This window comes from Chlamydotis macqueenii, chromosome Z (assembly GCF_036417535.1).
Source record: "Chlamydotis macqueenii isolate bChlMac1 chromosome Z, bChlMac1.mat, whole genome shotgun sequence".
NCBI classification, from domain to species: domain Eukaryota; kingdom Metazoa; phylum Chordata; class Aves; order Otidiformes; family Otididae; genus Chlamydotis; species Chlamydotis macqueenii.
This window is the reverse complement of record NC_141593.1, coordinates 26,753,724-27,042,081: the sequence shown is the minus strand read 5'-3', so window position 1 is coordinate 27,042,081 and position 288,358 is coordinate 26,753,724. Positions and strand designations below refer to the sequence as shown.

Genomic DNA, 288,358 nt, shown 5'->3' with positions numbered 1-288,358 from the left:
GAGTGAAGCAAGGCAGATTTTGGAAAACCACAAATGGTATGACAGTTTAAAAAAAGACACATCCGTTCTCCTAGTGAACCACAGTGTGTGTATTTGCACTGTTATCCTGGGAGCTGTAGGTACTCATATGATCAATAGCTGGGTGCTACAACTACTGTGTAGATCACATGTGTTCATTCTGTATCGCCATATGAGACGTAGAGTGACAGGCCTTTGGCACTGGCATATGACCTGCCGCCTTGACAGCTGCTGAGTCTGACAGTCCTGAGTCATGTCTGGTTGTGCCCAGCCAGTGATCCTGTGGTGTGTACAGCAGAGCTGCTACTTCTTCAGAGGAGGCCAATGGTGTGTCATTGCCATGTCACAGCACTGCATTTTTTTTGCCCCAGGCTGTGTACATATATGTAAACACCTTGAGAACACCATTTTGAACATTACTGCTTGTAGCAGCTCTTGGTCTGTCTGTTCAGGCACAGAGATAGAGAACTTGTCTGTTAGAGAAAACGTGCTGTGACATAGCATCTCAAGTTGGTGGGGATTCCCTCTAGCACAGCATGTTGTGGCTGCTGATATGCATGATGGATGGGCCTGTATGTCAGAGCACATGGCTTTCAGTGCATGTAATACAATCGTGTGGTGTTGGTGCTTGTAACATATACCGCATTGTTCCTCATGCACTTGCACCCTGTGCTAGGGACTGATGTATCTACCCGCATCCGACCTAGCCAGGGAATTGCCTTCTAGTTTTAATGGCCTGAAAAATTAGGCACTTAAATTAAGGTACAGAAGCTTAATTCTAAGTGAGACCGCAAAGAGGATGCATGTCCTCGAGTGAGAGACTCACTCTCCTTTACTTCAATGCTGTATTTGCAAAGTGATGCTTATATGTTTCTGTCCCCCAAGATGATTATGAGGATGCATGTGAGGCACTCAGAAACTATTGCCTTGGTAACCAGGTAAAGAAATATTCCAGCAGCCCATCTGAGACACAGATGTGATTAATCTTGTTGCACAGACACACGGGGGTGCATTAAGGGTGCAAGGAGTCCTTGGAGGGATCAGGTGGGCAGACCCCTGACCTGAAGTCTGTCTCCTGCCACAGCAGTGGGAGAGGTTTTGGGGTGCCAATGTAAGCCCCAGCGCTCCCTTCTCCTCCTGTGACTCCACAGCCATAGCTCTTGCATTAGATATGTTGGTGAATACATCTCTGAGAGTCCTGTCCAGACACATTTGTAAAACTGTGATCTATGCATTAATCTAAACCATTTCTGACCAAGCTGATGCCATCTGCCCCAGACCCCTGTGGTAGCAAATTACAGAGGTTACTACTTGATGGGTACAGAAGGACTGTATTTTATATGGTTGAGGCTTACCTCCTGGTGATTTAATTGCATGCTCCTTAATTCTCTGACTGCAGGATTTAGTGAACAGCATTTCTCCATTCAGCTTACCCTTGCACTGTTTAAAAAACATAGATCATATTCCACTCAGCCTTCTCCCTGAAGGGTTGCAGCCTTCCTGGACTCCCCTCAAAGACAGCTGCACCATCCCCTTACTTGCTGTGTTCATTCGTCTCTGTACTTCCCTCATCCCCTGAATCTCCTTTTCGAGACGCTGAAAACAGAGCTGTGCAGAGCTGTCAAGAAGTGGATGCACATGGATTACATATAGCAGCAAAACTGCACCTTCATTCTTGGTCTCAGCACACTTCCCTGCAATGCCCTGTGTTTTTGTAGCCTATTTAACTTCTCCAGAACACTAAGCCAAAGATTTCAGATGGCTGGCCATGGTGACTCCAAGACTTGTTGCCTAAATAGTGACTGCCAGTCCCAGGTTCAGTATCACGTAGATGTGGTTCGGATCTAGCACCTTATGTTCATCCACCTGGATGCCCATCTGCCCACATATTAATTTGCCTAGAGTAATTCTGGAGCATCTCTCCACTGGCACAGCTGGCGACTGACTGAAGGAGCTCAGCTGCCATCTGCAAACCTAAGTTTCAGGTTGCAACTTCACTGTTCAACTCATTCTGCAGGTCATCGATGAAAGTGTTGTATACAAATGATTCCAAAGCCTTCCTCCATGGGTTACCCCCACTGACTCTTCTCCATCTTGAGGTGTGATATTTGACCCTCTTTTTTGCTTCTTATCCTTTAACCGACTTTTAATCCTTAGAAGGGTATTTCCTCCCATGCCTGGCAACACAGCTTCTTTAACATCCTTTGCTGTGACATCCTGTCAAAGGTTTTATGAAACTTCAAATATAAGGCATCTGATGGGTTCCCTTTATCCACAAGCTTACTAGCACCCTTGAGAAGCCAGCTGAGCATGGCAGGGCTGCTTGAGCCTCCCCTGTGGCGTGAGGCTGTGCAGGCAGCTGGCCTGGCACACCAGCTGCTCCCAGGGAAAGGTCATGTCGTGGTGGGACTTGTGCATCGCAAAACCAGGGACCAGAGTGCAACCACTTCCCAACCAAACCAGCCTCTGGCAACCCAAGTGAGGCTAAGGTCATGCTGCCGATAAATCCTCCCTGATGCTTCTGTGGGTGGCCTCAGACGGCTTCTAGGAGGCACAGCATCTATCTGGTCTTCTTGGTGCTGCTCAGAAGGTGTTTCTGCAAAGGAACACGGGCCTCTCCTGAAGATGCCTGGGCAAATGGAAAACTCAGGGTAGGGTTTCCTATGGGCATGCCAGTTGGGTTGTCTCACGTGGAGGAACTGAGATGGTTGGGAGCGCTCCATGATCATGACCCAGCTAGGAAATCCTAGTCAAATCTTTCGTTTTTAGGCTTTCATTTTGTCTTTCTACTTCACCCAGTACTGTGGGCACTCCAGTTTAATTTTTCTCTTTTTTTTTTCAGCAGCTTATGCTAACTGAAGCATATAATGGAAGGGCTTTGCAAGACTTTCTAACCTGCTCATTAGCATTTTAACCAGCACAAAAAACACTATTTCCTTAAAGCTCCAGAACATCCCTTGGGCATAGGTCAAAGATGTCTAAGGTGTCTGGGATGCTTTTCCTAGAATTTTGCCTGATGACATCTTGTTCATTCCTAAAAGTACATCTTCTCTCCTAATCAAACCATTTTTCTGACAGTCACTGGTCTCCTCAGTCAGGAAATTCTGTTTGTCAGGTGATATCGTCCTTCCTTCCCGCCTGTACGGATTCGGAGTGGGGAAATGGCTTTGCACATGACTACAACAACAACTTGGACATCCACCAAACTCAGCATGCTGTAGGTGGAGCAGGTCTGAGCTTTGAAAAGGACAGCATCTGTGCTCCCAGTGCTTGGCTAGGAGGCAGGCCAAGAATCACCAGGTCACCTCTCTTCTTCCCTCCTTTAGTCTGAGCAAATGAAAAGAAACATGAAAGCAAATTTGTCAAGCAATGGTGTATGAATTCTGCAAGCTTTGCACATGCTTTTTCTTCTCACCTTGGTTAATTCAGCTGAGGAAAAACACCTGAACTCGAAAGTGAGGCTTCCCCAATGTGCTGGCATTAATTCAACCGCCGTAGAGTTTTGCTGACTCCACAGTCCTGGTGACACCAGGGATTTATCACTGCAGTCCAAGAGGGATTTCCTTGTGTTACTGCATTGTTTTATGTTTGGCACAGTTTAAAAGTACTAATTCTTATGTGAAACAGCTGCTTTTGTTCTGCTTTGCCATGGCTTTCCGACTCGTCTTTGCTGCTATAGAGGTTTCTGTTGCTTATGGTGACATCACCAAATGAGATCAGCACATCCTTAATGTGGAACCTGTAGCTATAGTGTTGCTTCAGATTATCCACAGAGCAGTACTGCCCTTGCCATGCTTACTTACAATAAACTTGTTATTGGCAACGTAAAGCTGCATGCAAAGTACGAAAATGAGTGTGCATTTCTGCAGTATCAAACTCATTAGAAGTCTGGAGGGAAAGCCTTGCTACCCTTGTTTCAAAATCAAGGATACTCATTTGCAAATGTGCTATTTTCTGTTACGGCCAGAGATTAAATCTACTGATTCATAGAAAAGGTATTACAGCAATGTCTAAAGATTTCCAAGAGGTTTAGGCTTTTACTAGTGGGTTGATGACTTGGAGTCACCATAGAGCCAATCCCAGCTGGACCCACACTTGAGCAAAAGGTTCTTCTGGAGAAGGAGGGTACGAGTGTGCTTCTGGGAGCTGCTTTCCCCATGGACATTGATTCTGTGATGTGCCCCGTTTTGTATTAAGAGCGGCGCCATGTTGGGCACAAGCAGCTGTAGCTGCAGCAAGAGGGGATGCCTATAAGCTGCAGGAGTGGTGGTGACAGACTCTGAAACACACCGCCACAATGAGCTCTGCTGTGTCCAAAGAGAGGGGAGCAGGGAAGCAGAAAAGACCGGGGAGTTTGCTGTGCATCTCCAAAGTGTACCTGAAACCTTTTACTTTCCCAGTTTTCAGGTCTGACTCGATCTTGATTTATTTTTTTTTTCTGTTTGGTCTATCTAGGAACATTTTATAAGCATTTCACAGGTAGATTCGTTGACAACCCTGAAGGTTACTGGGTGCCCCAGAGGAGATGCCCCTTCACCCCTGTGTCTCACTGGCAAGCAAATGGTAAAGGCCAGGGAAGAGTGTCAGCTGCCGCAGTTGCTCCTGGGGGCTGCCAGTATCTGACGCCACTTGGATAAAGCATATGGGATCTCTTGGTTGTGGCTGCATCTGCACTGACACATGGTGGTGCCAGGGCTGGGCAGCACATGGAGAGGACAGATGTGCTTTTGTCTCTGTCGCTGCTGAACTCCAGCAAGTTTCAACCTTTCCACTCCAGCTCAGAAGCAAGTCCCATATTGTAACATCTCCATCTAGGGTGATGTGGGAAAGAACCAAGTCGGGATGTCTGATTTCTGTCTATGTGTGCCTAGGCTATAGAGGCAGACCTCTCAGCTTTAAATGCTACTGGTTGCCCACTCTTTCTCTTAAGATATTTAAGCAATAAAATATAATTCAAGCTTGGATCCATAGATGACAGGTGAGATAAAGAAAATTAAAGCTGTCCCTCATCAGCCTAAAAAATCAGATCTCAGCCAGGACTGCAAATATTCAAATAATGGAAAAGATATTCCCAAAGTCTTTTGGCAGATAAGGACAACAACTTGGCTTGACTACTTTGTGTATGATTACAATAAGTACAGTACACTGTGGTGCTGTATTTATGAGCACATCTCCAGAACTGAGAAGTTTTACAAGGCCAAGTGCAAGTGACATCTGTTTGAAAATTCATACCCAAATGTTCCTTATTTCCAGTTCCAGACTCATGATTAGTTAGTAACCTGTTCTAAAGTTTGCTGTTCAGGCAGGGGAAGGAAGTCACACTCTGTGAGGATCTGATCAATCACATCCTGGGAAACAAATGGTTTGACATACACTGATCTTGCACCCCTAAAGTGGAGTTGAATTTGCCCAGAGCCCTGATGTCCCAAGTTGGAGACACAGAATATGACAGTCTCCCTCGCTTCATCCCAAATATCGACACCGTGAAGGCTGCAGAGAGTGGAAGTATCTCCTGAAATCAAATGGAAAGGAAGCTAGGGCAACAGATGATGGAGATTTGCTGTTAAACAAGAGATGGGCACCTGCTATGCTCTCTGACTGATGACAGTGCTGAAAGAAAATGTAACCTGAGTTCCTAGAAGCTGAACTTACAACTCCCAAGGAAGGGCTCAAGCACCATTAGTTCTTGTGACAGTGAAGCCAAGTTACAGCCAGACCTTCAGTTCCATGTTTGATCTCAGGCCCCATTCCAGGCTCAACCAAACACCAGGGCAATAGAAATATAGGAAGTGAACCTCTGGCCTTCAGATAAGCAGGATTTGGTGGAAGTCAGGGGCCAGATATTACTGCAGGACTGCAGAGCATTAGGGACCTTCATGGGTGCATTGGGGACCGAGTACGGGAGAGAGACTTTTAGGCTGTTTTCTCTTCCAGTGATAAAGAATGTATGTTCTTTTTTTTGTTGTTTTGAAACACAATCTCATTTGTACAGCATTGTTAATTGCAGTAAAAAAGAGAAACATACAGAATGTCTGAAATACAAATGGAAAAGATGTTCAGTGATGGAAACGGAAAATGTTTCAGTCGACCTAGATCAAAATTGTTTCTGGAGTTTCAGTTTATGGAAACTTGTGAGATTTTAATTTTTGGGTTGGAAAACTCCACAGCTTTGCTAAAGATTTAAGATATTGGAAGAATTACTCCGTGTCCCACTGTCCTAGCATCCCACCTACCTAAGAGCAGAGGTGGCTCTGGAACCGTATGGTGTGGTATGTCCAGAGCCTCCTTCTCCAGGGAAGAGGGCAGAGAAGCAGTGCAGCTTGCTCTGCAAGCATTCCCTCATGTCTGTGGCGATTTGTTCAGTAACAATGCCAGCGTGCAGCCAGGGACAAGAGAGTGTGTTGCCCTTGCCTGTTTCTACAGCACCTCAGAGCAGAGTCTAAGTAATACAAAGCCTCCTTGCATTTTGTTACATATAAAACTGTATGTGATAGGAAGGAAGCTCATAATTACCTTTTACAAGAGAGAAGAGAAACTGATTGAAATTCAGCCTTGTTCTTTCTAGTTTACCACAGGTGGTAAGATTTGCGCTGTGTGGGAACAACGCAAACCAAAGCTGCTCCTTTGTTTGGTAGATCAGCTTCATGTGGGAAGCGGGTTTTGACTACACTCAGTTTGACACTGGCAAAACAACAGGCTGTTTGTCTCACAAGACTAAACTGATGTCTGTTTTCCTGCCCAAAAATATCTCTCACAACTTATCTTGTGACTGAGGTCAGCTTCAGATAACTGAGTCCTTGTCTGTGCCCCGCTACGCTGCGAGCGAGCAGGCAGGGAGGAAGGTTTGTGTTTATTCCCTAGGTTCACACCAGGCTCCCTGCGGCCTGTGAAAAGCAAGCAGTGTGCTACATGTCCCCAGACCCCATGGTGAAATTCTGTACTACTCTTATTTGCCTAAGGCCCCACTTCATTTCAAACATCACTCGCACCAACTTCAACAAAAAACAAACATGGGAATCCTCTAGCTCTCGCTTTTTGACAGCGCGGCAGTACCACAGGGGTATTACAAGCACAGTAACAAATGAGGCACTAGCAGAATCATGGGCTGCTTTAGCGGATAATTTTCAAGAAGTTTTTTACAGTTATACTGAATAGCAAATAACTTCTGAATACATGCTGTAGCGAAGTAGAAATGTGACTTCCCTTTGAAGCACAGACATGTAAGCAGAGTTCATACATAGATAGTGCTCCTTTAATAAGATTCCTCAACTGAGCTAAGGAAGTGATGGTAATTGTACAATTCTGCAGCCATAAGAACCTGAATGGAGATTATCTTTTTTTCATATTGCAATAGCAAGAGCAGTGTAGAGTAAGTCAATGTATGGAACTTGGCTCCTGTTGAAAGAAATTGCATTGTAGGTTGCTGCAGTATACTTTGCCTAACTGCATAACATTTACAAACTTAGAGCAGGATTCTAAGTAGCTTATAGCAGTACTGTAAGTCTTTGGAAGCTTGAAAATAGCTTGAAAGACTACAGAAGCTTTGGATCTCCATGCATTTCTTACCCTTAGCATCACATCCAGTTATCTAGTTTAATGGCAGTATGTGTTGGCTATGCCTGTGAGACAGTCACCAAAGACGTTGTCTGGTATGCTTTAGTTGCCCATACATTTTTACTGGAATCTGGAGGTAACTGTGAAGAAAAGACATCTTGAAGCTGGATCAATAAACAGGAGGAGGGTCTTCCCATAACAGGAACTAAGACTTCTCTTAAGCAAGATGTGTCTTGGCACGCAGCATAAATGGTGGTGGCTGGAGAGGTCTTTGCCTCAATTATTAGCCCTTTTTAGTTGCAGCTGGATATAAAATAATTGCAACAAACATACTCTGACGTACCTTAAACTTCTCTCTTCATTCAGTTCTGCATGTAGCTAAACAGCATCTGCATTTTTGTCACCATGAAGGAAATGTAACTGCAATCCACCACTGGCACAAGTTGGCATGGCTCCCTTGGCTCTCACAGAGGTACTGGCAGGATGCAGTCCTTGGGACCTAGAAAGGCTGATCTTTTCATTTGAAAGTGATTGAACTGCAACTTGAATTGGTGATATCACATTGTGTGAAATACATGTGTAGTGCTGTGCTCTGTTCAGTACTTGATATCAAAAAGCGCATGACAATTCCTATTAATAGTATAAATGCTAATCTTCTGCTAACTAGCACGTGTTCATGCAATATGTTTGCTGCACTGTATGAATTAGCTTAGTCCAGCTTCCGATGTCCTCATTCCTTTTATGATACAATGCTCACTTGGACAAGGCTGGAAAATTTTCTGAGGAGATGGGGTTTATCAAAAAAGGGCAAGGCTATTCCTGGGATTTAAAGGGAGATCTAGAGCTCAGGTCACTCTCTTTCATTTGACAAAAAAGCCAGTGTTGGCTTTTACAAAGCTATTTCTACCTGCTTTCTCAACTAGCATTTCTTTTACACAGCTACTGTTGAATAAGCAACTTTTTAATTCTGCACAAGTTGAAAACTTCTCTGAAATTATTTGAAGATCTCTGCTTCAAAATTTGCTCCAAAACCAGGCTATTGAAAATTATATGAAGGCCTCAGAGTTTAGCCCCTCATTTCTTAGTGCACTGGAAATCATCAAAAGTGAATTTTCCGATGGATGGAAGGGGATGTTTCAAACCCTCCTCGTTACTATTTACAGACAATTTGGAAAGATAAGTACATAGTGGCTTGCTGTCCAGAAAGGCACATGCCCTTATTTCTCTTGTAAATCTGCCCAGGCAGCATTTCACAGGACACCAGCCTGAATTATATCACTCCTGACAGTGACGTCAGAATGAGCAAATGCTGAGGTCATCTACAAAAAATGCTGCCAGCATGGCACTGCAGTCTTTGGCTTGTAGACCGATGCTTTCCCTGTCTTAAGGAAAACTAAAGACAGCAGAATAACTGCCTTTCAGCTGTAGGGTCTGATTTCATGAGCCTCTGTCTCTGGCTGCAAACAGGCAGGGCTTCTTGGACACCTGCCTGGGCCCGGGGCTGCCTTCTCCAAGTGCTGCTGAAGATGCCAGATGCCCATGGGGACAAGTGGCAGGGACAGGGGCAGCCCCTGGCCCCCAGCAAGACTGTCTGCAGCTCTGCTGCCTGCACTGCCTCTCGTGGGCTTTCCTCCTCGTTGCTGTTGATGTCTTGTGTCTGCAAGAACTGGAACCACGGTGACCCACTCCGTTATTTTCTATATTTTCCACATATTCCCATTTCCCTGAATTTCAAAGAAGTACTTGCTTTGGTCCTTCTATGATATGTGGCCATGCTCTGTCCCCTGGTAAATGTGAAGTTTGCCATCCAGGCCAGACCCTGGTGACTTTAAAATCTCCTCTCCACAGCACCACACTCCACAAGGTACAGCTGGTGGCAAATGGCTTATAAACATGGCACATCCACACGCAGCTGGGAAGCCTGGTGTTGCAGTATTCAAAGCTCAGTAAAGGAAAAGCTAGGTGCGGCTGAGTGTCTGAGAGGAGGTGTACGGTCACAGGGACGGAGCTGGCTGCAAGCTGACTGGTTCCCATCAAGCGATGGCTGAGTTAAAGAGCAGGGTGCCATGGCAGAGAGGGGCGTGATTTCTCTGAAGCAAGACAGGAGAAGACCCATGGTGGAGCAGGAGGTCTAGCAATGATCTCCTGTCAGCTTCAGTGACTGCAGAGTGATGGAGGCAAGGCACCGTGTGAGAGGAGGGGAAGGATTTTAATCCTGTCTTCCCCCGCCTCTGCCGGTTTTCATTCACTGCCAGTGTCACTTCTGACTCCAGCACTGCCGTGCTCAGTGCTGGCACGGAGCTCCTGACATGAGGATGAAATGTCGAATCGTTGCCCTGCTGTTGCCTGCCCGCCCGGCTGTATTTCACTGTTTCTTCCCCCATTAGTCAGTGTGAGGGTCGGCGGGGAGCGCAGCCCCCCTCGCTGGGGGGGTCATTGTGAAGCACAGCCATACAGCAAGCCTATCTTCTCTGCACAGCTGGCCTACTTGGGAAGGGTGGGTGTGTCCGCTGAATTTGGGTGGGGTTTTTTCATTATCCCAGAAAGGAGAGGAATTTTCATCGTAACTGCAAAGCTCAACTCTCTGCTGATGAAAGGAGAGAACAGGATCCATTCTCCATCGTCCTTGTGGAAAGAAGATGGTAAACACCCCTGGCAGCTGCTAACTGCAGTGAAAACGCTCAGCATCTCCGGTTGACCTGCTTTGTACGTCTCAGACTGCATGCCCCAAAACCTGCAGCATGAAAATTTCAACTGCCAACTCCAGTGAACCCAGTTATACTGCTTCCAGTATTTTTTTTCAGAGTTATTTTTATACTGGAGAGATTTCGTCCACCTTCTGTAGTTCTTTGCTTTCCAGCCTCCAGCACTTCCTTGCTACTTCCAGGGCTAAAGTAATCCTTATTTCACCTAATGCAAAGCTGGTCGCTGAGCACCCCTGTGTCTCTCCCTGCTTCTGCTGCACACTTCGGAGACACGGCAGGGCACTGCTGTTTTGCTGTAGAGGAAAGTTAAAGGCTTTGCCCTCCTTGGTGAGTCTTGCACTGTGAGTTTGAGATCTACCTACGGAGGCTCTGAAGGCAGAACTCCTCATGTATGGCATTTACAAGTAATAAAAAAAATGCCGTTAGGGAAAGTAATTGCTAAAATTCATAGAGGAATCAAGAGTGGATGCATTTCTAGGTTTGTGTGTAGTGCTATCAGAGGTGTGATAGCAACACAGGTTTAGGGTCCAAAGCCTGCCCTGGTCTGGTGAGATCAGGCATCCATAGCAGCAAAGGAGGAGCAGCACTTAGCTCAGGACACGCTGTCTGCAGGACTCTGCAGCTGAGAAAGGGTTTTTCTGCCTGCTCTAAGGAGCACAGTGCTGAGGCCACTCTGGTGAAAAGACACAAAGTAAGCCATTGGTGTGTGTCTGTAAGGGAGCCCAGCACTATGTAGTGCTGGCTCTTGCTTTTCTGGAGCTGTATACTGCTCTGCCACCGGTTGTCCCATTGGTGCCCCCGGGCCAGAAGCCACTCACTGCTTCCATCCTCATTTGAACTAATAGGCACAGGCGTGGTAACAGTCTGCTTTATACAGGGATTTTTTTTCACTGCCTTTGACCAGGCAATGGCACTACAGTATTAAATAACCTCTCTAAATTTAGTACAAGGACCTGGAGTACTAGTGCATTACAGGTCTTCGAACAGAGACAAGTCAGGTAATAAAGGATTCATGCCAAACTGAAACTACTGTTGAAACCGAAGAATTGAGTGTAATAAATATCCCCACATACTGGAGAAGTCAAAGCCACTGTCTTCTGTTCTCCATGTTAGAGGTAAATGCAGAAATTCGCTGAGAAAAACATGCTGTCCTTGCATATCTAATGTGCTTTTCAACTGGCTTGCATTCTGTTTTGAATTCATGAATGCAGAAGTGTGAGACTGGAGGGAGATAAATGCTGTTTTTGTTTTCTGTTGATAAGAAACACTCCTGCAGGTGGTGGGTCACCTGTGGCCTCCAGCCAAGGTCAGGTTGTTTGCCACCTGCTGTACAAACACGAAGTGAGTAACAGCATCTATTCTGATAAATTTACAGTCTACATAAACAAGGATTAAAGGATTTAGAATGAGGGTGTAATTTTATGGTTGGCTATCTGAGGTGCAGAGGAGTTAAGCTACTTGCCCAAGGTCACATCAGAAGTCAGCTGGAAAGCAAGGACTTGCTGCAGCTTTTGGAGGTATACATCCAGATTCTTGGGGAGCACCCAAAGAGGACAACTGGCCTGTTTTGCCACACCTGCAGTCCCTACTGTATTTTGTGATTATACGTGTGGAAACTGTTTATCAAACACCTCATTTCATAAGTACAGTGAACAGTATAGGGTTGGTTGGTTGTGGGTGGGGAGGTTTTTTTTTGCATTTGCATTCTGAATAGGGTGTGCAAGTAACTTTTAAAGCTCAGAAACCATTAGTAATGTAAAGTCAGATTTTCTTTCCATAAGTATCTGTGATGAGTTTGGAGTTATTGCTGAATCTCAAGATATCCTTACAGTCCTTGTGTTTGCTATTACCAGCAGGTTAGTAGAGGACTGCCCTGTAGAGTTGCTGGGTTTCCTAAACCTGCAAAGTGTGCACAGCACTTCACAAGCCATCCATGCCTTGCTGACACATTTGCCACCTTCAGAGTGTGCAGCAGTTTGTGTTCAGTTTCCTGGGGAAGAATGAAAGAGAGAAAAGACTAAGTATGCTGATTTCTGTCAAAAAGTGTCAATATGCTGGCAATCACAGAAACAGGTATGAAAGTGTTTAGCCATACAGAAATACCTGTGTGTGCTGAATGACATATACCCATTGGCACAGGCACAGTAGCTAACACTACAAAAGAGTGCTTTTTGAAGAGTCCTAAAATTCACAGTCAGGGAGATCTTACTAAAACTAATCCTACGTTTCAATCTGGATTTAGTAAATAAGGCACCAGTCTGATAGAAATTTAATAATGGTGAGTAGACTTCCTGCTCTCCCCACAAAAAATGAGTGTATTTTGGTGAAATATATATTAAACATCCCAGTTTATGGGATAAATACTAAAATATTTATCCTTTTTGCCGTACAAGGATAATGAAAGAAAGATATTGCTGACTGCTCCTGTAGGTTGGCTTGGACAAAAGTGCTAAATCAGAGAAACTACATGTGTCAGAAACACATGTATTACATGTATTCATAAGAATTGATAGAATATTCAGTCTGTGTGATATGTATTTACTTAATAAACAATATATTTCATATCTGATCTGGCATATTTAAGAAATGTGTTTAGACGTGTAGATCTACCTGTGTAAGCTGGATCACACTCACACACATCTTTATAAACACACACAGATCTAGGTAGATAGATATAATATGGCAGAATGACAAAAATGGCAGACTATTACAGAAATATCCAATGCACAATATTAAACAAAGTAAAAATGTAAATGAGACATTTCAGGAAAATCATTAATGCTTTCTATTTCTGCCTTTGGAATCTGAATGTTGCCTTGCTCTGGGTCTGTTTTTCCCAAAGGTTAGCAAAGTGCTAATTACAAAGTGTGAGAAGCAATCAATTTCCTAACATAATTTATTTTGTAACCACTTCTAGTCTGAGCCGCCTATCCACTGTCTCCACAATTTACCCTCCTCACTATTCTTCCTTCCTGGTTTTTGGAAACAGTCTTTTAAGAACTGGAAAAGCTTCAGCAAAAGAAACCCATTCAGAGAAAGGGTATTTCTGAAGTACTAAAACAGTGTTACATTTCTGTTCAAAGAAACACACAACTGAATCAAGCAATTGGGGATGAAAAGCATGGCAAAAGAAGCCTATAAAATAATAAAAAAAATCTTTAAAACAAACTTTCAGGGATTGAACCCATCCTTATTCAGTTAGGCAGCAGATTTTGGTGACTGAAATAGGAGAAGAAACAGGCCCAGTAAATCAAATCACGATGGTGAATGAAAGACATATCTGTCTACAGATCGTAAGTGACACACTTTTAGCCTGAAAAGTAAGTGACACATTTTCTAGCCTGGAAAAGCTCATCCACAAAATCTGTAAGTTTAAAAAGTGATAACATTTTGCAAGCAGATTAATAAACCTTTTGAAAAGGTTTTTTTTAATAAGCTGTAGAATATAAAGTGAGGTTAACGAATCAGGGGCCAGTTTGGTCTCATGAAGGATGTTACCTGTGTCAGATGTCACCTAGGAATCAGGGCTGTGATGCTCTGTGTCACCTGGGGGGGCAGGTTGAATTCTCCAGGGACAGCAAGTGCACACTTGGTAAGAGAAAGGAAGAAACTGCAGGTCTTGAATCCTAATCATAATTGAAATACTGAAGGCTATAATCATGTTACCTATTATTGCTAACAATGGTTACCAGTAGACTGGTGATTCACATGTGATGTGGAAACTGATAAGTACGAGAGAGAAAAACTCGCAGAGCATACGTAAAGTAACAGAACAGGGAAAAGACATGTACAAAGCAGATCATGCTATCCCAAGGTTAATGAGCAAAACTGTGGAAATGACTGAAGATACGGAGCAAGCCATTTTTTTAAGATACAAATGAATTAATTATTGAAGACACGTGCTAAAAGAAGACAGGATAATATACAAAAGCTTTCAATTATTTACACATTATTGCACTGAATCTGTAAGTGATGTGTCATGCTTGTTTCATACTGGGGTTGTGCAGCGAGCAATCACCACAATAATACCACCAGCAATTTGTCTCCCATCAAATTTATGGTCATATAGATCCATGTTCTCATTTACAAGTGAGATTTCACACAGAAACGACTTGCTGAAAAGTCACCTGCTGGGAAAATATCTTCATGATATCGGTCTGAGTGTGCATCGGCATAGCAGGCAGCTAAAAGGGTGTTATTCAGAAATATCCCTTGTTATTAAAATAAAACAAGGTTTATGCAGTCTTTGTCATTGTGAAACATGGTACTATTTATCTGGCTTTTTATTTTTGAGTAGTATTCTGATAGCTTGTTAGGTGTCCTTCATTCTATTGAATTGTCTATGATTTCTTGGACTTTGACAAAATGTTTGGATTTTTTTTCCTCTCTCTCACTCTCCCCTCCCCACAGTTTGAGGTAAACCCTACGTAACCACAGCATGCCAGCAAAGTTTGGCTTTGCACAGAGAAGGGCATACCTCATTTATGTTAAGGAGTTTACACCCACTTTAATAATCTGTATTTTACCAATATACTTATACATGTGTTCAGAGTAGACCAGAGAGAATATTTTATTGATTACAGAGAAATCAGAGCCCAGATGTGACATTTCTGTTTTTGCCTGGACTTATAGTCTGTCTTCTGTTAGCTGTTTGCTTCTAGCAAGGTAGATACTTGCCTGGGGGAAAACCTGCCTGAAAGAAAGCACCTGCAGGTATTCCTGCTCTGATCCTTTGCTCCTTAACAGGTCTCAGGTCCCAGCCCTTCCATCCACTGAAGCAGTATTTTGGGGACCATGTTGCTTCAATGATTCTATGATTCTATGTACTCTAAGTGTGTCCCTTGTATGTTGGTACATCTTTCTCCAGGAACTCCAGATGGGAGTGCTGGTTCTTTCTTTGACAACAACAACAACAACAACAACAACAACAACAAAATTAAAAATTGAAGCTTCTAGGTGAAAGTCTAGCAACAAAAGAGTACTAGTAAAATAAAATTTAAATCACAACTCTAGCTTAAATGTAAAATGTGTTTGACAGTCTATTAATTAATGCTTGGCAATGCATGGGAGTGCTGGACACTATGGCTGTGTGAGATGCTGCACACTGTTGCTCTTTTATGAATCCATCAGCAAGCTGCTCCCTGGCCTGACAACAAGACGCCTGCCATAGGAGCTAAAAGGCTGTGATTATCCATACAGATCTGTAAAGCCATTTCTGAAAGGTAACCAGCATGGTACAGAGTCCACACCTGGTACACAAATGACTCTGAAGACAGACTGAGTAACAACTTACTTTGCACTAGCATGATGCATCTTCTAACTTGAAAATATTGTCAATTCAGGATGAAGGTTTTACAAGAATATTGAGTGCCTATGCGGAATTCTCTTTCAGGGAAAGTGGCAAACATTACAACTTTTTTTTTTTAACCATACCAAAATCACAAAATCTGGAATGCACTTTCCCTTGAGTCATAAAAACCCCAGCCTAAAACTATTTTTAAAAGCCTCAAGGTATTTAATTCTGTACTAAATGTGCACTTCACTCGAGCAAATAATCCCTTTCCGCCATGCAGCAGAGAACAGGGATTCAGCCTGCTCACCTCACCACCTTTTGCCAGCAGGTCCTGGTGAACCTGCAGCGAGGCAAGCCCATACTGCCATTCCATGTTTCCCTGTTTCCAATAACAGGTGACAGTGGAAATCACTGAGCGCTGGCTGTGACTTGTGGGTGTCCTTTCCTCATTTTCTTTTCTTTCATGTTTGTCAGGGTTCTTTCCTTAGGAACAAATGGATTTCTTTAATAAGTGCTGATTTTAGGGAATCTGTTTTAGCCTTCTCAAAGGGCTTGGAGCCCTGACTTATACAAGCATTTATAAGCCCTAATTCATCCTCAGTGACCAATGTGCACTGGTCTTTTAGACAGGAAGTTACAATCTAAATTTAGCTGAAGTCAACAGGAAAAATAATCTGAAGAACCTGCTTAAATGATGCAAACTCATTTTCTGAACTGTGTGAAATCTTATTGACATGCCTGCAGGAAAAAAAACCACAGAGATGAGACTCTGAATGTAAAACATTCATCCTGAATATTACATTTCATTCAGAAAGTTGCAAAGACATGAAACGAGGGTTTCAAGTGAAAACACTTTTCTTTCTGCCCTGAAAACATTTCTGGTGGACTGATAAACAGGACACATGCATTTATCTAGTGAATGTTTGCATATGTGTGCACACACACACAGTCCACCCAGGCACACACACTCGCTCAAAGGTTTACCCGACAGCCTTTCATTTCCAACAGGTAACATCAGACTGGATGCAGAGCAATTGTGACATGCTCACATCTGGCATGTGGATCCAGGCAGCTGACATTGCATCCATGTTCTGCTGGAATGAGGAATGAAGGAAGTGATTTTTCCTGTTGTGATGAATTGCTTTTTGAGGGGAGGCTTTTCTCCAGCAGGGGTGTGTAGACAGTCCGCAACACCTAGCATGAGCAGAAGCCTGAAAAATCAAATGTCTTACATCTTACTGCTGGTGCTCAGGTCTTCTGTAAACACAAATAGTGTGATCACATCTCATTTAAATAGCATCTATACATCAATCAGAGCTGCTATTTCTGCTAGGCAACCACAAAGGTCAGCCAGCAACGCACAGAAATTGCACAATTATCATAGGAATCTTCATGAGTTCTTGCTCAAGATAATGAAATACCATTATGTTTTCCTATCATGTGTACAATATTATTTGGAGAGATGCTGAGCTTTGCCAAGTTGTAAGCATGTCCAATGCCAACGCATGCATGAGATAGCTGAACTTGGCCTTTGAGATCGGCAGCCTCCTGTACCTTCAGCAATCCTATGACTAAACATTTCAAACAGTGCTTTTGAAGCTCCAGTCTCTACGACTGAAGACATTTACCAGTTTGGGATCATTCACTAGTGAAATATGTAAATACCTTTTCTATACCAAATCTTTAAAAACAAGTGCAGGTGGTATTTTTGCTTTAGCTGTGGATTGTAATTCCCATGACCTTGTAGTCTGGACTCCTCTGAGCACTAACTGGCTGAAGGATTTTGGCTTTTAGAAGTCAGATCAACACATTCTCCACGATGATTTAAAAATACAACAGAAAGATGGCTGTGAATGGTTTTATCTGTGATTCTCACAAGCCTTACAGGACTGTGTACATTCCCACACTCCTAATCACTTCTGTAAAGGTAGTTTGTTGTCTTTGTCCCGTGTCTGGTGAACTTTGGGAGGAAAGTAGGGAACAGCAGCAGAAAACATGCTTATCAGCAGATACTGCTTGTTTGAAAATAACTCTTAATCCTGCTAAATATCTTCCTTTCTCTCAGATGTTTCCTACTCTGCCTTCCAGCGGGCACTAAATGATGAAGGCACACCAGGTACTGCATAGCACAGGCAGGCACCAGAGGGAGTTATGGTGTCCCTCTTGACAGCCCTGGGGAAGCCTGCACCTGGGGTGTTGTGCAATGGGTTTAGCCCCCTGTTCAAGAGGGATGTGAGGGTCCAGCAAAGACCCTCTGAGACTTTAGGTCCTAAGGCACATGGAGAGGCTGAGGGAGCTGGGACTGCTTAGTCTGCAAGGAGTCTAGAGTGCAGTCTAAGAGCTGCCTGCAGTTGTGCAAGGGATGACTGCCAAGGCGGAGGGGCTGAGAGTGTCTGGGTCACAGCAGCTGGTGGGATGAGGCCACAGCACTGCAGTTTGAGAGCTCAGACCAAGCACCCTGTTCGCTAGGAGGTAGAGAAACACTGGCATAGGAGGCCCGCAGAGGGGTCTCCATGCTCAGAGGCTTTGAAGGTTTGGCTGGGCAAAGCCCCAGCAACCTGTTAGAGAGCTGGAGAAAGTCCTGCCTCAAGTGGGAGGTGGTGCCATCTCAGCCACACTTCTGTGATTCTCTGATATCTGAACATATGAGCCATGCCACTGCGCTTCAGGCCTTAAATACACAAAATATTTTGCTTCCTTATTTAAAAGTTAGACTCACATAAGTTTCTACTTGTTGCTCTACAGTCCTCAGTGCAGGAGGTGTACAGCAAACCGATCCTTCTGCGGCTCCCCAGGACTGTGTGCGTTCAAATAAATGTCCCTGACAGAGAAGCTTCCTGGCGCTGAGGTTTGGGGCTCGTGCAAGGCTCACCTGCTCTTGCGTCTGCCAGGTCATAGTTGTGGAGCTGAATTTTAACACTTTTAATGCAGCTGAAGACAAATCACGGATAGAGCATAGGTGTAATTTTTGCTTCAGGGCAGTAAAGTATCTGGAGCAACTGGATGTCTCAGCAGCAGATTTCAAGGTTTTACTTTTGCTTTTTCAATTTGAGAGTTCATGTGGCTGTGAGACAAGGGCAATGGGCCTGAGTTTCTCAAGTAGGATTTAATCCTTTGTGTGTACTAGTGAAGAAGATTTCCCCAAGAGAGCAGAGAAAGAGGATATTGTGAAACAGTGAAGAAGCATATAGTAGGCTTTTTGTCTCGCTTTGACTTTACAAAAACATGTTTGCTCAAGTTTTCTGAGATGGAGAAATTAATCTTCAGGGAAAGTGATGAACCAAGATCACATTGTCCCACAGATGGAAATACCTCAAATACGAGCACACAAAGTGTTTCTATATGTCTGCTTATATCTGTCTATTTATCTAGCAATCATCTAACAATGATACCTTCATAGCAACATCAGAATTACATCTGAAATCAGTACACCTAATGCCTGCAGCTTGTCTTCTAAAAATCAGCTCTCACTTCAATCAATCAGCTTTTGCAACGGCCATTGGCATGAACCACTTAATGAAGACAAGCCACAGAGGTTAGCAGCCTGTGAACCTCTCCATCCAGGCGTTCGTTCATTTACTTTCATAATTTTTATGGCTTTTTTTTTGTGACGGGAAAGTCCTCTGTGAAGACATGTTAGCTAAGCTTACAATGAGAGAGGAAAAGGGAAAGTAATCCCCAGTGGGCAATATTTCAGCCCCTGCTGTAAAAAGGGATTAATTAAATTACATTACCTATATGGCATACAAGAATAGGGGTCAGGGTTGGTGACAGAAACACAGTGACGGGAGCTAGTCTCTTATTAGCATAGCAGTGCTGAGAGAGAGAAGAAAACCCCATGATAAATATCGACACAGGAAGTAAAAATGCCCCTTCAAACAAGTACTTGTGACTGACCTACTTTTAAGATTGTCACTATGTAACCTTCTAAAGTCATTTATAATCACTTAAGAATCTCCCATCTTACTTAGCTTCTATTTCTGGTGCTGCTTTTCAGTTTCTTCCTAAACCCATGTGGTTGTTTGCTGCCCTTCTTGTTTGCCAGTGTTTCCAATCTATCTCCTCTTCATTATAATTTTTTCCTTGACAATTGTTAATAAACATAAATGTTTCACATTAGATCCAAGTAACCTATTGACTTCCATCATTTCCAGCAGGAGTAAATTCAAATCCAGTACTTTTTCTCTGGGTCTTTACCTTAAAACCCACAAGTACCTCACAATGGAATGCGACAATAATTCATCATGATTAACATCTATGCATATTTTAATGCATAACATGTGCAGACTTTTGCAACTCCACCTGCATTTAAGCACCTATCACCAGAAATTTTAGCCAATTCTGCAGGCAAGTCCAGAAGAAAGAAAAAAAAAATCCTTTTACCATACTTCATCTCTGCGAATATAATCAGCCTTTTCTCTTGCCTTTTTCATCATTGTTATTAGCTCTGACATGAACTGTTAGAAAATTCTAGGCTGCTGCTTAGAACTCACACCTTTCTCAGAAAAATTGTCCCATCACCTTTCACAGGCTAACACATGTGGATTCACAGCATCAGGTTTTTGCTACAAAATTTACTGCACTATCCCATTGCAAAGTAAGAAGTATCTCAGATGTGACCATACGGACACCTCAGCTGTAACCTTGTTTTTACAATAAGTTATTTCCTTACCCATCAGGCAATTTTCTGTACCGCCTCTGATTACACTCCTTGTCCACAGCTACCTTCAGAGCAGGAGTTGGCACACTTTTCTTGCAGGGATGTGATTGAAATGAGACACCTGCAGTTTCTGCATAGTGCGTGCTCTTAAGATGGAATTTCAATATGTGCAAAAAATACTGTCTCAGTTGAGGGATATGGAAAAAACTCCCCGTCTTTTTAAGTAGATGGCTATTTTAGCTCTGACTGCTGTCACTAAAAGGGTCCAGCAAATGTCTCTCTAAAAATATGGAGATTATTTTTCAACTATAAATAGATGCTTTGAGAAATTAATACAAACCTCAGAGAGATTTTAGCGGCTGCAGATACATGTAATGGCTTGCCCCGCGGTAGATGTAAGCCACCTTGCACTTAGAGCAAGAGGTAAGAATGTGCAGCTGGGTGATGGATAACCACTGATGAGCTGAGTGTTCAACCCTTTCTTTGCTCAGTATCCTTTGTCTGGGTATCTGCCCTGAGCCTTTTGAATAAAGTACAGCTACAAGCTTCCAGTCAAAGATGACATGAAGGTGGGGTCAAACTGAGATCCATCATGCTAGCCCAGCTGGTGAGCTGGCGAGGGTGAACTCTGCCAGGCCAAGAGGACTCAGGCCTGCAGTCCACCCACCCTTGCAAAAACTACAGGGAAGTCTGGGGGATGCAAAAGGGCAGTTCTTGTCCCCTGCCCTGTGACATCTCCTTTACAGCAGAGGTGAAATAAATCAGCGAGTCATGACCTGAACTGTATTTGTCATCTCTGCTGTCGTTTAGAAACAGGCACAAATTTTCATAAGCATGCATTTGGCAAGCTAACAAGCAGTGTTATCTCTTGAGCATGACACAGTCTCCAGATAATGACAGCTTAGTATTTGTTAATTTCCTTTTTATTTCTCTAACAAAAACAACAAAACTGCCAGGAAATTATAATGCTCCTCATTACCAAAAGTGAAATAACCAAAATTCACAAAATGCCCATTGAAGTGGTCTGCTATTTTTACACAAAATAAGGATGGGCCGGAAACTCGTGAAAATGCATAAGGGACTTTGATAAAACTTCTTAATTTATGTGGAAAGCACTGAAATGGCAGAGTCTTATAAATGCCTCAAATCAATACCGAGCTTGGCTTCCCAAAGCCCACAAAGGATGCTGGGGCTGGAAATCAGGAGCCGCTGACTCCCCTGTCTGTTGCTAAACTGCTAGCTCATGTCTTTCTATTAATGTCGGTAGTATTTTTAGAAATGCTCCATGTTACTCTTTTCACTTGCCCATTCAAATGTATGTGTTTTCTCTTGACCTACTGGCGGAACTGTAGTTACTGTTTTCATCTTTTACAGTAAAAGTGACCGACTTGTGGCAATACTGCAGCATTCCTCTTAATATCTCCTGACTGTAATCTAAGGGCAGGCTACTATAAAAAAAAAGTGCATCTGCTGTTCTTGATTCTGTTTATAATTTGTTTTGTGCTTATAAAGATTTTAATTAAAAGTTAACCAAAGTATCAGGGATTAAGAGCCTCAACAACTCAATTTACAATACGCTGATCTGTCTGACCTGGCTAATTATGCTGTGGGCTCATCAGTGCCGTGACTGGCACAGTGCTAGTGGGGGCATGACGGGAGAGACAGGAGCTGCGCCCCTGCATAGGGAACCCATCTTGCTCAGCAATTCTGGGAGGAGAGTAGCTCTTTCACACAGCTTTGCTCTGGGTAGAAACTAGCGTGAAAGATCAGATGACAATGAGCCTCATAGTTTAGCCTAATGCTTGTGGAAGATACAGCTTTCTTCCCTGAACTGACTGGGAGTTTTTTTTTTTCAGGAAAGCCTCCTCTTTTTATGAACTTCTGATGGATTGTCAAAACTGAAACTTTTCATGGGGAAGGGGCAGTTTCCCTTAGTTTCTGGGTTGAAGACACTACTGGTATGTCCCCTTGGAAATGAGATCATGATGTTGTACTGGATCTGTGAAAGTATAAAAAACCAGGAGCAGTTCAGAAAAGAAACTGAATTCCTAGGAAAAAGGACGGGAAGAATATACTTGTGATGCTGTATAAATCCCTGGTGTGCCCACCTGCCAGATGGTTTCTGCAATGCTGTTTCTCCGTCTCAAATGGGATATGTCAGAAATCAGAAAAGCCCAGCCACAAGCAGGGGATGACCAGAGGCAAGGCCCAGCCTTTGCCCAAGGAATGAGAGGGTTTTACGTTGGAGAGGAGCTGACAAGGTGGAGGTGAGAGGGCCCCATAGACACCCAAGAGCTCCTGGCATGTGGGGAGAGGAGAAACAGCTCAATGTCTTTTCCATCACGTGCTGAGCCACAGGGACACGGATTTTCACGAGACTGTGGCTGAGCCAGGGAACTCCTGGGTGCAGGATATGGTAGGTGCTAAAATTCCACAGTGATATAAAAGGTCCTGAGCTTCTCAAAGCAAAAGCCACTGGGAGCTGTGAATGACAAACCTAGCCATGGCTGAGGAAGTCCTGGGCTGCCGGCTGCTGCCAGGGCAGCGTTCAGGGGCAGCTTCACAACACACTTGCTCTGCCCTGAACTGAGCACTGGCTTTTGGCAGCTGCCGGTGATGAGACACAAGGTGAGATGAAGGTGACCTGGTAGTGCACTTCCTATGCAATAACCTTTTGAAATTCCTTATCTGCTTTGTTTTGATGCTTCCTCGGGAGAAAGTATAAGTTTTCCAGAGAGAAAGTTTTTATTTCAAAGAACAATGCAATTTCAAAGGACAAAATTAAATAATAGCTGACAGCTAAATGCAATGTTTGGAAACTATTCTTTGCACATTTTTCCTCAGTAGGAGGGAGATGCTTTGTAATGCAGCTGAGCAGGTCTGTGTGAGATGCTCAATCAGGCATGTTGGAGGTTTCTCAATTCCTAACCACTCATATTTTAAAAGTCTATTAAAAACTGTTTGAACACTTCTTAGAAATAAAGGTTTCTGCACAAAGGACTGTAGTTTGCTACAATGGGAAATGGAAATAAACAATTCTGTCTTTAAAGAGCTCTGCTTTTTCAATGCATGTACCTTTTTCTACATGCACCAGTACCAGGGAACTGCTATTAGCTGAACTGCCCCTCAGACATACAAATATAAAACATACTGTCCTGGTTTTGACTAGGATGGAGTTAATTTTCCTCTCAGTATCCGACGTTTTGGATTTCATATGTGAAGAATGTTGATAAACACCCTGATGATATGGGTTGTTGCTCAAGAGACCAGGGTCACTGTCCATCTTCCCAGGTCTCACCTGCTTCCCAGCAGATGCAGGAAGCTGAGAGAGATATAGCCAGAACAATTGACCCAAACTGCCCAAAGAGAGTATTCCATGCCATAAATCTTACGCTCAGTACTTAAGTGGGGGTGGAATGGAGAGCTGGCTCTATTTCATCTCACTGTTTAGAGTTGTTCCGGGATCATTTACAGTTCTTTTTTTTCCGTTTTGTGATTGCTGCTCAGGACAGGCTGTATCGATCATCCGATTATTGGGTAGTGAGAAATTGTGCATTATTCATTTTGGGTTTTGTTTGTTGGTTTTTAAAAATTATTATTATTACTCCTATTGTTTTTACTATTATTACTATTATAATTATTTTTAATATATATATAATTACTATCTTTCAGTTTGTCATCCTAGTAAACTGTCTTTATTTCAAACCATGACTTTTCTTCCCAATTATCTCCCTTATCCCCTGGGGAGGGGGACAGTGATTGAGCAGTAGTGTAGTATAAAATTGCTGACTGTAGTTAAACCACGACTCATACCAAGCATTAAACCAACAGTTCTGTAAACTGGAGAATACAAGGTTTATATTCTTCTCTGCTGTTGGAAGCAGCTGTGGATACCCATAAGCTGTAATTTGCTAGATTCAGCTAAAGTGTATCTCAAACTGGTAAGAGAGGAGACAAGAGCTAGGTTCACGTGCTCATATCCTCATCAACATGTTGCCTACTGGCCTTGTTCAAGGAGGCTGCTACACAGTTATTTTCTTTTAGGAAAAATGCTGAGGGAGGGTGAGCAGGGTAAACAGAATCTGCCTCACCAAGGGGACAGTCATGGCAATCCCTCTGGACTACAGCTTGCAATTAAAAGCTTCTCTGACTGATGAAGGGGAACAGAAATTGCACTGTAAACTGCCTGCTGTCATCCATCTACAGAGAGCACCCTGCTTTCACAGATTACAAAAAACAGGGCTACCTATCTTTTAATTGCTGAAGGATACTGCATGGCTTTTAACTGCAGGGATGTGAACAGTTGAGGCTGTTGTTTCTCACCGACGCGGGGTAGGGTTTTGTGGGAGTCTGTCCCATGCTGACAGTAGCACAGGTCACTTGAACAGGCACAGAGATGACCTAGGATCCCAACTGACAAACCCTCTAGGATTTACTGCAGTGGGGTTGTCTGTGGAAGAGTCTTCTGCAAATGACATCCAGGTTTGAATGTGCAGATCGATGATGAAAATCTTGGTGGTGGATGGCAAGATTCAGTGCTACTGCAAGGACTGGTGGCCAGCTGTCCAGAGAAGCACAAGGCTATGGTCTTGTCACTGAGATTTATGGTCTTATATGATGCACTTCTAAACCGAAGACAGATAGTTGCCAATTGCAAAAGGAAGTTAAAATCTCCTCCTCCTCATGGAGGTGGAATTTTCTTCTGATAACATTTTGCAAGAAATAATGATGCATGAACAGAGGTTTTCTAGACAACTCTCTGGTGTAGCTACCTCATCTTTTGGGAGCTATGGAGAATATTTTGTTACTCTAGTTAATTACTGAGTCCCAATAGTGTTTCACGTTTACATGCAAGCGGTCTTTGCTCTGAAGAGCTAATGATGGATTTATATATGGACAGTGCAAACATTCAGCTTCCCTAGTGAAGTAGGACACTCAGCTGTAACATTTCCCAGGTATGCTGTGTGACCAGGTCTGTAGTTCTGGAAACCACTGCAGTCTTTTGCTTATCTACAACATCCATTTTTGCTTTATTTTGACTGCCTGTTTCCCCTTTGCTTGTAAAACCTTACCTTTTTTCCTCACATAGCACTTATTTTGAAACTCTTTTTTTTCCCCCCCCTATGCTTCCCTATATATTTTTTTTTTACAGCACTGGATAATTTCTCGTTTCTTATCCCAGGCATTGACTGCACTTTCCCTTTTACGCATCTTCATGGCATTTGCTACATTAGGTTTTTCAGAAGCTCTGTGCTAAGCTTTCACCTTACCACAAGTCCCTGTTGGGAAGACTCCCGTTGGAAACACTCCAGCTCCTTGGAGGAATGTGGCTTTGTCCAACAGACATCCACCTACTCCTGGTGGCCACACAGTAAGGACGAGTTGTGCTTAAGGATTTGCATACTGCAGCCTTCGTCACACTGCATATTGCTAAGAGGTGTGGGGAAAAAGAGGAAAACTGAGAAGATGAAGAAGGACAGTGGCAAGGAGCAGGTATGGCCTGATGAACCAGGGCTGGTAGATGATAATGACTGGTAGCGTTAGAGTATGAATGAGGGAAGAGGTAAGAAATGAAGGAGTATCTTGAGATGGTCTGATATCTTTGCAGCAGGTGAGTGTCCGGAGTGATGCTAGTGCTGCCAGTGGGCAAACGGGACCCAAGGGACCACTGCAGCAGCTGCTGACCATGGTGGGCAGGTGGCCTCAAGGGAGAAGGAAAGCGTCTGAGCTGTGCAATGCCCTTGGTCTGAGATCCCAGCGGGGAGGGTGCTCTTTCCCAGACTTCTCAGTGCCTTTGGATGCCTTTCTTAAGCTTGCTGGTTTGGCCTTTCTCCTGGTGGCATTTCTGTTCTCTGTCTGCGCTGGTTTCTGGCAGGTTGGTCACCATGCCTCTTCTTGCAGAGCAAACAGAGGCTAGCATCTTGCCCCAAGGAGATGCAGCTCTCCAGGCCGGTCCCCAGCACTGACAGCCACGGAGACTGGAGAGCCTGGCCTGCGGAAGCCCTGTGCTGTGCCTGGCCCCTTTCAGAGCCCTCCCTGCACCCCTGCACAGGCCTCTCCTGGAGAGAGATGGGTGACACGGGCCTCTGGGTCAGACCTGCCGCAGGTGCAGTCATGGCTTTGTAACCAGGCCATAGGAGTTAACAGAGTTATTCCTACCTCAAGAGCTTAGCTCCTGACACATCTTTAGAGGAAGACAGGCAGTTTTGATTTAAAACACTGAGGTGAGAGTACTGGCCTAGAAAATTGCTCTGTTGGTTAATTACATTTACTGATTTTTTAAAAGGAGCCTTTGTTTGCTGTGAATTCAGAGGGCTTGTGCTTCTAGTCTTTTGATCTTGTTAAGTCTCTGCCTGCTGAAGAGCGCTCTGCTAGTCGCAATCACCTCCACGCACAGCTGCTCCTGGCTAAATCGACTAGGCTGTCCTCCTTTGGTAAACAGCTTTTCCTGGACCTCCCGTCATTCCCCTTGTTTTCCTCTGAGCTCTTCTCAGTGCTGCAATGCGTCCATCAAGGAGGCTCCTGGCAGAGGTGCGGGATTCCACGGTGGCGGTACAAATGCCACGTGTAGCTACAGGGTAACACCTCCCTGCTTCTTCTGGTCATAGTGCTGTGCTTATTACTTATTTTGTTAGGCACGCTGGCAGGGCAGGGTCAGTCAGTTAACCTGCTTGGCTCTGAACCTTTTTGAATCCTGGCTTTCCAAACTACGACTGTATTTGCGTGTCAGATAGTCTTCACTCCTACATGCATATCTATAGACATAATGCAACATATTCATACCAAGTTGTCTTACCGGTGGGATATAGATCTGACAATTGTCCTGACCTGAATGTTCACCATTCCACCAGTTCTGCCTCATCTTCCAACTTTTCCAGCTGTATGTTTGTCATTGTTGACAGGAAAATACATCCAATAGCACTGGAATGAACAGCCTCCTTTGGCCCACTAGAAATGTTGCCATTGAACATCTGTTTTTGTAACTTTGAGATCTAGCAGCAGGCAGATATCTGTATATGGGTCTGCCAAGCTGATACACAAAGGTGTCTTCTGGCCAAGTTTATACTGGAGAGTAGAGTTTATCCAGTGTCTAACTCAAAACTGGACTGAAAATTCTGCTAAGGTAATGCTTGGTAGAGATCCACGACCTGTGTACTTCATAATCCATCCCAGTCTTCAGACCATGGCCAGTCCCCTGTGGGTGATTAACAGTAATTTTCCAGGAGTTAAACTACGAAGTATGTTATGAAGGCATGCTTCATAACAAAAAAATACAAACCAAATACACACAAAAAATGGAGAAAAAAAAATCCAAATAAAATCCAGAGAAATACAAAGAACTCCAAAAGAGCCCTTCCTGCATTTGATAGCAGCAAAGTGAAAGCTGTGATGGCTCTAAGAAAGAGATGAACACAGAAATGCAAGCTTTCTAGGCTTGCCATCTCTTTGCGGGATAGAGACACAAATCAGGCCCGCTGTTGCCAGTTCTGATGGGAGGGTTGGTTGGTTTCTTTATTTTTACACCTACTGATCTGAGCTCCTTGCCCTGCTCCTGAGACTGCTGCCACCCAGGTAGCTGGGGCCAGGAGGGGAGGTTCGTTTTGTCACCTCTGCCCTCCAGCCACACCATGCAGGCATGAAGCACCCAGGCTAGCCCAATGCCTGCTTCTCTCTCTGCCTACTGCTTTCTGCAGCAGGCACAGAGGGTGCAGAGGGCAGCCTGCAACTTTTGCTGATAGTCAAGGCTTGGTAATTCTGGCAGAGCTAGGCAGGCAAAAGCCTGCTTTGAAGCACCAAGGGCACACTGGAGAGTTTCAAGACAGAGAGGCACTAGGAAAGATAAACAGATGGGGAGACAAGCATGTGAGGATGAGCAAGAGTGCTTGAGCCTGTGTGATGGAGCAGGAGGACCTGGGGCTGAGGGAGCAGGATGGGATTGGTGGAAGAGGTTGTTTTGAGCTGGAGGCTGTGCTGAAAGAGTGGAAAACAATCCAGAGCATCTCATGAAATAATCCCACACCTCTGAATACATAATGCTTTTATTCATGCAAATGTCCCCAGAAACACTTGACAGAAAAAAAGGCATTCAGTGCAGCAAAAGAGGGAGTCCAGGCAGCACATACTTCAGCCAAAAGTCCTCCAGCCTTTCAGTGGGGAGAAATAAAAGAAAAGCTAGACCTGGGTACTGAGAGGTGAGGGTTTGAACAAATGGGAAGTTCAATAGGTTTGTGACATTGAACGATTTATACTTCTCAGCTTTATTGTGGTGAAGATAATAAAGTGGAAATAGGTCACTGTGGTTTAAAGGTGAATGATCATTGGGAGGTTACTTATACTGTGTTTTTCTTAATGTATTTACTGAGAGCTTCACTGACTCTAGGTATTTTGCATGTATCAGTGCTTTTTGTGAGGTCTTATCTTTTATGTGACAGCTCAATTATCTATAAAGTCAGTGCAAACAGCTAGGGCTTTTTTCTCTGTAGGTATTTGGTTTTGAAATACTGGTTACCAAACTGAGACCTGCTGGACTTTTGTGCATGTGTCTCAATGAGCTATGGATTGACTGGTTAAATACAGCTATTTTTGTCTCCTCTATTTTTTATACCTGCAATCTGAGTTCTTCCACAGTGATAGGAACTCATGTTGCTGCTAACATGAAGCTCAAACAGTCTGATATGATTGTTCATTTATCACTTGTCGAAATGAATTTCCAAATAAAGCCTTGCATATTGTCCTCCATTCAATGGTGAAAAAGCAAACCTGAAGAAATAATAATTAAAAAAACCCAGCACACAAACCCATACAACAAAGCCCAGCTATTTACTGTGGAGTTTTTCCTGAAGGCAGCAAAAAAAATACAAACGTCTCATTAAAAAGATATTCCCTATCTCAGAGGCAGCATAAACAACCATATGATGTGGCAGTTTCTATAGTGACTACTTGCTTTCCTTTGAAGGCTTGCAAAGCAGTCAGACAAAACCAGAGCAACTGGCTGAGGTGTTGTGTAATTATTTCCCCTGCTCCCCTCCCCCCAAAAATACTGAATACACAGATTTTCTACCCTTGAATTGGAAATGCCCCTCCCTGTGAAAGAGCTTTTGTTGCTTGATAGAAAAGAGGGGGAGGCTTCAGAATCAGCTCAGCAGTAGTGTGGAGAGCAGAAAATTAATGAACTAACTGAACTGGCTTATGGCGTGTGGTCTGGCATTTGGCTGGCTCCAGCACGACCTTGGGTGGGACGGACCGCTGCCCACCAGGCATGCCATCCTTGCCTTTGAGGCATCGCAGCCATTGCAGCCTCTCTGTCGTTGGAGGCAGATCCCCAAGCAGAATAATGTAAAGAACATTAACGGAAGCACAGTGTTAACACTTGGGCTTCCTGAAAACCTCTGGGCTGTGCTGTAGGGTGGCACAAAGCACAGTTACAGACCTTGGGAGAGACATACATGCTGGTAGTTTCAAGGAAGAGAAAAGTTGCCTTTTTTTTTTTTTTTTTCCTTTAAGCCCTTTGTTCTCTTCCTACATCTTTGCCCTAGTTTTATTTGTTGGGGTTTAACAGCAACACTTTTTTGCTTTGTGATATGAGCACTTCAGAGCACTGAGTGAAGTCACGTGCTTGATTCCTGCCGAAAGTTTTCAGCTGATTTTTATTAATGCCCTGTTGAGCCCTAATTCCTAGAGAATGGAGAATAAGAGGCAGGCTCAACAGAAGTTTAATTTTTTGTTTCTCCTCGTGGCTGCTTCTATGGTATTAGTAGGGCCCCCATTGATGTCACTCGGCGCTTCAAAAGCTGCCAGACCATCCCCCATGACTGACTGACAAGAAGTGGGTATAAGCACTTTAGTAATCAGAAAAAAAAACCCCAGACCACTGGATGTCCAAAGAAATATGACTCACCTGACAGCACAGGCTGCAGTAACATTGAGTTACTCCTCTGAAGCAATACTGCTCCAAATATGTCCTGGCTAGTTCTGAGTAAATAATTCAGCGGTGTATGATTTATTTGATTTGTTTCAGCTCTCCTGCTTACAGAATGGTGGTGAGACAATCCTGATTCCTTATCTTTGAGTTTCTCTGTAAAATTTCCTCCTTCTTCCTGGACTCTGGATTGATGGCAATCATTTTGCTGTGAGAATTCAATGCTTGAGACTGAAGGCACATTGAGTAGAGCATCAATCACATGGCATTGCTCTGTCCTGTTTTGGGTTTCATGACTTTTCTGGAGGGATATAGCTTGTCATCAAAAGCTTGGGAGATACTTCTGTTCAGAGAGGGGTGTTCTGGGTATCAAACTTGTGAATTTAAAATCTGCTTTCTGCCAGTACCATGGGAATAAACTGAGATTGCACCAACAATCATGGGAAATGAACACAAAAGGAAAGATTGTATTTCAAGGAATAGTCAGAGAAAAACATGTGCATACCTTTGCTAGTGGCACTTTAAAAGATAAGTTGGCACACTGACTGTGAACTGTTCTTGTGGTAATTAGTTTTATTGTTACTGAATGATGTTCTGGTGCTAAAACTGAGTACAATTATGCTGTGCTTTTGGAAGGACAGTTCTGGTTTTGATGTACTAATATTCTAATACAGAGTAAGACAAAAGCTTTGAAAAGGAAAAAGTGATGCTGTAAGGTGAGTTTTTGGCAAGAGGAGCATCATCAAAATTGTTGCTGCTCTTAATATACAATGCACTTAGATAATGTTTTAATTTGGAAAAAAAAAGTGTGCTGCCAAAGTAGATCTTAACTGCCTTTAAGTTGAGAAGATTGAGTTGTGGATGAGATTATGGTCTCAGTAACTCATCTTCAGGCTGATGCAGTATTTTGCTTATGCATCTCTGACAAATCCAGCTGTTCTAGGCACACTTCATAAAGAAGGACCGTAAATTAACATGGTGTCCACACATAAATACTGAAGAAAGGGTGGCAAGCTGGTAAAAATAGTGGTTGAAACAGTGCTCCAGAAGTAATAAAATCTGATTTTAATATCTGCCACAGACTTTCTCTGAGACCTTGAACAGATCCTTGAAGCCTGATGAACATGAAGCAGCCTGCGGTGCATGTTCTGAGCTGCAATACTCTCACTGATGTAGCAGTTCATAGGGCAGGGTCCACAGTTAGGCTGGCATAAGGTGCTTTATAGTGGAACGGCTTATTGCCTTCTCAGAGGGGAGTATGCTTGATGGGCAAGAACAATAGTATTCATGGCTGGGATTCTCAGTATTTCTCAGAGTTGACCTCATTTTCTTCTGTGGGAACAGAATCAAGGTAATGCAAGCTGGCTTTAAAAATCTAGCCCTACAATGTAGTTTCAACATGACTGCTAGCATTAACTGGTTTGTTTGCAACAGTAACAGAAAATGCCATCTACATAATTTCTGTTAATTCTATATTGTCATTGTAAAGGTGTTTGAAGGATATAAATTTCGTATCAAAGTGTGTTGGTTTACTGCCTGCCAGGGTTTGTTTACAGATTGTAAATGGACAAGCTAAAGTAGTCAACCGTGTGATTTATTGAAACGTTCATCACCTCAGCTGATTTTACGTGAGCACAGATGTGTTTGTGAGATTTACACACAGGCTGGAGAGGAGCGTGGAGAGACCTTGCATGTCTTTCAAGATGCACAGGCAGGCTTTTGTGTGAAACAGCGTGTTTGTTTCAGAAATCACCTTCCTGATGCAAATCCAGTCTTCTCAGGAGACAAGTGCAGCGACAGACCTTTCTGCTGTGACTCATTTGACTGCTCTGTAACCCCATGCTCTCCACTACATGTGAGAAAGTTGCTGCTTCAGCATTTTCTGTGCCTGTAAGGAGTTGGATTTCCTGGCTTGTTTCCTCCCTGGTCTCAGCCCAAGTCCCTCTCACACAGCATAGTGCTCTGTCACCCACCAGTGCCCAGGCAAGTAGTGGACTGGCCTTGTTTTTCTCTTGCTACTTGAGCCTGGCTGCACTGATGACAAATGCATCTACACATTTTTAACATGTAGGGGAGGAGCCTTGGCAGCTTGAAACCCTTATGTCTCCCTAGGTTTAAGGTCTGCTTCTTTCCACCCCAGATAGTGTCTCACTCATTGTGTTTTCACATCTGTCATGCTTTGTTTTGCAAGTACAAGTGCTTGCTTTCAACGAAAGCTCACTTGTTTCCATGTTGCAGAACCGAGTTTTGAATCGCTAGCAAGGTTTTGTCATCAGCTGGAATAAGAAGAGATAAAAATGATAACAGGCTTTTTTTCAACTTACTAAATGCACCTTTGAGGTTGCCTTGTGCAAATATGTCCCCTCAGAGTGGGTAATAAGGTCAGATGGGATGCAAAACAGGCAGCGCCTGCTTCAGGCAAGGGCAGGAGAAGGTTGTATACATGGTCTTGACTGATGTGTATCTGGCCGGGGGGAGGGGGTTTCATTAAAAGAGCACTTTCCTGAGCCGCAGGTGAGTATTGGGGCCCCTCTAAGGTAATTGCTGTGCCATGCTGTATGTCATGAGGAGGAGCCTGGAGCCTGAGGGTCATCAATTGATAAACTGGTAAGAGACGGGAGGCGCGCTCACTGCTTTGAAAGTTCTCACCTCAGCAAAATCTTACTTGTTGCAGAGAACAGCCTGAACCAAAATCTGAGATGCGAGTGGTTGTGACTGCAGAGAAAACACGGAACAAAAGGTTGTGGCTGGGAATGTAGGAAGTAGCACCCAGGACCATGCTGCAGGTACAGGTACCCAAAGATGTCATGCCCCAAAGCGATCTTTCCTGAAGTATTATAAGAACCTCTGGTATATCTTGTATTAAAAAAAAATGCCCAGTGTTATAAAAAACTCTGCTTGTAATGACATTTGCATCATGCAAGTGATTAAAATGCCCTGTCCACAAAACCAGTTGATTTTTAGCATCAGAAAACTGTTCTGTTGCAAACAAGAAAGCGGAAGTATTTGTCTTGGATTAGATGGAAAGATGCAGAAGCTGGAAATATCCTGGTATTAAAAGAGAGAGTTCCAAAATTGTTAATGAGACATAATTTGTCTCAGCCGATAATACCTCTAAAAATTGTTTACACACTGAATCAGGAAGGAAGTTTTGTAGCTCAGCTCTCTGTAGATGCTTTTACTTTCTTAACAATGAAACAATATTGTTCTGTATTGTTGGAGATATTAAAAACCCAACTGAACATGCTAAAGGGCAACATGCTGCCCCTGACTCTGCTGGATCCAGAGGATCTCCTAATCTAGCTGCTAATGCTAAATTTGTTAATGATCCCCCCTGCCACCCCAGAAATAAATAGATTTGATAGGTGCATCTGTCATCTGGTTTAGTGAGAAATTATCAATTAAATAGAAAATTTAAAGAAGGATAAGTAGGATTTTAAACCAAGGCTTAAAGCAGGAGGTTAATGCAAAAAGACCTGAAATGAGGTTATTAATTCCTTGAAAAACACATCAGAACATTCTAACAGTAAGTCAAGGGAAACTGAGGCAGTTCAGGATGGGGCCAGGTTGGTAAAGCTGAGGCCAGAGCTTGTTTGAAAAAATGACAATGCTGCCATGTAGACAGAAGGCATCCCACAGAGCCCCAGTGGGGTGCTGCAAGCCATCTGCTTTGTTTATCTCCATCCCAAGCTTTGAGATACTCACTCAACTGTCTGGTTCATTCTTTTTCATCAGCTTGTCAGACTGGCCACTTCCCTGTATGGAGGAAAATCCTGGCAGCAGGTCATGTCTGGATCAGAGCAGGTTGACCTACTGGTCTTTGAAGCAGTAAAGCTGTTGTGAGATACAGGGGTCCTTCCTGTAAAGGCATCAGGATGGCTGGGGGAAGGGGGAGCGAGTCCCACCAGGCCATCAGTTAGCAAGAGTTAATTGTGCCGCTGCTCTGCTGCTGCTAATGCTCAATTAGCACTTATTGGCACTGTACTATACCAGACCTTAGCCCAGGTGATAAAGGCAACCAAGAGTAAAATCAGACATTGCTTTTAATTCAGCGTTTTCTGTTGTTGAAAGAAATGTACCATTTTTCACGGGTAGGTGCTGATTATAGGACTTGCAAAGGAATAAATGGAGTGAGATTTCTAAGCAATTATTCTGATTGTTAGAGAGGCGAATGCTCATGGAGCCGCTTCTGAAATCACTGAGACCAAAGGAACAGGAGTTAAATATGTAATTCTTCTTGCTGATGGCACCAGTAGAATGTGAGATCTGTTATTTTTCTTGTGTTAAGAATAAAAGACAAATGGCTTTGACAGTCTTGGTTAAAATCCTACCCTGAAGGAAAAAAGTAGGGTTCAGGCACTTCAACTGGTGATTTCACCCTGACCAATCTCTCTGTAAGGCCAACAATTCTTTTATCATTTCTCAGTTACCAGGGCTGCTTTGGCTGCAGTGGCCACATGAGAAACCTCTTTGCACGAATCCTCTGTAGAGTGAAAAGCTGCAGAATGGTAGTAGCTGTCATAACTGTAGTGAAGCTTCATTTCCATTTTTTTTGAAGTAGATGCATGCCCTGGAATAAATGCTGCACAGGATGAAATTTCTGTGACCAGCTGTCTGTGGCAAAACAAGCAGCAACAAGCTAATGCAGGAACATGTCTTGCAATGAGATTTTGTTGTGTCCACGGTAGTGATTTTGTCATTAAAAATAGGCAGGAAGAGGACAAAAATCTAAATGGCACTCTGTTGTTCTTGATGTCTGGAGGAGGTTTGTAAGAAAAAAAAATCTTTTGTAGGAATTAAATTGGAAAACACTGACATGCATCATTAAATTTTAACACTCAACTCTAATAAAAAGGGGAATGCTAAAGGAAATTGGGCAAGTGATTGATGCAGGCCTAGCACACCTCAATTCTATTAAGGCGGCGAGATGACTGGTAAGCCTGAAATGGTCTGTCAACGCTCCTTGAATTCACTTACCAACTCCAGCAGCTCCTGCAGCTGTGCCGAGTCCAGTAGCCAGAGTGGGGGTGCTGCTGCCCTGGGAAGAAGCAATGCTGGTGGATGCTGTGAGGACTCTGTTTTTGACCATCCTCGTGTATGGCAAGATGTCTTGCTTCCCTCTGAAGAGGGGGGAGGCATTGAAAACCCACTTCTGTTCTGATACAAAGATTTATTGATTCTTGAGAATATTGCATTTTACAGTGATCTGCCTTTCCTAGTTAATGCAACTTGAGTCTGAACCTAGAAAATTTATGATGGCTCTTTAGATCAATACAAGCCTGCCCAGAAGCACATCGTTTATGCAGTGGCCAAAAAAGGGAGAGAAGACAAGGTTAGGCATTTCAGCTGTAGGGCAAGGAACAATAAATATGCTTTGTAGATGAAACCTAATTTTGCTATGAGGTGATCCAGCTGTTTGTGACTCCAAGAAGACATCATAAAACATGGCACAGCCTACAAGTAGTCTTGTTTAGCTGCAAAGATTTTAAGCAAGGACAGCACTTAACTAACACCCTTAAAAAAAAAAAAAAAAAAGGCATCTCATCTCTTTCATGCAGTACCAGAAAGAACCTGCTCAGTTTTCTAAGGGAAGACAAGTATTGTCCCTAATAGCATAGCTGAGTTCTGAGGATGAATTTTCCACATAAACATGAAGTTTACACATTTCAGAAATCCTGTCTGTTACTGAGGTCTCAATCCTTCTTTGCCAATGGGCCAGTCTAGGTGACTTGTCTAGGTCTCTACCAAACTGCCCGTCATCCTTGAGGCTGCATCTCAGGATCTGAGAGGTATGAATACATGTCCCTTTAAGGCAAGTTATATCATAATTGTCTATCATATTCTGGATTGATAGTTTGGGGTTTTTTTTTCATTGGGAGAGTGGTGTTTAGACCAGACCATTGCCTGAGAGAGCCTGCTGAGGCAAGTGAGGACTCATATGAACAGCTAGTAGAGTCCTGAGGGCTCCATACATTTTTTAGTTCAATTATTTTGTTTCAACAGCGTGCCATGTTACAGCCATAAAAATAAATGCACTGCAATGGGAAATACTGCAGCACAGGAATAGTGAGTACATATGGTAACCCTCCCTGGTATTTCCTATCAGATGGAGTTGCCTGAACAATGGTGTGTCATCAACAAATGTTTGAGCAGTGTTCTCTACTCCTTCATAGCCATAATGATGGGCATGAAAATTTAGAATATCTCTTATCAAGGATGTAGAATCAAGTGATACCTCCTCCCTACTCCTCCCTCTCCCCACCTCAGCTTAACCTTGATGAACTGGTGTTGCTCTCAGCCTACAATAAATTCTGGTAAGCATGAATTGCATATTTTACTAGGTTACAAACTTAGCTCTCAGTTTCTGCAGCACGTGCATGGACCATGCATAAATGTCACTGTCAACTTCTTCACTATGGTTCTTGATTTATTTTTTTTTTTCATATACCAAACATGCCTATCACAGAATCTCAAAGCCCTCCCAACTGCAGACCTTCAGGTACAGTAAAGATGCTGTTGTTGTTCTGAGCACTGCCAAGATCATTAGAACTTTAATGACTTGTCAATACTTGGCATATAGCTAGCAGGAGAGCCTAAACACCAGCTCAGTAGCCAGGTAAACAAGAGAAGGCGTGTGCCAGAGACGCCACTGCTAATTTTTTGTGTTTTAGCCCTTTGCCACTCTGAAGGTTGTGGCCATTTAGGGGAAGACATCACAAGGTTTCAGTTCTGCTGCAGCCAGAGGAGCAAAGATACCCATCTGTGGCCCATGATGGGGGCAACAGCACATGGCCTTGCCACTACACACTTCCAAAATATTACCAGTGGGGTGGGAGGCAGCAGGCAGAAGATTTTCTTAACCTGTTGTTGCCCTCCACAAATTACTTAATACAGTGTCAGCTTCAACCTAAAACCCTGGAAAACTATAGAGTCTCCTAAATGGTGCCCTCAGGTAGGACGTCTTTAGCTCCAAGTATGGATGTGAAGAGTCCTTTCTTAGGGAAATATCTGCAGTAACAACATACATATACAAGCAGTCTCATACTCATCCCTTCCTCCTCCTGGTAAGCATGCTAAACCCTTCACCCTCTCAGGGGCACTGGTGCAGAGCTCACTCTGCTCCATTCTGAACACAAGATGCATGCATTTCTGAAACTGAGGGCATCCTTTACATTGCTGGGAAACAATGCAGATGTAAGATCCTAAGTGGTTTGGGTTTAGTGAATTACTGAAATAAAAGCAAAATGGCTTTTTTGCCTCTGTTTCATAACACACAATGTTCCGTCTTGGAACGCTGTGGTTGGATCCCTCCTGCCAAGCACTGCTGAGTTCTGGAACTCACCCAGTCCCCATTTGGCTTCTGAAAGGCTTCACGCAAGCACCTAGGATCCACTGAGGAGGACTGTGAGTCACGTGAGCCATAAAGATATGAAGAAAAGGACAGAAATACTTTTAAAAGACTGAAAAGTCAACAAAGAAATGTATTCGGGAAGCATTAAGATTTCCATTCCCAACAGGCCTTTGTTTTAACTTCTATGGGTGTTTGAAATGTGCTTGGCCTTCCAAAGGAAAGTCAGGGTCCTCCAGAATAAACTTCTAATCTCAGGCAGTTTATGGTTTTCCATCACTGCTTTCCCGATACAGCTGCAGTGGATTGCAAAGCATTTTACAGATGCCAAGCCCCTGTGATTCAACCCTTTCGCCTGACAGTCTGCAGACAAATGCGTTCATTTTCAATAAAGGTCATAAGTTAAAGGGAAGCAGGAGAGCTATAAAATGAAAACGTATGCTATCTAAAACACTGTGACAGAAAAAATATAGAGCAGATATTGGTAAAGCAATGTAAACATTGGATGCAAGCCCAGTAACATAGCTAGAAAAGCAGCATTTCAGCAAGCAAAACCCTGAAAGAAGAACTGGAACTATGGGAAAGAGTTTTAAGCTTGTCAGCCTCAGTTTTGCCCTGATGGTTTGAAATAGCAGCAGGGGTTCTTGTTTAGAAAGGACATATTTCATCTCCATGCTGCCAGGGACAGTGAAAGGCATCACATACTTATTTTTTTTCCATGGCCACTTTGAACAGTCAGGCAAATCGGAAGGGAAGGTGTAGCAAGCACCTTTGTGAAAGTCAGGGTGAAATTATGTGGGATAATAAGTAGTGAGCTGGAAGAGGGCTTGCAGGCCACTCTCTGCAGAGCCAGACCTGCTTTCATTTGTTGGTGCTTTGTGCTGGAGGGGGATTTCCCTGGGGAAATGTCGCTTGTGTGTGTGTGTGTCTATGACTTTGTTTTTCTTATTCAGCTTTCCCAGGAGTAGCCCACAGAGAAGTGAAAGCCCCTGGTGGAGATCCCAGTTAGTGGCCCCAGTTTTGGTTTGAGATGCTCACTTGCCAAGTTTAGAGTTTTTTAATGTTTGATCTAGAGGTTATTTTCTGCTTATTAAAGGTTAGATGCTATGATGTGAGTGTTTGGACTCAGTTGCAAAAATTTAGTGTTCAATTATTAATTGTCCTTGGTTCGTAAAAAAATGTTGGTAAATTTTCAATTTTATTTCTCCAAATGAGTGGCAATTGTGTCTGCTGTGTTTCAGTTGGGATTAGTAACACTTTGTGCTTTCATCCAAAATAAATCTGAAATAGCTTCACTCTCTTGGTGCTTAAATGATTGCCCAATTTCAGTAGCGTCACTTATTGCTCATATTTTGGATGAAAACAGAGCCTCCTTCTCTTCTTATTTTTGCACATTCCTGCCTCTGAATTTGAGCTGGTGAGTGGTAAAGGTAGAAATGTCAGTGAGATTCAACTGATATTTAAGTTCACATGTACATATGCTGAACCTTACTTTATTTCTGCTTTCTAAATTAGCATGTCTATATGTGTGCAAAGGCCAACTAGGAATCATCTAGCAATGAATGTATGAATTTGAATAAATGGATACTGACTTGCATGCCAAAACACATGCATGTGTTTCACATAGAGTTTTAGAGGCAGGAGTTTAAAAACTGGCACTGAAGACAGAACCTTAAGGTAGGTAGAAGTGGCAAGAGGCTGGAGACAACTTGATGCGATGACTATAAAGAACTGCAGAGCTGTCTTGCAATATCACCTATGATACCAAAGTTGACTTGCATAAGTGTGAGTGATAACAAAATTACTATGAGGGGTTCAGTGGGTAATGAATTTCAAGTTTTTAATGCTGTGTCAGTTATGGAATATACTATTACATGGCCAAAGGGGGTTGATACGAACAGTGATTAAATCTTATGACCCTTTAAGCAAATTCAGTATTAGAGAGGCAATGTGCCAAATCTCTCACTGAGTGTTATGCTAATCTCCTATTGACTTTTGTGGCAGTTCCCATTTCATGGTGATGGCAAATAGCCAAGGGCTCTGAGGCAGGTGGCGGTCTCCCAAAAAGTATTAGAAATGCAAAATTAAGAAAATTTTGTATTCAAGCAACTTTACGCATATTGAGATTCAAAATCTGCTGCTATCTTTTAATGGGTCTTTGTGAGGGATATTCTAGGAAGTACTTCATCTTCAGTTTTAAGACTCCCCAGCAATGGAAAGCAAGCAAACCTGAGAGTGTCCAAACGTTCTGGTAGATGACACTGAATACATTGGTGGAAAAAGAGCCCAGGACATTGAAAGTTAATTAAAATGCTTTTGAAATGAAAGGAAGATAGTATCTGAGAAAACTTTAGAGGGCAGGGCAGGCAATAGGACTCATCTTGTTGTCACTGCACCCAGGCAGTGTGCAAGAGCTGCCTATGCAGTGTCTTCTCTGAGGCTCTACAGCACGAATGCCCTTACCTTGGAAAAAGGCTGCAGCAACAGCCTTTTCATTAATTTGCTTTTGCAGCTTGTCCTGGGATCCTATTAATCTGTTGATTTTGTTTCGTCCAAGCAGGGCCTTCAGTGCTCCGATTAGCTGATTTTGTAGAGCTGAGGTGCTCCTCTCATGCGGCACGCTAGGGTGGAGGGTATCGTTTCATTACAGATCCACTGTGACTTGCAGTTTCCTGTTTTCTTGCATTGCTCTTGAGGGCTGTGTTGCTGATTATTTAAATACCCTCTTATTAGCAAACGTCGTCTTCTGTTGAGCAAGCAGACTTTATTAAACAAATTTTGTTTAATTAGAAAGCTCTACAAATTTTGGCAATTAAAAACCATAGATAGCAAAAAGTAAGTTAAAAAGCTCATTTAGCAAAATCAGAATATTAAAATAATCATTAAAAAATGAGAAGAGGTTTGACCATTTGAAAGTCCTTGATTTGTCAGAAATGTTTTTATGCTCACATTCTCCTTATCGTAAGCATGCGAAGTAATAGATAGCGGTTGGAAATGACAGTGTAGACAGTATCTAAGGCTGTTAAAAAAAAAATCTTGAAGTGTCTAGTTAGGAAAGAGAAAAGAGGGAAGAGAGGAAAGCAGCATTGAGAGGATATGAAAGATGCATTGAACAAAGCAAAAATCAAACACAGCAGGATGGAAGAAAGCAGCAGAGATGGGAAAGGTGGCATTTACAAAACCCAAACCTGAGGCCTTTCTGCAGGCAGAGGCCATCATCTCCAGTGGCTACTGGACTAGAGGAGGGCATCCATGCACTCTGTCACAGAGCTCACCTACATATTTATATGCAAGTGATGGACTCTGCTCCTCTCCTGTTGTTAAGCGACAAACAAGGGGATCAGCTCCCAACACTCACCTGATAACCACATAGGCCTGTGCAGGTATTTTCTCCCCTGTAGTCTTTTGGATCTTAGTATTTTTTTCACACCTTGGCTTTTAAAGGAGATTTTTTTGAAGCACGGAGGAATACTTTGGGGAAAGAATAGTGTTGGAGTGAGATATCCTTGGTTGCTTATAGCTGAGAAAAACTGGAAGCAGTATGTTTGTGGCCTTATGTTTTGTGAAGCCAAAAGAGTGTAAATTAGTAGTCAAAAATATAGATGGGGCCATTTCTGAATTGCAATAATAAACATATGGGGCCTGAACTATTCAGCTCTATGTTTTGCCTTCAAAACTCATAGCAAAGTGTCATCTTTGCTTACAAAAATCCTAAAGTTACAAGAATGTGAATGAAGAACTGGGATAGGATGCATTCTTGAAGTCAATTCACTTTCACTACTGATCAGCCCATGCAATTGGAAGCAAATCTGGGCTACTGAGTTTAATATCTGCAGAGCTGGGGGACCCTAATATGCCTATAATTCTTTCTGCTTGTTCATATTTCACAGATTAGAAGATGCTTCTCTGTGCTTGGAAGAGAATAGCCTTTATAAAAGCTTGGTGAGGGTGACTGAAACATGAAGGTGGGAGAGGGGGATCTGTCTGTTCAGGGTGGCAAAAGTCCTTTCCTCTGGAAGTCAGCAGCATGAGGAGCTGTGGGTTCATCTCCTCCAGGGAAAGGGCTTCGAGTCCAGGTTTGCAGGTTGCAAACAAGAGCCTTAGCATAAGAGTGAAAATGACATCATCCGTTATATTTTTAGCCACTGCTTTATTTTAAGAAGTACTTGCAAATGTAATTTTAAGAGGGGTTAGTCAATATGTTTGTTTCCTTCTGATACAACGCTGAATAAGCAACTCATCTATGAAATATATTGACTTGTTAGTTTTCCCTTAATTTCCCTACAAAAAAAAATATTTGTAATAATTAATAACTAATGTACTGAAACCTTGATTTGTATTTCTGTTGCTGCCTTTCTCTCATGAATGTCCAGGTACACACTTTAGATATACCTTTAAAAGACTGTTCATCCTACAGAACTCTAATGTGTAGATGTATGTATACAGAGAAATGTGTTTGTATGTGTGTATATTTGTGCATGTGTGCAGAGATAGTGCATGCATGTAGATATGTTATTCTCTCTACATAGCATACATGTTATATATGTATTTAAAGAACCACAGTGAGAGTGTACAGTGTATATTTTTTGCATGGCTGAAATGCAGCCATCATGATGGGATGAAAGGAGAACCATTAACAAACCCTTGTACAGGAAACAGCTATTTCAGCCAAATGCATCAGGCAAATTCTCACTCCTTTGTGAAACCTAGTGCTATGTTGAACATGTGTAGGTAACGAGGAGCCAGGTGGTGAGTTAAACTGTGTGCACAGCTAACCTACGTGAACACACGCTCAGGTTATCCCTGCTTTATCCTCCTCCTCCTGCATCTATTTGTTTTGGGCAATTGTTTAGTTCTATTACTGGTGGAAAAATGTTGGAAATGTTGGCCTTGAATACTGTGTGGTTATAGGAATAGCCAGGACTGAGCCAGAGAAGGACATTTTAATCTGCCTGAAGTAGTCACTCTTGTTTCCTTTCAGATTTCTGCAGCACTCAGCAGCAAACTGTTCACCCTAAATTTGGGCTAGAGGGTAATGTTGTAATACAAATGAATAATGATAACAATGATAAGTATTCCTGAGTTTAGGTGAAGCAAGACTGAATAATTAAAAAAAAAAAATCCAAGGAAAACATGTACTTCTAGCCAGGTGGAATAAGTAAGGGCTTGTGACCTCTGTGTGAGTGTGTCTTTGCTCTATATAGCACAGTGTGGTTGTTTCTTACATTAGAAAACTGCATCTTCTTTATCCTGGCAGACTTTCTTGAAGACTGGGGAATTAAGAGGTTTATGACTTCAGTGCGGCTATAAAAGCAAAGTAAATTTCACTGGCAATTTTTATACCTAGCTGCTTTGCAGGGTTTTGGTGGATGGATTCTCTGCTGCATCTGAGCTTTCACAGGACATTGGGTGGGCAGCATCCCCACACACATACACACTATACTGGGAGCTGGGCAGGGTCCAGCCTTGTGTCCCAAAATACCCCAGGAAAGCCATGCCTGGAGGTGTTACTCAGACTTTCAAACTCCCACTGGCCCCCTGAGTGCACATCCAGGCAGCCCACAATGGATCAGGCGCCACTTGATACCCATGCCTGATACTCCATTGTTGCCACTGGTGGAGCTTCAGCAAGGATGGTGTGGGGGAAGAAAGGTCCGGCCTGGCTGCAGCTGCGGAATGAATGCAAAGGGATGGGCAGGGGGTTGCACTGCCACTGGGGTCTCCCATGCTCCTGGGCATGTGCAGGGATAGTGTGCACTGGTGTGTGGCAACACAGAGCACGTTTCCATACCTCTCCCTCCTCATCCTGTAGAACAAAGGATGCACCTGACTTCAGGCACATCGCCACTCAGAGGGTGGGGAAAAAGGGATATCCTTGGAAGGCTGTGGAATAAAATGTGTTTAATACAGAAGATCAATGTGCAGTGGGGAAAAAAAAGTGCATATAGGACTGCTATTTTTCTTATCTTTAGAACCACACTGCAACTATTATAAGTTAGTATACTACATACAAGATCCAGGCAAATGAGCTCGCTTCTGATTTTCTTTTCTTTAACAAGATGGTTTCTGTGCTATAGCAGTCGCTTTGAAGTTAATCAAATTGTATATAAAAGGCTGGCACACATTTAATTTTCATATGTTATCCTATTCTATATTTACAGTAGCTTCGCATGCAGCAGGCAGGATGCTGATCTCATTTCCACCAGTGCGAATCCAGAATACCTCCACTGGCTTTGATGTCAACGCATGGCAATGAGAATCTGACAGCTCAGTGTGCTCATTTATTTACCAACTATAGTTGTTCACCTATAGTTGTTGGTTGCATACTACTACAATATTGCTTAACTTTAAGAGGAGCAAGGCCATCCGAGTCAATCTTGTGGCCTCGGGCCCAGCTTTTGGATGTGTGCGATGTTGTATATGTGAAGCAGAACTTCTGACAGGACCTCTGTGGCTACACAGTCCTGTGAGCTTCTCACCAAGGGTAGCATGTTAGTCTGAGTTGCTGTACCCATACCAGGCTCACTGGCCCTGCCTGCGATGGGCGATGCAACTAGCACCTGAGCAAAAGCTAGGCTCTTGCTGTAGGGCAACCTTCAAACTGCTGGTTTGTTTTTTTTTTTTCGGAAGGAGTATGCATGGAGATGAGGTGGCACTGAGTAGAAAAGGCTCCTTACAAAGAAGAAATTTTAACACAGGAGACAGCTAAGTGCATGTTATCTTGCCTGATGGTTCAAAACACCATTCTTGTCTGAAGCCCTTAAATTCTGAAGAGCAGGGATCAGTGAGGTCTTCAGAAATCTCCAAGTCACTTCAGAGCCCTTTTTAAAAAGCCTGGCTGATGGGTTTTCTTTGCCCCATATCCCAAACGTTGCTGAACTACTTCTGGCAGCTCAATGTAGTCTCAGAATAGCATAACAAAGTGGAAACTCTGTACTGTTTCTTATTTAATAAATAAGAATTTGGCAAGCGGTGTAAATATTAGGATGAAACCCAGCCCCATCATGATTCCTCCATGAATTTTCTAACCCAACTGCTAGTAAACTTTGTCTGTGTGTGCAATTAAATAATGCCTGCTCAAGGGATGGGATTAATAAATTAGTGTAGGTCAGTGCAGTGTCTTTTGAAAGTAGTGCCCAGTCTCACACTGATGCCATTAGCTCTACACAATGAGACAGTGGCAAGGCTTTTTCTGACAGAAGAAAGACTGCTCTGTAATTCTGCTCCTGGTGTTTCATTCTGGTGCATCCAAATGCCTGCCAGTCTCCTCCTGCATCTGCTGAAAAGCAAGGGTTTTTTTTTTTACAGAAATGAATAAATAAGATCTGGCCAATATTCTGGAACCCAAACATTTAATTTATTTTCTATTACTTTAATCCAGAAGCATGACACAGAACTGTAGCTGCTGGGAATCAATGTGTCAGTACTGTGATATCAAGCATGTATGTCTGTGCTTTGAAAGAAAGCACAACTCCTTTGTAGTTTTTTTCCTTTTGCAAGTTGTAGCATTAAAATACCACTTTATTTTTTATCATCTATGCATTAAATATGAAAGGTAAACACCATTTATCAGCAAAACACAATATGATTTTCCATTTTGACAGGGAAAGGATATCTCTTATTTACAGGAAGATCTCTGTATGCATCTAACTTTTTTATTATTGCATTCCCAGCATTGCCAGCTGAGGCAGCAATGTGAAACCCACTGAAATTAAGATGTCTGGGCTTCGGCAAATCAAATGAAGGACTTTTTTACATTGAATAAGGAATTGTACCATTAAAGAGTCTGTGTTTATGGGTTATTTTTGAGTGAAGGAAAACAAAGTCTGTGAGGTAATGATTAAAGAAATAAGAAAAAAACAAAAATAATAAAGTTTCATTGTGGTTCAAAGTTATCATTAAAAATGAGCAAATAGTGAGCGCTCATCTCATCTGTGAGCTGTTTGTTGTGTGAATTGACAAGCCCCATATACACCAATTCCAGTAAAAATATGCAAGAAAGTGCTAAATGATATGCAAAAATGCAAGTAAAGTGACAATGCAAAGGCTGTGATTCTATCTTAAAAGGTAAGAAAAAAAAGGGACCTATAAAGGCAGAAGGATGGAATTGTTGCTTTCTAGGACTTTAGATCATAAGCTCATGACTGCAGGGTATAAAAAATCAAAATTGCAAGGAGTGACATGCCACAACCATAAGAAATCCCATCATCATCCTCCTGGGATATCATTAAACTGATTCAGGACAAGATCAAAATGGTCTGGATAGTGATTTTCAGAGTTATACTGATGACATCTATCCAACAGCTCCAGCATCACCCACATTGCAAATTAAAGGGGAGCTGTCAAAAAATGTCTTATGGAATCTTGAGCCATTGTTTTGCGTTAAAAGCCTATACATACACAAAGCAAACTTTATGTCAGTTTATTTTTTTAAAACATTGAATGCTGTTCCATAGACATACCAAGCACACAGACAGCTATCATGCTTTGACTCTAGCTGGCATCTAAGCACGACACAGCTGCTTACGCACTCCCCTGTAGTGGGGTGGGGGAGAGAATCAGAAGAGTAAAAATGAGAAAACTCATGAGTTGAGAGAAAGACAGTTTAATAGGTAAAGAAAAGCCATGCATGGAAGCAAAGAAAAACAAGGAATTCATTCACTGCTTCACATGTTATCAAAATGTCCCCAGGCACAGCAAAGTAAGATGATAAGCAGTATAGCAAGCAGTGAAAGCAAAAAGTATCCACTAACAAGCACTAGACTCTAATATCCAGTAAGACAAGCATGCCCCATGGCAAGCACAGGAGTCTGTGGGTTAATAGCTAAACAGCAATAACAGCTATAAATTTGATTTAGCACATTCCAAACAAACTTGGCATTATCTCAGACCCTTCAAGCTCCATGTTGGGCAGCAAAAAGGACTGTCGTGGTTTAACCCCAGTTGACACCTTAAGCACCATGCAGCTGCTCACTCACTCACCCTCAATGGGATGGAGGAGAGAATTGGAAGAGTGAACGTGAGAAAACTCATGGGTTGAGGTAGAGACAGTTTAATAGGTAAAGCAAAAGCCACACATGCAAGCAAAGTAGAAGAAGGAATTCATTCACTACTTCCCATTGGCAGGCAGGTGTTCAGTCATCTCCAGGAAAGCAGTGCTCCATCAAACATAAAGGTTACTTGGGAAGACAAACACCACAACTCCAAAAGTCCTCCCTTTCCTTCTTTCCCCAGCTTTGTATGCTGAGCATGATGTCACGTGGTATGGAATATCCCTTTGGTCAGTTCAGGTCAGCTGTCCCAGCTGTGTCCCCTCCCAGCTTCTTGTGCACCCCCCTCAGCCTACTCGCTGGTGGGGTGGTGTGAGAAGCAGAAAAGGCCTTGACTCTGTAAGGACTGCTGAGCAATAACTAAAACATCCCTGTATTATCAATACAATTTTCAACACAAATCCAAAACATAGTCCCATACTAGCTACTATGAAGAAAATTAACTCTATCCCAGCCAAAACCAGCACAACAGCCTTAAACGGTATTTTAGCTCAGCCATCACCAGCATATCTCTTTTTATTTGTTTTTGGTATTGTTTTTGTTTCAGTGGAAGAGAGGGAATAACAAATGCGCTGGTTAAAGTGAAGGCAAAATGATACCCATGGCATATGCCTCTTCTTTGGTAAATGCAGTCTTGGCAAAAGCAGGAAAGGAATACTTCTTCTTTATTTACATTGCTATTGTATTTTCCAGTTTCAGGTGACAGCAGTGAGATGTGGGCTACTGAATCACTATTCTGGATATTATGTATCCTGATTACCAAATACTGTGCTTGGGCAAGTGATTATAAAGGTATACATTGGATATCACATTCAAAAATAAAAGTGAACAAAGATGCATTTAAAACAACTAGAAACCATTCTGGTCATTTATCTCATAAAAAAAAAAGACCATTCCAGTTAATGTCCCTTTGCAATGTCGCTGCCAAACCATTTTCATCTGAAGGAAAATAATACCATTGATCAGCATGGCATTGCTCTTATTTTCACTAATGCACCCAGGGATAGCTCTGGTCCTCATCTATAACTGTACTTACCCAAGCCTGAAAGAACTGTTTCAGAAACTGAAAGTTGTTATTTGACTAAAGTTGATTTTTAGCCAAAAGTTGATTCATCAAAGTGGTTGCTGTGCTTTGATTAGAAAAAAATACGACCCAGTAACTGAAACAATGCAGGATGAGAGATCAAAGTTAAAGACATTCTTCATTCTTTTAGGGGGAAGAAAGTGTCAATGACAATACCAAAAAAGAGGCTGTATGGCTCTTTCTTTGTCTGTTCTCGTTCTCCTGTTTATTTTGGTAGAATTTGGCCCTTGGTTATCCGTTAAATTCAAGAAGCTACAAGATAGGATATTCCTAAGTAAGGGGTTTGGGGTTTTATGTACTTATTTATTTAGGAGATGGATAGATTTGAGACTGTTTAGCCTGTAGTGGGGTTGCATAAAATACAGGACTTCGGTTGGAATATTCTGTATTGCTATTTGGTAGCCTACGAACCCATGCAATGTCAAAGCTGCACGATGCCTCCTTGGGTGTAGAGTGAGGTTCATGTCCCATCTTGGGGCTATTCCATGTGGGGTAGTCCAAAAGCAATGATGATGTTGTATGCATTGTACAGGCTGTGTGCTTTGACAAGGAGATGTTATAATGATTCCTTCTGAGCTAGCTGCAATAGTCTAAATAAAGACATTCAGACTAAAAGCATGTGTGAGCTGTAAAGATGCCTAATAGCAGGTTTCATAGAGTAACCTAACAGTGCTGGGCTGGAATTTCTAATGCAACTGTGGACTGTTGAAAATTACAGAGTAAACTGTTTTGAGTGAAGGACTGCAATAAACCCTAAGAATTGTTCTAGCTATAGAGTGAACAAGGAACAAACTTTACTACCAGGCTCTATGAAACTTCTTTGTCAAAACCCACATAGTCTGAGTTACCAGATGAGCCTTTTTTTATGATGACCCTGATGTCAAGATTGCTTCGATTTTTCTCATATGTTGAAATAAACAGAAAATATTCCTGTCCGCGAGTGACTACGAGGGAGCTATAAGCTCCTTGAATAAGCCCACTCAAAAAGCTCTTTCACCAAGTTCTGCTTTAGAAAACTACATTGAATTTAAAAAAATGAAAGGAAAAAAAAAATTAATGTTTATTTTAATTCAGTAATCTTTAGTCTTCCCCCAAAATTTCAGTGAATTTGTTGGCTTTTAAGATTTCTGCATTGCTCTGAATGTGGTATTTCTCTTTTCACACTTACTGGTGACCTTACCCTTTAAGTTGCCTTTACCTCTGTTTTGTCAGCTTGACACTCTGCTATGCTCAGCAGTAACCTGGGGGCTACTTGTCCAGTCTCAGATCCCTTCAACACTCTGGTGGAAGTGATAAAATTTACCACTGTTGTAGCACTTCTCAGAGTTTTTTACCAATGGTGAATTAAACTAACAGCACTGAAAATGGTGACATTTGAAAAATCCAAGAAAAAGGGCTGAAGAAATTGGCTTTTGCAGGAGAAAATCTATAAGTCACAGCAAAGCCTTTTTTTTTTTCATTCAAAATATAGGATACAGGGAGTTTAATAATTATCTAGGATTCACCTAAATTCACCTTAACAGCTCATTTCACAGGAGTAGATATGTGATCTTTGTAAGGAGATGGATTTCAGGCTGGTCCCTGCGTGATAAATATAATGCAGGGAAAGGGGCTGGGAGACAATGGTAGTCTTTAGTTCATCAACTATTTATATTTTTCAAGACTATAATCCCAGTGATTCACTCTATTGTGCCTCAGCAAAAGGCTGAAGCTTGACTTCTTGTTTTACCTTTCAGGCCATAAATGACTGCTGATGGTGATGGATGGCTTCTGAGCATGCCTAGTGGGGAGGCTTGTTTTTTTCCAAAGCACCGTTTCTATCTTGAGGAGAGCAGGAGGGAGCTGAGTTGTGCTGCATCACTCTCCTTGCAATCTGTTCTGGCACAACTCCCTGTGCTGTGCAAGGGAGTTCAGCCATCCTCCAGCACTGCCTTCGGGTGGGTGGGAGTTAGGACTACTGAAGAATGAGGAATGAAAGAGCTGCAGCAGAAAGAGATGGAAATATTAACATGTTTTTAGGAGGTGCAGGATGAAAATATTGTCATATACAGCTTCTTGTTTTGTATGAGACTGATGCTGGAATGCAATACTAACCTATTGTTACAGCAAGGTATGTGTGAGAAGCCTCAAGGTGCCCCATTTCGCCGGTACAGATAAAATGGGAGAAGAGCAAACAATATGAAGGAAATCTTAAATGCTGTTGTTTGAGATAAGCAACCTTCCTTGTCTGCATCAAAAAGACTACTCTTTGTCTAGCTTACCTGATGGTAAGCTTTGCTTTATCATTACTGCTGATCCTCCATTTGGATGGGGTCCTAAGCTAGAAGTCTGAAACTTCCAGAGAAGGAGCACATTTGGCAGCAGTTGCTGATGGTATAGCACCTTTCAGGGCAACTTGCTTCCGAGCAATCAAACTGGAAATTTCTTCAGAGCCTGGTGGTACAGACTGCGCTTGCCTTCTGCAGCCACCTGCAGAGCTCTGATGTTAAACAAGCTTTTCAGCCCATCATGCCACCGAGGAGAACGGGGGTGGGGGGGGAATCTTCACTGCTCTTCTTTTTTCCCACTCGATTTTACATTTATGCTTTATGGAAAATTTCATGGGTGGCACTTCCCTTTGGGCTTACAATAGTGAATTAAAACTTAAAGCAGGGGTTTTGCTGTGTTTGTCTGTGCTGTCTAGTATGACGCACTGTACTGAACGTTTTGGTAACAAGAAAGAGAAGCCACGTCAGGCTGGCAGCAGTATAGTCACAGGCTACACTTCTTCTAAGCTGCCAGGGAAGCAAGAGGCAGCGTAGCTATTCAGGGCAGAGCCAAAGCTGGGAAAAGAGCGCTGTGGTAGCTCCACTTATCTTGTGCAGCTCTGCTCTTGGAAACACTGTTCACAAGCCTCTGATGACAGTGTTACTATAGAGACAATGCCCTGTGCCACTCGCCCTTTCACTGCAGTCAGCAACTTGAATGAATAAAGTCTGTCAGAAGATTTCTGTTAAGTGTTTTCTCTAAGGTGGAGCATTTATATGACACGTAAATGCATATTCAGAGGCTCTCCTTATTAATCATTACACAGAAACTTTGCAGGTTCCTGATTTTCCAAAGCAAAATGTCAGATCTGCTTGAATTTTTTCTTTCACAAGATTGATTTAAATTACAGGTTAATATTGTACTTCCCCCACCTGTGTATGGGCTCACAACTCTGCCTGCAGCACTTACCTATTTTTACTGCAGCCCAATTATTGATCACAGTTACGCAGATTATTTTTTTTCCAGGTAATTATTTTACTAAGTGCTACATCAGGTACAATACAAGCAAACCAACAGACCATATGGTCTTAGGTAAGAAATCAAATGACATCTTCTGTCCTATCCCCAGCCGGTCCGTCTGCTGCCATCCACCTGACCAAGCCATATGCAAGAGCAAGCCATTGTTAGATGGCCACCTAAACTGGTCTACCGCTCACCCAGGCAACTGAAATTACCCTCACAGGTTACGAATTCCCTTCTGTGCTGCAGCAAATTGCAGACTTGCAGATTTTGAGCTGTGTTTCCAGCTGGGTTTCAAAGGGCGTGGGACTGGCGTGATCACACTGCCTGTCTGTCTGTCGGCTTCCCTCCTTCCTTCTCCCTGTGATTTCTGGGCTAACAGACAGATTTCAACCAAGTTTGAGAGAGTGGATGATGAACTTCTTGCCCATATTATGAGCATTACTGGCAGGGTACAGAGAAACAAATTAGCGCCCCTGTTTCAGAGCAAGGCAGTAAAATGTGATTATTGTCCAGTGTCTGGCAGTAATCTGTGGCTAGCCCGTGGCTGCATCCTGCTCAGCTGTATGCGTAACACTTGGCTAGACTCAGTAGGCTGTGTTGGTTTCTAGCTTACAAGTTTTTTGATAAAAGCTTAGAAGGAAGACCTATGAGTTTCAAAAGGCAAATTAAAAACAAACAAACAACCCAATAAACCTTAACGGTTTCTCTTTTGAAATCTCATAATATTTTAAAAAATCTCCTAATCTGGGGTGAGAGGACAGAACACATTCCTAATGCAGTAAATAGGCTTGTTTTCACTTCCTAAGACAAGGTCTTTATCTAATGCTCTGCTAAGTATGGTAACACATCTGCAATGAAACTGTTTGCCCATTTACTTCTTTGAGCTGAAACCTGTTATCTGGTGTGCTGCTCTGTATGAGATGGAAAATTTAAAGCAAGTAGGGAGCTTGTTTTTCAGACAATGTGTTTCTTCTAAAAAAAAACCCCTCAACTCAGTTTAATGAGTTGGTGGGAAAACAAGTCAATAAACCTTATACATAAAATACTAGCATAATGCTTATGGTTACCAAATACTGTATATAGATGTAATAATGAACTAAAAGTTTATCAATTTGGGATCTAAAGAAAGAAACAATATTTTACTATATTTAAGCTTCATTTAATGTCATGTTTGGAAACAATACTTTTCTTGTATGTGGGCTAATTTTAAGTTACAAATTTTAAAAACTTTTCCAGGTTTCAGAGTGAGTTATCTGAAGACTAATGGTGCTGAGATGTCCTCTCCTTTTCTCCAGACTGAACAATCTAGTAGGACTCGTTCCCTTATAGGACTTGTTCTCTAGCCTCTTCACCAGCTCCGTTGCCCTCCTCTGGACGCACTCCAGCACCTCAACATCCTTCTGATACTGAGGGGCCCAAAACTGCACACAGTATTTGAGGTGCAGCCCCACCAGTGCAGAGTACAGGGGCACAATCACTCCCCTAGTCCTGCTGGCCACACTGTTTCTGATACAAACCAGGATGCTGTTGGCCTTCTTGGCCACCTGGGCACACTGCTGGCTCATGTTCAGCCGGCTGTCGACCAACACCCCCAGGTCCTCTTCCACTAGGCAGCTTTCCAGCCACTCTTCCCCAGACTGGCATTGCACGAGATTGTTGTGACCCAAGTGCAGGACCCGGAACTCAGCCTTGTAGCATCTGATTCAATTGGCCTCGATCCATCGATCCACCCTGTCCAGATCTCTCTGTAGGGTGTTTCTACCCTCAAGTAGATCAACATTCCTGCCCAACTTGGTGTCATCTGCAAACCTGCTGAGGGTGCACTCAATCCCCTCATCCAGATCAGTGATAAAGATATTAAAAAGAACTGGTCCCAGTACTGAGCCCTGGGGAACACCACTTGTGGGAAACGCATTCAAGACAAAAATCTTGATATTTTCTTACACTTACAAGAAAGCACAGTAAATCTTCTCAGTGTACACATGTCTATGGGAGTTCACACACATACTTGCGTTTGCAGACGCTCACCCTTTTTCTTGTACTGTGTATGGTGCTCAGAGCACAAGAGCAGGTATCAAGCTGAGGTTGCAGCCAAGTGCCATCTCTTCAAAAAGCTGCTGGCTCCTGCCTCATTGAGGAGCGTGTGCGCAGACCCATGGGACAACAGGCTCATCAACAAGGTTGGCCCCATCTGGCACTGTGGTCCCAGGGCTGGAGAGAGCTGGGGATGCTGTGCTTGGAAAAAAAGCAGGTGAAATCTTCCCATGAAATACAACTGCATTGCTTGGGTGTTTGTGACTGTGCCTGAATTAGCCCTATTGGCCTGAGACTGGGTATGAATTAAACTTTGTATGTATAGTTTGAAATTTATTAATGTATTGTGACCCTGGAATATGTAACTATATTAGGACTAGCCAGCAGGACTCTCGGGACAGAAATAATGAAGGAAAATGATGCAATGAGGATGAAAGACCTTCCCACAAACTCTTGAGAATTTGTTCAAAGATGACTTGGTGAACAGCTGATCCAAAGGGCTTGGCTTGACCTCCCATGAAATTCAGGAAATAGGTGGTGAACTGCAGGGTAAGGAGCAGAAAGCTGCCAAAACAAAACTTTGCTATGTAAAAAGTGACTAATCTGCAGGAGTTGTTTGGAAGCTCTTTCAGGAATTAGACCGCTTGTCTAGAGGCTTTCCTTTTCTTTTATATCTTGCTCTGTTCCTATCATCAGGCTGATCAATAGATTGTTTTAAGGAATCTACCATATTCACCATCAGCCACAGACTCACAAAGGGAATAACGTCAATACTGGACCCAGTCAGGCCTCCTGGGTAAGAATGATCACTGCTCTCATTTAGCACTTAGCATAAAAATGAGAAAAGAGTGTGATGGGTTTTCTGAAGGGATAACATTGCAGAGAGGAGAAGAAGCTGTGTTGCAGCTATTTGCCTAACCACAAACTAATTTTTAATTTATAAAACATCTCTATTCCATTTTTAGTTAGAAATATTTTTAAAGAAAATAAATTTTGTTTGTAACTGGTGGACATTTTGTGTTAATGCTTTTAATGACTTTACATTCTGAAGCATAGAAAAAGTAGTACAAAATCATGCTCCAGAGGCAATACTCAAGCAAAACTGCTTACAGACCCTTGACTTATTAAGAAGACAAAATCAATTTTCCTTCAAATACCTTATTGGACAGTACTTGTAAGCCTCCAAATAATGGCATTATTAATGATTTTGTATTGTGACTCACTGGTTCGTTGTACAGATCTGGAGAGAGCTGAAAGTCTCATAAAGTCTCATCAAGCTTTTTTAATTGAGAAAGTAAAAACATGTGACACAATCTCCTGCTCTTCTGGATCTGGGCTAACTTTGCCTTTCCTATTCCAAGACAAGAATTTTTAAAAATCCAGCATAATTTGCATACTGCTCAGTATATATTCACTGTAGGCATTTATATCAGAGACCATAGTAAGGCAGCTTTTCTTTCTCACCTTCCATTACAGTCAATGCAGTGGAGAGCAGGGAAGCTCTTGCAGAGTTCAGTTCAACTGCAAGTAAGACTTAAGTGATCTTTCTTGCTACTCTGGTTGTCCTCTGCACCGTAATGGTGACAGAGCGGTGGTACAGATCCCACCTTGAAAACAGGAAGAACTAAACTGCAGCGCTGGTATGGCTAAAGGAAAGAATTTTTACTGGAGAGATATGAATGCAGTAATGAATTATTCAGTCACTGTTCGCATGTTTGAGGTACCTTCCATTATTTCATTAAATTTCAGTTTTGATAGCAGTGAAATTTATTTGATAGAAAACAAACCTTTGATAGAATGATCTGAGTTACAAAATGGCTGTGACCTGTGTGTATTGCTGGAGAACCAGGTGATATTCAGTGAGAACAAACCCAAATCAATACTATAGGATGAGGTTATGGGTCAGCATCTACCAATATGACTTGGAGGCAGAGGAAAAAAGGCAAAGTAGATGAGCTTTCTTTCATCTAAAGTATACATCTGTGTTTCTTCCCTCAGGGGATCTTGGGGGTAAATGAATATTTCAAGAAACAAAATCAAGAGCTTCATCTCCAGACATTTCATTTGCTACCTTTTTGTCTGGACAGTTAAGTTTAAATGAAACTCAACAATGAGAGCACAGAACAAGTAACCAAGTGTTCACTCACTTCTGCTGGTCTTGCTGGGTGGATATTCAGTATATTCTAAGAACAAATGATCTATCATCAGCTGAGCACCCAAAACTACTTTAGCCTTCATTCAAAATTAGTAATTCAGTCACTTTCCATATACAACACAAAATTTTTGCACTATAAGCTTAAGTTACCACAGTTAATTTTTTTAATCTAGTGTCCGGAAAAGATTCAGCATCCTCAGCCGCGCTGCAAGGAGTGGAGGAAAAGTGGCCCTCCCGCAGAGTGCTGCCCACAGAATCCCTGTTGGGCTCCTGCTCTGAACACCATCCTCTCCTCTCCTGATGATACAGGGAGCAGACAGAGATTTCCTTCCTAACCTAGAAACCCAAGTTTGGTGTCTTTCTTAGAGAGCATGACTGTTCCAAATATTCACAGTGCATTAACCTGTAATGCCTATTGTTGAGAAATCCTGAACTGATTGTTACCCAAGGCACATGTATGCAGCCTAAGTAGTAATGCACAAGAAGAAACTATTATGTTATTAAGGCTGCAGTGAAGACAAGAGGCACAGTTATTGTGGTCTGGACTACAGAAGTGCTACAAATTTTAACCTGCTAGTATCCTGAAGCTGTAAAATTATGGGGCCTCAAATCTCATCCCACTAAAATCTCATCCCACTGAGATTTCTGCAGTGACTTCATTGTGATCCAGATTAGACCCAGTGTGAGCTAAGGCTTGGAAAGGTACACAAATAAATTTGAAAATCAAGGCAAGAATTGATTAAACTGAACCTCAAAGCATAAAGCGTCCATATTGAGGATATCCCATTTTCTGGAAATGTAACCTTTTAGGACAGGTTAAGTCAACTGAATGCAAAAATCTTTAGTATTTAAAAAAAAAAGACCAGAAGCTATATGGGTCAATTTACACAATGCTACCACCCCTATGAAATGCTGAGCACAGATTTAAATCATGTGGCTCATGCACACCTTATTGCTTAGGCATACCCTATGTTTACCCAAGGATGCTGCCATTTTCTGGCCCTTCCTCCAAACCTGAAACACGTGCAGTCAGTCTCAGCTTATAATAATATCCACAGCTGCATTTCGGGGCTCTGCTTGGAAACCAAGGGCCTATTGTCATGCCTTGGGCCATGTGTTTATCCCCATCAGCCATTAAACCAGCAGCAACGTTCACCCTGGATCATTAATACTTCAGTCAATACCAGTCTAGTTACTAAGCAGATGTGCTCGTACCAGGGTGATTAGAATGTGATAACTGCATATCTGCAAACAAATCAGATCATTCCCTACCACTATCCATGATATGTGTAAAAATAATTCTTCCAGGTGGTTCAAAGCAGTTGGCCGTGCGCCTAACAACTCACCTAGGCATTCTGGGATTGCATAATAAAATACTACTTGTCATGTCTTACTGCTTAATTATTGTTATCAGCTTCCAGAATTTCAGTAAACTGCGTGTACTGCATAATGAAGTTATACTAAGCCAGAGGCATTGTATCACAAGTACAAAGAGAGCTATACTACTATATTGTACTGGACATACTATGACCTCAATGCAGTAAACTTTTCAGTCTCTTATATTTTGCCTAGGGAAAGAAAAAACACCAAAATACCAGTTTACAGTAGACTTTTCTTCAGTGTGCCTGGAACGTAAATTATCTGAGAAAGATAAATTCTCTGATATGATAAATTCCCTTTGTTAATATTATCACAGCATCCTCAGAATGTATCCGGAGAGTAGATGAGGAAACTCTTCAGGCTAGAAGACAGCAAAAGGGAAGCCAAAAGGAGAATGATCATCCTCTCATGTTATGAAATCTCACCTTCGCTCTTTTGCATAGTGACATCTCCCTGCTTTTTGAATCAATGACATCACGAGCATAAATGCTTAAGGTGAAAAAAAAAAAACCCATGACCAAATTGAGTAATAATAGCAGAAAACTCTTTAAAAGCAAGGTATACATGTATGAAATTGAGCAGAAGAAAACAAATGTCAACAAAAATCCAGAAAAATATCTGTGGTTTGCTGTTCTCTAAGGACTTATATCTACCTTTTCTCATATGTATTTCAAGTAGCTTTCCAAAACCAAGCAAATCTACATTTTATAAATGAGAAAACAGGAGAATAATGAAGGTAAAATATATTATTTACTTTTAATAAATCTGTTTGACAAATACATTGTTTCCCTTGGTGTGTGGGGTCCTCTCATTCTGTCAGAATTACCTAAGCTTACTATCCTCACTAAAATAAGATTTTTATTAATTTTTATTGCCATTAGCAGTAGAAAACAAATTCAGCTCTTGGAAGATGAGCTGGATTTTATTCTGGTTTATTTATCATCAAAAGAACTGTTAATTAAATTCTCAGTAGCAAATATCACTGTAGATGCATCAACCCAAAATAACACAGCTTGGCTTTCAGTGTTTATTAGATTCTGGTGTATGTTTTCTTGCTCATGCTCGGGAAAAAAAAAATAGCAAAACAAACCAAAACCCTAAAAAACAAAAGCTTTTAAATAAGAATTTGTCTAGAAGCCACTGGAGAACAATTCTGATGGAACAAAAATTTTAGTGGCTACCCCTGGTCAGACAGCAAGGCAACACCAAGTTGGAGATAGGTTAGATGCCCCTGATTAGTAGTCCTTATGCCCTTGCTGCTGGTACAATAGCAGATGGAGAGGCCAAACCACCAGTTGCACAATGCAGAGATAGAGGGAGACAAGGGTCTGCAAGCAACCTTGAGAAATTTCTCACCAAAGGCAAGGATTACAGAGAGATCATAGTGCACTCAGTCTGGAAAATGCTTACTTATAAGAGCATCCCATTAGCTTTTAGCCTTGGAGCCAGAGTATGCTGGCTCTGCTTGAAAAGAAGTTGAAGAGCAGCAGGCTGTATAGCAATCCCATGGCGTGAAGCTGTAACTCTGCTTTGGACCAAAAGTCCTGTTGATTACAGCAGGAATTTTAGTGAGGTCTGCAGTGCATGGGAATCTTCATATGCCCTCTAAAGAGCTGTAGAAGGCAACTCAGAAGATCTAGTCTGTCGTCAATAGGTTTAAATTCTCACTGTGGTAACAGAATCATAGAATCATAGAATGGTTAGGGTTAGAAGGGACCTTCAAAGGTCATCTAGTCCAACCCCCCTGCAAGGAGCAAGGACATCCCCAACTAGATCAGGTTGCTCAGAGTCTCATCCAGCCTGGCCTTGAATGTTTCCAGGGATGGGGCATCCACCACCTCTCTGGGCAACCTGTTCCAGTGTTCTACAACCTGCATTGTAAAACATTTTTTCCTAATATCCAATCTAAATCTACCTCCCTCTATTTTAAAACCATTACCCCTTGTCCTGTCACAACAGGCCCTACTGAACAGCCTCTCTCCATCTTTCTTGAAGGCCACCTTGAGGTACTGGAAGACCGCTATAAGGTCTCCCTGGAGCCTCCTCTTCTCCAGGCTGAACAGCCCCAACTCTCTCAGCCTGTCTTCACAGAAGAGGTGCTCCAGTCCTCTGATCATCTTTGTGGCCCTCCTCTGGACCTTCTCCAGCTGGTCCATGTCCTTCTTATGTTGGGGGCTCCAGAACTGGACACAGTACTCCAGGTGGGATCTCACCAGGGCAGAGTACAGGGGGAGAATTACCTCCACCTCCACAAGTCATCCCATATGTTTGATAAAGGCTGAAATTGGATTAAAGTCATACGCAGTTGTTTGCTCAGTCTTAAAATTCTGGAGGCAGTTGGTGAGTGCATTCAGTATCTGTCACCTTTCATGAGTGCCTAGAGGGGAAAATGAGAGCTGTTGCAGGGATTCTGAGAGTCAGGAGATGCCAGAGGTGCTGATTGCATGGCCAGTGCTCTGCTCCATGGGGAATGCAGACAACCGTTGCTGCAAGAAATTGTTCTGCTTGACTGGGAGGATGAAGTGACTCTTTTAGCCAGTGCCCACCTTGACTTACCCTTTGTGCAATGCACTGGATGTTGCAGGGTTGAGGCTTAAAGGGAATTATGGCAGAATCAACCCTCTCCCCCTTTTCTCCCCAAATGATGAATTCCCATCCCACGTCTAGGACACTGATTCTCCCGAGGAGAGTGCATGGGAAGTGATCAGGTTTAATGTTTGTTTAGATTCCTACTACATCTGTCCAACTCTCTTTCTACAGTTGCCCATCCTTTATTTATGTAATTACTTTCCAAATTCAACTGGCAGTGCCATGGCCCTCTTGCCAGTCACCTCTTTGCTCTTACTCTACTTTTCCACCAGTGCCTACAGCCTGAAAGCAGGTACTAATAGCTATTATCACAGAAACTTGCACAGTGTCTTATCCAAAATAAACATGGCTCTTTCTTCATTTCATGTTACTTTTAGTCAGAAACTTTTCCTCTTAAAAATATTTCACAGTCCTTGATGTTTACCCCTTTTCTGTGCTGGATGCTGGCAGAACATGGGCTTTGCCAGTTGGCAGCGCCCTTCAGAGCCAGAATGGCATGCTAACTGAAAAGACAATGGCAAAAAAAAAGCTTATCATCAGCCCTGATCAGGCTTGGAGCATAAAACCAAACCCTAGGCTTCAGAGAATATTTCTGAGGGACAAAATAGCTCTTTGTCTATTTTGTTAGAACTTCACCAGTGTCCCCTGTCTCCCAATCTTTCCTCCCTCTATTTATGACTCTTCTCAGTACTTTGCATCATAAGGTGGTTTTTGCAGTTTTCTTCTAGATATAGTTTTACTGGTCCTTCTATCATGATCTTAATTTAGTTTTCTATAAAAGTGGCCATGGACAGCTGCTTTGTACTCCCCACTGAGTTTGTTAATAACTAGTAAATTTGAGGCACTAATTGAACCCAAGGAAAATGTTGCATTCAAGCTGGAAGCCTGAGCCTACATCTTTGGGATGCTGGAAAATGAAAAGGTAATCAGAGACTCCTCTGGAGATAAGCAAAACTTTTCATTGAATGAATAATCTACAATTATTTTAGTGCTGTTAGAAGTAGAACATGTGAATGCAGGAATATAACAACAAACAATTTTATGGCCCTTAGTTCATAAGGAATTGTTTGGATGCTTTTTCTCAGTGATGGCAAAAGCTACTGTGACTGAACTTATCCAGTGAAAATCCCAGAAAGAAAACATGCAGTGCTTGTGGTAAGGACGTCCAGATAAATAACACTGTTCCCTCAATTGAGTAGTAAACTTATTTCCTATTGTGTAATCAGCATGTTACAGTTTGCAGAACCGGGATTTTCTCAGTGAAACATGAAAAACCAGCTCTGATCATGTGTTGCTAGAATCCAGAGCCTTTGTATTACCCAAAAATGGAGATTACATTCTGTCTGTGCAATGTAGTTCCATTACTTTGCTTGGAAAGGATATATTCATTCACGTCTTTTCTCAAAACTGAGTGCAACTGCAGTATGCGGTGTTTTATTCCGGAAACAGCAGCATTTCAGTGCTGGAAAAAGTAATTCCTCTATGTAAAAAGTAGAAGCTGCAGGATCACTTGGAGGAGAAAGAGGCTTTACATATATCATGTACATGATATATACAAATACATATTATTGTGCCACATAATGACAATATAATATCTGCTATCTCAAAAGTGCATATGCAGGGTGACTGCAGTAAAATACATCAGATCTGGCTACTACAAATCTTGCCTTTCTTGAGCTTTGAAGACTAAACCATGACATTTTAAATTTGGAATTCAAAAAGTTGTTGGAACCAGCATAAACAGAAGTTGGGGAAAAAACCCACAACCAAAGAAGTTCAAGCTATCTTGGGTAAAAATGAACAGAATATTTTGAAAAGAACATTAAAAATAATACTCTTTTTCTGCATTTTGAAATTGGCTTGGTCACAGATGTATAGTTTTGCATTGGAAGTCATACTTTTCAGCAACAGCTCTAACGTTGTTGCTCTACTGCCTTTGCAAGTAATGAAGAAGGACAACATTTTTCAGTATTTCAGAACTATGACAAAAGCACTCTAGCATTACCCAAGGAAGTTATCATGCAACATCTGGCAAGCAGGATACCTGACAAAAATCAGGACAATTCTTAGGCAGAATGTGTGGACGTTGGCATGGTCCCAGCTCCACAGGCACCGCTGTGGCAGGATGTGTAGACACTCCCATGGGCGCAAGGCAAGCACTGATGGTGACCCCTTGTGTATCAGAACGCACAGTGGTGGTGTTCTCTGCCCATCCCCAAAACAGAGGCCCTTTGGCAAAATGCTCAGCTTGCTTCCCTCTCTGAGCACTCCTGCTGCACGCCCTCCACTCAGGGCATGCTAAATTCTGACCCTTAGCCAGCACATCCCAACCTACTACAATATACTGATGACTAGGAATGACTTGTTAAACTAAAGAACAGATAAAGCAGAAGGAAATAAAAGATCAGAGGAAAAACATGCTTAAATTATCTTTACTTTGTATTAGCCTATTGGAGTGCATGGTGTAGAGAGATAAATAGTAGACAGAAACCAAAGTGAAGTCAAAAAAAAAAAAAAAGACAAAATGATGCTGCAAAATTGTACAATAGTAATGTTGCTAATAAGCCACGATAGAAAAAGCAAGAAGGTGGAAAGGAAGCAGATGGTCAGTCTTGTAGGTGGTCTGAAAGAACAACTCTGGAATTTGTTTTGAGAGACACGTAAAATGAAGTTAACTGTTCCTACTGTTTATTCTGTAAAAGTATCAAGTTGTATGCAAAAAGTATCAGGTTTTGTTATAGCTGAAATCGTTGAAGAACTGGATTATTGTGGCTGGAGCATATATCAGTAAAATGACTAAAACCTGTTTAGGCACTGTCAGAGTCACAAATTATTTTTATAGGAATAGGCTGTATTTCATTGTACTGCACGTATCTAGTGAAATCCAGAGCTGCTGAAAGAGAACTGGAATGAAAGGCCCCATCAAGACCCTTGCAAGAATGTAGTTTGCATGCACAAACAGTCCTAGGCAAGGGTGTGAAATGATGCACTAGCTTGGTTGCAGCTATGAAATACATGAAATTGCTGTGGCCTTGATGTTCCCAGTGCAAGACCGTGATCTGCTGGACCTCTGCAATAGGCAGATCCAACAGTTCCCAGTTTCCCGTGTTCAGGATCCTGTCAGTGCACTCTATGAAATAATGCTTGCCTGGATTTCTTGCTTCCTAGTCTCCATTCAGTAGCAATATGCTGTTTCTATTGTCGTGTACACATTCACATCGCCTTACCATTGTTTTTGCTGCTGTTTAATTATATATCCAGCTTTGTGGTACAACAGGTATCATTGCTTTCAATGTCTCTATTACCAATTATTGCTGAATTTTAAGTACCATTCTAATTAGTAAACAGCATCTAATTACTTAAAACTGCTCTATTTTCTCTATTTTTTTCATAGCAAATTTCAGGATAAAATTATTCAAAACCATTAATTTCTAATTTGTCTTTTTTTTTAATAGTCAAGAGGAAAACCCTTTTTTTTTTTTCATTTCATTCTCACTGCAGTTAAATGAAGTAATTTTCCTTTTTTTTTTAACTTCTGACTTATTTTTCCACTGAACAAGAAATGGGAAATTACTCTGATAGAAAAAAAAAAAACCAGACTTTTTCCATTGGGAACTAAAGTAAAATGTTACTTGGTGCTATTTTCCTCTCACTTCAAGAGAGAAAGTTGAAAGTGAGAGAAAATGTTATTTTTAAAAGAAACAGTGTTGCTTTCCTCACTTTTTATATTAATATTTAACTCTCCCTTTTCTATGGGGAAAGTGGGAGGAGTGGGAAACAGCTGAAATACCAACTGAAATGGGTATTTTGCCACAAGCAAATAAAAACTTTCTTTCTTTTGATGCTTAAAAAGCAATCATTAAGATTGAAATAATTTAATTTAAATACTTGAAATGAATGTCAGACAAGTAATTTTTATTTTACATGTAGTTAAATATAAAGCTTACCATCTTAAAAAGCAAAGTAAGCATTTCCCCTGTTAAAGAGTCTCTCCCAGAGTCGTGGTCCCTGGCTGCTCACTCAGGGACAGCTCTCTCTGGTGCCCCTGGCCTTTGTGGTATCACTGTGGAGGAGAAGCTCCTCCAGCAGTGCCAGCTTGAGGATGTTAGAGATGAGGATGCCTCCCTGCCTAAAAAAATGGAGGAAGGTAAGAGGAATTGTCTTTATGAACCACACGGCCAGGTTCTTGCAGGGACATGCAGAGTTCCTGACTAATCACACCATGGCCAGTGGCTGCAGGATGACACTTCTGCTCTGCTGGGGTCAGGGAGATGTACTGACTGTCCCTCTATGCCTATGCTGCTGCTGCATGCTCTGCCAGGTTTCCCTAAAGGAGCAATGCACAGAGGAGACTCTGGGAGGTAAAGGCTGGACCACATGGGGATGGTGGAGCTGCTGAATGCAGGAAATGAGGGGCGTGGGGTCACACATAGGGGAGTGAGAGTGTTGAGAGTGACAGTAGGTCACGTTGAGAAGGCATCAGGTAAGGTACAAAATGCTATGGGTATCATTTACTATAATATTTGTGGCATATTCTTGACTTCATCACACATCAGGAAACACTTTTTCACTGTGAGAGTGATGGAGCACTGGCACAGGTTGCCTAGAGAGGTGGTGGTGTCTCCATCTGTGGAGATACTCAAACCCAACTGAACACAGCCCTGAGCAAACCACTATAGCTTGCTCTGCTTGAGCAAGGGGATTGGACAAGATGACCTCCAGAGCTCCCTTCCAACCTCAGCTATTCTGTGATTCTGTCACCTCTGGTGTAGGCTGGCAAAGCTTCATCTCCAAAGTATGTTATGCCTTACTGCCTCACCTTATGAAAACCAACCCGCTTTAGGAACCTGCTTCATGACACATTGTGCAGTCCTCAAACTGACATTTCTCTCAGTGAAGACAGCCTTCTGAACCACTTCACTTTTAGTAAGGTTCTCAAATTGGTCTGAAGCAATGCATGCAGATATGTATTTCTTTTCTGCTAGGGGTGATATTTGGCCTCAAAGGGCCAGTCTAAGGCCTTGTGCATCACTGAAACCTCTTTTAAAACTTAAAGATAGGACTTGAATGAAACCTGAATATTAGTAGGTCACAAATGGCACACACCACCAAGAAGCGTGTTCTAGTTTCACACTTCAAGTGCTTGTTTACTTTAAAAAATACCAGATCTGCAAGAAAAATACAGCTCTGTATGTAATGTTTGACTATATTCAATTAGGGGACACCAATTTGGAATTGAATATACTAAAGGCACAAAACCAAACCAAAGCAAACAAAAGCCAGACAGCTGCAGCTGTCAATCATTGTCCCTTTAAAACAGCAAGACTTTTTTCATAGTCCACATGAGTTTTGCAGTTTCTCCTACTGAGGTGGCATATCTAAGCGATTTAGCTGCAGCTTGGAAGCTGGTATGGCTTTCAGACAGGGAGGGTCACATGACACTGAGTCAGCTTTATACAGCACATCGCCACATTTCACCCGGCAGAGGATCTCTTGATATGCTCCATATTGCAGAATATAAATGGGTTGCCAGCTAGGGAAAGATGATGACAAACAAAACTACCCAAGTGAGATACTGACAGGACAAGTCACAGCGTGAATATGGACCACAGAGCTGGGAACCTGCAGCTTCCTCAGAGACATATCCAGGAGGTCAAAGCACCTTCTCTTGTCTAACTTCCATCTCAGATGAAGCGGCATATGCTTGCGAATAGATGAGGGCAGAGGTCTGCATCCCTTGAAGAGCCTAGTGTAAGATCATTTTCTTACAAAGGCAGCCTCTTGTCCTCAGGGTTTTAATGCGTGACACATCTCCCATCACAAGACAGTCTGACTTTAAGAGTTCATCATTTATCATACCATGTTCTAGCTGCATATTATTTTACAGCACAATATAAAATAAAGGACTACCTCTGACAGGCTGTTTCAAACATATCTGTATTACCTACCTGTACATAAGCCTTTTCTTCTGTGATATAATACATTCTTTTCACCTCTTTCTTTTCAAATTCACACGCATTTTTCCATGTATGCCTGTTTTCATTTTTTCTTAAAATAAGAAAGTGCTAAAAAGCACTTGTAATGCATTTTGTGTATGGGTGTGCATTTCTCAGAGTAATGCACTGAACTTGCTATGCCTGTGAGGCAAGTGACTGTTTTACCTTTATGTTCGGGAACCACTACCACTCTATTCTGCAGCCAGCTAGCAAGTTCCCTTGGCAAACCCCTTCCATGCTCCAGTGACCGGCTGCTCTTGTTGGTTTTCTCCAGTGGGCACCATGTTGCAAGTCTTGAGGGTATCTATAATCACAATAGATTATTAGGTGGGGGTCATAATAGGACATGGACACAGTGGAGTGGACATTATTTCCAGATAGGCATCTATACTACCCCATGGAAATGGCCATAATGAGTAAGGAAACACCAATGTCACAGCTGGGCTAAGAAGAATGAGGGTACCCAAAGAGCAACACTGTACCAATGAATACCTCGCTGACCTCAGAGTAAGTGCTGCTAGTTCTTCAGCATCTACACGATTGCATTTGTCTATTGGCAGTGTCAGCTCTAGTGAAGAATGAGCACCGCTGCTCTTTACCACTGTGTCATCTCAGCCGCCTGACATGGCTATAAAAATGCTTGTTCACACTCTATAACCTTCAGACTAACGGCAGGTCAGAAAAACAGTCTACTTTGGATGCAACATCCAAACGCATCACACCATATTAGCCAAGGCTCTCAATGCTGTATTTATGCAGAAGAACTATTAATATTAAAACCACAAGGTGCTACAGGCAGATATAACATTGTGGACCAGCACCTACAACAACGGTGTTTCAATCTTTGTGGGTGCCTCTAGGCAAGTAAGACAAGTAACTTAGCAGTGACAACCTGAAATGCATGTTAATTAGAATGGGTACAGCGTACCCTGCAACAAAGTACGTTCTAAGAAAACAGGACCAATGCGTCGGTTCATCCAGGCAAGCACTCTGTTTCTGAGCAGCAAGCAGGGAATTTGAGCAGTCAGTACTGGGAGGAGCTGCACACAGAGGAAGTGTATTCTCAGTCAGGGACCAGAGGTTATCTTAAAAACCAGGCTATAAAAGTTTATATCCTTTCCTAGGTCAAGTGAGATTTCTCTCACATCACTTTAGCCACATAAACAAGAGGCTCAGTGTAAACCAGTGCCTTGCTTCTGTCAGTACAGAGAGAGGAACTTCTTGGAGAGGCTGATTTATCTGACTGCTCTATCCCATTTTAGGAGAGGATAAAACACTTTTAGGAGGCGATTTAATTTATCTCTTGAGTGGGTCTTGGAGAGCACAGAGGAGCAGATGTCTAAGTTCTATGTGGAGAGGAGTGAAACCTTTGTTTTTGTAATTGTAGATGTCTTCCGATACCATTGCCCCCTGGAGTTGCTTGAGCCTGGTCTAAATTAGTTACCCAAAGCCCTTTGAACATAAAAGGCCTCAAGAGTACGGGGTTCAGCAGCTTGTCCAAAACCAGATAAGTCATATATCCCTGGGCCTTGAACATGTGCAGAAAGGCTATGTTTGAACTATCTTATTGAGCGAGCTGCTTTCAAATGAAAAAAAAAAAGCAGCAAGAATATTTGAATTGCTGGTTGCAGGCGGGCAGGGAAACGTGACTCAAATTTTGCTGCAGTGCTAGGGTGAGATGCAGGAGATGGGACCCTTGGCCTCGGACAGCGGCACCGCTTTTTCATCCGCCGGCGCCGGGGGTGCAGCTGGGGCCCCGGTGCCGGTTTTCCCAGGCGAGCTCCCCGGGCCTGCCAGGGAATCACCTGCAGCTCCTCACCGCCGCGCTTCGCGCCTGGGACCCCGGCCTTGGGGGACATCGGGGAGCCCTCGGCAACAGAGCCACACCCCGGGGCCGGCCGGCCCGGCCGGGTGACACGCCGGAGGGGCACGGGGAGCACGGGCTGACCGAAGGCCGCGGGCCCGGGCCGGGAGCCGGGCCTGGGGCGCAGCCCTCGGCCTCCCCTCGGGGCGTTGTTCGCCCCCCGCGTCCTTCCTGCTTCCGGGGGCCGCCGCGGGGAGGATTTGCCGCAGATGACATCAGCTGTGGATGCTGGAAACGCGGCGGCGGCGCGGGGATGCGCCGGCTCCCCCCCTTCCCCCTTCCTCCTCCTCCTCCTTCTCGCCAGGTCCCTGCCCTGCTCCGTCTCCGTATAAAAGCGCCGCCGCCTCCCCGCCCGCCCTCACTCCCTCTCTGCCGCCTGCGGAGCCCCTGCCGAAGCGGCCCTTCTCCCCTCAGCGCCCCCGAGCCGCGGGGCGGAGCGGGGCGGCGGCGATGGCCACCGTGGTGGTGGAAGCGGACTCGGAGCCCTCCTGCAGCATCCCCAACCCCATCTCCCCCTCGCCCAGCCTCTCCCACCGCTTCCTGGACAGCAAGTTTTACCTGCTGGTGGTCATCGGCGAGCTGGTGACCGAGGAGCACCTGCGCCGGGCCATCGCCAACATCGAGCGAGGTGAGGCGGCGGGGAACGGGGACGCCGCAGGCAGCGCCGCGGCACCCCCACCCCGCCGGCGCCTTCCTACCCCTGGGGCGCGGCCGGAGCTCACCCCCCCCCCCACCCCCCACGCCCACCCCACGCGGGGCAAACCGCCACGCCGCGGTCTGCGGTTCTTTATTTCACGCGAATCCCGCCGCAGCGCCCCCCTCCCCTCCCCGCCCGCTCCTCGGCCGGTGGGGTGCGGACGCTGCGGAGCAACGGCTGCGGGCTGGGCCCCGCTGCTGGTCGCCTGCCCAGCCAGCCCGGGTCGCCAGCCCCCCTGCCCGCCATTGTCGGGGCGGAGGGGCCGGGGCCAGGTGGGGAGCCCCGCGCCCGCGGGGGCCGCTGCCGCCGCCTGCCCGGAGCGCCTGGCGGGTGGGCGTGGCGCAGTCCGCACTGCGGTCCCGCTGCCAGCCCGGGGCGGACAAAGGGCGGCGGCGGCGGCGGCGGCAAACGCACCGGGGGATGGGGATGAAGACGGGGCTGCGGCTGCGGGGCGGCTGCTCCTCGCAAACCCCCGTCCCCCGCCGCCAGACTAACCCGGCGGGATACGGGGCGTTTTCCTCCTCCGAGCCAGCAAAGGCTTGCCCGAGCCGGGAGCGTAGCCGCGCCTTTGTGTCTAACTTTGGGCGGTGGGACTTTTCTCTTGGCTGGAGGATTTTTCAGGACCCGAGCTTTAAATGCACATATATAGCTCTTCTTTATTGAAATACATGGGTAACAAGGCTTAACACCCGAGTGCCCAGTCTCATTACTGTCCGGCTAGGGGCGGCTTTGACTTTGCTGTTTATTTGTCCTTTTCTTCAGACGGCCGTACGGGAAGGTATTGCGAGTGAAATGTCAGTTTTATAAGTTCTCGATGTTATTTCATACAATAGATTGATACAATGTATGTGCAGAGAGGGGCAAAAAGAAGCCCTGTTGCAGTAATAGTGGTGTGAAGCACAAAGAAAATTACTGCTGGATCCTATAGTTTGTTAAACTCAATTGATACCTCATTTTGTAACATGTATTTTTGTTCTGGGCTGGAGAAAGCAGAGATTTCAGAAACCTGCCATTGTTAGCGGGGAGGAAGAGACCCTGGAACGGAGAACTGGTAGCAGCCTTGTCATGTAGGTGTGGTTCAGCATCCAGCGAGGACTTCATTTGTCTCTATTGTTGCTTTCTCAAGCATTGTTGCTGTAGTTGGCTGTTTATTTTGATCTTTTTTTCGTGACCCTTCTTGGTAAAGGGCTACCTCATCACAGCTAACCAGCTTCACTATGACCTGTTCATCTTTATTGCTACCATTGTCTCCTAGGGAGAACTACTGAGGCAGATGCTTTGTCATGCAGAGCCTCTTCAGCATTGCACTTTCCTGGTTCTATCTAATTTTCAATTTTGTCAGAGGTGAATTGGCTGCATTTTAATTAAATTATTAAAAATTATAGAGCAAATGGAAAAAACTTCTGCCATCAAGACAGCTGATGTCATCCTTCCTCTGAAGAAATGCTCTTCTTGAAGCTTCTATTGTACAGTTGCTGCTGCATAGCTCTGTTGCTGCTACCTCCTGCCACTAAGCGTAACACCCACTTACAGTTTTAGATGTTCAGAGGGAACGCTTCGTCCTTTTTTATTCATCATTTTGGATTAGAAATTGCCTCACTGCTTCTGGTGTCAGATGATTTGATTGAGATTTTGCCTGCTAGGAAAAAACCTCGACCAAATTTTGAGGTGTATTGTTCTGGATGGGTACATTGGCAGTCTGAAGCTTTAACTGCATGAGGCAAATATGGGCTCGACTAATCTCCTTCTCTTTGGAAAGTGTGCGGTAGTCTGGAAAAACTCGCTTCTTTCAACTGTTATTCTCAACAGAGCCTTAAATGCATTTTGGGTTCTTGATAACTCTGCCTCACTGTCTTCTCTGGTACATCTCCTGAGTACCATCACTGAAAAACTGTGGATTCATGCGCCAAACTGCAGAGCAACGTGTCAACGAAAACATCTGCTGATAACACATCAGTGGCGTGATGCTACGCAACCTGGTGGAATGCAGAGTCATCTCTTAATATATCATGAAGAGGGAATGGTGTGGTGAGATGCATTTTCAGTAATTACATTTGGGATGTGACTTTGTTAAGGGGGCAATCTTTCAACCCACCATCCAGAAGAGGGGAGTGAAGAGAAAGCTTCAAGATTTTTCCATTGATTTGGCAGGTGCTATTGGGTGTGCCCTGCCTGCTGTCTGGGTAGTCCTGTATCTGGTGGCATCGCACTCCTAAGACTGCGGAAAGAAATAGCTCCAGCTCAGCCATGCTTCCAGTAGTTATGTCCATGCTGTTAATGATCTACATCATTGGATTGACCTTGGATTTTTAGTTCCAGATTTACCTCTGTTCTACCCAAACCTGATTTGCTTATATACTGTTTATAAGACGTTAGGCTACTTTATAATGTACATGCATAATTTTAGCATCCCGACTGCTGAATCATGCAGCTGCAGATTTGGGATATTCTATCCAGATCCCAGCTTCAGTTTGTAGGAACACTGTGTGCATGGGATGTCTAGGCTTTTTTTTTACTATTTATTTTGTGTTGAGTCCTGTGTTTTGGACATTGCCTGGCTCAACAATCTTGGCTACGCCTAATCGGAATCTTATTCCTACAGCAAATTTGGATTAATGACAAAGCAGCTAGGGATGGTGGACAGGCCCTATCATTAGCAGCATTGCTGAATCATGGTCCATGTTGCTTAACCTGTCTCCAGAAAGCTTTGTAGTCTCCCCACACAAGCTTGCTGTCAGAGGCCAGCAAGCTGTTTATCTTCTAGCTTCTTGAATTTCAGCACTCATTCATTCAACGTCCTTCAGCTTCATGATCATGTCTGTTTACTAATCATAGTTTTCATATGCACTGTGCATGCATAGTATTACATAATCTTTACTTTCTTGCCTTCAAATATTCCAACACCTGGAAAACATTAAAGCCTGCTGAGCTGTATTGGTCTGCCAAAACTACGCCCCAAAAATGCACCATATGGCCTAGAGATTTTTGAGAAATGAAAATAAGGAGACTTACAGAAGAGACTCACTGCTTATGCCTCTGAACAATGATGCATCAGTCAGGAAGTGGAGGTGGCTGGTTATAGCTCCGTTATTTTTCTCTTGAGTGGTTATGAAACACACAGGCAATACTGTATTTCCAAATTTATTTAGAATTTCAAATGACGCTACTTATTAGCTGGTAGCATACGCCGGTAGTAAGCATGCTCCTACCTAGACTGGGATGCTGATGAGGAGAAGCCCTAGGAGAATTCTCACTGAAGAGGCTTCAGGCTCTAGAAATGCAGATATTCCTATTTGCACGGAGAACCTACCCAAGAGCTGCAATGGGAGACCAGCACTGTAGATCTGGTTTCTCTGCTCTTCTCCCTTCTTTCTCCTCCTCATCCTTCAGCCCTACAACATGGCTTCTGCTAACATGAGTCCTGACATTTCTGCTGCCTTGAGAGATAATATAGCATGGGAGGTAGCGTTGACAGTAACGTTCACAGCCTGAAACCCTGACAGAGTTACCAGCAGGAGTGTTAGTGCTAGTCTCGCAGTGAGGGGTTGCTCTTCAGGCATCTCCTTCCCAAACCTCAAAGCAATTTAACTCAACAATTTCATGCAAAGGCCACGTCAGGCATGTGGGGAGGGGCCACCAGACACTTCCTTATCTGCAGTCCCTTCTGCATTTGCCAGTTAATTTGTGTAAGTCTAATGATATTCCTTTCAGGAAAAAAAAAAAAAACAAAAAACCCAAACTGTAATGTTGGTGTTCAAAATTGCAGTGGTGCCTGGACTTACCTGTACTGCAACTGCCTGCTCATTATTTTTCAAAACCAGAAGGTTTTTCAGAACAATTTCAAAAGAACACAATTACAGAAAAAAGTTAAGTGTGTTCTGCTTTTTGTGGTTTGTTGTTTTTTTTTTTTTTTTTGTGTTTAGTCTCAAAATCTTGTGGAAGGAAACTATAAACTTGTCTTTTTGTTGCAATTTTTTTTTCCTGGTCAAATTTCAACCCTTAAAAATACATTACCAAATAATGTATTTTTTTATCATATATGTGTCAAGTATCTCATTATCTAAGTAGCTGAGGGGAAAAACCAGTAGGGAATAAAGATGTGCTGTTTAGTTTTTAAAAGGAAAAAGATCAAGTATAGCATTTTTAAATATCAAAACTAGAATTTTGATACTTCATAAATAAAATATCACTTAAATTTTAATTTAAAATATAGGACGCTTCAAAGCTTTTGAATGAAGAAGTCAGCAATTTAATACTTTGTATTTAAATATTAATTTGCAATATGCTAGGTGATGCTCTTTTTTTTTTTTTTTCTCTCAGAGGGACAAGTACAATGGTCCTGCAATGTAACTAAAGTGTCATCTCAGTGATTCTGTTTCATAAATCAGTGTGTTGCTATTTTAAAGTCAATTCTGGGACAGCAGTAACTTCTTGTAATGTGGCTACTGGCATGTGGGACCAGCAGTCCTGAAGCTGGGACCTTTAAGGATGGTCACCCTTTGAAAAGGCAGATTTTCATAGAATCATAGAATGGTTAGGGTTGGAAGGGACCTTCAAAGGTCATCTAGTCCAACCCCCCTGCAAGGAACAAGGACATCCCCAACTAGATCAGGTTGCTCAGAGCCACGTTCAACCTGGCCTTGAATGTTTCCAGGGATGGGGCATCCACCACCTCTCTGGGCAGCCTGTTCCAGTGTTCTACAACCTGCATTGTAAAACATTTTTTCCTAATATCCAATCTAAATCTACCTCCCTCTATTTTAAAACCATTACCCCTCATCCTATCACAACAGGCCCTACTGAACAGCCTCTCTCCATCTTTCTTGAAGGCCCACTTGAGGTACTGGAAGACCTCTATAAGGTCTTCCCGGAGCCTCCTCTTCTCCAGACTGAACAGCCCCAACTCTCTCAGCCTGTCTTCATAGAAAAGGTGCTCCAGCCCTCTCATCATTGTGGCCCTCCTCTGGACCTTCTCCAGCTGGTCCATGTCCTTCTTATGTTGGGGGCTCCAGAACTGGACACAGTACTCCAGGTGGGATCTCACCAGGGCAGAGTAGAGAGGGAGAATCACCTCCCTTGACCTGCTGGCCACGCTTCTCTTGATGCAGCCCAGGATGTGGTTGGCCTTCTGGGCCGCAAAGGCACATTGCTGGCTCATGTTGAGCTTCTTCATGTTGTCCACCAGCACTCCCAAGTCCTTCTCCTCAGGGCTGCTCTCGATCCATCCTCCGCCCAGCCTGTATTTGTGCCTGGGATTGCCACAACCCAGGTGCAGGACCTTGCACTTGGCCTGGTTGAACTTCATGAGGTTGACATTGGCCCACCTCTCCAGCCTGTCAAGGTCCCTCTGGATGGCATCCCTCCCTTCCAGCGTGTCGACGGCACCACACAGCTTGGTGTCATCAGCGAACTTGCTGAGGGTGTACTCTATCCCACTGTCCATGTCGCCAACAAAGATGTTGAACAGGGCACAAAGATGTTGAACAGGGCTTGTGACTGATTCCTGTGCAGGGTGCTTCTTTTGAGCACAGAGCACTTTCCAAAGAATAGCTGTGTGCCTTGAAAGGAGGAGAGGCTGGGTTTGGAATGTAGAAATATGCAAATAGCATGAATGCAAATGGAGAAGTACTCAGTTAATAACTTCTAGTGCTCATGTATCAAACTGGATGTGTTTTGTATTTTGAATTTCAGGAATCCGATCATGGGACACAAACTTGATTGAATGCAACTTGGATCAAGAACTGAAACTTTTTGTGTCTCGCCATTCAGCTCGATTCTCTCCTGAGGTTCGAGGTGAGTTTTTTGAAGTGTTTGTCCAAGGTTTTTGTTGGGCTAGTTTTTTAAGAGCAGAATTATTAAATACAGTCTGGAATTGTATGGCCCACTTTCATTTGTGATTCTTTACAATGAATATTTTTTCCTTAATTTTAAAATATGACTTGAAATTTATAATTTGTTTTAACTCTCTCACAGCTGTAAAGTAACCAGCTTTTTAGGTTGTCTGCATGTATATCACTATGATTACTTTGATAGTAGATGTTAGTTTCAGGGCCACATTAAAATTAAGTTAAACTCACTTTTTGACTGATCAGTTTGTTTATGTAGTACCGATCTAGTAGTCCCAGAGACTGATGCTTATTGTGGTGGGTAGAGCGTATACAAAAAAAAAACAACCTGAAAGCTTAGCTCTACAGAAATTATGTCACAGCTGTTGTGCAAGCACAGCTCAAGCCATGTGTTTCTTCCCAAAGGGCTTGGACTTTCTCTTGGTAAGAGAAGCTGAGGGGTGGAGGCTCTGCCTTGACTCACAGGAACTTTCTTTAGCTTGTACAAGGATAATCTACAGGGCTCACAAGACTAAATCTCTTTTGCTGCCTTTTCTTCAAGCCTGCCCTTCCTTTATAGGATTCATACAATAAAGCAAAACAAAACAAAACAATCCAATTTTGTGAAGTGTAAAATTTGATTTTGTTCTGGTTGCATGGCAATCAAGTGTTTGGTAAGTTTTCTGATATCTCATTAACACAAATGCTGAGTGAGCATTGGTGAAATGAATCACGGTTTTACTGTAAAAAAAAAATATATAACCTTCTCAAAGAAGTAGAGGTTGCTTTTGTTGGTGAAATTATTGTGGCCATATGCATGTTGACTAGTTCAACCTAGTACTGATGAGTGTTATAAATCCCAGTTCCAGGAACATCTCTTAAGTGTGGTGAGCAAGGGCTATGAAATGTCGAATCGTGCTACTACATCACATTCTGAGGGTCAGTTGCTATGCACTATTGACAAAGAGATCCTGATGTCCTGCTAGCACAATAGCATTGACCTGATGGTTTTAATCAATGTACCAAAATGTCTTGTGTAACTAATTCTTCCTCTTGTAGCATAGGTTATAGCAGATTTTGCTGTATCACCCCATATCTATAGAGTGTAAAACATTGCCAGAATTAAGAAAAAAAAGAAATATCTATGATTTTTCCCCTGGTTTGAAAACCAAGAGAACCAGTACAACTGAGTGTGAAGACTTAGAGTCAAGGCATGTACTTCCTGTTTTATATGGAAGTAAACTCAGGCCTGGAGTACATGTCTTTCATTTCAGTTTAAATGTCATGAAGCCAATTCAACTTCTCAGTGACACTAGTTGCTTTGTTTTACAGAGGGGATGTTCTGATAAATGAAATTAGCAGAATTTATCTTTAAGGAATGCAAGATGCAATGCATCCCATTTTTATCATGTATGTGTTTTACTTTAAAACTTCAGGGAGAAAAAAAGATCCTGCACGTCTCCTTTAGCAAAAATACTCCAGCATATGTAATATTTTTTTTGTCTTGTTTAGGTGATGCATCCTGATACCATTGCATGAATTAAAATAAAGCAAATGCTCTGCTTTCATATGATAAATAAAATAAAATTATGCACCCATTTTTTCAACAGAATATAGAATCCTCTAGGAATTGTATTTTTGATTGATGTTTTTTTTCTTGTTTGTCTAGACTTGCCTGTTTAGTCTGTCATTGTGTTGAATTACAGCTTAATTGCGTGTGACTAAAATTCATCAACATTTCTATGACAAGCAGTAATGAATGTGTTTTTCACCACAGCTCAATCTTTAAACAATAAACTGCCAAAATCTATCTTGAAAGAGTATTAAGGGATCCTGAAACTTGGATAAAGGGGACATCCAGGAATAAAGCTAGCCCTCTTGATGAATTTCTTCTCTAAAATTTTGTGGGGGAGCCCATTGGCACCTCCAGAATCCCACTGCACAAATCAGAAGACCATTTATTTTAGTTTCTCTCTGTGGTTCTCTGATGTTGAATCTGCATGAGGTTCCTTTGTGTCCTCTCCACTGTTTGGTAAGGAGAAGGAGTTTTTCTTGCCATTTGTTAATAAAATTTCAGAATGTTTCATTTCTGTTACAATACCCGAATGTTGAATTTTGAGTGTTTAATCAGTGAAATGGTCAATGTTCACACTAAAGAGATTATTGTAAGTACATATTCCCTTATGGTCCCAGACTCAGAAATTCTGTGGAATTTGTGTAACTAGGTGACCTTTTGTCCAAGGAAAGTATTCCTCCAAGGTGTCGGGGTAGTCTGTGGGATGTAATTGAACAGCCTTTTTTTTTCAGTCCTTTGAGACCAAACTCTTGAGACTCGCACGTAGGGACAGTTTACTCTGGAGGATGTGTAGGGCCGTCTGGTGTGTCTGCACAGCCCCATGTGTAGTCAGGTCTGACTGCTGACTGAAGCCTGTTTGATTATAATGTTTAATTATGGTAATTGCAGTGCTGGCTCAGTACGTGCTTGTGTGCTCCTCAAAGCAGCTCGAGGATACGCACAGCAGCAATGTGAAGGGTAGGACTCTTTCTCCAAAAGGAAGCTTGGAGGAAATGGGGCCAACCCCTTCCCCCCGCCATATGCCTGCGATGTCGAAGGAGAGGCATGTGCAAGAGTATGTCTGTCAAAGCATTCACGTGTTTTCACTTGAGGAATTTGAGGTCTAATCTTCTCCCTGTAGTGAACAGCAATCTACTGTTGGTATTGGTACTGCAGGGAGCATGACCAGATTCCCAACAGTCCTTTCAAGGGAATGGGTTATCACAGTGGTATTTCTACAACCTTCATTCAGCTGCTGGGCAATTTACGGATGATTTATGTTTCCTGAAAAATAGGATCCAGAATGGAAGTCCCAGTAGATCTTTTCTGATACCTGGTAAAGCAGCTGAGTTAGCAGACTCCTTAATAATACCAAATCTTGCAAAGATGTTGTTGTCAGGTGCTGGTGAAAAATGAGTAACAGAGCTTATTCTGTGGTTGCCAAGACAACAGGCAACATGGCTTAAAATGGGTACTCCAGTGCTTGCCTCTGTTTTCTCTGCCATGTACTGATAACTTCCATCTTACGTTAACATCACAAGGACAAAATATTCAAACAATGAATTATAATGTGTACATGCTGGAAAAGCAGCTGTGTATCTGGTAGTGAGGCAGAGCAAGTGAAGTCTTGGAAAGAGCTCTGTTGAAATTGCAGCTGTACCTACCAATCTTTTCTTAATTAAAAAAAAAAGTTTCAGGTGCATAAAGCAGCTTCAGAAAAGACCAAGTCAATGGGTTTTGGGGTGGGGGTGTGAAGCCATTAAGGGCCCTTCTGCAAGGCTTCCACACTTGCCATTTTGTCCCTCAGCTTCCATCTGGGGACACTTGACTGTTGCATTGGTGGGTATTCAAGCCCTTGTCTAGATGAAATTAGTTTTATTTAAATAGCCATTCAGTAGCTAGTGACCCCTAACCTTCTAAGAAATACCACTCAAGCAACGCACTGTGGCTACTTTGTACTGTGTCCTGCTGTCATGCAGAGCATGTGTCTGGGGAAGACGCATTTCCCATCAAAGCAGAACCGGGCAGTCTCCTGTTGTGAATATGTCAGCAGTCGGTGACTGCACTGGCTTACGTGAGTCCTTCCTTACCTGTGCCCAAGGCTTTGTTTTTGCCAGCCTGCCAGGGGAGACCTTGGCAAAGCGGAAGACATGTTCGGTTTCCCCTGGGCAGCCACCTGCATCAGCAGCAGCCGTGGGCTTTCCTCCTTCAGGCTTCCTAAAGAAAGTCATTGTTTTCTAAAACTCTCATTACCTCAGAAAGCCTTAACAGCTTTCATTCTCAAAGCTGCCATTTCAAAAGTTACTGTTTAGGACTGCTTGTATCCTATGGAGAATTTTTGGATCTGGGAATTTTGGTCATCAATGCCCACAGCTCCATACTTTGCCAAAGTGGTATATGGTCCCATTGCCTTTGTAAATGCACTTAATATCACACCTGGCAGCTTGCAGTGTGAGCTCATGGAGTCACTGATAAAATCCTGAAGGGCATGGGTTTAGTGCTATGTTACTGAAAATTGGAGTTCATCAAAATTTGTCAAGTAAGAGGACATCTGAATTTGAGCAAAACCTATCACTTAGAATGAAAAAAAGATAAAAGAGCCAAGAAGTCAAGACCAGATTTCTCAGCTAGTATCAGCAGCATAAGTGCCCAGGAATTAATCAAGTCAATTGTGCTTCAAATCTCAGGTAGGCTGGTGCACACATTCAGGGACATCCTATAAATATGATTCTTCAGCTGTTAGAGACTGTGATAGCTGGAATAGCTATCGAGTGGAGTAATTTTAGCTCATTTTATGTTTGGAGAGATTAATTTTAGTTGGCTACCAGGCTTGTTTTGTGTTTCAAAGTACTTGTGCCTTGGAAGAAAGAAAATGGAGGCAGAACAGGACTTGAGCAGGGAGCTGAGCTGACTCACGCTGCTGCGGCTGTGAGTGGTGTCCCCGCAGGGTGTTGCTGCCTGGGTGGTCCAGGGTTGCAGCGGTGGGGCTGCCTGGTGGTGCGAGGACGGAGACCCCCCCGTGTCCTCTCAGGGTCAATCAGCTTGGGGGCACCCGCAGCGCTCTCATCCACTTGTGGGGTTTTTTTTGTGTGTGGGATGCTGTGATTTTGGTGACTCAGGAGAGGATTACAGTGTAACAGCCTCTATGTTCGGATACATGAATTGTCAAAGCCTTCCTTTCTTAGTACTAATCAAAATTCCAGAGATGGACTAATGAGTGACTTTACCTTTTTTTTCAGTGAATAAATTGTTGCACTTATGTGCCAGTATTCTGGAACTGACTTTCATTTTTGCTTTTTTAGAAATGATCTCAAAGAAAATTAGCATGAATTTACATTGCTACCAAAACACCAGTACCTGCTGATGCTAAGCTGTTAGTGTGAATCAGCAAAATGCTTCAGAGGTTATTTTTAAATTCCTGGTATCACAAGTACATATAATGAATTCAGTGGTCCTATAATAGCCCATATTTTATGGGTACAGGTTTTTGGCCTGTATAAGGCAGCTGCCAGAGGCATGGGATTAAGTTAGTTGTGAATAATGATAGAATTTTACTCCATTATGAAATTTGAATCCCTTTTCCTCTTTACTGGAGCGATAATTCAGCATACCTAATGGAATATTCACAAGAGCTATTTTGTTAAGTGTTATTTAAGTATAATTCTTAATTTGTCCCTTATAAGACTTCTCAATCTCTTTTTCCTAACATTTTGTCTGTGTGAGACATCTGAAACTGAAGAATAAACAATATTTTGTTTTTGACCCTTGACCAGTATCATTTGCAGATGACCTACCTCTCCTCTCTTCCATCATGGATTGATAATAAATGTGTAACCAGAACATCATTGCCACTTCTTTCATCTAGTTTCTTGTTGTCATGGGCAACATTTTTCTCAGATGTCTGTTTTTCTTAATTTTGTTAAGATATATTTTTTAATTGCCTGGATTTTCTGTTACTTTCTGGTACAGTTTGTCAGTCACTTAAGAGAAATATTAAATGTTTGTAATTGGACTTCATAACGAGTAAAGACTTGATCCAAAGGCCACTGAATTAATTGGATTGGACTTTGGATTAGAGGAAATGCTATCTACCAGTTTTAAGGTAGAACAAGGAGCATTTTTTTCACATAATGAGGGAGAAAATGAACATTTTAACCTCTTTATTGCCGGATAAAAATGGTTCTGTTACAGAGGCCCATGCTTTTGCATCAAACCCCTGGATGCTTCCACCAGAAAGACATGATGGTTACTTTCGGCTTGTAGCTGCTGGTGGTGATCTGTTCCTAAAGTTGAGAAGAAAAGCCAGTGCTCCTGATGACCGGGGTTTGCATGATGTCTGTGTGTGCAGCGTAGATTCATAAATATAATGACATGACTGTTCTGGTTCCTGGCTTTCCTACTGGTGGGAATTAGTCTGTTTATGGTTAAAAACTAGTTGCTGATACAAGCTTAAAAATTTGTATTAAAATAATAAGTAATTCAGAAACAAATTCCTATGAATTTCACTATAATTTTGATGTTGCAGCTTGATGTATTTTGGCACTTGAGAGCTTGTGTCTAGTGGTGAGATGAGTCACTGTCCTGTGTCCCTATGTCCCCATCTCCTACATATCTTATGTGGGAGATTCTGCCCGTCAAAACTCTGAGAAGCTTAGGGTTTTCTTTAAAACAAACAAACCACACACTCCCCAAGCCGAAAACAAAAAAAAACCCAACTCTTTCAATGAGATTCTAATGAGTTGTGGAGACTTTAACCTGGAAGTCAACTCCCCCTGCCAAAGATTGTCTAGGTCTTATGGTGGATTGAGTTGCCCCTTCACTCCTGAGAGACTAGAAAGAGCAAAAGCAAGAAAACTCATGGGTCAAGATAAAGATGATTGAATAGGTGAAGGAAAGAGGCAAAAAAAAAAAACCAACAGGGAAAGTGAAGAAAATTGCTAACCACCTCACACAGGCAGACTAATGCCCAGCCAGTCTCCAAACAACAGCCACCTTGGAAACTAAAAACCTCACCTTCTTCTGCTTCTCCAGCTTTTGTTGCTGAGCATGATATTATGTGGTCTGGAACATCTCTTTGGCCAATTTGTGTTAGCTGTCCCAGCTTTGTCTCCTCCCAAATTCCTGTCAACCCCAACCCTACTCACTGGTACATAGAATGGGGCAAAAGAAAGCCTTTATGCTGCGCAAGGACTGCTCAGCAACAGTCAAAACACTGGTGTATTATCAACACCGTTCTAGACACAGATCCAAAACACAGCACCTTACTGGCTGCTGTGAAGAAAGTTAAGTCCATCCCAGTCAGAGCCAGTAAACTCTTCTAGAAGAAGTTGTTTCTTAATATTCATATGTGTATCCATTAGCAAGAGTAGGACTCCAGTGTTGGATGAGTCCTTTCAAAACACCATCAGGAAATGGCTGAAGTTTCCTGGATCACTGTAAGTGTGAGGAAACTGGCATAATGAAAACTGTGCTGGACACGTGGAAATGACAAGATGGACTAGAAAAATAGTAAAACAGGGAAGAGGAAAGCCTTGCTTTCACCTTTTTGTGTTCAAGTCAAGTTTTTTTACTGACACCATTGTTGAACTTCTGGGAAATAAACACGTCTGACAGACCCCTAAGAAGAGAAGGGTTGGGCTCTGGTCTTGAGGCTTTGAAACATCCAGTGCACATCCTGGCATGGTTATTATGGCCATCCAGCGTGCTTTCTTAACCTCAAGCTGTGTCATGAAGTTTTCTTGGTCTTCCAGAACCTGCACGGAGTTTAGACAAATTGAAAAAAAATGAATAAGAAGTTAGTTTCTATATGGCTAGCACTTTAAATAGTTATAGAAGGCAATGCCTTCGAGAGTGTCTCTGGATAGGATTTAATGCTTGTCGCAAGCTAATAATTTAATGGCATTACTCATAATAATTTGTCTAGCACTATTGAATGTTTCAAACTTATCATTACTAGGTGCAAAGCTCAGATTCTAAAAGTTCATTAGACTTGGAAGATTTAAATATTTTTCAATACTAATTAAGCTTTTGTACATTTAACATTTCCTAGCAACTTCATAAATTTTAATACTCCTGTCCACTTTTAAAATAATTGTATTACAGCATGCCATTCTTTTTACATTTCAATCCGTGATGTATAAAAAAGCTTGAAATGGTCTTTTGTTTGTTGTGGCCTAAAATGTGAATTGCTGGGTCAAATGAAAAATATACCACCTTTCAACATAACATCTGGGAGTCATTGAAAAGAAATCCAAATGGAGATAGTGTATTATTTAACTGACTTTTTAAAAGTAAGGATAGGCTCCTTTGATCATAGCACTGTCTCAACTACATAAATAGGTTGGCTGCACCAATTGTATTCCTGAAGAGTTCCTAGTGGGAGTAGTTGCTCTGCACCTAACAACCTTCTATACCTATTAAAGCCTGTAATTAAAACAGGGATTACAACTTGTCTCCATCTTTGGTGAGAATATGTCACTGTTTGTCAAGTAGGGGATTACCATGTGAAAGGAGACCTTGCTGACATTCTTATTTTATGTTGAACAGGAGGATCTGATAGTATTAACCTGTTAGGAGGAATTCTTGCCTTGCTACAGCAGGGGAAACACATTCACTGGGCTATGCTAATGGGTGTGGGTCCTTCACAACCATCAGTGATCACAGGCAAGAGGAGATGCAAAGCATTCAAATTTCCTTGAACAGTATAGACTTATATCCAGTCCATTGAACAATATAATACAGTCATGCGTTAGAGCTGTACTTACCTAAAAAAGTATAGTTTTGACTTCTGATTATTTTGTGACCTCTGTGCTTCCTTTGTAATTAAACTGGTTTAAACTGAAAGCAAATTCTGAGCCAAAGAACCAGGTTTTTTAAGTTAATCTGGAAGAAACTGAAGAGATTTACTTTATTTTACAGGTCTCTATTTTAATTTTTTTTTTTTTTTTTAGTTTCACACAGCATGTTACGTATTTGAACAGTTGATGCTTCTCTAACTTTCAGTCCATTCCTAACTTGAGTCTTTTTCCCTGCTGATGTTTGAGACAGCTGGGCATCTATGAAATTGACTGTGTCTTCCCATGCTTTCCAGGCCTTCCTGGAGTGCTATGCATCAAATGAGTTTTTAACACAGCGCCTGCTGCTTTACAGGGAGGTGGTGTAGTTAGTGTGGTACGTTCAGCCTGGGAGATGTTCTGGTCCTGGCATAGTAACACTTTCTCCCTTCTTGTCTTGACTTGTAGTCACAAAAAAAAGCAGGGATGACTTTAAATGAAAGGCCACTATAAAAGCTTTGTTTTGCTGTTGGAGAAGAAAGAGTGGTGGCTCAAGGCAGTGCTGTGTAGAGCTACTCCTCTACCCAGGACAGTGCAGCCCCATGCAGGTGTAGCCCCAGACTTGCAGCCCTGGGAGCTCAATGATTTGATGACTTTCAGTGATAGGCCTCTCAGAAGACCGTCAGGAGGGCCTCATTGCATCAGTATTTAGCTTTGCCACAGCTCAGAGTTGGCAGGGCTCTACAGCCAAGTTTCAGAGACAGCTTTGGTGTCTCTGTAAAGGCAGGTTTTGCATGGACAAAGCATAGATCAAAGGCTTTATTCTGTGATACTGACGTCTGAAACTATTTTTCACATTTTCACAATGTATTTTTTTTTATTTCTTCATCTTATTTTAAACATTGTATCCTATTCCCTTCTGCTTTCCTAAAATGAGAGAAATGCTGAGTTTTGATGTTAGCACATGTTTTCAAGACTACAGAGAAGCTTGTGTTCATCTCAGATTACGCTTACTTTTCTTCCTATTCCCATGCTGTTCCTCCTGCAGCCTTCCTGTATGTCACAGTAAGTCATAGTAATTTAGTGGTAAAATGTGAATGGCATCTTGTCAGTACTGGCACTTCCAGGCTTGGTGCCTTTCTTGGAGCCACACCACAGCTAACAACAAAGGAATGTTTACTTTTTTAAGGAGATGAGTTTAGAAAAAGCTGTGGTCGGGGATGTCTCTGCTCAGAAACGATGTTTGGTAGTTTTCCCTCTTCTACTTCTGGCTTCCCTCTGCTATAATATGTTGGAGGCTACTTCTGGCACTTCCAACTTTTTTGTTGGTCTTCCTTTTGAGCAGATTGCTGTCTCTTTATCAGTGATGATCAAATTAGATTCAGACCAAAGTCCTTGCTGAACCCCACCAAATATTACTCCCTGTACTATTCCATGTCTATGACTTACTTGCAAAGATGGGACACTTTCAGAGAATATTAGTCAATATTCAACCAACTGTTTTTCATTAGATTAGTCTAGGTAACCTGGTTGGTGGCTAGGTGTGAACTTGACACAATAAAAAAATCTCATCAATAATCATTGGGGAGCAAAAAAAAGAGATGTTTTAAAACCAGCAGACATGGGTCTTACAGCAGAGATGTAGCTTACATGGATCTGCCTTGCCATAGTGCTATGACAACCATTGTTGCTTTGTAAGTGGAGTTAACAGGACAGATATTCTCCACTGAGATGACTATTTGTGATCAAATCACAAATTGGCTATGTAAAGCTTGGAATCACAGTTGCTATAGCTGGTGGCACAATAACAAACAGATGCGCTGCTGACTTTGATGCTTTTTCAGATTCTGGTGTCAAAGGTTTAGACTCTGAATATTCTCACCAACTATTTAAAGAACTCTTTAGAGTAATTTTTGAGATCCTGTGAAATAAGAGTAAGCATAGGGAAGTATAAGCAATCTCAGTCTTGCAGCTCTATTCATATTTTCTCATTATCTCTGATGTCTTTTAAATTGTTACTATTTTCAAACATTATCCTTCTCCAGTACAAAATTAAGTTGTAATAATATACTTCGGGTTCAAAACTCATTCCTACCAAAGTTTCTAAATAAATTCAGCATCATATCATGCAGTTACAACTACTTGATTTTAAAAACTCGAAATGAGCAATTAATAAAAACCCAACGCCCCCAAAAAACTAATGACCCACACATAACATTTTCTTACCCTTTCTGTTTTTTTGGAAATCGCCTGCAATGGAATTACACTCCCTCATGGTTTTTTTTTGCCAGCAGATGGCATTCTCAATGCCCATACTCACTGCTGTGCAATAAAGGAGCACATACTAAAGTCAGTATGAATACTTCTGTACCGTTTTTAGGTCATAGTACTTAATGTGAGACATATGTTTGTATTTTGCTCTCAGATCTTGCTTGGAGTTTAAATTTCAGACAATTCAGCTCTGTTGACTGTGAAGGACGAATCCCTTAATGTGAAACGAGCTCGGCAAACTTCGGATCTCTCATAATCAACGGAGGAAAAGCACAGTCTAGCTCAGGCAGGGCAAGAGCTCTCCCAGTCTGAAGACCACAGATAATGATCATCTATGCAAATGCTTAACGTCACATCAACTCTGCAGAGCCAGTAGTGAGAAAAGCAGGACTGTTATACATACAGATATATTTGTCCATAAATTAACACATGCTGTAGATATAGCTGAGGAAATCAGCCTTACAGATCCTGTGTTCTCTGTATTTTCAGGGTATCTCTAAGAGATCTGAGCTTCCCCTGTTTTGAAGCTCTAATATAACCACACCAAGACGTATAGTAGACTCTGCCTCACTTGTCAAGTTCAGTGTATCTCAGGCTTTTTTCCCTGTCTCAAGTCTGTGCTATGACTGTCTATAAGGAACACAGGAATACAGTAGCATGTAGTGTGACAAAGCATTTTCAGTATTCTCTGACTAAAAATACTTGTTCATATGAGTTAAATCCCAATGTGGCCTTTTCCCTTTCTTAGGGATGGAAAAAAAAAATCATGGCTTTCTAAGTGACTGTAGCACACATGATACATCCTAAATGAAGAGCCCTGAAGTTTAGTCCTTAAGTTTGCCCCTCAACTACATAAAGATTGACTGTGGCTGTCACACTCGGATGCTGTGGACAATCCTTGATCTGGATTATTCAGTTGCAGGGACATAATGACATTTAATTCTTTTTGTCTTGCTTCAACTTCCCATCGAGGACTGCCAAGTGTGCCAGTGGGGAATCTAACGTCAGTGATTTATGCAGCTTGGTCTTCAGTAGAATTCAAAATGAGGCCACCAACGCTCTTCAAATAAGCTACCAGCCAGCTGTTAGAAAGTAATCACTACAGGGATCACTCAACTTGATTTGAAAATAACAGTAGAGATGAAAAGCTGAGATTAGCCATTTCCCAATTAGTGTTACTCCTTCAGGTTTCTGAGTTGTACTGAAAAAAAACCAACACACAATGAGGACCATTTTATGAAACTGAACATCTGCATACATCTGCATGGGCAAAATCTTTTGATATATGCAAATACTGGTAAGTGGACATTCAAATACTTTTCAGTTAATTTGATTGTGGGCAAAGTAGCAGGGCTCTGCATGCTTACTGAGAGCAGCTGTCTGTTACCACTTATTTAAAAAAAAAAACAAACCAAACAACAAACAAAAAATCAAAAGTGCCAAAAAAAAAGCCAGCAGTTTATCTTAAATTGTGATTACTACATCACTTTGACAAATTCAGCTTTTAACAAGTGTAAATTATGAGTAATTTTACTAAAAACAGAAGGGTCTTTCCAGATGTACAACATTATATGTTAGGAGCGTTGGAGTGCTGTTGAAGAACTGCAATTTGTAGATCCCATCTATAGGCAGTTGGAAGGAAATTATTGTGGGGAGCTGGTCTATAGTTTGTATCAGGGTTCCACATAAAATGAAATGCAGCACTGCTGTGTTGCTCTGGCACCGCTTGAAATAAAGCCCAGCAATTTTATTCTGTGGTTTCCTTGCAAGTCTGGGCGGTGCTGGAGCTGGCAATAAATCAGCTGACTCCCATTAGACCTAAACCTCTGTAGGAAGCTGAGTGTCTGTGCAAAGCGTGAGCCAAGCTGGTGAAATATTGTCTGCCATCTCTAACAAAGCTCCATGTCAAGTGGGAGTGAAACGCTTTTAAGCACTGCCGCGTGTCTGTGGAAGTGTGTGCTTTGTAATTGCTAAAACATTCTTGCTAGTCCTAAATCCAGGACTGCTTACAGGATAAAAGTTAAAATGCCATGGGGAGGTGAAGTAAATGACATTTTGATTACCGCTCTGAGTTTGGCTTGGTGACCTTCAAATCCTGGGGGCAGAGAAGTGGCAAGGAGTAGTCTTTTGCCTTTTGTCACCTCTACTGTGCCATCCCTGCTTCTGCAGGGCTGCTTATCTCATGGCTGAGGGTTAATTAGAAGACTTTGACACTGAAGTTGTGGAAGGGAATTTAAATTGCATCTGTATGGATTATGATCTGGTGGAGTTTATTAGTATGCAGGCGGAGTTCAAGTGCTGCTCTGCCTCTCTTCCCAGCGCCTGTGACTTCCAGCCATTTCCACACGCCGGCAGATCTGTTGTGTCTTATGGGCTTGGCCCTCATTTTCATATTAGCAGAGTTTAATTAGGCAAGGAGAGATTGCCGTGTCTCCAGAATGATCTACGGATACGATAGATCAATATTTATTACACGGATTCTTTCAAATAAATGTGCGCTCTGTTAGACAGATTTCCTCATTCAGAGGCCCTAGAGCCTTGTAAGAAACAATTAAATCCTCTCTGGTGTGAAGTGGAATATTAAAAAGGATTAACACTGACAGACCATGTATTTTCTCTGGTTTCAACTGCGTTCCTATGCCTTGCTATTCTCATCTGATACATATGCTTGATAGAGGGAGTTGGGTTCAGGGACGGCTGCCCATGCCTTGTAGCAGTGTAGAGCATAAGGGACAATGTAAAATGGGTGAAGACATTGGCTAAAAATGTTCAAACACCAACAGAAATATGTAGAGAAATACACAACCACTGTGCTGGGAAGAACCTTCGATTGCTTAATTCGATAAAATTTATCCTGGTTATCCAAATTCGATGTGAAAGGTGACTATGAAGTGGTCCAGTCTTCTAAACACTCATGTGAGCAGCCAGATTTACAGTGGCTGTCCAGTAAATGCCACATGAGAAGAACTTACAAAAGCGCCAAAATATCTAAAATATCAATTGTTGATACTTTTTTCCTCATTCTTCTTTTTTCTTTTTTTTTTTTCCAATTTAATTTTAGTGTTCTGTGCAAGGGAAGCAGTTTTCCCTTTAGGGAGCATGTTGGAACAATATGCAAAATCTCCTCATTTGTAAGGATCCACAAAGGACCTGAAACAGAAGCCATAAATCAAAACTTTTAAACAGAAAAAGTCAAGGTGAAAGACTTTGTGATGCCAACTAATAAGAAGAAATTATATAATTTGTACAGAAAACAAACATTTTCCTTTCTAAGTTTTGTGCAATTTGGATTTACATGGCTGAGTTTGCTACTCATGTTATTGTGCATATTCCTTATATATGACTTTATTTAATATATGTTTCTAATAATATATATTATAAATATTCATATTTTAAAATTTGCATTTTTCAGGTTAATGTCTTAGAAACTACACAGTAATGTAGCTTTCTATAAGTGTAGCCGTCTCAAAAGTACGCGGTAAGGATCACAATCACCAAGTTAAAAAGTATACTCAAACTGGCAAATACAGCTGGTTTGACTAGTTCAGTGTAAGTGAACCTCCATTTTCTTTGCTGGAGTCTTCAAATACAAACTGAATTTGTAGCAAGAAAAGTCCTGTATCTGAAATGGCTTCTTTTGGAAATCAGTCAGAATTTTGTTCCCAAGCCCAGCGAAGGCAAGATCAAACCCAACATGTTTTATTATTCCTGTTCTCCATAGGTAAGTACTTTTTTCTTAAGTTAATAAAGAATGCTTGTGCATTTGCATAACTTAGAACTATCTTCGAGCATAGGACCCTTGTTTAACATCCAGTAAGAGTTCTCCTTTTAGTGTAACTCCCTTAAAAAATTACATGTGCCAGACTTAAAATGTGTGACAGTTGGTATGGAAAAAAAGAAAAATAACGGAACTCGGCCAATCATGCAAGATGGTGGAAGCTTCCAATGGAAATCTAATGACAATCTTTATGTTTCTTTGTCAAGAGAAAATATTAAAACTCACAGGATTTCTCTTCCCCAAAAAAAGAGAGAAAATAAATTGAATACTGCCTTATTTTAATCTTTGGGGAAAAAATACAACTATATTGGTATAATGTTCCTTAAGCATCCCCCTGCATTGTTTTTTTGAAATGATGATGATCCTAAAAGTGCACTTGAGTTGTGTTCATTTAATACTGGGTAGGTTAAATGTCTCTCCAATGCTGACACTTTGTCATTCTAATGAAGTACAATTCATGACTGTCTGTAATTACACAGCCTGTGTGCAATCAGCAAGGTTTCTAAAGGGTGTGTATCACATCTGAAATAACATTTTCTTCATTGCATAGTCTTAATTTCATCTGACATTTTGCTAGCCAGAGCACAGACTCTCTGCAGGAAGCAGCAGAGTATCTCTGGTCTCCTTTAGACAAAAGAAAAGTGGAAAATTAAGTTATAAATCTGCTCCTAATTATGTTAATGAAATATTACATCATGTAGATTGACCTGCTGTAGATCTTAGATATTTCTTTTATTATTTTAGTAATTTGCTGTATTTGTTATGCATGAAAAATGCTTTTGATAGCCCTTGTTGATCATACTTGCTAATGAAGCAATGCCTACAATTATTGCACTTAAGGATATATCTTCAGAACATACAGTGTTATAGGGTTGATAATGAGCACAACAGCAGCAGAAGATGCTGATTAATTTAATCAGGGTTATTTTGCCTGCTGCCAAAGTACAGGAGGATGGATGCTGCCACAGGAAAATGCTAAAGCGTTTGACCTGTGGCTATGTACTTAGGGAAAAAATCAGTTCAGCCAACCTGTTTCAGAAACGTTGGTAATGCAAAATGTTTTCTTCATTACAAAGGCAGTAGGTATTTACTAGCTTGTTCAGCTCAATTTATTATGGAGGAGCATGACACTTCATACTGTGAATCTATTTAATAATGCCCAGAGGCATTCACATGAAAATTGCTCATTTAATTTCCACTGGATTACTTTTCTCATTTAAACAACAACAGTAATGTAAAGTTAAGCACAAAGCTCCAGTAGCTTGTAAGGGTCTTTTCCCATTATTCTCAACCTAATTTTGAAAGATTAATCTTTTAAAATACAGCTTCATATTTCAAAGATCCTTTTTTTATTTCTTTCCGTATGTGGAAAACTGAGTATTTGCTACTACTTCTCTTAGTTCAGCCAAAGAATTGTGCTTGTCACTTAAGGACACAGACCATTTTTTAGGGCAAAACTTTTGTCAACCCAGCTGATTGATAGAAAAAGGGTAAAAACGCAACTTGCACTAGGTCAGTGATTTCCGTTGTCAAAAAAAAAGTGGCCTAGCATAACCCTTACATCTGTATGGTTGGAAACTAGACACGAAAAAGACGTACTTTGTCATTGAGATGGATATCGCTAATGGAATTGCCTGTGAGAGCGTTGTCTGCCAGACGATGAATAGATTGGCGCTAGCACAGCCTCTCAGAGGCTGCAGATGCTGTCCTCTAAGGCAGAGGAGGAGTGATGTGTTAGTGACAGCAGCTCTCCAGGGAGGAACAATTGGGGCTGAGGAATATATCAAGGGGAAGATCAGACAGACTGGACGGCTTTTACACACCTTCTATGAAATCTCTGGATGTCCCCCATGGCTATAAAAGAATAAAATGGCAGAAATTTACTGCCATCATATTGTTCACTAATGCATGGGCTGAAAGAAAGTCTTTCAATTCCTTTAGATTTACGTATGTCCAATTTTCCAATATTTTCATGTCAAAACATCATCAATAAATATTTTTTTGGAGGGGAGGCTGCTGCTAGCAGAAGCCCTGAAGAGAGAGAGGGGGATTTTTTTCTTCCTTTTCTCCCCTTTAAAGTGCTCTTTCCAGCAAAACACCCCCAGTCACTTCGCCCTGGGGCAGGGGCTGTGGTCTGCTCAGACCTCTTGTGGTATCTGGTCATGTATCTTCTGACAGGCTAAGGTGTTTAATGAGAACAGCCAACCACCTAAGATGGGGGTGGCCAGAGACCCCTCCATTTTCACAGCTACTAGCAGCTTTCTTCCTCTCTCAGTGATAAGTACAGATCACAGAAGCCAAGACTTTTGCAGGCATTGAAATGAGAGCCAAGACTGCCACTACTTTTCTGCATTTTTCTGATTGAACATCATCCAGGTAGGGCTGCAAGAAAAGAGCTCCAGAACTACTCTGTATGTTATAGAAAAGGCTTGGATTTGTTTCCTGTGCCAGCTTTGTTTTGAGATAGCTTTGGAAACAAGAGCACCCCAAAGTGCTAGCCTTGGTACATCCATCCGCCCTGCAGCCAGTCCTAGAAGAGGATTGGGCTAATGCTGATGGAGAAGAAAAAGAGAAGCAGGTGATGAGGGAAACCAGAGGTATCTTTCTTTTCCTGGGTGTTACTTAGAGACTCACTGAGTGGGCTGTATTCCTTACGAGGGAAAAAGTTTTGTTGTTTTTATCAAACTGCAACATAACTAGTCTTGTCTTTATCTTACTGTTATTTGAAAAAAAAAAAAACAAACTATTTGAAAAAAAAAAAAACTATTTGAAAAAAAAAAACTATTTAAAAAAAAAGTTGAATCTAGACCTTTAAAAAGCCTGCTATTTCCCTTATATCAGCCCAAGGGAAATCTTGCTCTTTCCAAAGTAATATAATTTTTTCCCTGGAGGTAATACTTATTAATAGCCTATACTGAACTTCAGACCTGGAAATTGCTTTTGTGTTCCCAGGAAAAAAAAATCAGTGCAGTACACACTTCATATTACGTGTGCTCTTCAAACATAATTTTCAGTTTAATCAGTACTAAAGGAGAATTATTATAAAGCTTGAACCTTTAAAATTTTACTAAGTGAGTGGCTCTTCACTAGTCAGGCGGTGTGTTCAGACCAGTCATCAGCATAAAAATATTCAAGGGTAGCGATGATTCACTACTGTGTTTCTTTATAGTTGGGGTGTTTTTGTTATCCCATTCCTTTGCTAACAGCTCCTCTCTTCTGTACTAACCTGGTAATTGGGCATAAATTGCAGCAAATCTTGACATAGTCACATACTTCAGAACATTAAATGGTCGGTTTAATTACCAAGAAATCTGCATTTGTTAACAAAGCAATAAAATGCAGAAATAGGGAATAAGTCCCCAAGTGGGAGACCATACATGCTACTACTAATCTTGCATGGGAATGCTTACTCTGCATAAATAGGTAGCAGTTTATATGTGTATGTATATTTTGCATAAACAATATAAAAGACAAAGTTGACACGAGATGCTTTGAAAAATTATTTCAGTATTAATTTTTTTTTCCCTTCCTTTTTAATGAGATATAAGAGATGGGAAGCCAAGCCTTCCCTTCATGCCTCATTTAAACAGATTTCCATTCTGAATTTCTGTAGAAAGAAGACTGAGAAAATTGTCATTAATATCAGAGGAACTCAGTATAGTCCATGTGTTATCAAATATGACTAGTCAGTGCTGCTACAAGCTGTTACACCTACAGGTAACTCTACTGCTGTCACATTGGTTATATGGCCCATATGTTTATGTGGACCACAGCGTAGTGCACGCTAGCAGAAGTGAAGGCATACAGGAAAGCTGATTCCCCCTGTGAAGTGTCCAGATGTGCCCGTGTTCTGGATGCAGGAGTTGAGGACCCCAGCGACCTACAGTGTGTGCTTGTCCTCTTAGAAACCCTTGGTAATCCCAGACCATTGGATCCTTCTCCTGGCAGTTGTCAGCCCAGTTCCTCTTCTGTGGAGAAGGGTCCCCAGTCTGCAGTGCTCTGCTGTCTGTGTTACACTTTCTCAACACTTCCTTGGACTCTCCCTTATGTTCCTTATGTTATTCCACTTCCTTTGCAGGCTTCCCATCTAGTTAGACTCTAAGCCTGTCAGCACAGAAAATATATAATTTTCGTAGAAGAAAAGACCACCAGATTATTATAAAGGCCAGAACTAGATGATTCACAGGAAAATTTTAAGCTGAGTGAGATAATTTAAAATGAGAGTTTGTTTTTCTCTTTATTTGTAGAAGAAACAAAAACAATCTGTGCACTAGAAATGTAACTAAAACCCTATGTTTTTGTGAACTTCCATCACTCATTTAAAAACAGTACAATAGAATTTTATCTTCCCATGCTTTTTTCTAAGGGAAGCAAATTACAATAGTCAAATTATAAACCACTCAAAACCAGTAGCTTATGCAAAAAAACCCCTGAAATTTCCTGTTTGTGTCTATACTCCTGGGCCATTCCTCTAATGAGGTTACAACGTAGCTTCAACAGGTATACTACAAAGGATCTGATACTGTCAGATGAATTCTGAGTAGAAATATATCCAGATCTCAGGAGGAAATGCAAGAAAACAATTACATTACGGTTGTGTTTCATCCTGTCAACTTCCTTTGCTAGAGCACTTCACATATCTGGAGCCCCCAGCACAAGAAGGACATGGACCAGTTGGAGAAGGTCCACAGGAGGGCCACGAAGATGATAAAAGGGCTGGAGCACCTCTCTTATGAGGACAGGCTGAGAGAGTTGGGGCTGTTCAGCCTGGAGAAAAGCAGGCTCCGGGGAGACCTGATAGCGGTCTTCCAGTACCTCAAGGGGGCCTACAAGAAAGATGGGGAGAGGCTGTTTAGTAGGGCCTGTTGCGATAGGACGAGAGGTAATGGTTTTAAAATAGAGGGGGGTAGATTTAGATTAGAAATTAGGAAAAAATTTTTTACGATGCGGGTTATAGAACACTGGAACAGGTTGCCCAGAAAGGTGGTGGAGGCCCCATCTCTGGAAGCGTTCAAGGCCAGGCTGGATGAGGCTCTGAGCAACCTGACCTAGTCAGGGATGTCCCTGCTTCTTGCAGGGGGGTTGGACTAGATGACCTTTGAAGGTCCCTTCCAACCCTAACCATTCTATGATTCTATGATTATATATATTGCCATGGATGCAGACATTGTCTAACACTTGTTCCTACTCCACACAGAAAGTCGAGATGGCAGCTCATGATAGGCCTACGTGCAAGTTGTACTAAAACTATTTGATGTATTATTATAAAAGGTAGCCATGTTTTTTTTTAGAAGAACCATGCAATAATATGATACACAGTGAGCACGAAATAACAGTGCAAGAAACTCAATCCTTGTTTCAAGAAAACACTTAATGAATTCTTAAATCTTCCCTTGACTAGGAGAGTGCTGAAGTGTAAACCTTAGTTTTAAGCCTTAAGCCGTAATATTCAAAACTACAAAGGTATGCAAGAGGATCTGTTTTCCAGACATCAAGTCCATAGGCTTTAAAGACAGAATTTTAATGTTTTCTCCATTTCTGCCAAGTGACCAATCTGAAGTTAATAGCCATATTACTGTCATTGTTAACTTTATTAATTTTCTACTGTATTATCACTGCATTGAACTAGTGAAATTAGACAGACAGTACTTAATTCTATATCTTCAGCTGAAGAGATTAGTGTGGATTTGATGCTCTGCAAGTAGGCAGTGTGAGATGAGAATCCTTAAGAACTAAATGTCAGTGCTAGTTTGAATAGGTGATTAAAAACTGTCTTCTATATTAATGGAAAGAGAAACTTGAACATCAGAATATATTTCAGATCTTTCAATTCAAAGATGTTTGCACAATCCCTAATTTTGGGGAGCTTTGTTTTTACATGTCTTCAAACAGGATGGAAGATCAGATTTATTTTTCTTTCCAAAGTACTTACACTCTGATGTACTAAAATGTTACGCCCATGTAACCTAAAAGTCCTTTCCAGAGGTAGTGGAAGATTCGTGATCAGAAGCTCAAGGCCTTGTAAGCCTTATTGCATCTTATAAGGTCCTTTCCACTGCTCTTCAGACTCCCAAGCAGCAGTGGCATGAGTAGAGTGGTCATCCCTGATCTTGTGCTGACAGCTGCCCATGTGAGGTGTGATGGCATAGAAAATTTACACTCCAGCTGGAAAGCCTATTGGCGTCTTCACAGATTGTCCATGGGGTCTGATTGGGACCAGGCGCAGCATGTCCTCACACATCCCTGAACCCATCCAGACCTACACTAGTCCTCAAACAGTGGCAGGTGGTATCCTGGAGATAGCTGGCCAGTGTTCTCTTCTCTACAAGGAGGTATTTCATGTCATAGAGGGTCTTTTCTTCTGGCCAATGTCATGGGGACAATCAGGCCTGGGGCTTTTTAGAATAAATGTTGCTGATGGTAAATAAAAGTGTGCTTGTATTTCTGAAATCCCTTGCAGTGCTGGTAGCTTGGGCATTGTAGCCCTGCTTTAGTAAATAAGAGAACAGATACTGACCATAAATACCATGAGACTGAATGATATATTTTTATTGTCCAAAACCACATGAAAAGTAAAGAAACAGCAAGAAGTACTTTTAACTATCTCCAGTCTTAAAAGTTGTCCAAGATCTTTTCTTAAGTGCCTTTTTTGGAAGGCTGATCAGCAGTGCAGATAGCTTTCTTACAATAATAGTACTAGCAAAGATATATAATGTAGAAAAATAGCAGAATGAAAACTGAGGTTTTGTTTCCTTTAAAATTACTAACGTTCCCAGTGATTTAATCCTACTTGTTTTGTTTTCCCTCAGAGTAAGACTTAAGGATGTATTCCTAATCCAAGATATGATTTCTATGAGAAAACTAAATCTTCCTGTTTAACTTCAGAAATAATAAGTTTGTGCCAATGTTTGATCTCATAAGCCAAATATATGCTTATTGGTGAAAATATGTTTCCATTTCAATCAATTATTTGGAAAATGCTGCCTTCAGGGTGTTCCCAGTCTAGAAATATTACAGCTATCCCTATCCAAGGACTTGAATCATTGTGTGTTGCATTGCATAAACTGAAAGGAGAGCTTGAACCAGGAGGAAAATATTAGATCTCTTTTTGTTATTTCAACCTTCTGTTGACGTATAACCCTTATGTTAAATGTTCCTGTTTCTCTAAATCAGGTTTCACCTATTAGTAATAGCCAGACAGAGGAGAATGTCTTCCCACTTTTTTAAAGTCAACTAGAAAAAGAAAACAAGAAATGGGAGAACACACAAAAATTTGAAATGGAAAAATGTCTTGAATTCTGTAACTCAGGATTTTTCCTTCTGATGTTTTTCCCCCATACCCTCGGGCAAAGCCAGGTGCCCTTTGCTGGTTGTTCTGGCTTGAAAAAGCCCCTTGAAATTTTCAGTCGGGAGCTCTGGATGCTGCAGTCAGTGTTCATTGGCCCTTTGATAGGACAAATAAGGAAAAAAGACTGTTAATATCCATTTACGGTATTTTTCTTTTTTCACTGAATTGGATGACTTCTCCTTGTCTCCCAGACATCACTCTCTTCATCTGGGCCTCATGTCTCCTACTTGAACTGATACTGCATAAGAGATGCTTGAGGCTTCTGCCAAAAGAACTCTCTTCCATGCCTGGAGCAACTGCTTATCCTTATGTTTCTGGTATGCTGCTGCTACAGCAGCACATTAAAACATTACAAGCAATTTATTAAATATTAGAACTGAAGCAGTTGATTTTAATATAGCTCTGTGTAGGAACTGTTGCCTTTTTTCACTATTGACACTCGAGGCATCTGAGAACCAGACTAATTATTAGTTGCTAGTAGCACTTGAGACGGCACTGCAAGGAGTTGAGAGATGTCAGAAGACAGCAGTATTTACCCTTAGGGAGGAGGGTAGAAGTCTGACCAGGCAGTTTGTTTATATTTAGCAAACTCCTTTCTCTGCTCTTGCAGAATATTTATTACGCATTTATTTTTGTGTCAGTTGATAAGCTGTGTGCTGTACAACAGGAGATCTCAAAAGACAGGCATGCGTAAAATCAGACATGCTAGGAGGTAAGAGAGGGAAGTGAAATAACTTTTCATCTTTCACTTGTCCTTAAGTTGTCACTGGATAAGTGTCTGATATGATAAGACTTGTCTTCAATAGCAAAAGAGAACATAAACTACTGTTTCTTTGTGGAACAAAGAAGGATGGCAGTCTGGGTGGTGATTTGCACATACACTTAGAGAAATAATCACCTATTAGAGTTAAACAGTAATGATTTAAAATAGTTAGCAACTTCCCAAATATGTGTCTTAAAAATACCTTTTAAACATTGCTATAAGACATAACAAAAAGCTAATACATAGGATAGATAGATATGGTTTTCTTCTGAAATTTTTAGAACAACTTCAGTATCACAGTATCTATCCTACTACGTGGCTGGGTCTACTTCTGAACTTCTTACTCAAGTGACTCATTCAGTGGACTTACAGATTTGCCTGGATCCTGTCCTTCAAAGATTTAAGCACTTGCTTATGTTTTAGCATAACCATTTTACAGAGATTTTAAAAATAGCACTTTGAAGTTTTTAAACTTCCCCTTTGTCTTCTAATTTGTCTTCCTAGTCTGGTTGTTGCAAAAAGCTTGAATGAGGTGATAAAAAAGGACACATATCTGCAGATGCTTGGACCTAAATTTGTAAAATTAGACCAATGTCTTTAATTTAAGTTGGTTTTAAGCATTATACTGAAATACTGCTTTTTCTCTGTACTGCTTTCTACAGCTCTTAATCCATCTGGTAGACGAACCAAAGGGTTTGTGTTGGGAGTGCTGCTGCATGTGTATCTTGCAAAACTCAGTCCACAGGAGCTGTTTAATGACTAAAGATGTTCTCGAGTAGAATTTCTTACGCCTATTGCTAAGTGCATGCTGAACACAGGGTAACTGTGAATTCACTGTTGCCATGCCAATTTACATTAGGTGGAATCTGAGCCAGGGGGTAGTTTCCATCTAACTTGCAGATGGGATATAGAACTATATGAGAGAGGATGAATAATTTATGTCTGACTTCACACTATTAGACCAAGAACCAGCTCACAATTAACTTATTCTTGAAGCCATGGGAGAATTCACATTGTGGTGCATGGTGAGTGTATTAATTCATTGAAAATCTGTCAAAGTTAAGTTTCCTTGGGATTGCTAATTAGGAAGTTAAAATATTTTCAGCAGTGTGAAAAACCCTGAATTTTTATCTTATAAAACGTATTTTCTAGACTGTTGTTTTTAATTAGTCTGTCTCTCTAGAGATTTTGTCCAGCTCCCACTGAAGTCAGTCAAAAAAGTTTCGTTGCCTGAAGGCCAGCTGGATCAGCCCTTACTCTCTGTAACTTAGGATGTTCCTTCTGTTTCCAACATCTGTGATAGATGGTGGTTGAGAAATACACACAGTCGAATTATCTCTGTACAGAAGAATGATACCTTATATTCCATAGCAATTCTGTTATTTTTGTTACAAATCATGCACAATAGCCAGAACTGGGACAAAACCCCTTGTTCCCAGCAAGTTATAAAATACAAGTATTTCCAAAATATTCATTAAACAACTTTACAGACAGAAATGCAAACAATAAGCAGACATTGCTTTATTTGAAGTACAGCTGTGGAGCAAAATGTGTGACAACTTTATTAACAGCACAAAAAATGATCACAAAAATTAGCAAATACATTAACCAGGGAGATCCTAAGCAACAAACTACTTCTGGGTGGGAGTTCAGTTGTGACACATGAACTATTCTGCAATATATCAAGAGACACTTTGTGGACAGGACCTTGGTTTTGTGTCTAGCTGAGTCACCGCAACTGCAAACACGTCCTGACGTCTATGAAGAGGTTGAGATGAGTCCCTGCAGGATCTGTCTGTCCTTTGAACATTACCCATCAAGAACTGGAAGGCAGAGTAGTATCCCTGATTCTGCCACAGTTTTGCAAAGATTATTTGTGTTAGGCCTCCCTCAACTCTGAAGAGGGAAAAAAAGGAAAATAGGGCCGAGGTTGAGAATGAATGCCTAACTATTCACACTGAGGGTGTACTGAGGTCTGTTAAGAAGCAAAGTACTCTTGCTATTCATGTCCCAGCCATCAGCTTAAGAGGTCTGATGTCATAGCCAGAGGTTCAGTGTGGCCATTTCAAGTCTCAGTGCTGCCCTGCTACACTGCTCCTTAGGGAATGTTTTTTTTTTTTTGCTGGAAATAATGTTCATTATTTGGAGGCAATGATGTATAGCATTCAGAGGTACAGTGGGATGTGGATGACAGTGCTGTTTTGAAGCAGGGGAGAACAAACAGGATTAAATGACATTCGAGGCTGTTAGGAGGAGCGGGACTGAACACTGCCTTTACAGCAGGAGTGACCGGAGCAGTTAGTTGTGGTAAAGAAGGGAGAGTGCTCTTCATTCTGCTCCTCACAGAAGATCTGCCTGCTTGTAGATGTGGTAGTGCAGTGGGAACACTGTGCAGACGTGCTGCCGTGCCACAGCTAAGCATATAAAATACAGTTGTTTTCAGCCATTGTTATAGACAGCGTCCATGGAGTTTGCATAAGGATGTTGCAGCTTCTCTCTGACTTTGCTGCCTTTTTTATTTCCCTCTAGAATCTCAATTTATAACACTGCCTGCAGTTACTCCACTGACACTGGCCTCCAAAGTAAGGTTTCCAATTCGGGATCAGTGCAAATGAGAAATTATCTAAAGGACATGGAAATAGGGCTGAGATAGGTATCAATCTGAATTGCAAATCAAACTTCCAGAAACACAGACTGCTATAGCACATAAAACGTTTGGTAGAGCAGCATAAGATACTTGGGGGAAGAAGAGAGGTAGAGTTATTAAGCCTCAATTTCTTTTCTAATGCTCTGGGTTTGGGATCCTTTGTAATGTGTTTAAGCTGGGCAGCAGAGGTGATTACCTATTGAAAACTAGGTTACCACCAGCTACAGAAAATTTTCCTTTTTAAATTACAGGTTTTGACATAGAAATACTGTTGATCTTACCTGAAATGGTACTCAGCATTAGGGACTATGCAATCTTACCAATTTTTCCATGTTTCAGTACTTCAGCAGCCGAGCTAGATTAATAAAAGGCATTTGTTTTCTATGCAGAACTTCAATTTATTTTGTAGTTCATTGCTTCCATTGATTCTGTTTGAAATGCAAATAATGGCAGAAGCGGTAGGCCAACAGCTGCAGCTGTGAAACATGGCACTCACTCCAAATGTAAATGCTGACCCCCCCCTCCCCGGGTCCCTGTGGCCTGGAGGGGTTTTGTCAGGAATAAAGCAAGCAAGCGCTTCCAGGAGCTAGGGAAGTGAGCTGGAAGGAGCGCTGAAAGGAAACCAAAAGTAGACTTTTAACCTCTGTCACCTAAAATAAAGATTGCAAAGCTAGTCACAGATTTTAGCTAAGTGTATTTTCATTGGAAATATCCTTTAAATAAAGTCATATTCTGCTAAGATGTCTTTTTTATTTTTTCTTTAGGTGAAAGATTTTTCAGATATAAGCTTTTTTTTTTCCAGATATATCTTCCTTTTGCTGCCCCCAAAACTTCAGGTGTAAAAATTCAGGTCCATTTAAAAAAATATTACCAGAAAGCATTGTTTTCCATACAGTGTAAGGCTGGCATTATCAGGGACACTTGTACAATGGCTTCTTTTCCCCTACTCTATTCAGGGAGCAGGGTGAAGGAGGAGGGAAGGTCTGCACAGCTGAGCTATGGGCACCTACTCAGGTTGTAAGTAGTAGCAACAGCTGTGGCCTGATGTGCTGATACTGCCCATGTCGACTCCCCTGGGCAACCTGCAGCCAGAGGATGTCCTGGAGGTGTACGTGCCTCAACCCACCTAACACATGGTGGGCTCATGGGCAGCATGTGCTGCTCTTATGTCACTCATTTATATTGCATATTTGTGTCAGTTCACATACTTCTCACAAGAGTTTTTGCCCCTGAAGATTACAATTAAGACATATTTTTCTTGGAGATTAAAATGAAATGCGGGCATATTAATGTTGGCATAGATCAACTTTAAGAGAACTCAGAATGAAGCACAGCCTCATAGGAATCTTAATATATAGAAGTCAAGTGGGGTGAAAATAAATTCTGATATAGGATGGACCAAATTGTATCAGTGTAATTAAAACTTCAGATGAGACCTCCCAATTGATTAGTGAACGATATCCTTCCTCCAGACATAGTTTGCATACACAACTCATGTGACTTGAAAACTGACGCATACTCTGAAGATACAAATGAACCCTTAATATTTTTAAGAACTGTCTGGTCTGACTTAGTTAAATGTTTTATAGTGTTTCTGAGAGTTTCATGCATTGAATGAAATATACAATGTCAGCTGAATTCTCAGTATCCCTAGGCAGATCGTGAAAGCAATTTATAGTGTTCAAAGCAGACTGGCATGAGACATTTTATAAATATATTGAAATAACAGCAAACATTATGTGGCTTCATGATAAATCTGTAAAATGTAAGTCCACATGCTTTGACCTGGGGGAACAGCAAAGATGTGTTTACAGTTGCATATCAAGATCTAATATTCATTAACAGCAAATAGATTAAAAGTATGTAAAATGAAAGCTGTGCCAAAGAACTTGTGTTTTTCTTTAATAGCAGCCAAGCCAAGGACAATAAATGTGCCAATTTTCTTGATATTCTTTTATTCTTTGATAATTTTTTTTTACATTCTTTGGCCTATGAAAGAGAAAATATTTCCCTCAATTATAACCACCATTATGAGGGTTTTATTGACAAACATATGAAATATTAGTGTCAAAATCTAATATTCATACCAGATAATATCTGTGCTTAGAATTTGATTGGACTCTAGCCTGTACTTTGTTGCCTTCTAAATTAAAACCAAAAGCATGTGTACTGTCTCATGATATTTGGGGAAAACAGGGCAAGGAAGACCTGTTGGAAATCTGGGAATCTTGCAGGAACCTTCAAGGTGGGAAGTAAGGGATGCTAAGGAGGAGGCCAGAGACATTGTTTTGAAATGTAAATCTGATTTATTCCTACCCTGTTGTAATTACCTAAAGCACTGAGAAGCATGGCTCTGACTCACCGGGTTTTTCCTGGAAGTGATGGGGAAGCAAATTTACCCACCTTGGCAAGTATCTCTTGATCTCAGCCGAGCCCAGTGCCTATCATCATAGAATCATTAGGATTGGAAGGGACCTTCAAAGGTCATCTAGTCCAACCCCTCTGCAAGGAGCAGGGACATCTCCAACTGGATCAGGTTTCTCAGAGCCGCGTCCAGCCTGACCTTGAATGTTTTCAGGGTTGGGGCATCTACCACTTCCCTGGGCAACCTGTGCCAGTGTTCCACCACCCTCAGTGTAAAAAATCTTTTCCTTATATCAAGTCTGAATCTGCCTCCCTCTATTTTAAAATCATTACCCCTTGTCCTTTCACAACAGACCCTGCTAAAGAGTTTCTCCCCATCTTTCTTATGAGCCTCCTTTAGGTCATGGAAGACTGCTGTAAGGTCTCCCCAGAGCCTTCTCTTCTCCAGGCTGAACAGCCCCAACTCTCTCAGCCTGTCCTCATAGGAGAGGTGCTCCAGCCTTCTCATTATCTTTGTGGCCCTCTGGACTCAATTCAACAGGTCCACATCCTTCTTATGTTGGGGATTTCAGAGGATGGGTCCTAAAACTGGGATGCACTCTCCCTGTGGATTCCTGATGTCTACTGTCCTGAGGTAGTGACAAGGCCCTCTCATGTCTGGGTGGTATCTGCTTTTCTCAAGGCTGACCTTGGTTTATTTATAAAACCCTCACACCTTGCAGATCAGTAAATGGGTTGTCTTCTGGTTCTCTCCTATACTAGGTGTATACAAGCAGCTTTAGGATAAGTGCTGAATGTTCCTAGCAGTGCAGTCCCGGTGTAAGGATAAACATGCATATTTTTCTTTTTATCTTTCTTAGATATATGCAAAGAATAAATAACCTCTGTATGTAAAGATACAATTGCTTACCCCATGCCCGCCAGTAGTCATATCCAGTTTTTCTTAAGGATTCATAAAAAATGAATGAAATTTTTCTCAATGACCTATTAAAAATTGAGTAGCTGCATATGGGCTTTAGCCCACACTGCTAGGCTTGTGTGGGGAAAGCCACAGTAAACAACATCTCTTTTTATAATCACTGGGCATTTATTTGTTCCAGGTACTTAAAAATCAGCAGTTTCAGTGTTGCGGGATGCCAGATCTGTTTCAAATGAGGTAGACACATGGTTCTCAGAGCAGGTGAAGTTTCCATCAGTCTAGGTAGGACAGTGTAGTAATGAAAAGTGAGAGATATGGAGCACATCCTGTGGCACTGTGTGGGCTACAGATTGAATAAGAGAGTAATTTTATGTGTTAGCTGAAAATTAAAAAAAAAAAAACAAACATACGCTGTTCTTTGAAGTGCAGGTCTCCAGAAATTACCTAGAAGTTAAGAAATGTAGGCAATATAGAATGTTCTTTTTCTTAGGAGAACACAGAGAAATCTCACCCTTTGTGCAAAGGTGATGTCGCCTTGCTTCCTGCCACCTGTGCAGACCCAGTGCACACTGTTCACCATAAGACAGATGTGGTTAAGGCACATTCAGTCTGAATTTGTACAGCACTTGATGGTCCTAATGCTACTTTTGGACTGGACTTGACTTTTTTCATTTACCCTGTAGACGTCTTTTCTTAGACAACCCGCAATGTTACACCATCCTATCTGAATCGGGAAAATGTTTTCTTCTTGATTTTTCCAGCGGTTATCTTCAAGGTGTCTTAGAATGGACCTCTTCTTGTGTGTGCCTGTCCAAGGGCATGCTATTAAAAGCTTATTAATATCCTCAGGGAGTCTTGCCAAATGCTATAAAATTCCCACTTCTGCTGCTTTATATTCTGCAGAATTTTTGGGGAGAAACCCTTCAGGAATTTTTGAGACTAGCTAGATCAAAATGAAGATGTTGGTTCTTGATAAATTATTTATACTTACAAAATTTCAACAAAATTGTCCTTGCTCTAGCTACTGAATTTCCTACAGTCCTTCATTCTCATCTGTGTGAGAGGTGAGATTTTTTTCCCTGTTATCTGGATTTTCTGCCTGTCACTTTCTTTTAAGAAACTCCCAAGGTCTGGTTTGTTTTTTTTTTTTTTTATGGCTCTCATGTTCTCCAGTTGTTTTATCTGGGAAAGCTCAATGCGAAGATAATTTCAATAGTATGACCCTGGCACTATAGGTAAGAGTCTCCAGACTTCAGGACTCTTGGATGACGTTTCCAGGGACAATCAGTGCACAGAGATAAAGGCAAAGCCTGGAGCCTGCTGGAGAGAGGGGCCAGAGACTTGGAGGAACCATCTTTATAAAAGAAAAAGTGGGCTAGCTCTTTTTAAAAATTGGAACTGATTTAAATAGAACCCTGAATCAGTCCCCTGATTTAAATAGAACCTTTACATCTCTAGGATCCACCTAGTATTGCTCAAGAGCTACCACTTCAGATAAATTATCAGTGTCAATCATTATGAAATCCCCAGGAGGCTACAACACATCTTTTACAACATATGAAATAAAAGTACTCTACATTTCTTTCTTCAGTGTTTCCATTTTAATTTCAGCCCTCATTTCTCTATGTCCGTAGCAACACATCACCTCTATTCATAATGTTCTGCCAACACACCTCTAGATGTCAGTTTTGACACATTTGTAAGCCTATCTTCTCTAGTTATCTTTAAAGTCTCATCTTGGCAATGAGGAGTAGCTGGAGGCTACTTGGTGTCAATTGCCAAAAGTACTTAAAAAGATTAAATTTGTTTAAAAAGTTGGTGATCACCATTCTTCCTGCTTGTACCCTAAAGCATCACAACTGAATGCAAGCCGGATGAATTAATTCTAATACTGAGCCTAGTGTGAATGAGTCTCTTTCTTAAGTTTGATTTTTATCAATTTCTGTATTTCACATACAGAAACAGGAGTTGCCAGTGGTACATTTTTTTTCCCACAGCATGATGACATCTGTAGTATGAAACCAGCTTTAATTATTCAGTTGGTGCCTGCAAACGGTTGCTTAGTGATTGTTGGCCTTTCTGTTCAAATCTGCAGTAGAAATGATTTGTGGGCTAGATCACTAGTTGGTTTAAGTTGGCATGACTCTGCTGATTTAATTGGTACACACTAAGTCAACCTAGTTAAAAATATCTCTAAATATTTGAAAACAGTATGGATAGCTTGTATAGACAAGACAATGCTGACTGATAATAGAGACATCTCATATGGTTTTCAGTATACTAGTTTCTCTTTTACAGATGTCTTTATTTTCTGGTTGCTCTCTTGAAGAGTACTTAAAATCAGCCCTGCAGCTGTTTTACTTTTGGAAAGTGCTAGGTGAAGCTGATCATATGATAACTCAAGAAGATGAGCCCCTGTGAAGTTTGCACTGAAAAGCATCATGACAAATTAATTCCTAACCAAACACCTTTGTATTTGAATCCATGATTGTTCAAAATATTTTTTTAAGGATTTGTGTAGTTAAAAATTAATTTTAAATGTTCTATTGTTTAGTCACAAATATTCAAACTGAAAATAAAAACACATGTTTTTCTCAGTGGGGGAGAAAGTGTCAGGAGAATAGATTCATAGCAGCTTACAGATTAATCTTCTAAGCAGAGACCGCTCTATGCATGTGTTGTGGAAGCAGCTTTCCAGTTACAGGGCACCAGGTGGTCACCTATGGTTGATTTAAGAAGCAAACACTGCCACAAATGCTATTAGTAGGGTGTAATGAGATTAAGTCCCCATAGTACTTGCAATATCCTTGAGGTTTTTTTTCCCTAAAACAGCACAGGGCTCATCACCACCTCTTAGACAATGAAAAGTTTAATCTTTCATTGTTGTGTGCACATAACTCTCGTCGGCATTAATGGGAGTTAAGCATGCACATAAAGGGAAGAATAGACCTTAAAGTTTAAGTAAGAGTGGTATGCTAAAGGTTTCCAACAATTTCATAAAGGACAAGGCCAAAATTGTGTGACTATTCCCACTGGGTAACATTAAGTATTTTCGGATATTTGTATTTTTTGAGGCATAAAGGGTGATTTGAGGTTCCTAATTAGTAATGAAGATTTAAGAAAAGGTAAGAAGACTTCGCTGCAGGAGGCAGAACCTGAGGCAGAGCTCATATTTAATTAAATGTTTTTCGTTTCCATGACAGGAAAAAAAAAAAAAAGAGCTTTTGCTTTCTTTCATTTTAAGGTAACTCGTTTTGACATGTATTGAGCATTGCAGTGGATTTCCTGTGAGTTTGGTGGGTGTTTATCTAGTTAGAGACAATACAGTTCTCCTCTTGCATATGGAGGAGGAAAGTGCTTCACTAGGTGCAAATTCTGTGCGGTCCTGTAAAAGCCTGCTGTGGCTGTGTAAGCAGAAAGCATTCTCCCATTATGCATCAGCAAGAGCAGTCCTCTGCTCCTCAGCTCAGAGGCTGCCTGAACTGTTTCTAGGGGCACCTGCTTCCTTCTAGGAAGAAGACTGGGAGGACAAAAGGGTGTCAGAAGTGGTAACTCAAACACTTGAAGATTAAAATAGATGTTTTCAGAACTAGATCTTTTCCTCACTTATTTTTCCACACAGAAGTTGGTGCAGGGAGATCGTACAGGGCCATGAAAGAAAAAAAAAAATGACCCAAGCCAGACTCTTGACTGGCCTCTGGAGTCTGCCCACTTTGTCATTTACAGGGCCAGCTTTTGCTTTCACATTTGCTGGTTCATTGATTTCTGATTTCCAAGCCCTTTAACTTCTGTTAGTGGGTATTTTTCCTTGTATCATATCAGTGGATAAGAGCTATAACTATTTATTGTTCATACATTGCTTTTTGATACTACGGTTTCCACCACTGATTAGGGTAATTGCTTTGTTAATTATAGAGTTTAGGTTTTAAAATACATTGGCTTTTCGAGATAGTGTTTGGATATGGGTTTGTGTTTCCTGATGATAATTACCATTTTTTCCCTCCCTCCTTGCTTTTGATGTTCTAATTATAGGATAGAATTTACTTTTTCAGTCTTGTAAGGTAGTCCAATTGGTTGTACTTAAGCATATCATCAGAAAATTTAAGGCCAAAGACTGGAGGGACTACTTTATGGCTTTTTTTAATGCCAGAAATGAAAGCCAGAAGAGTGTTCCCTTTGTATTGAACCATCCAGCTGGCATTTTCTTCTTTGTGAAACCTGGAATTAATTAATAGTGCTTGCCTGTGTTACATGCAGAGGCAATTGATTTCATATTACATTTGTATATATGGAGAATTGCACACATCCAGTAAAGAAAAGAGGGATGAAACTGTTTTGAGGCTTTCAAGTGAGTCTTTTGGCAGAGCAAGATCTCTGCTTTTGGGTAGACCACGAAAGCGGTTCCTGCTAGAGTAGGACAGTGAATTTACATCCAGAAATTGATTAGCAACAGTGCTTATCATGGCTTTTTTAACTGACTATAAGTAAAGCAAAATAAAAGCTCTAGGCAAGTCGTCCCATGGAGCTGGGAAGCTGCATGGTTGCCAGGGGAAAAGCTTAAACTCAGTTCTCATTAAAGGCTTACCAACAGAGCATCTTGTTAGGTTTCACACTGGTTGCAGAGACTCAGGGGTATTCCACAGCTGGTAAATAAGCTGGTAGTAATAATACATTTAACAGAATGCCAAGTTTCTAAAGCACACAAAAGTAAACTCAACTATTAAAACCCATAAATTTTCCACTGTAATACAGCTATTCTGTTTGTGTGATTTGTTCAGGAAACAGCAATAAAGCTGTGATGTTACTTGTGAAACAAGAGCTTCACAGTTCTTCAAAGAGCACCACTAGGTAAATTGTGTTTAAGGAGGTATTTTGGCAAACAACCTGTAATTTTTATTCTACATAATAAGCATTACGCTACAAATATCCAGGGTAGGTTATGAACTATGTGTTTTTTCCCAGGAAAACTTACTGGCTGCCAGACTGTAGGAAGATTTAACTGTAAATAATTTTATATACTGCAAAGTTTAAGTGTCTAATCTTAGTACTTACAAACAGATCTGTCATTCATTATTCATGGACAATGAAATCCTGTGATTTGAACTAACAGGAAGGATAGAAGTATGTATAAACTGAGAAACTTTAATAAATATGTGTCAAATAAAGTGTTTGAGAGAAAGAATGGATTCCCCATGTGTGAAACCCCTGTAGATTGTATTGACTTGTCTGACTTTCGACAGAGATAGCAGATGAACTTAAAAGTAAGTTGCGTGTGCAGCAGTGACCCCAGGAGCAGAAATATCCCCCTGAGGATTTTAATTGGAGCTTTGGGTTTGGCTTCAGCTGCCACAGTGATGAAAACTTCTGAAGACCTTCTGAAAAGATCAAAATTCAGAGACTTCTCCCTGAAGGAGAGGAGTAAAAGACTAAAAATATATTCAGGTACAGATGTCTGGGAAGAGGAAAGGCAGACTTCTGAAATTATTTTTGTCTGAAATATTCATTTCAGTATTTATCCCTTTCCTGCACATTTTACATTTACATCAGCTTTTCCCTGATGCTGCTATGCTCCATTTTCCCTGTGAAGGTGGGAGTTGTGGTGAAGCACGAGCAAACATCTGCACAGGGTGCTGCAGAGAGAAGGAAAAAACTCTGAGCAAACTTCCCTTCCCTGGCAGTCGGGATGGTTAAAGCAGAATGGTACAGCCAGGCAGTGCAGCACAGGGAGGTAGAATGGAAGGATGTAAAAAGGCAGTTTTAGCAATGGCAACATGTGAAAGGAAATAAAGTACATTTAACTGAGTATGTTTTGTTTTGTTTTTAATACAGGAAAGATCTTAGCTACTAGCTTGGATTCCATTAAGGAGAAACATAATGCTGATGTTCCCTATCATGTTATCAACAGCAGATATTTATAATCAGATAACCTTTTCCATTCTTCATTGAGCTCAGTAGCAATTTTCCTATGGAGTGCCCTTGGATTTGAATTAGACACTATGTTATTTAATGTAGACAGGCATAATCATGTTTTATTACAAGAAGTCATTAAAATAAATCTGATGCTTGTTTTCCATAAAAAGCAGCCTTTCAAAAAAGTACCAAGCACTTTTCCTTTGATGCATAAATTTGCTGAGCATCTTTAACAGTCTGGTAAATAGTTTTGTTTGTAACTGAATATACTGGGCACTTGGTGTCATGAAAAAACACTTAAGCTTCTAACCAGTCCTGTGAATTATGACATCTGGTGCTGTTCGATAAACAGTGGAGTGTGAGGTAATGAGCCACAGAGATATTGAGAAAGAAGTAGTATTGTTTCCAAATAAGATTTCATTTGGCTATTTGACAGTTAATACAGAGTTAGGACGTGAAAGAGAGATTCCTTTTCTGAATCACTGAGGAAAGTTAAAATATCACTTTGTGAGGACTATTGCAAATAAATTATACTGGGAAATGGTCTGCTATGTTCAGGATTATTTTAGTTTCTGGGTCCAAGATGTTTTCCAGTGTTACAAGAATAAATTTCCTTCTTTCTACAAAGAGAAGGTTGTTTCTGGAAGAGGTCTGATGCTGTGCGGTTGTGTTTCTCTTCCCTGGTTAGTAATACTCCCAAATGCAGGCTCAGAGGAGGACTTCCATCGACCTTCAGGACTGATGAGTCAGCTCTGCATGACTGCAGTCTCCCATCGCGGTGCGTGTTGGCGGCCAGTTTCTATGCAGCACTGGAACAGTGTGCTGCGCAGCTGAAAACTAAAGCTTCAGATCCACGGGTCCATTCTGCAGCGTATCATAGAGCTAGCTGCCCTTGCCATTTTCTATGCATTTAAGATTTAAGAGCAGGAGACCTAACGTGAGACAATGAAACAATTACAGCCTAAAAGTATAGGGCTGAGCATAGTATACATGCCATTAATTTACTAACTCACGGTTCACAGCTTTTTAAGATTATTATTTGTAACGGAGATTTGTGACTCAAGACTCAATTGCTTACAAAGAATCTCACATTTGCCTGCTTAGCTCCCTGCCTCAAGTTTATGAAACACAAAAACTAAGAGAGGAAAAGATTAAATTGCTTTGCTTTTTCCTATGTAGTCCCAGACAAATTTCTCACAAATCTCAATGGGTGTTGGTTTCTGTTTTCTGTTACCATTTGTAGCTTGAGTTTCAAGGTCTGCAGTGGTAACATTATTATGTGTTAAATAATACAGATATCCTACTTACTAGGCAAGCGGTTTATGGAAGAATTTCAGCTCTGGGTGACTTCAGGGATCTGTCTAAAAACGTGATCCATTATGCATAGCTTTTCAAGTATTCAGTATTTTTTTAATGCACAACATAGTGATGTACATTGCAGAATCAAAAGGATTGTGTAACTGCAGCACTCTGGTTGTCTTCTAAAGACTGAGATTTCTGTTTCTGAATGACCTTGGAAATTGTTTCCTTATCTCTATTTTTATGGGGTTAAAAACCTTTCACACCTATCAGATGTGTTACAAAGACAAAATTAATTGTGCAAGCAGTTGTTCAGAGATCTCAGTGTCTCTAGAGCTTTAATATACAAAACCAATATGTGGAAATATTCCTAAACAAGATTAAAATGCAGATTTCAGGAAGCCACTCTGAACTGGGAATATTTTGGAGCAAGATCCTAAGTTTTGTTTATATGGAGCATTAACAAGTGCTGCATATTGCCTTGAAAATAATGGAAAAAACTATACAACTTATATAAAAAAAGCTTTAAGGGCAAAACAATTGAAGAATAAGATGTAAAGGGACATACGAAGATTTCCATGTTGATGAGTGCAGCAGTCTCCTAGCTGTCCCTGAAACCTGCCTTTTCAAGGTTGGAAGGGTGATTCCTGAGGGAGATGGTGACTTCAGGTAAATGAATTGTTGGTGAAAGCCCAACAGACACTTGGGATGGGTTTTTTGCTTCTCAAAGCCACACTGAATACAGCCATGCTATTGAACAAGGTAGTTCTCATGACTAGGGACGTTGCATGGCCCTCTAGTAAAAAGCTATCACTCTTCCCTCTCTTTCTGCCCAGATATTAAACTGCTCTGCTCTCTAAACACTCTTTTTTTTTTCCATCCTATATTACAAGAGATCGTTTCCTGGAGTAGGGTCATAAAGCTGCACTTGCCTGTCTGCAAAGCATAATTCCAGCTGTGCCAGTTCAGATTTATGCCCTTTACTTGCCATCCTCACTCTGAAATTACAGTGCTGCCAAACAGTGGCAGGCAAGGCTTCTGAGATCTGAGCTTTATCCATCATGTGGATTGTAAATTACAGAGGTCAGCAAAAGAACAGAAATAGCAAGGTTTGGAGAGTCTGCCATTGCATTGCCGTTGCAGCCATGCCTGACTACATCAACAGTTAGCATCAAATGAGAAAGCAAAGACTGCTGCTAGGGACCTGCTATCTCTACAGCGACTGGTTAGGACATTGGGTTGTTCCCCCAGAAATATAAAATCTTAGGTACTGGAAATAATTGGTCATTTTAAGTTCAATAAGAAATGTTTGCTTTCCTAATCAAAGAAGTATTCCAGTGATTAAAGACAGTCACTCACTTCAAGAAGAGACTTGTCTTTTTTCCTATCAGTAGTGAATGTTCATGCTCGATAGCAATAACTTGTGACTGAACTCATTGAACAGATTGGTGCTGTTGACTGACTACTGGATATGTTTTTCCTTAAGCAAGGTCAAGGGTGAACCCATTTATTGGGAGCATTGGATTCCACTACTGTTGCAAGTCCAGTATATAAACAGGAGGTGTATTATTGTTCTCTTTGACTTTGATTTTATTGAGGTATTCAGCAATCATGGTTGTAAATTTCACTCCTGTCCAGAGTCTCAGTGAAATCGACAATTAAGTCCCTAGCGAACTTGGTTCAGTTTTTGTGGCATATCCCCTTTTTGGGAGATAAATCTATTTTAGTAGGCATTGAATATATAATAGATAAACTATTATTGTTATTGTGCTTTAGATTGATATGATTCAACTTTTTTTTCAGAGTACTTTTTGTAGTACTGCTTTATTCAGAAGGGATTTTTAATGCTTTAGGAGCCTTTCATAGATCTCTCAAATTGTAAAACATCAAGATTTATGTGAAAAGTACTGTTTCTGAACGTATTGGCAGCTGAGGGTAATAATTTGCCCCTTACAGTAACAGATGGCAGTGAAAGGCCAGCAGTTTGCTTCCAGTGGATAAATGGCTGTGTTTTGACTGCAAATTAGATGTCATACAAAGATGGCAAATAGTGCAGGAAATCAATATTTAGTGTGAAAAGTTGATACAATTAGTCTGTTGATCAACAGAAAGTGTGAAAACATGATTCAGTGCCTAAAATTTAGTTCAGGAGATTTCAGTGGGAATGGGTTGCGGAGCAGTGAAGTCCCCTGTGATCACTTGTAGTTCTTGCAGCAGCTCTCAGCACAGCTCAGTTCATAAGTCTGCGAGCATTAGAGATTAAAATTTGAGGCAGATGATATGAATCCAGCTATGAATATTAGAGCAAACAGGTCAGCTTGCTTTGCCTCGTTGCCGTTCAAGAGACCTGAGCCCCGATTGGTGGACTGGGATCATGTGCGGTAACTGGAGGCTGGATCTTGCAGTTACTGTTCAGGCTGCATCATCATCTTCTGTCTACCCTTTCAGGGCTCTGTTATTACCTGGAAGTACAAACCCAAATGAGATCTGGCTGATAAGGACTTAGCCAAGAAAATTAAATTGTATGCAACTAGCCTTATTTCATTAAAAAAACATGAGCTTAAAAATCCTAAAATACAATACGCTGCAGGACATTGCTTCTCAGGACTTGGAGTTAATAAATTGCTTCAAGTCAAATGTGAGTAGGAAAAATGTTTTGCTATCACCAGATTGCAGCTGAATTGTGTGAAACTTGAAAATTAATTCAATTTATGCAGGGAGAGAGAGAAGATAGAACAGGGATTTATGCTTCCTGCAGAGTCACACAGTTCAGTGTTCCAGCAGTTCAGATGCAAGAAAGATTAACCTAACTTTGCAGAGGCAACACGTAATTCTCTATAAAAAGCACGTAACATTAGATAAGCACATAACATTAGATAAGAATCTGAGTTACCATTGTGTTCAGAGTAAACAGGTTTAAATAATTACAAGGAAAACAGTCGCACTTTACAGTCAGTGTCACTCTTCCAAATCTTCGTCACCATCAGAGGGCTCAGCAATGTTGTTAGAGGTGACTTTTTGTGCACAGCTGTCACGCCAACTCAGCATCCTAGCAGGTATGGATTTTATTTTCACTTAGAAATGTATAAAGTACTCTGATATTCGTATATATAAAAGAGTTCTTGCTGGAAAAAATAACTATACCTTCCTTGCACCCAGCTTGAATTTAAGAAGTCATTGGGCTGGACTGAGCCCTGGAGGCAGTGAATCTATCTTCTCTGATGTAAATGGAGTTATATGCCTGTGTTATGCACTCCTCACCATGTCAGCTATTTACCAGACTAACTGATTAGCCTCTGCACCCCTGGCAAGGCCTGCAGGGCTTTCACAGTGTGCCTGGAAGGGGCTTTATGAGGTTCTGCTCTCATAGTCCAGTGCCTGGACGTTATACAGCTCTTTCTCCATCAAGTTTGCAAATCATTTTCTTCTTACTCGCAGATACAGAACTCCAGATTTTTACAACATCAGAATTGGCTTTGGCAGCTCTGTGAAACCCACTGCCTTGCTTAATGCTGTACACTTAGACCTATTTCTCCAGCTTGCAGTTTAGGTCAGCAGGAAACTTAACATGCATTGGTGGCCCCGTCTCAATGGAAAAGGTGATAAGAATGGAGTGCTCCATATTACACAATTACATATTACACAACATTTCATTAGATAATTGATAATCTGCTGTAAGAAGGGGTCTTGATCCTTTCTCCTTGGTCTGGAATTGTTGTTGCAGTGTAGTGGCTCCAGGTTGACAATGAGGAGGTTTTGGGGCTGATGCAATGCAATTATAGCATTATTTGACAATATATGCCCATTGATCTTTGTGTTGAAAACATGGACAAATATATTTATTCAGTTAGTATAAGAAATAGAAACCATCAGATGACCAGTCATCCAGAACTCTGAATATTCTGTTGATAACATGGAAAAAACCTGCTGAACACAAAGCTAACACATCTTTTTTGGAGGATGAATTTGAAGTTCCCGCTTCAAAGGTGAAACAATGAACAGTTTGAAATTATTTAAAGTGTATGGATATTGCATTACTGTTGGGTGAGCAAAAAGCTCTTTTTTTAAAAAAAAAAAAAAGGAATTTATTTCTTTAAATATATCATGTCCAAGGGATATGATAACCTTCTCATAACCTTCATCAGATATGGTAAATCTCAAAAACATGTAATTGAGACAATTCTTGAATCATAGAATGGTGAGGGTTAGAAGGGCCATCTAGGCCATCTAGTCCAACCCCCCTGCAAGGAGAAGGGACATCCCCGATTAGATCAGGTTGCTCAGAGCCTCATCCAACCTGGCCTTTAACATTTCCAGGGATGGGGCATCCACCACCTCTCTGGGCAACCTGTTCCAGCGTTCTACAACCCTCATGGTAAAAAATTTTCAGGCCCTACTGAACAGCCTCTCTCCATCTTTTTTGTAGGCCTCCTTGAGGTACTGGAAGACCGCTATAAGGTCTCCGCGGAGCCTCCTCTTCTCCAGGCTGAACAGCCCCAACTCTCTCAGCCTGTCTTCACAGAAAAGGTGCTCCAGTCCTCTGATCATCTTTGTGGCCCTCCTCTGGACCTTCTCCAGCTGGTCCATGTCCTTCTTATGTTGGGGGCTCCAGAACTGGACACAGTACTCCAGGTGGGGTCTCACTAGAGCGGAGTAGAGGGGGAGAATCACCTCCCTCGACCTGCTGGCCACGCTTCTCTTGATGCAGCCCAGGATGTGGTTGGCCTTCTGGGCTGCAAGGGCGCATTGCCTGCTCATGTTGAGCTTCTCATCCACTAGCACTCCCAGACATCAGTTACTGCTTTCCTGCTTAGTGTCTGACAAACCTCAGTACTGTCTTAGCAGCTCAAAGACTGTGCTCCATCTGACCAGTGGTGAAGACCTTTGTTGTTTTCCTCAGGCTATCTCTTACTTCTGTTTTTGTTAAAGGCGTATTTTCTTCTGTCAAGTTAATTAAAGGTAAAAGTGTCCAATTTGCCCATGTCTTGACCTTTAGTGCTTAGACGCATACAAATGGAGTGTAAAACCCTCGCTCTCTTCCCCCACCTCACCTCCAAGCCCCCTGTATACTCACATATATGAGATACTTAGCTGGTAATATTTTTCAGTCATCCAGCTCTTGCTTATCATGAATGTAAAGGCATAGAGGACTAAAGTTTTTAAGATATTACTATGTGTGGGTATCAATAAACAGAGTATTGTCCTGAGTAGGGATTAAAATACACCAATCCTTTCCTGCCATCTATACCAAGAAGTGTCAAGGAAAAAGGTTGCGTGTTGCTGCTTCTCAAATGGAGCGTTGCCCTGTTGAGAAAATGTTCTTTCCTCAGTGATTGTATTTGTCTGTTAAAGATGTCTTCGCAGAGTTGAAGAAAGAACACTAGGAAAGGATGTTTTGTAGTTCCTTTTGGAGGATTTTTCTCCCCTCGATGTCCAGAAGTTCCTCCACAAGATAGGGACAGCTGGGGGGACCCTGGGCATTGGAGCTACTTGCCAGTGCAGACCACTGAATGTTTCCAGCTGCAGAGTTCACTGCCTAGTCATGGCTTGTGGGAAGCTTCGTTAGCAAGCCTTGCAAGCTGTGCCATCTGCTAATGCCACCCAGCATAGCGACTGGCATAACATGGCATTCATGTCTTCTGACAGAGAAACTATACTTTAAAGTTCTCTACAATAAAAGAGAAAATGTGTTTCAAGTTACCAAAGGTTTGTGTTTGAATGCCAGTTCAGGTGTCAAACAGTCATCTTCTTCAGGGAGAAGGTATTCTCCCTTCACCCTTTCTGCCAAGGATCATCACAGGAAAGATTTGCCTGCTTCTTCTGTGTTTACTTTATGTGGGGATGGCATTCTTGGGGAGTGAGTGAGTGCTGGTGTCCAGCTGGGATGATGGGAAGGGCTGATGGGAACGCCTCTGTTGAGCAGGTTGTTGCCTACAGCTTGCACCCCCATGGGCTGGTGTTGTGCAGGCATGCCCAGTAAGGAGAAATGTGTCAGTAGTGATCCGTGGTTAAACAAGACCTTCTTTCTTTCTTCTTTCTTTCCCTTGCCATTCATTTACATTTTGTGTTTGCACAAAATTAACATAGTCACTGTTAAAAGTGAGTCCGGTGATCATGCTGCTTGATTGGCCTGAAAAGATCAAGTGTGTAAGTTAGAAACCTGTCCAGTCACTTCTCTAGGAAATGTTATTGACACCATCCCCATCTCAATAATCCTGCAATAAATGTCATTGGTATCTGGCTGAGTAGGGGAACAATAGGATCCTATGGCCATAGGAACTGGAATGATGCATGTGGAAATTGCCCTGTAAGCAATTTTTACATGCAGTTTACTTCTCCTCTCTGTTCCGGTTCTGAATCAAACAGATGCCAAGACTCTTTATTCATGTCTGGTTTTAATTTGAAGCTTTACTTAATAAAATGAAGGATGAGCAGATACTTAGATTTCTTCCAAACATGGTTAATCCTTATTTCTGAAAGGATTTCAGATAGATAGGATTTCGACTTGCTTTCACAAACTATAAGCAGATAAAATCTATCCACCCAACCACTTCTGTGCAACCTGGAAGTTTCTCCCTTTCTTCTTCTGGCATGTCACAGAAATGTCCTGTCAAACTTGTAGAGGTGGGCTGCAAAAATCCAGTAGAGTTAGTTTAAAGCCACCCCAGGTCTTCTACACCCATCTCAGATTCTCCCGCTCCATCTGTAGTTCAGTAAGCCGCAGTCTCTTGCCAGTTTGTGAAATGCCCTTGCTGCTTTCTGCTCCAACACTGTGATAGTTCATTTCTGTTTGATAAAGCTATTCCTGTGGGAGACCTTCCTTCATTCCAACTGAGCATCTCAGGGTATCAACCTGGCCAGTAAGCCTCTGTTGCTGTTACAAAATTGTGAGTAGTTTTTAAAAAGATGTTTGTTTTTTTTTTTTCTTAAATTTCTCAAGCAGTGACATGGGACCATGTTACTAATATCAGCAAGTAGCCACAAACTTCCCAAGTTTTACAGGGGATGGGAGCCCTCGTAGTGACTCACACCCTCCCAGTGCTTGGTCCCCACCCTGTTATGATAAGCAGTAAGACATGTTGACGCTGAGGGATCGAAGAGGGATGCAGTCACGCATGCAGCTCTGAACAGGCACCCTGCACATGGTGCAGACCTCTATGCTTGCCTCTGGAAGTCCGTCTAAAGTTGCATGAGACCATGCAACCACTGGAGCTGGGTGTCTGGCCCACGGGAGCATAGGCTATAAGTAACCACCACCAGTGCTGGTCAGCAGGAGTTGCGACTCCTCAGGTCAAATCCCTGCCAGCTACACAGATGCGGGTCTGGAAGCAGCTCCAGGCAAGTCCAAAGAGGAAGTTACTATGGGAACTAAAGGGTGATGATTTCTTTTGTTTCCTTACCAACTGTAAAGACTAGATTCAATAAACAGTGCTTAATTTCTTAATTTGAGGGAAATCTGCAAAATAACTGAAATACTAGATTGCAGAGCATCTTCTGAAGGAGTCTGTGGTAACAGAGCCATCTGGATGTTTTATTGAATCTAGTCTTATATATGCACTCCTGTTAGGCAAGGAAGCAGAGCTATAACAATAAATTAGAAAGGGTAATGCCAGAACTGGATGTTGCAGGGGGAGACCTGCCCTCCTTCCCTTTCGTAATATACAGTCTGTCTCCTTCTTTCAAGGAAGTACAGCAAAAATAATATCTGCTAAGAAGGTTAGATTTCTTCAAACGAATTAGATTATTATCCACAAGTCTCTAGGCACTGACATGCACAACTACAATCTCACATTTTAGGCACATTCTTTTTATCCCTTCTCCTTGACTTTCTATCATTTGATTGAAAGCTTTTACACTTAAAAATGCAGAACTTCCCCAGAGCAACAGCAAAAGATGCAGCACATTGCGAGCTCAGTGGGGGAGGAGAAGGAAGGCAGGAGGGGTGCGAGCAGGAGGAGGGCATCGCTGGCGCGGGCAGGTGTGGGAAAGGCTGGCTGCCCACCCTCCCAGGCTGTCCCCACACCGCCCTGGTGCTCTCAGGAATGCAGAGCCCCTTTCAGCGTGGCCATTCTCGGCCTCGTTATTCTATGTCTCTTTACCGGGGAGTTTTTCTCAGTTGGCAAATAGGTGGCTTGTTCTGTGTCCCTTGTACTTCCTTTTAAGTGCAATTAATTATTTGAATTGATTAATACTGCACGGAGCAGTTTGCTTGGGAGGGACAGATCTTATGGTTTTTTTGGACTAATTACCAGTCTGGATTTCTGAGTGACAATACGACTGCTAATTAATCTCACTGCAGTTCTCACAGAAAGAGACCCTGATAAGAACTTGCCAATTAACATAAGAAAAAAAAATGTCAAGAGTCCTCTTGTGTTTTTCTGGCATCCAGTCCCAGTCAGATGAGTATCACTATTAAATACAGAGACAGACTAACTACTAAGCATGAAAGCCAGTGGGCTGCTAGGCTGCTCCAAACTTGCCCAGACGTTATTCATTCAGCAGCTAGCTGTTATTTGTACGCCCATTCACTCTTGTTGCCTAACATTTCTTGCTACTGGTTTTGTAAGCAGGAGAAAGATGAAGCAGGGCAGTGCAGGTCAGCAAGTGTCCGACCATCCCCGTAGGGAATTTCTGTGTCCCAATGTTAATTTATGTTAGCCGAAGGCTGAAAGGAGAGTTTTGGCAGGGTGGGTCCCAGCTTTCATCTGGTTCATCTGGTGCAGCCAGGGACCTGGAGTCTGCGTGGGGTGCTGCCTGGCTCAAGAGCACATCCACAGTGCATGGCAGGGAGCATTGTGCTGGGGGTGCGGGCAGCAGGGACACCTCTGAGCTCCTTTGGTTGTCTCACAAATCGTGCTCATTAGCCATGGTGGGCAGTGCCAGCGTACAGCCCAAGTACTCACTTCACTTCTTGCAGGGGAAGCTTGCAGCCCATGCTGACTTTCCTGCTGCCGTGGCTAAGCTGCCACTAGTTCCTGGAAAAGCTTGGGTAAAACCACCTGGGCAGATTACAGGACTGTGTCATCTCAGCTGTATCTGTAGTGTAGATACGTCCATGATAATACAGGGCCACATACTCAGCTGATGATGGTTAGTCCAGTCCCTGATCCACACCAGCTCTGAGAGACCAAGGTGAGTTACAGGGACTCCTCTGGCCAGGGGGAAGGGAAAGGTTCTGCTGCTGTTGCCAGTTCGTTTTCATTACCTTGAATTATCCAGAGCAGTGTTTCTGTCCCACAGGACCACATGCCATGGGTGTTTCTGAAGAGATGAGCAACACAGAAGTTGCTGTGGCCGGTGCGTGCTGGAAAGTGCTGGTTTAAAGCATCCTGGCTGAATTTAATTTCTTTTCTTTTTTTTTTTTTTTTTTCTCTCTGTGCTTGCAGGTCAGAAGATTCTTCACCACAGAAGTGACGTCTTAGAAACTGTAGTCCTGATCAATCCCTCAGACGAAGCAGTTAGTACTGAGGTATGTCAGAAATACGTCATTGGGTGTGTCATAGAAGCTCCATTAAGTGGACAGGATGATAGCAGTGAAGCAGGTGTAGTTGAGATGATTCTTGAATGTCACTAACTGCCTTCCAGCTTAGCAACTTACTGTCTTTCAGAGTCTTAGCAGACTAAGAGCAGGCTGTAACTGTGGATGTAAGGAACAAATAGTATGAAAAACATCAACCATACCTTAATTTTCTCGCTGGTTTCCCAGACTTCTGACAAAACGTTGGAGGCATAGGACAGAAACACACCTCTGATCCTAGCACTTCTTTCTCATAATGTACCAAGTTCCCTTCTTGATGAAGTGGAGGCAGCTGTAGTGAAACTGCATCTGCTTTTCTTCTCCTCCATGTTTTGGTAGCTCTGGATGCCTATTTCAAACATGAAAAAAAAGTTCCTGAAGGTGCCCTGAGAGAAATTTAGTCTATGAGAAGAATTACTAGCTATGTGATGGTAACTCTAGGTTGATCTCTCTGTCCTTCAAAAAGCATGTGTCATGATCAATGGACTCTGGAGAGTGCCCCAGAATAGGACTGACAATTCCTCAGGAACTCACTAGAGTAGAGTCAAAGCACGTAGCTCAGAGAGAGAACTGACAAATTTAGTTAGTGAGACTCAAAGTTGACAATATAGGGATAATTGCATTGCTAGCCTGTGCTGCAAAGTACTGACATAGTACCATTTCTGTTGGGAAATGCAGCAGCTCTGCTTGCACTACATAGTAAAGATCTATTTTGTTACCAATCTTAAGTGATATTAAACACAAACAGGAGGAAGGACTCCTAAGCAAATGAAATTTCTGAAGTTGTAAAAGTTTAAATAAATAAGTCACCTTAGTTAATGGCAGCTCATTCATTAAAAAAACCTATGTGTGAAAATCTCTTACAAGGCATTAGAGGTACTTGGTAAGGAGCAAGATGGTCATGATACAGGGAATTAACGGTCTGCTGCGTCAGTTAGGTGGCTAGCAGCTCTTAATACACTCAGATGTTCACAGTAAACAGCTATGAAATGTGTGTGTGGAGGGGAGAAGAGCTGAAGGAACTGACAAAAGTAGGGAAATGCTGTTTCTGTTGCTCGTCATACTTTTGATGGATGACCACATCGAAGAATATGGTCTGAGGCCCATTAATGACTTCTGAACCCTGGCTTTACTCCTTAGGCACTGGAAGATGTTTGGCTAGGTTACTGTTAATTTCCTCTCACTAGACTGTGGAAGGCAGTCTTTTCCTAACTTTCATCTTGCCAAACTGGTCACAGCCAGAAGCTGCAAGCTGAGATTTACCTTGGCTGGCTAAGCAACACTCTGACTGGACACAAGCCAGAAAAAGACAATAAGAAAGAGGCAAGAGAAGTAAATTGGAGTTTGGAAGAGGTGTGCTCTGCCCATTATGACAAATAGAAAACTTAGTTTCTCATTATCAGTAGATTTCCAGGTTGAATCTGGGGAGACAGTGATATACCATAGAGCTTGGACTTCACCAGAAGAGGAACTTGAATCTATCCATTCAGGAAAAACAAAGGAAAATTATTTTAAAATAAATTCCTTTCAATCTGGCAGGTAATAGCCATACTGGTGGTAGTCTGAGCGTGGTTCTGCCCAAAGCTCCTGTCATGTTCTGTCAAATGCTGAAATACTTCCCAGAGAGAGCCCAAAGAGAGAGAGTCTGTAGTTTCCCAAAGAAAACAAGTTTCTGAAACCCCCATGAACAGTTACTCCGTTCTTAAGAAGATCCCACTCTGTTGCTCTAATGCTCTGTGACTGTACCGAAGGGCTGGGAAACTGCTGATCTGCTGACGCTTCTGTCTCTGTTCACGCTCTATCTTTACCTCCATTTTGACTGAGGCTGCATCTTACTCATCGCTTCATCCAAACAATCTGGGACTTCAGCCGAGGGTAAAGCTGAAGACAGTCACCACCTTGTAGTATTTCTTGTGACATGGAGTGGTCTTGAAATCAGGAGACTGGTAGTCCTTCAGGAAGCCTTGATTATACCCAGACACAGAATTTATGTGTCTCTCGAAGGTCTTTCACATGTATCATACATTGTGCTCTGTCATCTGCAAGCATTTATTTACTTTTTTTCTTACCATAGTTTGCTAGCTCTGCAGAACCTATTTCATCATCAATTAATAAAAAAGGTTGAAGAGGAATTATGTGACAGTCACATATCAGTGATTCACAAGTCAGAAAATAATTTTGCTGTTGGAAAACCTGGTGAGTTTACACATGAGTTGGCAGACTGCCCAGCACTGCTGCCAGCAATGGGAGAAAACATCGAAGAGGAAGCCAGTTCTTTTATGGTTTTAATACAGCTAAAGGCTGCATTTAACTATATTTTTGTCTGAGATAGAAATAGATGCACTCGATCCAGCAAGGATATTGCTGAATTTATAATTATTTAGTGCAGCTAGTGACAGACCGGCATTAGTTCTGCATTTAGTTTAAGGAACTTTCTGCTGCTCAGTCTGCTGCTCAGCATCAGGGTCACTTATTGAATAAAATAACAATGCAAATGTGGTAGAGTTGGGATCTTCTTTCAGGTACATACTCTTCAGTGTCTCTTTTCTACTTGTACAACACAAATTGTTCCGTAGAGATTTAGGTTGAGCCTTCCTGGCTCAGCCTCCCTGGCGTGAGCGGGAGTTATTTAGAACAACTGATTGCCTAACAATCAATATAAAAAACTGAAAGGATAACTTGCTAGGAGAGCTGAGGTGATTATGTCATCTCCATGGAGATGCAGCTTGTATGCAATATCATGTGGAGTTGTTCCAGATGGACTCTGCTCCTTTAGTTTAATACGTGGATAGCCTTGTTCTGGAATCACTATTCTGCTATCACTAGTCTAATTTAACTTAATTCCTCCCTAAATAGAGGGATTAGTGCACTTGAAATTCATACCTTACCTCAGCCTGAATTGGTTTTTTGGTGTTGGACAAGGCTTTTGAAGTATTAGCAAAAAAATTACTCAACAGTATAGAATCTTACCAAGGTTTTGTTTAGTTTTGTTCTTAATTAAATTTAAGAATTTGAGTTGAGTTCAACCAACAGAAGTATACTGAATATATAGATTTTTCTTAACATGCAAGTAAATCTCTCCCTGGCGGGGAACAGGAATTATTAGTAGCTGTAGTGAAGATCAAGTAAAGTAACGAGCTTCTACTTGAAAGTAGTTAAGAGTTATTTCAAAATGCAGAAGGTTATTTCTCAGTAGCAAGCTCCCTTGTGCCATCAGTCATCCATTTAATTTACTGCTGTATATTGAAAAAGGTCTTGGGCTTACACACCTTAAAAACTTGTAGTGTCCATAGTTAGTGACATAATGAGATTTAAATGGTGCATGTGACTGTAACTGAGTGCTTGAAGTTCAAGTTTATGATTATGGTGAAGCAGAATTGTCCCTTAACTTTCTAGATGGTTCAGGTTACAAGAGAATGACAGTCTAAATATGACAGTTTTATGTGTGAGTTGTGACTGTTACTTTTCAGTGAAGTATTCACAACTGAATGGCAAGTAATGCTGTACTTGGGGAAAAGAAGAGCAGCCTTCCAAAAACTGAATCTGACACTTGCAGTTGTCCCGCATTAGCACATGGGACACCGTTTGCCAAGGCTCTCTCAATACAGTGCTATTAAAATTCACTGAGAGTTATACAAGGAATATGTTTGTTCCTTGAAAATAGTATTTTTTCATTCAAATTTTATTCTGCTCTGCTCCTTGCTCTTTTTCCCATGTCATTAGTTTGGTTTATTCATCAGACCTTCTCTCTAATTGCTTCTTGTCCTCTTTTTTTTCCCTTTTGCAGCTTTCTCATTGCCTTTTGTAAACAGCGCTATAACGTGATAATGCTTTGATGGTCCTGGGAGACTCTGGTGCAAAATATGTTTAAATTAGGAGAGAGAAACTGCATATTGTCAGCAGAATATAGAAACACCTGATGACACCCATTATTGATGTATGTCTCTCCTTCACTCTAGGTGCGCTTAATGATCACAGATGCTGCAAGACACAAGCTTCTTGTACTTACTGGACAGTGCTTTGAAAACACAGGAGAACTTATTCTTCAATCAGGGTCCTTCTCCTTCCAGAACTTTATTGAGATCTTCACGGACCAAGAGGTGTGTGCAAAAAAGTGTCTTCCATACATTGTCATGTGATGCAGAGGTTTCCAGAATACTAAAAATGGCTCCGTGTGTTGTTAAGAGTTAGGATCGGCAGCTTGATCGATGCTGATGCTCTTTACTCTTTGTGATAGGCTTTATTTCAAAACATTTATTTATTTTACTTTAGATTTGATGTAAATTGCTTAACAAAAGAATTAAATTTTAATTTGGGGGATTAAATTGTAACTTCCAGAAACAGAAAATCAAGGAACCTTCTGACAATGGAAGGAGATACTGCTGTGTTTCAAATACACAGGTTGTTTGTCTAAGGTGCACATACAAAGCAATCAAATTAATCTTGACATGAGGTTCTTGCCTGATGGCAGCTAAGTAATAGGTGACATTAAATAAGACAGAGGCTTTCTGTTGGAATAGCTGTAGTTTTTTGCACCACCTACTTGCTTGGCTTTTTTATAGGAATGTTTAAAATTTGTTGAGTGAAATCTGTAAATCTTGTGATTCTTACGTACAAAAGGTAAGTATGAAGTATACCAGTATTTAATGCCATTTGTTTCATGACTTGTTATTTTGCTGTCTTGCTTAATGTACTGTGTCTGAAAGCTCCCATAGGGCAGGAACCTGTAGTAAACAAGCTGTCACACTTAATTTGGCTGCTATGTAAAATGTATATTTAAATAAACTATATGGCTGCATCCCTAGGAATTTAGTTTCCAAAATTAATGTCAGTGGAGTGAGATTTGAAAGTTCATCACTGAAAAAGCAATGTTTGCAGTGAGCTCCAGTGTGACCTTGTTGTATCCGTTTGATCCTGTTCTCAAAGCCTCTGTGCTCAGCATATGGTGGTAGGGTCAGGAAAAGAGCTGGATTCCTGCTCTCCAAAACACGTGTGATGCCTAAAACTCACTGGCAGTTCGCAGAGTTACTTTTGTATGAACCTGAGCTCCTTGCACCTCTATCTAATTAGCAACACGTAATTACTTTATGACTACATGCAGAACTAGAGGCAAATCTTGCTGTTCCCATTATGAAGCTGAACTATTGGCTGGAAAGTGGAGGGGTGGTGGTTGGCAGTGAGTTAGAGTTGCCAAGGGACTGCCGCAGTGGTGGGCACGTAGGCCGTACTCCTGTGGGCTGTGAGGCAGGCTCCTTTGACTGGCCCCTGCGGCCAGCTGGCATGGCTCTTTGAAAATATTGTGTAGAGTTGGTGTTTCTGGCCTCTGGATATTTTTACCTCACTGGACCAAGCCTGAACCATGGTCATGGGATGTGCTTACAAATAAGTAAATACCCTTTGGGGGATACTCTTTCGAAGTCTAGTTCAGGAATCCATCTCTAGTCTGCAGAACTTCCTGCAGGCAGTGCCTAAAAGTGGTATTTTCAGCTTCTCCCATGTTGTCAGAGGACTGAGGATGTCCCATTCCACTGCCTCTGCAACAACAACTAGCAGAGGAAAACCTTGCGTTTCACTTTTGTGGTCCAGAGTAGGAAATAATCTTGTGTTTTCTCTGAGCAGCCAACTTGCTGTTTGCCTTCACTAGCTTTGACACCTTTAAAACTTGAAGGTTCCTCAATAGATATCAGTGCTTGAAAAGACTATCAGGTTCACTTGCTCCCTGTGACTGTGAATCCAGAGAAGAGAAGGAGCAGTTACATCTCTGTGTTACCAAATTATGTAAGCAGTGGGACTGTCAATATCCTTGGTGTCACCATTTGAAATGCAAATCCATTGAGGCCTTTTCTGGGGCATTCCTGAGCTTCTATTCTGAACGGATATGATCTATATCTGGAATAATGTTTCTCCAAGTTTTCATTGGCCTGCACTACCAGGGGCATAACACTTTCTGCGCTATGCATTCCAACTTTTAGGAGCAAAGGAAGTCAGAATTTAGGAGTATGAAGCAGAAATCCAAATATGGTATAATATAAACTGGAGAGGACTAACCCCAAAGCTTGACCCAGTATATTCATTAGCCCAGTGTATTACCTTATGTTTTTTTTATCTAGCCAGAAAATTGGCCCTACATGAGAAAGAAGTCTGTACTCAAGTTATCTCCTATGTGTGTGACAGACATGGATTTATTTATTCAGAGGAAGTGATCTTTTACTACTTTTCTTTCCCTAATAATGTGTTTTCAACCCTGACCAGAGACACAGCATAAGTAGTACACTTAAGATCCTAAATCCATTTTGGAGCTGTGGTCTGTGCTGCCCCTCTTTTCTTATTTCTTCAATAAACAACAGGAACGGTTCTCCTGTTTTCATTACCTTTCATCCTTTTCAGCCTTTTCTCCTTTTGTCTTGCTTTGGTTTTTTTTGTTTGCTCCTTTTCAGACAAAGCCATGTCTGACATATGGGTGAGATTTATTTATACTCCTTTCAAATGACTTGGATACTAAGTAAGGCTGACAAAGGAAGATAGAAAATATTTATTTTCTGCTTTATTTAGGTATTGGTTGGATTATTTTTGTTTGGATAACAGCCACTGCATCTTTGTTGAGTTTTATTTTTGGTAAATGCTGAAAATAAATAATGTAACACAAAGAAAGGAAGTGAGACATACACACATGGAGGCCCAAAGAGATCTACTGCAATCAAACATCATTAAATTTGTATATATTAATTTCTTCTGCTGATTCAGCTTGTGATCCAAGACTTTCAAATTATTCAGCTGTAGCATAATCTGTATCATCTTTGTGAAAACTTCTTAGAGCTTGAAATGACAATTGATGTGGTATTTTGCCTGATACTGTGGTGGCATATTTTGCAATTATATTTTATGTCTGAATTACTTCTTTAAAGAAAAAGTTAAAAAAATTTGGTGGTCTCTTTTTTTTAAGAGCAAATAGAACAGAAATGGGCTACATTTATCCTAATTGTCAGTTAAAAAAAAAAAAAGTCAAAGTATCAGTGGAACTGGGAGAAGGTGTAAAATACCCCATACTTTTTCATATTTGTTTGCCTACTAATCTGGGACTATCAAATATTTGGTTTTAGTTCAAACTGGAACAGAACAACAGCTCATCATACTATGACACAGAACTTCTTGTTTTCTGTGCCTTTATTTCAGCAGCTGGCTTTGGTAGTAGTATGTTATCAAATCCTGTCAAAATTAATGGACTTATTCTAGATTTCAATTTTTGTGGTCCATGAGTTTAAAATCAGAATAATAACAAGAGCATTTTTAACCCTAGTACTTTTTTTTTTTGTGGCTCTCTATTTAGCCCTCTACTTCATAGCCTCAGAAATAGAAAACTTGTAGCTATTGGCATTTCTGAAGCAATAACTTATTTCTTAGTGTTCTGGAAAACTCTCCTGTGGTCAGTCATGCTAATCTCAGAGAAATGCTGGTTCTTCAGGAGCCAGCCTGCAGAAGGAACTACAGTAATGATGGTGTGGTGGAATATATCACATGAGAGAAGGGGTGAGGAAGGCGGCTGCCCCTGGGAGGATGTTGGTGTCCTCCAAGTTGCAGTTACTTTCTGCCTGTTAAGAGGATGTGCTTTGTCCCTTAGATACTTCGCTGGCTTTTCTGGGTGGACTGGGGCAGCATGGAGACTCATAAGCCAATGGCAGAGAAAGTGGCAGCTCTGGTAGCATTAGCCTCACAGTCCCTGTACCTTCTCAGCATAAAAGCTTGTAACATCCTTCTATAAAGGGTGGAGGAGGGAAGGGGGAACCTTGAGGCACTGTCATCCTTTGGGCAGTAGGGACTAGGAATAAAGTCCTTCTTTGTGTTTTAAAAAACAGAGTAGTGAGCTGATTGTGGTAACAGGTTCTTTTAGCTTTTAGGATGGATACTCAGCACTGCAGAAGTGAATGAAAAAGATTTTATCTATCTGATCAGGAAATACTATGTTCTGACATTAATTGTCATTAAAAATCAAATTTACCTGCATCTTCTTGTGTTTTTGTTTTACAACCCTAGATTGGTGAATTATTGAGCACCACACACCCTGCCAACAAAGCCAGCCTAACTCTTTTCTGCCCTGAGGAAGGAGACTGGAAAAATTCCAACCTTGACAGGCACAACCTTCAAGATTTTATTAATATTAAACTCAACTCAGCTTCCATATTGCCTGAAATGGAAGGACTCTCTGAATTCACAGAGTATCTGTCAGAATCAGTAGAAGTGCCATCACCCTTTGACATTTTGGAACCTCCAACCTCAGGAGGCTTCTTGAAACTCTCCAAACCCTGCTGTTATATTTTCCCAGGGGGAAGAGGGGACTCTGCATTGTTTGCAGTGAATGGATTCAACATGCTTATCAATGGAGGATCTGAAAGAAAATCTTGCTTCTGGAAACTTATCCGGCACTTGGACAGAGTAGATTCCATTCTGCTCACTCACATTGGAGATGACAACCTGCCAGGAATCAATAGCATGCTTCAGCGAAAGATAGCCGAACTAGAAGAGGAACAGTCTCAAGGGTCTACTACCAACAGTGACTGGATGAAAAATCTGATCTCACCTGATTTAGGAGTTGTATTCCTTAATGTACCTGAGAACCTGAGGAACCTGGATCCTAGCTTTAGAGTAAAAAGGAGTGTAGAAGAAGCTTGTTTTACTCTCCAGTATTTAAATAAACTGTCTATGAAACCAGAACCTCTTTTCAGAAATGCAGGAAATACCATTGACCCCATCATTTTGTTTCAGAAAATGGGAGTTGGCAAGCTTGAGATGTATGTGCTTAATCCTGTCAAAAACAGCAAAGAGATGCAATATTTTATGCAGCAGTGGAGCGGTAGTGACAAAGATAAAGCTGAATTCCTGCTACCAAATGGCCAAGAACTAGACATTCCATTATCCTACTTCACCTCTGTTTCATCTCTGATTGTGTGGCATCCAGCTAATCCTGCAGAAAAAATAATCCGAGTTCTGTTTCCTGGAAACAGCACCCAGTATAATATTCTAGAAGGACTAGAAAAACTCAAACACTTAGACTTCCTTAAACAATCAATGGTTACACAAAAAGACCTGACTGGGAACATTGCTAGTCCGGCTGTGAAACAAGCAAAGCTGAAACAACGAACAGACAGCAAAGAGAGTCTCAAGCCTGCTGCAAAGACACCACCGAGCAAGCCTGTCAGAAAAGAATCTAAAGAAGAAACACCAGAGCCTGTGAAACCTAGTCCAGCACCAGAAAAGCCTCAGAAGTTGGAAAGCAAAGAAAAAGTTCCAGTCAAAAAAGAGAAACCACCAAAAGTGGAGACCAAACCTGTAGTGGCAGAGAAAGACATAACAAGTAAAGAAGAGCAATTAGTCAAATCTGAAACTCCTGAAAAACAAGGTACAGATGTAAAACCAAAATTGTCAAAGGAGAAGCCAGTGAAAAAGGAAGTCAAAGCAAAACCTGAAGAGAAGAAAGAGGAAAAAGAAAAACCAAAGAAGGAAATTTCTAAAAAAGAGGAGAAAACACCCATCAAAAAAGAGGAAAAACCCAAAAAAGAAGAGATCAAGAAAGAAGTTAAAAAAGAAGTGAAAAAGGAAGAGAAGAAGGAAACTAAGAAGGAAGTAAAGAAAGAAGCTCCACCAAAGGAAGCTAAAAAAGAAGCTAAAAAAGAAGAGAAGAAGGAAATTAAGAAGGAAGAAAAAGAAGCAAAAAAGGACATCAAAAAGGTTCCTAAAGAAACAAAGAAAACAGTTACTCCTTTGACTGAAGTCAAAAAGCCAGCAGCAAAGCCTAAACCACAAAAGAAGGAGGAACCTGCCAAAAAAGAAGCAGTACCTGCTGGAAAGCCAAAGGAAAAAGGAAAAGTTAAGACGGTGAAGAAGGAGATCAAAGTCAGTGGAGGGCAAGCTGCTCTTGCAGCAGTTGGAGTTGCTGCCACAACTGTAGCAGCTGTAGCAGCTGCAGAAATTACAGCCAGTGGAAAGGAACTTGAAGCAGAGAGATCCCTTATGTCTTCACCAGAGGATTTAACAAAGGACTTTGAGGAATTAAAAGCTGAAGAAGTAGAAACGATTAAAGAAACAAAGCCTCAAGTTGCACTAATAGAGGATGAACTGAAACTCACTGGCACGGTACAAAAAGAGGCCTTTGAAGTACAAAAAGAAAAATTAGATAACGAAGGACCTGCTGAGTCCTCTGATGAAGGCATAACTACCACAGAGGCTGAGGGTGAGTGTGAACAGACACCCGAAGAACTGGAACCTGCGGAAAAGCACAGAGTTGATGACAATGAAAAGTTTGAAGATGAAGGAACTGGCTTGGAAGAATCATCCGAAGCAGGAGATTATGAGGAAAAGGCAGAGACAGAAGAAGCTGAAGAACGAGCTGAAGATGAAGAAGAAAAGACACCACTGGACACCATGAAACCATATATAGAGGAAACAAGAAAAATTAAAGACACCTCAGAAGAAATAATGGCTGAAGCAGATGCTAACATTAAAGATGAGAAGTATATTGAGAAAGCAGATTATGAAGCATCAGATGAACGGGCTGAGGAAGACAGGGAAGAAGCAATAGAAAAGGCAGAAACTGAAGAGACTGAAGAAGAGGAGGAAGACAAAGCAGAAGACATCAGAGATGAAGAGGAAACTGAAAAAATAGAAGCTGAAGACTATGTGATGGCTGTGGTAGACAAAGCTGCAGGAGCTGGTGAAGTTGAAGATAAATATGGGCTACTCATAATTACACCAACAAAACGCTCAGAGCCTCAGTCTCCAGCAGTTGAACCAGCCTCTTCTATCCATGATGAGACATTACCTGGTGGTTCAGAAAGTGAAGCCACTGTTTCTGATGAAGAAAACAGAGAAGATCAACCTGAGGAATTCACTGCTACTTCAGGTTACACACAGTCTACCATCGAAATATCCAGTGAACCAACACCAATGGATGAAATGTCAACACCCCGGGATGTCATGAGTGATGAAACTAACAATGAGGAAAGCGAGTCACCCTCTCAGGAGTACGTGAACATTACCAAGTATGAGACATCACTGTACTCTCAAGAATTTGGCAGACCTAAGCTTTCTCCGCTTCCAGATGCTTTTAATGGATTATCTGAAGGATCCAAAACAGAGGCCACAGAGGGTAAAGACTATAATGCCTCAGCTTCCACCATCTCACCTCCTTCTTCATTAGAGGAAGACAAATTCTGCAAATCTGCATTCCAAGATGTGTACCGGCAAAAAGAAAGTGAAATCCAAGGCACTGCTAAATTAGAAATCAAAGAACCCTATCAAGAAGATGTTGGTGGAAAACGTAGTCCAGCCAAGAGTCCAGCTGACAGTTTGTCCCCTCCATCACCTGTTGCCAAAACACCACTGAGTGAACGTAGTGTGAACTTTTCACTCACTCCCGATGAGATCAAGGTCTCGTCTGAGCCTGTCCCCATTGCTACATTGCCTGATGTACGTCAAGAAGTTGCTGAAGAGCATTGTGCAAGCCCTGAAGATAAAACATTAGAAGTAGCATCTCCCTCACAGTCTGCTGCTGGTAGTGCTGGCCACACACCTTATTATCAGTCTCCCACTGATGAAAAGTCCAGTCAGCTTCCCTCTGAAACCAGTGAGAAGTCAACAGAAGTTCCTGTTACCTTTGAATTCAGTGAAGTCAAAGATGAGTCTGCAAAAGCCAGAATAAGCCCTATGGATGAGCCTGTGCCAGATTCAGAATCTCCTATTGAAAAGGTTCTCTCACCTGTACGGAGTCCACCACTGTTAGGTTCAGAGACCACTTATGATGCATTTTTGAGTGCTGATTTAAAGTCTCCCACCAGAGATTATGGAAGTCCTTCTGAGGAGAAACCTGAAAAAGAAAAATCACCTGTTCAGATGAGCCCAGCTTCTGAAGCCAGCTCTGTGGGCCTTTTCCAAGGAAAACAAGATGAAAAAAGCATGGAGTTTATGGTAATTAAGGAAGGCTTCAGCCTGGAAAGGAAAATGGAGGATACAGAACCCAGCAGCTCCCAGTCTTCACTGGTCTTGGATGAGCGGAAATTAGCAGGTGATCTCTCACCTACTCAAATAGATAGCAGTCAGTTTGGTTCTTTAAAAGAAGATACAAAAATGTCAATTTCTGAAGGCACTGTTTCTGACAAATCTGCAACTCCTGTTGATGAGGTTGTAGCAGAAGACACCTTTTCTCATATAGAAGGAGTAGCTTCTGTCTCTACAGCATCTGTTGCTACTAGTTCATTTCCAGAACCAACTACTGATGATGTATCTCCTTCTTTGCATGCTGAGGTTGGATCTCCCCACTCTACCGAAGTTGACGATTCCCTTTCAGTGTCAGTTGTACAAACACCAACAACTTTTCAGGAAACGGAAATGTCTCCATCTAAAGAGGAATGCCCAAGGCCCATGTCAATTTCTCCACCAGATTTCTCACCTAAAACCGCAAAATCAAGAACACCAGTGCATGATCACAGATCTCCTGAGCAGTCAACTATGTCAGTAGAATTTGGTCAAGAGTCCCCTGAGCAGTCTTTAGCAATGGACTTCAGTAGGCAATCTCCAGAATATCCTACTGTGGGCACTAGTATACACCATATATCTGAAAATGGACCAACAGAAGTCGATTATAGCCCTTCAGATATACAGGAGCCTACTTTTGCACGGAGGATTTCCCCTGTGGAGCAGTCATCTTACTCTCAGGATAAAGATATTTCAGAAATTATTTCCGTTTCTCAAATTGAAGCTTCATCCTCAACTTCATCAGCTCATACACCTTCCCAGGTAGCTTCACCACTGCCAGAGGAAACTTTTTCAGGTGCTGTTCCACCTAGAGATATGTCACTACATTCTTCTTTTACCTCAGAAAAGGTGCAGAGCCTGGGAGAAAAGCTGTCACCAAAGTCTGACTTATCTCCATTAACTCCAAGGGAGTCTTCTCCTCTGTACTCTCCTAGTTTTCCGGATTCACCTCCTGCAATCACAGAAGCAGTGTCCACTAGTCACACACCTTCCTTGTCACTGCAAATGTCCTCTGTCCAAGCATTTGGTTACCAGGAGCCCTTAACAAAGCACAGTCCAGAACTTAGCCCAGAAAAAGAAGATTCAGAGAAAAGCAGCAGGTCACCGGAAGAACTTAGTTATTCTTATGAGGCCACAGAGAAAAGTACTAGGTCACCAGAGGATATTAGTTTCTCCTATGAGGCAGTTGGAAAATCTACTAGATCACCTGAGGCCACAGATTATTCCTGTGAGACAATCAGGAAAACTACTAGATCACCTGAGGCCACAGATTATTCCTATGAGGTAATTGCTAAAAATATGAGGTCATCTGAACCCACAGATTATTCTTATGAGATGACAGGGAAAACCACCAGCTCACCAGGGGCCACAGATTATTCGTATGAGGCGACTGGGAAAACCACTAGGTCACCTGGGGACACAGATTATTCCTACGAGACAACAGGGAAAACCACTAGGTCACCTGGGGACACAGATTATTCCTATGAGACAACAGGGAGAATCACCAAATCACCTGAGGCCACAGATTATTCCTATGAGACAATTGGGAAGACCACCAAATCACCTGAGACCACAGATTATTCCTATGAGATAATTGGGAAAACTACCAAATCGCCTGATGCCACAGTTTATTCCTATGAGAGAACTGGGAAAGCTACCACATCACCTGATACTGTGGATTACTCCTATGAGACAACTGGGAGAACCACCAGGTCACCAGAGGCCATGGCTTACTCCTATGAGACAACTGGGAAAGCCTCCAGTTCACCTGAAGCCACAGATTACTCATTTGAGACAACTGGAAGAGCCACCAGGTCACCTGATGCTACTAGCTATTCCTATGAAGGAAGTGCACATTTCACTCCAGGAAAATCATTAGCAGAATCCCGTCAAGATGTTGACTTATGCCTTGTGTCCTCTTGTGAATATAAACATCCCAAAACTGAACTTTCACCCTCATTTATCAACCCAAACCCCCTTGAGTGGTTTGCAAGTGAAGAACAGTCTCAAGATCAAGAGAAGACATTAACTCAATCTGGGGGAGCCCAGCCACCTTCTGGGGGAAAGCAGCAAGGGCGGCAGTGTGATGAAACCCCTCCCACGTCCGTGAGTGAGTCTGTCCCATCTCAGACTGATTCAGATGTTCCCCCTGAGACTGAGGAATGTCCTTCCATCACTGCAGATGCTAACATTGACTCGGAAGATGAGTCAGAAACCATTCCGACGGACAAGACAATTACATACAAACACATTGACCCACCGCCTGTCCCGATGCAGGACCGCAGCCCTTCCCCTAGGCACCCTGATGTATCCATGGTTGATCCAGAGGCTCTGCCTGTTGATCAGAATTTGGGTAAACCTTTGAAGAAGGACCTCAAAGAAAAGACAAAGACAAAAAAGCAGGGTACTAAGACCAAGTCATCTTCTCCTGTTAAAAAAAGTGATGGTAAATCAAAACAAGTGGCTTCACCAAAGCCAGCTATAAAAGAATCTTTAGACAAAATTTCCAAAACAGCTTCTCCAAAAAAGAAGGAGTCTGTGGAGAAGGCAACCAAAAATATCTCTAATCCAGAAGTAAAGTCTCGAGTGGAAGAGAAAGATAAGGACACCAAGAATGCAGCAAATACAACATCGAAGTCAGCAAAGACTGCAACCACAGGTAAAAACAGATAGCAGTTTCCTAGTGCTAAGATTGTCTTAGTTGTTGCAGTGAAGTTAGTTTGCCTTTCCATCAGCTGAGAATGTGGTTTGTTGCAAATCCCCAAAGAAAGTCCAGGTTTAAAATATAAATCCAGTATGAAAAGGCCACATGTAAATGCATGAAATTCGCTGAATTAACTTCTGTAATCTGAGAAACTCGATGCGTCGGTTTGCTCAGAGACTATATAAAATATAAAGAATTAATACTAGCTGTCTAAACTCTTAACCAACTAATAGAATTAGAAGTACCACTTTTGTAGGTGGAGTGCAATCAATAGCAAAGTGAAACACTATTCATTGTAAAAAACAAGGAGGCACAATTGTGTTAACATAAGTTAATGCAGTTTAATATTGTGGGAGGCAAAGACACTGTTTGCCTTTGGATGCTCTCACTACTTTGCTGGATTAATTTTGAAAGGAATATTAGTAAAAGCACTTTCAGTGAACTAAGCATATACATCACATAATCCGGTTAAAGTCTTATGCCGTTGGTGAAGACTAAACATAGAGAAAGTTAATGTCATTGTGAATTACTATTGTGTATTCTAAGTAGTAATAAAATATGAGTTAGGTTACTTAAGGAGGCATTGTGCTAATCTGTTGTTTCTGGCAGATCTCGTTAGATCTGGGGGATACTTTGATTTTGCTGTTGTCAAGACTGCTGTTCTGTCGAAAGCTTTTTTACAAGGACCAGGTCTAGGATTCAGTAGAAACAAGCTAGCATTCAACTGTCTTTTGCTTCCCCATTTTAAGTGGTCTACTGTTCCTTTCTTACACCATCATTTCCATGTTAGTAGATGCATTTTGAAGCAGCAGTATAGTTCCTCATGCTGTATGTTTTTCCAGCACTTTAGCTCTATATGAGATTCTTCCTTAAAGCATACCTCTCAGGTATATGCTAGAGCAGAAGACGAGGCTTCAATTGATAATGACATTTAAGTGTAAAATGTCACATCTAATATTTTATCCGGTGTTGGTATCCATAATTCAGAAAGATATATCACAGATTTTTTATGATAAAAGATTTTTGTAACATAACCAATGGTAAAAACTCTCTAATTCAGGAAATCTTATAATACCATGAGGCTTATTTGGCATATTGCCTTGTATTGCTCAGATGATTGTTTACCAAACTTCACCCTCTGTAACAACATGAGAAGGCTCATAGAACATAAATGGTCAACATCTGGATAAAATTACTGGTTGAATCCTGATTTTCAGTTCACATTGTGATCCAGTGCACAGCAAAAGCAGCTTTTTTTTGAGTCATACTTGTAACATGAGTCTTTAAACTTTGAACTACCTTTTGACTTAAGTTCTTATTAGAACAAGTACTATACTATGTACAGCAGCAAAAACATGCTTATCCCTACTTTATGTGATAAGTGGCTAATTTCTGTATGCAAACAAGGATCCAGCAGGCAAACAAACACTTGTTCTCAGTTCCCTGAAGTAATTGTTTTACAAGTTTCTCTGTTGTCCCAAGTTCCTCTTTGCCTCTCTTTCTGTTCACGCGGAATGTCTTCCTGATGCACCTGTAAGACAGTCTGAGCATATCAACAGCTACCATGCCTTGCTATATGCTGATACCCCAATTGTCAGGACTGCTTCAAGTCTGCATGGCTCCCTCTATGACCCCAGGTTTAATAAGCATGCATACCTGAGACTTTCGAAGATCCGTACTCCTTAACCTGGAAAATAATACCACCATTTATTGAATGGTAATTCAGTAATTACAGCTCTGCATAGTAATTGTAGGATAACAGTGGTATATTACTGGGAAAGGTTCAGTCAAATGTTGGTTATGTAGTCGTGAGTTTTTATTGCATTACATAGTTACAGTTATTCAGGTTTTTCCTCCCATTACAATCGTAACTGGCATACAGCAAAGCTGGAACATGTCATAAAATGTAGGAGGGTAATGCCATGATTGGACACATCTCACCTCAGCGGTTATAACCGTAATTAAAATATGCATGTTCTTAACCAGCCTGTGGTATGTTCTTTTGTTGTTTGATTTCTGAAGGACCTGGGAATACTAAGGTGGCAAAATCTACAGCAGTGCCTCCAGGACCTCCAGTGTATTTGGATCTGGTGTACATTCCCAACCACAGCAATAGCAAGAATGTTGACGTTGAGTTTTTCAAGAGGGTACGGTCATCCTACTACGTGGTGAGCGGGAACGATTCTGCAGCCGAGGAGCCAAGCAGGGCTGTTCTGGACTCCCTGCTGGAGGGCAAGGCACAGTGGGAGAGTAACATGCAGGTAGGCTCTTCACTAGTATCTCTGCCTGAAAATATGACCTTCTCTGGGAAGCAACTATGGGAAACTAGAGTGCTTCTAGAATGGACAGCAGCTACCAGGGAATGGGGTTCCCAAGCTGGGCACCTTGTTTCACTGATGATGTGAGAGGACACCAGAGTGAAGCACAGAGTTGCACCGCACTCAGCCGCTCCCCCATTTCTGGCCCTTCTGACCTGTGCCTGGTGAATAAAACAGTTGGGAGCTGGTTTACAGGGTGCTTTGGCTGTTTCGTCTTGTTACTGTACCATATATGATCAAAGTTTGGAAACATTGCAGTTTGTAAGTAGGAAAGAAAAGTGAATGTTTCATGGTTTATATGGTAATCATGTACACTTGGAAACTTCATGTGCCTTTCTGTCATGGTCAATAAGTAAACAAGATATTTGGCCATAATCTAAAGAGCTGACAGTGCAGATTACAGACTGTTACTTCTCTGAAAAACTGCATCTCAACACCTTAGAAAACCAAGGTTTTACTTTGATAAATCGCTAATTTGCAGTAATTTTACCTTACCTATATGTTTATTTATTTCCCTTTCTCCATCAGTTTATTCAAGTATTTATTGTGTAAAGACCCACTTTTTCTGAAAGGCAAACATACTTGTTGGCCGGGGCTTCTTACAAAGATATTTGTCTTATCAGCTGTTTCTGTTGTCCATTCCTTGGGATTTTTCCTGTTTTGTGTTGCAGGTGACCTTAATCCCAACCCATGACTCAGAAGTGATGAGGGAATGGTACCAAGAGACCCATGAGAAACAGCAAGACCTCAACATCATGGTTTTGGCAAGCAGCAGCACTGTTGTTATGCAAGATGAATCTTTTCCCGCATGCAAGATTGAACTGTAAGAACGAGACCATGCATCACAAGATTAAACTTCGTTGCCAGAAATTCTACAGTTTGAAAACACCTTTTCTAAAAATTCAACCCATCTATTTCAAGTGCTGAAGTATATACCTGCCAAATGCTATACTGTGTCACCGTGATGCAAGTCACTAATATTTTTCAATCTTTGCTGATTGCTAAGGGAAATAACCGCATTCCCATAGTAGGGTTCAAATTACTGCGAAAATACAGATCCAGTTTCATCTCCGCTGAACGTTTGGAAACCATGCACTAGCAACCCCAACTGACTTCTGCCAGGTAGAGGCATTTGCCCTCTAAAGAAACACAAAGAGAGAGAAAGAGAGAGAGGGGTAGGAGGAGAAAGTAATAAATAATTAGATCTGCATTAGTCTCATGGCAATAGATGTATCGCTTACTGCAGTCTGCTTATGCTCTTATGTGAAAAGAAACTTTTAAATTTTTATCAATCTGAGCTATTGCAAGGGGATACTTTTTTATAGAATTAAGGTAGCTGAAAAAAATAAAAAGAAACAGAATGTGGCTAGGAAGGGACTTACAACCTAAATGCTCATCAGCAGTTTTCCACTTTAATTTTAACTCTGCATACTGACATACCATAACAATCACAGGCCAAACATGCACATAGTCTGCACCCCATCCAGAAGTCTAAAACCTTTCTTTCAACATGCAGAATTGTTGGTCTAAGGCATGCTCCCAGTGAAAGTCCACTCACTCCAGCCAGAACTGACCAGTCCACATGCTTGAACACCCATGTCCACTGTCGCTTAACTGAAGCAAAATACCAAAGCGGTTGGGAGAACATACGGTAGACAATTTGCCTTAGAAAGTGACTTGAATGTACAAAGAAACTTGATGCACTTATTTTTTAATGTTGAGACAGCAAATTTATAAAACATCTGTGTAGGATCATAGTTACACCAGTAAAAAAGTGTGAGTGTGCAAGTGTGGTACTAGAAGCCTATCTGACTGGTCAAACGGCTTGGTGCTATGAATTATGTATGTTAGTTACGTGAACCCTTCACTATTGCACCTGGACTGCTCAACAAGGCAAGAGGAGCATTTCTTGAAAGCTTCTTTTGTACTGTGGAAGCAAGATTGAAGTGGTGTCCAGTATCAGAGTTACAAAACGTAGTGAAACATTCAGAATGATGAAAAAGGTTACCTGTGAGCCTGTACAGTATTCAGCCTTCCTTTGTCTGACCTTATTTTATTTGTTTAATTTAAGAGTGAATATGGGAACAAATGTACAGAAATCTTTTTTTTTTAGTGCTGTGTGAACTTTTAATAGATGAATTTTTAACAAACATTTTCATTTACAGAAAAATGCAAAGAAAAATTTTTCAGGTGAAGGCAATTTTTTTAGTAGTTTTGTAAGATAAGTGAATGATGTTGTTTAAGGTTCTAGTGAGAATGGATATTGAGTAGAATTTATTGAAAATAGTCAACTGCCAATACCTTTGGGGGGATAGACAAGCACCCTGGTGGTAAAATTAATCTATTGATGATAACCGAAAATGAGATTTGAAATGTTGATTGTCTAATACTTACAAGGGTGTAACCTGTATTCTCAACCCTCATAAGATCTTGAAAAAAGATAGAATAAGCAATAACCTAAAATAAGTCTTTTCCCTTCCCTTCCCTTCCCTTCCCTTCCCTTCCCTTCCCTTCCCTTCCCTTCCCTTCCCTTCCCTTCCCTTCCCTTCCCTTCCCTTCCCTTCCCTTCCCTTCCCTTCCCTTCCCTTCCCGCACCTTCCCGCACCTTCCCGCACCTTCCCTTCCCTTCCCGCACCTTCCCTTCCCGCACCTTCCCGCACCTTCCCTTCCCGCACCTTCCCGCACCTTCCCGCACCTTCCCGCACCTTCCCTCACCTTCCTTCCCGCACCTTCCCGCACCTTCCCTCACCTTCCTTCCCGCACCTTCCCTTCCCGCACCTTCCCTTCCTGCACCTTCCCGCACCTTCCCTTCCCGCACCTTCCCGCACCTTCCCTTCCCACACCTTCCCTTCTCTTCCCGCACCTTCCCACACTTTCCCTTCCCTCATTTCCTTTTCTTTTACTCCTTTTACTCTTCCTTTCCTCTTTCTTTCCTTGCCTCTTCTTTTACTCCTTACCTTTCCTCCTTCCTCTCCCCCTCCCTTTTCCTCTCTAGACTGCTTGCAGAGGAACAGCATCACTGTTCTGTCATTTAAGGTAGTTTGGATTTTTTAGTCTCGGAAGTTTTACCCCAATTTAAAAAATCTTGTTACATTGTAGAGGTTTGCAAATCTGAATTTAATGAAGGTGTGAAGGCCTCCAGAATACAGATGTATGCTGGTCCGTATGATTCACCACTATGGCTGGTATTAAGTTTCACAATGTAGTGAACTGTGACCTCATTTTATTTTATTTACTTATAATTTATTTCAATTTTACATTGTTAGGATATTTTTGTTTAATAGGTACATGTTTGCACACCTAATTTTTATGAGGGTTTTTACTGCTTTAGGGTCCTTTAAATGTGGGCTCCTCAGGCCCATTTAATGCTGTGAATTACTGTTTGTCAGTTTTGGGGAGTTTTGCTTTATTTTTAATGTTGTCTCTTTTTTTTAGGTATCTCTAGCAATGCTATTTTATTTATTGCTATACCTTTTAGGTCGTTAAGAATAACTCAGAATGACTATGGCACAAAAGGGAGATGGAAATGTATTGTGAAAACAAGCAAGTTTGCTGGGCTCATAATCATTCGCTTAAAAGTGCTTTTGTAATACATACTCTACAAAGTTACAGGCAAAATGTTTGGCAGAATAGTTGTACTATTTCTACAATTCTTTCTGCTTTGTCTACTTTCTTATATAGGTCAGATTTCAAACTTTTTGAGTGGGTGGGAACAAGATTTGCTGATTTTCTGACAATACCTGAAATCGTTTGTATCTCTGCTTTGGTAGAAAATCTATTTTAAGTATAGCAGTGGTCCTGAGACTAATCTCACTTACGCCACTTAATTCCTGTGAATCAGGAGCAATTTTACGATAGTCAGGGAAGTTACAGTCATTTGGTCCTACTGTAAATGAAATTTGAATCAAGCCTTAAGTCTCCCCAAGCAAGTTTGTGATGGCTCAAGCATTTGTTTTACTTTTAAAATAATAATAGTAATTAGACAGGTGATCTTAAAATGTACATTTGCTTTTTTTTCTGCTACAAGAATATTAAAACTTCAGTCTGGCTATTCTGAGGTATTGTAATACCTGTTCCATCCACTCCCTTTCAAACGGCAACGGCGCCTGGGTGCAACAGGGATGAACTCCTCCATTAGCTCCTCTTGCCCTTAATGTCTTTCCTGCCTGTGGAACTAATCTAACTGTGCAAGTCCTGCCACTGCACAATTAGTTTAGTGTAACAGTCATCAAAATGTACCGTGTACATTAACGATGAGTGCTGTTGATCAGCATAGATTTCTAGGAGCATGGTTTGTTATTGATTAATTATAAAGATTCAATATCTGAGTGTAAAGGACACTCCATTTAAATGATGGTGTTACTTGTAACAGCATCCCCCATCATGGTCTTTATGCTATTACTATACTGTTTCATATAAGTCAATGAAGAATTAACTATGGGGATCCTGCCCCACTCCTGAACTTGGACAGGGCCTCTCTTGCATGCCTTTTCAAAGTCCTGTGGTGGGCCTGACTTCATTGACCTCTGTTTTCACCCCATCTTTCACAAAATCACCTTTCATTTTTTTTTAACTTCCTTTACATACTGTAGTGAATGGAGATAACTGTGTATATGAATGTTTATTTTTTAATTGTCTACGATAGCTTAAGCATTTTAGGAGAGTTCTGGTACTCATTTACTAAGATTTAATCAATTTGTTAATTGAATTTTCAATCCCTCCCACCACAAGCAAGTCAGCTCCAAAGAGCGCTTACTGTGCATTTGGGACATTTCTGTCATATGCTTCTCTTTGTTCATCTGTCGCCAGAAGTTCTTGCTCAGTAATGATGTTTTGAGAGAAATAGTAATTTTGTTGGTCTGGATTTATTAGAAAAGGAGAAGGTATAATGTTTACACTTGAAAGAAACTGTAAGCTTTCATCTTTTCACTTAATAATTGAACAAAACACTAAAAGCAACTAGGAGTAAGCATTTCTTAGAATGCAATTATATCATTCACCTAGTTTAAAAATGTTTGCTATTTAAAATAAAAAAAGAAAAAAGTCTGTTTGTTGTGACTTTACAAAAAATCTAAAAAAAAAAAAAGGTAACTAAATAAAATAATGGCATAAAAATATAGAAAAAAAAAAAAAAAAGAAGAATTAAAAAAGCAGCTTCTCCGGACTAGACTAGCTAGGAGCTCCAGATAGCAGGAGCTACCTCTTCAAGACTGGGCTGTAATCCCAACTGTAAAAGAGGAAATCTGAAATAGGCTTTCACGCATTTGCATGCAGCCATTATCTTCCAAACTATGGAAAGAAACAGTCTTGTTGCTGGCAGAGAAGCACCTCACACATCTCCTCTCTCTTGTTCTGAATGGTGTTTGTGTCAGTCTGCAGCTGTGTATGGTATTATGTCTTATAATCCTGCATCACTTCTATTCTATCCAGTCATATCTAATGTAGAAAATTAGTTTCCAGTGAAAGTAATATGTAGTGCTTTTATGATATTTGTGTGCAATATCCCCTCTTCCATTGAGGATATTTGATGTAAAAGAAACAAACTCCGTTCCACAATAAAATACAAAAGTGGTAAATTGGTGTTGACATGTTTCTTGTCTTTGTGTATGTACGTATTTTTACATTAAGTTTTCCCTTTCCTTCAATCATGATTACCTACCATATGGGTTTTTTATCAAAAGATAAATTACTATTTAAATGCTAGACAAGAACCAATCTCTATTTAGAAACTGGAAAAGAAATGTGGAAGATAACTTTTATTGCTTGTGGCATAAAACATTACCATGATGTACCATGACGTGGCTTCTTTTTGTTGTTCTCATTCCTGTATCCCACAGCAGCATGAGAAAACACTTCATTTTCAGTAAGTACACATTCAAGGGGCTGTGTCAGAGATGATACCCAGTAAAGTTACACCAAGAAGAGCCCACCTGGGTTTGGAAAAGAGGTCTTTTCCAAAATTGTTACAGTTTAACAAGAGTGGACAGCTTGTCTTCAGTGGAGAGGGACCCTTCCAGACCACTGCTGCCCAGTAATCCTGGTGAGAGGGAATGGAGCATTTGGGGAAGCTAAGCTCTCAGTTTACTTTTAAAATTTATAAATATCAGACTTTTCCTCTACTGCTGTTAAAGGGACTCTGTAAGATTAGGCTCTCTGCCTTTGTAGTTTTGCTTATCACCCTCAGACAGCAGGCTGTTTTGTGGGCCCTTATCCATCTCCAGTGTGTGAAGGTTTCATTTGTCACTTCTAACGACATTAATAAGAAGTACTGTGCTTGGCTCAATTGGTCTGGGCATGGTGAAGTAGAGACAAATCAAGACCAGATGAGGGAAGTCAACTGCTGCAAGCCTTACATCTCAAGTATAATCCTGCATATGTCTATGTCAAGGCTTTTTCAGCTGTTGTGGTGGAGTAGCTTGATACGACTTAAAATAAATTCAAATGATTGTGGAAAGCAGACCAGGTCAGACTTCAATGCCAATTATTCAACTGCAGTTGCAGAGTGAAGTTCTGTATTTGGACAGGTGGGACCACCCATGGTACTCATGAGTAGGGGCAGGCCAGCCTGGTCTGTAGCATTTGGCCTGCTGCTCCTAGATGCCAAATGAAAGCTCCTTTCCTCAACACAGCTGCTGAGGAGAATATTTTTTTTTTTTTCCACTACTGTTGTTAATGAACAAATTCTATCTGCTTATGAAGTATTTCAGATGGCACAAGAAAATTACAGTCCCTCAGACCATTTTGGTCTATCTGAAATGAGGGATCTGTCTTGTGGCATCCTAGGCCTGGAGACTGTTTAATACTCATTTCTAGTGTTCTATGGTTGGGAGGCAATTGTAGCTTTTCATGGTTCCTAGGATGAGGTGAAAAGAGGTGTCCAGGGGTCTCCAGAGTAGTAGCTATGGTGACACCTCATAGATTCAGCTTGCTCTCAGCACTGCAGCAAAGCTCTTTGGCTTCCTAGAGGGTGTCTCTGCGCACATGGTACTTGCGCTACATGAGCATAGCCCATATCCTTCACTCAGCAAACAGTTTTTTACCACTGCCTGCTGCTGTGGTCCCTACTTTCATCTCCCAGAGACACAACCAGTCCACACTAGCATGAAGCCCACAGGGCATTGTCCTCTGTTAAGCTGCATGTGCTTCCTTCAGACTCAGTCCAAAACCACCAGAGGCTGAGCAATGCTGAATGCCCTCAGCTTACCAAGGGATTTGCTGGTTTTTGACTGCATGCTCAGCATCGTTTCCACCAGAAATTAAATACTGAGGAGGACTAAAGAACTAAATCAGCAGGCACTGTAGTCTACATGAGCGCTGTTCGCTGGTTCTCACGGTTCCGTATCACTTGATGTAGCTGCTTTTCTGCAGTTCAACTCCAGCGTTACCCACCCCAGTGTGACCACCTGGCTGAAAAGCTGAGGTACACCCTGTATACCTGTTAAGGCCCAGAAATTAATTTTGGCTGAGCTTTTACAAACCTCATGTTACCTCAGCCCAGCTGTGTTACTTTCTTAGCTTAAAGACTTGAAGGTAAACTGAACCACTTAAATACTTAATATGAGAGTGCAAGTCAGTATTTCCGTGAAGAGTTTACCGTTTCCAAAGATGCAATTGTAGCAGCAGTCACCACCTATAAAGACCTGAGTAAGTTTAAAAGTTTCTTTCCCAATTCATTTAAGGGAGGAATTGTCAGGATTTGCAATAAGCAAGATGTATTGAAAACTAAGTTTTGTCCTGATAATCTAATGTGCTTGTCAGTGTGAGTCTAATGCTATTTATGTGCCTGGGGCACCGGCAATTTAGAATAGGTTGACTAACTCTGTTGCTGCTCTTAAACCTTTCTGATGAGTTTATCAGAAAGGTTTAAGAGCAGGAGCAGAGTTAGTACTATGCAATTGCTAGCGGAGTTCCATGACAACTTTGTGATTACTGAAAGATACAGATATTTCTGTGGGGAGATAGATACAGAGTAGACGACAGTTTCCTATTATGTGTTTAATATCTTAAGATACTCTTGAATTAATGTTTCATCACTAATTCTTGACCTATACTTCATTCTCCAACATTTTATTTTGAAAGTGTCACTGTCCCAAGTTCAGGTTTTTTATCACTTACGTCAGCAGTAGTTTCTCTTCCACAATCAAAAAGCCTTGTCCTCATCTCAGCATTTGCTATCATTGAATTTCTGGGAAGGTACGTTTAACATAACTTTCCACAGATGTGCTCAAATAGGCACTAGAAATAAATTTTGCAAGGTTCAGTTGTAGTTTCTACATAAACAACTACAGTACTTGCAAAATCAGATGCTGTTCAGTGGACTGTGTCTTGGATCCCTCAAAGTCAAGGGTGCAATTCCCTTTTGGAAGTATAACAACTTCCTTTTGTAATTATGACTCTTGGCTTCCTGAGGAGGTGGGGGAAGAGAGGAAACCTGCAAACCAATGCCCTGGGTTGTCTTTTGTCTGTCTCAGCACCACAGTGATGGCTGCTCAGATCAGAAACATCATTGTACCAGCCAACCTTCATCTGCACATGGGGTATGTCATCATCCTGGTCCCACAGTTTTAGGGTGACCAGTGAGCCCTGGGGACAGGCAGACAGGCAGCTGGGATAAGTCACTGGGGCAGGGAGCAGGTGCTTGAAGCTGGGGGAAGGGGCTCAATACCAGTGCCATGTGTAGGACACGTCTGACCGAGTCTGAGAGCATCTAGTAATTTTATCTTGACAAGGCTGGGTGTTGCCATAAATAGGGCCCATCTGCACAAGGCTTTGGGCAACATTTATTTGAGCTGCAAGGGAATAAACATGTAATTTTCCTCTTGTGAATAATGGATAATGACCTTCAGTGCTTCACTGGAAGTGTTCTGCCAGTGACACCTGTGGGAGGAAGAGTTACATATTTGCTTACCTAATCAGCAGCGTATTTGGTGTCTGTCATGGATTTGAATTGGGAACTTGCTTTTTGAATCAAGTGGAAGAGCTTTAACTTTTGAAGTGCTGGGTTTTTTTCCTATCAGCAACCGCATTCAAGCCAACAGACCAAACAGGCTTTGAATTTGTACCGGTTTCTGTTTCTTTTGGCTAGTACTGTTGTGAGAAGGGTCTCTCCCACACCTGGGAAAACACGGGGGAGCTGTCAACACTGCCTAGCATGTGCAAGTCTGGCAATGCTGTACCACAAAGCGTTAGTGCAGGCAGGTATCATTTAGGCTGCTGCTCAGTGACTCTGCATGTAAATTTATTGCTCTTAGCACTGGGAGATTTTCCTCTGCCTTCAGCTCCACAGAGAGCAGGGTAATGAGTAGGGGAATTATTCAAAAACTTTCACAAAGAAAGATGCACTCCTGTGATTTAGAAGTACACTGACAAGGGAGAAACTGCCGTGGCTTTTATGGAAATCACAGCTGTAGTCACAAATAAAAATAGTATGTGAAGGAACTTTCTAGTAGAGGTGATCCAAAAAAAAGGAGATAGTGTTACTACTGAGAAAAACTTTGGTCTGTCCCCTCCAAGAAATATTTTGCCAGTCTCATCCATATACAGAATAGTCTAGGCAGCTGTCTGTAACAGTGCAGCAAGGAGCAGCAACATTTCAAAATGACTGAGAGTGTTCCAGTGAGGAAGTGCTCACTGGGTTGTGAGCTCGCACTGCTGAGTACCAGGGTGCAGGACTGGATAAACTCAGCAGCTTTTTGTGTTTGTAGAACACAAATGTATTTTCTTTTTTAAAATATGCATATATACACACATCTACATTCTTCCCTTAGCATCAGAGCTCATATTTAAGCAGCAGTGGATTAAAAGCTGCTGTATAGCTTCTCTGTCCCCTCTTCTAAATGTGTCCGTCTGCATTACAGTGGATGGTGGCCATCACAGGAGTGCACACAGCTGCAGTAGTCCAGATGGAAAGGCTTTTGACTACCTGGTGCCAAATGTCTTTCAAACTTGTTTTTAAGAGTACTCCAGCAAGCAGCTGAAAAACAGGTTGTGTGTGCAACGTGATTTATGCAAGGGGGCGAAGAGTCAAGTCTAACTTACTTTTCCTGGAGTGGAAAGGAGAAAAGCAGGTAAGTCAAGCTGAGTTAGCTGATACTCTGTTGATTTTTCATGCTGCTGCATTTGTGGTGCACAGCTACTGCCCATGTCTCCCTTGGGAAGCTGAGTGGACACCCAAACAACACTGGTCTCACATGGTTTGTGAATTACCCCGTCTCACAACTTGTCTGTCTCGCTGTCGACCTTGCTCAAAGCTAGCAAGTAGAAGAGAGCACCAAAGAGGAGAGTACCTTCCTCTCCTTCCTCAACTTGCAGTTGCTAATTCATGTTTCCAGCTTCCTGAGGCCCTTCCAGCTGTGCCTGGGGGCCTCAAACCTCAGGGCACCTGAGTGCTGGGTGGCCTGCACTGCTGTCTGCAGAGTCAGCAGCATGTTGCTGTCTGAGATGGAGGTGCAGGGCAGACACATTGTCAGCCTCCTTGGAGAAGAGGAGGAAATAAATGTGAGATTATATATGGGAGGAACTTGAAGGGGATCAAGGGTGAGGTCAAAGGGAAAGCAGAGATAAGGACTGCTGGAGAATTCAAGTATATTTCTCAGAAATGTGAGGATTTCCTAGGTGAGAAAACTCTGGTTTGGCAGAAGCTGGTTTCTATTGAGTGAGACAGCAGTGAGACCTGGGGTGAGGAGAAGCAATACGGAGGCTACTGCACCATGGAGAAACACCTGACCGGGGCATGAGAGGTAACGAAGAGGGGTCCTGGTGTGCAGCTGGCTCAGCTGGTGGAAGCTGTGGGAAGGGGCTCCATACCAGTGCTGCATGTAGGACACAATGTCTGACGACTAAGTCCAAGAGCATCTAGTAATTTTATTTTGACAAGGTCAGGTGTTACCATAAACAGGGCCTAGCTGCACAAGGCTTTCTCGCTCAGGGTGATACTGAGGAAACAGATAAACAACAGGGCTTGGAAAACTTTTGACTTCTTGAACCACAAATGGTCACAACTCTCTACTGCAGGTCTTGGGCTTGATGTCCTCCACCTGGCCTCAGGAATCTGCTTCACTGCCTGCAAAGCATTTGGCAGGGAAACCCCCCTCTTTCAAGGGCAGAATGGAAGGAAATTCGGGTGAAGGCGGAGAAAGGTTGTATCTGCACTGTTTTGAGTTTAGGCTTTGGACTGGGCTCAGAGCATTCAAATCCACAGTGCCTAGAGTAAAACAAGGAGGAAACCTGTGATATTCATTAACAGGTTACTCAGAGTTTAGAGGAGGATGTTTTTCTCCTATTGCTGCAATAGTTAACTCTAAATTGAAAGGTGGGTTAGTTGTGGGGGGAGTGAAATGTGTTCTGTGAGAGCAGCAGGCACGGACAGCAGCTTGCTGGAGCCCAATTAGCATTAGCAGCCTGGTGAATCTACAGAGCAGCCTGAATTATAGTGGAGGTGGGGCCAGAAACAGGCTCCTTGAGCTGCCAAGAAACAGACACTAACAAGAAACAAGGAGAAACGTGGCAGTGCCTGTTGTGGCATAGCCAAACAGTGTCTCCTAAGCAACAAGATCAGCAGCTGCAGTGGCTAAAGGCCAGGCATCAGCAAGGAGGTTCTTAAAACTGTGATGGTGTAGAGAAGATCCCAGGAGGGCAAGGTAGTGCCTGTAGAGAGAAGCCAAGAAAGGAACCAGGATGCAGGAGTAATTGTGAACCTTTGGAGGTATAACCCACGTTCCCATACTGAAAAAATGAAACGTGGGCAGAGGAAGAACACTTTGGTTTCCTATGGCTGGACTGGGAGTGATGACCTCTTTAAAGCCAGTTCTATGGAAATTGTTCTTAAGAATGCGTTTGGCCTCCTGTTCTCCCTTACAGCTCCGTAACTTCTGCTCCTAGTAATGAGAAAGCATTTAGACCAAGAAAGAGGAAAAAAAATTCAGGAAACTTGAGAGAGAAAAGTTGCCCAGGGAAGTCCACTGCTGGTTTAGTTAGGCCAAACCTAAAAAAGCCGTCCACTTACCTAGAGACAGCACTCTCTTACTGCTGTGTGGGAGAAACTACAGGACTTGCTCACAAGATGGCGTGAAGGACCTTATTGCCAAGTTCTTGGATACAAAAGAGGAATCAGGCTCTGAGTGCATTTGGTTGGAATAACAGAGATATGTGGTAGATGCAGATAAGGTGCTTTCCCACACTTGAAACAAGTTCACTTCACAGATTTTCAGCATGTCCTCATTCGACTGACAGTGAGTTCTTGATGTGAATTTTACTGCTGTAAGACTAGACAGGTAAGGGTCTGGAAAGGCTTATCAGACCCTGTGGTAAAGCACAGTGAGACAACACTGTTCTTGCTGTAATAAGCTGGAATGCAGCAAAGCTGTTGTTAAGGCCTCCCTATTTTCAAGGCACTTGCCCTGCCAAGTTGCTGGCTGCAGCTGATGAGATTCTGTGGCAGCAGGGAATATAAGCAGGGATGGAGGCTGATGCATCTCACAAACAACACACTATGATCCCTTCCTCCCTTGCTGATTCCTTGTGCTCTGTGTGAATAGCTACATTGTCTTACCAATCTGAAGAATGGGGCATGGGACCGTGTACACAGCTGAGGCAAGAAGGGAATTAGGTCAAAACCCCATGCACCCAGAATACAAAAGGAAACTGCAGTGCAGTGTGAGGCTTCTCGGTGTTTGCAGAGGTGATTGTGTACGTTTCTCTACTGACCTTAAAAGTGGAGCAGAGCAGCGCTAGTGAAGTCAGAATTTCTAACTTCCCTACAGGGAAGGCACATTTGAGTGCCTGTACAAGTGCTAACTCACTAGGCTGAAAGGCTTTAAAAGCAGTCTTTAGAAGTCTAAAGTTAGGCTTCCAACTCCATGTATAGTAGCCTGAATTTTTCAAATGGGTTAGGAAACAAAAAGCAATCAATATACGTTAATCCTCTTAGTGTCTGAAGTTCAGAGTAGCCAAGGCATTCTTGCCCCTTTCAGTAGAAACCCCTACTGAAACAACTTGTGTTTGAAATTCTTCCCTCTTCTTTTGTTTCTTCCACACTCTATACCTTTAATCACAGGGAAACTACTTCTTATGCATTTGCTTCTTTGTGTTGTCTCCATCCCACCCCCTGCCTGGCTGATGGTAGGAGGGAAATTAATCACATACAGTATGATGATTTCTAAAACGTGTACTTTACTTCAGGAAACAGACAAAATGGGAAAAAAAATTAATTTGCACATAGCAGTCACATATAGTCACACTTGCAGCAGGACTGAAATGAAATATTCATAATGGTGATCACTTAAGTTCACTGATACAGGAATGCATACCACTATGGTAGTCTTTGAGTTCCAGTACTAAGCAGATGCTTTAGCTAGCTTCCTAGCCTCCATTTCTTGCTTAGCCTTCTCTCTCAACTCTCTCTCTCTTTCAATGAGAACTGCTTGTTCTTGCTCCCACTCCTTTAGCTTCTGCTCATGTTTTGCAATGTCTTCCACTTCACACGCTGGCAGCTTTTCCTTGACAAGTTGGGTGGTCAGGGTTAACAGGCTTTCAGATTCAACCTTGCCAAGTGATTGCAGCTTAGCGTACAGCTCCTGTCATAAAAAGGGATTTGGTGGGGAGTAAGGAGGAGAGCGCCAGTCAGTTACAAAATAATCAGCCACAAAATACTTCCCTGTAACAACCAAAACATAGCTGTTTGAATCTAAGTATTAGCTGGGCTATACAGGCCAGGTAACTATTTTATCCTAGCAAAGTGTTTCAACTGTGGTAGCTGGTACCACTTCTTGAAATGCTAACCCCTAGAATATTATTTTTGAGCAATAAAACTAGAACAATGAAGTTTCATTTTCATTAAGCATTGAAATTCTCTTTATTTTTCCAAGTTCAGTTAATCTGGTATCAACAAGGATCAGCTGACCAGTCATCTATAATAAATATAATCTAAACATCTTGGGTTTGTGTCTTATCTCAAAATCAATCTAACAATTTGCTCCACACTGCCTGCATTAGCATCCCTCTCAACAGATGCACATCACTTTAAATGCTCTCTTACTAATGGCATACTAAGTAACTCCCATGATTTTTCTTCCTGACAGTTACTGTGATCTGAGGCTTGACTATGCTTACAGACTGTACAACAGCGCTAAAGCAAGTTATTTTTTTTTCAGGGATATTCTACACTGAAACTAACAGCACAGCTTCAGTAAGAAGCTGTGCAGTGTTTCCTTCTTGAGTTTGACTTCTCTGGGTTTCATGCAGCATAAAAATATTAAAATTCACTTCAGATTCATTAATCATCCAGTGACACTATTTCTGGCTTTGTGGTGATGGCTCACTAACCATCTGATTAACTGCCTTAAAAGTGCAGATACACAACCAGGGAGGAATTTCCTGGGGGAAAAAGATGACATGGCACTGGCAGATTCTTTACCCCTTGCTCATTCATTAGATAGCAACACATTTTCCTGATTTTTGTTTTAAAGAAAATGTTTTACAGAGCACAGCACTTGCAAAAATGTTTAATGTAAATATGTGTTCTAAAGAAGGGTACATCTGTGCTTCTTTCCTGGGTCCTTTGAATAAAACCTATTGTTTTGCATTGCAGGAAGATGGAAAGAATGCGTGGGTATCATTCACCTCCAAACAAAGTGGCAATTCTGGGCCCACAGAGATATCTAGACTTCCACTCCCAGTTATCACTGGAAGCTTACACTGCGCTGCTTGCCCATTGTTCCTCTTACCCTAGCCCATGCTGGCAATAACCTGCAAAGACACTGTCCCTCAGTTCCTGTCTTGAGGCTTTCTTTGCCTTGCTCTTAGGCAGGAAACTATGACGTCCCCTCTGAAGCCTCTCCACTTCTCCCTGCCTTAGCCAACACAAGCACAGGCTTTGCTGTGTTTTGCCACACTCTGGAAGGTCTGAACTGGACAGAGAGATGATTAAAGATTCCTTAAAATGCTAAGCATGCAGGTCTGAGGGGCTTGAGTATTTGGCTCTGTCTGCTTTTCACTTTATGACAAAGAATGAAAACAAGAACAGTGGCTTTGAAGCTAATGGACTGAAACCAAACTCAGGAATATTTACATGTATTCATCTGTATTTTGTTTGAGATCTCAGTAAGTATACAGTGCATCAGTAAGGAACATGAAGACCATACACCCCAGGTCTGGGGAAGGAACCTGACAACGATGGTTGTGTTTATAAATTAAGAGATTCAGTTCAAACATAGCTGGTTTAGATCATTCACAGTCTCACTACTAACCACCACCAAGAATGTGGTGAAAAGGGAGTTTGTGCACTGAATGTAAGCAGTATGAAACTGAACTAGAGAAAGGCAAGAAACTGGCAGCTAACGGGACCCTCTCTCCTAACCCATTAGTGATGCCACTGAACTCCTGCAATCTTCCCTGCTGTTCTGTGATACATCAGTGGAACTCATTTAGGAAAGCAGCAGGTTCTATATCCTCCAGGTACCAAAAGGGCACACCCTTAACTGCCTAAATCATTGATTTTTATAAGCAGTCTCCAGGGCTCTGCATGCAGACAATTATAGAAGGAGCACTGCTTTTAGAGAGAGTGTTCCCAGCATTTAAGTGACAAAATGCTTGCCCACTGATCATTGAGACAGATGGAAGGAATTGCCTGAGGAACACTGTACTGAGTAGTGAGCCTCAGTATATGGGATCTGAAAACAGGTAATTACAACATGAATGACAGTGTCAGAGAGTCTAAATTACAGCTGTAAAGGTTTTATCTGGAAAGAGCCAAATGCTCTCAAGTCCTGTTTGTCCGAAGGACACTCTGCCTCTCACACATCATATCTGTTAGGCTGCCATGGCTTTTTGAGGTACTTCTACAAATGGTTGTTCTGAAGGTTGGTATGAGACACAGAATCCAAGTATGTACATAAAAGCCTTGCAGAACAAGCTACAGTTCTAGACAGGAACTGTACATCTGGAACAAATCCACTTGCTTTTCCTCACATACCCAGGTGAAAGAGACAGAAGCAATTGGTTTTGAGCTCAAGAAGAAAGACTGGGATGTGCTGGCTAATACAGGGCTGGACAAAGTGCAACAGAGTGTTTTCAGCAGCGGAAGCACAAATTCTGTGTTGGGCTAACATCACAGGAGGGGCAGATGATCTGTACTGGGACAGCAACTGTGAATGCCAACATCATCAGATTGCTTCAGAGCTGACACATTCTCTCAGACTTGTACAGATTTCTAGTGAACTCCTCTGCTCTGGGAACTACACCTATAGGTGTCCAGGAGTTCAACTGGGAAGACTGGCTGCTACTGGCCTAACGGACTTGAGAGAAGAGCTGGAGCTCTTTCAGGCTTAGCTGAAATGGTATTCTGACTTGAGAGCTCCTTTTCTCATACAGACAACCAGAAATTGTGACTTATTAATACATAAATTATTGTTGAATGCCTAGATTTCATGAAGGCTATGTCTTTCCTAATATTCAGACTTTTCTGGTGAGAGCTTAGAGCTAAGCATTGGGATTATAGTTTGTTAGCTCAAAATCAGGGCACTCACTACCACACCCAGGAATGCCTAAACTAAAGTTAATTATGGAACTTGTGGAAAGGTTGAAGTGAGGAGAAAACTACCCTCTTGGCACCAGACTTGACATTTAGGCCTTGTTTTGAGCATTCTGTACTATGTTCTTCAAGGCTAGACAATGGATAGACAATAAGAGACTCATAAAAATGTCTCATTACCTCCTTCAAAAGGCACTTGAGTTTACCTAGTTCACTGTAATTCATCCAGGCGTTAATTATTACATGCTGAGCACCCACTGATTCCCAAATACTTTAATTAAAAAGTTCTAAGTGCCTACAAAGCAAGTTTAATATCTAAAGATTAGTGGCAAATAATTTATGTAAATAAAAATTAAAGAAGGGAAAAATGTGTATTTGTGAGGTGAACCCATAGGATACTAGTCTTTTAACTTTTGAAATTTCTATAGATCAACTGTCTGTATCCAGAATAACTGTCAAAGGTCATGACAGCAATGGAAACTGATGCGCTACAGAAAGAGTACTGCTCCTAGAACTATAAGCCAGACTAATGTCAACCTGGGGTTTTTTATTTTTACCACAGCACTTATCAGAGATGGTAAAATAAAACCATTTTCTTACATAGCTGTGAGATGATAAAATCAAATGCAGTCATTGTATACCTACGCCCTAATCAACAACTGCTTGTATTTCACATTATTATCATCAGTGTGACAACCTAAAGATAAAAGGGAGGCAATATAGCCTTACTTAATGCCCCAGACTGAACGTATAGGATGCAGCATTCCTACTTAATCATAACATACACAAGTGGACAATACATTCAGGATGGTCTCATGCCCAGTACAACTTGTTTCAATGAGCAAGAGCCCACACAAGGTCAGATAATGGATCTCTAATGACATACGACATGAACAAGATTTGGATTTATCATTTTGATGTATGAAAAGTGGAGATAAAATCCCAACAGACAGACAAAAGACAAGTGGCCTTAAGTGTTTATGTCTTTGTAGGCTGCTGCTTCCTGTTTGAAGACGTGAAAATGTAAGGTGACATGAGTTTCAAAAATGCCAGGTAGGACTCCTGATGCACTGAAGGGATGTCAGTCTACTAGCCATAATAAGCCAGCCTATACATTTTCTAATACATATTATGGAGATCTACTACAGCTTACAATATTTAGATAAATTAAAATATTTTACCTTAAATCGGCTGTAGTACTCGGGTGCTTTAGACTGCTCTGTTTCTTCTGATTCTGCACACTGTGACTTCTGCTCTGACTCCTTGACTTCTTCAGCTGATTCTGAACCAGGATTTTCTTCAAGGACAGACTGCAAAATGGTCTCCAGAGCATCAATCTGAACAATCACATTGTCAGCATAACCAGTTTGGAAATAGAATCTGAGTAACCCTACTGTCACGTTTACGAACAACTTCATGAGTTAACATGTATTTTGATATTACTTCTGTGTATGATAAAAAGAAAAACAAATTCTAAAAGGAAATGGGACTTACTCTTGCAAGAATTTTCTAATACACTTGGGACCTTTGAGGTTGAACATTAAATACCTGCAACAGAACAACTCCTCCACCCGCTGTCAACCATAAAACTGTCCATATCTCAGATGCTAACTCTTATTTGCAGATCTGTCAGGCATCTGACTAATATCTCCCCTTGGCCTGACATCTGGTCATAAATACTAACCCTAAATGGTAGGCACAGTGATAACAGGACTAGCATGATACGCAACCACATACGCATCTAAATAAGATAGTACTATGGAATGTTCAAGCAATATAATCTCCAGTAGATCATTGGAATACCTCTTTGGTGAAAATAAGCAGGAAAATCAACCTGTCTGGAAACAAGAACATTCATTCCTGTCAATAGTTTGATAATTTATCAGGAACAATGGAAATTTAGTCACATAATATATTGCTATAGGCATATTTTTAATCACTGTGACACCCCTGTTCTCTTCATGTCTTTATCTTTTGAGGTAGTATGAGAACCATCATCTCCTAATTTAACTGCAGTTACATCAAAATAATGTATTAGCTTCACTAAGGGCCTTGATAAATTATTTCTGTGTATTTTATTGATAGAAAAGATGGAATTGCTATACAGATGGAATAACTTGATCTCCGTAACTGAAATTATTTGATGCAGATCCCCTGCTTTTTTAAGTTCAGCTTTTACAAATGCAAAGCTGTCATCCTTCCATGAATACTAATTCTGAATGTTTATCAGTAGGATGAAATAACTGTGTAACCTTTGAACCTGTGACGCGTTCTCCAAGCAAAAGGGATCTTGATACTTACGGTTTCATCTCGCTAGCCTAAGTATATAATGCTAAAGGAATAAAAATTAGGCTTCTTGGAAATAACATTCTTGACACTGAAATGTGATCTTTAAACTAGCAATACTGAAACAGGATGAAGTAAGCAATGAAATCGTAACTATGTACTTGAAAATGCACATGCTCATTCAGAAAGTTTCTCAGACAACTGAGGAAAACAAAAATTGTGTTGCATGTTCCCAGTTAAACAATATAGCGTAATACCAAAACAGTATTTCTATTATGTTGTTATGATAGTAATGGTAGAAATCCCCAAGACCACACACCCAAAGAGATAACTCAAAATGGTGGATGTTTCAGATGTGATACTTCTTTCCTTGCACTGTCCAGTGTTACATAGAGCTGCTTCTGAGTATGGAGCAATAGGAGAACTTGCTGAGTAGTGCCCAGGCCTTTGTTTGTCAAGGGAAATGCGGAGACTGCAAGCCTCGTACTGATGCTAGCAAAAGGGAGACTCCCATCACCAGAGATGCCATCCGGAAAGAGTACCAACATGGAGAGGTGAGACCTCAGTGCTCCAACCCATGTGGTGGTATCCTAAGTTATTCCTCCTAAGCTGGCTGATTTCAGGATCAGCCTGAAGCCCCACAGCGCTCTTAAGCCCTAAGTCACTTCATCAGTGCTGACCTCATAAACAGAATCAATTCATCAGCCCCAAATTAGGGTACTACAAACCTTCTAGACATCACGCTGTATCATTTTTGGACCAGTACCACTCGAGACAATATCATCTCAGAGGGCACAGAATACATGGAATTAGCCAGGAGAGGAGTAAGATGTGACATTTCATTCTCACTGCTAAGAAGTACATCCCTGAAAGTGTTAAAAAGCTTGGGAAACAACAGTGTCTTCCCATCCCCATAGCAATACGCTTGCTGTGACACAGACTCAGGTGCTTCTACAGGGAGGGGAAGGCTTAGGAAACACACTTAAATGATTTGTGGCAACAGCAGATACTCATTCCCAAGGACATGCCAGCAGACATCATCACTGGCTCATCAACTAAAGCAGTGGTTTCTGTTCTAACCATTACTTCCTCTTCTGTCTTCCAAAGACCTCTGAAGTATTGCTGGGCCTGGAAAGGTCTGGTATCTTCTCATTAGCAAGGCTCATAATTCCCAGACTTTAGCAGAGATTGGTTTGTATGAAATTCCCTCTGTTCAGCAGATTACAGCCTTCATACTCACAGCCTCTTTGCAGATTTTGCTGTCCCCTGACAATGAAGCTGCATTTTCCATCACTTGCAAGGCTCTATTTAAGTATCCAGGTGTCCACATCAGTGGCATTAGATTGTATACAGCTCTTAGCCCTTTATTTAACTCCACTTTCCCTGTAATAAAAGAAACACTTTAAGAGTTAGTACTTCAACACCTGAGGCTTAATGGAATCCATATGGGTTGGCTCTGTTTTTTAAAAGTGACAGCAAGTGTCTTGGCTTCTGTGGCAAAAACAACACACACTTCTACAAAGCTGCACTGACAGAACTGCTATTACCTTATTTTGTTAAGACACCTTCTGTTTTTCCCAGCTTCTCAGCTATTGTATGCTTGTTTCTGGTTCTTCCCACACCCACCCTTCACCTAGAAATTTTGACCAGATGGGAAAAGAGGAAAAGAGGTTTTCTGGTTGTCTGGCATTTGTAACAGGAGCTCTGAGCAGGATGTCAGAAGATCTCAGACAAACAGCTCCTTAGCCTTCAGGGACTGACAATGCAACACGCATGCAGTAAATATGAGGCTCTGGACAAACCTCTATGGCCTTCAGGGTCTACTCATGCATGTGTCATGGCCAAACTGTATGGTATTTACAGCACATCTCTGGCTAACTATATAGCTTCGTACCCCTATTTCTGTTGGAATTTCCTGAGAGGAAATATGGGAGAACTGTTAAAATGAATTTTTAGTTCTTGATTTAGGACATTCTGTGCAAGACGGTCTTCCTTGACTTCAGTAGGACTTGTGATGTGCACCATTGATAATGTAGCTTTTCTTCTTTTTATTAGAAAACACAAAACTACATAATAGAGGAAATGCACATCACATTACAGTTGGTGAATACTAATTTACAGTGATTGTCACTCGAAGGTCTTGATTTTGTCACTGTCAATGTAACAAATAATCCCACTTCAGCATAGTTTATGACAGTTGTATCCAAGCTCTCAATCGAATTTGCATTACTTGGCTATAATGGCACAACACCACGAAACACACTTTACTCTTCTTCATATGGAAGATAACAGTTTCAGAAAAGCAAGGTAATAAGTGCATAGACAAAGCTTATGGACCATGACTAAATTAAAATAGCTGAGGTGCTTGAGGCCACTCTGTGCCTGTAGACACTCTGTCAGAGGTTGGTTCCATTAGTGTTGGCAAGACTGTGGAATATGTGATGTAACAGTAAATAGCTTTTGATGTACTGAATGTCAATGTCATGGAAAAAGTACTACTGCTCACAGACAACAGTGAAGTGTATTTCTGAAATACAGACACTACTCAACCAATCTATATGACATAAAAACCTCCCCAAACTGAGTGTCAATTGCATAGCAAAATCCCTATTTGTATCAGTATCTCCACTGGATAACAAACTACTGCTCTATGGAAAACCCTGTTTTTAAATTAATTTTCACATTCATCCTCCCTTTTGACTGAAGATTAGGTTTTTTGTCTTAGTCACAATAAATCAGAATCAGCATTCTAACTCTGCTACTACATACTGCATTTTAAGGCCACATTTTAAGAACAAGTCCACTTCTTATTACTCTCAATAAATTCTAGAATAAAATATAATGCTGCAATGGAACAACCGCACAATCACAAATTTTAAATTAATTAATCACTTTCAAGTAAATAATCATTTTATAAAGGACAAAAACTATCTGCACTATATTGCTCTAAAGGTTACAGGAAATTCAGTAACTACTTAACCTTCTTCCCTATTTCCCTTCCCTCCAATTCTGGATGTACTCTGATCTAACTGTTGTTTAATAACACAGTACATAATTAGCAGTGAAGACTCCTTAACAGATGTGGGATAAAGGCACTGCTATCTGCTGCTTATAACAGAAACAATAACTTCACAGTGAGTAGTCAATGTTATAAACATAGTTTTTTCAGGCTGTGGCCTCCAGACTTTTTGGAGTTTAAGGATAATTTAAGAAGCTCACAAACTCTAAGAAAAAGAGTCTATTGCCCATAACCTTGAATTTGTTTTATGGAACTCTGTGCTTTAGGTTTTTTTTAAAATTTGTTGGTCCACAAACAAACCAACCCTACTGTTTTGTAAGAATGTCCTTTTTCTTTCAGCTGCCAATCTGAACTGAGAGCCCTAAAGGAAGTTCTGAAGCTGTCTGATAAAGGGCATATCACTCAAATCAGTACTACCCTCCAGCCTTACAAAGCAGATTCAGTCTTAACTCTGAAATTGTTCCTTCCACTACTTCTGCATTTTTTTACCTTAACCTTCTCCTTGATTACATTTTAATAAAGCAAAGATGCCAATTTAATTCAGTCACTAAAGACAAGACAGAAAAATGACTGTTAGGGAGGTAAAACTTACCAAGGAGCGCATAGCCATACAGCTGGGAGCTGAAACCCACAGTGTTTGTTTGCTTTAGACCCGTAAGCACTAACGATGCTCCAAGATTTCTCTCCTCTTCCCACTGCAAATAATGTAAATTAAGTAAGTGTTCCTTGACATAGACAAATGTAAAATGGCAGCACAAAGACAGCATACATAGCTTTCATCAGATGTCTTAGCAATAAACTAAAGAATCACTAAACTTCTCTAGTGTTCAGTTACAGTATGTATATCCTAAGGAACAGTATACGTACTATACTGAGGAACACCTCTGTTTCTCAAAGACATTGAAACGTGAGTGTTTGAGATTTTGCAAGGAAGTCAATCAGTGTGTTTCCTTCAGGATAGAAAGTTACACTGATTCACACTGGCCAAACTCTGTCCTGTATGTCCTAATACTTGCTTCAGGCTAACACTGCTGAAGAAAAAAAAATTACATGGCTTCTGTAACAGAGCAGTCCTTTCTTTTAAGTGTGTGGTAAGGTCCATGCTCCACTATCCCCCACTAGAACAGGAAAATGCTGAGAGAAGAATATGCTGCTAATGGCTGCACAGTCCAAAACCTGCACTGTGAAAACAACATACGCAACTTACCAGGACCACTGTATGCCCCAGGATTAAAAGCAGAGCTGTCTCCCCAGCTACAGAGAAGTACCAGCTGTCTGAGCTGGACCACCAGTGACGACTAAAGAAGGGCACCCCATCAGCAAGTACATTAAAACTGTAAGGGTAGTGTGAATTTTGTTTTGCTATGGGATAATACAGTACATTTTTCCAGACCAGAGAAGTACAAAGGACAAATGTCTCGAAAGGAACTGAACAACTCCCATTGCTAAGAAAATGAGGAAAAGGAAGATATAGAAGGGAATAGATTGGAGGAAGTCTGACTTTCTGGAACATATGTTTTGTTGCAGTGTACTTCAGTTTGTTTATTACGTTACGACCTGAAACAAATACTGCCAGTGAAAGGAAGAAGCCTTCTGAAAAATTCCCTGAGGTACAAGGAGTCTTAAAAAGCACAAGGGCTTGACCACAACAAAACCAGAAGGTGCTGAATTCAACACTCCAGCTGAATCTTACAGGAAAATCAGATGCAACTGGAAAAGCATGGCTTTTACCAATCTAGGTTCTCTTGGGAGCTAGCCCATTTGGCTTTAAGAGCTGGAGGAAGTGCAAGGACTTAATGTTAACACCTTTGTAGTGGAACGCAGGAATCATACTGGTTGTTTGCAGCAGTCAGGAAGCTTTCCGGGGCAAGCCAAGACCAGTCAGGCTTTCAGTGGTGTTTGTAACAGCAGAAAAAGGGAAGGTCTATACCACCACTGCTATATACACTAAGGACTACCATAGTCAGACTGGCCAAGATTCAGCTGCAACAGGACACTGGCTGACTGTCTCACACCTTGGGAAAAGGGAATGGGGATTTGCAGAAGTAGCTGAGCAGATCTCATAACTCTGTCTACCCCTCACTTGTTAAATCAAACACAGAAAACTGGTACTGAGCATTATGAGGTGTTGAATGGTACTCTGTATGACGTTTACATACAAAAATACGGCTTATTGCTGGCTTTGGATGGGGTTATTTCAAAATGCATATTAAAGAGATCACAGCTATAAAAATATGTTTGTCTTACACGTGTCTTGTGTCCATACCACCCTTGCTTGCATATTCTGCTTCCATGAAGTGCTACGCATATTGAAAAGTGCTTATATTTCCAGTGAGGGTACACAAACAAGGATAAACGCAATGGGAAGATGAGATTTTGGTCCCACTGGTTTTCATATATAAGTGATCAAGCATACTTGCATTCTGGGAAATGAAGGAGAATACAGAACAGGGCAAATGCACATCTGTTTTCTATAGTGAAAAACGAAATTACAACACAATTCATTAAAAACTATGCATCTGTAATACACATTTTGGAAGATGCTTCATGTAAGACAAATGGAGGCTTCAAAGACCTTCCTTATGGACAACACCATGCTACTGAAGGCTTGTGCCAAACTACATGAGAAGCAGCTGCCTAAAGTGATGCACATGGCAAAGCCCTTTGCTGATACCTAACTGAGCCCCTTCTGTAATGCCACTTCCAAGAGCGTGAACTGTCAAGCTGGCCTTAAGCAAGAGAAATGTGAATGAGAAATTCCTAATCCTTGGAGATAAGAGAGATGCGACAAATTTAGTTTTAAAACAAATACATACTAGAAACAATACTTCCAAAGCCAAATGGGGTAGTAAAAATCCTAGTGAAAATGCTTTATAACTCTACAATATCCCTTTTACCAAGCTCTAATGGTGAGCAATGCTCATCTTAACACTGTCCTATATAACAGGTAAAACAGTTTTTTGTGTTAACTGGTAGAGTCCTCTTTGGACTGAACGGAAAGTCATGTCATAACCTTCCAATGGGCACAGATTACATCTGAAAATCCCAACACACCTTCCTTTTCAGAGAAAGAAGCAAAGAGGTGACCAGTTATTTGCTGGCTTTCATATTTTGTTGGGTTTTTTCCTTTCTTCTGTGGTTATAAAAATAATGACAAAAATACGGAGTATTTATTTTTCCAGGTAAAATTAGGAGAAATAAAATATATTCAAGACTGAATGCCCAACCAACTGCGCCATGACACTTAGAGGGTCTGTGTATCATTTTGACTGTGGTCAGCTTACCGTATGTTCAGACTTAGTTGCCAGGTACTGGTATAAAACATAAAGAGAAAGAAGCTGTGTTGAGAATTCATCAAAACTTTCTTGCAGCATGATCTCTGTTACTACTGACATAGCATCTATGGAGGAAAACAATACACAATCAGCAAGTGCAAATTTACACAGTTCCTTCCATTTGCATCCACTGATGTTCACTGATACTTTAGCACTGTAGTATGTTTTCATGTAGTTAAGAGAGAAAGTTAAAGATTTCTTATGATAAGTAGTGTAGAGTTAGTCTTACCTGCTTGGGTTATTCAAACACACCGTGAGAAGGAAGAACAGGCTGAATAGCACGAGACCACAGCAAAAGAGCTTTCCAAACTGCTCTTAGCTCTACCCTCTTCAATTGGCTCTTCTTTGCCAATTAACATTTTTTTTTAAATCTCTAAAAATAACTTATATGTTCTTGTGTGAAGATTACAAACAAGAGAAGACTAGCTTAAATTCACTGCCCTTAAGGTGATAGGAGAGTCCAGTGGAGCACAAATGTTGTCACAGATCACCCACACCACTCGCTGTATTCAGCAAACAGTGCTTTGGAGAAGCTCTATAGGGAGTTCCAATGACACTCCCTGTCAGGAAGGACAGTTTGCTAAACAAAAGGCTTTGAGCCTGTCACAGAAAACAAATACAGATAGAATAAGGGGGAATTTGCAGATAGGGGGGCTCTCAGAACAAAATAACTACAGGTATTAATTTGCCATTTAGCAAAATCTTCATGATAATCTTCAAAAGCTATAGACAACTCCTTCTGCAATTCTCTTGTCCTTTTCCGTTGTTTGTTTTACAAGAGGCTTAGGCAAAGAAAAGCTCACTGCAAGTCTACGGTAACAGAAAACCTGCAGTGACATGAAAATCTTAAATATTTGTCATCAAAGATGAGAGGATTATGCATGTTAACATTTAAAGTCAATAGTGAAAGACAGGCATCTCAACATGGCAATTCAGCACAGCTGTCTCTCTTCAGTGACAGAAAGTCTACACAAACAGTTCAGTTTAGATGTGTAACTTTTTGAAGAGTTAAATGTAGTTAAGACGAACTCTACCAACATGCATTTCAATTCTTGTAACACTAATTATCACCAATAACTCCTATGATACTATTAGCATGTAAGTTGGACTTGTAAAAATTTGAGAAGTTGGCTTACATTTGGAATAGGATTAACCACAGTAGAAACTCTGTGAATTGCATGTGTTTCAAAATTATATAATGAGTAAGAACCCAATAGAAATGAGATACAAACATGCAGAAAAGGAGTTTAAAGAGGGAAGGTGTGTTTTTATGGTAACTTTACAGAAAGTATGGCTAAAAGTTTTTAATTCAAAGAAAGGCTCTGCAGATTTAAGAGCATACAACTGAGGATGCAGAATTGGTACATACTTTCTTACCTTCATATTTCTTCTGCTTTATAAAACAATCCAACAAAATATTAAATGTAAAATTGTCTGGAAAAATTCCATACTGAACCTGAAGAGAAAAAGGAAAATAATCACTGAGAGAATCTGCTGTTTACATCTTCCCAATCACAGCATTGCAGGTATCAGAAAGATCAGAACCATGGCATTGCACACTGGTGCAAGGTGACAGTTAGTCAAACAACACAAGGAGATTAGCACAGCTCCTGGGATGCAGGCATTCTAACCTTTGACATACTGGATTTGTTTTGGCACTTTATCTGAGCCTGTGGGACCAGGAGGGACATTACCTATCAGATTTTTATGTTCCTCCTGCATCTAGCATGTTTTGGACACCAGCACTGTTTAAAAACAAAAAACCTGGGAAAGAAGAGTAATAAAAGCTGTAAAGAGCTTTAGCTAGAATTCAAGCCCAACATTAATTTCTGTATTGATAAAGAAATATCTGAACTTAAAACCACAGTCTACAGACTGGCAACAGGAATTCCAGGTAAGCCACACTTGTCTCAGAAAGCTGCAAATACAGTCATGACTTTTCCTTGTAAAAACTTACCTTGTTTTTTAAGGTGTATAAGGCTTTGTCTTGTGCACCATATTTTAAGCACTGTCTGATCCAGCTGTGGATGGTCCAGTCTCTCAAGTACCAGCAATTTGGACTATGCCGGAACCTAAAGGATTATAAATGGTCCAGGTGACAACATGGCTCTTCGTTATCACAGAAACAAATTCTACAATCAACAAACTACGGGTTTCAGAACGCCTACCTTTCATGATCTCAAATATAGATCTGTCAGTATGTGACTCTGCAATCAATGATTGCTTTCTAAAGAGCTGTGGCTAGCTTTTTCAAGTAAGGGAAATAAAACTTTGACACACTTATTAACAGTGTGTAAGAGGGGGGAATCTGACTTTTTCACAAATGCATAATGTTTTAAATTTATCACTTTCCAGAAACCCTACTGCTTTTCCCCTGAGGAGATGAATATTATAAAATAATAGCTTGGTGTATTTATGAAGGCCAACTGAGATTGTTATAAACACTGTAGTACTTTTGAACCTCATCCTTCTGACTGTGGAACATTGTATTTTTGGTGGTCTCCTCAAAGAGTAACACTGCTCCATGACTGATGGCATCAGCAAGTGTCAGAATCACATCAAAATGTGAATCTGGTTTCTCCCACCCTCTCTAAGTTATGCCTCCCTTCAACCACTTCAGAATTCATTGTGCCTTAGCACAGGCCATCCCTGGGCTCCTGAATGCTTTACTTGCATTTAGAAATGTTTCACCAGTGAATGTTTCACCATCTTCCTTGATGCAAGAGGAAACTCTAGTAGAGAGCCCTCCCCTGCCCCCCTGCAGCAGCTGCCTAGCTCCTGATGTTTCTTCAGCCTGTTCTGAGACAACTCATACCATGGCTCCAGCAGTCTTCCCAGGCAACCTACTCCAGCGCTCAACCAATTTGTAAAATTAAATACTTTTAAGTTCAGTCTCTTTTGTTTCATCCTTATTCAAACATATACACTTCACTCTGTATTTGGGAAAAAAAGTAACAAGAAGCATATCGACCTGTACTTTGGCAAAGACTCAAAAACCAATTAAGAGTCCAATGGTAGGAGCTGCTGCTCTGGTCCTGGGCTGAAGTTCACACCCCAGTGTGAAAAGATGCACACAACTTTTCTCAATTAATATTGTGTGCACGAAAAATGGGCTCAGTCCCCAGCACAGAAGTGACTGCCACTTCCTGTAGCAAATGCGATGACTGAGCTGGGCTCATGTGCAGATGCTTGCAGCCTCAAGCCAAGCTGCAGCACCATTTAGAGGCAGGGCTGGCTCTTCCAGCTGAGTGAGCATGCTTTCCAGAACATTTATCAGATTAATGTGGCCACCAACTCTCTTTCCCTCTCAGTGAATCGCTGTGTATTACATCCCATGGCTGAGGGCTACAGATGACCAAGCCTGATAAAGTATTGTGGCCCAGAGAGCCTTCAGAATGCAGAAGACATTTGTGCTAAAAGCAGAGCTGAACAACTTCAAAGTCTAAATATACTAGTTTTATAAGTGGCACGTGAAATATTCCAATTAAATCAGAATTTAACAGAAAAAGAAAAGCATGCTTTGAATATTAAATTACAAACATCCATTTTGTTGCTCTAATTACTTTCCGTTTTCTTCCCTCTGGAGCAGCAAGAATGTATATTTGCTTTCATTAAAGTCCTGTTTCAGTAACGCCTACAGGAAGCATCAATTACAGGCATTTGGATTTAACCATATTTTGATGAAACAATTATCTAATTGCTACAGGCTGTTTCACCAGCCATTTAAGCCAGGTCAGAGTGCAACACCAGCACACAGCAATAAAGCTGCCAGCATGTTTTAAAGTTGCTTCATTAAATGGTTAATATTGTTTCACAAGTGGAAAACAACAGATTTGCCTTATAAAAACATGACACTTTCAAAGACTTAGGCCTTTCTTTTGATACAATCTTTGGCATCCTTCCTACAAATTAGTTACACAGGAGGGAAGCAAACATTAAAAAAAAAAAACAAACCAAAAAAAACAACAAAGCCAAGGGTTTTAATGGGTTTGGATATTCACCATTTTGCAGAGCTGTATTTATTCGAGTATATCACAGTGAGAGAGAGCACTCCAATACCTCCTGCACCTTGGGAATGCTACAGCCTACTGTAATGGTGAAATGCTTCTAGGCTTCTAAGTTAAATTGCACTTGGATAGTAAAAGGCCTAAGAGGGATGTGATGTTGTCTCGAAATGGGATGAAATCAATACTCAATCAGCACTAGGTTCTGGAATTGATATGCACAAAATTCAGAGGCATGTTACAAAAACCCCTTACAAAAAAAAATCTTTGCATAAGCTTTGTAGGGCTGGGACTGATTTGAGAGTGTGTGTGTGTGTGTGTTCGGACAAACATGGGATCTACCAGATACAATTATTGTATGTTACTGTTAAGATCCTTACGCTCAGACTAGATCTCCACTGCACTAGGTACTATGCAAACAAAAAACAAACAGCCTCTCAGTCAAAGAATTTTCTAGTTAATTCTAGTAATTTATTACAAAACAGTTGCCAGAGAATGAAGAGGGGGGACTGGTGCCAAAATCACTGTCTCCAAGTCAACAAGAATACATACACATGTACACGTACACGATCCCTCAACACTACACACTGCCATTAATCCATGATGTGTAGAAGGAGAATTGGAAGTGAAAGGGAAATAGATACACTGCAATCTTTAATTTTTTCTGATCCATACAATGCTGGGATGAGCTCCATCTCTATTCTACTAGCTGAGAAGAGAAGCCAACAGAGTGTCTGTTTTTACAGCTAACCTAGACAAACTAAGCAAATGTTGTGGCAGACATTTTTATTTGAAAAGGAATTGCGGAAAGGAGGAGATTGACGGTCATTTTGACAAGCATTACCATCTTCACGCTCCTATTTCTCCATGAAACACAAACCAGGATATAATTAAGCAAGGCAGTATGTTCAGGGACAGATGAAAAGACAGAAGGAAGCTAAATCTACAGAAAGCAGAGGATTCAGAGTGAATTAAATAAAGGAAGCCTCTAGCAATTGCTGCCTGTTTAATGGAAAGACCAGGAGGTTATCTTGCAGATGTCTGCTGCTGAAACTAATTCTTCTGAGAACTAACAAAATCTGAGAAGCACACAATTCTTATAATGTGTTCAGAAAAGTCAAGGAGAAGCATACATAACAGTATTATGGGAGCTCCCTGTTGCTACACTTCCATGTTAATGGCTAAAGAATCAATATGGTCATCTCCTTATTTGCTGAACTGAGAACATCTGTCTCCACAGGGAACAAGAATATCTGTAAGATAAGGAGTTCCTGAAATATCAAGGTCATTGTGACGCTAGGAGCACATGGTGCAATGATAGTAGAATTCCCCTTATTTTTGAAAATTGTTCAAATGATGCAGTCTGGACACTTGATTTTCACTAAACCATTGCTTTGTACTTGCAAAGTTGTTACAACTTGGAAGAGATACAGTGAGTATACAGCCTCAGTATAAGGCAACCAGAACATTTTTACTCAAGCAAGTGCACACTCTCTCTTGCTCATAACTGGCCAGCGCATTGGGCTAAGAATACATTTTTAGTTTACTAACTTCCTGCACAAGGCTCTATTGCTCATTATTTACAGCAATGCTGCAGTACTCACCCTCTGTTACAGAAACTGAACAACGGAGAAGTTTACCAGACGCTGAGAGTGCTTTACGCAGTGCTCTAATACAGCAAGTATTACTTACTAAGGGCACTTCTTGGTGCTCTCTCACACTGCAGGAAAGCTGAGTTGCTTCCCTTCTTTATTTATTTATTCTAAATGATCTTTCAAATTTGTTTGGTGCCATCAAGCGGTGAGACACTCGTGCTGCTTTCACTTACCTTGTATTCTCAAGGGAAGTAATACAGCAACCCTGAGAGCAAACAGAAGCTCTGGACTATACTCTTTTCCCTGTGCTTAGCACAGGAGTGTTCACTGCTTTGGGGACAGTCACTAACGAGGAAGACGGTGAAGGAAAATTTCCTGGATTACAGAAAAGCAAGGGCTGCAGAAGTAATACACTCATGAACACATACACATGAACAGCTCTGCTGTACGGAGGGAAAGCCAGCTCTAATTCTTTCCTAAGCCGATCAGAAGCTCCAATTTTGCACTCTGTGGCTTTCTTAAGGGTGGATCCAACGCCTGGTACTCCTAGAAGCTATCCTTGTGCAACACACTATTTTTTTTCTTACTCTCCCATCTGTGAAACAGGAAGAAGAGTCCCCTTCCTTTCTCCAACTTTGTCTGATCTACCAAGAAAGTATTTTGTCATGATGTACATATCCAGTGCACAGAACGGTATGATCTCTTAGGCTACAGATTTCTTCAAGACTTTCTAAATGTCACCTGTATTTTCTTTTGCTAATTTTGCATTACTATACATAAAAACATCTCCTTAAATAAAACCTCTTGTACTATAACGTTCTTCTCTGTTCTTATGTTTTAGAGATTCCTATACTTTCTTCTGCCATATTTCAAAGAAGCGGAGAAACTGACAACAGAAGGACACCGAGCAATCTCCATTCTTTCATTATTTCTAACACAGATCATTTAGATGTGTTATTTCCTCAGAGTTAAAACCCAAAAAGCTTTATATGTTGCTAATCCACTTGCAGGATCTCTCCAGGAAAGGAGGGAACCTATCTAGTGCTAGTCACAAATTTCTCCCATTTATACTTCAGATCTCTCTTACTTCTTTTAGAACTAGAGAGAAACATGGGTTTGCATGTTCGTTTGCTTTAATCAGAAGAGGAGAGTGACAGACTCATTCACTTAAAATTCTAAAAAAGTTCCACAGCAAAATGTAAGGACATTTGAAATGAGTAAATATCATAAGAAATGCCTCTGCGAGCCAGGAAGCAGCTCTCTGACTGGAATGAATCCAAAGCCACTTCACATTTTACGCAAGTCATACAGGGCTGTGAAACTCCTTGGCAATGCCATGGGTTTTTTTTCTTCCCAGACACATTTTTTAAGCTACAGTGCATAATGATCAAATGGATTCCAGGCAGGCTCAGCTTAGAAACTGGAAGGCTAAGGAAACGTCACCCAAAAGTCTCCCTTTGTTTGTCATTTCAAGCCACAGGCCTTGGGAAAAATCCTCTGCATTTTAAATGGACTCAGAGGCATTGCTCATGTATCAGCGTCAAAGGCAACAGCCCAGAAAAAAAAAAATCTTTGTTGACTGAAATCTCCTTTTAAACATGAACAAAACTTTATTTCTGCATTTCTTCTTTGCCTGTATCTTAGCCTACACCTTTCTTTGTATGAATCCTTTTAAACATTTCATGCATATCAGTCCTATAGGAAATACCTCATGCATTAACTGCCTACACTCAAGCAAAAACAGACTGAATGCTTTCCTTTTATGTTGACATTGAAAAACTCAACTAGCATACGCGGCATAAGAAATCAGTTATCAAAAGCAGTAACAGCACAGGTTCAAAAAAATTAGACAAGTCTACTATAATGGAGGATAGTCTAATGCTCATGCAGAATTGTGCTCTTACATGAGAAGCAGTTTGCAGACTCCCTGAAAAAAGCCCATGTTCAGCCCTTCTGTTTTAATTTTTATTGACTTTCTCTGATCTTTGATTTTAAACTAATTTAGCTCTTGATTGCTTCAGCCATAAAATTAACTCTTCAAAATCAGGCTTGCTCCACCTCCACATGAATGTGAATTTCTTGCACAATGTCTTTTGTTCAGGAGTTGCACAGAGCTCAAACACCACTGAGGAATGTGGCCTCAAAACAAACCTAAACCATCACGAGATTGTAGTGAGGTGGGTGTAAGAATCACTGAATGATTTGGGTTGGAAAACACCCTTAAGATCATTGTAGATGTGGAGCTTAGGGACATGGTTTAGTGGTAGACTTGGCAGTGCTAGGTTAACAGTTGGACCTGATGATCTTGAAGGTTTTTTTAAACCTAAACAATTCTACAATTCTCTGATTCTACGTCAGTTTAAAGGGAAGGTTGCCAGCGAGGTCACTAAAGCTAAAACTGGCCATCTGGGGATCCCCAGTGCGACTGGTAGAGAAAAGAATGCTAGAGTTCTATGAATACTGCTACCGAAAAAAAAAGTGGTGGTGTTTGGTTTAGTTTCATGGAGAAAATAAAAACAGGTCATTTTACTGACATTCAGAAGTATTCTTTCAAATGAAAACTATGAAACAAGCAACCTCTCTTCCCGGCTTTACTCCTTTATGGTCAAGACAGAATGTTGAGGCTGACAGCATGGAAGATTCACTTCACTTCTTGTTGCGTAGAAATATATTCCCAGTGAAAGAAACCACATAGAGAGACACTTTAATAAAGTATTCCCATTTTTCTGCTGCTCCCAGGATAATAGAGTGTCTTGTTACCCATCACCCTCCACCTCTCTCACTCCTTTTAGAAAAGACAAGCAGGAAAATCAGGTTTTCTTCTCACACACATCAAGAATCCACACTACTTTCACCATAAAGCTGAAGTTCAGTCAAAAAGCAACAGTTAAGAAGAAAAAGTCTTGTCATAATAATAATAACAGTAACAAAAAGCCCAACTTTTCCCTAAACTACTGACTGTAAAGGACACAGTTCCTAGAATTTCTCTCTTTTAAAATTACTTCTGGGCTTTTACAGTTGAAATGACTGGTTTTGAATATAAACGCCATTAATAATCTAGTGACTGAATGGAGAGTATCCCAAGCTGAGAAAAAACACAGAGAGTGATGGGGTGAGCTGTTGCTATAGTGATTCTGACAAGATACTCTCTAGTGCCTTTTCTTGTCCCCATGCAACCACAACAAAGCCTAATTAAAAAACATAAAATTTATTTAAAAGCATAAAAACTCCTGTCAATAAAAGCCAATAACTACTTCTTATTTTAAAAGCAGGAAAAAAACCCAGCCTGTAACTAGATATTGCTATTATAGTATTTGCAAACAGCAACTTTTAAATGGTGCCTGATATACAGCCTAAATTTGACCTGAGACAAAATTAACATAATTTTATCAGAGACCTAATAGCTGGGGTCCACATTGTAACGATGTTGCATTTTCCATTTAGTCTCCTCAAATTCTTTATGCTTCACAAAATATATCCCAGAAATACATCACATACTAGCTTCAAACTACTGTAATGTTACATCCACTGACATAACCCTCAACACTTTTCTGTTTGATCACAGTTGAACTTTCACAGATCACAAGTGATGTATTCCTCCTTGAGTATCAAAGGCTGCAATACAGAAGTATCTGAGCCAAATAATCTATTCTACAAAGTTGTCTGGTTTCACACTGCATGCAACCTAAACAAAAAAATGCTGCTAGCAAGAGAGGGCTGTAGGAATACAAATACTGAATGGATCTTAGTAGCAAAGTTGGGCAAGGAAAGAGCCAAACCTTACATTTGCTGCCAAACACTTCAAAAACTGGATTTGCACAGTTCAGGTTTCACTTTTTCAGATTTGGTGCCCTAGTTCCACTGTTCAAGTTAACCTAATTTTGACCTATTGCCTGTGGCCTTTTCATTCTTCACTGCTAGAGTCTGACTTCCTTGTGCACTGTTGTCCTTCTGCATCCCATGAGCAAAGAGTAGGCAGAACTACACGACAAGCTGTCAAGGTAAACAAATAAGGTTTTCACACTCACCTGTAGTTTCAGCCACAGCCATTGTCAAAAAAGTAACCATTTTCAAAAAGTAAACCATAGGTGCATGGGCAGGTCTTGGCTACTGGGCAGTCCACCATGAATCTGTCTATATTTCACGTCATGTCTCAATAAGACAGCATAAGAACAAATGCTTTTGTTCTTCCGAATAAGCATTTCCCTCAGAAAAATATTTCTAGCAATGAAAAACAAAAATTCTTGAGTCCTTCATGACACAGTTTTAACTATTCCCTAACCACAGTAAGTTGTCCAATACAGTACTTCACAGGCTAGCTTCTAGTCAGCATATCTCTTAGTGCACCTGACTTCTTCCAAGCCCAGTGGAACAGAATGCTCTTTATTCCATTGCATATGATGTCAAGCACATGGACCAGTAAACAAATCAAGCATAAACGTAGCAAAACTGACTCAAGCATTTTGTCAGGCAGTTTGAAATTTGTGGGCTCCTAACAGCTTTGTCATTGTTTTACTCTTTTTTTTCAGAAAAATAATGTACCGTCAGATCTGTTATTTAAAGAGAGAGACAGTAAGTACCTCAGTTTAAGTACTGCATGTACTGTAGGACAAATGTTCCCTTGCGTAGGTAGGCACAAGCTGCACAGTAAAATGAGGTTGTGCTACTCAAAACACGGAGAGTATTTAAAAATGCAACAGGATATTTTGTAGTTCCTTGCCTTTCGAGACAGGAATACAGCCAAAACTATCAATTATAAATAGAAGCCACTACTGGCTTTGCTTCTGCTGATTGGCATCACTGCATGATGCAAGGCTACGATGCCCTGCCACTTTGCCCTGTTGCACTGGCCTACTCATCTTGCATTCAGGCTCTGAACTGACACTTAAGAAGCACCCAGTTCTCCAAGGCCCTCACATACAAAAGGCTTATACATATCATGTCACCCACTGCAGAGAAGAACAGAGGTGACAGAAGAGGGGGGAAAATACTACAACTATGTGCATTTATGTATGTGACGTGTTTCAATCCGGCTTTTTTTTATTTTACTCCTCCGAAGAATCATAGCTTTTAAAACAACACAATAATATCTTACATAAGAAAAACGTGCTCCTTTATGATTTAACCTGGAGAACGGAAACTGCGAAACAGGGTGATCGCTGCAGGACAGTACCTTCAATGGAAGACAAAAAAAGAAACTCCTTTGCAGAGAAAGCAGAGTGTACTGCTTCTGCTGTGAACACTCCTTTGTCATACTCTCACAGTAGCTGCTATACCCTGTCCACTCCCAGTTACAAGCACCAGCAGCAGGCTGGTTTGCCAGAGCTTTGGCACAGGCAGTGTTGGCAAAGGAGGGGGGTGGGTTGTTCATTTTACTCCCAGCTGTCTGCTGTCAGAGGCCATCTATTTGGCTTGTGGCTGGATTCAGCCCTGCTCTGCACAATTCCTAATGGATCTAAGTAGAAAGTGGCTGATCACACTGAAGAAATAAGTATTTTTCCCCTTTGTTTACTGTAAACAGTAGTGAAAGAGGAGAGCTCAGAGTAACATAAATGACAATTTAAAGAGGATGAACATAAAGTTGACTTTAGAGATTAAAGCCAGCTTTACATCCAAACCAATTCTTGGGAAAATATATTACTCATAAAGGTGCAAATCTGCTTGCGAAGTCAGTTGCCAAAATCTGTGTGCTTTCAGCTTCACAAGCTCTACAGTGAAGCTGAAAAAAAAAAATCCTGTTCATTTTCAGCAAGAGAAAGAAGGAATGTTTATTGTATTTATATTTAAAATTGAGAGTTGCTACTAGCTGCTCTCTTGTATACCTCTTTCCAATTTCAACAACAAACACAAGAAAGCATTCTTTGTTAGCTGTTTGAATGCATCCTGAACTAGATCCTGTGTCAAATCCCCACCTGGTCCAAAGAGACAACACACAGTTCCTCCAGCTACCAGGGACTTGACTCAGTCTGCTGAAGACCTGGCACACCATACGTGCGCATGGATCATTAATTAGACTAAAAGTTGGAGGTGAGGACAACTCCAGCACCTTTCAAGGATGTGTAGCCCTGTGGCCTAAAAAATCTGTCAGAGTGGTGAAGATGGAAACTAACTGCTGAGAGCTGCCAGTGTTAATCCTGGAATTATCAACTCCACGTGTAACAGAGCCCCTGAAGCTTTCAAACTGATGTAGTAAAGGGGAGACATGGAGGCAGCTGAAAAGCCTGGGGACATTCTCCTTCAGGGATAGGGGACACACCAGGATTTTACGAAACACATAAGGGGATATCATCAGCCGATAGGAGGGGCTTGGCCTTCTAGCTAAGCTTCTGTAGTGCCATCCAGTCCTCCTCATCCTGCCCATCCCCCTCCAAAAAAAAAAAAAAAAAAATTAAGGAAGGGATTATTCTGCCTAGGAACCAAAGACTTAGCAAGTAAAGGATAGAAATTGAAGAAGTGCTAATGGGGACTTTGACAGAAGGAACAGTCGCAGGCAGCTGAGCAGAGTGACTGGAGTGCTTGGTACAGACAAGTACTGAAATGCAGCTAGCCTCATTCCAGCAGACAGTATAGATATGATATCTAGAGCACGCAGATTTATAAATAGCTTCAAAGCTGCATTAAAAAAACAACAACCACAAAAACCCAAGAAAAGTAGACACCTTGAATTACTGGGGTTTTTTTCACTTTGCTGTTGGACATCTTACTTTCTGAAACTTGCACCTTAATTTCCCATTTCTAGAAAGCAAAGAGAGTAATAACCTCAGCAATCACCCCAGGAAAATGTTAAATTATGACCTTGGCTTATCAGGACCGCTACTCAACTACAGCAAAGCACTGTTTTGTGGGTCTGTTTGCACTACAAGCTTCTTCTCCCCTTAGGGAGTAGAATACTTTTTCACAGGCACAAAGGTATATGCAGAAATATGTAGCCATACAAGTCGCACAAATGTACCTGCTTATTCTCATTTTTGTTCTGCACTCTAATGTTTTTGGACATTTCTGAAGAACGTGGAAGTATGTAGAAAAAATGAACCACTAGAATCAAGCAATGTAAGCTGCCTTTTCAAATTTCTTTACTACTAAGAGCAAAAAGAAATCTATGGTCTGATGGATACAATCAAACAATTTTCTAAATATCTGGATAACAGATTGTTGGCTAAACATTTTCAGTCCTACAAAAGCATAAACATCCATTTCTGTAAATAAAAACAGCCAGCTATTTGAAAATCAACATTCCAAATCATGTATAAGCTAAAGAAAGGTGTAGGCTAAAGTAGGTCTCTCTCCCTCCTGTCACAGTGATTTAGCTTTTGTTACAACCATTTTGTCTACAATGCTGTGTAACAGAACAAAAGAAGATCAGATCTATATCTGTGGTGCGTTATTTCATCCCTTATTATGATCATCATAATGTTCTTTCCATTTCCAAAGGCTTTCAACTTCTGGAAGCTGCATCACATCTGCTACCTGTAACTACATACTATGCACCAACACGCACCAAAACCACAAATATTCTCTACTGGATCACTGTACTAAGTTGAATGCCTTCACTGTCACCAACCAAGCACAGGACACTTTTCTTGACTACTAGGAAGTCCAGCAAGATGGTGTAGGTCTTTTTTACGTGCAACAACAATTTGTTTAAAATTACTATCACATGGATTTTTCCTTGTATACAGTAAAATGAAGAGAAGTTTTCACTGAGAATGCACGTGAGCCTTGTATTGCATATGTTGGTGAGGTAACACAGAAAAAAATATTCCAGTGTCTTTGTCCTTCTGTCCCTCAGTCTACACTATAAAACCAGCATGTGACTTGCCGTCATTCAACCATACTGACAATCTTCTTAATAAAGGGGGTGCAAAATGGGAATTCTCATGCAGCAAAATGTCAGAGAGATGCTTTGGTTCCAGCTCTGCTTTCGTGCACTCTGCAAGAGTTGATACTGTGTTCACAGAAGAAAATCAACAGTGTCATGAAACTGCCTGTATAGGTATTACTAGCACTCACTTTAGTCTCCTGAAGAAACGTTTTTCCCAAACATTATGAAGAAAGAAAAAACAATAGAAAGACAGACAGAGACAAATCCCTTTCCACGCTAACCTACAGTGTAATATGGCCTGGAATGTTTCAAAATATTTCACATTCTTAGAGGATCTCCAGTCCCATTTTCTTATAAGCATCACTTCTAGTTACAAATAAGAGAAAACAACTAAACGAGAAAATCCTGAATAAACTCAGGTAAGTGGATCAGCTTCACACGTACACTCAACCCAAGAGGTATTTCCAACACAACAGCTGTGGCAGGCTATGCAACTCCTATACCCAGTATCAGGACACTACAGAACCAACGCTACTTTCTGTGTATCCTGCCTCTCCAGCTTCTATCTTAAATTTCTCCAGAATAAAACTGACAAAGTCAAAACTGTGTCCAAGCTTACAACACTCATCTTGTTTTTAAAAAAACAGTTTCAGTAAAATACTTGTCCTCATCTTATCAGAAGCTCATTCACAGTTGCTTGCACAGTCCGACTAAGTCATGGACACTGATTCACTCCATAGAAAAACATTGCTAATAGCAACATATCAGCATCAAAACTTAAATAATAAATTGCCTTTAACCTTTCTTTTACTACTGATTACAGTAAAATAATCACAACCACTGACATTCGTAAGAAATCTTCTACCTGATCTGGAAGCCTTTTGACTTTGTATTTATTCTTCTCTCTTGTGACATTTAAATGGTTCAGCATTTTGAGTACACGCTGGTTGCAGTAGCACAAAAACCTGTATTTCCCGAAGTACAGAATAAATGCTTTCCCATTTTCAGCCTATTTTGTTATTTCATACATGACATGTGAAGACAGATGAAGTTAAAATGGCTTAACATTTTCATTTGAATGGCTAACCCTACTTTTGCTTGCACCACAATCCAGTGCTACTCAGCAGTGTGACTCAGTAAATTGAAGCTAACAAAAAATTAACAGAATTTCTATTTGAAATAAACTGTTCACATGCAAAAAAAAAAAACCCTGAATTCAACAATTTGCATTAAATATTTTTCCCCTCAAGAAATAAATATTTTACAGTTAATCTTACCAGCAGTATACTACAGACTACAGAAAGTTACTAGCTAAGCAACTGAAACCAGAATTTTTAATGATTATTGCCGATTCTATAGCTGCAATCATAATATATTCCTTATTGTTCTATATTATGTTTAGGTCAGCTCAATAATGAGTAACTTGTGACTAAAAAGAGCAGGAATGCATGCTTATCTGTTCTAAATAAAAGATGAATAAAAATTGGCACCTACAAATACTGAAATTGTGACATCTCGTGACAATCGATAATCTGTTAATTTCATCAAATAAAACCAAGATTTCCTGTAGCTGGTAAGTTTTAAATGCAAAATATGTCCTGATAAATGCTTTCCATATTGTATCTAATACAATTAATGTTTACATGTCTACATTTGCAGAAAAGTAATACTTTCATTCAAGTTTCTTTCTCAAGAGAGTTGTTCACATCAATGAAAAACAGCACTCTGGTAAATACATCTCTCTTTTAAAAAAGATAAACAGATACATAAATTAAACCTGTAAACAAATACCTGTTAACCTTCTAAGTACCTACCTAAGATTGTCTCCTTGCTCCGTAAAAAAATGGTTCCAAATTTAGTACAATCATTCCAAAGAAAATTAAAATGGTTTAAAGAATTACCAGAAAACAACAATAACGCTTTCTTTAGAAAGATAAATAAAATTACAAACATGAAACATGATTAAAGTCTTTTATTGGAATTACGGTTTCTTGCTTTCTGATTTAAACTGAGATAAAATTCAACAATCCAAATAATTCTAGTTTTAATCAACCTATCTGTAATAAGACAGCTCTGGTCTACAGCACGTCCAAATTACTCCTTAACAAAGTAGTTCATAATTGTTTCTTCTGTTGTATTCATTGTGATTCAAAAAGGAATAAATACTCACACCACAAAGGAACGATCTAGACTGATAGATAAAATAACCACAAAGTCAGAAGTTCACAAAGAAAGGATTGTGGCAGCTCTGGGTATGACTGTACGCCTAATAAAAATTCAGGCTTTTATCCTAGTAGTTGCTATCTTCAACATCAAGATTGCTGTACTCTGTCACACTACTTAGGAAAGCTGTTAGAGAGGGAACTCAACATAAACAATAACTTTCTATGCTTTTTTCTTCTGTTTACACGGGTTTAGAGCTGCTGCCTGGCTCTGGTTGCCATTAGTACTCAGGGGCTGTAAAGGAACCTGAAGTTCCTTTCAGGGGAACCCGGATGGGCTTAATTCTCAAGTATATCTTTACAATTATTAGTCATCAAAGCTAACAAAGGAATAAATCTCTGCATGTGTTTGTGTTTCAAATTCTGAAGCTTAGAAAAGGCTTTACTTTGTCCTGGTTATTTGTATTCACATGAACAGCTTGCTCTTTACATTTCTGGCTGCAATTTAACCTCTGTCTAGACTTCCAGTATTTCTAAAATACAACGCAAGATCCGCCTCCAGACAGGCTTTTTCCTGTTGTAGGAATTTACAAACAACCTTTAGAGTGTCACTATAGTGAAACTGACCTTTATGCTGAGCATGAGTCAAATTCTGATATAAAATTGCGTTTTCTTGTTCAACACACAATGAGTATAACATCTGATATCTGGTCCTAAATACTAACTGTTCATACTGTCTTTCAGTCTATTTCCAGTACTATCGACTAGATAGAATGCTTTGAGCTGTTGGCAAGAAAGATGCTGGTTGAAAGATATGAAAATTCTGCTAATATTCTTTTCTTGCAACAATAGTAATGAAAGCCTTTCTCCCAATACAAAATGAAGAATGTATCTACACAGGTTGTGGACCGAGTCAGTTATTTCCATTTCTGAAGCTGACTGGCTCTATCTTTCTATCTACTCCCAAAATATTGGGAGGGGTTGACCCCTAAGGTTCATAGATGCATTCTGTTTGTAGAAGAATCTTTTATTTTCCCCTCTTTTAAATAGAAAGTTTTTTTAAATCCACTTATCCCTTAGTGTTGGCAACATGAAAAAAAGAAGAGATTACTGTTGAAGGAAAATCTTCCAACTTTTTCTGCCTTTATATGCAGTGCCTAGAAAATTCTTGTCCAGTTTCTGCCAAGCTTAAAGTAAAGCATAAACAAAAGGACAGATAAACTATGAAAAGCAGATGACTGAAGAGACCTGTGCTACAGGAAGAGATATTTCTGAATGCTGTTCAGTGTTATATCTTTATTGATGGTTGTCCCCTACTTCACAGCACAGTTACACTGACTGAGCACACGGACCTGAATGAGCTGTGGTTAAAGGATTAGGCTTGCTGAAATTCGGCTCTGGATTCTGAAATGTAGTTGCTAGTTATTTTCTCCAAAGATTCTATGGCTGAGATTCTGACAAACCATGGACAAAAGATGACATGGAGAGTAAGCACATGTGTGACTCTGTACAGAAATGAGTGAATGCCAGAGCCTGAAGAGCGGTGGCGTCTCTAACACCAGAATGCTTCCATCTGACAGCACTGGCTTGGATAGTGACCAACAGTTCTTCCCATGAAGCAGCATCACACACTGGCCACCACAATGTAATAGCATTAAACACAGGTATTTCTGTCCTTCACGTGCAAATTACTGGAACATTCTAATGAGGTAAATCTCTCTGGTGCTTCTCTTCCTTGTGTTTCCCAACCTGCAAAAGAGTAGCCCAGATCTTTTGCAAATGAAGTTATTTTGGATTGCTCAGCTAAGGCAGGTGTTCAAACTCGTAAAACACACCATGCTGGCTACGAAATGTGTATTTCTCTCACATGCTTCCATTGCTTCTCAGTATCATTTCAAAACATAACTGCTGGATAAGTTGAATAATAGGCAGTTACTTCTGACTCATTTATTTTTCTATCTTTTTTTTTTTTTTTACTAACACACTGCTCTGGAGGGAGTGAAAGCCAACACTTGAACTGATTAACTCTATGTTAGCTACAGCCTTAGGACAATGAAAACACCTCTAAGGAAGAATTAAAATATGTTTTAGGATTGTGTTGACAACTCTTCTCCCTTTTCGATTTGAGTTGAAACAGGTTAATGGTATTCATTAAATCCTGTATTCATTAAATCCCATATTAGTGAGCATGAATGCCAGGCAAAGTGAATTTCAGGAGTAAAAATTTTTTTTTTGGTCCACTGTGAACATTTATTACATGCAATACTTTCGGCAGCCTGATTAGATTAACTGAACATTTTCAGATGCTAAACCGCTTGAGTGGCATGTCCAGCTCTGGAGTCCCCAACATAAGAAAGACATGGATCTGTTGGGAGAGAGTCCACAGCAGTGCCATGAAGATGATGGGCATGGAGCACCTCTCCTGTGAGGACAGGCTGAGAGAGTTGGGGCTGTTCAGCCTGGAGAAGAGAAGGCTCCAGGGAGACCTTATAGCGGCCTTCCAATACCTAAAGGGGGCCTACAGGAAAGATGGGGAGAAACTCTTCAGCAGGGCCTGCTGTGATACGATGAGGGGTGATGGTTTTAAAACAGAAGGAGGTAGATTTAGACTGGATATAAGGACAGTATTTTTTTACAATGAGGGTCGTGGAACACTGGAACAGGTCCCTTCTACCCAAAGTATGCTATGATTCTATGATTCTATGAAAGTATCAAAAGACACAACTTCTGCACCCACAGAACAGACAGGCAGATATAGACAGTGCAAGTGAAACTTATTTTGCATATTATGTTGGACTAACTACTGATAAACTGGCATTATAAGGAATAAGCACAATTTCATTAATATAGACACTACTGTAGTGCCAAAATGACTTAATGGCCAAAATCAGGCCTCAAAACTGTAACCTGCTACCATGAAAGATACAGTAGTACACCTAAGAATAACTTCTAATACTTTGCTATTGTCCCATTTTGTGATTATAACAAAGTACTGACTCCAGGTAATAAATCCTGAAACGTGCAGAAATAATTCCATTTCAGAAAAATCAATCAATCAAGAAAAGGCAATGAAAAAAATCTAGGCAGATTGTACAAGAATTTGGAAAGCACACGCACACACAGACATTTACATTTTACAGATAGTGTGCATAGTTTTTTCTACACAGTGGGTCATGGGTTTAATGCAATTAAAAATTGTCCTGAGGAATCTCAACACAAAACTTTCACAATAGCTTTCAAATCCATTTAGTATCTTTGTTGGGATAAAACCTACATACAGAATCAGCAGTTACCTCACCACAAAACCTCTCTCCATTATGCTAATGTTTCTATCATATGAAAAACACCCTGACGTGAGAAATAGTGATATCTCAGTGAGACGGAACAAAGTAAGGCGAACTGCAGGTCTTTGATCTGTCTGAAAGTGCACTGCATTCTGATTAGAATTTCTGCTGGGATCCTAGGAGATGAAAGGATTTTTTTCAGTCTGACAGTTAATGGATGGGGGGAGGTATTCAGAAGGGAACAAAAAGAGGAGCACTGAAAGCAGATGATGTCATGCCTCAAAATGGGCTTTACCATCTTACTGACATATCCCACAATGTAGCGTAGCAGTTTCCACACAGCTATTCTTGAGAGCTCAAGATCCTCTGTGGAGACAGTATGGCTGGAGATCCACTGCTTTAAAAGAATGGAAAGCTGAAACAGTTCTAAATATAATATGTATATTGTATTTCTGGACCCTAAATGCATTATGGTAATGCTCCAGAATACCACTTTTTGAAACTGTGTTCTCCCTGACACACTACAAGGAGGGTCTCCAGTCCACAAAGCTTACAATTACAAGCTCTGTCACTCCCATATTCAGGAAAACCCCACACAGCGAGCATGGAAATGCCACTTACTTCCCTCTGATTCTTCCCACAGGCACAGTTTGCCCTTTTGTACCAGGAACATCTTCCAACTTTGTAGGGGCCTTGGAACTGACTACCCTTCACCTTTGATTGCCAAAGGCACCCAGCATGAGGGAGAGACATCAAAATCTGCTCCTTATACTCTACAAGCAGTTAAGGGGAAAAACACAGGACTCAATGTTTATTCTGTTTATTGTGCTTATTTATGTTCAGGCAAACGCACACACCTCTAACTTAGCAGGCCATGTACATGCCACTTGCTCACAATGCATTTGTATACCTTAGAAGATATAAAAAAGCTTTTCACTGATACTGCCTCTTTTTTTAGAAGCTTACTCTCACATAAAGTACAAAAACTGTGCTTTGAATTGTTTCTCATTAAGCCAGAAAAAGAGAACACTTGCCAAAGCTTCTCTGTTTCTTAACCCTCCCTCTCTAGCACCTCAAGTGAGGTGATTCTTCCCCTCTACTCTGCTCTCCTGAGACCCCACCTGGAGTACTGAGAACAGATCTGTAGCCCCAAACATAAGAAGGACATGGATCTGTTGAAGCAAGTCCAGAGGAGGGCCACAAAGATGATCAGAGGGCTGGAGCACCTCTGCTGTGGGGACAGGCTGAGAGAGTTGGGGCTGTTCAACCTAGAGAGGAGGAGGCTCCAGAGAGACCTTACAGCAGCCTTCTAGTACCTAAAGGGGGCTAAAGATAGGACAGGGGGTAATGGTTTTAAAATAGAAGGAAGCAGATTCAGACTGGATATAAGGAAGAATTTTTTTACTGTGAGGGTGCTGGAACACTGAATAGGTTGCCCAGAGAGGTGGTTGATTTCCCATCCCCAGAAATTTCAAGGTCAGGTTGGATGGGGTTCTGAGCAACCTGATCTGGTTGGAGATGTCCCTGGTCCTTGCAGGGGGCGTGGAGTAGATGACCTCTAATGGTCCCTTCCAACCCAAACTACTCAATGATTCTGTGATTCCTTTATGTCTCATGATGTAGCCACTTTTGCAGGACCTCTTCTGTGTCAAACATCCTCGCAGCTGCAAAAAGATATCTTTATAAATATGTCCTTCATTTGAACTCCAGCCCAAGTGCAACACATAAAGAAAAATAAAAGGGGCCTTGCAAATAGCAACTACATTTCCTATTTTTTGAAGCTAGCACACTTATTTTCATTTGAAAGGGAAGTGATGTTACAATTGGGATTTTTACATTTTCACATGAATTACAGACCTCTCTACACTGTTTTACTACCTGCATATTAATGCTTCTTGAGAACAGTTTCAAGACCATGCTGGAGAAGTCTCCCGGAAAACTGGTGGTAACATCACCAAGAGATTAAGCATTTTGCAACACCAACACAAAGCAGCATTATAGGGACACACACAAGAAAAACTGCAACCAAAGCATGTCTGACAAACCATGTGGCACATCAGTACCTCTCTATTCTCTCCATACAGAGTACGAAAATCTGTATCAATTACAGACGATCACATACAATGTATCCATAACTATAGTCTCACCAGCCGCAGAATTATTTCTTAGCGAAACAGTAAATAACTGTAATTATTTTTGAACTGCAAATCTCTCTTTTAAAATGTATTTTTAAGGATAAAAACCCTGCATTTTAAACTGATGCACTAACCAGGCACAGATGAAGAGCAGGGAGGATACTTACACATTAGATTCCCAATCTATTCTCTCTGTCTTACTACAGAACATTTTCCATGCTTCTAATTTTTTGTCACTCTCTCTGAACCTCTTGTTTCCAAGAAAGAACTGGTAAGATACATTACGTATGAATGTCTCACTCTGACTATCTGGATTTTATCCGTACCATTTTGAGACTCAGCAATTAAACTACTAGACTTTCCTCTTGGTGTCAAGAGTATTCAACATTCTTTTGGCATCCCTTACCCTACAGAGTGCAACTCCATCAGACAGAACTTAGGTCTGTGTGGCACAATTTACATTACAATCTCCAAGAACGTGAGTAAAAGGTACTAAGAGCACATCTGTAAAACAAAAATAAGGGCTTGCCTTAAACTGGCTTTACTTCTTCCTGTTTCATCTCACCTGTTGTAGAATGGAAAACTGACTTCTGAACACAGATTCTGACAGGACTCATGAAATCTTCATCAAAAGGAACGGAAGCTCCACTAGCCTCCTCTCTGTGAGAGATCCTTCTTCCTTCTTTCATTGTTTCATTACAGGATATTGCTAGTATTAGGAAACTGGGTTTCTCTCGTTTCCATATTGAAGCTCTGACGTTCAGACATTGTCCCAGTAGTACCAGAGTATCACAGAGATCTGAAATCCAATGTAGTCATGCACTCACAACTACACATGTACTTAAAACAGCCATCCAGTAAATGTCTTCATTAAAATAATAATAATTACTATATACAAAAAACATCCTGACATTGTTTGTAAAGACACTCTCACGCATTTTGATAGTACAAGTTACTCTCTCCATCAGGAAATTTAGCTCTCAAAATGTATGTGCAACCATTCTTAGAAGAAGTAACCTATTTTAGTGATCAGCAAGAATTACTGTCCTCTTGAAGTCAATATTGAGATGTATTGACCTGAAGCAAGCAAGCATTCAACTTGACACTAGCAGAAAACGTATCCAATACACTTCACTCAACACAAAAATAGTTGCAGAAAACCCTAACAGCCCATACATAAGGTGAATGACATCGCTTATCTGGGGAACATAAAACAAACACTAAGGGGATAAAAAACGAAAGTGTACTTCATTTAGCCTTGCTATCTTGATCGTTACCACAGTATGTCAATTCTTATTTCTGTTCACGCTAAGGAAACAAGCTTCCCTGAGTCCTACGCTTACAGATGCAAACATGCATATAGCTAATTTAGTTAAATTATGACTTAGAGAACAAAAAATATGAAAAGGAAAAACTGTAAACAAACATAATTTCTTGTAATTTCAGCATCTCTAATGTAAATTGTAACTGGAGGTTGTATTAGATGTTGAGTGGCTCAGGCTAACACGCATAGCAGGAGCCGAAGCCAGAGGTCCAGAAGGAGGGTAGCCATGACAAAGGAGAAGTTACTAAGAAGGCCCTTAGCTGTAAGTTGTCAGATAAGTAGATGCACATATTTTGCAAAAGAGAAATCAAAGCCAGTAAACTGGAAAGGGTCAGAGTCTTAAAAGGGCAAGACTTCATGGTATTTACTTGCATGTCTCAAAGTTCATGCTGGGGGGAAAAAGATGCTTACTTGTAAAGGTAATATTCGGCTTGATCCACTTCCTCTCGTGAAGAAATGTTGTCAACAAACTGATTAAAAAATAAGAAATAAAAGCTTCAGAGGGAACACTCACAATGCATATTAGAAGAAAATGCCACTTCAATAAACAAAATACACTTGTTTGGCATATTTAGGTATCTGACAGTACTGGAGATCTTCAAGTCTTTGCTTGCTCCCACTCAGGTTTCTTCTAGGCTGCCGAAAGTAAAATCTTTTTAAACTGAGACAACTCCCCTCCTCACCTCTAAGAAACGTTATGTACTTTGAAAACATGGAGACTATCTGAGAATTACGTCCTCACAGTACCCTGTATTACACAGCTCAGTACCCTGTATTTTTGCTGCTTCTTTCTGAATTTTTTGCTCTTTAATCATACCCTTTAATTTGAGAACATGTTCAGTTCCTTACTTTTCTTTCCCCAATTTTGAGTGAGTTTCAACATACCGTAATTCTCTTTCTAAGAAGTATTATTTTCCCTAACATTGCCTATTACACCGATTCATACTATATATTCTGAAGGAGAAGGGCAACAACATTTTGTATTTCACCACACATACAAATAACAGTAAGAAAAATATGTTGGAAAGCGGATTTTTACACTATTTAAAGCCTTGTCTACTCCAGGCAATCTTCCAAATTTCCCAGTGTTATCAACTATTTAAATAAAAGCCAGGTTTTCAACCACATTTTGTCTTATGGTAACAATGAATCCTGTTTTCCTGTAGGTTTTACTAACATAAGTGTAAAGATGTCAGAACACTTCAAAGTCTTCCTAGTATAATACTTTTAGCTCAGAATATATAAACAACCTGTTCTCAAGGTCAGTACTTTCTTTATCCAATGCATAAGCTAAAAAATAATAGTTTCAGCTGACTGGTACTTGCTCTCCAGTTTCTTAACTCTCCTTGTATGCTGTATACATGTAGGTCTCATCTTTTGAGTGTGGCAATAGCATGCGTGTGCACTTTACCTACATTTTAGAAAATAAGAATTTGATGTGAGTTCCAGGTATTGGAAAGTGGGGCTGACTGACAATCTGGGAATGTCACTTCTCCAGGGAAGAGGTCAGCCCAAAGCAGGAACATGAACAAAAGGAATAAAACGTATTAAATAATAAAATTTCCCCCATGGACACTGTCTCAGTGGCACTAATCAAGAATGCTTGATCTGTATAAATGCTTGACCTTGTAAACATACAAAAAGTGCTGTGACTCCTCAGTTAGTGGTCCCAATGATCCTGATTATGGTGTTACTGAGGCACCAGGGTAGTGACTGAGCTTTTTTGCATAATTTTGAAGACTGAAATTAGGGGTTTGTTTATTTTTTTAAGCAAGTGACACATTTACTCTCCTTCTTCAGCACAAACACTCCCTGACACAGGAAACTTAAAAGCATATCTCACATCTCTGCCTTCACTCCTCCTCTGCAGATTAATCCATGCAGAGTATGGAACTGGTTACTAGTTCCAGTAAAAATAATGATTTCACTTATCCCACACCAGCATTTGTCCTGCCTCAGTCTACTGAGGCAGGGAAAGAAAACAACAGAAGAAAAATGTATCCACCTCTGCCTCACTCTGTGAGGAGTGAGCCTGGAAGTGCAGGAAGATGCACACAGACAGGCAGTGTGCTAATTCACTGCATTCCCTTAGCAGCCTGGGTTCTTATGAAGTGCCTGAGAAGGCATTAAAGCTCTCACTAAGACAGAAACTACAGGAAAGTAGGGAACACATATTAAGGAAATACACAACCCAGTAACAGAGTAAGGCCTGATTTTACTGAGAAAAAAAATGTTTTTGTTTTGAAGACACTACAGTCCAGATACTAACTACAAAGTAACAATAAGTCACCTTTTCACAGTAATTTAACACTATAATAAGACATTTATGATCCCAAAACTCCCAGCAGAGGTAGTATCGGTTATCTTCTCCCAGCTCACTTGATTTCACAAGCATTTCACTGTCATTTCCATCACTTTATGACTGGGATTATATCCTTACCCGGGATATCGTCAAAGAGCTGACAGGCAGCTTTCTTTCATAGGTTCTGTCCATTAAGTGGGCTAAGTCAGCTGAAGAAAACAGAAAAAGAGTATGTTTAATCAACTAGCATTACAGGAAAATCTGCAGAGCCATCATATAATTTGGAATAGAACCTCTGTCCATGAAATCAAATTTTGGTTCCTTGTTAATATCTCATTTTGCAGTTGTATGAAAACAATACTTTCAATTATTGTTAAATGTTTTTACAGAAAATAATAAATGGAAAGATTCTCAACATGATTTTAACTTACTAGAAAGAAGGGGGAAAAAACCAAACTACCCTAGAAAGTGTTGGATTAAATCAGTTATAACTAATCCAACTCACATTAAAAAAAGGGAGCAGATGTCCTTGAAATTCACACTTGCTTTCAAGTGTTAATTTCACACTTGCTTTCAAGCATATACTGGACAGTGCTTTTGGCATGAGTTTGTCCTTTATTTTATGCTAAGACAATGAGACAGAGAAACAAGCAATACCATACTGAAAAACCCTACAGTCACAAACACCAATCCAAAAAAATCCTGCTAATCCAGCTGGGCACTGTGCCAGTACCTTAATAACTTTATAGCATTCTGCTCCAGCAGTTGTAAAACAATATTAATACAACCATACAGGAACTTTAAGCTTCTGACTGTTGAACAAGTAGCCAACCACTGCATTTAATGAATTTAATTGGAAGTTAAATTAACTTAATTTGGAGTTTTAGTTTTGTACTGTTCCTGGAAAATAATAATGACTCAGGAAGAGTGAGCTGTTTACTGTATGCTTAGTGTCAGCTGTTTGATTCTTAGCTGAGACATGAACTCATGATATCCAATTTATAAATTTCAAAGATTTCAATCATTTTCTTTTTATTCTCCTATATCTTGCAGAACCACGACTCCAACATATTCTCTCTGCATCACTAGCATCTTACTTCATCCTTTGCACCCCAGGACTCCAACTGTTACTAAACCAGTCTCTCCTTTGACATCTCTTGATTAGGCCATCCTTCTAGGTCTTATGTGTTGGCTCATTTACAATTCATTTTCCAAAAAGGTCATCCACCCTCCACACCTGCCAATAAAATATGAGGTGAGCACAACTTGCAGCACCACATCAGCTTTCTACTTTGGCAAAGTGGTCAGCAGTAGGAAGCAGCACTGCACCAGTGACATGCTGTGTCTCCAAGGGATGCAGTCCATGTATGTTCTGTCCACAAAACAAGTGATATCACTATTCAAAATTTTAAATACACACCCGTACCGCCAGTGAATACTGAGGGGTATACAGTTCTAACAGTACGAATAGCATTCAATGGTACTCTAACCTTATAGATACTCTCTCAAATTGCAACACACGTGCAAATATTTTTGCTACTGTAGAATTACAGAGCCCTGACTTTGAATAAAATGGTGAACTCTTAGTCTGGACAACGTTGCTGTCTGACACACAGCAGTATTTCATGTTTATTTAACACCTTCCTTCCTGAGGCACTTTAAGGTGTTCTTCAAAACACAAAAAGAACATCTCTGACATGGATTTATCTCTGGCTGAGGGAAGGCAAGCATTTCATGACCACGAAAGCAAGGGGAAATCTGAGGCAAGGTTACTGAGGCAAGTACCAGCTCCTACAAAATACAACACAGAATGCTGAGGTGATGTGGTCCACCAAGGCCAAGCTAACCCAGATAATCTCTAAAAAAGCTGGTCAACTTTTTTAATGATAAAGAAATTTCAGTGGGAATATCCTTAAAAGAAGTGTCTGTATTTGACTCTATACTACTTGTCTCTCCAGCACTCACAAACATCATGATGGAGCACATACGTAAAGACTTTGGGGCATTCCCAGTAGTGCTAGAAGTTATAGAGAACAGATGTCACAGCCAAGTCAACTTGTCAGGAACTAAGAACTGGCTAAATCCTTGCCTAAACATACTAAGTCAACTGTCATCCAACATTCTTGATCTGTACTTCAAGATTGCCAGAAGTATCTACTGCTATGTCCGACGGCGTAGCGATGTGGATCTGAGACACATAGACAGCTACACAGGCTGGGAGTTCATTATCTATTCCAGAACTACCTTTGTTATGCATTACCTCTGAAAACTGGAAGGTGATACCTAAGACCATTTTGGGCCACACTCAACCCCTGAGCTTGGCACTGCTTTTGCCTAGGTGCTCAGGAAGATGGAAGAGCCAGTTTCAGGAAACACTGAGTACTTAAGTAGAATATAGACCAAATAAATACAACATCGAGACTGTAAGGTTCCAAGACTGTTAGCCACTTATACACAAGCCTCCTCCGGTGGGAGAGTTCACACACAGAATTTTAATGATTGACCTTTTATGCTGTCTGCAAAGTGGGAACTCTCCATCAGAACTTTAGCATGACAAGCAACATCAAGCACTTATGTATCAGCTCCAGTATAACAGCGACAATAAAATTAAAGCTGATTAAATCTTAAAGGAGACAAATCAAATCAATGGGAAATTTAGCTTTGTCTCCTGACAAAATGCCATTTATGCAGTAATTTCTAGATATGAATAATTTACAATGAATAATTCTTTCCTGGTTTGTTTTCTCTGAGATACTTAAAACTAGACTTTTTTTCTCATATTTGTGATTTGAAATAATTCAGCTACCTTTTGTAAACCAGTTTGCTCAGTAAGTTGCTATTCAATAATCAAGACTGAAGATTCCTCTTAATTAACATCCCAACAACAATCTGAATGCCCAAATCTCCTAGCACTGCTGGCAGTAAATAATTTTTCAGTATTTCCACATCCTTAGCAGCTTCTGAAAAGAACTACAGCTTTGTACCCAAGAAGGCTTTGCATAGAAACCATTCAAGTCTATAAAGGCAGCACTGCCACCTGGTGTTGCAGATCAGCCATTTTGGGTACCATGAGTTTTTCTAACAAAAAAAAAAAAACATTTCCTATGTTACTTGGCTTCTGCCAGCCTCCTTCTGGTAATTGCTATTCTTCTCATCAAGATGCTTACTGTGACTTAATTTGACCCTTGTTAGTGATGAACCAACTGAAACACTGGAGAATCTAAGTCCAGCCATGCCTCTTGTTTCCTTGGTATCTCATTCTTAGTAACTGGAGTACAAATTACTTCTAGATTGGTATCTTCCTATCAGCAAGCAATTAAATTCCAAATTAGCACATTTTCAGTTCTTACCTTTTTGAACAAATGTGCTTCTGTACACAAAACACAGTCTTATTCTTTCCCATGCTTTTTTTTTTTTCAGTAATGAAGTTTGCTAAATTCATTCATGCTTGGAATGCTAAACTGAGACTACAGAGAAGAGAATAAAGCCTATCTTTCTTATATGGACACAGTAAATGAGTTTCAGTCTGGGTGTCACCACATCACTGCAGCAGAGAAATGGATTGACTTTACATCAAAAATACTTCTTTTTCCTTTAAATGTATTCTCACAACATAGTTTTGCAGAGTAACTGTTCTGAAAGTGTCTGAAATACACAAATAAAAGAGCACCTCCTCAACACAAAGAATTCACTCTAGCTACAATCACCAGTTACTACACAGAAGATTGTATGTGCAACCATACAACTGACAGCTCCAGAGCAGACGTCTGCAGGGCTCCTCTTTGAAAATGCTAATATAGCTGACACCATGTTAACTTGTTTTCTCTTTTCTGTGAACACAAAATGAAAATGCAAAGCAGTTACTTGAAAACCACAGAACAGACATCTGCTTTGGATCAAGATCATCAGCAGAGGAGCAGCAAGAACTGTGCTTGCCAAACAGTCTCAAAAGGTCTTGCCAGACCTGAGGAAAGCCAAACATGGACTGTACTACCATTTGCACAACAATGTTTTATTCTACAGTGGATTTCTATTGCCTGTGATGTTTGTCAAAAGAAGAACCCTTTTTCATCTGGAGGTGACTGGTTCAAATGCATCCCAGGGCAGCAGACAGTGGCTGCAGCCCAAAAAACACTGCATGAGCAGTCCTATTGGCTGTAAAGGGTTAGGAGGTATTAAGAGTCTCTGCAGGATCCAAGCTACAGTCATGAGCATCCACCAACTGCTTCTGGCGCATGTACAGTAAAACATGTTGACAATACTAAGCTAGCTGTTTATAGTCAGATAACAGAAACAAATTAGTGCCTAACAAACATTACTCTGATCATAGTGTCCATCTTCCGGCCTGAGAAAAGCTCTTGAATTTCACCTGCTGATTCTTCTTTCAGACGCATAATCTGTGTAACAATTAGCAAACACAGTTCAGGGGCCCAGGAATGAAAAACGGAAGAAAAAGATTTGGCATTAAGGGTCTCCAGAATACTCATTGTACAAAATAATGCCTATGTATCTTTAGCATGCAAAAATGCTTTCTGTCTAACATAGCCACCAAAAGGATGGTGTAATGTCATTTCAAATGTAATCTAGCCAAAGGATTTAGCTATGAAATTAGCACAAGAGATCTCAGTACCATATGCAGATACGGTTTAATGTACAAATCCTTGGTAATAAAATATTTAGTTTTATTTTTCCCCAAAAGAAAAAACTAAAATTTCAAGAAGAAATGTAACTTTCTCTCCTGCAAAACTCCGAGCAAAATGTTCTTTTAAAAAAAATGCTTTTAAGCAGGAATGCCCTGTAACTCTCATAGAATAGGTCATCTTTTGCACTTTATCACAACTAAAACAACGCCATCAGAGGACACTCGAAGACAGTCTTAACTGTCAGACAAAAACTATGACATTCATAAAAGCTTTGGATTTTGTGGGAAAAAAAAGAAATATCAGCTTCTAGGAACTAAACATTAATTAAATGGGCAAATTGTCAGTTGTTTCTGCATTACAGTTTTGAATTATTATTATTATTATTATGTAACAGATTTTTAACACATTGAGTAGATTTTAACATAGAACCTCAGAAGTATTTTGCTCCACACATTTTTTTATCTTCAAGTATTTACAGATGATGAGTTAGGCTAAAATGAGGTCAGACTGCAATTAGTTAGCCAAAGTGGAGAAAAAGAAACAAAACTTTTCTCACCTAAGCTATGCTCTTCTTTTTGTCTCTCTTCCCATCTTGAGCTGTCCACATAGGCTGCAGAAAGAAGACATCTTCTACCTAATGAAGAAAGCAATCACTACGTAAGCTAGGTTGCTTAGACATCTCTAAACAAACTAAAACTTTATTAGGTAGAATGTTTTTTTGGCACATTTACTGAGTTGGATGTACTGAACTGTCTTTATGACACAGCTGTCAGCAGCAGCTACCACAAGAGTTCAGATTTCTTTTATGTGGATGAGACGTTAAGTCATCATTTTTAAAACAGAAAAGTTTTCCCATAAAACTTTTTTTGCAGCAAAACCCTCACAAGCCTAAACTCTGTATTTAAGAAAATTATAAATTTGTAAGGTAGGAAAAACCCCAAACTACAATAAAGGATAGTTTCTTTGTGCACACAAACCTTTTTCATCAAAAGTTAGTTAAATGTAGGCATAAAAGCATACGCATAAAAGATGAATATGCACAAAAAGGCTTTCCTGTTGTTGTTGGATGGTTATTTTTTCCAATTGTAAAGATCTTTCTCACTGGAAATGAAAGGTATATGCTCATCTGGAAATACTAATTTTTTTTATCATTTCCTTTTTCCGCTTCTCCTGTGAACTGCAGAGTTCATGGAACTGTTTTTCCCAAATACTCTTTGTATCTTTGAAATCTGCTCAAGATGCTATTCTAGCTTTGAAATAAAATGGAAAATGCTTCATTTGGAAAAACAGGCCACGTCTGCACATGAGTCACAGAAGATGAGGCCTTGAAGATGCACAAGGAACAACTGGATAAAATTTGTTTAAGGAAGATATAGAAATATATGCATAAGGTTGCAGATTAATGTTAAGAAACATGAAATATTTTATAAATAAACATTACTATGCTACACAGAATTCTTAGTAACTACCTTAAAGTCCTTATCTGAAAATCTATCTGCTACCACTCATTGTATGGGTGTGAAACCATTTTTCTCCTTATCATCCTTCGGACAAGCAATTATACAGACACCTCCAGCTCTGAATATCTTTTGCTATTTTTTGTCAAAAATACCTACAACACAGAATTCCACAGTCAGAATATGATAATATGTACAACGCTTTACTGAACAGTCAGAAAATAAGAAAAAGAGGCATTTTTGTTTGGTTGGTGCAGTTTCTTTCAAAGCTATTTTTCATTATGCTAATAAAAGAAGCACACAAAAGATCTGGGTTTCGGGTTGATTTTTTTTTTTAGGATAAACTTTTGTATGCTCATTCACAGCTAATGATGCCATTAGAAAGCATGAGGGTTTAAAGAACTATTTTCTATAGCACAAGCAACAGTCTGTACAACAGTGTTTTGCTCCAGTCAGCTGGAGGTCACGTTTGAGCTCTTCACTCTGGTTCACTGCTGACCAGCTCCAACGCCAGAGGAAAGGGCGGCGTTTTTGAGAGACAGGCATGTAGCTACCAGGAAGCAGCACCGGGAAATTTCTGCTTGGGGAAGCTGAAAAGGCACAGTAAAGTTACCCATCATCACAACACTTTAAGTAAACATTACTGAGTTCAGTTCTTCCCCCAAATCAGGGTTTTTTGAAAGGTGCTTTTTCAAGAACATCAGTCTTGGTTGTGTTTCTGAGTTATCAGATTTTGCTGAACACTGCCACGGGTTTGGCGGCCTCCACACAACTCCCTGTGGCTTCCCATGACCCAAAAAGGCAGATCCTAAGATACCCAACTATGAAATTGGCAAGGTGGGGTATCTATAGAAAACAAGTAACTAACACTCTCTCGATCCGCATGCTAGCGACAGGCCGTTCTCAGAGCTGTCTCCGATGTTACATGTATCTGTATACGGGCGACGGGAAGGTCTCCACGCAGCACCCTAGCCCTCCTCACGCTCCCCGCGGCGGCGGCCACCGCAGCCAGAGCCAACCACGGCGACTCGAGGGCCCGTCCCGCCAGGGCCTGTTCCTGGTGGCGCGGCCCAGCCCCCGCTGCTCCCCAGCGCACCCCCGCACCCCCGCCCGGCTGCCAATGGACCACCGACCTGCCGCAGCGCCGAGGGCCCTGCCGCTCCAGAGCACGCCTCGCCTGAGCATGGGGGCGGCCATGACGCCGAGGGACGAGGCGAGCTGCGGCGACCCTGCGAACGCCCCGCCCCCGGCAAGGCCCGGGCGCAAGATGGCGGTGGTGCTCGTCGGGGGCTCCCAGAGGGTGGTGCGGGAGGTGGTGCGGCGCTCGGTGGTTCGCCCTCCCGCCCCGGCCTGCTGGGGCTGCGCGCCTGGAGGTACGGCGGTGCGGGGAGCGGGGTGCTGGGTCGGGACCCTGGGCTGCCGGCCGGCTGGGGAGGGCCTGACCGCGGTACTACAACTCCCGGCAGGCCCGGCGGTGGCCGCCTGCTTTGTGCCTGACGGGAGTTGTAGTTCCTGCGGGGCTGCCCCGCTCGGCGCGGAGGTATGGGGAGGGGAGTGCCGAGTGGCTCTTGCTGGGTTTCCAGGCGGGCCCGTTTGTGCTGCGGCGGGCAGACCGGGCTGCTGCGGCGGAGTTACCTGGCAGAGAGGGTTGGCAGCGGCATTGCTTGCCACTGGCGGGATACGAGCCAATAAAAAAAAAAAAAAAAAAAAAAAAAAAAGCTGCTTTATAAATGCGTTTTAATTCTGGGAGGACGACAACGTTATCCAGACCCTGAGCTGTGCTTGCTGGTTGTCACTATCACTGCCCCGGGCCTCAGAGGCCTTTGGAAGGCGCTCCCTCACCCGCAGCACATGCGTTAAGGAGGGCGCGCAGAAAGGAGCTGTGTGGCAGGGGGCTCCCTGGCGCAGGCCTCCTCTGGGCTCCCAGCCTGTTGCGCCAACTTTGGTGGAGGTCTCGCTCAGCTGAGGGGCTCTGTTACACCCCTCAGATATGTAGATCCCCTCTGTGTGGTGGTCTGCCCACCGCTCTTCACTGGCCATCCGTTTACAGGGTTGCGGCACCGCTAAGGTAAAGCAGGCTGGTTGGTTAAGTTCTCAGGGATTGCCTGCACCATCTGCACGCACCAGCCGTCATTTCAATGTCCCTCTTTTTAACTTGGAGGCCCTCTTGTTTTTGTGCTGCTTTGTTTCTGTAACACTGTAAGGTACGAATTTAAGGAAGCAGTAGAATTCAGCAAATTTAATTCAAGAAGGGTAGAGTTTTGCTGGCCCAGCCACTTGGCTGACATCGCCTGTGACCACTGAGTGTCCATGCAGTGCGGTGTGCCTGTCCCACCCCAGGCATCAGCATGATTACCGTGTCAGGTCTGGAGGGGCCCAGGACCGGGATAGTCTTTCTGTGTTAGACTAGCTGAGATGATCTGTGGGAAGTAAATGGCAGGGCTGTCCAGGCCAATTTCATGCCAGATAAAGTATATTTGTTTACACATTGGAACTGTTTCCATTACATTTAATAGCTAAAGGTGCCATTTAATGGATTTCTTCTTCAGATTTTATAATGTGTGTCATTAGAATGCATTGCTTGCATAGAAAACAAGTGTTTTTATTTGCATGGCCTATTACGTTTTGCTAGGGAATTGAGAAAGGAGAATAAATAACCTAACTTGGGTCAATACTTGCTCTTGTCCCTTCATTATTAGGATCATTCTTTAAGAAGCCAAAAACTTAAAAGTTTACATTTCGAGAAGAGGGGTTAGAGATGTGTTCACACCTGCAGGACTATGACCTTGTTGGCATCACGGAGATGTAGTATGATGGCTCCTGTAACTGGAGAATTGGAATGGAGGGATACAGGCACTTCAGGAAGGACAGGCAGGGGAAACAAGGAGGGAGTGTTGCCCTCTATGTCAACCACCAGCTGGAGTGTGTGGAACTCCACTTGGGGATGGACAAAGAGCTGACCGAGAGCTTATGGGTCAGGATTAAAGGGAGGGCAGGGACAGGCAGCACTACAGTGGGGGTCTGCTGCAGGCCACCTGACCAGGAAGACTGAGTGGATCAGGCCATTTATAGACAGATAGGAGCAGCCTCACAGTCACAAGCCCTGGTCCTCATGGGGGACTTCAGCCACCCCAATATCCATTGCAGGGACACAACAGGGCACAGCAATCCAGGAGGTTCCTGGAATGCATTGACGGTAACTTCTTCCTGCAAGTGATAGAGGAGCCAATGAGAAGTGCTGTGCTGAACGTGATTCTCACCAACACGGAGGGGCTGGTGGGAAATGTGGAGCTCAAGGGCAGCCTTGGCTGCAGTGACCATGAGATGGTGGAGTTTGAGACCCTTAGGGCAGTGAGGAGGGTGCACAGCAAGCTCACTACCCTGGACTTTAGGAGAACAGACTTTGGCCTCTTCAGGGATCTGCTGAGCCAAGTACCATGGAGTAAAGCCTTGGAGGGAAAAGGGGCCTAAGAAAGTTGGTTAATATTCAGGGATCACCTCCTCCAAGCTCAGGAGCACTGAAACAAAGAACAAAGAAGAAGTCCAGCAAACGCCAGGTGGCCTGCATGGATGAACAAGGAATTCCTGGACCAACTGAAAAACAAAAAGGAGGCCTTCAGAGCGTGGAAGCAAGGACAGATAGCCTGGGAGGAATACAGAGACATTGTCTGAGCAGTCAGAGAATCAGGTTAGGAAGGCTAAAACCCTGACAGAATTCAACCTGGCCAGGGATGTCAAGGGCAACAAGAAAACCTTCTTTAGGTACGTCAGGGATGAAAGGAAGACTAGGGAGAATGTGGGTCCTCTCCAGGAGGAAATGGGAGACCTGGTTACCCGCAACATGGAGAAGACTGAGGTACACAGCAATTTTTTTTGCCACAGTATTCACTGGCGAGGGCTCTAGCCACATCACCCAATCCACAGAAGGCAAGGCAGGGAATGGGAGAATGAAGAACCGCCCACTGTAGCAGAAGAGCAGGTTCAAGACCATCTAAGGAACCTGAAGGTGCACAAGTGCATGGGACCTAATGAGATGCATCTGCAGGTCCTGAGGGAACTGGCAGTTGAAGTTACCAAGCCACTATCATATTTGAGAAGTCATGTCAGTCTGGTGAGGTTCCCACTGACTGGAAAAGTGGAAGCATAACCCCCGTTTTTAAAAAGGGAAACAAGGGAGACCTGGGGAACTACAGGCCAGTCAGTGTCACCTCTGTGCTAGCAAGACTGTGCATCCTCCTGGAAGCTATGCTAAGGCACATGGAAAATAAGTGATTGGTGACAGCCAGCATGACTTCAGTAAGACCAATATGGTGTCCACCTATGACAGGGTTACAGGGACAACTAACTGACATCATCTGTGCAAAGCATTTGACACTGTCGTGCACAACATCCTTGTCTCTAAACTGGAGAGACATGGATTTGACAAATTGAATGCTTGGTGGATAAGGAATTTACTGTGTGGCTGTACTCAAAGCGGAGTTGTCGACGGCTCGATGTCCAAGTGGAGACTGGTGATGAGTGGTGTTCCTCAGAGGTTAGTTGGCACTGCGACTGGCGTGGTTCAACATCTTTGTCGGTGACATAGACAGTGGGATAGAGAGCACCCTCAGCAAGTTTGACAGTGACGCCAAGCTGTGTGGTGCATTTGACACGCTGGAGGGAAGGGATGCCATCCAGAGGGACCTTGGCAGGCTGGAGCGGTGGGCCCGTGCAAACCTCATGAAGTTCAACCAGGCCAAGTGCAAGGTCCTGCACGTGGGTCGGGGCAATCCCAAGCACAAATACTGTGCAGAGAATGGATCCAGAGCAGCCCTGAGGAGAAGGACTCGGGGGGTACTGGTGAATGATAAGCTCAACATGAGCCAGCAACGTGCGCTTGCAGCCCAGAAAGCCAATGGCATCCTGGGCTTCATCCAGAGAAGTGTGGCCAGCAGGTCGAGGGAGGTGATTCTCCCCCTCTACTCTGCCCTGGTGAGACCCCACCTGGAGGGGTACTGGGTCCAGTTCTGGAGCCCGCAGCATAAGAAGGACATGGACCAGTTGGAGAGGGTCCAGAGGAGGGCCACGAAGATCGCCACTTACACATTCATCCTTTTACACACTTCATCCTTTTACTCATTAACTCTGGAAAGCTGTGACACAGTGCTCAGTTTCTTTTGCCAGTGACATGGCAAAAGACATATTTACAATCTTTTTTTAGTCTTATACTGCCAGTGGTCTGGCATCAGACAATAATTAACAGCAGTGATTCATATATGCAAAATTCCGTAGTATTGAAACAGACAATGTGACATAAAACTCAACGTTCCTCTTTTTTTTTTCTTATGGTAGGGAAGCGATATCTGCTAACAGAAGATGATATAAAGTTACAAGAATTTCAGCAGATGAAAATGGCAATTAGAAATGAAGTTCATGGCAATAAAGGTATTTGTTTCATAATCACCATTCTCAATTTTAGCATGCGTCCTGGGAAACAAGACAAAGTGATTAGAATATGACACCAATTGACTGAGATTAAAGCAACAACTTATGTCTTCCTGTTGCAAATTTTTTTGTAGCTGAAATTATTGGAAGATCTGATGCTTTGTAGAATGAACTAATATTGGTTATGCTGTGTTGGAAAATGTGGAGGAGCTTTCAAGTATGCAAGATGTTTACCTAAGACCTGAAATATTTGGGTCCTTGCTTTTCCAACTTTGTCAGGTCATCTAATAGAAAATACTGTTTCAATCTACAATCTTACTTTGAATATGTCATCAGCAGAGAAAGTTAATACAAAGCCTAATAGCTACTTAACTATCCTGAGAAGGCCTTGCCAGTAATTATTTTTCAATCTGCTCTGTAAATTTAGTTAGCCCCTTCTTTTGTATTTTTTTCCTTTTACCTAATGTAACCCAGTTCCGGATGACACATGCGTATTCAGAATATGCAGAATAAGTTCAGGCTTTCCAAACTGGTGAAGGAGCAAGATTGGTGGATTTTTTTCTGACACAGGTTTTGCCATACTGTTTAAAGTGTATACAAACTCCTTTCTTTAAGGAATGTAAGTATAAACATAAATCTGGCCTTAATATTTAAGAAAGGTTAGGTAAAACTCTATTTCCTACACCTGTTTAATAATGTGCAGGTGTTCTAGTGATACAATTTGAGAATTATTCCAAAGGCTGTAGTTGTTTTGTTTTGTTTGGGTTTTTTTTGTGTGTGTAGAAGGAAGGCAAGGAACAGACAAATAATCAAATTTAATTTTATATAAACCAGTCTTATGGGACACAGAGGGAGGTGAAGTCAACATGACAGATTTTCTGTATTAAGTAAAAGTAGAATTTAAATTTATTTGCTTACTTTTTAAAAAAAAGAACATAAGGCAGAAAATGTCATTTACAAAACTTCCTTCCTCTTTAAAATTTAAATGGAGCCATGGCATGCCATAATGTTATTATATTTTGCTGTGAAGAAGGCATACTTATATTGGGGATTATTCATCCTGTACTTGACATACCTTGAATATATTGCTATGGATCAATCACTCTTGCTAGAACAGGTTTGTTAGAAGCCAAATATTTGGCTTCACAAGTCACAGTTGACCTTTTGTACAAATAGTAGCCTTTGAGGACTGATGAAAACAAGCACCTATTTTTGTGTGTGTGCACGGTTTCTGGACTCAGTGGTTAGTCTAATACTTGAAAGATGAAAAGAAGTAATAAAGGGCTTGTAATAAACTTGGTTTAGAAATGGAAAAAGCAGTAGTAACTATTCTGTTATGCAGAATATATAATAGCTATTATTTATTATAGTTATAATGCAACTATAATAGTTACACTATTGACTACAGCAGTTGAACAATTACCTACAGTAATTGTAATAACTATTATGTGTTCTTTACAAATACAGTTTGGATCTCAGGTGTTTTTTGAATTTCTGCAAACTTTGAACACATCAAAACCATTGTATGTGTACTTACAGATATACATTCTTCTGACTTCACAGGATTCAGCTCGCATCTCAGCCTTGAGTAAGGACTTGTATTTGCAGGTAGCAACAGATACGCTTCCGGTAGCTGAGTATGTTGTTCTTTCAGGTGCTCACTTTGCACGTCTTGTGTAGGTTACTAGCTTGAAAACAGCAGTGATGCAGCAACTACTACAAAAATGTTCACTTCCCTAACCAAGACGGCGGGCAGCAGTATTAGAGGAATGGGGCTGCCAGGTGATATGTGTGATTTTTGTCTTTTATATGTCTGAATCAGAGCCTTGAGATTACCACCTGAAGGACTCATCTTTGTGCTTGCTTTGTCATAGGAAAACGTGCTGAATAGAGAAAACTTTTTTGGTAGGGGAAGGGAAGCAATTCTAAGTTTACAGCTGTGTAGAAATATATAATGTATGAGAGACTGTGTTGCATCAATTGTGAAGGAATTTAAATCTTCTATACTAAGTGTTGAGTAGAAATTCCTACACTTGTTTGGTTGGTCAGTGGGATTGTTTTTGTTTGTTTGCTTGCTTTTTAAAAAAAGAACATAAGGCAGAAAATGTCATTTACAAAACTTCCTTCCTCTTTAAAATTTTTGTTTTACCTAATATATTCCATAATGTACACAATTAAATTAAGTTCACAATAAGCATCTTCTTGGTTTTCCAAGTCTGACATGACTTCATGGGGACACCTAGGCATGCTTATCTGTGCAGAGCTTTATGCTTTTTTTCTTGGTGAAAAAACCAAGCATTCTGCTTATTGAATCTCCATGTTTCAGGTATCAAGTATGCAACACAGGTAATGGAATTGTCTATAGACTGCTGCTATAATGTGTTTTGTTTTCAGATCCGTATTTTAAAAGTATTAAAGAAAAACTAAAGAAAAATGGAATTATTCTCAAAAATGAATTAAAAAATTTACTGCATTTATGTCAGACTTCATCTGATGTGGAACTAGCCAGAAAAGTTATTTACAGGTATTTTTAACAATCCAGGTAATGCTCTTTTCTGTCTTTAATTTTTTTGCTTTTATTAGGTCACGTCAGGCTATGTCTGCAGTTGAGAGCTTGCCCTAATTAAGTGGCTATATGCATAGTTAATCTATTAAACTAAGGCTGTATTTTCATTTACTCTGGATCTTCCAACCCATCAGAGACTCTCAGATCAAGGAGAGTCAAGCTACAGGAGCAAAGTCGTGTCCTACTGTGTGCAGAACGAATGGTGAGCCACACAGAAATACCATCTCTCAGCTCAGAGGTAGTGGTGTGTTCAGTGGCATTTCCCAGCCAAGACACGCTTGGTTATAACTGAACCCAGCAGTGACAGGTCAGGAGGTTTTCTGAATGAAAACCTTCCCAGCATTTACAGTGTAGGAGCTATAACAAAAATGGTGAAATACTTTATTTTTATCTTTTTATTTGGTTTTTAGTGTAGGAGAGAAAAAGCTCAGGTACTTGAGCAGGTACTGCTGCTAAAACAGACTGCTGCAACTTCCTGTGCTATTGCTCTGTGGATACATAGTAAAGTGGCTGGGAATTTTTGTGGCAGAGACCCATTCTGTTACTAATCCAATGCACATAACTTTACTGGAAATAGAAGAGATTACATATTACTAGTTAATTTATTAGTTTGATCAAAACAATATTTTTTTTCCATAAAATTAATCTCCTGTTACTTAAATGTCATTGACTGGTACAGATAGAGAGGTGTGCCTCTATCATTGCACATACATATCTTGCTCTTTATTTTTCCCTTGACAAATTCCTTGACCTGCGTGAATAACTTTTTAAAATCTTTCCAATAGGTACCATGAACAGAATGGAATCACAGCCTTTCATGATTTTAAATTTGGGCCCCTCTTTATGAGGCTATGTTATGAGCTGGACCTTGAAAGACCTGCAGTAGAACTTATCAAAGATCAGGTGATTCCTCTATATATTTTGAAAATATTGTTGTTATTATTATTATTAGTCTATTATGAGTAATCGCTGTGCTATGCATCAGCCTTGCGTGAGGTCATAGACTTGGAGTATGTGTACAAGGATGTCTATGACACTAATGTAAGGATGCAGTTTACATGGTTTTTATTTTAAAAATTGCAAAACAGTAATTAAAATCAAATGCTAGTTTGAATGATAACTTTATTATTGTACTTCTGCATAATTGCATCATTTGAATAAGGAGCATTGGTTAAAAAATAATTCCTCAAAGGAACACAACTGATGCATGTTTTTCTGCACCCTGTGTTGCAGAAGACACCCTGCTGTTGTTCTGTGTTCTCAGAAATGAATGCTTCTGAGTTTTTATGTACTTGTTCTGAGAGATCCCTCGGGTTTTTTGCACCAGCCGATTTATCATGTTACTCTGTACTTCAAACTCCTCATGAGCTCAGGAACTTGGCCATTTTAGTGCTGAAGAAACTTAAGGTTTTATTTTTGAACATCTGTAAAATGCTATGAGTGCTATTATGACAATATATTAGTCGTGCTCAGTGTATAATAAACTAAAAGGATTCTGTGCAATAATGTTGTGTCTTCAAAAATCTCTGGTGGCTAGTGGAAAGTGATCTCTATGATGTTAATTCATTAAGACATGAGATATGGCTAGCCAGAAATGGGAGCAGTCTTTGCTTGGGCTACTGTTCTTAAATTAGGCGTGTTTAAGAGTATGTGCGTTGTTTGGTTTGGTTTGGATTTTTTTTGATTCAGATCTATGCTTTTAAGACAAATCCTACAGTACTTGCAGGACCTAGTGAGTAATGGATAGTAAGGTCAGTACCATTTCTTCAGACTCTGCTGCAGAAATTTAGATTTAATGCCTCTGGCATTTTATTTGGCTATTCCCAACAGGCAGTGTAATTGAAGTCTAATGTAAAATATACTTGCTCTTTCTTCTGCTGCTCTGCTTGTCATCAGTCAAGTTCCTGTGCTGATCTGTTCATCACTTGATATTGTGATTAGCAGAATATTCTTTCAGTTTCATGGTGGTAGTACTTTATGCCAAAGGTATTGTTAATACAGCTGCAAGGTGTATTTCTGCTGAGATTTTTGATTAGTCAGTGACTTCTGCTTGCTTTAACTTAGGGGTCACAATCTGTCATTTAAAAATAAATCATAGTGGGAATCTCTGGGAAATTTCTGTTTAATTTTAGTGAGCTTTTATCCATACTGAGTCACTGGTATTTTAGAGGTTACTTGACAGAGGGACAGTCAGGGAACCCAGAAAGTTGAACTTGTGAAGATGGGGCTTATTCAAGTAGGAAGACCTACCAGATGCTGTGGACAATAACAATACTCACTGTCTAATTTTCTTTACGCTTCCTCTGTATGTTTCTTCTCCAGAATTTGCGTGGTTTTTTCTCAGAGAGCACATCATTCCATATTTTGATGACTATGTTGTTTAAAAAGGGCCATTTTGAAAGTAAGTACTATGTTTGCTAAGGCAAATGTATTTTAAGGAGGATGCTTCTCCCTGTAAATGTATATGTGTATATAAATATATATATTTTTTTAATGAATATTACTGATTGGTTTATGGTTTTAGAAGGCCAGGTATTGTGTAAATTATTGTACAGATGAATGAGCTGTGCTGCAGTATGTAATAAAAATGTAAGTCTGTGTTTGCTTCATACTTTCAACGGCATTCTTACCATTCTTAATTGCACAGAATTGTGATTATCCAGGGGGGTTGTTTCCTAAACCCTCTTTTCTGAAGGCTAACTTCTCTTTAGTTTATAATTTCCCTTAGCTTTTTGTTTTCTCTGCTCAAAGTTTGTTTTACGTGGTTTCTGGAACAGTAAGTTCTCTAGCAATTTTTTTGGCAGTTCTGCATTTGTGTCAGAGCAGGGAAGAGTACTCTGTTTCCTTTGATAACAAAACCAGACAGTAGTCTTCTCTTTATTTGTCTCACTAGTGTGCTGACACAGAGTGACTGCTGTAATATTTAAGTCAAATATTTCAGATCAGTGTGGCCTTTTGTGAGGTTAAGGGGGATCGTCTGACCTAACAGAAAAGGCTTTCCCTAAGAAAATATTAAATTGAGTATGGAGTAAGCTTTTCAAGCAAATCCCTTTATTTTAGATTTATGGAACATGCAGCACTTGGTCTCTTGACATTTGGCAAATGTAAGTCCAGCAGTTGTCTTGAAAATTGAGACTGAGCCACTGTAAAAATAACTAGATCAGAGCCTGAATGCAGTGTTATGATGTAGTGGAGCATGTGCGTTATTGAAAAGCTGTTAAATAGTATGCGTAAAAAGGTTTGATCATGTGTTTAAAAGGCTTGCTTTCTAGGTGGTTAGGAAGAATGAGAATGACTCTGTTAAGTATCTAGAATTTAGGTTTAGATTTGTATGAAAATAACAGAACAGTAAGGCAAGATGCTAATGTAGATTGTCAGCTTTCTTGCTGGGAAAAAATACTTACATCCAACTGACCCTGAATTAAACTTTTTGAAATGTATTAATTTTTTTTAAAGTAACAATTTCAGTTTGCCTTCTTATTTTGATATAGACCTACTGAGCTCATACCACATTGATTTTTTTTTTCAGTTACTAAATCTACAGCCTTAAATTTGTGAAGTGAGTAACACTAATGTATTTTTGATAGGTGCTTTCGAAATTCTAGTAGAAATGAAAAAACAAGGTATACCTTTCAACAAAGAAACCTATCTACTTGCATTTGCAATATGCTACAAACTGGTAAGTATTTACAATTTACAATGATGAAAAAGTATTTGAAATGCCTTCAGTATGTCTTCCTTTTTTTTTTTTTATATATTAAATTGCCATGTGTTCCCAGTCATGATTTCTTATCTCGTGCAAATATTTTAGATATCCTTAAGTCCTAAATTGCTTCATAGTGCATGATATGATGCATTTATATAGCTTGCCATACAAACTAATGTCACAAAGCAAATCTCTAAAAAAATTGCGTGGACAAGCACTAAGGAACAAATTTGATACAGCCTTTGAGTAGCTGATAGTATTCTTTCTCTGGAATCTGTGCATTTCTTCAGACTATAGTCTGTGCTTGAGCCTCAGTATTGGTTTTCTAGTCTGACTTCCTTAAAAGGCAAGACATACATTATATGTTCTGTTTGTCAGGCATCTCCTATCCATTTTTCCTCTCCCCTTCCAAGTAACCTTGAATCATTTCTGTAATTGCACCCAAATTTGACAATTATTAGAGTTCTGAAAGGCAATCTGTTCTACTAGTGTTCCCTTAGAAGTGTTTCCGTTTTGTAGCAGATACCCAGACTTTTTTATTTTACTCTTCCTCTCCAGATTTGAATCAGTTCTGCAATTCGAAATATTAACATAAGCCGTTCCTAAACTCAGTAGGAAACTCTGCTTCAGTTTCCGTGTGTTTTTAGGAAGAAAGACACAAGCTGAGGAAAAATTGTACCACTAGACTAAACTTCCTTAGGTTTCTCAGTTAATCATACAATGAAACTGAGTGCATATGTGATAAAAAGGAGTTGACCTAAAGTGATAGCTCAGTAGTAATTTATGTACTGCTTCTGAAATTCTAAATTCTAATGAATCAGGGCTGCCTTTAGATCAGGGGAAATAGAAATAGCCGTGTGGCTTTGGTTTTTGGAGAGTGGGGCAGTAGACATTGCTGAGAAAGAGCTGTGGAAGTTATCTGCTGTTAAAACCATCTAGACATTGATGGTTACAGTCAGTTTAGGGATGTTACCAGTTCTATGTAGAAGGCACCTTTTTTAGAAAGTTGTGAATGTGCAAAGACTCTGGCAGTGTGGTATGACCCAAGTTTATAAGCTAGTGTTTGCTACTAGCATCCACTGAGGCAATACTTACTGCTTCAAGGATGCTTCTTGGTCTATACTCAGCCCATTTAGATAAAAAGATTTTCAGAGAAGCCCACTGTGTTTCTCTGAGATACCCTTTACTCCCTCTACTGTAGCTTCTTCTCTAAAATCCTTATCTGGTTCTTTCAGTGGCCTGCTCTCAGAGGGCTTGTATCTGTGACATGTGCAACAGCAAGAGGTTCATGACACTTCTGTTTTCTACTACTTCTGGTGCTATCTGTGTTTTCAATGGAGCATCTGGCACATCATTACTTGTTCAGTGAATTGATAAAAATAGAGGGGAAATTATTTTAAACTGTCATCTGGTTCTTTTAACAGCCACAATAAATTTGTGGGGGTGTTTTCATTAAGATAAAATGTCAGCAGTGACTTGAAACAGCATACCTTAAACACCCCAAGGATGATCCTGTCCCTTAAATCGCGGACAGTATTTTGCAGGAATGACACTTTGAACAGTAGGTACAGAAATCAACATCAAATACTAGGAAGGAATATGAAGGCTTGTATCCATATTGGTGGTACTAGTTGTTACAAAACCTTCCTGCTGCCAGCTTTTAAGTTTGGCAGGTATTACTTTGTTTGGAGTCCAGTCAGCTTCACTTATTATTTCAAGTGCGAGGAGCGTTGTTTTTGAGAGTTGTCGTTTTGTGAGATAACACACAGGTAAACTCATTGCCTTTTACTGTAGAATCCTGTTGAAAATAGTCACAGCAATGATGCAAGCTTTCTGTGTTGGACAACAGGCAAATGTCTAGGCTATTGTATTAGAATATATACTTTGGAAACATCTTGCAAGATTTAATCCACAAGAGAGGCTAAAAATCGCTGAATGTTCAAACTTACACATCTGCAGTTTTCTTTAGTGTAATGGTGATTAATAGTCCAATGATTAGAAAACACTGACTTTCATTAACTATCTAATGTAGCTTTCAGAATAAATTAAGGACAAAAAGTCAGCTTTCTTCCTGTTTTGGGAATGACTAGAAAGTGGAAAGGGAAGTGTCTGTTGATTTTAGCATACTGCCGGGGTTGTTTTATCTCTTGTAGAAGCCAAATAGTTAGGACAAGGTGTAGTTATTAAAATAATGGAAGTTACTTTCACCCTTTTCTGAACTTGGTAGCTTTGAATATTGTATTTTGATGTTCTCAAGAAGTGCTGCACAGAATCTGCTTGGTTCTGTTCAGATATGGATTGCCTTGATGATCTTACAGTATATTGACTTTTGAATGTGATTGCAATTGCCTACAGTCCTTTTGGATCACAAGAATAACAAGTGCAACTTAGGTTTGAAATTTCTATGCAGGACAGCCTAGACTCTTGCAAAATCTCTGCAAAATTGCTTGAAGAAGCACAGCTAAAAGGTGACATGTTACCACTGCGAGCATTCTACTTTGCTGTGGCAACTGCTTTGAAGCAGGTATGGTACCTTTTGTTTTGATTTGTGCCTGAATCTCTAGTTTTATTGTAGTAAGATAGTCAGTGAAAGGAAGCTAACACAGAGGAAGCATAAGTGATCTATGTAATAACTTCAAGTACTGGAACTTTTAGGCCCTTGGAAGAGTGAGTCTACTGCATAGGTATTCTGTACTTGTGACAACACCACATAGACTATTTTTAGAAAATTAAAGAGAGTTGAGCCAGCAGGTTAGATGTAACCATGGACTCAGTCCTACAGATACTGATATTTAGTGATGGTTTCCTTTAAATAGAAGTAAAGTGATAATTTAAAATATTTGCACCATTGACTCTTTAAACTCAGAGGCTGTGATGTGTATTGCCCTACTGCCTGGGAGATGGTCTGTCTTTCCCCAGAACGTATTTCTTCAGGGGGAGGTTCTCATATACCTCATGTGCCTAAGCATTGATATGAAGAGGTTCTGAGGCTGTACAAGGTGAAAGAATGAGCAGGAGAATAACAGTTAGGAAATTCTAAAGTCTAGTATTACCTTTGCCATTAATTTGTGGATACAGCTTGAGGAAATCCTGAACCTTTTAAGCAGAGGTCAGAGGAACTGTAAGAACTAGCAATTTGAATTAATTAAGTAGAATTGTTAAAATTTTCTTATACACCCTGTGGTCTTCTTTGCACTGTCTCTGTTCACAGAGACACTGAACAGTAGCATCATTGAATTTAATTTATTCATGTGCATGGTGGCATGACAGGGCTTCTCATTGGCATTGAGGTTAGAAACCAAAATCTCAGTCTCTGAAACAACATGAAATATCCTTGATGCTGTTGCTTTATGTAAAAATCAGTTAAAATTCTTGTTTTGCAGACAGAATAATGCTCCACATTACACTTAACTATTCCTTAAGCTACATGATCTTTGACAGTACATCTTGCTGTGAGTAAGATGTTTCTTGATCCCAGGAAACAGTGGTTGGTCTAGTAAATGTCAGTGTAACATTTACTGTCTATACAAATCAGTTAATGGCATAGGTACAGTACCGTAAAAGTGTGTGTTCCAAGGGTTGAAAGTGCTGAGCAGGATAAATACCCACATTAACATGTGCTGCACTTCATTTAAGTACCCTGACATGTGCCAGACTGAACATGTGTGTAGATTTTTTATCTTTTAGGTGCTCTTATGCTCAGTGTTGATTACATACTTATTTTCCCTGCTGATCTGAGGCAGGGAGTACTGTCTGATGTGCTAAAGAGCAAGATGACATGGGAACTGCAGCACAGGGTGTTCCTTTCAGAGGTTGGCTGCTGTTTAGAGTCTATGGGTCTTGGTGAAGGAGTTCTAGGTGCTAGTTTGTGATTCATTGAGAAGCTGTGAAAGATTGTTGTTTTCCTTGAACTTCTATTGTGAAATGTGTCACACATATTTAACTGTATTTTTAAAATTATTTATAATTCCTTCCTAGAATGATATAGCTCAAGCCAAATTTTATTACTCCCAGATAATGAAAACAGAGAACACACTATACAGTAATCTTCAAGTAAGTATGCTTAATTTGTATTAGAGTCTTGCAGAGAAGTATGCTATACTGGACAAAAAACTCCCATGTGCAAAGTAACAGAAGGCCAGCTTCTCAGTAGCACAGGTGTGTGTGTATCAGTGCTGTTGCTGAGCTTGTTTTTGAGCCAACAGACAATTTCTGTCAGTTGGATAAATTACATTCTGAATTGTGAACACCCTCCCCCATTTTTAAAAATTGCTTTAAAAATAGATGGTAATAGAAAGTAGAAAAGTCCTACATCTGTGAGGATGGAACTGTGAACAATTTCTTATTATGACAATGTGACTTTTTGCTTTCTTCTACAAGAGATTTAAAAAACCACAGCTCCAAGTAAATGCCTTCCTTAGCTGCGCTCTGCCTATTTCAGACCACCTTCAGCCCTATGAACCTTAACCACATCTGTACATACAATATGTTTTTTCTTTAATTGCATGGTCTACAACCTGAGAGAAGGTCTACTGCATGTGTCCTGTAAGTGACCTCTCTAAGCTATGGAAAAAACTACTTTATCCAGGAACGGCTAATGCAGCTCCATTAGAGCAGCTCTGCCTCCAGGCTTACCCTTTCTTTCCATGTCCCAGCTGTGAAAAAAAAAAAACCAAACCTCTGTGGAAATTGATCATTCCCTTTGGTTTCTTCATGATTAATGATTTTTTTATCAGCACAGCATCTAGAAATGTATTTTGTCCTGCTTTGCTTCGTATCTTCCTCAAACACTTTTTTTTTTTTTTTTAATTTGTGTTCTGATGATAAATACTATTTGTGTGGTGTGTTTTTATGTTATTCTTAAGGTTCTTGTCCAGCTCAGATCTGGTTTATTAGAAGAAGTAATAAAGACATTAGAGGCAGCGGTGGAAGTAGATACTCCTCCCTTTGTGAAAAAAATTGAGTTTTCTGAGCAGGTGGTAAGTATACAGTAATGAGAGGAGGCCCGTGATGTATGGCTGAGCCATGATGACAGTGGTTCAGCTGCAGAACTTCAGATGCCCAAGTTCAGATGCCAAAATAGCTGGCTGGCTTTCTGTACTGTTGGACAAAGCATTTAGCTGTCTGCTTCCCTTTTTTATTGTGGATCTTGCTCTTAGAAGCTCAAATTTCATCTGAATGTAGATGAAGCATTCCCCAGTGGCATTAAATAATTTAATCCCTTGCCTTCTATGCTATTTTCATTTGACATGAAAATGAGAGTGAAATTCTAATCACAGTGATATTGTTAGGTTGATAACATTTGCAAAGACTTGTGATACTATACAAGGAAGTGTGATACGGGAAATAATAGCTTTTACTATTTTACTATTAAAAACAAGCTTTTACACTATTGATCACAATAAGTCTTCCTTCAGAGCATGTATCAGCTTGGCAACGTTGCTGCTGCTTTTCCTGAAACTTATTAGTGCATTAATTTTGAATGTATCTATGGAACAAGATATTTTAAGACTGTGTTAATCATTAAATACTTACACTGCTGACTAATAAACAAAATGAATAACTGATACATAAAATAACAAATACTAGGTAGAAGGAGGGCATACCTTTCAGTACATAGTCCCTCTATATTAATTGCTATGTTCAAAAGAAATTTTTTGAAGCAGCATTTCAATTTGTAAATTCATTGCAATAAAGGTTGTATGTGTCAATACTGTATTTTCATTTTGTTTGGCAAATTTCTAACAGTCCCTAAGAAGACTAAGCATTAGTCCTAACCCATTCCTTCCTCAAAAGGTTATTGATCAATAACAGTTTTTGAGAGATTTACTTGTACTTGAGCTCATACTCTGTATATAGCATATAGAACTTCTCAGCGTTCTATAGTCTGACTTTTATTGATTTGTACTGTATTGTACATTTAGTGCAATATATAACAATAATTAGAATTGTGCTGATCTGGAAAGTAGGTTCCAGGAAGCAATTAAGTTTCCTGGGTTTAAATAGAAAATAATTGTGTTAGTCTGTACTTGGACTGAAAATATGACTGTACAGCTTTGAGGAAGTTTTAAATCCAATAAACTGTCTTTTATAGGTCTCCAGTGCATTTCCACCATTATCTGGTGATGTATAGTGTGTACTGCTTAAAATCCTCTTCTTAGGAGTCATTGTGTTAGCCACATATCTTAAGTTGTGTACTTTTTTTTTCTTTGGATGGTTGCTTGTCTTCAATATGGTGACTGAATGAGACTTGGTAAAATGTAACAGGCTGTCATTTTCTCCTCCTTAGCTGGCTACAGTCAGAGAAAAGCTGGAAGAAAACCCCAACTTTTCTGCCAAATTAGGAGATATTTATATGAAACTACAAGCTTCAGGACGGATAACCAAGTGCACACTGGAAGACATGCTTTTCCAAATTCCTTGTTCAAAGAAGACCCCTGCAAAGCTTTTAAATCAGAAGCTGTTGGGCTATCAGGCTGCTAAACAGCTCCGGTCAAATCTATTGTTGGAATAGTTCAATATTTGATGGCAAACTGAACTGTTGCTAGCATCCCTTAGAAGACAGGTTCCAATAAAATGTCTTCTCCCCTCCTCCACAATGACCAATTGTTTAAGTTCTTTATGGGAAACTGCATTTTAAATATGTTTCATGTAGCTTCCATTTTTAAATTTTGATGCTAAAACCAAGCCATGACTGTGGGTATTTGTGTATTGTTCAGAAATGGAGTGATAGAATGGTTTAAAGTTTTTCCTCGGGCACTTAAATCAGGATTTTCCTATGCTAAATGCCTGATGGATGTGAACAAAATAGCATCTGTATCTGACCTGACTTCTGTGGTTCATGAGAAGAAAATTCAGTCTCCATTAGATACAATGTTCTGACTAAAAGGATAGATGCAGTCCAGAGTCTAGATAAAAAAGTTCAGAAGTACTTTAACTGTTTGTTCAATATCTGTACATGTTAAGAGAATTGGAGGAAAGCAAGGTTCCCCTTAATATCTTTTTCTTCAGAAGCAATATATTATTATGTATGTTTTTTCATATCAAATGGGATCGTGGAAATGCTATGGGAGGTAGCATCGTAACCAGCTGGTTGTATTCTCACTTGAAGGAGATTCCTGACAGAAGTCAGAGTCTCAGAGTGAGTGGCCCAACATATTACTTCTTTCAAATTTTCTGATACTAAGCCTCCTGGGGTAAGCAAATCTTAATGCAAATTTGCAACTAAGTCCTACCAAGTTTCTTAGAGCAACTATGACCTCTTTTTTTGACCATAATTACATATCATCTGCATAATTCTCTCATACATAGAGCAAATAATTATAAAAACAGTACAAAGAAGCTTCATATTGACTCAACTTTAATGAATCCAGGTTAAATGTGCTTGGTTCTAGTAATTAAAAGCTGTTGGTAACTGTGAGTCCTGTATACCGAACAATATTTTCTCATTCACTATCTGGAATAGAAGGAATTAGAAACAGCTCTAACTTGGCTAGCACTCAAGTACTTTTGGTTTACTTTTGCATGTGGGGTGATGAGCCTGTTGATACAGAACTTAGCACAAGTGAGCACAAGACTAGGTGGAGCCCAGCTTGGTACTCTCCAGACTGAGGCTTCTCATCTCTCCTTTGGCTTCTGTTCATTTTTATTTTGTGTCTCCTACCGCCAAGCAAATGTCAGAACTGAAGGGATTCTTTCTGTGAATGAATCTATATGAAACTTTGTTGAAACCAGTGAGTCACTGTGAAAAAAACCAAGAACCTATTCATGCAGAAACTCATCTTTAGCCCTAATCAGAGCAAATATGCCTACAGCAGGTCAGAGGTTTCCTTCAGAGGCTCTGACACTGTAACTCATTTCTGTCACCAATGTGTCTTGTTAGTACTAAAATGCACAAAGCCGTTAAACAGTGCATGGAATATAGTGCAAGTGTAAGTGAAGAATAATTTGAAGCTTGTATCACATTTTTATGAAATGCGTGCACACTTTTTATGAGTGGTTGCATAGGTTAAAGTATTAAAGTACTATATACATTAGTCTAAGAACACAGCTAATTACTTGTTCTGAAATATTATGTAGCATGTAATTTCACACATAATTCAGGAGTACAAGTTTTAACCATTTCCCCTTAGTTGGAATTTCAACACTTCCAATACAATATAGACCTTTAAGTAGCACCTAATCTTTTCTCCATAAATAAATCTGATACAGGATTTGTAAAGGCTGCTTGCCATGTGGCAAGGATTAATTTAACAAAAATTAAAGGAGTAAACTACTCTTCAGTTTACTCAGTGGTATTATTAGGACAGGTGTTTGATGTAAAACTACATTTTTATAGGCAACAGAAGATTGTTTGACCCGTTGAGCCTGTTGCATAGCAAATACATAAGGTAAATGCTGTTTAATTTCCTTATTTGGCACTTTCAAACTTGTATTAATTGGAAGAAGCTGGACTGATATGCACATGTTTGGTATTTTGTTTTACTCTGAATTGCTTAGGTTGCTGACTAAGGTTGTATCCTACCTGCAACTGAAGTAATGATAACTTCTATTACAATTGTCAATATAGCTGATGTTTTCTATTCTTTGTTCTCTTGACTACTTGTTTTCTTGAGGCTGATTTACTGAAGCTAACTATTAAGTCAATATTTTCTTTAAAGAAACACCATTTCTTTGTCTTGGGAGAGACAGTACTTCAGTAGAAAAAGAAAGCAGGGACTCGAGAAGAATTAAGGGGTAGATTCAAAGAAACACACACAAAATTCAGACAATTAAACATTAGAATATTAAAGATTGTTCTGAAACCATTATAGAAGACTGGTAACACCCTCACGTAGAAAAGAAGGTAGAAAAGAGCAACTTCTAATATTTATGCAGCAGATTTCAAACAAAGTCGAATTTGTTTTGTACAAGTTGCACACAGGCTTGTTAATCAGGAAAGCCGGAATTTGAATGTGTATTTATAAATTTACCTTTTGGTGCATCAAGGTCTTGAGCACACTAGCTTTTGTGCAGAAGAGTCTTCAGCCATATGCTTGGTTTAGTGTATTTCGGTGTGGTTGGCTTCTGGTTTCCCCGCACCCAAGATCAGGAAACCAGACTTGTCTAAAGTTAAGCAAAAACTTAGGAGATTTGCTGAGTCGGATTGACTAGAATGTCAAGGGCTGAGTTACTAGAGAATGTTTCTTGGAGACAGCTTCAGAGAATAGGATGTGCACTGTATTATTGCAGCCGGTGGAATACTTATACCTTGCTTATATGGAGTTTTAATCAAGGATGAACCTTGATGTTTAAGAGAAGCCAATATTGTGAAATTTAATAAATAGGTTTGGGGTTTTTTTTGTGAACAATCTGGAAAAAAAACAAGGTATTTGCATTTCAAAGTGGATTGCCACATTTTTTTTCTAGGTTCCACCACAAGAAACTTCTGTGGGAAATGTTGCTTAAAGCTTTATGTAGTAAGTAACTCAGATGAGGATCTGAGGGCTCTTTTAGGTATTGTTGCACAGGAAGGGATTGCTGTTTATCTCATTCAAATATTCTTCCTGCAATGAAACAAAACATGAATTTTGTGCATGTCCTTGCACTCCAGCAGCTTTTTGGAACAGTGATCCAGGAGACAGCAGATGGCGTTTCTTGATCATAGTTTCCTACCAACGCGATTTCCAGGGCTAACTTCGACTTGCCGAGTCAGTTATGTGAAGGCAGGGCTGAATGAACGGCTTGCCCTATGTTTAACGCATGCTGTCTTAAAATGGAAAATCCAGGCATTAGTCAGCAGCCTTGAATGGCTGGAGATGGGCATGGACTGCAAACCCATAGATTTACACTTAATTTGAAACTTACTGCATTTATTGAAACAACTGATTTTTGCCAATGATCACAATGCAGTTTTTACAGTATTCTGTGGAAATACTAATCAATGACCCAGGAGATAGGCTGCTGCTGTTACTTCTGGTACACCAATGACAGTTATAAAGGCTTACTTTTCTATACCTTTAAGAGAAAGTTGGGCACCTTTTCCTACTTGAATTGTAAAAGCATTAATTTTTACATTCATAAAGGATCTGGATTGTGTGCGGTCTTCAAAGTATAGATATTCCTCTGCTATAGGTGTTTCTGCATTTCTCCATGGGTTAATATCGCGTTCTTTTTCATATTCCCTTCCACAACATCTTGGGTCTTGGTAAGGAAGGATCACTTCCTCTGTGCTCACGAGTTAATTTTCTACTTGGAAACAATAAAAATAAAGGTGAAAGGCTTAGTCATTGCAGGGGAGCTCAGGAATGCTTCCAGGCCTTAAGAAAAGTTTTCACGTATTTAATGAACCTTCTACAAGATTCTTAGTTCACATTAAGGGTGTTTTTTCAAGGCTTTGTACTCAAGGTAGATTGTAAGATGTACTTTTCATGCCTAGTTTCCTAAGTCCTGAGCCAGTCCCTGCTTTCAGTTTCTATGCAGTTAAGGGAAGATTATGGGATCTCAGTCCCACTGACCTTTATAAAATGGTTGAAGAGAGATTAGGACCTCAGTCATACCCAGCAGAAACTGTAACATTAAAATAAAACAAAATTACTCACCTCTAGTCTTGCCTGTGCTAGGTAATTTAGGCTAACTACCATGCAAGAAATTACTACATTTACTTTAGGAACAGGAAATGTCTTGTAGCAGGAGACTTGGCAGCACCAATCTTGATGGAAAATTTTAGAAAAGAGTAATGGAAAATGTAACTTAATAGTAACGTTTGGAACAGCTGGGATTGCACCATATAAATTCCCAGATAACAGCTCCCTGGTAATTACTCCATCTATAACTGCTTACAAGCAGTGTAGCACTTCTTTCAGCTTCATGGCAGTAAATAGACCTTACTCTGGATGGCAGGATTTTAATGATGGGGCTTTTTTTGTGTTGGCTTAATTTTTAGAAGAGTGGTCCCACACTCCTTTCAGGCACCATGTGCTGCAGAACTGGAGCTAGAGAATCCAGCATAATTTGTTGGAACAGGAAAGGGAATCAGTCCACAAATTCACTTTACCTAATTAAAAAAGTCCTAAGTGTATGGTTAAACATTAGCAAAATAATTTGAGAAACTTCTCATCCTCCTTCTCTAGAATACCATCACTTTGGGAGGTGTAAAGGGAAGGGAGGAAAAAAAAAGGAGAAATAAAAGGCAGAGAGATTGTTGAGAACTTCTTCTTTATGTTTGGAGCTTTATCAGTTCTCACATCATAATGACAGAAAAAGAGAACTGTGATGGAGAAAGGATGATACATTTACAAAATTGCCCTAGTGGTTAAGTACTTTCAGGGGAAATTCAGACCACAGAATCTGCTCTGCTGCACTTTTACTACCCTTTGGAAAGCTTTAAGATTCGTAAGCATTGGCAAATGAAAGCTTTGAAAAATGCCTCACAAAATGCTTTAAAAAGTGTATGCTTGATTTTAGAAAAGAACGTGTGGTGGCTGTTGCCCTAACGCAGTTCTCTATGGCCATGGATGAAAACATCAACATAACGAGTTTCAGGCCTGAAAGTTTACACAGTAAGCACTTTGCATGTGCAGAACTGGTCAGACTGTGAGACACTTCTCGCTTGAGTTGCCATGTATCTTTCTCTACTGTGGGTATCCAGACAAAATAATTTGCTGCTTTGAACAATCTGATGGAAAAAGTGTGGTGTATTGTAATACTTGCATTACAAAAGCTAGTTTAAGAGTTTTCATTTGTTTAACATATAATTGTACCATGCTAGTGACCCCTATGTCTTGAGTTGATTTTTTATTTTTCTTGCAAACTAACTACAGGACTGTAGAGTAACTTACATCGGAAGAGATTTCTGGATGTCATCTTGTTCCACGCCACATTACTTACCAGCAGAGAATAGCACTGGAAGGTTAAGTCAGAGAAAGGAAATTCAAATCCTTGCCTGTGCAGTTGTAGCCATATGGGGTAGCTCCCTCTTCTTCCAGTGAAAACCAATCTTGTTCTTTCACTTTTTACTCATTTTAAGAGCTATATATTTTCAGTTAATTGTCTTGCTTCATACTTGGTTATAGTCAGCTCTTGTTCCTGCCTCCTCCTAAAATAACTGTGCTCCAGACTCAGTAGAGTGTTTTAAGTATGGGCTGAGAACCCCTCTGAATCAGGGCCTGTACTAGTAACTAGATTTTATCATTTTTTTTCCTAAGAAGAGGTGCCTAAAAATGTCCTCTTGTCTCCAGAGAATGGAGCAGAGAAGTGTTCTTCAATTGACAAATTACTTAAAATATCTCACTGCTGTAATACCATGTTATTCTGCACATAGTCTCTTTCTTAGCTACTGGCTAAATATAGAATTATAGAATCATAGTATAGTTTGGGTTGGAAGGGACCTTTAAAGGTGATCTAGTCCAACCACCTGCTTCCTACAAGGAGTAGGGACATCTCCAACTAGATCAAGTTGCTCAGAACCCTGTCGAACCTGGCCTTGAATGTTTCCAGGGATGGGGCATCCACCACCTCTCTGAGCAACCTGTGCCAGTGTTCCACCACCCCCATGGTAAAAAATTTCTTCCTGATGTCCAGCCTGAATCTACCTCCCTCTATTTTAAAACCATTATCCTTCATCTTATCACAACAGGCCCTGCTAAAGAGTTTCTCCCCATCTTTACTGTAGACCCCCTTTAGGTACTGGAAGGCTGCTTAAGTACCCCCGGAGCCTTCTCTTCTCCAGGCTAAACAGCCCCAACTCGCTCAGCCTGTCCACATAGGAGAGGTGCTCCAGCCCTCTGATCATCTTCATGTCCCTCCTCCGGACTCGCTCCAACAGGTCCATGTCTTTCCTATGTTAGGGGCTCCAACAGTCATACTCTGTAATCAGTCACTCTCAGGTGAATCTTTCATGTCAACTAGTGTACAATTTGAACTCCCATTTAGTTAATTAATGTTCTTTTTATATTTATGCTGATTTTTAAAATGTCTTTTTCATAGGGTCAGAGTGGATGTACAACTTCCTAAACCAACTCAGGATGTCCCATGACAGTTACTTAATAGAGTACCTATATAATTAGCCACTTTTATATCCTGTAAGTCCTAAGAGGAATGGGGGTGGTAGTGATGTTTTTCCCAAGGATATTTGTCTAAAGACCTCTTGCTGGATCCTGATGACATACCTAGAAATGTCCATATCACAGAAAGAGTTTGCATACGGCCAAAATAGCAGCAATAAGAAGCAGTATCCCAGTATGGCCCTGATTATTCCTTTATGAGATGTATGTTGTGTACAAGGCTTATAAGCAATATAGAACTTGCTGTGCTGTCTCTTCTCCCTCGCTCAGATTTGGATGTCCAAAGAACAAGCAGTTTTCTTCCCAAAGTGACCTTCAGCAGTCAGATGTTTTCTGTGGTCCCAAAACAACATGTCAGTGTATGTCTCTTCTCCCTTGTGCTAACATATAAAGCCAAGTGTGGGGTTTTTTCTCTCCATTGTGTTCTGCTTGATCCTGTTCCTTCCCTGTCATTTAGCAAGAGGTGCAACACTGCGCTCAATTTGGCAATGAGAATATCTGGCATGTTATCATAATTTTGCTTGCATAAATGCTTAGTCTTCCTGTTAGCTGCAGGGAATAATTTACACATGTTGGTTTTGTCTTATGAATATTCAAGGTCAGTCTTATAAACAGCGAGTCAGGCTGCTAGTGTGTGTTTCGAGCAAGACTGCTCATTTAATTAGTTTGGACATTTATGCAGACAGCCTGGAATCTGCAAGTTAGGGTCGTACTGTGCTGATGTTCTGTTTGGTTTCTTAATATTTCTTTCCTTAAACTTGCACATTCAGAAAGGAGACCCATGGAAACAGAGTTGTGGGAAAGGGGAAGTGAGAACTGTTTCTCCATAATCAGAAGAAAACTGCATCAGTAGGTGTGTACTTCATTAGAGCTGTTTTCCTGTCCTGGATGCAGTCACAATTCCTGATGTGAATTAGGGCAAATTAGAGAAATGAGGAAGGGTAGTAACAAATCAGCTGGTTCGTACGTATGCCAAGAATGTTTCCCAGCTGTTTCAACACTGATTGTATCCTATTAAATAGCCCAATATGCTTCCAATTCATATATTCTTTAAAAAGAAAATACATTGAAAATTACTGTAATGCTAAATAATTGAATCAGCTCCACTATGCAATGCAGTAACTTATAAAATTTCCTGTGAGTGCCGTGAGGGACAGCACACATCTGTATACTGCAGTGATTGTAATTGATAACTCCTGTGAGAACTGAAATCTGTTCCTCAGGTCCACCTGAGGTAGTTTAGCCAGCCTGATTCCTGAGTTGCTAGCCAGAAAGACTGAGGGGCTAAGAATTAACAATTATGTAATGGGATTATTCCGTGTATTTTGTAAACAAATATGTACTTATAGCCAAATTTTTGATATTTGCCTCTGTTTTGGTAAGAGTTCCATCTCTGGAACTTTAGGGACTGATTTTCAGATACTGTTTCACGTGGGTTTTCTGTGCTGTCTGGCAGCTCAGAAAATCAGGTTCAAATGCAGGGTATCCCAGAAATGAGGCACCCCAGATCGTATGCCTTTTGTGAAAGTGTTGTTGACAGTTTTGGCTGGTAGCTATAGGGTATCTTGGTGGCTTCCAGCTGTGAAACTAATAAATAGTCCCTGGCAGTCAAGTCACATGCCCACTGTAAGTGTTCTTACCCAAGCTGTTTTACTTCCTAAGCCCGCCCTTGTGCCAGAAATAGAGGTGTAGGAGGATGATGTTATGTGTTCTTATAATTTTCCTACACATCTTGCAAATCCAAAGATCCTGAAATCTTGACAGTTTTTAAATTCCAGCACAATTAACCTGAAAACTTCATAAAACCGGAGGTGTTTGAATGTTTCCTTAAAACATACCTTATCTCAGAATAGAACTACTTTTGTCTTACACCATCCCAACAAGCTTTATTCAGACATGTGAAGCTCCTGACTTTCTGTAGAAACTCAAACAAATATAGAAGCCAGACCAACACTGGTTTAAATTGTTGTGTGTCGCTTAGCTTCAGCTCAGCTCTGATTACTCCTGCTGTTGGAGAATTTTCAGTTGGGTTCCAACACCAAGCACACACTCTGTAGACTTTGTAAATGTGGTTAAAAGGGCAGCTCAGAGAATGCTGTTGTTTAAACAATACACAGAAACATGAGTAAGAATGATTCCGGTTTCCCTGAATGACCTTAAGGGAAAAAATGAAGATATAAAACTGAGAATATCAGACATTTTTCTAAAGCCTCTTTTGAGTAGTAGAGGCAAATTCAATCCACAAGTGTAGAAAAAAAAAAAAACCACTGTAGATTTGTGATTTATTGTGCAAAGCTAATTTTGGCCTTGCCTATTTTAACTGATTTTCTTCTTTGTGTAAGTTAATAAACCCCACGTTTTTTGTACGATTTATGCCTCATCATTGAAAAGGTTATTTCAGTATGCCCTGACCTGCAAGGAATCCATTCCCCTTGTATTGATGATCTTTATCTATGCACATAGTTTTCTCTTTCTCTGCTGAGGCAGTTTTACCACTGGGCACACACCTCATGCTCTGCCAGGTAAGACAGGAGGCAAGGACCTTTACTTTGTTATCAACAGATCTTTCCTTGTGCATTTCACGCCTGCTGCTGCTGCTGCCAGTAGCTGCAGCCATTCTTTATTGTTCCTTATTCTTTTACATTTGTAGAATGTAAATACTCCAAAGTCACCATTTCTATAGCAAAACAGTGGCGAAGGTGTCTTGCTAAATCTGGACCCAGTTGTGTGGTGTTTGTGAAGCTAGAGTGAGATTGCAATTGTTTTTACTGATGGATTCAAATGTTTGAGAACTAGTAAGGCCAAAGGGCTTTCTGAGAAAAGAAAATGCTCTGCTTGCGTACTCCATTGAAAGCCAGCTGGTGCTTTGTGCACTTCCTCTCGCTAGTGATAAATGTGATACTGCGCTTCTGGCATAGAACAACTTTTTGTGTGCGTAAACTATATATTGTAGTTGTAGGCTGTAAATTTCAGCAGCATGGTCAGAAACTGGGCAGAGACACAGAACAGTATTTTGCTGTTTCATGTGACCTGAGAGTTGCACGTGCACTGTGAAGCATGGTAGATGAAATAATGTGAGAATAGCTCACAGTATTACAAAGCATTTAAAGCTGGAATCAGCCCTGGTAATACAGATATCATCATGCTGAATAAGCAACAGCAGAAGGCAAATGAAGGCAGGATAATGCAAGAATTATGCAAGCACTGCAAAAAGAGCTGTATCTCAAAATCCTGTATCTCAAATACAGAGCGACAAGTTCAAGCAAACTCTGTGTACCTAGCAGAAGCATTCTGCAGATGAGAATCTGTATCAAGTGCTAGTTATGCTTACTATTCTACAGAACAAAATCTATTAATATACTGCAGAAAAAAATAATGTATTACTTGGAGATAGTATTTCACCTAGGCAATAGTTACTTAAAATTTACGGAGTCCATTGTGTGTGACAGATAAATAAAATAAATTCCTTCCATACTGTGGATGTAATGAAGTATATAGTTAATGTTTCTGAAGTAGTAGGAGGACAAGTGCAAGTTTGTCATTGACCCCATAAATACTGTTTACCTAGGTCCAGCCACTTGCCGTATTTTAGGTACTTTCAACACAGTTCTTTTCTGTGTTCTACATCTGTAAGACAAAATTTCTCTTATGGATTCTTTGCAAGTAAACATGACACTTGATTCAGATTGCATAACTGTTGAATTCTGCTCTGCACTTGCAGAACAGGCATCTACTGGCTACATTGAACTTACATGTACTTCAAAGATGGTCTGCTTCAACTCCACCACTACTTTTGCAACTTCATTTGACTATGACCTTAGTTTCAGCTATCAAAAGAGATAACATTGAGGAAACACCTTGTTGTGTACAAGGTTTTTTTTCCATAGAATGAAAGTTTAGTTTACTGTGACATTGATAGAATAAAAATATGCCCTCCATCATTTTCAGCATGAGATGCTAATTCTCAAGACCTTAACAAACTATAATTCTATCAAAATGATTGCATTTTTGAAATGGTTTCAAAGAGTAATGGAAATATAGAATAGTGCTGAAGTTATTTATGTTTGATTTTAAAGAAGCCCCAGAGGTCACAGTGACCTTCATCCATCCATCTCTACACATAAAAGAACAATTAAAAGAATTTTGTGGTTAAAGATATTTTCTACTCTTGACTCACAGTAAACACATTGCCAAATTGCTAAATAAAAACCAAATATCTTGTCGTACTCACTGAGCATGATGGACTTTTCTGCTCTGAATATTTGTTATACTATTTTGCATTGGTATCTCAAGTTTGGTTTCTATGGCTTTCAGGAGCCAGAAGTCTAGTATTACCTGAACCACGCTATACTTAGAAAAACTCCTGAAATGTCTGAAAAATGCCCACATGCTGCACCAACACATTACAGTGAACACAACTGAAACTTAACATCACTAAATGCAAAATCAGAAAGTCAGTTACCTGTTCTTGGACATTGTCTCTGCAGCAGGACTGAAAATAGACCTTTCTATGTCACTGTAGTTAGGAAAATTTCATCACTGAAGGAATGGTGCTCCTTGTGCTCTCTCTGTAATCTTGCATTGTGGTATGAAAACATTATTTCTCCAATGTATTTAAGGTCCTCAGCCATGAAGAGTGGTGTGAAATCTGCAGCTTGTGTTTACAGGTTCTGGTGTCCTATGCGTTTTCTGCAGTGGCGACTAGAGATGCTTTAGACTCCACAACAAAAAGCTTAATCTTTCCAGCCACTTTCTACCAATACTTTGAATATAAAGTTTTTGAAACTTATCCTCTTAAGATTATTCCTCTGGAGTATGAGATTGAAGCGAAGGTTGTTTCCTTGAAAATAAGTGGCTAGGTAAAATAAATAGTCATCCTTTTCCAATTAAGAGGCAAACAGACACCAAGATATGTTGACTATTTCTAGTTGCCTCCATAACAGCAAATCTTGAAATTTGTCATTACACCATGAAAAAACTTCTAAGTGTTCCCAATTATATGCCCAAATTTTGACTTTTCTCATTCTTTCTAGCTTCCAGGTAAGCTATTAGCTGTTTATCTATTACAACATTTAGTAAAGATCACTATGAATTATTTCAGTTCCTTCTGTGTCTGGTCAATAACATACCTTTGTTACATTTCCTCCAGGTTTGGGTTTATTTTTGGCATTAGAGTGGACAGATTTCACATCAATTTGGGTCATAGAAGCTTAGAAATATCAGCTGGAAGGGCCACTGGTGGTCATTCAGTCCAATTTCCTACCTGATGTAAGACTGTTTCTCAGACTAAGTCACATCAGCCACAGCTTCTACTAGCCAAGTTTTGAAAAATTCCACGGACAGAGAGCCATCTCTGGGCAACCTGCTCCAGTTTTTGGTAGCAAAACCATGCTTTCTATTGCCCCTAATGTACAACCTGAATCTCCCAAGCCACAATTTCTGGTCACTGTCCCTGTTATATCATCTAACACTACCAAGAATTGGTCTGTCATGTTTGTAACTACCCTCCAAGCAGTGATAGGTTGCTGTTACATCACCCCTTAGCCTTCTCTTCCCTAGGTTAAGTAAATCTTTCAGCCTTTCTTCACAATATATACACTGTAGGCCCCTGGTTCTGTTGGTAACCCTCCACTGGACACTTTCTATTTTGTCCACATTCTTCTTGAAGAGAGATGAATAAAACTGGAGGCAATATTCCGGAGCCAGCCTCACCAGCACAGAATAATGTGATAATAAATTTCCTTGATCTGCTGGCTGTAGTCCTCCTGAAGCAGCCCAGCACATCAGTCAGGTTTGCCTGATGTGCAACAAGAGTGCTCTTAGCCAGTCCGTTCCCAGCCATACCAGTTCATGGGCTTCTTCCACTTTTCTTTATTGAAACTTACAAGCTACTTGTTGGCTCAGTCCTTAAATTTATTAAGATCTCTCTGAGCTGGGACTCTGCAATTCATTGTGTCAGCCACTCCACCTTGGTTAGTGCCACATTTCACTTATGCTGTTCAAAATGTTTCTCTGCATCTAGAAATCCTCTCTTTTGAATCCCCCCCGGCTCTACCACTGTTCATTTAAACCTTCTCTCATCCGTGTGGTATGTAGTCCTTCATGGTTAATGGCATACATGAGGACTTTGAATAAACAGAATGTATAAATCATTTGCCCTCTTGCTGTTCACAGATTTTGTCAGTGCTGGAGAAAGAAAAGAAGCCCTCTCCCATTGGGTGAAATAAAAACTGGATGTAGACTACATGCAGATAAGAACAGATACCTGCAATTTACGGAAAAATGCCTTTGATAATGAGGGTTGGATTTTTACTATAGCAAACTTAGGCACTTGCTAAGTCATTTATTATTAATGTGCTTTTCCAATATACATTAATGTAATTTCCTTTGCAAGTTGCACACTCTGGATCTTCTTACTTTTCCTATACAGGAGAAGAATAGCAGGAAGGAGAAATATGTGTGTATCATTTAAACTGAGGAAGGGACAGGTGTAAAATTAAGTGACTTCTAGTTCAATAGAAAAAAAAATGTTTACACAAATTCAAATGGGAACTACTTAGATACACACTAAGAAGATATTTGCAAGACCTGATGTCAGGCAAGGGTAATGATACATGAGCTACTATTCTAATAATTCTATTGCAAAGTACAAGGAAGTGGCTACAACATCCTGAGAAAGAATGCAGTTGAGATTAGGTATTTATGAGGTCACATGGATGTTGGAGACAGGGCAAACAGCTCTGAGGTCTGATAAATCAGAGGTTTGGGGCAATTATTTCACTTGGTCCCCGTAACATCACACAACTATTGTTAACATTTGTAAATCTCTGTCGCTCTCCTTCCTTGTAGAAGCATTGTAAGGAAAAACGATTGATTAATCACACTGTTCTATGTGTTTTGTAATAAAAAGAATTTATGTTGGGTATTCAAACATATAATTGAAATGTTCATTTGAATAATTTCAACAAAAATTTTAATAGCGGCTTAGAAGCAGACATTTCATTAATAGAGTGACTTGGGGCATTTTACAAAGTGTACATAAACGTCATTAATTCTGTCTTTGCTTTTAAATGACAGGACTTGATTTTCAGCTAGGTTCCAGTGACTCACCACACCTAACTTTAGCTGGCATATTGGAAATGTGTTCTAACTAAACTCGTTGACAGAAAACTAAATTTTTGATGGGATTTTTCTGCAAAGATTTTCTGTCTTCCATGGAGAAGAATAAACATTTTTTTTGGCTGAATCACAGAATTCCTTGACAGCAGCAAAAGTTTTCTTTGTGGCTGAAGTTTACTATATTTCAGCTAAAACTGAAGGCTTGTTTTCTGAATGATGTCTTTGAAAATGTTGCCTATGAGCATGAATGAACTACATATTCTACCATATGTCTTGGCTCTGCAAGCACAATACATAATTTTCTTTCTTTTCGGAGGCGGAGAGCACATTGTGCCTTCCCAGAGGCTTCAGCCAGCTAGGGATTCTGGCCAGTAGAGAAAAATAGCATTCTGACTGAAAAATCTGTTTCAAATGTGACTGTGCTTTACCATCTGGCAGAAGCCATAAGACAATGGAGGTCTCCTTTCATGGTCTTCCGTTACTCCTTTCACTCATTTGATGTGATCTTTGGGTTTTCAAACAGTACCAGGTCAACTGGACAACAGAAACCAGAAGCTTTAACTGAGTATAAATAGCAGGGTCAAAACTACTGGCTGAAAACAAACAGGCAAAAATAAATAAATAAGTATATATGAATCTTTAGCAGCTCAAAGGCCACGGCCACTAAACCAACTGATCCTATGATGACATGACTGCACTACACTTTGCAAAGCTTTTGACATGGTCTCCCATAGTATCCTAGTACTCAAAGTACAAGGTGAGCTAGGGATTGGAAGCAGAGACAGTCAAGTAGGTGGAAAATTAGCAGTATTGCTGGACTTAAGGGGCTGTGCAACCATAAGTATGAAGTCCAACTGTTGGCTGGTTACTCACTGTGTCCCTCAGGGACACGTACTGAGACCCATACTGTTTAATGTCTCTGTAATGACCTGGATGCTAGAGTTCACCCTCAGCGAGCCTGCTAATGGTACCAAGCCAGGGCATGGTAAATATGCTGGAAGGCATACTGAGAGGAACCTGAAATTCCCAACATGCTGGAGAAATGGAGTGGCAGGAGCCTCAGAAAGCAACAAGAACATGTCCAAAGTCTCCAAAGAGGAGACAGAGACAGACTCTTCCTGGAAATGCACAGCAGCAGGACTGGAGGCAAAAGGCACAAATCAGTACGTAGGAATAAGAAAAAATTTTCACTGGAAAATTTTGGTTGCACTGGAGTAGGTTTTCCTGAGAGACTACGGAGTCTCCATCCTTAGGAGATACTCTAAACTCAACTGGTCAATGTCCTGAACTATCTGATCCATTTAGACCCATTTTGAACAAGAAGTTGAACTAGATGACCTCCAGAGGTCCCTTCCAACCTCTGTTATCCCATGATTCTCCAATTCTATAAATATTGTGTCTTCTTCAGCTACTGAAGTTATTAAAACAACAAATCTATATTCTTTTGTCAGTCGGAGAAGTTGTAATTTCCATCGTAACAAGGGGAATTACCTTTCCTAATTTTTTTCCTGCGTGTTAAGATCAATTACAATCTTTTAAGAAGACCTAACTGAAGGTGAAGGAATTCCTAATTACTACAGAATTATCTTTCTTTCACCATGCTGTACTATTCAGTTACTCTATCAGATAAAAATTTTGGAAGACAACGTTAAGAAACTTGTATGTGTAGCGGTTGTTGGTGCCAGTAAAAAATGTGGAGAGACATTTCATCTTCTGCATGTAGCTTATTACACAGTAGTAGCTAAAGAATAGGAAACTCCTTTCATCTGCTTTGCCGGAGTCTGATTAGTAACCTCCTACATGAAAACAATCCAAGTTAGTTATTCCTGGTTTACACCATAGCAAGGCAATCAAGTTCACTGTAAGAAGACAGTTGAGTTATATTCTTGAGTTGAAAACCTCTAATAAGAACCAACAAATAGTTAAATGTTTAACATGTCTTGCTGTGGAAAGGAGCAATTAGTCTTTAGATACCTACTAAAATACCTTATTTAATTGCTGTGACTTTGTGTTGCTTTTTAACTGATTTAGAAAGATACTCAGTTTCAGCAGTGTCTGCTGTGCTGTAAAATGGTATTTACCTTAATAGTTTTCAGATTGCATCCCACATAACTACAAAAAGGGAAACATCAGCTATATTTACAATGTCAAGAAAGACAACTCTTTTTTTTTCCTTCAGCTTTCATCTTGTTTGCTCCCTTAAAAGCACTAAAAATGAATAGAAAAGAATTTCCTGGGGAAAACTCTGAAATACTTAGATAAAATAGAAGGAAATGACAGTGAAAGAGAATGACAGGCCTGTGTGTCATGGATGGGGGTGGGAGACTTCAAATTATGAAGCAGAGGGTAAGAAGCAAAGCGTTTCTTCTTAGTCAGTGGCTAAAAAGTCATGACATTATTAATCATTTGTATAGGACAAGAAATGTGCATGGCTCTGTACTGTGAAAGATAAACAAATAGGTGGATCTGTCATGGGTTTACATTTTAACGGAAGGGGAAAAGTCAAAGGCACACAGTGCTGCACATGTAACCATCACAGCTTTCAAGTTTTAGAGAACAGTTGAAGTTTTTAGAAGTTCAGGAGTGGCTACCGTTGAGAAACACTTTCTGAGTAACTTCTGTCAGCAAAAGCTGTTTCAAATCAACCAATTTCTCTCCTGCAAAGCTGTATTGATTTCAGTCAAAATTTCCGCAGTCAGAAAGGGTTTTGCTTCAGAAAATATTCAGATTGCATTTTGCAATCTGTTCTGGAAAAAAAAAAGGTTATTTGATGTCTTTAGACGATATTGCATATGTAACGTAAGTTGTGCTTGTAAATGTTTCTGTGCACCTGCTAGCTTACGTTTCTTGCTCTACATTCGTCTAGTGTAACATGTGACTTAGATTTGGTTTATACTGAAACATTTTGGGGAGAAGTTGGTACATATGCTATTTGCCTTTATCCAGGTAAGTTGGCTGCTCACTAGGAAGCCGGTCTCCTTGCATAGCCAGCAGAGAAAGAAACATATATGTCTTAGTTTTCTATGATTCATAAGAACAGGCAGAGTGAATTTGGAAGCTGAGCAATTACTGCCCTCCATTTGCTAAAAGGGATCCTACAAAAGCTTGAGCTCAAAAAGCATTTTTCTAAGGCAACGTGTCAAATTATTTTTCAGTGGCACAAACAATAAAACAAACATCAAACTGCCACTTTCGTTAAAGTGGATTTCAGCCAGCTTTAGGACCAACCAAGCAGCTTGCTCATGCCCCTTTCCCATTGATGAACTAAGTCAACTCTCCTATTTGATTCCTAAACTGGACTAGTTAGAGATATGCCGTGCTTCCAAGCAGCAAGCATTTACTAAATTGTAGTGTTAGTGAGTCACATATAACAACTGCTGCTGCTAAGAGCAAATTTGGCAGAGGCATCGCATTGTTATACCCTTCTGTTTTGTATATCATCAGCTGCAGTTATTTTTCAGAACAATGCTGAATGCCTATTACATACTGCTTCAAGTATGTCAATATATATTAATATTGCACTGACCAGCCATATTTCATTTTCATGGATGTCATGAAAGGAGTCAGGGAGGTAATGTCTATGTTTTAGACATATAAGGTGACCCTTAGGGATGTGACCAAATTAATTTTCCAGTAGATTAGCTAAACTGTCTTTTAATTCCTTTTTGTACACTGTCTTTAAGAATTAAATTTTTATGTAGCTTAATTCAAATTCAAAGGGAGTTTAATCAAATCAAATTCACTCTACCTTAGCACCTAACAACATAATGCTGTAAGAATGCTCCACTTCAACTGCACACTTTTATATAATTCAAATTCATCTTCTCAAGCCTGATCATGATGTCAACCTGCCAGTTGAATTCCTGCATACAACACTTCTAGGCTGGAAGATGTTGGTAGCTGTCAGGGTTCATAACTTTGACATATTGGTGATCTCAAACCTCAATATAGCTGGCTAGTAGACTCTAATATAACCTCACTGAGAAAATAATTCATTTGTTGCCCTTTTGTCTGGCAACAAATGAAACAGTAGAAACTGCTACCCAAGTCACAGACCACCAAGGTGCTAAGGAAAGCCTGGACAGTCAAAAAGCTTTCTCTGGGACGTTTTGCAAACAGAAGATGGGTTCAAACTAGATCATAAAGGTGCATATACGTGAGTGTGAAGTGAACCTAACAAAAAATGCAGTTAAAAAAGAGCCAGGGCCAGCCAAGGAAGTACCAGCAGCATGGCCCTGGAAGAAATCCAAAGGAGAGAAAGTTCTAATTTTGGACAGAAAGTTGTCTTAAAACAGATTTCATTTTCTGAACAAAGAAACTACCTCCTGTTGTTTGTCCCTACTGTATTCAAAGAGACAGAATTCTGTGTGCTTTCTTTGTAAATAGAGAGCAACACATACCTCAAATCTCAAACTCTCTGGATTTAACTGGTTTTACATCAAGAGTCTTGGCTGAAAGCAGAATTATATGCCTGGGGTACTTGGTATTTTGTTCATAGCTACAGGGGTTTTTTTTCTAAAAACTGCTGCCTTTGTTAACTCTATTCCTCAGCTTCTTTTGCACAGCTACAAGTGGGTATCGATCTTTGGCAGAAAAAAAAAAAAAAGGTTAATTCAAGAATCTAAACACAACTTGTTTTTTCTCCTTGCATATTGTGCATTGATGAAAATAGCAGAACAAGTCATCCCATCTTTCTCTCCCTGCACTGCTCCCTGGTGATGCAGAGCACCTCTCCAGAAAGGCATAGAATAATTTAGATTGGAAAAGACGTTTAAGATCATTTAAGTCCAACTGTAAACCTAGCACTGCCAAGTCCACCACTAAACCATGTCCCTAAGCTCCCAGTCTACACATCTTTTAAATGCCTCCAAGGATGGTGACTCCACCACTTCTCTGAGCAGCCTGTTCCAATGCTTGACAGCCCTTTCAGTAAAGAACTATTTCCTAGTGTCCAATCTAAACCTCCCCTGGTGCAACCTGAGGCCATTTCCTTTTGTCCTATCACTTGTTACTTGGGAAAAGAAACTGACATCCACCTCCCTACAACATAATTTCAGGGAGTTGTAGAGAGCAATGAGGTCTCCCATCAGCCTCCTCTTCTCCAGACTAAACAATCCCAGTTACCCCAGCTGCTCCTCATGAGACTTGTTCTCCAGACCCTTGCCAGCTTTGTTGCTCTTCTTTGGACAGGCTCCAGCACCTCAATTTCTTTCTTGTAGTGAGGAGCCCAAAACTGAAATCAGCATTTCAGGTGCAGTGCTGAGTACAGGGGGACAATCACTCCCCTAGTCCTGCTGGCCACACTGTTTCTGATACAAGCCAGGATGCTGTTGGCCTTGTTGGCCACCTGGGCACACTGCCAGCTCAAATTCAGCCAGCTGTTTACCAGTGTCCCTAGATCCTTTCTGTCAGGCAGCTTTCTCACACACTCTTCCACAAGCCTGTAGCATTGCATGGGGTTGTTGTGACCCAAGTGCAGGACCCAGCACTCAGCCTTGTAGAATCTGATACAACTGGCCTCGACCCATCGATCCACCCTGTCCAGATCCCTCCGAAGGGCTTTCTACCCTCAAGCAGATCAACATTCCTGCCCAACTTGGTGTCATCTGCAAATTTATTGAGGGGATGGTTAGGACAAGGTCCTCATTCCTGAAGGAAGCTGCCTGGGAGCAAGGTCGGGCTGTTTTTGGCCAAGGTGAACTCACATCCTCCTCTGTGACACAGCAGCTTTGTGAGAATGCCTCTTGCCTGAGCTCATCTCTCAGTCTTCTGGAAAGCTAGTGGAAACGATCAGGAAGAGATGAAAGATGCTCGCGGGAACCTCACTCAAAAACACCATGGTCACAATGATGAAGCATCTTGGAGGGGAAGTTATTCTGCCCGAAGCATTATATTCTTCTATGAATACTCTTACTTTCTTCTTGCTGTGGATTTCTTATCTCTCTTGCTTAGACAAATACACTGCACACCATGGAGCCGGCAATTGAGCATTAATGAACTTCCAATGATTTCCATATCCCTAAACAGTTTAGTATCACAGCCTTTGATTTCCAGTTATTCAACTGAACAGTATGGTAGATCTCCTATGCCCAACACCTTCCTTTCAGGGCTGGAGGGTAAACCAGTCCCACAGATACATCCATGATATAATGGTGTAAAAACAGTGAGAATAAGTAGAAGTTATGGGAGTGTGAGGGTATGAGTGGTAGCAGAACAACTTTGTTTCAGTTGGAAACAAAAATAGAGACTCCTCATTTATTTCCTCTTGCTATTCCAAGACTCTCCTTCACCTTCAAATAAGGAGTTAAGGAGAGTCTTATATAAAAACATAGCTTGAATTGGTGCCTTGGTGTTCTTTGATGGGTCAGATAGCTCTTCTAATTCATTGTCCTCCAGGAAGAATACTGTGCATCAGCTCAAGTGACCAGACTAACAAAACCCACTGCAGGCTGATGTAGTCTTTTTTTTTTTTTTTTTTAAACAGGAGTAAGAGTTTCCATGAGGACAGAAAAGGAGAGGAAGTGTTCTTATATAACCAGTTTAACCCATAGATGATGAAGCCCTTTCTAATGAAGCTTTCCAGCATTCTTGACAGCAAGATGAATGTAATCAAACTCTGCAGTGGCACCTTGAATTCCAATTTAGATTACCACCTCACATGGCCCATTTTATTTACCAAGGACTTCCAGATCACACATTTGCATCTGAATATGAGGTAAGTGCTGCTGTAGGAGCTGTAACAGCAATTCTGTGTTGCAAGAACTCCTTTCTGTCTTTCCAGGATTTGCCATAGGTAGTGATGGTTTTTGCTGCTGACTAGCACAATGAAGCTGAAGCACAGCCTTGGGTCAAGACCCGTGTCTTTACAGGACCAAATTGTTCTTTATCTAGCACAGTGTCTTTGACCGCCTGCACTACTGCTCAGGCAGAAGAAAAGGGAAGTTTGCATGTCAGGAAGATTGCTTCCTATTGCAGTGTGAATAACCCAACTGGTAGCAAGTTGGCTGTGTGCCATTCAAAATTGAACAGCCAAGTCAAACTAGGTCAGGTTAACATTTTACTAGGGGAATGCTATCTAGTCAGACACTAGCACAGGAGCATTTTCAGATCAGAGTCTGCTCAGCCATGGGAGGAGGAAGATAGAGCAAAGGAAGTTTGACTGTCAGAAACTTTGTTTTATCTTTTGTTCTGAATAGCCAACTGGCAGCTGGTCAGGCATTCAAAGTTGAAAGGTCTAGTGGCACCTGTTTTAGGTACATCCCTAAATGGACTGAAAACGTAAGCATCAGGCAGCAGCCTCAACTGAACAGTTACAGCTGTTTTCTATTTCAGCTACGTGGTGGGCTACATTGATCTGTAAGTTCTGCATGTGTGCCTTTCCCGTGGGCACATAGCTCAGGTTGATACTGTCATTGCTGGTGGATGAGGTAACTGCTGGTTCTGGCTGTCAGGCCCAATCTGCTGTCTGTTAAAGACAGGGAACAGACCTGGGATGCTGTTCATGCATGCTGAACTGGCTCCATGAAGTCCTCTTTGCTCTCATATGTGTTACAATTCATTTGTGGTAAAGTGAAAGTCAGCTCTGAAAGTCAATCCAACTTTCCTGTGTCTAGTGATTTTAAAGCTTACTCTTTTGAAAATAACATCCCAGAGATGGCCAAAGACAAGAAAATTAAAACTTTCATTTAAATGCGGAAAGTGCAATTGCATCTGTCATAATACAAAGCTACTATTACTTTCTTGCACAGTGAAGCTTAACATGCACAGTTAAGGCAGCATGCAGTTTTGCTCTGTATTTTCATTTGGTCTTACAGTCTGACTAACATAACCACCTCCTGCTTCCCACCTGAAGAGAGGGTATGCCAGTTGCATCTGCCTAGAGGAATGAATGAAAAACAAGCAAAAGGAAGACAAAGCAGAAGGGAAAAAAAGATTGCTAGAAAAGACAGTGTGATGACACTTGAGGCAAGTGATGCTATTCCTCCTCTCACAAAGAAGAGCTCCTTAATTAAAAAATATATATACTAACAGAACATTATTCAGGTTGTAAAGTCAAACACCCAAAGGTAAGCAGAAAATCAAGAAGGTGTGAGGAGGAGGGTTCTGACCAGATGAACAATGGTTTCAAACGCCTCCATCACTGTGGAAACCAAGTGAGCTCACCACTCACAGTGAGGGAGATTCGTCAGTGGGAGCAGCAAAATGGAGAGAGGTGGTCAGGGGATCTGGAGGGAACAAGTCCTTTTTCTCCAATGCTTGGAGAAAAAACTGGTGTTTTGTACATAACTTTGCTTAAAAGGTGCTGGAAACCTGTGGCAAAAAAAAAGTGAAGAGGAGCGTAATGACAGCCTGTCCTTGTTCAGGGTGGTTTCTCGAGATGCGAGGAGAAGGGCTTGTACTCTGCAGTGGTGAATGACCTCAGAAAATGGAGGTAGGACTAAGTGCAGGGAGAAGCTAGATGAAGTGAAAGACAGAACTGTGTCTCAGTTATGACAGCTGATGAGCTCTGGGGCTGGTTTTCAACAGAGCTGACTGCTCCTGAGAGTATTCATGCTCTCCTTAAAGTCACGTTTCTTAAAATAATTCCTGCCAAAGCACAGAGCAAATTGAAGCAGTAGCTTGTCTCTTGCATCCACTTGGATTGAGCTTTATGGGAGAAAGTATAAGTGGTTACTCATGGTAGTGGTGACTCACAGACATGGTGTAGTCTCTCTTCGTACATCTTTTTCATCCTTTCACCCCACCACTGCGGGCCACTGGGCAACCCTGGCAGCTGTGGTGTGGCTCCTTCAGCCCTGGGAGCCGTTGGGTCCATTTGAATCTTGTCACCCTCTAACATGGTGGAGAAAAGCCTCACATCTCTTCTGTAAAACCAATTGCAATGGTTTGCACTTCTCAAAGCCAAGCTGGAAAGCTTTTGCTCAGTAACCAGTTTGTAAAATGCTGTGGTGAGGAGGTAGCAGCTGAGGATGTGCCTTGGCTGGAGAGGACAGGGCTGCAGGGTGAGGGAGGCAGGGCTGCTCTGACAGCCTTGCCTCTGGGCCTGCTCCTGCATAACTGACTCAGAAAGCAGCAGGAGGGTAAACAAGGTGAAAGTACATAATAAAAAAAACTGCAGAATAAGTCTTGAAAAGCTACATATTTAATTAAATGTTTTTGGAGGGTTTTCAGGCTTGGACAGAGTAGGATGGCTCTCTACCTCCTGGGACACTAGGCCTCATCTTCATGTTAACATCATGAAGAAGTTCTAAAACTAGAGAAGTTTTAGGGATGTTTTATATACAGGTTGGAAGATGTTTTATATTAGTAAGATTATCTATTTTTTTTAATCAATCTAGATCTCCAAAATTATTATGCTGTCTTTCTCTGTTCCCCTAACTTTTTTTTTTGTATGAATCATGGCACTTCAGTTGAGATTTTAAGTTCAAAAGTTGAAAACAAAAAATTATAGTGGGGAAAATCTTCTGATGTACAAGCAAATCCTCCTCTCCTTTTGACAACTGCAATTGAGGTGCTTGAGCTGCAGAGAAGAGAAGACGGAAGATTAATTTTGGCAAAGAGATCTTTCACTGTGCAATGACAAACCTGCATTTGAACAACAAGAGCAAGTCTAGGTTTGCTGACAGTACTGCTTTATGAAGCTGTTGTTCTGGGACAATATGAATGGGATTAGGCCACTCTTCATATCCTGATTGGCAGGAATTTGCAGGTGCTGTCAGTCCAAAGGCATTTTTTTCATGTGTCTTTGAAAGAATTCACATATGGAAATACCTGCACTGCCAATGTACTCTGGCTGACTAGGCTGCTGACTTTTTGCCTCAGTCTTCACTGGCCAGGGATCTAGCCACATGTTCTGGTTTCAGCAGGGATGGAGTTAATTTTCTTCTCAGTAGCCGGTGTGTTTTGGATTTCATGTGTGAAGAATGTTGATAAAAACACTCTGATGATATGAGTTGTTGTTAATAAGACCAAGGACACTGTCTGGCTTTCCAAGTCTCGTTAAAGTCTCGTTAACATGCAGATGCAGGAAGCTGGGCAAAAGACAGACAGAATAATTGATCCAAACTGGCCAAAGAGAGTATTCCATGCCATAAACATCATGCTCAGTATATAAGTACGGGTTGCCCATGGGAGGGGGCATTCTTTTCTGGCATCCATTCCATTCGGGTATCTGTTTGGGCACCCTTGGTGTCCTTTTCTTCCCTCTTGCTTGCTGGCATCATTCCCTCTACCTTGCTGGCTTGCTCTCCCCCTTTCGCTTGCTCCTTGGTGTCATTTCTGTGATCGCTGCTCAGACGGGCTGCGTCGGTCATTCAAACATCGGGTGGTGAGAAATCGTACATTGTTCATTTTGTATATTTTGTATATATTAATATCCTTATATTCTGTTAGCTTTGTAGTTTTTGGTATTTTTAGTAAACTGTTTTTATCTCAACCTACGAGTTTTCCTTTCTTCCCAATTTCTCTCCCCCGTCCCGCTGGGTAGGGGGAGGGTGAGTGAGAAACTGTGTGGTGATCCAGGCTAAACCACCACACCACATCACTCAAGTCACAGAAGGCAAAAGCAAAGAGTGGGAAAATGAAGAACTGCCCACTGTTGCAGAAGAGCAGGTTTGAGACCATCTAAGGAACCTCAAGGTGCACAAGTCATTGGGACCTGATGAGATGTATCCGCAGGTCCCAAGGGAACTGGCAGATGGACTGGCCAAGCCAATGGCCATCATATTTGAGAAGTCATGGCAGTCCAGTGAGGTTCCCACTGACTGGAAAGGTGGAAACATAACCCCCATTTTTAAAAAGAGAAACAAAGGAGACCTGGGAAACTACAGGCCAGTCAGTCTTACTTCTGTGGGTGGTAAGATCATGGAGCACATCCTCCTGGAAACCATGCTAAGGCACATGGAAAATAAGGAGGTGAATGGTGACAGCCAGCACGGCTTCACTGAGGGCAAATTCTGCCTGACCAATTTGTTGGCCTTCTATGACAGGGTTACAGTATTGGCGGATAAGGGAGGAGCAACTCACATCACCTCCCTGGACTTGTGCAAAGCATTTGACACTGTCCTGCACAACATCCTTGTCTCTAAACTGGAGAGACATGGATTTTATGTACAGAACACTCGGTGGATAAGGAATTGGCTGGATGGCCGCACTCCAGGACTGTGGTCAACAGCTTGATGTCCAAGTGGAGACTGGTAGCAAGTGGTGTTCCTCAGGGGTCAGTACTGGGACTGGCACTGTTTAATATCTTTGTCGGTGACATAGACAGTAGGATAGAGCACACCCTCAGCAAGTTTGACAACACCACCAAGCTGTGTGGTGCCATCGATATGTTGGATGGAAGGGACGCCATCCTGAGGGACCTTGACAGGCTGGAGCGGTGGGCCCATGCAAACCTCAAGAAGTTCAACAAAGCCAAGTGCAAGATCCTGCACATGGATGGGGACAACCCCAAGCACAAATATAGGCTGGGCAGAGAAAGGATTGAGAGCAGCCCTGAGGAGAAGGACTTGGGGGTACCGGTGGATGAGAAGCTCAACGATAGTCAGTGGCATCTTGGGCTGCATCCAGAGAAGCGTGGCCAGCAGGTAAGAGGGAGGTGATTCTCCCTGTCTACTCCGCTCTTGTGAGACCCCACCTGGAGTACTGTGTCCAGCTCTGGAGCCCCCAGCATAAGAAGGACATGGAAAAAGAGGAAACATTAAAAAAAAAATATGAAAAAGCAGAGGCGTAAGAAAATATAATTTGCTAGTTTGCCACCATCTGTCAAAAATGCATGCAAGTAATCACTTCCACTTACGCTCCTCAGTATGCGTGACAAGATCTACACAAAAATTGGTTCTACATGGAAGCCTAAAAATGCAGAACTAAAGCCCTGGAAAAATAAAATTGGAAGTATGTGATTGTAAGAAACTGAGGAAGCAGGTCAAAGTGTAAGCTTATTAGACTCCTGCAATGAGACTACTGGGGCAAAAGAAATGAAAAAACCCTGTGTGATCCAACAGAGTATGAGTAGTTGAGCAGTTTCATGCTGCACAGGAGTTGGATCTGCTAATACAACTCAGGTGGAAGGACAACTGACTTTGCTGCTGAAATCAGGCGTGACAGTGGATGTCTGTAGTTAAATGAAATGTATTTGTCCCACAGCTGTGTGTTACAGAAGAGTGAGTGGAATAGGCTGCACAAACATGCCCCATTCCCTTCAGAGTTAAATTAGGCAGGTTTGCTTATCCTGGGGGTGACATAATTAAAATGGACAACTTGCACTGAAGTGGATGACACTCGCACAGTCCTCTCTCATGATCCATTTTGCTGGTTGGCTGTGGGGTGGCTGCCTCCCACAGAGTGATCGTAAGAAGCATGTATGAGCTACTGTTATCATAAGCAACCCCAGACATTTCTGCAGGACATATTTCAGAGTGACATTAGTTTTGTTGATGTCTAGTCTCAAGTGATTGCTCAGGTGAAGTCTGCCTTATACAATCCTTTTAGAACTCACAATGTAGTTAATCCCTGTTTAACAAAAACTCTCATTAGGCCGTAGCTTTTAATTTTTTAAATTTTTTTTCCCTAAGCAAGATTACATTTCTTTCTAAGCTCCCAGGTGATGTTTGCATGTGCATTTATCAGACCTATATAATCTTCAACCTGTCTCATCTTAGTGCTGCTCTCATTGACTTCCAAGACAGATAGTACTAGGCACAATCCTGTTTCAACTTTAGTGTAACTTTCTTCGCAGCAAGACTTTACCACTGTTGTTGGTTTTCGCTATAGTTATGTGGCTGGCTGGAGGGCTGATTCTCTCTCTTTTGCAAAAGCTTTACATAACTGATTTTTGAAAATCATCGTGGCCTATGAAACAAATAAAAAAAAAGATGAAGAGTTACTGTTTCCTGAAAAGTCCTACAGCTTGTAGTAGAAATTGGCGAGGTCTGTAAAGAATTAGGCAACTTGCAGAATTCCCTGGCAAGATATCACTCTGTATTGTTAGATATTTTTCTGGGTTTATATCTGCCACTTATCTTACTAAACTGTATTTCTTTTAGAGACATTTCTGTGACATCTTGTCTATCATCTTTGTACTGTTCCTGTCTCTTTAATTTCTAATAGCTCTCCATAGGGTAGAAATACATCTCTTGTTTTCACACAACTCCATTATTCTCATTGTACTCCACCCTGTCTTTTATTTGGCTAATTAATGTCTCAATCATAATTTATTCTCGAATGATTTTCCATTCAGAACTGTAAGGGTACTTAAGTACTGAAAAAAATACAGTTCAAACAGACAATCCCAGCTCCGAAAACACAAGCCAGTATTCTCGACTGATGCAAATTGACAGAGGTCTGTTGAACAAAAATGCTCACACTACAAGAGATTTTTCAAACCAGGAGGTAATTCACTGAAATTGAGTGGTGTCTGGCTCCATCCAAATTAAATAATTTATATGATTGGACTGGATATGCAGTATTTTTTCAGATAGGGTAAACAGAAATATAGGACACCAGAAGGCTTATTCTCAAAGCAAGTGTTCTCTGTTCAGCTGTACTTTCATTGCCAGCTGATCACTAGGGAAATTTATGCTATATGATCCAACACACCATCATGTCTGGGAATAGCATTAGCAGTGACCCCTATTTAGTGTTTCCTCATTCACAGGTACTGAAATGACGGACAACCAACATGTGTTTTTAGATCAGATTTTTGCATAATGAACCAGTGAGCAAACACGTTTAGCTATATCACACTACACGAGCCATGGAGAATATTAACAGGACAAAATTGGCAGGAGGTTGTATGTGCAGCCTTATAACTTAAATTACGATTTTAATCTGTTGAAGGTCTAACACATTACAACTTGACAGTGACTTGCTCTTCTCAGACATATCCCATATCATTTTTATCTAACTAGGGTTGGTTTCCCTTTTATTGATTTGCCACTTTTTGTCATATAATTGATATTAATTTGTCTGTCTCCATGAAAATATTTGGGTGTACTGGGCCTTTCACTATTTCACTACAGGCACATAAAACCCCCTGGGAACATCAGAGAGGCTCTCTTTCTCTTCTACTTAATTTCTGCTTTTTTGAAGACATAAGTGAGCATAGCTCATTTTTTAACAAAAATGGAAAGGACAAAACATGTTCTCCTAAATCATATTTTTGTGACTGACAAAGGGAAATCTTTGAGATTCACTGATACTGGGTCACATGGGAATGAACTAGGGCACTCCCTAACATATCCTTCTCCTCCTCTTGTAGATGTAGCTTATAATCTTCATAGTAGTTGTTACTTGCAATGAAAACAGAAGGGGAAAAAAAGAGAATAAGAAAACAGGAAAGAAAAAAAAAAAGTTTAGTTCTGTTTCATTTAGCCTCTTACATGTATTTCTACTGTTTGTGTAAGACTTCTTGCACTTTTTATGGCATATACCTCTCAGAATTAGAATCTGAATATCTATTTTCTTTATTATTTGTGTTATTCTGTAGCAAACACTCCAGTTGCTTTCTCTCTCTACTCAAAAACAGCTTAAAATGTTCTCTGTGAAGTCTGATGATGCCAATTCCATTAATATCTCATTAAAACAAATAAATCCAAGATTTTACTCATCACTTAAAGGTGAAGCTTTCTGTCAGAATAAGAAACTCTGAGGCTCTGAGTTCAGAGTCTTCTGCTTATTGCCGGTTATAGAGGTATTCCTACTTTCTTACCTTCACTCACGTAACAAGTCTGGTTCATTTTTCCTCTCATTTTTATGTGACGCAGATCTTTGAAACATCTTTAGGATAAGGATTGCATCTGTATTTTTTAGCTTGTCTGAGGCCAAGTTAACAGGTACTGTAATCTTTCCAGAGCATTCTGTCCTCCCTGCAGTTTGTAATAATGAAGTGACTTAGCAGCTCTTCTGCCCTTGTCTTCTAACTAGTCCTCCATTTAGGCTTTTCTTTAAAAGAACCACTCCTCAGTGGTGCTGTGTAACACATGACCTTGTTAGATCAACCGCATGCAGTTCCTATATAAAGTAAATAGTGTGCCAAGAACTCCAGTTCCATTTCAATACAAATTACAGCTGCTTCTCCAGTACGTATTTATTTGCTTAAATTAATACAATACGTCATACATGCTTTTATTATCAAGATAGAAAGCCAGAAACTAAATATACACAGATAGTTGTTTGATTTTTCAAGTTGTGGCCTTAAATAGGAAACCAGTGTTCTATGTGAAATAAATATACACCACATTATTTGCAAAATCTGTTAGGAGTACAAAATGTTAGCTCTGTTACATCTTGTTCAGCTAAGCAGACATGACATTTTCAAAACTGTTAATAATTACTAAAAAGTTCTTGGAATAATAAATATAGTACTTATATTACTTCTTAACAGTACACTCTTAACAGCAGAGTCCAGCAGCACCATATGAAGACAGAAATAAGAAAATAGCTAGTAGACCAACACAGAGTTGTGAAAAGGTGAGTCCAGGAGCATAATTTGGTATTTCCAGTAACTTGTTTTATAGGATACAACACCGGACAAACTAAACAGGATAAATGGATAATATCATCGTAGATTGTTTTGTCCTTTGAGCTGCTGAACACAGAGCACCTGTCTTTGCCTTCACAGAGTGGAGGCTGCCCAGCAGCCAGGAGCTTTCAGGTTCACAAGGAGATTGCCGAGTCCTGGTGGCCACACTCAAAACAGCATGTTCCGGTGTTACCTATAACTTCACTTTCTCAGTAAATGTTGTATTTCATTATGCTCAGTTTTACTAACCCAACTTTTCACTTTTAATTCACCTACTCTGTTCTGTACAGTGTCTTGCAGAATTCTCCCTGCTACCCTTAACAACAGAAAACAAACTACATCCCTTCACTTGCCCAGACTCGTTTTAGTATAGCAAATTTACCTTTCCTCAGCATGTCTTCTGGGAGCATCTCAGTTTGTATGAGTATAAAACTAAGAAAGTATCTTAGTTTTATAAGTTTGTGGCCAGTCTCATTTGCTCTGATGCTCTCCAAGAAGGTGAAGTTAGGCTTCATATCATAATGCAGGGAAATGGTATGGATGTGATTTAATATAGAAGTGGTGGAGACTGGGCTTTACTTTCATGTGTTACCACAAGCTGGAAACCCAAATAGCAAAGGAGAGGCAGATAAATACATTTTTTTTTCCAAACAATATAGCAAGAAGAAGGTATATAGATTCAGATTCGGAACAAAGGAAAAAAAAAGAAAATATATCCCCCAAAGTCCAGGACACAAGCAGTGTCTCTACAGGACCTCTATTCAAAGCAAAACAAGGAAGCTAATCCCTTGAAAATTAAAAATGGGAAATAACTTCCTTATGAGCATAAATTTCTATAAAGTATTTCAAAAGCTATTAAAAAGCAAAGGCTGTTACTGTCTGTTCCCAAAATGATGCCAATGTAAATAGCATGAAAATAACTTATATTTGAAAAGCAAGGTGCTTCACAATGAAGGCTGTTATTTCACTTCTAATTTGCCCCTTGGGACCTCTTTGTGACAAGTGCCTTAGACCCAGCTGCCTTACGTTCTGCAGTAGGCAGGACTATTATCTCCTAATCTTTTTGGTTGGTCACTTGGCACTGTCTCCTTATCTCAGTAATAGTTTCGTTGGCAATTCTTCTGACTGGCGACTTACAGTTTTTCATGAAATCTTTACTATTCTAACATGAATTAGCCTTTGCTGTTTGTGAATTAACTCAGTGTGACTATGTGACTGGGCAAAGACTCAATGCCTCATGGTAATGGAATATTCTCCACTTTCTAGGAAGAATGCAAGAAAATGGATTCACATTACAAGTTATCCCAAATAGCACTGCCATTCTGGGGATCTCTACTCCTTTTCACCTGGCTGTATGTGGTTGGCAGTTGATTTTACTCCAATGAGAAGTGGCATTGTAGAAGTGGATAAATTGCTTGCAGTGATGGTGTGGTTGAAAGTGTTTGGGTTAAGCATTCAGATAACACAGAACTGTTTGCAATTATTTCCTTTCATAAGGATGTATCTGGCATTTTCCTATATGAAGTTGGTAAGGGAACTCTGGACTGCATACTTTCAGTAGACATAATTTTTTGTGTTTATGACGGTATCTTCTGGGAGCTGAGCTCAGCTGAAAATGCCTTGGCTCCATTTGCCTGGAGTGCTGTTGGTATGTAATAATTTGTCTCTTTCTTGATAAAGATTGTCTAACTGTCCCTTAACACTGTCCAATGCATGGACAATGGCGCTTTGCAATGGAAGGGTGACATATCTTTCTGCTTTACCCACCACAGAAGCAAAGGGACTTGCTAAATTCAACTTATCAGCTTGATCACTATTCTAGAAATTGCAACCAAGTTCCTGGTTTCTTGCTTATCCCCCTTATCATAGGAACTAATGTGGCTGCAAAGCTGGAGTAAACTCATCTTGAATCGCACACAGCTTGAAACCCCACTACCTTGAGAGATACATTTCTAAGAGTCAGTGGCTCCCAGCTCTTGGCTCTATACATTCTCAAATAGGAGCTTTTGTCTGGCAGAGACAAGATGTTGCCAAGAAGGTAACTGAAGGACTTGTTCCCATTTCTAAGAGACAACATCCTAGACCGTGCTGAATTTCTACCTGATCATTTTCCCTCTAGTCTAAAAAAGAATGCAGTTACATACGTGACTGTGAAAATTTTCTGATTCTTCTGCTTGACCACAATGTCTTCCTTGAAAGAAAGATGTCTCCTTTTTCAATAGGAGTTTTCTTGCAGTAGAAACAAGGAAGTTTAATATTTATGATAAAACAGTTCATCACTGAAAAAATACGGCTACGTTCCTCTGAAATACCCCTAATTTTGAAAGATGTCATTAATTCTATGCCTAAAGTGACCACCTACATTCCACTTCAATTTGGTACACTCTTTTTATTTTTAAAAAGTGTGTATATCAGCTGTAGAGTTAATTATATTTAGAAGAGTCACCTGTCACAGCTTCTTTTATCAACAGCTTTTTCTACGCTTCATTCAGAATCTTTATTATGCCATGTTTGAGCCCTGAAAAATGAAACCACCTTCTACAACATCAGGCTACGCAAATCTAGTTTTATATGATGAATAAGGGCTGCTGCCCCGTAAATGGTGATTAACTGGCAGGTGTAAGAATCGTTAGTTCTGTAACATGAATAGTTTCTTATAATGGCAGAGAGCTGCAGTTACATGACTCTAGCCTTAGCAAGCCATAAGTATATTAATGTATTTAATTATAACTTGCTATATATTGAGCAGTATAGCAAGGTATTTCAAATCAAGAACCTGGCAGGTAAATGAAGAAGGTAGTAATATTTATGGATTTGAACTTTCAAGCTGGCATGTCAGAATGACATTGGATTAATTAAGTGACTTATTAAATCTTTATTTCCTTATAAGCAACAGGATGGTGTTGGGTTGTTTGCTGTCTATCTTAAAGAGATAGAAATCAAGAGTCTGCTCAAACTATTCATGCAGTTAATGGAATATTCTTAATAGAATGTGCTTTTAGCATCTTTATTATGGACATATAATTGTATGGGAATCTGAGGATTAAAATTTGAGAATGACTCAGTAAAAACAGCATGAGTGGAATTCTTCAGAAGGCCCTAGAGCTTATTGGTCAAGCCATGTTGATAAGGGAAAATTTCCGACTTCGGTAAGAGGAAATGAAAAATCAGTTTTCCTTTATGAGGTACTACTTGCCCTGTAAGGGCTTTTTTTTTTTTTTTTTTGCATACCTTCTAAAATAAAATCTGATCAGATCTATGTATTTCAAAATCATCCTTACTAGCCAGGATAAACTGAAGAGATAAACGGCAAAATCACGTAATTTTCTCAATGAAATTACTTGTCTTTCGTTATGTGTAATTACAGCAAGACTTGCAAATGCTACATGCTGCTGCTGCTCATTAGATGTATTGGTTTGAGCAGACAATAGAACAAAATGTCAACACAGTCCATGCTGTTTCACTTAAAGAACTGCTGAATACTCCCATAATGACTGAAACACGGTAAAGCACTGACATTCCTTGTGCCAGAGGAAAAGCTTCTGTGACCGTAATAAATTCCAGTCCTTTCAAAGCCTTACAGAGCTACCCTACATGATCTCACAGGACATTAGTATTTCTTCTTAATTTCTTTTCCATTTCTCATTGTAAGTGGTTGAACTAACATCACTTCAGTAAATGAAAGTATTTGAACTGTGTTAGTTCTGAAAGCAACAGCACTTTCATGCACATCATGTTTAATAGTACTCTTGCTTATACTGTGAAATACCTAGTATTTTCAGATCTTTTTTTGAGATGTACGGTTAGGTGTGTTCATATATATTTCCTTTGATAATAAATCAAATGCTAAAGTGTGTTGCTTTTTGATAACTGGAAAATTGCATATAAGTCTCTACCACTCCAGATAAAGGAAAATAAACTTCTATACCCACCCCATTATCTGCTTATACATCAAATGGATAAGTATAAAAATGTTATTGTTCAATATCTGTTGCATTTTTGGTGACCTTGGATTTCTTTATTCTTTTAATGTTTGTGATTTACCTTAAATTGTTTTTATTAACTTGGCTTGTTTTTTTCTAAAGAGTACTACAGACTTCCAGGCTTTGATAAATTACTGTTCATGTTAAAAGCTATCTGGTTCCAATTTTCGAGCTGTTTTAAAATGTCCATTTTAAATGCCTATAAGCATTGGGTTTTTTTCCATTTTTCTTTCCAGCAATTCTTTCAAACTCTTGTTCCTGTGCTTGAAATACAAGTAATCAGAAAGAGAGTGGCCAAGTCTGGCCTTTTCAAAGGATCTAAAGCTGACGTGTTCTTTCTTGTTTGCAAGATCTCTCTCTCCTTGGCTTTCTTGTTTGTCTGAATTTCCTATTCTCTTCTCCAGTCCTGCCTCACTTAGCACTTCCTCCTTCTCATTGCAGTAGGACTCTCTGAAGTCCTTCATCATGCACTCTGGTTTGCCAGACAGATCTTGAGCCACGTACAGCTTGTTGTCATTGTGGTGGTACATATCGGGGCTGTATCGCTCTGCCTCATAGCAATTGTCTTCCTCTTCTTCCTGGCATGAGCTTCCTTTGGCACTCTCACCGTCTGAATGAAATGACATTCCTTTTCCTTGGCTTTTCTGGGAAAGATCAAAAGGCTCTTCCTGTTCCAAGGTTCTCAAGACATTTGTCTGGGACAGAGCAATTCTTCCTCTTCCAAAACCTTGTAGAGGTTTGAGGGGAGGAGAAAAGGAACAATTTATATATAGGAAATTTTACTATGTGATACATGGTTAAAAAAAACAAAACATGAGGTGGTCTTCCATTTCACACTTTACTTTTGTGTTCCGCACAGTTATCTCCAGATTCTTTACTGTTTACATCTCATGGCATCTCCTTTGAGATGCTGTTAAAATAAGTACTATTGTGTACATTTCACAGCCAGGTCAGGACGCAAAAAAACATTGTGCTGTACATGCCAGACACTTGATGAGGGAGCTAGAAATAAAAATGAAGTGGCCTGTTATTTTTGCCAGTGAACCTACCCACTTCCTCCTTCCTATTTTTTTTTTCAAATGAAAACTTTGATCTAAAGCATCACAGACCATAATCAAAGTCCCAGGTTTTGTAGATTTTTTTTTTTTCCAGAAGAATGGAAGAGATTAAAAACCTATTTGTTCTATAGACAATTTGGTTAGAAGTTACTACATTAAAAATGAAAAGACAATCAAGTCTCAGCAGTTTATGACCTCCATGCTCCTTAATTTTCCTCTTTTGTTCACTGAGAAGCCACTCATACCACTGAAACAGTGCTTCAGCTTGAGGAAATAATTATAAAGAAATTATGATTTTAAGTGATGCAGTATAAGTCTGAATGTAGTCTTGGATCTAGTTTGCCTTAATATTTGTCAGTGTCTCCTCTCTTGCTGGAAATCCAGACGTTACCCAGGAGACATCTATGGACTCAAATATGCTCTGACCATCAGGATGCACCGAAGAAGATTCAGACACTGTCCATCTTCATTAAAAGAATAATCAGAGTACTGGGGTGAGGATTTCAGCCAACAGCAAACATCTATGAAAGCCACTATTTTACTTACTTTGGTTTTGTTTGGTTTGATTTGATTTGTTCTTTTCCCTCAGTATTTGAATCCAGTTTTTGCAGGATCTATGCAGCCTCACTAGATATGGCTGCTCCTTTGCAATGGGTTGTATTTGTTAAAATAGCTCATGACCAGGTGGCAACCCTTACGAATTGTCTTGTGTTTGATAAGCCTCAAGGGCTGAGGAATGTCCGTACACCGAAAAGCTCTTAGGCTGTCTTCAATTACAATTGTGTAACTAGCACGGTGCTGTAAAAGATTTATAGGAAAAGAAGGAGCCATTTATTTCATAACCTATTTAGCATCTTTGTAAATTTTATGCCAAGTGTCATGACAGTATGTGTTTTACATATGTGCTAAGCTGTGTTAAAGCTTGAATCAGAGGAACACCAAGAAATCTTACTCATGAAATAATTATTTACCCAGAAAGTCTTAACAAACAAAATATTTTGCATACTCAAAATCTCAAAACAATCCTTCCTAATTCCCCTACTTCTTTAGATAGCATTGGCATGTGTGCACACATGAGGCTGACTTTATGTGTATGTGGTAGGTGGGAGACAAAAAATGCTTTGCGGGATAGCCTGGGTAGTCAAGAATTCATATACTTTGAGATGAGGGAAGAATGTGTCTTCCTGTTCACATGCTGCTTTGTAAACTGGGTCTTGAGCCCATGGCCTTCACATACCATCAGCTATGTCAATATGGTACAGAATAAACAAGGCTTCTGGATGTAAAGCCATTCAGGCTTCCATTCCCATCCCAAATTTGAATCCAGTAAGCAGGAAGCAAGACCCACAAAATCTTCTAGATTTTTTGCTTCTGTCAGCTTTGAATAAATTTGTAATTTATCATCTGCCTCAAACATGAGAGAAAAACTATAAACTCCTAAACATATGAGTCTGTGGAAAAAATGTCTGCTTGTCCATGGCTGCTAGGCTGTAGTCTGTCAGCCTCTGGGAATCAAGCCCCTTAAAAACTGTAGCATTTATTAAAAAATATTGGAACTGCAACTTCAGACAGTAAGATCATACCATCCAGTAATTCCCCTGGCCAACTCTATGTGCCACAGCCTCATTAAGGCTGAGTCTCCACCAGCTCGCTCTCATTTGTGTCTGGGGGTACCCACATGCTGGGAGAAGCTCCGTGGTGAGGTGGATATTGCACCCTCTTGCAATGATGGATGGGGAGCCCTGGGTTTAAGTACAAAAATATTTGGTATGGCTTGATAAATCCTCTGTTCTCACACTACTGACTGTATTCTCCCTAACACCTGATGACAGCAACTTAGTGTGCTAAAATTATCACCTTTGTGCTCATAAATACTGTCTCATTTTGTTTCCATCTACTCCTCCATCTCAGTCTGTCCCTCTGTGTCATCAGATATCTAGTCTGAAAGGTCTCTGAGACAAGGGTCACTACCTTGGGCATCTCTGATCTGTAGCACCAGCATAATATAGAAAGTTAATAACAACTTCCTAGGCTTACAGGATTCAATCTCTTCCAATAGGGTTGGATCTATAGTATAAGACTGTGGATCTGTGGTATAAAGCCCATTTGGGTTTAGTGATCTGCATCTGCAAACCTCTCAGAGAATAACTTTGCTGAAAAACATTACCTTGAGAATGAAATCCCCTTTCCATGACCCCATGTTTGACTTTCATGTGCCTGGTTAGGTTCCCCTTCAAGGTGAATTTGCTGGGACAGTAGAGGCACTTGAAAGGCTTACTGTCGGAGTGCAAGTGCATGTGTCCCATCAAATTGTGCATTCTGTTAAATTCCTTTCCACACAGCTGTCAAAACAGTAAAAACGAAAAAGATTAGTTTGAAGGGGTGCTTCCAAGGAGAGCGTTTTAAAAGGAAATAGGACATACTCTTCTCAACTGCAGCCCTGGCAGCTTCTGGCTGCAATTTGGTTTTCAAAGACAGAGGCAAAAATCCTGCAGACAAGAATATGTGGTTGACTCTGATCTATCTAGGGCCTTCTGGACTGCTGCTGTTTCTAAAATTTGATCGCTAGGACACAGAGTCAAGTATTGCCCAAATGCAGACAATGTTGTTGTAAGGAGGAGAGAGGCTTAAGCATGTAACCTGGAAGGCTCTTAATTTGAATGAAATTAGAAGTATAACTTTCTGCCCTAATGAACCATTTCATTTGTGGTTTATAAATCTAGCCTTTAATCAAGAACAATGCCAGGTAGAGATGGAGTTACCAAATAAAACCAGGGAAGGGTTTCTGTGAAACAGTGAAGCAGAATATTACAGCTCCTTAAGTGGAAGTGAAATAGCTGCACATTTTGCTTAAAGCTAGAAAAATCAATTCCTTTCTTTCTTTGTTTCTTGCTCCCCCATTTTTCTCTGATCCTCTTATCTTCTGTTTACCAACTTCTGTGTTTCAATGTCTCTGGTGAGTAAGCTGGAATTTAAACAGTCATGAGGCTGTGAGAATGACTCAGCTTTCCCTGAAGCATGTTCCTGCCGGTTCAAGCCATTGATCGTGCAAGTTTCGCTTTGATGAAACAGTAAGTTGTTTTTTTTCCATTGTTATTGTTTATCTAGATGGGTCCTTTTGTAGACTGATCCCTTATAAATCAAATGTATTCTCAAGACATGGGAGTTTGACATCACTGTTTCAAGTTTCTAGTCTTACTTGTCTTCTGATCTTTCCTATCAGGATTTATAATTCTATTCACATTCAAGTGGCTATTTCCATCCTCTGCCAACGTCTGTGTTTGCTTTCTACTTCAGCTCCTTTTTTTTTGGAATGGTTTTAGACAAATACTTTTACCACCAGATATTATCTTTTTTTTAAAATATTCTTTCTCTTTATCACTATATGAGCCAGAATCACCATTACTGAGTAACTGAAACTTCCATCAAGCAATGTATTCATCTAGGAGAAAATTACTAAAAAGTTATTACTGAGATTCTACCAAACTTTTGGTCTAATCTGACTTCTGATTTAATTTATTTTGGGGTATTACAGTACTTTTTTATTCAAATTCACAAAGCCATCACCTGGAATACATGGATTAAATTTAGATAGTGAATGATCAGTGGTGAAATAGTACTGTATGCTTTGCATTTTAAACCACTTCTTGAGTGAAAATAGAAGCAGTTCATTAATATAAAAATTTGCAGGGGTATTTTTTTTAAATAAAAACTACAATTGAGTCAATGCTGCAAAAAGAAAGTCTGGAAATATTCACTTGCTTTTAAAAAAATATTTGCTTCAGCTACTTAAGTTCTCTTCCATTATTTCCTCTCTGTGATTTTGCTAAATTGAACATTCTAGCAACGTGTTCACCAAGACAGTGAGGAGGGGGAAGTGCCACTGAAAATCAGTTATTAATTTGTAAAAGTAAGATATCTCTTACTTAGGAAAAGTAAGAGATCCTCTTAGGAAAGAGGACTATGCTCTCATGAGACCCCACCTGGAGTACTGAGCCCCCAACATGAGAAGGAGCGAGTCCAGAGGAGGGCCACAAAGATAATCAGAGGGCTGGAGCACTACTCCTGTGAGGACAGGCTGAGTTGGGACTGTTCAGCCTGGAGAAGAGAAAGCTCCAGGGAGACCTTATAGCAGCCTTTTAGTACCTAAATGGGGCCTACAGGAAAGACAGGGAGAAACTCTTTAGCAGGGCCTGTTGTTACAGGACAAGGGGTAATGGTTTTAAAACAGAGGGAGGGAGAGTCAGACTGGATATAAGGAAAAAGTTTTTTATGATGAGGGTGGTGGAACACTGGGACAGGTTGCCTGGAGACATGGATGGTCCATCCCTGGAAACATTCAAGGCCAGGTTGGACAGGGCTCTGAGCAATCTGATCTGGTTGGAGATGTCCCTGGTCCTTGCAGGGCGGTTGGACTAGATGACCTTTGAAGGTCCCTTCCAACCCAAACTATTTTATGATTCTATGACTGTCTCTTCTTTGCATTCAATATGCTGGATGACTTATCATCAGGCAGATGAATACACCAAAAAACTCACTCTGAAAGTAGTGGGAGGAAACAAAGACGAGAAGAAGCCCTGTTGAGCATGGAAAACCTGCAAGGAGGAACAGCAGCTGATTGTGTCTTGACAGCTGCTGGGATGACCTGCGACATGTCAATATTTCTCTAACTATAAGAATGTCCATAGTGATACCTTGCTAATAGCTCTTAGTAGAAGGTTTCTGGTTATCTGCTTGTATTGTGGCTGATCTGTGTTCTCACCAGTTTTTGCCTTCTAATAGCTAGGTCTTTACTTCTCTATCTAAACTGATAATCAGGGAATCAGGTTGAAGAGGTGAATGGCTAAAGTTCTTCATGCAAACCAATATCTTTATAAGATATTTAGTATTAAAATAGGTCTAATAGGAGTATTTATTTTGTTTCTGTAGAGGCAATTTTTTTTCTCTTTCCTCATAATGAAAATACAGAGGACTTTGTAAAGAAAGTTCCTTACAACGTTAACGTTTTTTGTCTCTGAATAAAGGTGGTAGGTTTTCCATTTCCCAAATTCACGCACAGTCTTGGGGATGTGTAGTGTGTTCTTGTCCTGAAATTTCTTCTGGGGACATGAGGAAATGGTACTAGAGTGGAGAGGTGTGGCAGGAAAATGAAAGAAATGTAGATAAGAAAATTATTTTTCGGAATGATGGCTCTGTGTGGCATGGTCTCTGGGTAACCTATCCTTTTCAAAAGGCACAAGACACCTTTCAGATAAATGTTCACGTTCCAGAAGCTGAAATGAGCAGGTTTTTGTTCACAGGTTGGAAGACAGCAGTTCACAGCTAGTTGGGGTTCACAGCTAGTATTTAAAGAACAGCTTGAATCTGTAGACCAAACTAGGAAGGTGTACAAGTTTTTCTTTCTCTGTGACAGGGCAGGAGTTTGAGCACTGATGAGCACAGCGTGAAAGATGACCTGAGACAATTGTATGTGAGGGAGCTCCAGCAGAACTCACCACAGATCACCTTAGCACTCAGGGAGATGCAAAGATCATGCAAGAGATCTTAGGACAGCAGGAACAACATGGTTTACTTGTGGGCCTGTTGTTAGGCCATCTACCTCAGACAAAATAAAATTCAAGCCCTGAAGAGAAAGACCTCAGTTGCAAGTCTACTGAACACACTTTACTGCACTGGCTGGTGAAATGAATTTCAGTACAGTTTGCTAGAAAAGATGATTATCCCTGGAAACGTTCAAGGCCAGGCTGGATGAGGCTCTGAGCAACCTGATCTAGTTGGGAATGTCCCTGCTCCTTGCAGGGGGGTTGGACTAGATGACCTTTGAAGGTCCCTTCCAACCCTAACCATTCTATGATTCTATGATTCTATGATTCTATGATTCTATGAATTAGTTCAACACTAGATTTTGTCTTCCTAAGCCACCACACTCAGTATCAGCTTTCTAGATTTGCCAGTCTGATTTGTTTGTGCCCAAGATACTTACCTCTGACATTTTCATTGTTTTGACTCCTAATCTAAACCCATGATTTTAGACAGGAAAAAAAGTGGACTTCAAAACATCTGCTGCAAAGTGTATTTGGCTGGGCTGGAGAAAACTTGATTGCATTCTTTACTGGAAGTCTGAAACATTGCTGACTTGAGCACACAAAAGCAAGTGTAAATTTCACTGAAGCTTCCTCTACAAATCAGAATTAGCACTGTTGCACCAATTGGTGCAAGTCCTTCAGAATTCTCCAGTGGTATTTTTTAAGCAGAAATAAACAGGCAGCACAGGCTCAGGCCTTTAAACAGTACAGAGGAGCTTGCTCTTCAGAGAAAAAGCAACAGAGTTCCAGGCTGCAGCTGGACAAGGAAACAGAAGGGACAACTATTTGCTAATCCCTCACTTCAGATAGTCTGTGTTTAGCTGTGATTAGACACATAGGAAAGCTTCATGTTTTCTTTTGTTGTGAGAAAAAGGTAAAGAAAACCATTGCATGTGGTGAAGTAGAAAGGCTACTGCTGTGCTCTCTTTCCCTTACATTCTTCTTCTTTTTTTTTTTTCTTCATAAGAAGGGTGTTCCTTTCCTCAAAGAGAGAGGGAGAGGGAGAAAGACTGTAAACTGTCCAAAAGGACCGTGAGAAAACAGGAAGCTTTGAAAAGTACAAGAGAAAGCAAGATGAAATCTATTTGCAGGCGGTTCCCCGGGGACATGTGAGCCATTGTTAAGCACGCTGTTCATACAGCTATATCCTTCCTTCTGCTGAGGAGGAGCTTGGTGCCAAAAGGCTGCTATCTGGTCATTGCCTTAACCCTCTGAATACCAGCCAGAAACACTTGCTCAAGTCTTTCAAGGACTCTGCCAGAGAGGCGAGGGATGTTCCTAATGTCAAAGAGCAATTCCTGATTCTCCCTTCACTTATTGTTACAGTCTCTGCTCCGTTCAGGGCAACTGATGTTGATTCATGCCCCTTCAGCCATAGAAGAAACTGGCTCACTGTGCTTACTTGTTTCTTACCTCCTAGGAACATTGGGTGGGGGACAGAGAAGTGAAAAAAAATAGGAAGAACAGGTGTTCCTGTAGAGCTTTTGTTCCCAGCTGGAAAACACTGAGAAACACTCCAGTTCTCAGTTCAAACTATTGCCATCTCCAGGTTTTAATAATTTATCATCACCAAACCCTAACCTGAACACAAACTTCCAGATAATCTGCACGTAACTAAAAAACAGTGTGGGTCCAGGTACTGCATCTGAAACAACAGATGAAATAATTGAGGGGTTTTTTATGAAATTTGAGGTGTCAAAGGAGGACTTGGACCAAACGGGAACAAAAAGACATGTTTGCAAGTGTTCTCAAAGCATTAAAGTCTCCAGAAGACTTGACATGGAACTACCTAAGCATTTCAAGAACAGAAATTATTTTATCTATATAGAATAATGTAAGTGCTACTATACAAAATACCTTTTTAACAGGACATAAATTACAATGAAACAAACTGCTAAAGTTGAAAGACTGCTGTTATTTTTTCAAAGTCAAACACTTCAAAGTTATCAAAGCAAAATGGGGAAGTAAAAAAAAAATCATTTTGATGTTTTCCTATTAAAATTATCACTGAATGCTGTTTTTTCCTATGACATTTGGAAGTTCTACATTTTTCAAGAAAGAATAATTCCATTTAAAAATTTTAATCCAGCTCTGCTTCTTGATGAAACATTCCTTTTCAGAAAATATTTAATTCTATAAAGATGTTGGATCAAAAAGTTCTAGAAATTGCTTCCACATCAATCCCCAGTTAGGTAGGCATAAACTAGGTAACATGCTTCACTCTGTATTTATAGCTCTCTTAGAGCAGATCAAAGTGGGAATAAAACCTACAACCTTTGACTTCACAAGGTATGACTACAGTAATGAACCAGACAGGCAGAAAAAGGAACAGATACAGTGTCCTATGCTGAGTAAGAATATAAACATGAATAATTCATAAGGAAGATATTACAGATGAACACTGTCAAGAAAGCCAAAGCCTCAAAGCTTTATGGAAAGGGAAGAGAAGAGAGGATGGAAAGGGGATGTAAGCCTCCCATGTGCTGGAGGGAGGCAGCAAACTTGAATTTGCACAGGATGCTAAGAAGGCCAGATGGTCTCAGAAGCTGTTTGTAAGGATACTGATGTCCCACCCTGAATTTCAGTCTTGTAATTACATTTAGCCCATTCATATCTGTTCTGCAGTTGTATATTGCTGTGGCTTTCTTTGAATCCTTCTCTGAACTGTCGAATAGCATCACTGTGTGAAATCATGGCTGCTGATTTTCCACGGTCCTCTGCAGTGTGCACTACTTGATCAATATTTTCAGTCAGTGTTTTAAGCTATTAAGCGCTTAGATTTCTGTTTGGATGGCTGTACTAAGCAAACATCCACTACGTTTTTTGTCTTCTAACTGCCATGGCGTTTAAACGCTCACAAAGAAGAAAAAAAAAATTGAGAATGAAAGTCACTGATATTGAAGGGGAAGAGGGTAAACCACAGAGATGTACCTCCATTATTTTGTGCTACATAAGCAGAACCTACATAAAGAAAGAAAACCAGGCCGGTTTATGCTAATGTAAATGCAACTGCAGTATGTGTTAGCAAGTCTTGTTTTTCTAATTCTACCATATCACAAGATGATAATATCACAGAAACAGCCAAAGGGTTAATACCTCTGCTGCAAAATGCACTTACCTTGCATTTAAAGGGTTTGACATCAGAGTGAACAATCATGTGGGCCTTGAGAGTCTGCTTTTGCACAAAGCTCTTGAAGCACAAATGGCATTGGTAGGCTCTGATATTGGTGTGGATCAGGACATGCCGCTTCATGTTGGCCAGCAGAGTAAATTCCCGGCCACAAATTCCACATTTGTGCTCTTTCACACCCTGTAAGAAAAGAAAAAAAAAAAATCAGAAAATACTGTAGATGGATGTTTAGTACAGTAACACATGAATTATTCATTCTGCATTAGCAAAGCAAGTAGTAAATTATTTCAATTTTAACATCATTTGCTCAAGTAATAGACACTTCTGTATTTTTTTTTCTGGCTGATTCTCAGAAGAATCTGAGAAGCAGGGAAGGAAAACGAAATATAAGCTTAATGAAATAGTGAGGTTTTTTCCATCAGTAAGTTTACAAATCAGTGAGACACAGTCAGTAGCAGAGCTTCTCTCTCCTACTTTGCTGCTTATGTAAAGTATTGGTCAAACGTGTACACTTATTGACCAAGAATAAAAGCTAGACAATTAAGAGGCTACAGTAATGTTTGCCTTTGATAATTGAATGTCACTGGCTTCTAAAAAGGGCATAGCCCTGTTTTGAAGAAAGCTGTAGAAGATAATCTGAAGTAACCAAGAAGTAGTCAAGCAATGTCACCAAATGAGGATATACATGTTACATTCAATGTAGAGAAAAAATACTGTTCACTCTTAGTGGAACTTGCACTAACCCTAATGGAGTGATCTCATTTTATCTGGTGTTTACAGAGCATTTCTAGCACCTTTTATGCTATGCAGTCAATTCACTAATGCGTAATTCAATATTCTTGCTCACACCCATGTGGTCTAACTGCCAGCTCCTCAAAAAGTCATTTAGATGCTATGAAAATAAATGAATTTACGAAACACTTCAAGAGTTTGAGTACAACTTGCTGAAGGTAATGAGGATTTACTAGTGAAGTGCCGAGAGTGATTACTCCTCCTGCAGGCCCCCATTACAAAGACTTGAAACGATACCTACTTTCGTGCCAGTTGGTTGTTTTCGCAGTTAATTGCAAAGCTAAAACTGTGAACACCAACAGTGGCTTTAAGTGTCTGCCTGTCTGATGTGAGGCTGCACTGTTAATTATGTTCACAGCTGAATCCACCTGCAACGGTAGACAAAGAAGCAGAAGCTCTCTAAAGGCTCAAGGGCATTGCATTTCCTGTGACAAAAAATACCAAGTCTTAAAATAGTAGAATTTTGCATGGTAAATCCAAAGACCAGGGAATCTCCAAATAGAGCAGAAATTATAGTCACGTAGTAGGGAAGAAAAAGAAAATGTGGAAGTAGAGGTTGGTTTTTAAAAGAAAATGTGCCTATAAGACTGAAATGCTGTAACTTTCTGTACTTTTAATGTTTTCAATAAAAAAGCCAAAATTCAACTGTTAAAGGAAACATATGCAAACCTAGAATCAAATTTTTATAAGATATGTGGGGGTTTTTTTAAAGGTGAATAAGCCAATTTCAGACATTCTTGAATGGCATGGTTACATTTTTCCTATTTTTGAAGTAAATCTTTCCGGATGTGTTACAAAGCCTGCTCCTAGCCTAAACTGACTGCTGTCATCGTCAGCCGCAGCAAGACTGCCCCGGATACAAATTGGCTGGGATTATGGTCCCTTTACTAACTGACATTCTGGATAACTTACGCACAAAGGGGAATTTTTCTTAGGTTGTTTTTTGTCCCTAATGTCTTGTTATAGTGATTCTTCAAAATCTGATGAGTAATAATTTATTTTCTCTATAGACTGACTACCTTCTTTCCGAGGAGGTACACACATGTGCCTTCAGTAGCCTGTACTCCCTGTGCTACCTTTCGAGGCAAGGTGAGGGCGCAACCCGTTCTGGCTTACCTTGTGAGTTAGAGAGTGTTGTTTGAGATGGTGGGGCTGCACAAACTCCATGCCACATTCAGTGCAGATGTATGGGCGGATGTCTTTGTGCTTCATCATGTGGTTTTGCAGCTGGCTTGGGTACTGGAAAGTCTTATCACATTCAGTGCAATTGTACTGTATAGGGCCACGGTGGGTTGTTAAGTGTCTCTTCAGCTGCGCCAGGGTTGGGAAGTCCAGACCACACTCCACACAAATGTTCTCTCGGCCGCTCTCATGCTTAGACTCGTGTGCCTTCAGCTCACTGGGGTAGGCAAAACCTCTGCCACAGATCCTGCAGTTGTAAGGCTTGATGTCACTGTGTTGCATCATGTGCCTTTTAAGGTGACTGGTCTGAGTGAAAGCCTTGTGGCACACCTGGCACTTATGTGGCCGAGTGCCCTGGTGCGTCAACATATGTGTGTGCAAGTGGCTCAGCTGCTTGAAAAGCTTGCCACATCGAGTGCAAGCATGTGGCTTAATACCACTGTGCCCCAAGATATGGGTGACCAAATTGTACTTGGATGTATAGGACTTCTCACACATGGGACATTGCCAGCGTTTCTGTTCACCCCCCACATCTACATAGTAGCTGTCATCTATCTGAAGGTTGACATCTACTCTTTCCACTTTCTGTTTATTTTCACTATTTTCTCTTACTTCAGCCCTCCTGAAGTGTGGCTCTGGAGGTCTTTTCATTTGAAAGGGATTCCTGAAATGAAAGTTTGGTGGTACAATGAAAGGAAACATTAAGCCAGGGTGGACTTTAGGATAACAAGGGTAAGGAGCCTGCATGAATGCTGGGCTACTGTGCCACGCCATGTTAGGCTTCACTGGTTCTTGCTTAATGGGCTTGGCTTCAAAGTGCTCCAGGGTTCTGTAGAACTGAAAACCAAAGTTGCAGAGGTCAATCATTTGGGAACTGTACTTGGGCTGTGCTGACTGTTGGAATACCAAGGGGAGACTGGAAGAGCCTATGTTGCTGTGATCTTCAGGTCTGTCTGGTGGTGATGAGGAACCCTCGAGGGTGACAGAAGCAGGCATTTTTGTTGGCATGCTCTTGCGCTTCCGAGACCCTCCTTCCAAGGACCCCTGGAATGTTTCCATGTCTCCAAGAGCAGGAGGGCCATAGCGGAAATGTGAGAGGTGCGGTCGGAATTCTTCACCAAACAGAGTTGTTCTGTGTGGCTTTGTAACAGGGCTCAGCGGCTGCAGGCAACGGGAGAAAGGAGAGGCTCTGGTACTGTCGACATTAAAACTTGTTTCTTCATTCTTCATCATATTTGATTTTTTCTGTGTTGCTCAAAATCCTTAAAACAAACAAAAAACCAAATCTCTTTATTTCTTCCTGTTCTCCTCAGTCTAACATTCTACTGTCTATTTTATTGCTTTGGACTTTGTTGGGTTTTTTTAAACTAAATGCAAATAAGGATGTCTTAGATCCATATAAGACAAAGGCCTTTTAAAACAGAATTAAATTGGTTAGTGAAGAACAAAGAAGCTTTAGTTTTCCTGTGGTATAATTGGTGGTTTGAATCAAGTTTGACCCATACACCTTTGCAACACAAATGTGCTGTACCATGACACACTACTTTGCAGCTGAAACTGTATGGCAATGTTTCTGCTTGATTTAGTTCAGCCAGGCTATTTGTGGGCAAAAACCCGTCCTTGGCTGTGCACAGCAGGCTCTAGAAATTGGCGGTGCATCTAAAGGATATGGCAATACAAACAATAATGTGCACATTTATTATGGTTGTGACATGAAAAGCCAAAGCCAAAAAATGTTAAAATTCCTTGCCTCATTAACATGTGCTGCTGTGAGAGAAAACAATGGCCAAGTGATCTAAGGACACTGTGTACCATCAGGTTTTATGCAGTGTTTCCTGGCTTCTCTCACTTTGTATTGTAATAAGAAGGAGGAGATTAATTTATTTTCTTAGCTTTAATCCCAGAGATATTTACCTGGCAGAGTTCGAAAAGGAAAGACTTTTGTCAACTCTCAAATTACATTCAGTTTTATAGACTTAATCTACACTTTTTTTTTGTTTGTTTCTAATTAGGTGGGTAAAATCTCCACTATAAAACTAAACATAGAATTAATATGAACAGCCTCCGAAATCTCCAGAGTAATTGTTGTTTAAGAATGCTCCAAGCCTTTCTAGTGGTACAGTGTGACAAAATTTTATGTTCCGCTGATCATATAGGGACCTTTTCCTGAATCTGGAGTTCATCTGAAATATTGACTATGAATTTTAGTTCATCTTACATAAGGCTGCTACCTTTTGCCTTGGCTCTTTAGAATCACAGAATCATGGAATCATTTAGGCTGGAAACGACCTTTAAGATCATTGAGTCCAACTGTAAACCTAGCACTGCTAAGTCCACCACTAAACCATGTCCCTAAGCTCCCAGTCTACACATCTTTTAAATGCCTCCAGGGATGGTGACTCCACCACTTCTCTGAGCAGCCTGTTCCAATGCTTGACAGCCCCTTCAGTAAAGAACTATTTCCTAGTGTCCAATCTAAACCTCCCCTGGTGCAACCTGAGGCCATTTCCTTTTGTCCTATCACTTGTTACTTGGGAAAAGAGACTGACATCCACCTCCCTACAACATAATTTCAGGGAGTTGTAGAGAGCAATGAGGTCTCCCATCAGCCTCCTCTTCTCCAGACTAAACAATCCCAGTCACCCCAGCCGCTCCTTATGAGACTTGTTCTCCATACCCTTCACCAACTTTGTTGCCCTTCTCTGGACATGCTCCAGCAGCAAAACGTCCTTCTAGTTCTGAGGGGCCCAAAACTGCACACAGTATTTGAGCTGTGGCCTCACCAGTGCCGAGTACAGGGGGACAATCACTCCCCTAGTCCTGCTGGCCACACTGTTTCTGATACAAGCCAGGATGCTGTTGGCCTTGTTGGCCACCTGGGCACACTGCCAGCTCATATTCAGTCGGGTGTTGACCAACACCCCCAGGTCATTTTCCACGAGGCAGCTTTCCAGCCACTCAGCCTTGTGCCTCATACAATTGGCATTGGTCCATCAATCCAGCCTGTCTGGACCTCTCTTTAAAGCCTACCTACCCTTGAGCAAATCAACACCCCCACCGAACTTGGTATCGTCTACGAACTTACTGAGGGTGCACTTGATCCCCTTGTCCAGATCATGGATGAAGATATTAAACAGAACTGGCCCCAATTCTGAGCCCCGGGGAACACCACTTGTTACTGGCCACTGACTGAATTTAACTCAGTTCACCACAACTCTTTGAGCTTGGCCATCCAGACAGTTTTTTACCCACTGAAGAGTGATCCTGCCCAAGCCAGAAGCAGGCAGTTTCTCCGGCAGAATGCTATGGGAAATGGTGTCAAAGACTAGTACCTACTTTGTAGGTAACAAAGCCTAGGTAAACAACATCCACAGCCTTTCCCTCATCCACTAAGTGGGTCACCTTGTCATAGCAGGAGATCAGGTTAATCAAGCAGGACCTGCCTTTCATGAACTTGTGCTGACCAGGCCTGTTCACCTGGTTGTCCTGTACATGTTACGTGATGACACTCTGATGATTTGCTCCATAACCTTTCACGGCACCAAAGTCAGACTGACAGGCCTGTATTTCCCTGGATCCTCCTTCTGACCCTTCTTGTAGTTGGGCATCACATTTGCTAACCCACAGTCAACTGGGATCTCCCTGATTAGCCAGGACTGCTGTTAAATGACGGAAAGTGGCTTGGTAAGCAATTCCACCAGCTCCCTGAGCACCCTTGAGTGGATCCCATCTGGCCCCAGAGACTTGTGTGTGTCTAAGTGGTGTAGCAGGTCGCTAACCATTTCCCTTTGGATTATGGGGGCTTCATTCTGCTCCTCATCTCTGTCTTCCATCTCAAGGTTCTGGGTACCCTGAGAACAACTGGTTCTACTGTTAAAGACTGAGGCAAAGAAGGCATTATGTACCTCATCCTTTGTCACTATGTTTCCCCCTTGCATCCAATAAAGGATGGAGATTTTCCTTAGCTCTTCTTTTGTTGCTAATGTTTTCACAGAAACGTTTTTTATTGGCTTTCATGGAGTAGCCAGATTAAGTTCTAGTTGGGTTTTGGCCTTCTAATTTTCTCACTGCATAATCTCACGACATCCTTGTAGTCCTCCTGAGGGATGCACTTATCTGAATGTGTGTGTATGTTTGTGTACATGCACAACCAGGCAGAGGTTAGGTTGGAAAATGAGACATATTTTCCCTCTGTCATCTGTGACAAGTTGATGCTATTTATAACACAGTTCTTGGAACTGCTGGGTGGAGAGCATGAAGGTGGTTGGAGTACTAAAGACACTCCTGTTTCTTTTCCAGGAAGCTCCATGCTGGATAAACCTGCTTCTAAATATAGATAAAAGAGCATCTCTGTGACCTAGTTAGGCTGTGGACAAGAGAAGGCATCTTAAAAATCTGCTTGCAAACAGATTACTTCCTTCTAACAGGGTAGACTGTGGAATTATCTTTGAGATACTGTGTGAAGTCAAAGGCTCAGTGACAAAACTTTAAGATGAAAAATTTAGACAAAAGACTCAATCAGTTCACAAAGAAGGAGTAGTAATTGAAGCAAAAATAGTAGGATCACAAAAATGAGTATTCAAAATCCACCTTTGACAGTGGAAGAGTCTAAAAAAAAAGTGCTTACAACTGATACAAGTACCTAATAATTATACTAGGATGTGACTTTCAGTTCCTAGCTCGCTAATTGGAAATAGTGTACATATATATGCGCATACGATATATACACTGTATTTGTGTGTGTGCATGCATATATATGTAATATATATGTCAGCGTGTGTGTTCCATCAGAGGGGATTGTTAGGGAGTATGCATTCTGCTATGTTTCCTTGTCACCCTAACTCCCTGAGCGAAATAAGGAATAGTTAGATCTGAAGACTCTTTGGGTACCAAGACTCAACTTATTAAAAAGGGAGAAGGGGAAGGGAATCTTCTGAATACCAAAAAGAAAGACTCCACTGCTTTCCAATAGGGAAAAAGTTATTTTTTTCAAATTTCATTTTAAGCAAAGTTGAAGTCATACAATTTGAACATAAAATATGCCTGTAAACCAAAGTCTTCTTCCCTTCAAGGTACAGGCCTGTCCCTCAAATATCTTTCACCTTGTGTATCTGATTCTTTTCTAGCAATATAGATATAAAATGCCTCAGAAAGCCCATAGCAATTGAGAATCTATGTTATTTACTGCTTTTGTTAAACTGTTGAAATGCCGCCAAATATACACAGAAGTGACAGTGAGTTGTGTCTAATTGCTCTCTTGTCTCTTGGCTGCCAGTTAGTCCCTTCTTCCACAACCTATTTTATGCAAAACTTCAATCTTTCTGGAAGATGGAGTAATGGCAGAGGCTGCAGAACTGCTTGAAATTACTAGAAAGAAATAATTTCCTTGCACTACTAACCTTTGGCTGCTTTCACTGAGTGTATGGGTTTATTCCACGGTTCACAACTGCACACATCATGGGTCCAAGCCTATGAGAGAAAGCGTTTAAACAGTCAGTGACAATATCAATCAGAGAAATGCTATATAATCCAACAAAAAAGCACCTAAAAGGGGAGGTAAAGTACAGATTTGCAGTCCAAATATGGATCACCTTGCTGCTTTTTTCCCCTTTTCAATCATCAAGTCCCGTGATGTAGAAATCAAGGAAAGATTAAATGTTGCCTCTCTTCTTGTCTCCTTTCATGTTGGTAGCAAACCCTGCTCTCTGTAGAAGAGACTCCAGATTTGACCACCGTGCAGAAATAGTTAAGTAGCAGTCCCTTCTTCTTTAAATAATGTCAGCAAAGAGCTTTAAATCTTTTAACAGTACAGTTCCCCAATAATTTTGTTCCATTTGTCTCTGGAGTAACTGATCTCGTTTTAATATTCAATGATAAATAAGGGGGTGTGAATTGAAAAATTTTGGTTTAAAATATCTCCTAGAGACCTTCTGTGTTTCTCATATAAGCACTTTAAAACTTTTTTCCTTCTTCAGCATTTAGTATTTAAAATGTAATGCTATGTAGCACAGCGCTGTGTAATTCTAAACATCGAGGTTAGTTTAAACCTGGATAGACGTAAAAAAAGTCTAGATTTTATCAATAGTATTTCAGCTCCTCAGTTTTGGAAAGCTTGGTCTGGACAGCTCACTGAGACAGAGGTTTCCATGCTGTATTGGCAATTGAACATTAAAAAAACCCTCTAAACTTAGCACTCTAGAGCTTATTAAAAAGTTAATTTCTTTAGAAGAGAGATGCATTCTCACTGTTTCTTTCTTAATGTATATAGGTATATTTGGAAAGACACTATTTTATTAAATAGAACCACAAACAAGCTCTCTCCCTGCCCTTTCAAGAAAAGAAAAGCTCCAATGAGTTCAGATAGTTGTTGAGGTATTTCCAAAACAGTGTATCTGTGCAGCAGCTAATAAGATTGTTGAGTTAACTTCCATGAAAGAGAGTTTAATACAGAATGTGAGTAACTATTTACTTTCTCCTTCCCACTCATATTTCTACAGACAAAGGATTTTAAAAAGTATGTAAATCATGCTATTCACTCTACAAGTATACACATTGTTACAGTCTCTGGTTAATATTCTGTACTGAAGTCAACAGCAAGGTTTCTTTAGACTTCAGTAGAACCAAGTCTCTGCTTCCTCTATGAAGGTGCATTCTGTCTATAGACTGATAATAAGCCCAGCCATAAGAATGTGAGGTTATGAAGTTTCTCAGTCTTAAATACTGACTACTACTGTTCTGATTTTGCTCTTGGCCAATGCAATGGTAAAACCAGAAATAAGATCAAGATGAGTGAAAGCGATATGTAGCCTCTGACAAAGGGAAACGGGCTACTTTACTGAGACATTTGCACTTATGTTTGCTGTTTCAGAAGATGAAACAGAGGGAAGTGTGGGGAGTCTAAATGTGGCTGAATAGGCTGAATAGCTTCTCTTAGTTGGAAGAGAAATTCCACATTTAATTGAACACGTATGACTGTAGAAACCATGCCCTTTAAGACTGCATTTCTGCTCTCCTTTTGGGCCCTGGAATATTGGCATCTATAAGGAAACAATGAAACCTAGCAGCTCTTTCTGTGCTGGATGTGGTGAGGATCAGTAACAAATGACACACTATTGCATTTCTTGAGCTAAAGTTGAGCAGTTGGGGAGCTTTGGTCTTGTTGAACAACCAGCTGTTTTTTTTTTTAATCTCTGACTTTTGTAAACTGTTATTATAGGGATAGTTATGATTATTTTAATAGGTTTAATGAGATCTCCTTTGTTCCAAATAGGTTTTGGTTTTAAATGTATTCAGTCATACAGCTGTTGAACTAAGCACCAAATACTTTACTTAGTTTTCACTCATTTGCTATTCATGTAAAATTCACATCAGTCTCAAGATTTGACCAAAGCAGCTTTACTGTGATGAATTAATCTCATTTCAGCAGCAAAGCAGTGTTCCCTACCAAATCTACACTGCTTTGAGTTATTTGACAGACTGAAAATGCTGGGAGTACCTGTACAAACATGAATGTATCCTCTACCAGCAACCAAGTATTTTCAGCTGGTAAACATCTGATCCTCCTTAAAATTTTCCCTGCTAGTTTCCATGACGGCAGCATAAATCCTCCATAAGCCCCTTTTTCCTTTCTCTTCCACTTCTTTTCTACTACCTCCAGTGTGTGAGTGAAGTCCTGCAATAATGTTGCCATTGCCCATTTCCTTTTCTACTGGGATTTCATAACTTCGGAGAGTTGGAAAACAATCATGTGGTTGTTTTTAACCTGTACTTTTCCAGTGTATCTTGTCTGTTTTGCTCGTTTTATGGCCTGTCTAGAGTAAGAAGTTGGACTAGATTATGATAATGGTCATTTCTGTAAAATCCATGCACTTTCTTATCATTTGTACAGTCACATATTAGTTTGTAGGTGCTGCCTTGGAGAAAGATACAGAAGTTCTAAATCTGCTCAAAAGATTTAGAGTTATTTCCATACTAGGTTCACTAGATATTAGCTCAAGTTGCCATTGTTATTTAATAACGGAATATCTGTATAGGGGTTTTTTTTCATATTAAGGTATTTTATTTCAAGTATTCACATTTCAAAGACACAAATTTGAAAAATGGACTCCATTAACATATATTGAGTGTATGTTACTATATTCAAACCAAGTACATAAACTCAGAACATGTTATATATCAACTGATTATATGTTAATAGACCTAAATCAGCCTTGAAGTCCTTATGTTACATTATTTGAAGCTAACCTAAAAGATTATTTACGTTTAAATAAAAAGAACACTTTTTCTGCCACAGTGTGGAGCCGAGAGAAGACAGAAATTTGGACTACCTTGTAAAAATAAACATGGATTTATGGAAAGTATCCAAAATCAATGAGTGCAGATACTGATGAGTGTTAAGGAAACCTTAAAAAACTGTGCCTAAGCTGGGAGTAATAGCCATTGTGGGGTTTAGTAAAATCTTTTCCAATACCAGTTCTACAAACACTTGTTTTCTCTCTCACACATGCATGTAGACCTAGTGTCAAATAAAGTCCATGATTTAACCATCAGCTTAATTGTCTTCTAAGATAAGGCTTCTTGTCCCGTGCCTTTCATGAGACAGATATGTCTGCTTAAATGGAGACCACTATCAAGATTAAGATATCACTGTAAATATTCCTCTTCCTTTCTTGGATTACTGTCATTAATAGAATTGGAGTTGGAAACAAGTTAATAATTGTTCATTAAAATTATCTGGAATAACTGAAAATGAGAAGTGGACCAGATCAGGTTTTTTTTTCTTCTTACATTAGTATGATATTACTGAGGAGCTTGGTGTCTTTTCACTTCTCCCTGGGAAATTACCTTCATCTGCTGGTATCAGGCTTTGGGATAAAACTTCTTCTTTCCATCAACAGATGTGGGGGGTTTTTTCTCAGCAAATGCTTGGTAAAGGAAAACTGATAATCTTGGTAACTCCTCCTAGGGCATAATCAGAGCTCACTAACTCTTGCAGAAAGATTCCAGTAAAGTCTGAAACTAATCCTTCACAGTTTTCCTTGTTATTTGTTATGGGTTCTGTGTGCAATAAGATGTGAAAACATCTATGCCATGACCGAAATTTGATACTTTTGACAAATGTCTTGTATACATATGGGGAGAAAAAAAAAATGAAACCTTACAACCTGAGACAATCTGTATGTTACAGATGGTAAGCTTTGCAGACAAGCTTAATGGAAATTATACAATTACATACCTAAGAAACTTGATTTAAAAATCTAACATGTTTAAACACCTTAACATGACACTGTAAACAGATGCAAAAAGCAATGAACTTTCAAAGGTATCTTGTATATTAATTATTTTTTTCCTTCACTGACTCTTCATGGTTGAAGTTTGATCATTTTAGATATTCCTTCTGCTCTAAGGGCTTCCTATGCAGTGTAGCTGCATTAATATTGTCTGGGAGATGACACCAATAGAAAGATATGGGTCTTCTTTCACAAAACTGTGCAGTAGAAATTCTCACCCTTCATTGTCTTTGTTATTCCTAAATTTTAACATTTGTTAAAACATTTACATTGTTTCATTTTATTATATCTGGGAAAAACAGAAGTTTAGGAAACATACCTATTTGCCTGCACTGACTATAGAGTGGCTTTTGGAATCATCTTGGATATACTTGTAACTTGGTTTTGTATTCAATTTTCAGGGAGAAAGACATGATGAGTACTTTCACAGGAAATACTTTGGTATTTATTGTAATAGAGAAAATGCTTAAAATGAATGCACTTTAACTTTTCCATAACTTACAGATCATTTTTGTTTTAATAATTATCAAAAGTGTTAAACTAGATTCTAAAACTCCTCCATTGAAGGTCTGGTGCAGTCCCACCACCCACCCTGCCAAAGCTGGGGCACTGTTTTTGGCATCAGATGTGCTTATAGAGTGGTTTATGGCATAATTTTCCTTTCAATGGTGGCATTGATTAGATTAAAAAAAAAAAAAAATCTGCCCAGTGCTGTAGTGAGGTAGCTGTAGGTATTTTTCTTCTTTCTGGTATAAGTGCTGTGTTCTGAGTTTAGCAAAATGGTTTACTGTCCCTCTTGTTGCTTTTCTGTGTGCTCTGTCCTTATCTTAGGAAAACTTTTGCTATCATTATCAATACTTTTCTGTTGCCTAACAAGACAGCTGTGTGGAGATCTCAGAGCAGCATGGCTGGGTTAACCACTGAACATCTGCAATAGGGCCTTACTGGTAATGCCTCAACAGTACTTTAGCCTCATGGACCACCTCTAGTCATATCAACTTACACACAAAGTACCCTTTCAGAACAGTTTAGGCTTGCTACTGTTTTGAATCTTTATTTCTCTTTTTCTTATCCTCCTTTCTCCTTTTTTTTTTCTTTTTTCTTCCTCTTTGTGAGCTTTCTTAGTTCTTCTCTTATGTTTCCTTCCCTCTTCACTTCTCTGTTCCATTTGTGGTTCACTCCCTCTCTGCTTCTCTATTCTATCTGCTAAAATGGTCAGCAATACATAGACAACCTGGATAACAAAGGGGGTATTAAATCCACAGACTCTAAACTGTTAGCTATTTACACAAGTCGCCCCAAACCACAGCTACACATGGTGGGAGCCTGCAAAGAACAGTCAATTATCTAATCTAAAAGTGTGTAAGGGGACAAAGATTATATGTCCTCAGCTGAGCACATCCACCTGCCTGATTCTCTGCTACCGACAGGGAATTCAAGGCTACTTTGGGGTGGGGAGGAAGCTGAAAGGAAACAGTCATTTGCTGGCAGTCTCTACCTCTGGGTCCACAGCGCAGCCCTGCCCCATCTCTGCTCAAGCAGGGTGGGTTTTGGCCCAATCTCTTGCCTTTCTCTTTCCCTGTGCAGAACCCTTCTAAGCGTAGCCCAAAAAAGAGCTGCTGGTGAGGTACAGGGGGATGTAAAACCAGCCGTATCAGCTCAGGCTAGTAGTGCAGTTAACCCAAGGTACTAATCTTGTAAAGAAACAGGAGAGAGTATCAGGACAACTTTCCAACATGGTCTTCAGGCCTCCAGCTCAGACCCTTCCTGATGCAAAGGTATTGAATTCTAATTTTCTTTTTCTTATTCCATGAAAGATGGATGTGGATAAAAGTTATTTAATACAAAAATCCAAGGACAACTGCTGCTTGTGGGCTGAGAGGCAGAGAGAGATAGGCACTGTGTCCTGGGGAAGTGAGATATCTCTGAATGCTTTGATGGAGGGTCTATACCCCCAGAGATTTAGAGAGGAGCCAGGGCAGTGAGTGCTGCATTATGCAGGAGGAGAGATGGCCACCTACACTTTTCTCAATCTACCTCTCCCTGAAACTCTTCTATTTCTTCTCCGTAAAGTGCCCTGAAACTCCTGTGTTTCTAACTACAGGTTATTTCACTCATGCTCCACTTTTCATCTCCCCACCAACTCCCTGAACAGCTGACCCTGTCCTGCTTCAATTTCTCACATCTTTAGAAACCATTATTTTGCTGCTGCAAAGCTGGATCATTTTTGCTGATAACTCTTTAACTACATAGTTTTTATTGGTTAGGATTTTTAAAAATTACAATGCCATTTTACAATGCCTCTCTTTTTTTTTCTTTTTTTTTTTTTTTCACCAAAACAGGAAAGCAAAATACATTAATATTCTCAATAGAAGTTTGAAGGATACGCATGGGTGAACTATCGCCTCAAGCAGGCTAACCAGTGTCTGGCCCTGGCTGTTTTTGAAGGCGCTCCTGTGTTCACGTCAAGAGTAAATTGTCTTAGGTACCCCAGACTATTTTTGCCTGTTTTGAAAAGAAAACAAAAACATAAGACTGAGTGATGAGAACTGTTGTCCAGGAAATTAGTACAGGTCTGAGCTTAGGCTGAGGATGCACCTTAACTAATCGCCTGTACTGGATCCTCAGTCCCTTCTTTTGGAGTTTTGGCACTGCAGAGAAGGGGTTACAAGGCAGAATTAACTGAAAGGAGTCTGACACAATAGCCAAGCCATAAATGCAGTCGCTCAGGAGGTTGAAGTGCCTTTAACTCTCAATAAACCTGGAGAACCAACACCTGGAGGGCAGCCTCAACCTATCTCTAGAGGGGATGGAGTCTGCAGCCCCTGACTATCCCACCTGACTTCTCTCTGCTCCCTGCCCCTTGGCACTTGCATTTTTGTCTGCATAATGGCCCAGCTTCAGCCAGAGGAAAGCAGGGTTACCCTCACAGGCTCTAGTTAGGGCACTCCCTTAAGTGGCTGGAGATGCGGGTCCAAACTCCTCAGAGGGGAAGAAGGGAAATGAGATAGTCTCCCACCTTGTGGCTGTTCTATTTTGCACTGAATTTGATGGCATTGGTGTATATTCAGTTTCATATAGATATTCTTACTGGACTAGGTCCCCAAGAGCATTTGGGCATAGGTATACTGAATTTCCAGCCCCTGGCCAGAGTTCAGGGCTGACAAGAACAGATTGGCCATGATGGTGACATCGGGAGCACATACACTAGCAGAGCTTCAAATGTGCAAAGCTTAACTGATGCCAGCAGACCTGGTGGAAATGCAATTTGATCCCGCCCTCACTAGTTATTGGAATTAACGATGGGTTGGCCAGCTCAGTTAATTACTCAGTTAAACAATGAGAGTAATTCATTCTAAGTATCCTAATTCTCTCTCTGGCATCAACCACATTGTACTGAAATCATCACAGAAAATCTGGGGTGTAGCTGAGAAAAAGATTTGGGATTTGGCTATTATGAGGTGATGCCATTAAGACAAATTTATTCCTTTTCTTAAGTGGATAAGGAGCTCTTATGTCAAAGGCTGAAACCATGGATCTACCCCTGCCTTTTTAAAGTATGTGGAGTCACTTTAACCACTGTTTATATAAGTCCTATCATTCCATCCCTGTTTCCTGTCTGCTTCCATATCTGCCACAGCCAATTAAAAGAGGACATTTTTGGCACCATAGGAATCCTATGTATTAAATAGGTTTTCCTCTGGAAAATTATCAAATAACACTAATGCAGTTTTAGGATTTATTTTTTTTTCACCATACAGATATTATAAGAGAAAGGGTGAACAGAAGAACAAACAAATAATATAAAGAAGGACCTGATAGTAAAACAGTAATGCTTAACAGAGTGTGGAGTCCCTGAAAGAACACTTTGGACATAATCTTTCCACCTCAAAAGCACACTCATTAAACACTGTAGAGTGAAGTGGAGACAGAGGGGGTTTGAGATGTACAATAGTATTATTTTAAAACAAATAACAGAGCTATGCAGAACACCCAAAATTAGAATAAGCAAAAAAGCATGCCCTTCCATAACCCTCATGCTGTCCTGCTTGGGATGTTGTTTTGAAAGTAAACCTTTCCCTGGCATTCATGACCTTTAAAAAGGAAATAGATTGAGCTTTCCTTCCTACTGTAGTCCCAGTGTCGTTATCACCTCTGTGGAGGCCAGAGATGGTCTGGTCTCCTCCCACCTCTTTCTTGTCTTAAAGGGTAGCTAAGGGCCATCTTCAGCCTTGATTCATCAAGCCAGCCCGCCTGCACGCCCCTACACCATTAGCAGTTAATTGCACCTTCTGGGCTTTGCATGGGTAAAGTAACAGGTACCTCAAAAAAGGAAATACCAGGTAAAATGTGGACATATGGTTGGAGACGGGCCAAGGGAGCAGAGGATTGTATGGAAAGATTTTCATATAAAGTCTCCAAAACAGATTTGTTTTTTAAATGAAACTCTAGTTCTACTTAAACATGAGATACTATTATTAGTTTTCAGCAGGACCATTGCTCTTTGTATCTATTTTACGTTCAATTCTTCATTTCACACCATTCAAAGCTCATAGTGAAACTGAAGGTTTCTAAATTCATAGGTATTGTCTGTTCCAGTAAGACATGCTGTATCCTACAAGAACTGAAAGAAGAGGATTAAATCTAGAAACTAACAGAATTAGGAAAAATATATCTGCTACTGAACACTTCCCTTGGTGTTCAGTTCATTAAAAGTAATTACCAGATGATGCTTTCCTAATCATTTAGGAAAGACTAATAAATTTTATTTCAGCTGAAGTCTGAGCTGACTTCCTGCTGGAAAAGCTGCTTGACTGAAAAGACTGATTAATCCCTATTAACTTCTATTACCCACTTGCAATTAAGCTGCCTCACTAGTGACTTAGACATTTTCCTCTAAATGTAAGTTCAATAGGAAACACAGCAAAGGAATTAGAGATGTCAGTGCCATTCCAAGGACACCACTGTGTTTATTCCGTTGATACCCAAACAGAAAAAAAAAAAGAATAATGAGCAATGAGACAGAGTTAAAAATTACTCTTAAGGCAAATTTCTGGGGCATTGGAGGAAGCAACTTTTGATATATCTGCACTGTGACTAGAGACCTCTGCCAGAGCATAAAATCTGTGTTAAAGCATTGAAACAGCGCTGCTGTTCCTTTTTTAAAATCAGTTTATTTTGTTTAAAGAGAAATGTGCTTAATTCTTCAGTTCCAGCATAAAATAGTATTGACTGATCATATGAAGTGCCTGCAAGGAAGTAATTTAAGATAGCTTCTTCTCTGGCTTTGCTCTTCATCTGTGATGCCAAAATTCAATCTTCTCTGAACAGCAAAAAGAAAATGCTTTACCCTTCTGATCCCCAAAATGCATCCTGCATATTGCTTTTCATTATTTTCTTAACTTTAAGGAAGTTTTAAAATTAAGCATGTTTGTTGCCACAACTAAAAAAACCCTGAAATTTAAAACAAATTTTATATTGCTTCTGTGATTTTGATCAACTGGAAAACAAATCTCTATGTAAATAAAGTAACAGGAAAAAACTTATTTTAAAGTAAAAAATTTTAAATGGTTGTTTTAATGAATTAAAAAAACTAGCATAGAGTGGGAATGGCAGCTCCGACTTAGTGAAATGTCATCAGCAGATACTGGAACAGAGACTAGAGCTACAAACAAATAAGAAATTACTGTTTGCCAAAGGAAAAAGGAAAAGAGAGAGAGTGAGAAGAAACTCAGCATACTTTGAAATCTGAAATTCTGAACATTTCCCAAACTACTATAGTACTTGTCCTTCACCATTAGTGATACCAAAGGCTTCTTCTGGATACTAAATTAGTTCAGATTTTCATCACAAGAAAAAAGAAACAAAAAAAAACCATCAAACCACTGTGACACTGCTCCATGACTAAGAATGGCCAACCAGCGATATAAAATTAAGTTTTCTTTAAAAAATCTTATATATTAATATAAGCCTTTCTGTCAATCTCTGTGCTGTTTCCTCACCCCTGCCAATCATTCTATTCCAGACATCTTCCCCGGAAAAATGCGAAGTGCCATGTACAAAAACATAGAAGTTTTGGTAGAAATTATTGCTGTGTTTTGGGAGGAATAGCAGGCAAGGCTGTATTACGGGCAGGGGGTTATTACTCAGAGGATAAATAGTTGTGTGAATTCTGTTCTGACTTCCTGTCCTAACCATGTTCAATGCCTTCCACTGGATGTCTGTTCATGCATTTTTTCCGTGTGTAGTAGTGAATGAGAGAGTGAAAATCCTCACTGCCATTATTTGAGGGAATCCCCAGTCCTGATCAAGTTAGAAGGAATCCCAAGGATTAGAGGGAATCCCAAGCCCTGCCTACAGTATCCACTGACATCTGTTCAACTGCATTTCTTTACCTGTGGCTTAACCTTAGGGGGAGTTCTCTTTTCATGGGATGTGAAAAAATAACTTAATGTATTTGGGATCAAAAAGCTTTAATTAGTATTTTGATTTTTCTAGCAGAGGGAAGAGGAGATATGGAGGAGGAGTCCATCAGCACTGTTTCTCTGATGCATGTGACTGTTTCCTTAGCATCCTGACAAAATGCTACCTACAGACATATAAAATTATTCTGGAAACCCTGGTTCCATCATATTGTAAGTGCAGTATTATTCAGAAAAACTTTGATATAGCATTCGTGCTGATGTGATTCCTTGCTGTGGTGCTGCGGAAAAATTATTTTCCTGCACCTTTATAAATGGATGGCTTTCACTTCTGAAAAACCTATGAGCACACTGTTTTCAGCTTTCTCTTCCAGGAGGTCATCTACCATTTTCTGGAATTCCTATCACAAGACAATAGTTTTAGACAGATATAGGACACTTTTCACAGCTTCAGAAACCTGCACTAGCAACCAACCCAGCGTGGGCTGGTGCCTACCAGGTGATTCAAACAAGTTCTGCTGTTCCTTAGAAGCTGACAGATGCCCTAAAAACAGCTCATCCCTTTACTTTTCACCTCCTGATATTGTTTTCATTACACATATGCTCTAAATACTTTTAAGAAAAAGTAGACAGTTAGAAAAATACTCTGCTACCTGGATGTACTGTATGAAAGACACCTCCTTTTCAAAGAATGCTTTCAAATAATTTTTAACTGGAGCTGAAACACCAAGATGAAGCACCACTTGCTTTAGAAAGCACCTCAGGGAGAGGACTAAACCCGAAGTAATAACATATTCTGATCTTTTCTTCCTGGATATCTTCAGAGTAGGTATATTTCAGTTTGGTTTAAATCTAGTATATTGGGTGCTCGTAAAAGCACATACTCTTTCCAATTTACAAAGTCTGTAGTAGCAGATCCACCATAGAGCCCTCCACAAAACAAAAGGTCTTTCATCACTGCAAAAAGAGTCTAACAGTTACATTGCCACCCTAACTGAAGAAGACTCAAGCAAAAGTGGCTTTTGCACAGTCAGGAATAGCATCAAACCAGTGAAGAGGAAGGCTGGAAGTCATCTTGTTCCTCCCAGATAACACATTTGTGGCACATCAGAAGGCCTGGTGTCAGAATAAGCTGGGTCCCAAGAAGGGGCAAAGCCGCATGCTCCCATCCCAGAGCTGCCACACCTGGTCCTCCACCCTGGAAACACCACATTGCAAAATTCTTTCCATGCAGACAAATTAGGTGGTTTCTGTTCTGCATCAAGCCTCCAGACAGGGGACTGTGTGGGTAATGCCTGCTCGCTGTGCATTAGTATTCCTCATAGTACAGCATCCTCTAAGAATAACAACTAAAAATGTACGACCCTTCTCATAGCCTCGCTTTCAATTTCAAACCAGTTGCACCTTTCTCTAATTCCTTAGCAAAAAGCTATGTTATCAAGGTACGAGACTCAGTTCTAGCTTTTTGTAATTAAATGAACCTTCAGATCCAATGAACATTTCTATTTTTCAATGTTCTCTGAATTCTGGTGCTACTAATGGGCATAAGCAACTGGAAAGTGGGATTTTTCAGGTTTATTTTTTATGAATATTGGCAAGGAGTAAATAGGTTTTCAGGAAACACACTTTTTATCTAAAGTTTTTTCTTTGAAATCACATGCATTCATGCACATCCACAAAGTAGAAAAAAAAATGTGTCAGTGTTTTAGCTTTTATAGTAGAAAAGGGAGGGAAAAGAAAGAAAGAATAATTTTTATTTTCATCCTTCATTCAAGTAATGAATAATGTGTCTTTCTAACATACAAAGCAGGAAATAAGGGGTGAAAGTAAAAAAAAAAATGAGTCAAATATTCACATAATTTCTTCCCATAACCTTTGGAACACAAAAATATTTTCTTTTAATATGTGATTGCTTAGCTTAATTACTTCCAATGACATTAGAAGTCTTTACAATACATTAAACATTGTCGGTTTAGAAGGAAAATGCTGCACTTTGTTTATCAAGATCAGGGTAACACTAGTATAAAACCAAAAGCAAGTCACAGTGTTGTAAGTTTAGAAGGAAATAAAAGAAAGATTAAATAATATTTTTCATTTGATTTTTACTATCTTAGAAGCCAAGCAAGAAGGCCTAGTCCCTGCCAGATAGATATAAAGAAAAATCAGACATCCAGAATGCAGTTCAGTACGTGTTTTAAATAATCAATAATTATCAACTTAGGCCTCTTCATTGAATGAAAATCTGAATATCATCTATAAAAATCCACTGCATTTTAACAGCAATGGAAAGCTGCGCTCTCAGTTTCAGAATATCAGCTTTTCAGCAGAAAGAGTATAATCCCAAGTCATCTTTTTTCCAGACTTGTTTCTTCCTTTTTAAAGACTTCACGTTATTTATCTCTCTATAATTATTTCTTCTCCAAGCTGACGTTCTTTCCTTTCTAGTGCTCTTTTGAGATGGTGAATTAGAGTGGGGGAAATGACTGCATTTAAGAAGAAAATGCTCATTTGGATTTAATAGGTTGTCTATTTTTAAAAATCAGTTGGAGTACAAAGTTAGTCCATCAAACAAATGAATAATTTTACAGCTATCTGTAGTAGTCTACACAGCACTTGTAAGGTCTGTTTGAAAGAGTAGTTTGTTTCATTGGATCAGTTACTACTGGAGAACATACATCAGTGCTGAGAAACTATAAATAATTTCTTATCAACTAATAAGAAGCTACTTTTCCTTACACATCTTTGCCTGACTTGTGTCCTTAAACCATGGCCACAGAAAACCCCTGTTACCTTACGCAGCCTTTGCTGCTTTTGTTTCTCAGGGTGGTATTCTGCTGGCTTATCTCCCTCAGTGGAGTGGTCCATTCAGCTGGATGTCTTTCTGCATTGTCAAGGCTTTCCAATATCAAAGGTTGGAAACAATAGAAGTGCTATCTGGGGTAATCCGTACTTTTCTGCCTCTGTATACAAGGTTTTTCTTGGGTTGCTACCATGATTCATCCCCCTGCCCTTCACTCATTCTAAATCCTGCATATCTTTCTGGCACTACCAGAAGCAGCACTTAAAAGGCACGCCAATATGTCAATCTGTGACATGCACTCCGTGCATCTCAGTCCACCAATATCAGCTCTACATACAGATAGTCCTAAGGCAAGGCTCTTACTGATGCATTAATTTGAAAGAATACAAACTCTCTAAAACTCCTTAAAATTCAAAGATTCAGATTATCTCCTGGTCAAAAATCTATATTAGAGATGTCAAAATGTTACTAGGAATGTAACACAAGTGCTGCTATTCTGCATTAAAACTCACATTCTCAACACTTTTCACCATTAAGGAAACTGGACCTCAATATAAAAAGGCAATTAACATTTACAGAAAGACTTCTATCAGCTTCTGTGCTTTTTGAATCAGACCTGTTAACTTGGGATTTCCATGGATACTACTTGTTTCTGTAACGTTTGCCATCACTGGTGTAGTTTTGTTTTTCTTTTTCAGAACGAAAGCAAAATCTGTCTATGTTTTGTTTGGTTATAATTGAGAACAAATAAAATGGAAATAAGGTTTTTTAATAATTCTCTGTGAAAATACGTACACTGACTGACTGTTTACTTATGTATGCTATATACCTAAATATGGCTCTTAGCAATAGAAACAGTAAGACTTTAAGCAAAATAAACAGAGCCTCTCTCTTTTTATTCTTGGTTTATCGCTTCAATATTTTTAAAAATAATGTTGAGGTGAATAACTGAAAATTCATTTCACAAACATTTAATTTGTGCCATAAGCTGGTAATAGAACTGTACACAACCCAGCTTGTAAACATCTTCGCAATGTGGGATAAGGATAACACTTTAGCCAAAAATCTGCTCTTCCTGCCACCTTCAGAAAGACATTAGTTGTGTTACAAATTACCATTCTACGAAATCATGTTACAGTTATCCCAGAAATAAATTAAGCAATGTGAAAACAAATAAATGCCAAAGGATTGCAAAGATTTATTATTTGAAGGAAAAGTAATCCCAATATGTGGAATCTAAGAACAAAGTTCAAAATTCAGAATCTATTTTTTATTGTCAATTAAGATTTCCTTTAAGGATGCTCTTTCTATGTGCTCATTATTGAGGAATGGGTTTAAAAATAACATGTACTACTTTTGGTCACCTACTATGAATATGTACACATTACCATTTATTTATGTATTTCAGACAATCAGAGAAAGAATTTATCGTATACATGGTCCAAATCAAGAATACATTAATGTTTAGTATCTTCATAACCAAAATCTGTACCTAAAGGCTGCAACTGGCTCTTACCTGAACTTCTGAACTATCCAGATCAAAACTTACAGGTGACTGCAATCCAGACTAACACTTTGCAGTTTGGGGAAAATACCACTAAAAATACAGAGCTTAAGTATTTTTTAAACATACGGGAGACTCCTCTACTTCTCACTTGAAGTAAAAAGATATTTTCTAGATGTTTGACAGGTAACCGTCAAAATAGCTGTCTAAATAATCTATTTAATTTCAATCAGTATTTAGTCATGTAAAACATAAACCCAGGTATCCCAAGAGAAAGATGTGGCAAGCAGTTTTCATGTCAACATCTGGCATTTACTTGTTATTAGCAGAGGATTCTTTGTGAGTTAAGTATAACCAAATAAACTTAATAATTGCTACCAAACTACCAAACTTCAACATTAAGCTACGGAGCATGAGAAACAGGTTATTTCCACCTCCTTTGGCAGAACCCATCTGCTGCTCCTAAAGCAAAGGGAATCTACAACTTACCCAGAAATCAGGCTGAATTTGGAGTAAATCATTCCTTCCTATGGAAAAACTTGCAGAAAGACACCAGATAGAGGGGAAAGAAAATCCTTTCCACTAGTTGGTTCAGTGAGGTGTGGGAGCAGAGGGTCGTCCCAGGGCGGAAGAAGCCCAGGTGTCCTGCTGGTAGCAGGACAGAGAGTGGGATAGCTTGAGCTGCCCGCCAGCCCTCTGCGATGCCTGCCCGCCATTTGGAACCACTCTGTCCAGGCTCCGGGCATCCTGCAGAGGACCCTGCACTTCAGAGAGCTGCAGCTTGAAGAAATACTGGGTCAGAAGATGACCAAGATCTCCTTCTCCAGAGAAATGAACACCTATCCTAATTCTTCCCCCTACCTCTGCATTCTGCTTTTATAAATGCATGGGGGAGAATTTTTCTCTTATAATGTTTGAAACATATTCTTGCATCCAATCACTCATTTTATGTGCCACTTCTGATTGTTCTGATAAATTTCTGTCCAACATGAAAAATAATATTGATATCTGCAACAATGCAAATAACAAATAAACATTTGAGTCCATGCTATTACTGATGCTGGTGATCTTCCTCAGTGTTGTTAAATACTATACAACATGAACATTGTCTTTTTTTAAGTGAGAACCAGGAGCTGTCTTACTGTGTCTTAGATGTCACTGTTCCTAGACTAATCATATACATAGATGAGCAGAGATAAACATGTGTAATCATAAACACAATATGGTTTGAAGGAAAAAAAAAAGGTCTATTAATTCTTCTCCCACTATAGCACAGGTTGTCGGGTTGGAGCAGGCTTCAGTAGTGGCAGATGATATATGAAATACATCAATTTGCATATGACACAGCTTCTCTCTTATATGAGCAATGGCCCAGTGAATCTTGCTGAAACACTCAGGAAAAAGTTAGTGAAGCCTGCAACATGATTCTGGTAGCAGAAGCCACATATGCAAAATTCACAGCAGATTATGTTATTATCAGCCTCACTGGAAAACACTTTCTTGTCTGCATTCATTAAACTCTATGCTATTGCCAACGGTATCGAAAACCCATACTATAGGTATCTATAGCATAAATATGCTGCTTGTCATTGCATATGGTTAGTATCTTTTTATCAGTTAAATGTGTATGTGATTAATGCCTTTTCTTAATACAAAAGCACATATATTTAACTTCTAAAGAGTTAACCATAAAAGCATTTTTACTTAACTTACCAGTTGTTGAAGCTGGAAGGAGTCTTGCCCTAAACTCTCTACCTGCTCTCATGTTGGTAATCTCTGTCTCTCTCTCCCTTTCTCTCCCTCCCCCCGTGCAGAGATTGCAGTAAACTTAGAAAACTAACAGGGACAGTGTTTCAAATGACTTAAGAAAGAGAACAGGAACAATCATTTCGTTCTCTTTTTTTCAGATGAGTACAGTACCTTCAGAAAGAAGGAAGGAAGGGAGGGGAGAGGAAGTCAACAACCCTTTGCTTTCCTGCAAAAAAATAAGGAAACAGCAGATAGCAATCTCGTTTTCTCTCAAACAAAATGTTTGGAAAAATAAACATATCCAAACCAAAAGGAATTCCTCAAGTATTATATCTGCATTATTGGCTTCATAAAATCTACTTTACGGCTTGCTATGTGCAACTACATGAAATGAATTTTCGAAATAGTGGGTAGGAATAAGACACCCTTATCTTATGCAGAACAATTAGCCATAAGCTTGGACAGATAATGCAGGCTTTTACTCTAGAGAAGGAGTGATCATAGATATATACGCATATCTTGTTTCCACAGTGATATAGGTAAAAAAATCCTAAAACACCTCTTCACTGTGATCACAAGAAAGTAGCACATCGGATATTTATAGAATGCTATGAAATAAAAAAGAAGATGAAAGGGGTCACGAAAATGGTAAGGTTCATAGCTTAATACTGGAGTTACAGTAACAAGTAATTTATCTCCAAGAATTACATTATAGAAGGCATCATGATTTATCAAAATACAGCCAGTGTGCTATGTTCTATGTGCTATGTTATTGTGATTCTTTCTTTCCCACTAACTATATTTTGACAACCAGATACTGGCCAACTGCCCAGAGTTATACTTGGGACAAGTTTAGTCCATTGTAGAGTCACAGAATCATAGAATAATTTGGGTTGGAAGGGACCTTCAAAGGTCATCTAGTCCAACCTCCCTGCAAGGAGCAGGGGCATCTTCAACTAGATCAGGTTGCTCAGAGTCCAATCCAACCTGACCTTGAATATTTCCAGGGATGGGGCATCTACTACACCTTTGGGCAACCTGTTCCAGTATTTTACTACCCTCATTGTAAAAAATGTTTTTCTAATATGTAGTCTACCTTTTCCTATTTTAAAACCATTACCCCTTGGCCTATCACAAGAGGCCCTGCTGAAGAGTTTCTCCCCTTCACCTTCTCTTCTCCAAGCTGAACAGCCCCAGCTCTCTCAGCCTTTACTCATGGGAGAGGTGCTGCAGCCTTTTGATCATCTTTGTCAGCCTCCTCTGGACTCACTCCAACAGATCCACATCCTTCTTATGTTTGGGGCTTCAGAGCTGGATGCAGTACTCCAGATGTGATCTCATGAGAGCAGAGTAGAGGGGGAGAATCACCTCCCCTGACCCACTGGCCATACTTCTTTTGATGAAATTGCAGTTGGCTTTCTGGGCCACAACCACACATTGCTGGCTCATGTTGAGCTTCTCATTCACCAGCACTCCCAAGTCCTCCTCAGGATTGCTCTCAATCCATCCTCTGCCCAGCCTGTATTTATGCCTGGGATTGCCTGGACCCATGTGCAGGACCTTGGTCTTGGCCTGGTTGAAATTCATGAAGTTTGCATGGGCCCACTTCTCCAGCCTGTCAAGGACCCTCTGGATGGCATTGCTTCCCTCCAGCATGTTGTGCTCCACTCTGGTTTTGTTTGCTTGTATGTTTTTCCCCTAACTTATCACCTGAAGTCCACTTATAGTGATTAGATGCTCCCTTTTTTTCCCCCTATATTTTTTGATTCTAATGTTCTTGCCAGTAAACACCTTCACACTATTGCAAGGGCTGCATTTTCAGTTGGCTTATAACGTGGTACCGAAGATGACGCTGCTCGTTGACAAGCAATTCAGGGTTGAATCCTGTGAAAGACATAAAACAAACAGCAATTTCTAATGGCCCTCTCCTATAAACTGTGCATCCAGACTTTGCTCTGGGAGCAATAGCTAGATGAATGCTGCTGAAGTAAATTGAGTTATTGCTGTAAATCCAGTGTTAACGGGAGGACAAATTAGTACACTATCCCATACAGATTATTATTTCTTTTATTGTACAATAACGAGAATTGATAAGCTTCAAACCAACATAGGCAGTAGCTCTTTGGCACCTGTGTTCCTTCATGCAGTTCCTGGTGCTATTTCCAGAAGACTTCTAGCACTGATTTGGTTGGAGAGGCTTTTATTTTAACATTCATAAACGGAAAGCTTTGATAATGGACATCAGTAGCTGACAGAAAAGTGTAGGTGCTACAAGTTATCTCTGGCCTTACAACATCACCAATGTTTCCTCAAATGGGGGAAAGCTTAAGAGAAGATTGAATTTTAAGAGTAAAATAATGCTTTTATACTTAGGGTATGTACTGCAAATGAAGTTCTTGATACTCCCTTGGGAATGGAGGCCCTAATCGAACAGGGCATACCAAGCCCAAGTGTTGTAGTTCAGCCCCACTTGGGACCAGGCTACGCAGTCTCTCTCTCACTCCCCCCACCCTCCGAGAGAATAGGGAGAGATAATATAAGAAAAAAGGCTCGAGGATCAAGATAAGGAGAGGGAGAAACCCTTAAAGTTACCGTTACAGGCAAAACAGACTCAACTTGGGGAAAACTGTTCATTTATTACTAAAATCAAAGCAGGAGAATGAGACAGAGAACAAGATAACCTCCCCCCACCCCTCCCTCTTCCTGTGCTTAACATTATCTCTACCACCTTCCCACACCCCAAGCGGCACAGGGGGGAAGAGGGAATGGGGGTTACAGTAAGTTCATCACAGCTGCTGCTTTGTCATTGGTGGAAGAACTCCTCACACTCCTCCCCTACTCCAGCTTGGGGTCCTTTTCCATGGGGTGCAGTCCTTTGTGAAACTGCTCCGGCGTGGGTCATCTCTTCCACAGGGTGCAGTCCCTCCAGAACGGCTGCCCCAGCACGGGCCCTCCATGGGCCACAGCCTCCTTCAGGCACCCGCCTGCCCCGACGTGGGGTCCTCCCTGGGCTGCAGGTGGATCTCTGCTCCTCTGTGGGCCTCCATGGGCTGCAGGGGCACAGCCGGCCTCACCATGGGCTGCACCACGGGCTGCAGGGGAATCTCTGCCAGGAGCAGCATTACTCCTCCCACTCCTTCTCCACTGACCTTGGCATCTGCAGCTGTTCCTCTCACAAGAAATTCTTTACAACAGGCAGGCAGACACCTCTCAGGATCTCTTCACGTCTCATCTCCACTTCTTGCAGCCAGGCTGTCGTAGTTCAGCCCTGATCAGGACCAGACTACGCAGTCTCTCTCTCACTCCCCTCACCTTCCGAGAGAACAGGGAGAGAAAATATAAGGAAAAACGGCTCGAGGTTTGAGATAAGGACAGGGAGAAATCCTTAAAGTTATCGTCACGGGCAAAACAGACTCGACTTGGGGAAAACTATTCATTTATTACTACAAACAGCAGGATAATGAGACAGAGAACAAGATAACCTGCCCCCACCCCTCCCTCTTCCCAAGCTTAACATTATCTCTACTACCTTCCCCTCCCAAGCGGCACAGCGGGGAAGAGGGAATGGGGGTTGCGGTCAGTTCATCACGTTGTTTCACGACGCTGCTTCATGGTTGGGGGGAGAACTCCTCACATTCCTCCCCTGCTCCATTATGGGGTCCCTCCCACGGGCCACAGTCCTTTGTGGAACTGCTCCGGCGTGGGTCATCTCTCCCACGGGTGCAGTCCCTCTAGAACAGCTGTCCCAGCGGGCCCTCCACAGGCCACAGCTGCCTTCAGGCATCCACCTCCCCCGGTACGGGGTCCTTCACAGGCTGCAGGTGGATCTCTGCTCCTCCGTGGACCTCCATGGGCTGCAGGGGGACAACCTGCTCCACCATGGTCGTCACCACAGGCTGCAGGAGAATCTTGGCCAGGAGCCGCATTACTCCTCCCCCTCCTTCTGAACTGACCTTGGCGTCTGCAGCCGTTCCTCACAACAGGCTGGTAGATGTCTCTCAGGATCTTTTTTTACATCTTATTCACTTCTCATCTCCTTTCCACTTCTTGCAGCTGGGCCGGGCCCAGTCGGCCGCCTGGCGAGAGGCCAGAGGGTGAGGCCTGCAAGGCCCATGAGGCCTGCGCCTCCCCCTCTGCACCTCTGCCCCCCTCAGCTTCTTCACATCTTCTCTTCTCTCCTCTCTTTTTTTTCTGTTTTCCCCTTCTTAAATATGTTATTGCAGAGGCGTTATCACGGGACATTCTGCTACCAATCAGCTCGGCCTTGGCCAGCAGCGGGTCCGCCCTAGGCCCGGCCGAGTCCACTGAACAAAGGGGAGCGACTTCTAGCAGTTTCCTACAGAAGCTACCACCTTAGGCCCCCCTCACTAACAAAACCACGACACAGGCCAGGCCTAGTTAGCTTGTGCCTTCTCCTCTCTGCCCTAACTCAGCATCTTCACATCTTCTTCTCTTTTTTTTTGTTCTGTTTTTCCCCTTCTTAAATATGTTATCGCAGAGGCGTTATCAGGAAACATTCTGCCACCGACTGGCTCTGCCCAGGCCAGCTGTTGGTCCACCCTAGGCCTGGCTGAGCCCACTGAACAAGAGGGAACAACTTCTAGCAGCTTCTTACAGAAGCTACCACCATAGCCCCCCTGCCTCACTAAATAAAACCAGAACACCAAGAAAAATAAAGAGGCGTGGGAAGCCACCAAATTAATATATTGTCTTGTGGGGTCAAAATTTGATTTTGTTTTGAAATTATTTTTCAAGATCTTAAAGATGGTAGCAGCTTCCAGGTGTCTTAAGTTTGTTTTATTTATTTATTTGCCAGGCATGTCAGGTTAACAAGACTCTGAAGACTGCCATTATGTGTTATTTTATTTCTCTCTGTTGGGAACACATCCCAGAAATTCAGTTGAAAACTTATTCTGACTAAGTTAGAATCATTCTTATACAACTCGCTGTATGTCTGTGGTAGTCTATCTAGTCCTCTGTGAGGGACTTAAGTGTCACAGATGTCTTACACTTCTTCAAATAGGAAGTTCCCCTTTCTTGAGGATTGCAAAGCTAAGAAGCTGGCCACAAACATCCATGTGGTATCTTCAACAGGTTATAAGACTTTGCTATTCTGAACGAAGGAGACTGTAAGAGCCCCCTACTTCAGCAAGGACTGTGGAAGATGTAAGGTCTTTGCTAATCCTACCTTGGGTCCCAATGTCAGCAGCCTTTCCACAAGCCAAGTGCTCAGGACTTACTTAGTTGCCTCATCCGGGGTCAGGTAGAGTAATCTTGCTTCTCAACGTGCAGTCACTGTAGTACTTGACTTGCTCTTACTTCTGCCAATTTGTCCCAAATGCTGCCAGAAAATCACAACTTGAGGAGGAAGAGGCACTGAAACTGTGATTTTCATGCCAGAAAAATAACCTTAGAGGTTATTGCCTGTGCAGTTACTGACTGTAGAGAAACAGAAGCATAGCTGAAATCACTGGTATCTAGAGTCATGCGAACCAAGTCACAACAGATTACAGTATTTATGATAGTTACCCAAGGTTTAGGGGACAAGTTCGTATGTTTTTCAGAACATATTTCTGGAAGAAATGTTAGCCTTCTCTTTTTTAATCTTTTTTCATGGTACTGTTACCAAAATACAGATTCAGAACAGTGTAGTGCCAGCCTCAGTATAGATAAGTGAATGACTCTGAGTGCAAGTGCTTCCTGAGTCCAGCACATAGTCTCTTGTAAAGGAATGACCAGGAAAAAAACATTCTTGTGGTCGTGGTCAGGGTGAGTACTGAGGACCAGGAAGATTCTTCTAGTACCAATCTGTATGATCAGACTAGATCTTCAGCTAGACTGACACCTACCATGTTAAGGCCTTGATTTCTTTTTTTTCCTTTTTTCAAACTCCAGTATGGAATAAATTGTTTTACACAAACTCTTTCCAATGACAGAGTGATTACTTTCCTATATGTTCGAAGTAAGAATGAAATAAACAACTTCAGCATGTTAAAAATAATTTGAGCCTCTAACCAGCACAGATTGAAGAGAATACAGAGGGAACTGCAGCAGCAATAGTATTCCACTTCACCCTGAGAAAATGAGACCAGTGGCAAAACCTAAAGACATTTATGGGTTTGCTTGATTGCTTTAGGACAATAACCATATATATCTGAACTGTCTGTGAAAAAATAAGATTAATATATTCCTTCCAGTCTGCAGTATACCCGTGGTATTTAACTGAGTAAAAATAATGTACTTCTCATTTAGAGACAGAAGGACATTTAATTGTTTTCCATAAGTCACTCTCTGCTGTGCTTTCCTGGTTTCTTTTCTGCCTTGCACACTTACCGTAGATTGTTCAGGAACAAGCTGGCAGAATGCTAATGGGATCAGAGACAAGGAGAGCTCTGTGCTGTGGCATGTGGAGAACATGGCTTTGCTTACCGATATTCAGTAAGGCATTACAACTTGTTGCACTGCTACACATTAAGCCTACATACATTGTTGTACAATAATATCTCTTCAGGTGTTAATTTTTTTTAATTATTGCAGTAATACTATATATATGTCATTTAGTTTCTCAGGTTAGAAAATATTAGAACACAAGAAAATATTCCAAAGGTCTTACACTGCTACATGTCTTTCATTATCATATTATAACCAAAGTATTCTCACAACTATGTGCTTGTACAACTAGATTTACTACTCTGTTATCAACATATTTTTCACTTTTGAGGTAGGTAATATCTAACCATCACTTTAATAAACTATTAGCATTTGCAGACTACAACCTTTGCACCAATCATGTTTGTCAATTGTTTTGGGGAGAGAAAAGTGGGCATTTGTATTAAAGAGAGGAGCTTTCCTGGCAATAAACGCCTTATTATAATTTAAAGTGGCCTTTATAACTCATCCTGGGCCAAACTCATTTCTGGTAAATGACATTGGCTGCAGTCATTTAAAGACAGGCTTTTCCTGTACCCTGTGTGTAATCATCACAATTACCTTTATTAAAACAATACCATTAAAAGCTATTTTAAAATAAGATGGTATGGTTAAGAGGATGTGTTTTCATCTTTTAACATACATAAACTTATGTGAGCAGTATTGTGAGCCCTATTCAGGTCAGAGGTGGACATTAACTTAGCTTTGGTCTGTATGTTTGAATTTGATGTCACATTTGAAGATCTGGAACATGTGGAAAGTTGCCATCAAGTGTTTTAGTGGTTTCTGAAAGCTGGCAATTTGACAGCAGTAAAGGCTGCAGTTTTACCTCTACTTAGACTGGGAGATTAATCCAGCATTTATTCTGGTCTTTCTTGGTGATCTTGCTTGATAAAGAGTGTTCATGTACTCGAATATCTACTAAGTGTACTGTAAATCTTGAAAATATTTGACATGTTTACAGGCTTTGGCTGGGCATCTGATGTTGTAAAATGTGTCACTCTTCGTAAAATATCAGGAAAAGGGATGTTTGCATATTCTTCCCTGTGCAGTGATGTTTCTTACCTTGTTCACTCTCATAATATAACAATATTCCTTCTGGAAGCCTGACAGTGTATTTCAAGATGAATTTGAAATGAACGTGAATTTATCTAATTTTTTGTAATCAGTTTGCAATCACAGTCATTTTCATTTCAATTATTTCAGATACTTAGCTTAGCTAATAATCTCTGTCTTACATGAAGTAAATTGCAGTAATGACTACAATGACATACGCTTTCGTCCTTTAGTTTGTGATATTTTTCCAAAGTATTCAGTGATAGTGCTACAAAGTGCTGTGGGCACTTAAAAGGAAGCAAAATAAAGATAATTAAAACCCACCGCCGACGCTACCAAGTAGTGCACCTCTCATTTATAGCTGCTAGGCTGTAGAGCCAAGAAAACTCTTGGGAAATCAGTACTCCACACCTGTGTGGATGATGATAAATGGTGTCTCTAAGGCTTTTTTAATCTCTCTGTGCTTTAGAAAAAGAAAGAAAGAATCCTTCTATTTGTGTTTACATTGGGGATATTTGTTTCTTTATTTTGAGTCTGGTCTTTGATTTTCTTGTAGTTTCGGGTTTCTTTCGTGCCTTGACATTTGGGACATACTAGGCAGAGCAAACACTGTACTCCTTCAGTCTTCATTCGTTTGATGCTCCTACTGACTGCTGTAAGACCTTCCCATAACAGGAGAAAATTGTCTTAGGACCCACACGTATTAAAGGCTACAGCCAGTAGTCAATGTAAACTAATTGATTGCATGTGACAGAGCATATGGACTGACACATGAGCTCACAGGAGGTCAAAGCAGTTATCAACAAATAAAAAGTGAGTGTTAAGTCATCTACCCAAGAATAATTAGGGGAAAAGAAAAGCAGAGCTCTTAGGTCTGTTAGATTTCCTCTGTTCTTCAAAAAGTTTAAACAGGTTCTAGTTTTGGTCCTTGTTTTTCTTTATTTTAACAAAACACTTTTGCTGAGACTGCTATTGTTTTGTAGAAAAGCATGTGGTTATAACTCAAAGCACAGGAAAAAAAACCCCATTTACAGGAAAAACCTCAGACTACACTAGAAGTCTTACCACTGGGATTTCTTCAGCTGTACATTTCCCTTTTGCTCCTCAGGGCTGCTCACTTTGGTTCATACATCAAAATTGTGCCCTGACACAACACTGCTGGCGGTCATTCTGTGTATGCATAATGCCAGAGTACCCTTTCAAAGAAGTTGTTACTCAGTGAACAGTGTTGTATAACTCCTGAATATTTCTGGAGAAGCTGTCTTTCTCTCTCTCTGTGTGTGTGTGTAGTGATTTGCAACAGCGTTATTTTGTGGGGCAGTTTTAATTATTTTTGAGAGTCTGTTCAGATTTTTGCCTGGTAACACATGATCCTAGGCCAAAGGCCTTATAAAGAAGGATGGAAGAACAACGTGAGGCAGAACCAAAGACTGCAGACTTCAGAACAGACATTGTCTCTGGGCTGTTAGCCTCCCACGATAGTGTGTTGAATTTTCTGCAGTTTTTTTTGTCTTCTGTCAACCACAGACTTGAAATGCTGGATATTTTCTCTTGCTGCTTGAGGTAGAGTACTGGAAATGGACTGCAGCTAAAAGCACTATTCACAGTGACCATCTACAAACTGCTTGCTGCCTTTTGCTTCTCCTTTCAAGAAGAAATCCTTCATTAAAGTTGCTCTTAGGTCCAATTGCTTTATGCTGTTCCAGGTCTCCTAACTTTATTGGACTGGTTGTTCCTTTCTCACTAATGCATATCACAACTGGTCCCTTTACACAGGGATTGACTAGCCCACTAGAGCATCATTAGTGGTGCTACATGGTTTCGTCCTCACTGGACTGTCCCTTTGTGAGACTTGCTCAGTCTAGAACACTATCAGACCTAGACAACAACATTTAATCGTAATTCCCTTTCTTGTGGTTGGTGGTTTTTTGGTTGTTTTTTTAGTAAGACTGAAGTCTCTGATCAAGAGAACAAAAAATTCTTTGTCTGGAGAAGTTCTCTAGCCTCCACCTTCAGCTGCCCAGGCTGCTCCCCAGGCCCTAGCACACTCTGCGGGTATTCCTTTTCTGTTTAGGAGCAAGACTCAACAACACAGCAGCAAAGTGACCTCAGACATGCCCTGCATGGAAACTGCCTGAGCTTCAGTAGGTGCCAGCTTGGGGAAAGCTACCTGGAAGCTGAACAGACAATTGACATACAGCATTGTCTTTTTCATTTTGTCATAAGGCATCTGTCAATGGGTATGTTAATAAGTTATGGATAGAGAAAATAAACCAAAATGAGCTCCTGAATCATCCCTCAGTGTGGGGATGCCATCAGACAAGCCTGTTGTTCTCTTCTCAGACACACTATTCATCTTTCTTTTATTTGTCTGAAACCACCTACACTGCAAAGTTTGTTAGCTTGCATAACGCGGCAACCTACACTCACCAGGCAGTGAGCATGAAAGGTGGAGAAGGAGAGATGTATGTTTTCTGCTTGGCAGCCATCCCGTCCACAGAGGTGATATCTGCATAGTACATGCCCAAGTGGCTCCAAATCAGATAGTTAACAAATAGCAATAACATAAGGAGCAGGTTTCTTCTCTGTTCTTTTTCTTAATAACTGTAACGCCACGGTTCAGGCTGTGGGAGTGAACCAGCACTCTCAAGACAATACTGTTAACAGCTGTCAATGGGGTGCAACTGGTAAAAACATAATTCTCAAGCTCAACTGCAATATTGCTTTTGTTAATTTTCCACATGTAAAGTTAGAATGTGGATTAAGATTTTTACAATGCATGGCAAGATTTGTTCCAGCCTGCTCTATGTAACTGTGAAGAAGATCTTAATCTCTTACATCAGCATGACTCCTGTGATGTCCACCAAAGTATTTTGGATTTCCTGAGTATTTTTGGATTTACTGAGCTGCTAGAGCATTGCAAAAACCATCACCAATTGTTTTCCTTGTAATCACTGTTTTTCTCCACATTTCAAGAAAATAAAATTACAGATACTAGAAACCTGTTTTATACTGCAGAAATAACATAACAAGAAATCCAGGTTTTCTTTGGCTCCTGAATTAATTTCTTTCTAATGGAAAATTGTTAGATCACTTATGAAATTGTTCCTGTTTTTTTATTTTTCCTTTAAGTCTAAGAAGAACCAAAGTTTAAACTTAAATTGCTAAAATATAAAGTGCTACAATTTCAGAGTTCTTATATAGGATTCATCTCCTAAATTATGTATATTGGCAATCAATAGCCTGAGTTTTGATTTTGTGTGCAAGAGGAATGTATATACAGGGTTATGACACATCTCTGCTTGGCCAGTCTGGATGCCTGCTTTTCACAGTGACTGAGCTCACTGAAAATCTCTGTGATACTGTGAGCATCTTCTGGTTCTTGTGCACACTATGAACTACTCAGAGCAATACACCTGGCTTTTCCAACTGCTAGCCTAGGTAGAGAATATTTTGAAAAAAGCTAGCTGGATTTACTGAAATGGCCAATTTTCATGAAAAGTCTGCTTTCAGGATGAAATCAAATCAGAAACTGAACGCCTGATTCTGGTTACATCTTGATTTTCTTCTATCTAAGTAAAGAGAATAATTCTGGAGTCACATTGGAAAAAAACTCGAGTCTTAAATGGCCCACAAGCGGGAGAGGGAAGGTCCCAGGAGGGGAGTGAGAGATTTCTGCTAAGAACAGAAATAAAAGGCAAGGTTGTTTAGGATGGATTTGATTGTGGTTCCGAACCTAGGAAACAGATTCTCCATGGGTGAAAATTGTCACGCAGAAACTTAGAAAAGCAGAGAATATAACCTAAATCTGAGTGAAGGAGAACAAGATCAAAATTCAGTTTCCACAGTACCATCTGAATAGCTGCAGGATCAATGTAGTTAAAGAAAAATGTCAGAATTTGATCTTTAAATGAGACACAAATGAAGGTACTCTACAAGGGCAGGGGGGAGCTAAGATCAGGCATTTTTTTGCAGGGGAAAGAGGGACTATCCTTGTAAGAGCACATTATTTGAATCTCTTTCTACACAATGGCATTTTCAGGAATGTACACTGAATGTGATTTGGCATAAGAGATTAAGAAAAAAAAACCACTAAAAGAAGATTATTTTTCCCCCCCAATGGCTAGAATCTCTGACTAGCTCTGTGCCACACTGAGCAGGGCAGGTGGGGGAGGAAGGGCCATAGTCTCTGACGGACAACAGACCACACCACACTGATTCCTTACACCCACGTTGTACACCACTCCTTTAGCATGCATGGCCCGGTGTGGAAAATAGAACGTGCCCAGGCATCATGGGAATGGGAATGCCACCACATGTCTGTGCACACGAGGATCCCTGCTTCCTAGCAAAGGACAGACATTTTCATAGCAAACTCAGTTAATCATTTTTGCATTGCCAGACCTAGAATTTGATTCTTGAATTTCAGTAGTATTTTTTCAAGTCTGTGTATTTTTCATGATTTCTTAT

The 288,358-nt window shown here is 40.7% G+C and overlaps 4 protein-coding genes across 6 annotated transcripts; 2 read left to right on the top strand and 2 right to left on the bottom strand.

Annotated features, from left to right (window-relative positions):
- Window positions 1–67,244: 67,244 nt before the first annotated feature.
- MAP1B (microtubule associated protein 1B) lies at window positions 67,245–137,651 on the top strand. Its single transcript, XM_086770188.1, has 7 exons — window positions 67,245–67,547; window positions 73,308–73,409; window positions 118,455–118,537; window positions 122,545–122,685; window positions 126,617–133,268; window positions 135,336–135,574; window positions 136,303–137,651. The coding sequence occupies exons 1-7, from the start codon at window positions 67,370–67,372 to the stop codon at window positions 136,456–136,458; spliced, it is 7,551 nt and encodes a 2,516-aa protein (XP_086626314.1). The 5' UTR covers window positions 67,245–67,369; the 3' UTR covers window positions 136,459–137,651.
- An 11,130-nt stretch (window positions 137,652–148,781) lies between these two features.
- On the bottom strand, window positions 148,782–193,003 carry MRPS27 (mitochondrial ribosomal protein S27). Of its 2 annotated transcripts, XM_086771300.1 has the most exons (12): window positions 192,661–193,003; window positions 192,010–192,117; window positions 190,627–190,704; window positions 185,566–185,636; window positions 183,537–183,595; window positions 162,757–162,871; window positions 162,177–162,255; window positions 160,749–160,864; window positions 158,057–158,159; window positions 155,686–155,828; window positions 153,341–153,496; window positions 148,782–149,205 (listed from the first exon to the last, which is right to left on the bottom strand). In XM_086771300.1, exons 1-12 carry the CDS (start codon window positions 192,722–192,724, stop codon window positions 148,966–148,968), a joined length of 1,332 nt encoding a protein of 443 aa, XP_086627426.1. In that variant the 5' UTR covers window positions 192,725–193,003; the 3' UTR covers window positions 148,782–148,965. The 2 variants fall into 2 exon arrangements, with proteins under 2 accessions (XP_086627426.1, XP_086627428.1); XM_086771302.1 differs by lacking the exon at window positions 192,010–192,117 and having other exon boundaries at window positions 192,661–192,998.
- PTCD2 (pentatricopeptide repeat domain 2) lies at window positions 192,773–210,643 on the top strand. Its single transcript, XM_086771303.1, has 10 exons — window positions 192,773–192,900; window positions 196,859–196,951; window positions 199,346–199,475; window positions 200,303–200,420; window positions 201,840–201,918; window positions 203,105–203,196; window positions 205,634–205,747; window positions 207,202–207,276; window positions 208,089–208,202; window positions 209,513–210,643. Exons 1-10 carry the CDS (start codon window positions 192,795–192,797, stop codon window positions 209,735–209,737), a joined length of 1,146 nt encoding a protein of 381 aa, XP_086627429.1. The 5' UTR covers window positions 192,773–192,794; the 3' UTR covers window positions 209,738–210,643.
- Window positions 210,644–238,455: 27,812 nt separating this feature from the next.
- ZNF366 (zinc finger protein 366) lies at window positions 238,456–276,495 on the bottom strand. 2 transcript variants are annotated; one of them, XM_086770919.1, is made up of 6 exons: window positions 276,368–276,495; window positions 260,038–260,107; window positions 254,573–255,900; window positions 252,653–252,844; window positions 246,117–246,291; window positions 238,456–243,618 (listed from the first exon to the last, which is right to left on the bottom strand). In XM_086770919.1, the coding sequence occupies exons 3-6, from the start codon at window positions 255,869–255,871 to the stop codon at window positions 243,083–243,085; spliced, it is 2,202 nt and encodes a 733-aa protein (XP_086627045.1). In that variant the 5' UTR covers window positions 255,872–255,900; window positions 260,038–260,107; window positions 276,368–276,495; the 3' UTR covers window positions 238,456–243,082. The 2 variants fall into 2 exon arrangements, with proteins under 2 accessions (XP_086627045.1, XP_086627046.1); XM_086770920.1 differs by lacking the exon at window positions 276,368–276,495 and adding an exon at window positions 275,144–275,401.
- Window positions 276,496–288,358: the final 11,863 nt, after the last annotated feature.

Coding starts and splice junctions, on each gene's coding strand:
- MAP1B (XM_086770188.1), top strand. CDS start 67,370: ATGGCCACCGTGGTGGTGGAAGCGGACTCGGAGCCCTCCTGCAGCATC. Junction 118,538..122,544: donor ACGAAGCAGTTAGTACTGAG/GTATGTCAGAAA, acceptor CCTTCACTCTAG/GTGCGCTTAATGATCACAGA. Junction 135,575..136,302: donor AGTGGGAGAGTAACATGCAG/GTAGGCTCTTCA, acceptor TTTGTGTTGCAG/GTGACCTTAATCCCAACCCA.
- MRPS27 (XM_086771300.1), bottom strand. CDS start 192,724: ATGGCCGCCCCCATGCTCAGGCGAGGCGTGCTCTGGAGCGGCAGGGCC. Junction 185,637..190,626: donor AAAAGAAGAGCATAGCTTAG/GTGAGAAAAGTT, acceptor TGTTTTCTTCAG/CTGACTTAGCCCACTTAATG. Junction 149,206..153,340: donor AGTACTACAGCCGATTTAAG/GTAAAATATTTT, acceptor TTTTTATGACAG/GAGCTGTACGCTAAGCTGCA.
- PTCD2 (XM_086771303.1), top strand. CDS start 192,795: ATGGCGGTGGTGCTCGTCGGGGGCTCCCAGAGGGTGGTGCGGGAGGTG. Junction 196,952..199,345: donor TGAAGTTCATGGCAATAAAG/GTATTTGTTTCA, acceptor TTTTGTTTTCAG/ATCCGTATTTTAAAAGTATT. Junction 208,203..209,512: donor TTGAGTTTTCTGAGCAGGTG/GTAAGTATACAG, acceptor TCTCCTCCTTAG/CTGGCTACAGTCAGAGAAAA.
- ZNF366 (XM_086770919.1), bottom strand. CDS start 255,871: ATGATGAAGAATGAAGAAACAAGTTTTAATGTCGACAGTACCAGAGCC. Junction 246,292..252,652: donor TCAAACCCTTTAAATGCAAG/GTAAGTGCATTT, acceptor CTGTTTTGACAG/CTGTGTGGAAAGGAATTTAA. Junction 243,619..246,116: donor AAGGGGATTTCATTCTCAAG/GTAATGTTTTTC, acceptor AACCTCTACAAG/GTTTTGGAAGAGGAAGAATT.